Source organism: Chaetodon auriga, chromosome 5 (genome assembly GCF_051107435.1).
Source record: "Chaetodon auriga isolate fChaAug3 chromosome 5, fChaAug3.hap1, whole genome shotgun sequence".
NCBI classification, from domain to species: domain Eukaryota; kingdom Metazoa; phylum Chordata; class Actinopteri; order Chaetodontiformes; family Chaetodontidae; genus Chaetodon; species Chaetodon auriga.
In genome coordinates, this window is record NC_135078.1 from 17,253,330 (window position 1) to 17,495,878 (window position 242,549).

Consider the following 242,549-nt stretch of genomic DNA (forward strand, 5'->3'; position numbering starts at 1 on the left):
GCCATATGTCACCATGCCCTCTTGTGGCCAATGAGGTATAAAACACCTAGTTAAGGACAAGAAAGACAAAAGAAACGCAAACTTAATCAGGCAACAAATGGAAAGATACAAGTGGGCTACTATAAGATCCCCTCAGAAGTCTCCAGAGCTCAGAGCTCAGCCTACCTTCCCTGATGTGTGGACAGGAATGAGGTGATTTGGTCACAAAGTGGACGGCGCAATCACAGTTTAAGAGGCTGATCAAAGTGCGCTCAGTTTAATTAGCCTCTTAAATAGTGTCAGGTTTTGACTCTGAAAATGATCTATGAAAAGACGTTTCATCAATTCAGTGAGGGGCTCACGCAGGTACAGATATTTCAGCCCGTAGCGTTCCGGCTACTCAAGTGCAAGTCTGAAGAGGCAAAGCAGCAGAACCAAAGGCAACAACAGCACTGACAGAATATTAATTTGTTGGTGAGGCATTTCAGGAATTAAGGGGATGGTGTTTCCATTGATATGAACTCTGTTCATTGAACAGATTCAGTAGTTATCCCACCATCCCCACTGGAGGTGAAACAGGGCACGCATGTAAATCCAGTACATGCAACCCATCGTGTTTCCATCTAATCGTCAAGTGGGTTTGAAGATAACTTTTGCGATGTTGCAAAAAAAGGAAAAAAGCAAATTTGCATCAACTGGTTTGAGGCGAATACAGTTGGTTACGCAAAGCACAGTTCTGTCAGAAGTTGGCAGTGATAAACAGAGTAGAAGAAGTGGAGGTTGTTGTTTAACAACCACGAACAAACGTCAAAGGAGAACAAACAGGTATGAGACAAAAGTGGGGAGCAGGGACGACTTCTTTTTTTCCTACTTCTTAAACAGTCCTATGAGTTAAATGTATGTCACAACTTATCCAGAAAAGGTGATTCCATCTCCCATTAAGTGCATTAAGTCTTTTCAAAAAAGGCAAAAACCACCTTAAACAAGCGTAAATAATGTTTTTGTGAACTTGAGGTATTTTTTGTATTATTCTGCTGTTTCCATCAACCAATTCTCATCCGATACTTCAAAATGAACAAGAAAATCCATTGATGGAAAAATGACTATTGTCTTATCTCTCTTGTCTATCTCTCTCTCGAACTCGGGAGGATGACATCACTCATGGCAGACCAAGAATAACACTGTTAAACAAGCAGTTTAAATGACAATCACTCTGATTAGTTTGAATATTTTATGAATGCATTGTGGCAACGCCTTGCAGTGAAATCACTATTGGGAAGGATCCTGCGTTTCACAAACCGTGCTGAGCTTACTTCTCTGGTTTGTGAGGATATTTCCTGCTCTCCGTGCCACTCAAAAGTCTTCCTGCAGAATGTGGAGCTGAGCCACAGCTCAGCAGACACAGTTATAAAGTTATTAAGCTGATGGCAAAGTCATGATCACCTATGGGAAAACACTTGAGTTGAATTGAGTTCAGAATGCCGCCATCAGTGCTTTCACATGTTGCACTTGGACTGATGCACCCACATTTTCATCCTGCAGCTACAGATTGTTAATAACTAAGACAAGGTTGTTAGGGAAATTTCAGTCCGTGAAACAAGTTTATCAGAAAAAATGAGGTCATAATAATGATCCCATTGTGTTTTAATCAAGACTACCTGAAACACAAGCCAGACTAAACAATAAAAACCTTTGCATATACAAACAGCATGCTCTCTTGAAGCACAAACAAGGGGTGATTCTGTTTACAGCTGATAAAATTTAATGTTTAGAAAGCAAGGAAGTGGAGTAAACACAAGCTGACAATTCATAAAACACATGGCAATACAGAGTACAGACAACAGGCTGTAATATGCACCACAGATCCACAGGTTACAACTGTGTGCTTTGTGGTGCTCTTCATCCATTGTGTCCTCAAGAATACAATCATAAACAGCTGGCTTTAAACTGCCATCATCTGGCCTCTTTTAAATAATGCTTGTAATGAAAGTGAAATTTCAGTAAACAGTTTCAGTGAAGAAAACAGTAATCCTCTACGTTTCCACATGGTTGATTTTTCCAACTATTGTCCTTCCACACTGTTCCCTCTCCACTGTATGGCCAGCGCTGTTTGCTCAGCTATTTTTTTTTTTCTTTTTGTCAAATTCTATTTTTCGGCTCCAGATCTGATCTGTTATCAAACAGACAGCTCGCTGTGATGCCTTGAGCACAGTCCGTGCCAGACTGTTCATATCCTCTCTTGCACTCCCACCACTCCACTACTTCTGTGGTCAAGATATATGTGTGTAGTCCTAACTTCTCATAAGCACCATCTCAGTTCACAAAATTAATCTTTTATGATTTAATACTTTCACTTTATGCTATAAAAAGGTGCATCTGTTAAGGGATCCGTATGCCAAGAATAATACAATTATTTAATACAGACCTCAAGTTAAGTATAGTTGGTATCCCCGGGTGTTCTTCTGTATGCTAATATTGGTATGAATTATGATAATAGCACTGTACAACACACACAAACACATACATCTGCATGGACACACACACACACACCGGCCAGCCAGAATCTTGTCTGACTTGAATTGAAGGTAAACGATGGGGTCACTGTTTGTGCTGCAGATGAAGCACTAATGTAATGAATACGCTGAATGCTGAGAGATACACAAGAGGCATACATCTGGCTGAGTGCAACATGTCTGTCGAATTAAACTCATGCTTACATAGTGATGTTTCCACTGATAAGTGTACAGTACGGGTCAAGAGCAGCACTCGCTGCTTTTCCTTTTAAGAAGTCCCGATTTCATGTTTTGCATCATATAAATGGACATCTGTCAGAATCGGTTAAATTGGTTGTGTTTTTCCTCTAAGTACCATTATGGTTTTGTGCTGCAGTTCCAAACATTTACTCTAATTTTGACCAATACTGCAGCATCCAGGGTACAAAATGCACCCACTGTGCACTGAACAGAGAATGAACACTGAATGCAGTGTACATTCATAACCAACAAGCTGAACAGAATCTTTCTGGCATGGCAACTTTCTTACAGTTTGTAGCCATGCTAGCGGCATGGCTGTAGGGAGGGAGGTCTGTCTGCTGGAGGGTCCGACACTTTGGTCCAATATGAAATTATGTATCTCAACTACTATTAACTGGATTGCCCTCCCCAGATGATGAATGCTACTGACTTCGATCCCCTGAATGGTCCTCTTGTGTCATCAGCAGGTACATTTTTCATTTATTCTTTGTTATATCTCAACATGTCCTAGACAGATGAACACGTTTTTTTTTTTTCATGGCACCCAGATGATGACTCCTGATTAATTTGGTGATCCCCTGACTTTACTTTGATCGTGTTAGCACTGTCTTAGTTAATTGTAAGTCTTTTTGGTCTATTTTCAGCTTTTTAGACTTTGCTGCAGCTCACAATGAACCTCTAAGCTTGATCCACTGACAAAGTTTGGAAGTAATTTTGATCATCATCATATTTGAATGGACAGTTGAAACAGCACTGAAATCTGGAGTGTGTCTGGTTTTTACGTTTATAAAACATGTGTTTATTTAACTTTCTATTTAACTGTTTGCTGTCTCATGCAAAAGGCTTATACAGGAGGTGATCCGTCTGTCCAACCGTGGTCAGCCCTGGTTTATCACTGAATACATGAGTACATAGTTCTTCTCTTGTTTATCCAACCAAGCCACTGTTTCCTCTGCCAGTAATGTAAAATGCATCACTTCCCATGTGTCTGAGGATTCTTGATTTAGAGTAGCAAAATAGACAGTTTTTTATAATTATTACTTGAAATCCCTGTGCATGTGAGACCCTGGGTCCAGTGGAAACTATTCAAGCATATGATATGACTCATTATAGGGTATAATAGTTCATTGCCTTGTTTACTTAGTTAAAAAAAAAAGTGGTAAGAGCATTTTTCTCAGAAAGCTCCCAATACACCTTGCTGTTTGCCAAATCACAGCCACAAAAAATGTTCCTGAGAATAAATTTAGATCAGAATTGTGAGAACAGGATCTCAGAAGGAAGAAACCTTCCAAAAGATTAATGGTGTGAAAAGGGGAGGCAACTCTGCCACCCAATAAAGTCAAGGCTTAAGCAAACAACTAAGGCTCTCTCACCCCTGGCCCAGATCTATGGTCTTACAATTTAAGTGTGTGTGTGTGTGTGTGTGTGTGTGTGTGTGTGTGTGTGTGTAGGGAGGTGAGCTGGAGTTACTATTCAACACATACACCCACACACTTGCACTGAAACACAGAAACCTATGCATGCATAGTACATGTTCTATGGTGCACAGGGCCCTAAAAATGCATGTATAATATAGTTTAATAGTGTAAGATCTGCTGGTTACATCTCCCAATAAATAAACATTAATGTCTTTTTAATGGCTGTCAAAGTGAGATCTCCCCAGTGCCAGCTCCTCCTCTTAAATACTTGTTATTATTATTCAAACAACACTTCCCTCCCCGCAGCCAAGAGGCATTTTTCTCAACTCTTTATCTCAGAATCACTTGATAGGCACTGAACAAATAAAGCAATCCATGAATGAGAGTAAATTACAGGGGGGAAAAGTAAGAGCATCGTAAAACCTTGTGATTAACTGAGCTACATTTACTCCTCAAAATGCATGCATAATATTTGGTAGAAATGCAAATCTATGTTGTCAGCGCACCTTCAACCTGTACTGTAGCACTACCAGCCTTCACAAACAGTGCTGAATAATGCAAAAAACACTGCAGATGTACTGTAAAGAGAGCATAAAATAGAGCGTGACAGAATGGTGAAATATGACTTAAATGTTACATTTTGTACTGTAGTGAAACCCATAGAAACTGCACGTCTCAGTGGAGTTTCAAACATATAAACCTTGAATTGGTTCAGTATATATTAATTTATGTACGAATTTATTTGAATTTACACTTAATGATTTATACGTCATTCCAACATTATCTTCACCACGAATATGTCTGGACAATGCAACATGTCTGAGTGTCCCCAGAGTTTGCTGCTGAACATAAACACAAGCACAAAAATCCATAAAAGAAAAAAAACAAAAAAAAAAAACACCATCTCTGGCTGCAAGAGTTTATGCAGTCATAAATATTTAAGGTGAAATATCTGTGAATCTCAATATCAAAATACAGAACTCCTCTGCCCAGAAAGATTTCAAGCAGTGGATGTATTAGAAAAACATCCACAACTGTGGCCAGCAATATAAGGAGAGGAGTGTGTCCTGCCTTAAATCTCTAACATCATTCTTAGATTTAATGGTATTCTCCTTTAATTTGAATCAAATGGACGAGAATTTAAAACAGCGTCTAAAGCTCCTGTGGGCTGAACTGAATAGAGAGCTGTAAATGACCTGTCTGCTGGAAATTATGTCCACGGTAAATGTGAGAACTACTTTTATTGTTCTCTCTGTAATCGCTTGCGCTCCATTCAGTTTCATTTAGTTATGCTTTATTGGCAAAGCTGCAAAATACAGCATCGCCAAATTAAATGTTGCCAACTTAAGAGAAACGTAGCGTAGCGAGAGATGAGAAATAAGCGCCTCTTCTCACGCCGTCTTTTTTTTTTTTTTCTTTCCATTTCAGACCATGCACATGTGCTCCGACATACATACACTCCCACCCAGACACGGATGCACATACACACTAACACACACGCTCTCCCACTCAGTCTTCCTTTGGGAGGTCAAAGGTCTGATTTGGCTTGTCATTCACTCCAGTGTGGAGTAGTGTGTGTGTGTGTGTGTGTGTGTGTGTGTGTGTGTGTGTGTGTGAGAGAGAGAGAGAGTGGGTGCACAACTAATCCAGGTGCTCTCCAGAAGGGAAGATAAAAATCTGTTGCCTGCCTGTTGGGCCTCTGAATCTGCCAACAGGAGAGAGGTTGACCCTAACAACCTGTGTCCTGGCCGGTGCGTTTAATGGCCCAAACTTCCCTCACAGAGGGAGAGAGAAAGCCGTGTGCGGCAGAGGGGGTGCTGGAATTTATCTTACTAAAATTTACACATCATAAACCTTTGTAAACGTGAGACAGGTTGAAGCCTGATATGTTCATTTAGCTTATATCTAATCATAAGCAGCTAGATGTTAATGTACCAAAATGCCTCTCATCAATTACTCAAAATAGAAAACACATGTTGCCCCCTTTTTTTTTTAGACCCCCTGTGTACATACTGCAGTAATTTAGAATTCATATTGTAATATACGACCTACTATGGAGCCTGAAAATTACATAGACACCCCAGGCAGATTTCTTGTAAATAATCTTGTAATGCACACGGGAGGAGCTGCTCACTGCAACAGTTTTCCTGTGGGCAGCTTTTACAGAAATGTTAAAGAATGCTGCAATCACCGCTTGGCTCGCTTGGTAAAGGCTAAAATCATGTTGTTCATCCAGTTCTACATAAACAAATAATCGTCCCTGTGGGCAAAACATTTTATTGGTCACAATGGAATACTGTTACCATTTCTGAGGCTCAAATAGACAATTGAAACCATATTAGAGGGCGTGAGAGATGCACTCTCGTTTGTATGTCTGCATGTGCGCACATATGTGGATGTGTGTGTAAGAGTGTCTGTCCAGGCGGACCTGGTTTTGTTTAGAGCCCGCATGATAAAATGGGAGGCAGCTGAAGGCAGAGCTGGAGCTGGTTAGCGGCTGCCAACAAATGGAGAGAGACCAGGAAGATTTTTATCAAACACACATGAACACTGGGGGGATGCCATTTATGTTTCCCAGGATGGCAACTCGCACACACAGGCAGAGAAATGCAAACCAGCAGAAGAGCACGTAAGCATGCTCATTTCAAAGTAATCATGCAAACAAAAGGAACCTACGGGGAGGGAAGGAATAAACACAGAATAGGGAGAACTGTGCTGAAGCCCAAAGAGGGCTTGTGAAATATAAACAACAGCAAGGAATAAAACAGCAGTAAAACTCTTGCAAAACACCATCACTGACTTTCCCCATCGTGCTGTTTAGCCAGCAGTAATATGTCAAGGCTTCATTGTGTCTGTAATCTGATAAGGCTTTATGGTTCCTCCTGCTATCCGCGTCATCTATTGTCATTTGAGGTGGCAGGATGGCAGCCTGTGGCACTGACCTCTCACAGATCCCACACTCTGCCGCGGACGACGGATTGCGTTAGGAGTCACGCCTCTTTCTGACATCAGTATCTATCTCAGGGGTAGAGCGGCTGCAGAAGAAGTGAACGATAGCTGAATTTTGCTGCTGCTTCCACACTGGAGGAAGGGACGACGTGGTGGAGTTACACCACGTTTTGTCTCCCCCAAGAGGCGGGAGACTTCTCTGCTCCGGTTTACACTCACTGGACCTCCCTCTGTGCGTCTTCCTCCTTTCTGCTTCCCTCTGTTCCATTCCACATCTCGCAACCAAAACAGACACCGCATGTGGTGGTGGCGACCTTTTGACGAACATCACTACTTGCACAAGCTCTAGTTGGGTTTTTCAGAACATGCTCCATTTGCCTTTATAGGCCCAAGTTGTAAGGTTAATTTAATTCTACAATATATGTTTATTTCACAGCACATCCCACAGATGAATTCCAACTAAAATAATGCACCAGTCAGAGATCCTGTTAAATTCAATCCATATGGTTATGATTTATGCCTCGCCTGCTTTTTCACGCTACAGTAAAGCCATGAAATTTTTGAATAGACATATCTCCACAGCCAATGACTCCCCCCGACCTAAGGTTTTTAGTCAATGATAAATTGAAAAAAGAAAAAAAAAAAAAAAAAGCAGAATGGAGGATAGCATCTCTTAAGCTACAGTAAGACGGCTTTTATTAAGCTAGAAAGAGATGAGTATCCTCTTCCTATACTTTCACGGTTAAATGAACACAGAGCTGGATGTTTGGTCCCACAAGTTATCCGCTCGCAGAAATTAATGAGAATTTAGATCATGTTTCGAGTCGGTATTTATGTGTGGGAACTGAGCCCCCACACACACACACACACACACACACACACACACACACACACACACTTCTCTCCTCCCTTGTCCACCTTTTCCTGGTCTGAATTAACTGGAAACATGTTTCCACCACTGATAAGTATCAGAGAGGACAGGCCACAAGATTACTTTGGATCTTAGAACTGCTTCTTTTTTATTTTTCATTTTGGACAGAAGATAAGAGACCGTTGAACAAACACGCCGAACCCGCTGCCGCCCCGCTGCCTATGGAAGGTCACATACTTCTGGTACTCCACAGAGGGGGCTCCCACAGAAAGAAAAACTTTCCAAATTAATTTGATACTTCTCAACTTGATCGCCTCAGAAAACATGTCGCTGGTTTGACGTTAGACATGCGAGGTTTGTGTAAGCACAAATGGATCCTGAGAGGTCTGATTGATGTCAAAGAAATGGAATTCTATATTCTGCTGATGGACGTCAAGGATGCATTATAACGATTACTGGTAAACTGGCATGTAGAACACATTTAATAATGCTCTAAAAGCTAAAAGCTTTGAACTTTTCCGACGGTGCACCATAGTTAATGGCGCTAAATGAAATAGATGGTTGTGATTGACCACTACAGAATACTTTTCAGAGCCTAAATGAAAACAGTCACAGTGAAAACTTGGAGCATACCGTACATTACTGAGGTAATGAAATGTGCCTTTTTGTGTGTGAACAGTATTTTTAATTTTAGAAAAGCCAGAGTGAGAGCATTTTTAGTTTTATTGACTCACTTTATGGCTGCAACTAACAATCCTTTCCATAATGGATTAATTTTGTCAATAAAATTACAGAAAAGACAATAAAATGTCTTCAAAGTGTTTTTTTCTTTTTTTGTCCAACCAACAGTCCATATCCCAAATTATATTCAATTCGCAATGATTTAAAACAGAAGAAAGCAGGACATTTCTCTGGTGTCAGTGATTTTATATATATATATATTTTTTTTTTTTTATTTCTCTTAAGACGTAAATTGATTATTCGAAGTGATGCACACTCATTTTGACTGACTCCAGCTCTATTTCAGTTTACTTCTAAGTGTCTTTTTAACATTATTTAGTGGCACTGAATTTGCAACATGCAGAACAAAATCAAAATAAAATCCCAAATATTACTGGCTTGATTTAGAGAGAAGGTACAGATCTCAAATATCTGTTTTAATCCTGACAAATAAATACAAGATGTAAGATTAATACATGTTATCACCTAACATTGAGTCATCGGTAACTATATTCATCAGCATTAATAGCTCATCTGCCATGTCGGTCCTGCAGGTGTGGAGGTGGTGTGTCTTCAGCTGTTTTGCATCACAGATAATGAGATGCTCCCCTGACCCCGGCAGTCGCTTCCAGTCTGAAATTGATCGATGAGAGCCCCCCTTTGAACCTTATCTGGTGTTGGGCTTTGCATTATGGCTCTACATCTGGAAGAGAGATCAGGGCTTTTGCATGGAGTTTTGGATGAGGACGTGACCAGACTCTATTGCGCGGTGTGTAACTGCCAAGCCACCAAAGTTGCTCGCTTCCTCCACAAGTTTCCATCAGGGGAAAAACAGCCTCTGATGTCTGACATGTCATGGTTTGGTGATGTATGAGCTATGAGACAGAGACTTTAAATAGAAGAATGCACTATTTGTGTTTTTCTCTTTATCTCCAGCATGTGTATGTCCGCAAACATTAAAATAAATCAGTTTTTTATGACAGCCGTTAAGTCGGAGAAGATAACATCAAATTTTATGTAGGCATTGGGCAAACCTTTCCTTGTAAATCAGCCATAAATTTTACCTACTTATGTCTGTCGAGGTCCTTCCTGTGTCAGAGGCCCTTCCGACATTCCCAAAATTATTTTCCAATGATTTACATCTGCTCTTTTTCAACAAGATCACTTTTTCAGAGCAAGGGTTTTGGTTAACAAAAAAAAAAAAGAAAAAAGAAAAAAGGCTATAGCAGGATATTAGTGGCAGCCTTTTCTCTCAGGTCCCCCTCAGTGCTTGTCTGAAATGGTCCTCTGTACCATCGAAGAGTCCCACGGGTAGGATAATGACAATCGATGCACTTTTCATCAGCACAGCCATCATGTACACCAGCTCTGCCTGCTCAATGGTAACGTAAAAGTTAATATTTCTCTCCAGCTGAAATGCCCAACAATCCTGACATTTATTTCACCAGAAATGTGTTGGCAGAGTCCATTTCTTCACAAATGAAATATGCAGATTAAGGCCAAACTGACAACATCAGCAATGCTCCTTTTGATTTAGCTTTCAGCATAGGAAAAATCTCAGTGCGCTCTAAAGAAATAAAGGCAGCAAAAGATTACTCCAGCTCAAAATAATGAGTGTACAGTACATATATATTAATAACATATATGCTGCAGGCTCAGCAGGGAGCCCCAGTGCTTCTGCCACAGCTCCCATCTTCTACAGTGACTCTGATAATTCCAGAGAGTTGAGGACCATAACTATCAGTAATTAGCTTTCTTACTTTAAAAGCATGTGTGATCATCAGATTCATCCTGCATCCACAGCCCGCTGGCAAAACAAAAGACTCCCTAGGCTGAATTTTCCAAAGTTGCCTCGGTTCGGTTTCTGTAATAAACCTAATTTGTTGTCGTGCCTTGTTAAAGTCCAAATAAAAGCTCGAATATTTTGTTCTTGGAAAAATAAAGGTGCTCGTTGCACAGCATACTGGATCTGGGTATGACTCATAAAACAGAGTACTGCTTGTGATTAGGGATTTATATGTAAGCGGTATGGTGTTACTGCTGATTATGTGCATTGTGTGTTCTGCTGATAACACAGTGAATGTGCTCTGCCCTCTCTGTGCACATGTATCAGTGAGTGTGTTTGTGTGTGTGGTGTCCTTGCACGTACTTGTATACTGTATAAAGAATGTTTTTTTTCTGAACCTCACTGAAACAACCTTCAACAACAATGCACGTTTTAACACCAACTGTCTAACCACTGACAGACAACATCCAGTTTCAATTACGGGTTCATATTAAGCCCCCAGCAGGAAGCCTAATTGGAGCTGTTGTACAAGAGTGTCTTGGCAGTCAAGCCAGGAGCTGTGTTGAAAATCTAACTTTGTTCGTAATGTTTAGCTAATTCTGGAGCCAAAAGCAGGACTCAGGCACACAACTAACAATAGTTCAAATGCAGATTTATTAACAAGTTGTTGAGATGGAGGTTTGGAGAGCCGCGCCAGGTTTATGGTGGAGCAGAGCAAGCAGAGACCGCTGAGGGAGAACTGAACGATCACGAGGAGACGGCAGTGAAGAGCCGGGGTGTACTGTAAACACTACGGGAGCTTGACGAGTGGATGGGTTGCAGATATGCAGGTTGATTGGCCACAGGAGAGAAACTGAGTGCCACGCCCAGACAGACAGAGAACAAACAGGGGACCAAACAAGAAAACAAGGGAGGGGTAAACAGTAGACACTCTGGGAAAAGGCACAGCCAAACAATGACATTATTATGGCGATACATCTATATCTAGCTTAATATCTCATGGCGTTAAAGACCATACTAATGGTACCGAATGAGTCAATTTAGTAGCAATTACACATAGTTCCACACTATTACACTATAACAATTGTTCACAGCACACCTATTGTTCTCATGTTTTTAAATGTTAGCTTTTATGAGGTATGGGAATTCACAAATCCACGGAGGTACGCTTTGGAAAAGCAGTGATGTAATGCAATTTGTGGTAAACGGGTATTAAAAACACCTATTAACTCTTTTAAATGTTTTATAGGAAAAGCGCCTCCCAAACCTTTTTACGTATTTGCATCACATAGTAATAGATTAAATTCACATCACATATAGTATTCATAGGAGCACATCACTTCATTAATCTTCTGTCATCAGGTTTAAAAGAATCCATTAGAGCTAATTATAGGCAATTTGAGAGAGCAAGAAATTATCTTACAAAGCATATCTAACCAGATTACTTTTCAGAATTAGCTGAATATTCAATGTAATTATTGTGACAGTAAACATAGTATTATAGCGAGGAAAATTTACATTCTTACTGATCCAAGCAAATGAGATAAAAAGGGACAAGAACAAAGTAACCAAATATGATTTATCTTGGAGAACATTCGGCATATATTAGATAAGAAAAGGCGACACGATTGCAGTGTGTGGCGTCTTACTTCACACGCATTCAGCCAATCAGTGGCTTGTTGAGGGGCTGAATGTTAAAAAAAGGGCACCTGTGCCTCTATGGGCCCCCTACCACATAATGAAATATCCACATGTTCTACTAATTTGCTTTTATTGCGCTACCTAAATGGGCTTGCATTTCACTGTTGCGTGAAAAATAATAAACACTGAATAGGAATAGGGGACCACAGCAAAACCACTGCCATTACTTTCCCTACTCCATTCACCCTCTGTCTCCCTTGTTTCTTCGTCCTGGCCACATAGATGCTTTTCCAATTAGGCCCATAGAGTAGAGCAGTCTCATATATATTCATAGCTGGTATGAATGACAGAGGAGTGATGATAATGATCACAATATGAGCTGAGGAAAGCAATTATAGTCACCGCTACCATAAATAGTAATTGCAAAAATCTCTATCATTACAAAGAGAAACCACAAAACACTCACTATACAGCCGGGAGGAGGGGACGTGGAGAGTAAGTACGGCACAAGCGACTTTTTTTAAATGAAAGTACTGTTTGCCAACTTTTCCCAACAAGCCGTTCAATAAGCACTTCAAACGAGTGGCCATGCAGATGTGTTATTGACTCTAATCACTGATCAGTCTTTTAGTGGTTTCTCTGAAATTGACTTTCTCTCCACAGTTTTAAATGGTGTGCAAACGGTAACGGGAAAGCGAGTCAATTACACAAGTTACTGTATGCTAGTAATTACTTTATTCGGAGGATAATTTGACTGTAGTCTTCGCTCTTCCCTTACTTTTGCACACTCAATGTGCAATGTGGGTGAGTGTGTGTACATGCAGCTGTCTTTGTGTGAGCACGCCCATGCTCAATACGTGCCTGCTTGTGCTCTGATGGCTGCTGCCGTGTGTGTGTGTGTGTGTGTGTGTGTGGGAAACAGAGGGAGTGTGGAGTTTAGGGGAGTATGATTTATAGCGCTCTGCAGGTTATAACTCATTTCAAACTGAATTTCCTGCCTGTGTGATTGCATCCTTCCGTAATGCCCTTGACAGAATGGAAAGCACAACCGATGTTCCATGTCTAAAGACAGACATTTTTGGGTGTGACTTTTGAATCTGTGCTTATAAATTACCCCCTTACGAGGTAAGTCGATTGTCCCATGAAGACAATAAGGAATCATATTCCCGCATTACAGAAGATGTCTGCGAATGATTTGGGGCTATTATTGGATATCATACCGGCAAAATTATTTATGGATCAAAAATGAGATGACTGGATGATGGTCCAATGAATCAGCGGACATGACGACCTATAGTTTTGACCTTATAACAATCTTACAATGGATCACGTTTAACTGAGGACAATCACAACAAGCTCTCTAAAACTGCAAACAATGAGGAATAAAAATGTTAATTAGGCTGCTTATGAGCCAGGTGAAGGTACACATGGAAAACCATTTACTCTGAATTGTCCCAGAGGTTAACTTTTTATCCATTCCCACTAGCCAATGGGAAACTTTGCAAGCCAGGTGATTTTATTTGTGGTAATTAAAGGCTAATTTAGTATCTATAAATAAAGCCAGCAGAGTGCTAACCTGCGCTGGTAAATTTCTCCTCCCTGAGGCCTGCAGCTGTGAGTTATCAACAGCACTCTCCAGAATAGAGCTTGAACAAGTCTGGGTACTAGTATGTTTATATGGATGGGTGTATCAACATGCGTGCGAATGTGCATGCATACAGTACAGTCGTAGAAAAAAAAAATCTTTAATAAATTATGGAAGCAAGAAAGTGAGACAGCCTTTCCAGAAACATGGTGCCCTCGCATTCTGTAGCCATTAAATTGTTTTAATGAATGCAGGTCAAAGCCTGCACTTAAATTGGATGTCTTAGATATAATAACTCTGCCTCTGCCTTACCAGCTGTGACTGTGTGTGTGTGTGTGTGTGTGTGTGTGTGTGTGTGTGTGTGTGTGTGTGTGTGTTTCAAGGGGTGAATAGGGTTGATGACGCTCTGACGCAAGTTGGACTGTTTCTGTTTTATGCTTTAAGCTTTGACGTCTACCATACACCTTATTAAACACGCATACTTTGCATGCATTTACACGAGAAGACAGACCCCCCACACACACACACACACACACACACACACACACACAGAAAGAGAGAGAGTATTGCACTCCATGAATCAGCAGTATGTCTAATTTCTCAGCACATTACAGAGAGGATGGCCTTGTAAGACTCCAAATGAAAGGCTTAATGTCCCACTATTGATTTCCCCTTCCTTAAATTGTACTTTATTTATAGCGATGTCTACCATTTTTTTCTAAAGGGAAAAAACAAGTAGTGAAACCCCACAGAGGAAAGAAAGCAACAGGCTAACAGGCAGGCAGAATGTGCACAGCAACAGCAGGTGGATAGACAATAAGGAAGACAAACAGCTGCGGGGGATACAGACAAACATGGAGAGAAAAGCGATGCTTCAGTCCCTTCTTCATAATAAGATGTGCTCACTTCCTCATCACAGTCCAAACAGCAAGAGGTGCCATTCTTCCTCCCTCCATTTAAAGCTTCTGGAACAAACAACCGTAGGGGGAGGCGCCCAGCTCCTCAAAGTCTTTATGATAAAGGTTTGGCAATATCTTACATCTTGGAGTAATAAGTCAGTGATAATGGCTTCTTTTTCCTCTGGCTTTATTAAAGGAAAAACATCGGCCCGTCTTTATCAACATCTGTCTTCCTGTTTACCATTTTTAAAAAAAAAAAAAAAAAAAAAAGATTACTTTTTTTGGCATTTCTGCTTTATTGGACAGACAGGAAAGGCAGGGCAGAGAGAGAGGATGACAAGAAGGAAAAGGCCTGGGTTAGCGAGTCCTTGATACCTGGTCCACACTCTACCAGGTGATTTACCAGGGGGCCCCTTCCCGGTTTTCAAAATAGTCTTTTTTCACTGATCTGGTGCAGCTCGAATGTACCATTATCAAAACTGTCTACTTTTATCCATCCAATACGGCCACCTCAGCATGCGCCCTTTCACACTGGGCACTCCCTGGTACAATAACAATATAACAGCTAGGAGCATCTCTGCTGCTGCAGTCGGAAGGTTAAACACCTTGCTCAGGGGCCGCTGTCAAGAAAAATGATGACGCCTCGATCAGAGATTACATCCTATTGGTTCCAAAATTTTCACCACTGACCCTGACCTCGCCATGTGGGTTGCTAGCCTGCAGTAAAAAAAAAGGGTTGAGATTGTATGGAATGTATGGATTGTGTGTGTAGATCGTGTTTCATAGGCGATCTCACAACTCCGGTGATGTCAGACATCATGCAAAACTTATGAATCCGCGTATGACGATTACTCATGATAAAGTTTGAAGGCCATGCAAGTGTTCTGGGAGATGGTCTGAAATACAGGAGTATTGGCAGGTGTTACCTCAAGCTTCTCAAGCTTTAAAAAAAAAAGGCAGGTGGAGAAGCATGCCATATTACTTCTGTGTGCACTAGACTGTCTTATGCAATGGAAGCAGACTTTAGCGAGCAGCAATTTATTGGCCAAAGATACTGTGCTATGATATCCAACACTCCTGACCTTTTCCTATAGTAGGCGGTATATGCTATATAGACATGAGAGGACAACAGCAATATGAAGCTAGAAATCAGCTGAAAACTATTTCACTGCAGCTAAAGAGTATTGTACGTATCACAGAGATAAAAAAAAAAAAAAAAAACAAGATTGGCAGAGCTTATGGCAGAGCAAGTACAGTGTGTGAGTACACGCCTGTGTGTTTTCCAGCGTGTGTCCTTGTGTATTCACATCCATGTGTCTGGCGGTATGTGGGAAATGGGTGCAAAGCTGCCTACAACAACATTTAGCGTAAGTTCGAATGACCCCTAAAAGCTTGTGTGAGGTCATGTAATATTTGGACAGCCTAGTCCAATTTAGCCAGTCATATCTCCATCTGCTTTGCTCTGTATTTACCTCGAATGGGAATTGAAAACTGAGATAGGCCAGCTGTATGCATTTAGAAGTATGGCAGGGAAAGGCAGAGTCGGTCACTCCCTCCAGCTTTGCCCCCTCCGTTCGCGTGCCAGTTTGTCTCCTCTGTCCACCATGTACTGAGTCAAACACTGTTCCTCCTGTCTCACTGAACTTGTGGCATAGTCAGCAGGTTGATTCATTACTTGATGCTCAGGCTGTAAGGTTTTCAACAGTGACAGGGTGGAAAAAGTTTGAACGCAAATAAACATGTTCACCTTTTTTTTTTGCATGTCACCTGGAGACCTGTTGACTTTACCTGTTCCATTCAATCAGTGACTGTGGGGCATAAAACATGGCTGTGCTCATGACTGGATTAGGTGAGAGTGACTCAACCAGACTGTCACAAGGAAAAGAAAACAAGAAAGGAATCCCATGCCGATCATTTTGGTTTAATGTCTGCAGGTTTGAGATATCCGTCTCAACTTAATATAACTTACTGTGAAAAGTTCTTCTAGAGGAGAAATAGTCTAAATGAAAAATGATGACAGTATCTTTTTTATTATTATTATTTAACGCTGTGACACGATAAACGATCGTCTTTTCACTCCCATTGTTCTCAGGTGGGTGCACAAATCTTAAAACCAGGGCAAATAAAACCCAAACTAACAGCATGGCTGGATACCAGTGGGCTAAAGTGAGAAAATCTGTGATGTATGTGAACTGAACATCTAAATATCCCCTCATGCCTTGCAGCCAGACTCTCCTCTGCATCTTCATCAAGGCCCTGCAGTTTTTCCCCAGTTTCATAATTGTTTATTAGTGATAAATCAAACAACATGCAAGAGATAATTATTTGCAAGAGTTACGCCATATCCTCATAGTTTCTGCTCACAGTGTATAAACATGCCTCAGATATTTGGAGTCTACTTTTCCGCTCCACTTGGGCACAAAAGGTCAGCCACTCAAAATGATTAAAGAAAAACTCGGCACAGGTGTCTAAAAAATCCTCTGGAAAAAAGTGTGTTTACATAGTATAGAAGTGCATGACATATTCCGCCCCGCCACGAGCACGCAAGTGTCACACACAATATCGGAAGTTCATGTTCCTCACCGCACAGACATTACTGGCTAACAGCAAAGCCAAATAATGACAACACAAGGTAAACAAATCTAGCCTGCCGACGCCAAGGCTGACACCCAAGGTCTTCCATCACCGCTCTGCGCCTGCTGCTGCTGCTGCTGCTCTACAGTACGTCTAAGAATTTTACCCCAAAGCCTGACACTTTTCAAATGTGTGTGTACTTTTTTTGTGTGCGTGTATGTTTAAAAGAGAGAAAGAACCAGAAAGAATGAGAGAAATATGTGTGTGAGTCAAAGCGAGGCAGTCTGCCGTGCCGTTCTCGGAGCACTGTGACATTTCTGCTGAGCAGTGGTCACCCATGGCTGTTGTTGGTGACGCACATGTGACAGAACTGCTGACCCAGTTGGTCAATCTAACCACTGCTCTGCTGACGCCTCCATTTCTGTAGGTTGCTGCGCAAATTCAACACCCGCATCTCCAGTGATCAAGGAAGGAGTCATTAACCTCATCATGTATGTTTAGTCAGCAAGATGGAACAAAACATATCCGCACTGGTTTTGGTGCTTTAACACTTCCACCAGAATCAGCTGGCTGTTTAGAGAAAGTAGTAAATCTGAGAATCTCAGAGGAAAGCTGGCTAATTCATCCAACATCACTCCCTCCACCCTGTACGGAATATTAATCAGTGAATGTTCCCAGTATCAAGCTGGCACCCAATCCAAACAGATGATGGATGGAGCACCAACTGGGCTATCTCTCTCCTCTCTTTCCTCCCTCGCTCTCTGCTTCATCCAGATATGAGCAAGTGATTTATATTTGGACTATTTCCTCCTATTGATAGTCATTTAACTTTCAGCTTTGGCATAGTATCTATTTTCTCTCTTTCTCTCTCTATAGACTTTAGCATCTTTACTGTCCAACAGTTTGCTCTTGTTCTTTTTCCTTCTCGTTTGCTCTCTATATCTGACATCCTCCTCTCCAATCATACTGGCTGTCCTCTTGTGTCGCTTTTGTATTCAGAATGGCAAAATATCAACTGACAAAATAACAGTAGAGGGCCGTCCTTGTTTTCGACTGATAGATCTTCCTTTCATTTAAGTTGTAGCTAAATGCTGCTCCTCTCTCTGGATGTGGCATCCCAGAAAGTCGGATTTTCTTTTGAAACATTTCCGCACCATTGCAGTCCCTCTGTTTCATTTTCCTGCACATTTCATTACTCCCAGCACTACCCTGCACCGCAATGAACTTCCTGATTTCTGTTTTGAAGCTGACCTACAGTAAAAACTCTTGTCATTGATTAATAATCATGGTGATGTAACCAATGAAAGAAAATTCTTATTCTTAGACGAACTCTGCAAATACATGAGACACAGACACATGATTTTTTACCTGCTACACTGATCTCTGTAGCGAGTCTCTGCATCCCGGCTTCACTGTGTGCACACTGAGTTTTGCCAAGTAATCAAGCTCTAGCTTTAAAAATGCTACACTGGTGGCATTAGCTAAAATGGAGAGACAGATGACAAGGCTGACTGTGTGTTACATTTGTCTGTAAATTGGGACCTGTAATCAAGCATTCCTCTGCTGTACACTCTACTGCCACTATTCCCATCATCACATGAGCACAAGGTGTGGCATTGGCTGGCTTTCTGTGCTCACCTTAGGAGAAGCTGCCACGGCACCTGTTGTGCATCACAATATAGACCCAACCAAGTGATGATGAAATTTGTTGTCGACTATTTATATAATCACTTTAACCAATTGCTGTTTTAGCACACGTTTCTTTAAAAGGACTAATATGATCTTAAGGATGTGCAGATATATAAAGGATGTAAAGTACAGTGCATTTAAAATTCCAGTGAACAGCTGGATGTCTAGAAAAGATGACAATTCTACAAGAGACAACACAAAGCAAAGTAAGTCAAAAGGCATTACGATGAATGCAAAAGTAGATTTTGTCTAGAGGCCTCTTCTCACAGGGACTCAGTGCATGAACTCGGGCTGGAAAGCGGTCTTTATTCTTTACTGCGTGCAACTGTTTGTACTGTTGGCATTCGATTAACATGTCATTTTAAAGAAGGCTTATCTCCTCAAGCAGATACAAAAAATATGTCCCAGTAGAAATATAATCATGAACCTTTTCTTTGAAAGATGAGATATAAAGCAATAAGAAAAAAAAAAAAAAGTTTTGGTGACACTGCTCCTTTGTTTTACTTTTATCTCAGTCTGTCTGCTCGCTGTCAATCCTGCGTTCTCTGCAGACTTTACGGACAGATCCTGCACGCTTCTCTGCATTCCTCCAGCAACCTGATTATTTTCTAAGCTTTGATAAGTGACTGCTGGGTTTAAAGAGAATGAAAAAAACTAAAAGAAAAAACGAAAGCCATCAGAGTCGTTTATGGCTCTGACCTTTCGCTGCGCAGACTTGCACACTTTATTATCCCTCATTTCTACTCCGGACTCATTAGAACAACGGTTTACTTTGACATGTGGAATTCTTCACACACACATCCATATAGACACAAATGTGCATTCCAGGCTCTGTGGTGGTTATTAGTTTGGCATTGGGAGCAGGAATGACATCATGAGGCAGGAGGCGGTAAACACCCTTGATTGGTGGACAGCTGACACTGCCAAGAGAGTGGGTGTCAGTGTTGGTGGTCCACGGCCTCTTGCTAGAGTCCTGCCTAACAGGGACCAGAGTGAATAAGCACAATTCACTCTCTGCTGAGGTTGAACAAGCATGTGTTAGACCGCTGGGACTGATTAGAGCATTTGGGCTTGTTGTGTTTGTTTGAACAGAGGCAACTCACATCCCAAATCCTTTCTAAACGACAACCTTGTCTTGTAGGGTTGGATATGTATCATAAATATACGGTGGAGTGACGTTTGCTTTGCAGAGTGACACACACATCAGGGTGTGCCGTTCTATTGGCTTTTTTCAATTTAAGTTTGCGAATGTGTGTGTATGTGCGTGTGTCAGCACAGTACATTAGTACAGTTGAAGGGATTCTTTAAGCTGGGATTTCAGCCTTTTGCAATTCTGTAAAGTATAATTGTGTTGTCATTTTCACAAGCTTATCCTGCAGCAGCTTAGTGTGCTGGACGAAAGCCAAGGAAGGTGTTACATACGGCGCACTGTGGGAAGGTGGGAGAGGCACTGTGAGAACTTGTGCATACACAGTATACTACAGTATAAACACGCACATTTACTGTATATGTTTATCATGTTCAATATATAGCAGGGAGTTAAATAAATTGGATAATGCATTAAGTTGAGATGTGACTTTTCTCTCATTTTTCTCTTGAATGTAGATATATCTTCAGGTTGTATTATATTATATATCTGTATTTATATTTATTTTTTGGCATTTGAATTCTAACTTTTTCATTAGATCTTGATACAACACCGTTTCTTCTACTTTTGGTTTCCTACCTCAGACATACTCACAGATAAATGCAGTTACTGAAACAGTGCTGTCTGTTATTAGTCTGATCAAGTCAAAACAGCCACAGAAAGACACAAATTAATCAGTAAGTCTGTTATTTGGCTCAAAATGAAACATGAAAAGCTGCAACTACAGTAATTATTATTTTCATTGCATATTACGCTGTAAATTCTTTTCTGAGTTACTAGTTTAATAACTGTTCACTGTTTTCACTTGTTTCACTATTCTCTTATATAACTCATTTCTACATGTAACTGGTTGGTCAAGATAAAAAGGGTGTGATACATTACAGTAGAGTGGATATTATGGTACAGTATTTAAAGTTTTTTCGGGTGAAACTGGTATATTAAGCAGCTGTGGTAGGTTTGTTTTTAATGGGATGGTTCACCGAATTGCACAGGGCTAAATAGGCACGAAACAGGCCCAGAGTTTATTTTCCCACCCTCTGACTTTGCAAAGCTCCGTGAACTCTTTCAAATTACCATTCCAACTTAAGGAAATCTATGCTAGGAGGCATTTCCCTAAAATGCTGCCTTATTTCTGCCTTGAAAGGCACTTTATCCATCCAATTTCCAGGCTGAGAGATGTATCCTCTTTCATTCATTGCTTGCAAAAATAGTTCAAATCTGAAGTATCTGGATAGACCTTACCTTTGTTCTCAGGCTCAGCTGGTTTGGGGAGTTCAGCAGCCGTCTGCTCGTGTTGGTGTGTTATCCTTACATTTACATGGGCGTGTAATTGTTGAACTTAGCAGTGTGTTCATTCATTAGTGAGTGCTTACCTCCTGGTCCCTCTCCTCATCTCTCTACATTAGCTCTGACAGTAATGACTTGCCAGGCCTAACCTCTTAACTGGTCTGATGCATGCTTGTGGCAAACCCACTCTCGCTGCCCAGCTAAAATGGAAACATGCCGGCTCAGTGTTTTACTTTTTTCCTCCATTCCCCCTCCCTCTCTTCATTTCCTTCCTTTTATTTCAAACCAAAAAGGGCTATTCAGTCAAATTTCAGGCATTAATTAATTAAACTTTCCAGCAAGATGTGGCAGTGTATATTATTATTTGTTTTATTATTGTTGTTTTGGGGTTTTTTGGGGGGTTTTTTGTTTTGTTTTTTTGAATGAGCATGTGGCAAACATAGTAATTCTAGAAACTGGATGTATGTGCTGCCGATCTAAATGTGCAGACTTCTCCCAAACAGTCAAAGCCTTCGTTCTTTTTTGTAAGCATTTTGTGCAGTGTCTGTGTAGCTGGTCACAATTTTACTGGGGTTTATGCAAACAGGTCAAAATGAGTCACAAATTAGTTTCTCATGATCTCACAGTTAATTCAGACGTTCTCCATGGTCCCATGCTCACAACCCAATTGAGCACCGAGGGGAGAAGGCTACTTTATAAAATTACTACGTCAGTATGGATAAAGACAGCTAAAAAACCCTTTTTTTGTTAACATTAATTCAATCATACCTCAACAAATCTATTTTTTTTTCTCAGGATACTCAGAGTCCTGTCAGACAAGAGATAATAAGATTGTCCTGTTCAGTGACAAGATGTGTGCTGTGTTTTACTCTGAAGCACAGTGATTGGGTTAGGGAAGAGCGACTGATTTAAAAGCCGTCACTTTCCCCTCTATTGAGAGAAATCTGTACGACTTCAGGCGTTTTCATTGGTATGACTGGGAAACTGGGAATACTTGTCATCACAAAAATAGATGAAGACTGTGATGTTTATTGCAACTCTGGTAATATCTGCTGCCTCCCTTTCAACACACAGCTCTGCTCTCTCCGAAGCAGCTCCAGTCTCTTTGGCTGTCTGCGGCAGGCAGAGTGGTGATAGGCTATTAGTCGTGACGCGTAACCAATCACATGATGCTGGTGCTGTGGGCAGGACTTTGAGTGACACTACAGAGTGGTGACAACAGAGTGAGAGTTGACTTCATCACGATCTAAGTAACACATTTTAAATTTAATTTAACCCAAATATTTTTATTTTTCTGAAATGAAATTATCTGATCGTGACTCAAAATTGTGATAAGATCCGAATCTTGAGTGGGGCGATCTTTTGCACCCCTACTGAAAATAAATACACTTTTACAGAAGTTCGTATGTCACATATTTTCTCAGACAGAAATGTGTTATTTATTGAATGAATTTACTTCTGGAGTGCAGTGGATTCTTTTTTACGTTATCAGACATATGCTGCAGATTCATGGAACATATTCATGAGGGACTTTTAGCCTTTAGGGCTCTTTTACCCTCACTCTAACCAGAGGGCGGAAAAGATACATGAGTTCAGCTATATGATTCCTGACTGGACTGCAGAGATAAGAGAGTCCAAATAAATCTCCACCCCTCCAAATGGGTTCCAGTGACAGTGGAAATAAAGAGGTTTTGGTTGGCCAGCCAGATGACTGACGTCTTGGTGCCGTTCCCACCTCGGTGACCAGCAGATAAACCCAGGATTAGAGAGACACACTATTACGCTGCTGCACATGCACATACACTCACACAAACATGCACGCGCTCACGCAGAAAATGCATGAACCCACATTCACTCACAAATTCATACAAACACATGGTGGTATTTAAGCACATTTGTGTTGTGCGACACACGTGATCATTTTTGTCAATTCCACATCAAATCAATACAGCTTCAGAATTATGGTTCACACTATTACCCCATGATCCCAGCCCTCCGTGCAACCGGAGGAGTCACCGCTCAGGCGACAAGGACACGATCCCTCACTGGCTTCCCCCTGCAAACACTGCAAATTATGTATGTTTGCTGGAATGCACACACAAGCCGGAGGTACCACTGCCTGGGATTGAACCCACCTCTCTGTGGTAGCTGGCTACCATTTTGCCCCCTCGCCACCCCTGCACCCCAGAAATCTTTATTTATCAGAAATGTTAGGCTGCTAAAAGGCTCGGGTGAAGCCAGAGGAGAAGAAGAAGAGAGAGAAAATAGAAAGGGAAAGATGAAGGGAACGCCAGAGCAGAGAGTGGAGAGATGTTATCGGGGATCAGAGATTCTGTCTGAGCTGCGGACCTCTCTGCGTTGTGAACTCCTGGCGGCCTGACCTGAAATGATTCCAGTCTGTCTCTGGCTGGAGGAAAGACATCCAAGAGGAGATAAAGCCCTTGAACAACTTCATAATGCATGCACCTGTTTCCTATGTACACAGAGACACAGAATGCTACAGGCCAGTCCTATAGATAATGTACTGCCATATGAAACAGGATAGTCCAACATTTTGAGCAGACATTTTCTTGGACCAAAAACTCAAGATTAACTTTTTGGCTCCTTAATTCAGATTCATTCCAGCATCCAAGATCCAAAGAAATACAGAGAAAAAATTATAGTCACTTGATTAACATGTAAATATTCATGCATCCAAAGTCCCAGCACACATTGAGGAAATTAGTCATTTAAATACTATGTAAACAAACTTTTTACTGTCAAACAGATACAGAAATATGATTTACGTATATGAAACTTAAGTCCGTTTTCATGATTTACAAAAATGAGGACACCACTATGGGCATGAAAGGCATGAAATAAAAAAAAGAACACCAAGGAATCACACAATTAATCTTTAAGCACAGATAGACTAAACACTGTTCTCCTTAAATAACAGAATCCTGACAGTCAGCAACCTCCAACAGTATGAACTGAGCTAAACCTAACTGGCCTTAACTGAAGTATGCCATTACAGCAGCATACATAAAACATTAAAAGTACCCTATTTCCTCCAATATATGGTCTTGTTATAAGACCTATGAGGTGGCTGTGCACACAAAGCTCTACAGATGTAATGCAAACACCACGGGCCCACGAGAGACGCAATCATCATTAATGCGGTTGTTCTAATTAAATCACCAGTGCATACTGCTGAGCCAGCTGCCGGTCGTATGATAGTTTGCCTGATGGCTTGTCTTGCAGGGTCTCTTTAACCATTAATCTAGGTCCAAAATGGATTGTGAGCCCGTTAAAGTTGGGACCTCACAGAACAAGTACACTAGGACATTTTTATGGCTCAGGCTCCCCGGTGCAGTATGTTTTGTTCAGATACACATACTGCACTTCTTTATATGCTTGACTAAAATCAAATGTGATGTGTACATACTGTTTGGATTTTGGGATTACATATTGTAATGGCATGCTAATACACTGAAGTATTGCGCCTATTAATCGAGTCTACGACAACAAAAATAAAGGTCGGGCTCTGGCCCTATTTGATCTTTGAAAGCACACACCAGCTTGAGGAGAGCTCTTCCGCTCATTCTGATTTGTATGGTATTGCTGTTGGCTGTTGATTATTCCTTGAGGATAATGTGGTGCAGTTGTGCGAATGTTGCACCCTGGAGAATGGCTCTTATCTTCAATGGCTCTGCAAAACTCCAGCTGTTTTTTAATTGGTTGCCAGGATGGGTGAACAACAAGTACCTCCCAGCAGTGCTCTGTTTGGTGATGGAGAAGCAGTAATGCATGGCACGTGGCCAGAACTCAGAGGGTCTGTCTGGGTCAATGGAAGTAATACTTGCTGCTGTGGTTTTCAAATATTTTCTCCAGGGGGAGAAGATTTACATAAGATCTGTTCTCATCACCCAAACTGATTTTGTGGGCAACTGAGTAAGATAAACCAGTATCATTTATTTACTTGGATTTTGGCTATCAGCCAAAAGGGCTATATCATTCAGTCTGTACAGCAGAGGGACTTTGACTGACTCATACAACATAAACTCAGAAAAAGAAGCACAGTTTTAGACTGTAAGCAGAAGAAGGTGGACAGCTGGTAATTCAACACAGTCTGACAGCAGTTCATGATATAGTCATGAAATTTAATCTTTAGGATTCTTGTACATGGACTCGAATTTTCCTTTTTTCATGACACTCAGCATGACTGTCAAACTAACACATTTCAATTGGAAGCATCTTTCGTGCCTGGACCACGTTCAACTCGTTCTCATTCCAAGGTCGTGCTAGAAATAAAATGCAATGTTGAGTGAGACTTTCAAAATAAAGCTTGCTGAGAAACATGTCAGATGATGGTCACTGTTGGGTTTGGCTTATGCACCAAAATGACTTTGAAAAAGAAAATGGTTTGGGTTAAAATGACTCTTGACTAAAATGCATCCACAACTATTCGATTAATTAATGACGATAAGCAGATTAATCAATAATAAAAAGAAATGGTCACTGCAGCTCTACTTTCATCCCACTGTCATTGTTCTTCAGCAAGAATAGTTCTAGCTTTACACAATGACATCACATTGTCCGGTCAGCACAATCAGTTACTCCAAAAGAAAATTTCCTGTGACAAAACTTAGGATGTGCCATATGTCACGATTTAGTGGTGCGCTTGCCTAACAGCAACAAGGCTATGGATCACTGGTCAAAAAGAGTTTGAGTGACAGGCACTCAGTGTTGCCACGAGCATTCGTTCCTGAGTGATGTTTCAACTCAGGCAGAGACAGAGAGAGACTGAATGACATTTATAGTTCTGGACTGGCTGTCTGGGCAAAAGCTATGTGGCCTGTTCGCATAAAACACAAAAAGTATTAGTTCACTGCAGGAGCTGCAGTTGAGTTATTACACTTTTTGTACACAGAGGTCTTGTCGTGGGTGGAATAACCAGCCTCTTCTCTATTTTCTACCTTCCTTTGAAGGATTGTCCATCTGCCCTGGTGGGAGGCACTGATCCATCCTTGCCCTGGCACTTGCTTCAACGTCAAACCACCAAACTGAAATGTCACTTTTACTTTCTGCAAGCACTTGTCACTGCAGGACTAGCTTTGTCCCCAGGCTACAGCTGCAAGTTTCATACAGTGTGGTGTCAGAAAGGCTATTCTCCCTCCATCTCACATTCAGATCTTATTCACCTATCTCCTTTAATGTGTTATTCCTGTGGTTAGGTGGGTGAGGGTCTGTATTCACTCAAGGGATGCCAAAGACAAATCATTACACTACTGCCCTCAGTCAGTCACATGCACACATAGACACAAAAGCTCAAGCAAGCATGTGCCTCTACATGCACTTGCAGACACACACACATACACACACACCATCTCCAGGAGGGAAGGTAACCAATTTCAAGAGGCTTGACACCTGCAGCCACTTTCCCCTTCTCTCTCTCTCTCCATCCTTTTCCCTCTCTGCACCCCCATCTCTCTATCGCTTGCTCTCCTCAGCTGCCTCAACTGTCAAGCCACAGAGAAAAATTCATTCACAGTGAGGAAAGGAACCATTCGCAGGTCTGGAGAGAAGATCCTGTCCTGGTTACAGTCTGCCCTTGAGGGAAACGGTCAACAGTAGCCTTTCGAAGTTAGAAATCAACTATGACTCACATTGGAAGGACACACTTAGAGGTTGATAACAACTGCTTGTAATTGAAATGACGCATAAATTATGTTTTTACTATTAACTGGTAAGGGACTGAAGCTTTTAATTACTGAATCTGTCTCATTTGAGTAACTTTATGTTTTATAGAGTTGCACTAAAACAAATGTTTTGTCATTGGCAGCTTAAACCTGGAGTTCGGACCTTTTGTCTCCCCCTTCTGGCAGCGATGGTGATTACACAAACACTGTCAGCCTGCTTACGAAGCCATAGGCTCCGCCATACTCCTAGTCACTGCAGCCTACTCTGTCGCCAACAGACACCAGATTTGTTTGCCAAGGGCTTGAATGCCACAGACATTTCTTTGTATATGAAAGTTCGGCAATGCAGCATCAAAGCCGGCTCTTATAAGTTCCTGGAATAAAGTGAGTGACGATGATATCATATGAACATATGCTCAATCCCTTTATGAATGTTTCATCTTGCCACTCTATGCCCCTAAATACACTTGCCCTCACCTCAATCTGCGCAGCACATTGCAGCATATGGCGAGTTTACGATGACTGTCCAGTCGCAGCCACCAGCCAATATCAACCAGTTTAGAAGTGAGGACCTGCCATCTGTCAGGTGTTGATCACTGCTGCACAACTATATGTTTTTGTGCCATAAATGAGAAACACACAAGCACTGTATGCACATGAAACATGGGAATCACGCACAAGGAGATGGCAAAGAAACGGTGCGGAGAAAAGCACTTTGAACAAATCGAAAACTTGGGAGGAAAACAACAGCAACGTACAGAGCTCAACTTTGACTGAGTCTTATCATTGAGAAAAATCCAACTTTCAATCAAATTATTGTTTGGGTTGAACATGTGTTTGTGAAATAACTGACAAGTCTGTTTATTGAGTTAAATCGCCATGGAGAACAAGTATTGTTTTTCCTCAAAGATTGTTGGGATAGAGATTTGGAAAAGAAAAATTCCACTCATATCTGCCTCGTTCTGGTTCAATGCAAGGAAAAAGAAAGAAAACATACTGCATCTTAGAAATGTATGAGGATGTGACAACATTCCAACACCTGGTTAAAGGGAAAAAAGTGGATTACTATCAAACCAAGCACCTAATCAAACTCAGATCAACCATGGAACAAGATGTCGCCACATCATTTTGGCCGGGTTGCAACATTTCCATGAAAGAATTGCATCCCATCTGTTCTGGTGTTTATAATTAGCGGTTAAACACTGAGGGGAGAAATTAATCTAATTTGACAAAACAGCAGTAACAGAGTAAAATGGGCAAGCTTAGTGACAGAGATTACACAATGGAAGGAAATATCCACGGTCTATGATAATATCATACTCACAGTGGAAGAAGGGTGAAAGCAGCAGGATACTGCTGAGTAGTGAAGGAAGATACTAATCAACTTGTCGCACTGCTTAGCCAGACTCACACACGTATGCTGCGTGCATTAGCCCTAATATTACCCTATTATTAGGGTATAAGCACACATGCATTGTCATTAAAATTTGGAGGCATATACAGATGACGAGGATCATTTAACCACAGGAAAAGACCTTGAGCATTGACATGTGTGCTGTTTGCATTAACTTTTACAATAAAATGTAAACATTTTTACCACTGTTATTTACTGCAGAAGCAAAGGGTGTGACTACACAACTAAAATGTAGTTTAAGTTTAAGTGTTTGAGATTTTCCAAGCAGCTGATAAACTTTCTATAATAATTCTATAATTCTTCCCTCTAAAAAACAGCATTCTTCTGCCATTCAAATGAATAAAGTCATGAATCAGATTGTCACTTTATGAGTCCTCAAACCTTCATCGGGTAACATTTGTTCATATGATGCCAGTAAGACTTTAAGAACTTGGCTGTGATATAAATATATGGTTATAAATTCTCTTGAAAATGAAATAAGGTGGAAAAGTAATCAAAAGGAAACAGCCATCCATCTTTTCTGGTATTACTGTTCCTCCAACTTCACATATGCATGTATAGTGTACAGTACACCATGCAGGCATATTTAAATTTGCTAACATATGCCTCCGCTTCATCGTGCAGTAGCAGAGGTGGAGGAGATGTGCTTTATGTTTAATGAGTCGTGTCTAAGGTGTAAATAAAACATTGTCTATCTCAGATGGTGGCTACGCTGCTGCACCTTCATGGCTTCATTTAATCCTTATATTCACCTCTCTCCGCTCTTATAGCCTCTTATCACGGCGCAGAGGGGATACTCCTCTCTCTCATCATCAATCATCGGAGCCCATGCCCTGTCACCCTGCTGGCAGAGGTGCTGTGCCGTGCGCTATTGTTTTGTCCTGTTTTGTTTGTTGTATTAGACGAGCTCTATTTTTAGTTTTGAAGGTCTTATGGGCTGGCTTGGCACTCATAAAAACCTCCACGGTGATCCAGACGAATGTTTACCTCGAGACTGATTCAGAAACTCTCACTAAACTTTCAAAGGTAAGTGGTTTGCTGCTGCCCTTCAAAGTCTCAAAACAAGGACATTTAACTTCTGATTATGAGGGGAACGCTTATGAATGATGTTCTAAGTTGTTCAAGTTCAGTTATCCTTTATTGATCCCCATAGGAAAATTCATTCTCTGCATTTAACCCATCCTAAGTATTAGGCGCAGTGGGCGGCACAGTGAGCGGCAGCCAGGAACCAACTCCAGGCCCCAGGATCTTCTTAATGTCTCAAGTTATAAAAAAGAGATGTACAATCTCAAAAGATTTCAGAGAGTTAAGGAACATCATTTAGGTTCATAAATACATCTCTTCAAACAGGCATCTTCCCAGACGCCTTCAAAACTGCTGTTTTTAAATCCTTTTGGCAAAAAAATAAACAAATGAGCAATAATTTCTTAAAGCTAAACTAGGACAAAACTGAAATCCTACAAGGATTTCTACCGCCCTACGACAAAAAGAGAAGTGCTGTTTCATAATGTGGTGAAATCTTGGTGTTATCCAAGATTCAGATCTAAGCTTCGAGTCCCACATCAACAAGGTCATTCTTCCACCTCTGAAACATGGCTAAAGTATGACCATTTACAGATCAAAAAGATGCTGAAAAATTGATTCCTGCCTTTATTTTAAGCTGACTCGATTACAGTGATGCACTATTTATTCAAAACTCTGCAGCTCGGGTATTAACCAGATCCAAGAGCAGAGAGCACATTAGTCCAGTTTCAGCTGCTCTGCACTGGTTTCCTGTAACATTGATTTTAAAAGGGTCCTCCTCCCCGTGTACAAACTAGATTTAAAATATGTATATATTATATATTTATATATAAATATTAAAGGCTATGACCAAGCTACATTGCTAACTCCCTTGTTTATTATTTGCCTTTAAGAACCCTGTAATCATCTGCTGCTGGTTTACTGGAGGTTCCCAGCCACAGCCACAAGAACATCAGGGATGAAGCCTTTATCAATTACACCCCAAAGCTCCGGAAAACACTCCCTATAGATACCAGGGAAACCTGTGATTCATTCCCTTTATTAGTATCAACAGGCAGCATGAGACGAAGATACACCAGCTATGTAGCAGATATGAACTCGCTCATATTAAAAATCCCAGGAATTTCTGACTTTGGAGCACAAAATCTCTTCCTATAAGATTTACATAAGCAGATAATTATCAGTGCATGGATATAAAGTTTGGTAAAGAGTGTGACTGAGTGGAACAGATGAAATATAGTTAATTATGATATCAAGAAGAGAAAAGAAAGCCTTTGGATAAATCTGCTGTTTTCGTGTCAAATTCTAATGCTTAGCTGACTGAGTGGGTAAAGAAAATGTGACTTTGAGTTACAAAAGCCTTATTCAGGTTTCTCAAGAAACAAGTGTTACAAATAAGTGAGGATGAAATATTTAAAGTCAAGTATAGCCTATAACTTTAACCTCCACTAGAGAATAAAAATCACACTGAGCCTACAGGAAACACCGGACAAGCAAGCAGCAGCCAAGGATGCCAAACAAACCCCATTCAGGCACAACACTTACAGTATAATAGTCATACATGAGTGTTTCATCACCAGCGACTCTTCAGCATGAAAGTATCTAAATGCACAGTGCCAAACATCAAACACAACATCACAATTACTGGCCATTCAGGTACTAGAAGCAGGTAAATTACAGCACAAAGAAGCAGACCAAAAAAAAAGCACCAAGACAGGCAGATTCACAGGGAAGCCATAAAACAGCCAGCAGCATCAGCCAAGCACACAAACACCGCACACAGCCATGACATCTGCTCAGCACTGGAAGTCAGGATAAAAAGCAAGTACTTAGCTTTGCTGAAGTGGAGCAGCCATCCTCTGCCTGTCACCCTTTGGGGAAAGCCTCCGCGGTAGAGAAGTGACCGCTGGTTATGACGAGGGACGCCATGGCATGGGATCCTGGCGACAGCAGCAGCAGCAGTGGATATGCTTCCCAAACATCATTATTTCCTGCTCAAAGGCCTTCTGGAGACACATGTTCGCACTTTTGAAAGGCCAGTTAGCTTTGGAGAAGCTCCCTTCCAAGCAGCGGTGTTATTTAGGAGTGAGCGGCGACGCAGTGAGCAGGCCGCAGTCAGCCAGGTTAAACAGCGCGCGAGACAGCAAAGGTGCGCTGGTTCTACGTTACTGCGACTGTAGATGAGGTCACGTGTGAGGGATGAGCCAACCGGAAGTAGGCCTACCTCAGGTAAGCTAAGTGAGGCAGACCTTTATGCAACAGGTTTTATTTTCAGGCAGTCAGATGCATCTTCTATGTTTTTACCAACATTTATTTTCTTCTTACACATAATAAGATTGTAAAAAAGAAACATTAAACAATATAAGTTTGTTAAAAAAATGCATTTTTGTGTGTTTGTTGTTATTGATTACCCTATTTGATATTCATTTATCTATTACAATGTTTATTTCACAGATATGTTTACATTTTAATGTTAATCTTTATCAGCACACATCCTTGCGCCTCCTTCACAATAACTATGCAAAAGTATTTAGTCTTTGTTTCGGCTCATATCATGTTAGACGTTAGAACAAGTCACTAGGACAGTCAGCGCATCTCATTTGTTTTTAGCCCAAAACCGGGCTCAGACAGATGACAGGAGGCAGACGAAAGTTTAACCGTTTAATGAATATAATGCACGCTGTGAGTTTGGACGAGGCAGAATCCAACATGACTGAAGGTGAGCGGAGACAGGCCCACACTTCTCCACAATCTCAGCACAAGTAATCTTTTCCTTTACTTGGAAATTTTCAATCAGCCTTCAAAATGCCTTTATCTATAATTGTTTTAATCAACTCAAAGGACTCCATAATTTGTACAAACTGAAGGAGACAAGTAGAGCTATATTTTCATAGTTTATTATTCAGTGGTTTTGGTCACAGTTTTTGCATCAGTTAAATCTGTCCATTGCAGTTCTGGATAAATACATCATAAGATGGCTACAGTTGGATGACTGACCAGCATTGTTTAAAGAAATAACTTCCATATGCCTAACATAGCAAATTCATTTACTCCTTGTAGATGACAGGGTGATACAGTACAATGGACAGGTTATCAGTCTGTTACATACTGCAGACAAACACTCAAATTCATGCCTCATGCACAACTCAGACTTTATAATTTGCCTAACATACTTGTTTATGGAATGCAGGAGGAACAGCCAGAGAAATATATGTGAACATGTGGACCCCACATAAACTTCACACTCACACGAATACATTTATTTCTTCACAGAGAATTGTTTAATGGTCCTGTGACCTGACCTACATCAGTTGCCCTATTTTTAGAGGCTTCATACATACAAAACCAGAGATGATCTTATAGCTTGGATCCTTAGGGAAATCAGGTGGTGTTCTGTTCAAAAAGCCAGAACACAGGACACGCCTGGAAGGAGTCAGAGAGGCATGAAATCCAAATTTTACTGTTGCTGTTACAGTGAGCAGACCAGGTCCACCGGTCATCTCTGCCTTACCAAGATTAATAGCTCGTCTCGCAGGTTGGGTTCCCATTACGTAGTTTATCCGTCGCCACCTCGTTATGGACACATCTTTCACTGTCAGGCAGCAGAAGAAGGCAGTCGAATGGTCATAGCCCTGCAAACCTCGCTCACATAAACCTGATATGAGCTCTGCAGCACATGGCTAAGACCAGTAAAGCCTCATCCTCCCACATACGGTCAAAGCACTGCATGCATCTGCAGGCAAATGCTGCACATTGTCATTGAGACACCTCTCCTACACTCTCTGTTACAAGGAAATCAATCTCAATTGTGTATTTAGAGCTTTTTAATGTGACTAATGTTGGCTTTTCTCTTCTTTAACCATACCCTTGCAAATGAAGCTGCAAAACTCAGCGCTGTGGTGATCCCTGTGATAATGTTTTGTAACCTCATGGACTATCAAACAAACAAAAACCATCAAACCTAAAACTTTGAGCAAAGCACAGAGATGATCAATAGGCCTAATTATATTGATATAGCTACTTTCTTCCAAAAAATACTACTGTAAAAACCACACACACCATATGTTTACACCAACCCCCATGGCATATTCTGCTTTGCTTCGTGTTTTTCAGTTACCATTAAAATGTGTTGTTGAGGTGTGAATTTGTGCTTGTGTGTGTGTAAAGGGCCCATTGGTTGGCACAATATTTGTCAGAACGATGTAAAGTGGAAGATTTCCAGGTGGGATTCACTGTCTGATAGCTGGATGAGAGACTGAAACTAATGGCCTGGTGTCAAGCCATGGATAATGTATGGCTCCACATACAGTTGGATAAATAGGATATGGCCAGTGTGTGCGTGAGCATGTGTGCATGTGCACAGTGATGAGTGATATGCAGTGTGTGATGGTGATATACTGTTGTTTGTGTGTGCTTATGTGTCTCGGCCTGTGCCCACATGCTTGGTTGATCATGTGTGCGAGGAGGGATGCGCTATGAAGATATTTGTCAAATATCGAGGATTTTTTACCCAGGAATCCAGGCCTCTGCGCCTCCTCTCCTGTGGCTCTGATGAGTAGCTCTGTTAATAATTCAAAGGGAATTCTACATGCCGAATGGTAAATTATTGTTTTTGTGGACCCATTCATCTTCATAGTGACTAATTTGCCCTGTGTTATAATGGCACTGAGGGCTTTGTGGGTGTAATGGGAGTCAATGACATTTTCTGGAGATGTGATTGCTCTAGCTTTTTATTTTTCCTGCGCACACAGAAATACAGATGCTCTTGCACATGGCGCACGCACACACAGTACAGATTTGTGAGCAGTTGGAGTTCATGTGCATGGAAAAATCTCCTAAGCTTGAGTGAATGCAGGCGCTCCATCCCTCACATCCATCTGCCTATTTATCTAAGTAAGCTACATGTAAGCTGTTATTTATGATGAGACTCTGGAGAATTATGTGATCTAAGTAGCTTCTCTCTTATTATTGCCGTAATGCGCATTAAAGCATTAATGCTACTTGTGTATACTCTCCTGGTGGGTTTGTTCATCCATATTCATGAGGACGGAGAATCTGAGGTTTGCCATGGTGTCAGTACATTAATCTCGTATACCTCTCTCTCTCCCTCTCTCTCTCTCTGTCTTTCTCCTATGAGAGATTAGAGAGATCAGATGTGATGTAATGTAATAAACAGCTGTGGTGGGCTGTCATGTCTGCATAATCTCTGTGGAAACAATTGGCCGAGACGCTGTGTGACATACAGATGACAGAAGTTGCAAGTGCGACAAAGAGTCCCGTTTGATGAATCCTGTGGCCAGGGATGACATGTTTTCTACCTTATGACAACTGTTTGTCACCAGAAATATATTGATGTTTTGAAGTAAATCAGGTATGCCTGTCATGGGTCTCAAAAGAAAGTTTTAGACTTCTAAATATTCATGTTTGATGTTCCAAAACCCAATGGGTGCAAACTTTGAAATTGACAAACTTGAGAAAGGAAACAGCGACAAAACCAATTTGGAGAACTTGTTTGATATGCTGTATACATGTGTCAACAAGAACTCTAATAGTTTGCTGCAATCAATGAAACGAGCGGTTATGAAAAACAAACATAACATAATTGGAGAACGGCACTTTATCACAATTTATGGCCTTAACTGTACCCACAGTTAGTGTTCCTTTGGGACAGGACCGTACATACAGGATGTTCTCTGAAGAGAAATAAACAGATGTCTTCAGATAGAAGAAATTGTCATGGATGGGTGAAAAGGGAAAGGATACAAGATACAGATGAGAAAGAAAGAGAAAGAGAGGGGTGGAGAAAGCGTCCTTCTCCTCCTCCATTCCAGGGTCCCTCCGTCCTGCTGACAGAAATACATTAACCGAGACACGCTCGCCTTGAAGTTCCTCCCTCAGCAGCTGCTGTCTCAAACATTTTATTGAGTTATCGAACAGAGAATATATATGACAAATGGAGTCAACAGACTGGGCTTTGGTTTACATCCCTATCCAAACACTCCGTGTTTACTCTCGGAAATCAAAGTATAAATCTGTTCCTAGCCCGTGTGCAGATCAATAATGTGCTTCGGATACCTTCAGGTGTCCGTCAACAAACATATGAGTCATATCGCATCGAATACTGAACCTGTTCATCTCCATTTAACAACTTATTGCAAAGCCAAAGCTTTGTGTTGTTAACCATGTGACCTGTTTGTCATTTGCACCAGCTGAAGGAGGAATTGTGAGAGGCCTGTCCTCCCTCAGATACACCTCCAGGAGACACACAGCAGAGCTAAATGAGAGGTGTGGAGAGCCTTGAGATGTCAAAGCGGGTCGAGTGCATGAAAGTCGTTGCATTGTTGTGATGCTAAATGTACGACACCATGTATTTACTGCATTGGTCTTTGTGTTGGTAGTTAGCTCAAGAAGGGTTAACACCGGGACCAGTGACCACCACTGATTCACCAGGAAACCCTAGAGAAACAGACATCTGCCAGACTCGTTCAGAGCCTCATCCTCCCTCAGGCTGTATGGACGTCTGTCAGCACAATCCCCCCCCGCCCCCTCTGGTTCCTCATCTGTCCAGGGGTGAAAGGAAAGGATGAGACGGGGAGATAAGAAGCTTTGACCAGAGGGAGAAAGCAAAATGTTGATTTTTCAAATATCAGTTTGACAGCTGCATCTCTACCTAATTGTGTATGTCTGTACATCACTTTTGTGTTTACAGTTCATATTCTGTATGCATACAATACTTTACTGTGTGTATAAATGCAATGAGTGCAGCTAAAAGAGTGGTAAGACCTCTCTGTGTCACTGGATGAGTCAGCATGTTGTTTACTGAAGTTGTTGTTGGAGTAACAACAGAGCCTCACCCTCTGAGTCCCAGTGTGCCTCATTAGCTGCTGCCATTTCAGCTCTTGTTCCCTTGTTAATCACCTCAGTCGATCACCTCTCTGCAATCAGTAAAATGTAGTGATTAAGTGGAGAATGCTGAAAAATGCTGCTTGGGGTGGATTTAGGCAGTTACAGAAGAGGCACATGTCTGCTTCCAAAGAGTGGTGGTTCGGTCAAGATAATAGATCTGGAGGAGCAATTGGATTCGTTCTGTGTGTTCCCATCTCAAAGTGACATAATGCCACTTTAAGTTTTGTTACTGCACTGACTGTCTTTGAATACTCTAACAGGCCCTTAGCTGTGTTCAGTTGTTTTCATTTAGTTTCTATTGTAAAACCTGCAAATCTGCAAGACAATAATCTTGTTTTATGCATCATTTTGCTGGTCATGTGTTGAAATCTGAATCTGCGTAGTAACCAATAGCTCTGGCTGTGAAAAGAATGTAAAAACATTAAAGAGTACAATATTTCCAGATGGAATGTGGTAGGGTAGAAGTACACATGGAAATACTCAGCTAAAAGCCCCGTATTGTAGAAAGTGATTTTTCCATATATGTTTTTTCTATTATAAAGCAGGTCTAGGTGCTATTTAAATACTGTGAAAGCATCAAAATGCTCAATCCACTGAGAAATGCACACGACCTTCAGAAACCTTTATACGCTTAAAAGAGTCATCAGGACTTCCTCAAAGCTGTCATGTCACAACTGTACAGTCACCACCCTCTGCCACATCCCCAGCACAGCCGTGGTCACCAAAACTAAGGCAAAAGCGATGCAGAAACACAGTGGACAGGCCTGCTCAGAGCTGTGAGGGCTGACCAATCAGAGCAGACTGAACTTGGATTAAACCAGCAAACCACTAAAACAGCGTTTCAGACAGAGGGCGACTAGAGGTGCTGCAGAAATGGACAGTATGAGGAAAATGCGTTTTTTGAATATCAAAGTATGTCCAAAATAAAGGTATGAGCCTGAGAATGAGCAAAGCCTTAAAGCACAAGTGCATCATAACCATTAGTACAATACTTGAATGAAATACCTTCTGTGTGAAAGTAATTGAAAAATGGTGGCACAGTGGTTTCACGCAAAAAGAAGGTCCCGCGTTTTTATCTGTATTTCACACAGAACTCCAACACATCCTCTTGTACCTTTTCAAGGTTCACTGTTCATTTATAAATTGTCGTTCTATAACACAGGGTTGCCAAACAAAAGCAAGCAGTTGTCCCTTTATGCTACACAAAAACCGTGATTTCTTACGGTGGAGTGCAGAGGATGAGCAGAAGCGTCTCACAGCCTGAGGAAAGACGCTGCCCCGTCGTCTGGTGGCACGGCGGATACTTCTGTATTGCTTGACAGGAACACGCAGTGACTGCCATGGGTGTTGTCTCATTTTACTGTCACATTTTGTTATTTATGTATTGTAATAAACACCTGTTTCCATAAATGCACTTTTTTTTTTTTTTTGAAGGGCGTTCACATGTCACTTGAGTAATGATGTTGAGTGGATGCTCAGATTTTGTGTGTGTGTGTGTGTGTGGGGGGGGGGGGGACATGGTTCATAGATAGTGGCTTTAATGAGCATCATTCAGTCTCAATCTAATATGACCTTGTTGTTTTCTAGCTTGTTCCATTTGAAAATTGCATTATTATTCAATAAAAAGCCCGTCTCATATATATATGAAGACACTTTTTTTTTAATAAGTAGGCCGCTTGTGCATAATGATAAAGGAAAACTGAAATGAGACTGAAAAACAACCACCTCAAAGTCATTGAAATGTTGTGTGTCTAATGTATCACCATCCGAGCCCATTACGCGTGGCAAGCATGGGACGAGACTGTCAGGAATGTTTCCAAGCACCTGAAATCTTTTTCTGATTAGAAGTGTGTTTATATTAATTTGCTTTGCTTACCTCCAACACGACATCACATCATTCATGTCCAGATAGCTTTTTTATGTTCGTTCTGTCATCTCTTTGGAAATGAGTAAACATTACTGACACTCGGTTAAAGGTGAACATAAGAAATTCATAATTTTCAATTTGTTGTGTCAGCTTCCACATCATCATTAGGCCAAAAGCTCAGACGAGCCAAGATGCCTGTTGTGAATCTGTTGCAATCAACATAGGAAATCATGAGAATGGTGTATCAAAGGGAATAAGCACTAATATACTCTCTTTTTATCCCATAAAATGATTTTCTTGAGCCATTCTCAACCTTGTTTGCTCTTAAGAATTTTGTTTTCAACGCTGATGGATTTGCTCTCCATATCTAAATTGAATTTGTTCTGTTTATCACTCCTTTTCAAACGCGTGCGCTCTTTTATCTGTTCAAGTAAACACATCTCTTTGTAGTGCCAGCGTTTTTTTTTTTTTCCCCTAAACAGCTCTCTCTTATGTATGGCCACGTGCCGTCTCGTTCAAGGGCAGTTCACTCACCTGTGCTTCATCCTTGAGCGTAGATTCCCCCTGGTGAGCGGAGCTGACCTCAGTGCAAATGCAGATGAGCATGTGGCCGGTGCCAACTCAAGATCAAGACCTTTGCTCCCTTTGGTTCAAACATGAGGGGTTATTTTAGCACCTACAGTTGTTGTTTTTTTTGTTTTTTTGTTTTTCCAGAATGAAAATATGTTGATACGTTTTCTGCCTCTCATCTGTCTTCTATCAGCACCCTGTCAGTCACTGGATGGATGCAGCAGTTCAGAAGTCACAGTGACCTTGGCAAAAAGAGCTGTCCTCTCCAACACTCCTGCATACCAATGGCCCTATGTTGTCGCTCTGAGATGGGAATATATTCTGGAGGGTTTGTTAGGTTGCTATCTAGTGGCAGAAAATACTTGAATGATGCCAGCAGGATATTTATGCAATCATATCTCCTATGAATAACATATACTTATCAATATAAGAGGTGAAAACTCCAACACACCCTCAAAGACCAGCGTGACCTTCATCGTTATGTGATTAAAGTTGTGAAATTCTCTCAATTTGTTCAGGGTGAGGCACCAAAACTGCGCGTTTAGATTGAGTAAAAGACCATACTTTGGGTTTAAAACATTACTGTTAGGTAGGTTATGTAACTTAAGTACTTTATGTGAGTTAAAATTAGTGACTTCTGAATTCTTACAGGACACAAACTGACTCATCCATCCACCTCACCGTCCTCCATATGTGGACTTTCTTACTCTTTATACTACATCGCCTGACTTCCTCATTTGCTCCTGTCATAATTACTATGGCCACTACAGGTCACTGCCTAATAATAAATATAAAAACACGTCATAATAATCTACTTGCAGAAACGAGATATGTGGCCAGTTTTCTGGTGTTGATGGGCTGGAAAAAAAAAAAAACAAGAACAAATGTTGGATAAATGAGCAAAGTGTGTTTAAAACATATTTATTTATATATTAGGTTAGTATATATCCAGTGCAGTGTAAGAAGGATTACAATAAAAGATTTAAGATTTTCATTATGATCTTCTTAGTTTGTTAGGGGCAAATTAGAGGTTAGATCTGGTTACATCTTTTGGTGTTGCTACATGGATTTAGCTAGTCTCATTAAGAGTCTCATTAAGGGTCTCTGTCCACAGCACTAACAGCAGGCCGTGTGAAAAGCAGAGATTATATTTATTTCCCCACTTTTTCTGAGCAATTTTTCCCAAAGCACATCGGCCGTATTGTATTCAGTGGAATACATGTCGTCCTCTAATTTTGCTAAGCACACTAACCTTTCACAGCATGGTGTGATGATGGCGGGTTTAATGTCACGTTGTCGCTTATTGAGGGCAGATAGACGAATCATGTGGGAATTACACAAAAGATTAAGTGGAATAATTATGCCATGCACCATTATGAGTGACATGAGGCTGATTGTGAAGGCGGATGGCAGAGCTGACAATGTACATATCATTTAAGGGTGTCAGAAGTCCTATGTAATCACAGGTGAGAAGCAGTGTAAAGAAAAAGCATTCATTTATGCAGTCCTTACTCTTCCACGTTACCTAGTTACTGCAGATATATGCTGATATGTTGACATGCTGTTCACATGACAGGTATTTGTGGATCTAACACAGCCTTGCTTGTTAAATGACGTTAGCTGATGGTAGGTATTGCAAATTATTTCTTAGAAGATGTTTTCGGTGCTTCTCAGTAACAAAAAGCAGCAGTGTAAACAGTAACTTTAATTTTAGGAAAACCTAGAACAGCTGAGCTTCTCCCACTGCATATTCCTTCATATTATTTCAGTGTGCCTCAGGAAATCAGTGTGACCACTGTCAGCTACATGATTCCCACTGTCGCAATCTATTTCAATATAATGTGACTTTTATTTGACTGAATCTGCAGCAGAAAAAAGGGATTGGAAAGGTAGTAAAATGTCTTCATTTTATCAAATAGCTTCTGTAAGTGAGTGTAATCTCATGGCTAGTTTCTGACATCTAATTTTAGAATCCTTTAACTTTCCGGCTGCGAGGAAGCCTGTAATAATCTTTTACACATCTGAGGAACTGCTCGGTTTCAGTTTCTTTTTCAGTTTCAGTGTGACTTTTAGTTTAGGTACAATTTTTCCAACCTTACCAATTTGTGTTTTTCTGCAATTAACAGATAAATGTAAAGATTTTTGCACGAAAATAGAGACAAAAAGTTCAGCAGCATGGCTCAGCAGTTCAGATTTGCGTGGACCTACCTTCCCTCTTAATGTGGGCTTTCTCAGGGTGTTTTAGCTGAAGTCTTGGTGAACACAAACTCTAAATTGGTCCTGTGAGTGTGAGTGTATGTGTTTATGTGTGAGCCCAGCAGCAGGCTAATGAAGTGTCCAGGGTGTTTTTCGCCATGCATGCTGATGATAAGTACAGAAAGTGGATGAATGCTTACAAACAGCCATGTAGATATAGCAACATGTGAGGAGAGCACTAAAAAGGGCGTGAGGAGTTTATATTTTCCTTGCAGTTTCAACCATGAGGGTGATGACTGACACCTTGGTAAGAGAGACAGGTATAAATTGCTCTTACGACTGGGATATAGTGAAAGATAGAAAAGAGAGGTGAATAACTTAAGCCTGGAGTGGTATAGAAAAGAAAGAGGAGTTGAATGAGGAGAAGACGAGTGGAAAATGTGCCCACCGAGGCGTAAAATTAGCAATTACATTGGGTGTCATCAGTAATGACTATTTCAGTCCAGATATAGGGGGTTAATGTCCAACAGTGAGACTGTAATTCAGCCGTTACACCTGTGTTCAATCAGCCGGTCAGGGGAGGCTGTGGTGGAGCACAACCCGGCTCAAAAATCACACCTATGCACCGATAAGCCAAGATGGCCGCCATCTGCTGGGAAAGCTTTCAGAGGCAATTTATTTTTTAAGACCCATATGCTGACCTTGGTTGTGAAAGAACAAATTTGTATGAAACTACATCGCAGGTTTTTATCCCTCTGTGTGTGTGTGTGCGTGAGTGGGTGTGTGTGAATGTCTGGTCTGGTGTGTTTACGTGTTGCTGATTTTTTACTTTTTTCCTTCACAGGAACAAGTGCAACAGCTGAGTCTGGGATTTTAATTGCCTGAAGAAACAGAGGTCAGAGATGCAGTTTAAGTTGGTCATGGCAGGTGGAGAAACAGATTTACTTTAGCTTGGTTTCTAATGCAGTGGGTACTTCCACTGTGTCAATCCTCCACATGAATGTTATCACAGTTTGACTGCATCATATTATGAGGCGTTGCGTACCTTGTGAAGAAATTGTCGTACAAGTTCTCTGCAAACTGACGTCTTCATTTTCACATTTACACAACCACCTTCATGTCTGGCATATCTGTCTACCAAAATAGTCCTGCTCATTTGGTTTGATTATTCTGCAGCTCTCATAAAAAATAACCATCTGTCCTTGGTTTCCAGAGGAAGCACTTTTTAAAATCCCTACGCTTTCATTCATCACCATGATGTCACATCTATCACTGTGGCGACGGGAATACAAATGAGGTGGATGCGCACTCAGTGGCCCGCTGTAAATAATTTACTGTTTTGTTTTATTGGAAACAGAGACACAACATTATTTTCTGCTAGGACTCCCCTTGGCCAAGGTCTGCAGACACATTCATCCACGATGCACCATATAGAGAAAGTTAAATCTCATTTTTATGTGTCTTTATTATGCATTATCACTCTAACCATTAAGCAGGACTCTCTCATGGCCTGGACACACACTGGAGTGCTGTTAGCGAGGTGACTTGATGCATCACTGCTCCTCAAAGCCATATGGTGAAAGCCTGGATACATCATGATGTATTAGTTATGTTTTTAGAAGCCACATTTGGACATGCTCTGCTCGCCGTAATGATGAATTACATGTTATCTCTTGCAGGCACAGGAAAACTGGCACAAGGACAAACTCAAAAACATATACATTATACATATATGGTTATGCACAGGCATATAGGCAAACACCCAACTTCTGCCCTCTACATCACCCTTCATCACCCACCCCTGTGCCCTGTTCTGTAAGTCACTCCATCTCTATTCAAGCTAAATTTAAAAACATTCCTTGGCAGAGCATGCATCCAGCAGTTTTAAGTGCAGCTCTGAACGTTAATCCTAGTGCACCAGTTCACTGACAGTGCTGATTATAAAAGCTTTAATTGCTAGCTTTAATTACCCAAGCATCGCGACTGGAGTGACAGTTTTAGAACTCTCCACTTTCTGCACCTTTAAACTTGCCAGCCAGTCGTAATCCTGTTGGGAGGGTGACATAGTGGAATTGGCTGGAGCCATGCTCCACAGTTACTTTTCAATAGTGCACAAACCATCTAATCAAACCTTCTAATCTAAAGCACCGCGCAATCTATGAGACTGGAATTATACTGCCCATAGGCACCTTATTTTCATAGTCTTTAAAGCTCCACTAATCAATAATAAATTTGTATTAAAAGGAATCAAATGACTAAGTGTAACGTGAGAGGTGTAACTCCTTGGATCACCTAACCCTGCAGTTCCCCTCATTCTTACAGAGGATAATTACTGTAACCTTTTTGTTTGTGTCTGCATCTTTGCTCTCTCAGCTCAGTCTCACAGTCCTGTATTTGTCAAGTGGCCAGAAACATGAATTCAGATAAATGATAATATTGCTTCATGCGTTAATAAACTTTTCTGGTAATTGTGATGTGTTATCTAATTTATTTTAAGGTGATAATATGGCCGTGTTGCAGTTCAGTGTAGTGTGCTGCCTCCAAGTGGCCAGAAAAGCCACTCCTCTCTACAGCTTCACTACAACAACTCATATCTCTATGCACAGTTTGTGGATTAGCAAATTGAGCAAGTACAAAACATAAAAGCTATCATTGCTAACTGGGAGATTTCTCCAGATAAGGCCACACACAGCGAGGCTTCGGTACCTCAGTGCTGTACCTCCATTTCCTCTTGTTTCTTGGGCCCTTTCGGCCAAGTGCTTCTGACATATCTCCCGTTCCCTCTCTTGCCCAAAGCAGCCACTATACCAGAACTATCCACCCGAAGAAAATCAATTTGTCTACCTCTGACGTGTGCTGCACATCCGTCACTTGAAGCCCTGGCTTGCTTGTTCATTTACAGAGGAGACTTCAGCTGGCCTAAAGCATGTGGAGGAAGTGGACTGTTGTCAGCAAGCTAAAGAGCAATTTAAGAAAAGATGACCAGAGCGAACCTCAGCTGACAGGCAACACAAGTGCCACAGAAATTACATTTACATTACATTTAAATTCTCAGTGCTTCTTGTTCAGAAAATAACATTCGGGTAAAGTTTGCATGCAAGTGTAGCAGTAGAGTATATCTGTCTGAGACCTTGTGATATAAACACTCACATCTCCAGTGATTTTCAAAGTGGACTCTATTTTCTTTATTTTTCCTTCATGATGATCTGTGGAAGTACACTCATTTTGCAAGGAGTGCTGCTGTACATTTCAATCAAAAATGGTCAGTAAATTCAACAGGTTGACAGCAAAAAGCAATTTAAAAATGTGCTTTTGATGCAATAATACTCCCACGATAGCTCCATGTCTTTTAAAAGCTGGACAATTAGTATGTCACCTTTTACACACACCTTCTTGTTTACTCTTTTTCTCTTGAAGTGAAGTTCAACCCACAAAATGAAGTTTTGAATGTATTACTAAAATGTACTTGGCCACTTGCCCAAAAGCCTTTCTTTAGGTTTACAAAAAGTGTCTCTAAGGGTGTTCTCTTTCTCCAAGATGCTTATTATTTACTTGGAAATGAGGAATCTGGTTATTCATCTCCCCGTATACATGATTGAAGCAACACGCAGGTTCCTGAACATCTGTGTTTATCTTGATTTATCACCATCTAAGTCACTTTTAGTACCAACAAAAAATGTTCAGAAACTTAGATAAGATGTTTAAATGGCACAGTATCTCAGATCCTAGTGGAGTACTCCATGTAGCACATGGTTTCTCAAACCCAGGATGAGGGCTTATGCAGCTTTTTGAAACAATGCTGTGATGTTAATATAAAAAAGAACAAAGTTTAACATTTGCAAATTTGTGATACATTTTAAATTAAAGTCAATCTGATAGTTTATCAGCAGTATTGTTTCAGAATTTAGGTCCAACTCTAAGATTGCATGATGGTGTCAACATAAATGAAAAGGTGGGAACTCTTCATCATCGTGACTGTTAGCACTGACGTTCCACTGGAGCACCGATACTTCCAGTCACCAGTCATGGCAAGCCCTGTTATAACCCTGTGACATTTAGTCTAATTGCTTAATACCTTGGATTTGTAGCCATTAATTTAGACACATAATTAAAGTTAATTGCAAATGGGGAGATATATTTGAAATGACACTCAACACTTTAGACTGATGTGACAAATAAATGTTCCTGCGGGTCATGATTATCACATGTTTGTAATTTGATATGGAGCGTAGTTAATTAATTTAGAGCGCCATTAAAACATTTTTCTTTATTGTGCTGCTGTGCCATCAGTCACTATTCTCAATTTGCGTACACATTGATTAAAGTTACCAAAGAAGTAAATGCAATGTCACTTCAAGTTAGCTTTTTACTTTTTTTTTACTTTTTTTGTGTGTGTGTGCAACGTCGTCTGTGCAACTTTCTCGTCCTAATTAGTGCAACAACAAATCAGTGTTTAGGCTAATAAGTGCCATTTTAAAATGTCACAATAAAGCAATCATCACACATTAGGGTGCATAAAAGTCCAGTGTGAGTTATTGCTAATGTGGACAAAAGCGCATAGCAATAAATCATTCAAATTAAGAGGGTTTTTTCTTTTTTCTTTGTCTTTTCAGATCTGGACAATGGTGTTAAAAATATTGCGTGCAGCAGACAGGAATGGATCCCTCTCCAGTTTCACTGATAAGACACTGACCTGGCTGACCACAACTATGTTCTCTTCCTGCACCTGGACCTGAATCACATGATGACCTCCCAAGCACCCTCTCTCTCTCTCTCTCTCTCTCTCTCTCTCTCTCTCTCTCTCTCTCTCTCTCTCTCTCTCTCTCTCTCTGTTTTAGCCGTGAAGACAGCATTATGCACCGTCTAATAGTGCTCATAATCCTGAGCCACAGAAGCTACATTCAAGGGGTGGGTGATGATGATTATAATGTGGCTGTTTATAGGCAGCATTATTACTAACTGACATGTGGAGAATAATGAAAGCTTTGCTTGATGTCTCTCTCTGAAACCTCTTTATGACAATCTACAGCTATTGTTGTTAACGATGATGAGAAGTATAATGGGAGAAAAGTGAATTGGAGTCATGCAAGGATGTGATATGTGCTTGACTTAATTTGAATGTGCTCTGGCCCTGCTACAGTGATACAAAGTGACATCTTCGTGTGGGTGGGAACAGTGCGCTCTTCACTTGCCTCTGTCACCAGTTGAATATTAATGATAATTGTAGATATCTTAGGGAGGGCTTCTTGATGTGAGTTGCATCAGCCACACGTAGAAGTGGGATCATCAAATAGGTGTTGTACTTGCATGTGGTCTTGGGTAATTCGGCGAAGGCATGCAGCATTACGGCTATGAAAAAGCAGATAAAATCCTATTTGACAAATGGAGCATAGCAGGCACAATGTGACATTGGCATCGCCACAGTTAAGACATCGTCTCACAGCTTAAGCCATGCTCTAAATATGAAGTCTTAACTAAATCTCTCAGCTTATCTGATAGCAGACACTTCAGGGAAAGTGCTGTGGCTATGAGTTTTCATCCCCACTGTCACTGATTTGTTAGGGCCACCTTCGCTGCTGACACTGATACTCTCCTCTCCTCTCCTCCTTAGAGTTGTCTATCTCATCCCCTCCCTCCTCCCAAAGCTTCTCCTCCTTTCCTTCTCTCCATCCATATTACCATGGTCTGCTGCTCCCCATCTCCTGTGGGGATTAGCAGGCTAAACACAGGGAGAGGCTCAGTAGCATATGGGAGACGGTTCCTGCTCGGATCGTAAATTCGTCCATGATTGAGGGGAGTAACGCCAGGCCCCTACTGGGCAAGCAGGAGTTCCAAGGCACCATACCAGGCAAAATGACCTCAAATTGACATTAAAGTGACCTTGAGTGGGACTTACTGTGTCAGCGCTCTTGCTGGAACATGATGATAAGGCTCCAGATTAACAGTTGAGACTCAGGGGGATGAAACCATCATTCGGCGATACGGCGGATTAAGAGAGAGGAGATGCAAGATGCACATGTGCTCATGCACACATTCACATGCATGATAAAGATGAAGACGTTTGGTCAGCAGCAGCTGAAGCATCTATTTTCATGTGATTTACTTGGGGTTATAGTATGTTCCATTTGTCACTGGTGGGCCATTTAAGCTAGGTGAAGAATGAAGGCAGAAAAAAGATGGTTTAATCTGCCTAATGCAGAAACACCATTAAAGGCTTCCTTCAACGTGTCACTTGAGGCCACAAGTTTAACTTTATATTTCTCTCATTAACAGTATGTGGAAGATCATCAAAGATGAAAGTCTTACTCTGCTCTTTCTGTTACAGAAGTAAGAGATATTAGAGGAATACTTTACAGTTTCCTGCCTGTGACCCCTCACTATAAAGCAATCTCGTGAGCCCTTGTCATCATGTGCATGTCACTACTGTCTTGTGTGTAGCTCAATCAACTGATTTACTGCTCTCAGACTGACTGAATTTTATTAACTTTAGAGGCCAACTTTAGAGGAAAATCTCTCCCTTATTTCCTAAGATGGTTATTATCTTGCGACCCCTTGACTGCAAGATATCTGCAAGATATCTGCAGACTTTTACAAGATATGATATGAAGACAACACCAAATCTACCATCTTACAGTGTGAAGCAATGCTCGACGCTGTAATAACAAAACCCTACAGAATTCTGATATGAATCTTGTCCTCTGCTCTTTTCTCGTCTGTCTTATACTAGATTGAGCCAATATCTTTGTCTCCTTTGGTTTCTTTGGCTTCCGCTGCCCTGTGGCTGTGAACCAGCCCACCATCAGTCCTGCAGCTCTGAGGGACATGGACCCAGACACATCAGACCTCTGCTCTGTCAACAGAAAAACATGGATGTTTCATGTTCTGGATGAGAATAATACCAGCTGACTGTTAAAGGAAGCTCTGTGGCTTCATCAATAGTATAATTACGCTTAGGGAAAATATTATGTCATGCATGGCAATGATTGGACTCTGGTGTATTGCAATCAGTGAAAATGGGGCTCAGTGACTCCTCTGGCTAAGGCTGTGGATGGAGGCACAGTGAATAACTATAGATGAAGTAAAGAGAAGGACATGCGTAGATGATCTCATAAGGCAGACATAATGTTTATATTTAGGCTATGGATTAAATGAACACATGCAGTTTATCATGCCTATATCAAATTCTCCTAGTTTCAGCCTCTCCCAACCAAGTGTATTCCTTGGTGTTTAATTTATCTCATATTCAGAATACTGAGCAGTCAATATCACATATCTGTCTATTCTCCTCTTATCCAGTTCTGGGTTCAGCAGTCTCTCTCGTGTTTCCCCAATCGATTAAACTCTCTGAGTTGTGTCTGAGCGAAGCTATTGTCTCAACACGGACCTGCTGACCAGATGCTTGCTGTTTTTATTTACTTTTAATGAAGATGAAACCAGCTCATAACAGAAGTGATGCAATAGGCGTAAGGCACAGCTGAGAGCTGTCAGCAGCACCTCTGTGCTGCACTTCAGGGTGTGAGCACATGCTTTAGCAGCTACAGCAAACACATGGTGCATTTTATTTACTTCTTTCTGAAGACCTCATTTGATTGTCGCCAGTGAATTTGTTTTGGTATACTTATATGAATGAAGTCTATGAATGAAGCCCAAAAAGTTTCAACTCAGAGCTCCAAATACTGGCATCTGCATCAAGGTATATTAGTAAACTACAGCGCTCATAACGTGCTGCACTGTATGGGAGTAAAAATACAAAGAGAGTACTCCTAAGGCAGATTTGACGGTAAACACATTATGTATTCGAAAGACACTTTCATTTTTGAAAGCTGGAAAAGAAATCTACATGCAGATCTCCTCTCAAACCGTGAGCTCAATTTGTTTTATTTGACACTGCTTACAAGCGAGGCTACTGGGCAACAGTTAGTGGTTCTCATTAAAGATTGTTCCTTTTCACGTTACATTTGTCTTGTGTTGCTGTAGCCAAGCTAAAAACATGCCCTCTGGAGTTCTCATCACTCACATACTAGCTGTGGCAGGACTGGCAAGCAGCAGCTCCTTCAAGGGTACTCAACAACAAAACATTTTTATACCATGTTTTCCTCTGTAAATACAAAAGAGTTCCTCTTCACCTGTCAACATGATTATCCAGTCCAGTGTTTCCCGCTGAAAGTAGACTGGTGGTCTTACTTTCCCACATGCATCTGTGGGAAGTCTTGAGATGTGGGACAAAAGAGGCCTACAATCCTGCCTGGATTACCTCATGCCTTTGGTCCCTGAAGTGGCCAGTCAGTCTCTCTCTCCTCCCTCTTAAAATACAAGCAAGGAGTGTGAGTAAGTAAGGTTGGAAAGGAGAAAGCATCCGAAAGAGAGGAAGAGCGGAGCGTTGAGTGGGTAAGAGCATAAAAGGTGCTGGTGAGGAAACAGATTGAATGTGTAAGCTAAAAAAAAAGGGACAGCAAGAAGGGGTAAAGACAGAAAAGGAGGGGTCTAATGTTTAGTATTCATCCATGTTTGTGTGATTAGGCCAAGTAGGGCAATTAGGCCAGATGGAGAATAGAGATTGGGTCCAAACACAAGACTACTGATTCACATAAGTGTTCCCTCAGGGACGCAGTTCACCTGGTGTGAACCTCCCATCCAATGCTTCAAGGCAGCTGACTGCACAGCACAGCACTCTGCATGGCTGACATATTTATGACGAGGTTCCCACCTACTACCAATACGTACGAGCTTGTGGCCACTGACTGTCTGTTGTTTACCAGAGTGAGTCACCAGAGAAACTCCTGCTGTCTCATTTAGATCATTTTGCGACATTAAAGTGGTAAATATACTTAATTACTGCTGATAGTACACAGTTGTATGTTTAAGCAGCACATAACAGTTTTTTGTTGTTGTGTTTTTTGGCCACTTGGGGTCAGAGCTCCATAAAAACCACCTGCATGTCACTGCAGCAAGGTGAAGAGTTCATCCACTGGAGGTCAGCAAAAGCAAGATTTTCAGGAGGTGCTGAATCACAGAGATGTTAAAAGGCTCTGTAGTGCTGAGGGGACCTGCAGACTTGAGTGATAATTTTCTGTGGATTCATACAAGTGAGCCCTTCCACATTACACAGTTGTTTGAAATATTCATTTCAATGCAGCTCTTAAGTTGATAGAGAAGATTTTTCAAATATTATGAAGACAAAACTTACAGTAACACTTTTTATAACTATTCTCCTCGCGGTAACCATGTATCACTTACCGTTATCACCGCAGGAGCCTTAAAGAAGACACCGATTTTAACTGCCCCCAAGGTTTTGCCTGCAGTCAGGTTTAAAAGATGAAAAATGGAAACCTTTATCAGATGGATAGCTTGATCCAAGATCCCAGACAGATGTACCATTCACAGTGATGAGTTTGAATAAACTCCAAACACACCTTTGACTTCACAGGATCTAATGCACTACACATGCAGGTACTGTTTCATTCACTGTGTGGTATTCAACAGGTAATATATGATATATATACAGTATATGATATATAATATTGGTTGAACCAGTTGCCCTTTAGCCCATATGTCCATATTCACTATTCATAAGTATCCACTTTTATCAGAGAGAGAGAGAGAGAGAGAGAGAGAGAGAGAGAGAGAGAGAGAGAGAGAGAGAGATGGTCGATTAAACAGCACTTCTCATTTTGCTCCCAGAAACTCCACAGATTTGATTTACAATTTCTGGAACACGATTTATATCACAGCTGGTGCCTTCGTATACACATTTTGCTTGGATTTACTTAGTGTTAACACAGTTTTTGTACTCAAGTTGAATACGTAGCAGTTAAAGAAAACATTAAATTAACGTCTCACTTGAACAAGAAACTGAACTTCAGAGATTCCCACTGAAAACGATTGTTCAGAGTATAAGTGATGAAATCTATGTGGTGAAAATGCAAGCTGTAGCAACGATCACCTCAATATCTCAGAGTATCAAGCTGTCTCAGGGCATCAAGTGTTTCAAATCATAAATGAATTGGAAAAACAGCTAATATCTCACCGGACTGAGCCTCATTGATTTTACCCTCAGACCATGAAAAAAGAGAAAATCACTTTGCAAGCAGCATGAAGCCCAAGTCTGTGGGTTTAGTAACTTAACCTTGTGTTGAATTGAAGGTGTTGAATAATTTTTCTGTCATTTTATGTGATCCATGGTGCCTTAAGTGACGCCTGAAGACCACACATAACTGGCTGTATCAAGCAGGTGAGTCTAAGAAAAATAGTAAAGTCAGACTGCTTCTGACCTATAATAAAAACAGTATCGTATGAAAAGAATAGTGTTGAATAAAATGAAATGAAAATGAAGAGGTGTTCATTTCTTCTAGTTGCTTTTCAGATTTTACATATGAAACCGTATATGAAGCTATCCAACGCTATATAAAGCTGTTTTATTAATACTAATATAATGTATAATAACTTCAGAAGGAGCCGATTCTGCATTACAAACAGTTACTTCTGTTACTTAAAGGTCCAGTGTGCACGATTTAGTGGCATCTAGAGGTGAGGTTGCAGATTGCAACCAACTGAACACCCTTCGTCTCACCCTCCACTACACTGGCTGCTAATATCTCAAAATGAAAACATTTATATACATATACATACGTATATATACGTAATATTTGAAAACACAGTTATGAATATTATATTTCATTTCTAACAATAGATGCCCCCAAAATCCTACACACTGGACTTTTATAGTACATTTTGAAGTTCAAAAGATACTTTGACATAGTGTTTTTATATTTAAACATTACAAATTTTATATACATATATATATATATATATATGTCAATGCACTGATCCAGGACACTCTGATTATAAAGACAAATGAAGATCATACTTGCTATTTCTCTTATGATGAGTTATTACTTTAACAGAGTACATTCAATCTCAACTCGTCCCTGTATGATTCCTGCATGATGAGCTGAAAACGTCCTTGGAACATTAATTTTTTGCAAGCTTGTATTTTGGGATGATATGCCCGCTTCTGTTCTGCACATATTTCTTTATATTTCTGTGCATTCTCCATGAGTCAGCATATGAATATCTGAACACATTTCTGTACATATGGCACATCCATTATTAAATATGTTCTTATTGACGATTTGTTTTTAAAAATAACAGTTTGCCCTTGGAAATTTGACAGTTTTTCTAATGTTACAGTACGTGTGAGCAAGGCAGCTGAATGCGTTTAATGAGATGAATATATTCATTTAATGTTATTTATTCATCTGTCTATGCATGAATTAATATAGTTATACATTCAACTCTATCTTGACACCATGAAACATTCTGTGCATACATTTGGAAGACCAGATTTTACTTATATGTGTATTATATATGACACGAAATCTGAGTTTATTTTAGACTTTATATCTTTGTGGTAGTTTTGGCGCAGCTTCATAAGACTACAGTCAACCTCATTTTCATTCTACATTTTGTTTTGTTGCATCCATATTTATATTTATTTCTACTGACACAAGCACACTATCCCCCGTCAGCCAGTGCCTCCACGTTACTCACAAGCTCACTGAAGCTGGGTCCATCTTCGGTGACATCTGCCATCAGCAGTGCATGACTGTGGAGAAATCTGTTTAAATCTACAGGGCACTGTACTGAATGGTTCCCATTGATCTACATTTGCCTGACACTGTGAATGACAGAGCCAATCAGCCTATCATGGCCCTGGAGACAGACAGACACTCATTTACAGGTGAGATGGGGTGGGATGAGTTTGATTGATTGACAGACTGTCACTGAGCCACTGGGGCATTACAAAACCATCTCTGCACAGCAGGGGAGCAATATTATGTTGGTGTATGAGTGTGTACGAGTGTGTGCGTGTTGATGCTTTTGCATGAGTGTGTTTGTGAGTGTGGGTGGTCAGCCTTATACAGATTACCCATTGCACCTTGAGTGTGGTGACAGGTAAAGAATCAGGCTGTCAGGTTGGCTCGGCCCACATCTTCAAAGGCTGGCAGAATTAAATAACCTATCAGGCAGAGACTCTGCCAGGAGGCTGCCAGGCCAGAATCATATACACTCCACGCATAGACACGGACCCATAAATGTGCACATATCCACACCCCCAAGGTGTTTCTCTCCTCTGTATATGTATTTACAGTCTCTCACAAGGTCCCTGAATCTCCCTTTCCCCCTGCTCTCTCTCCCTCTCTCCCCCCCTCCCTCCCTCTATCCTGTGGTTCAGTGTGGGATTCAGCAGTGCCATTACTCAAACACAGCCTGTCAGTACAGATAACAGTTGTTTGTTGTTTAACACTGTACAGAGAGCTGCATGGCAAGCCAAATCTGGAAACATTTTTTTTTTTTTTTTTTTTTATCCCTGCTATTTTTTTTTTTTTTTTTCATGATTTAACATTCAGCAATTTCAAAGCTGGTTTAAACTGGCTTGAAGCTGCAAATGTGAGGATCGCCCTCCTCCTTTAAATATACGTTCAAATCATATCTCAAAAATCATAATTAATAGAGAGGGAATGTCTTTTATGTTAAAATTTCTGGTCAGCATATTAAGATATCCATCAAAGAGGAGAAGAAAAGTTTCCTAAATACTTGATTTTTTTTTTCAGCTATTAATGGCCTGCTTCACAGCTTCATTCTATATTTCTTATACAGTATCTCAGTGGTTTGGCACAATGGATTTTTGTTCCGGTGGGATGACACTGTGACAAGGTTTTAAATTACCTTGTTATCCTGAGAACATCTACTGCCCTCATGTGGTCGAGGTATGCATGTGAGCAGAAACAACAATGCACTGATATTTAACCACAGGACCCAGACACAGAATCTATTCTGTGAAAGTTGCTTAAATGTTTTCATTAAAAATATTGGGAAGAAAATTATTACTAATAAGACAGCTGATGTGATTTGATAAGATGTTTTGGCACATTCAGTTAGAGAACCATGTGTTTTGCTTGTGTTTTGTGTTATCTGTAATGTAGCCAAAGAAGTGTCTTGTAAGCCCATTTGGACCACAGTGCAGCATACTGTATGTCACTTAAAGCTGTTATAATCAATATTTCTGTGTAAATTATGGATCACATGCTTACTTGTATGTGATTGGGGTTGCTCATGGTGACAAACACAGTGAGAGACTTTTTCCTCCCAAATTCTCTCCCAAGTTCCTCTCAGCATCTATGAAGCTTTATATCATCTATCACCTTGCTGTTGTGCTTTTACAACTTTACGCTTTAGATTCATTGTCACAGCATCATTTTCGGCCGCAGCAGGCAGGTGTTGTCAGTGAAAATGCTCTTAAACCAGATTGCACACTAACTACCTGGCAGCAAACAAAATATTGTGGAGCATTCAGCGGCGAAAGAGGCAGATATATCTCTTAGGAGTTAAAGCAGAGTGAACTTTCTTTCTTCTAATATGTCTATGTGTGTAAAAAATATAACAATGACAGTTTGATACTGATGTCTGAAACTTCATCTCATGTCACGTGATGTCTCTATTTCACACCACCTCTTGCTGATGAAACAGAGAAAATGTACTCGCTTGGTTACGGTACAGCATGTGTTTTACAGCATCTCCAGCATAAATCAATCAATCAACCCTCCACTGATTTCATTACCTGTGTGATAAGGATGCTGTAACCTGCACCACGGGAGCACAGACAAGCCTCTGCTCATGACAAGTCTCTATGCAGCCATACACTATATGAACAGTGTTTGTTTGCAGTGTGTCTCACTGGGTGGTCTGGTTCAGTCACGGGGTTTTGTGGTAGAGGAAGCGTGCGGTATTACAGTTTCCTGCCTGCGGACCTGACAGGACGGTTTGCTGTGTGAGCCTGTGTGTTATTGATGTGCTGTTGACATGTTTCTGTGCGGGCAGTCACGCTCCTCTGGAATTTGTTCCTGCCACACCTGTTGCTGGCAAAAAGATCATGTCTCTTCTATGCAGAAAACAGTGGGAATTACAGAGGAATAAAAGATGACAGTTTTAGAAAGTCTATTTATTTACATACCCTTCACCCCCACCCTCCCTTTCTCTCTTCCTCTTCTATCATCTCCTTTCACTTTCTGCTTTGTTTCTTTTCACATTGAGAAATGCTGAGCGGAAACCAGAAGCCAACCTGGGACATAACAGAATAGTTGTGAAAAGAAGAGAAGTGGCCAGAAATTCAAAGAATACTACGCCACATAGACCTTCAGCCAACATGTCTACTGATGCAATCTGCCAGCACATATATATTCTCACTCTCATGTTATTCCTCAGACATCTGCAGACCAGTCCTGGTGCGTTTAGATGATTTTGGAGCCCGAGATGTTTTACCAAGTGCACGAGTCCCCGAATGAGCTTCCCACCTTGGGTTTGGCAAACAACGTTTCCTGTGACCTCCCCGTGATAATAACCTCAGCACCAGGAGATGATGTGAACGTGAACATAATAAATGGACAGTTCGAAATAGAAAGAAACAGACACACTGAGAGGGAAGCATGTAAGGAAACGGCTCTGCCTCCGTCTTTTGAGACGTGAACTTGAAAACTGATCCAGGTTTTATTACTTTCAACAAGACAAATCCTTTTTTTTTTTTTTTAACACTGATCTGTGAAAACAGTGTCAACCTACCACCAGTAGATGGCAGTAATCTACCACAGGCTAATATTGAGTGATGTGCTACCACTAATATGCAAATGTTAACACTTTTGACAGAGATTACAAGGTGAGTTAAGTTTGAGTCTATATTGTACATTATTCTAATATTTAAAAAGATGTATGCATTGTGATTTCAGTGTTTGAATGGAGACAATGACTCCAGTCTCTGGGTAATTTTATCTGATGAAGTTAATTAAAATAGCAAGATGAGAGCTTTGCATACTCTCTTTGCATACTGTGTCATTATCAATTAGCACACATGAACCCAAGTGCCCTGCGCAGATTTCCACTACCAACCACAGACTAACAATAATTCCTCCTATTGCTTTTGGCTAAATATTCTCTTCCAATTACAATCTTTGCTCCTTTCCCAGAATGTAAAGTGGAGGATTAGAGGGAAAAACCAATTTTTCAAACAGATGATGTCTGGCCATATCACAGTTTGTTGCTTGGGGATGTTTAGTGCTCTCACCTTTCAAGAAGACACATTACATTACTTCACATTGGAGAGAAAACTGCAAGAGAACCCACATCAAGACAGGCTGTGGTTTAAAGGCACCAGTGCTGGCATGGCAATGTCGGTCTGTCACATGGACGGTCCACTACTTTGAACACAATGAAGTAACTAAGTCATTTGTGCTTTCTAGGGAAATGCCTCAACAACAACGAGACAGATATCTATGAAACCATCACGTCCTCCTCAGGATGACGTCTAATGTCTTTGGTAACCTCTTTACTTTTTCCTTTAGAGTTTAACATTAAACTCTCTTAACATCAGCATGTCGTTGTGAGTGTGTTAGCATGATTACATTAGTGTTTAGCTCAAAGCAGTGCTTTGTATTTAGAATTAGAATAACTGAAATGTTGAGACACGATTAGGACTTGAGTTGTTCTTTTTGAGTTTATAGACTAAATAAAGATAATGATTACAGACACACTTTACAACCCACTGGAACATACTGAATTATACATTAATAACCCGTAAGAGATGGGTACATTACCATCCAAGCATCTTACAGTGTACTGTATGTAGGCTGTGACTTTCCAGGAATAACAATACAACAGTGCTCAGGCTCTGCAGCATTGGTTGCTTATGTGTGGGCAGCAAGGTCCTACAAATGTATTTTAGAGGAAATTACCACAAAGCTTTACCAGAAAGTCTGCTGTACTCCAGTGCTTGAAATAAGAAGCATGACAAGAAGTGAAGCTATTACATATTGTACTGAGCTGTGCATCAGACTGAGAATTTCTTTGTTTGACAAATACAGAAACCTCCATTGCCTCCATAATGACAGAAATAAAACCTGTGAATTTCTTCCTGGCTGAGTGAGAATTTATCAGCAAAGCATCTGTTTCCTGATAGAATCTGCTCTCCTTTCCAATAATACAAAGGGGAGGAGGGAAAGCAAGAAATATCGGCTGATGCAGAGGAAGATGCGTTGCTGTTCTACCATTGGCTGCTTGAAAGTCGGCAGCCTGCCATAAATCAACACTTAACGTTTAGGAAGCTGGGGGATTCTGGGAAAGCGTGTGACAACAACAGCCAGGACAACAGCTTAAATAATCGCCTCTAGTTTTGCTGTGGATATCATTACTAGAACTGCTGGCTGGACCCCATCACAACAAGATGCATAATCATGCTTCCAGGAAGAGAGCTGAGCAAAACGACTCCTGACTCTGCTTGGATGCCATTAGACCAATTTCCACCTAAATTAATGATTGCATTATTACAGTGTGTGGCTGTTGAGACCGCTGTGGTTTTCATAGATTGTTATTTAGCTCTAAAAGGGTAGAGTCCTTGATGAAAATCACTCGAATGCATTGGTGAACTTGTCCTGGGCTGACCATCTTCCTCTGAGAAATATTTTGTGTATATGCTGAAAATATGTTGCAATGCTGCAGCTGAACATTTTGGGTGTGTGTCTTTATGAGCATTGGATAATTACTCCACTTTGACCAGCAGAGGTCAGCAGATACTTGGTAACCAAATGAATTACCTGAAATCGAAAGCTAAATCTTTCTGGAACATGACTGTGCTCTCAGCATTCTACTGGGGAAAACTGATCATTACTAATCCTATCATCATGTTCTGCCTGCTAATATTTCACCCGAGCACTGAACTGCAGAGGGCTACGCTAGTGTCCTTTAGAAGTTTGTAGAGGTTTTCAGGCCTGGTTTAATGGGCTAATTATGGATCAGCCTCTAATGGTTTTCCCATCTCTGCTTCTCCCATCAAGTGTTATAAAATACTTTCCTGGCTATTAACAACTGCATGTTTCTCTATAGATGTTTACCTGAAACTAATACAGATGAGTCATGCCAGGTATCAAAATATGATGTATCAGTCTGCAGCGTGGTCGAAGCACTGCACTCACGTTACGTGACTGATAGCATATTGTAACATGTGTTGCATTTGAAATTGTGCCGCCCGTCACGACTACACTCCTATGAGATCTGCTTTGATCGAGCTCTCAGCAGCACATGACAAGGTCAGGGGTGAAAGCGAGACAGGAGAATTGTCTTGTCACATGTCGTCACCTGACTATGAAGGACAAGTGAGAGAACACGGGATGCTGTTACAGTGTTGGATCTGTAGTTGTATTCTTTAGAGCTGAATCCCCTCTGCTTTATTGGTGAGAGACGGCAGGGGGATCATGTGGTGTTGGTATGCAGCTGCACGCCAGCACCGTTCAGCTCTGGAGCTATGGCATGCCTCGCTGTGACATCACTGGCCTGCTGACTGCTTGGCTGCTGAAGAGGTTCGCCTATGTTTGGAACTGTTGTCATTACTGTAGCTGCCTCCGAAACCGAGTAAGGATACAAAAACTTGGATCCGGATTAGGGCAAACTGTGAGTTTCTAACAAGCTTGAACTATGTGTCCCCTGTGTACCGCATTCAAATTCCTCTACAGATGGGGGGTCTTATTATATAATCGCTCATGTGCCTTGTTAAGTCTCTCCAGTAACATTCAGTACAGTATCACCTCTCCTGCCTGAAGGACAGCCTGTTGTACAGGGCATTGTGAAAAGACCCATCCCTTCCCCCCCCACTACCAAAGTTAATTCTCATGCATATCCTCCCCCTGAAACTATGCTGCTGTTCTTTCTTTCTAACCAATCACTGTCCATAGCCTGCAGGTAAAAACCATCTGATACTTATTTTTCCCCTTTTCATAATACTTGAGTTAACCAAAGTTCTCTAATTTTATTGTTGATTTTGCACATTTGGGAACAGCCCTCACCAGGAGGCTAAAATCCAATCTAACCATAAAAAGGTCAACAGTGCTTACTTACTTAAGTAGTTCCCATGATTTTATCTATCAAACACTTTAGTATTTAGCAGAACCAGCAGTGACTTTTTAAACTGATCAGATATAGGTCATGAGGCCTATAGAGATGCCTGTGTAAGAGAGAAACACTATACCTCTCTATATATCTGAGTATCTCTGAGGGACAGAGGGGGAGGCAGGGTGTGAGAGCTTGTGGATTCTTCCCATATCATCTGCTGCATGTAATGCAGTCAAATGTAAACCACCTGTTTACAGTGTGAGCATACAAACATGAATGGGGAGACATGCTGTACAGTGCAGAGAATTCAACCTCATAGTAACAACAAACAACGGTGTCAAACTTCAGTCCGCCAAGGTAGCCAGTGCATAGTCTGACCGTGCTGTATCGTGTGTCACAATTCAAGCTCAGAACATTTCACGTCACCGCTTTTCAAAGCTCAAAGCGTAAATGTCAAGTGCACCCTTAACCTGCACAGAGCAGTTATGGATTGCAGATGCTAAACATCTGCAATACGGGGTGCTTTTTCTGAGGGTACTTTTACTCGGAATGGGCATGGAGTAATGAATATTCTGATTTTGGCTTTCAATCATTGCTCAGTCCCCAGTGACTTTTTCATGCAAAGTGATGCCTCTTTACAGTAAAGCAGCACTTTTTTTCAGCTTGTGTGCCTTTTGCCTTTTTATCGATACAATTGTCCCTTTAGGTCCCGTGAGGGTAGGAGCTGTGCACCCTTTGACTGTGAGACAGTGTTCAAAAACCCCCATGTGATGTACCAAATACTTTCACCTCCCCCACAAAGAGAGTGGGAAGTGTTTACTGACTCAGAGTTGACATAGGTGGGCTTTCATTTCTCTTTGCAGTTTACATGCATGCTTTTTAATCAGCAGGGATAGATGAGAACCCCCGTACATGGATACACACATGTACAGCGTTTGCAAACATGCTAAGCCCACAAAGGGTCAATCGAGACTGTACCTTCTGTTCTGCTGTGCAAAGACAGCACAATGAGGGTCAATTAGAGAGAGTAAGAGACTTGGAGAGAGGTGAGCAGGGGTGAGTAGGGGTGAGCAGGGGTGGAGGGAGGAGAGGAGGTAAATAAATGGAACTGAAAAATGGTGCAGGACATTCTGACCCAGAGTGAAGTGACTGGAACACTAGGCTAGAGTAACACTGTGTGTCTGCTTTGGCTCTTATAATGGTGCCCCATGCCAAGACTGTCAAAAGATCACGAGAGCACACACACACACACACACACACACACACACACACACACACACACACACACACATGCACTCACACAGTTAATGATGTTTTCCAAAGAAAGCAGGAAAGGAGATCAATAGCTATTAGAAAGTACTGTGAGGTTGTATTTCTCTCTCTTACCTCTAATGTGTGCCATGATTTGTTTCAGTAAAAGTGCACAGCCATTTCTTTTCATCTGGTCACTTGCTATTACAGTAACAACTAAATGTTACCAGCAGCACATTTCCTATCCCTCTGTACCAAAGGAGCTATATTTGTTTCATATCCCTAAGTGATGACAAGAAAGACTGAAGACTATATTCAGCCATTTCATCAGCAAAACCCATCAACATTATGACCACAAACATGGCAACTAATAGCCAGTGTTGCATGGTTTCGGTAGGTGTTTGCAGAGATGGAAGATTAAACACATTGTAGAGATGAAACAGTGCCACAGTTTTTTCATGTTGGATGAACTGGAGAAGATACTACTTGTCCCTCTGAGTCCACATGACTTTTTTTTTTTTATATAACTGTTTTACTGGGAGGGACTCTCAAAATAGCCACCTAGTGGAACAAGCTGTCTCGGAGAGACGTGCCTGTAACACATGTTCAAAACATTGATTAAGAATGTTGCTTTGACCAAAAGCATGACAAATTGAATTTGGGGTCAGAGAACATTGTGATTTTTTCTTGTCATGAAGATGGGCAGTTCGTCTCATCTGCAGCTGACTGTCTCTGTTTGGCCAGTCTGTTATTTAGGATGTAGAACAGAGGCCTATTTTAAGGGTCACCAGATGAAGCACAGCAGATTGCAGTGAACTTTATTTGGGTGTGCCTTAGAAACAGCACAGAATATGCATCCCTTTGTTGTCTATATTCAGTTCTATCACAATTATGATTTACAGATGCAGTCAGCATGAATATCCCAATATTTGCTGTATAACCTCGCACTGACTGCACATTGATTGTACTAAACCATAGCGCTTATACCCATCGTCACTGTCTGTACTGTTTGATACATGTAATATTAGATGATGCACTGTACACGCATCTTACATATTTTTGCTATATGTTATCCATTTCTCTTCCTCTCTTTTTCTTATTTATTATTCCTTTGCTATTCTGTGACATATTTCTGCTGCTGTGAGGTGAAAGTTTCCCCACAGGGATAAATACAGAGCTATCTGTCTTAAGTGCTATCTGTCTCTGACGACCAGATAACTGCTGAAAGGAATTGCTAAAAAGAAATGTAGGACTTTCAGATGGAGCATGGTTTCTGTTTCTGTTAGGAGACAGCGATCAGTGCGGCAAAAATGTGCAGTGAAAATGGGAGATTTCAAAAATGCATACAATACCATTCGCAATATTATCGTAAATATGCAGCATAATCCGTCAACAGGCTGTAAATACTGCAATCCCTGCTGTGTTTGCTTTGAGTCACTGCTGCCACCAACGACGCCACGTGTTGCACTCTCTCTACGTAGACATGCCGAAGCTGTTTTCATAAATCTGGGGATAAACTTCACACAGTTTTTCCAGCTCATCCCACATAAACTGTAATAATTTCCCATCACATAGTCAGAATCTGCTCACTGCAGTACAGATGACAGCAGCAGCGCAGATAGCTGAGGGGCAGGCTCAGTGGTTTGTTGCTTTCACGTCATAGTTTGATACTCTCCACATGTTGGTGTAGATCAGCAGTGAGCTGGTTTCCTCCCACATTCGGAGGAAAAGGTTAATCAGTTATATTAGATGAGAAATCACATGAAACTACGAAAGAAGATTGCTTTCCAGTTGTAACATCTACTCATTAGTCCCTTGTCTTGGGTATGATGTATTCTCCACTCTGATAAGTAGCAAAATGTATACATAAAAAGGTCAAAATGCACACTGAGAATCAGTTAATTCAGTTTTTTTTTTTTTTTTTACTTTGATAGAGACTGTTGCTTAACAGTGCAATGCAGGACAGAAATAGAGGAGCTAATCGTGGGTGGAAAAAAAGGTGAAAAATAGCAGAAACAGCCCTGGAGAGTGCTCAGACAACAAAAAAGAAACTAACAATCCCTGAAAATACAGCTTTACCAGTTATTTATGACTCTTTTGAGAATAAAATATCGTGACATGACTGCATTCCCTGCTGGAACAAAACTGTAGTATCAGTATATGATATTGAGTAGTGCTGTCAAAGGGGCCTCCACCTCATTCTTCTCCCTATTAAAAAGCCACACGCTGGACCGTCAATGAGAGGTGGAAGGTCAATCAGTAGCAGGATGAGGGGTCATCGGGTCAGAGGTAGGTCTATGTGTTGTAATTGTGCCGTCCCCTGGGCTGTGTAAGAGGGACTAGACAGCTGTCCTGCCCCATAAAGATACATTAACCCCACCCTGGCTAAGTGCAAACTGGACATATTCTCTGCAAATGGCTCTGGCTACAACAGGAGCAGCTTCATAGCCAGATAGAATATAAATACTGATCAGACAGCTGTAGCAATGGGGTAACATTTAGCTTACAGAAACATATAGATATGAAATTGTTCTGTTACATGAATGGACCACTTTCACTCTTGTGACCCCCTCACTCTCTTATGAGCCATCATAAACAAGAATCTTGTGCATTGTGTGTCTGGTAAGGGGTGGCGCTTTGTATCTGGTGCAGCTGTTGTATCTCCCCAAGGGCAAAAGGAGGAGAAAGGGGACAGAGAAGAGGGTCCCTGCCCTGTGCTGTCTGTATCATGCTGCTGCTGCTGCTGCTGCTGCTCTTCTCTTTCTCTGCCCACTACTCAAGTTTCACAGCCCACACAGCTGAATCACACAGTCACCCATGAAATAGACGTGTGCACACACGCACACACTTTTTCATACCCCCAGGAATGATTCATGGTTACCCCCCTCATTTCCCCGGGGAGCAGTGACTCAGGGTGAGAGGAGAAGAAGAAAAGGACAGGACATAATACACCGAAGTGAAAAGTGAAGAGAACAGAGAGCAGAGTCGAGTGGTGTAACGATGAGCAGTCTGGCCTTCAGTGCTTTGAGGAGGCAGCAGGCGCTCTGTGCAACACAACTTTTGCTGAACATGAGCTTCATGATGCACAGTGCTGGTCTTAGTCACCACGGCAACTGTTCTATGGCGCTCAGTGGAGGGACATTTTCTGCAAGTGACATTCATCATTGTTTCAGCAAGTACATGTTTCACTCCCTTTGCACACCACATAACGTTAGCTAGATGTTAGTATTGTGAGGAACAGCTGCCAGTGGAGACAGTATGAGTAGGGGTTCATATCACAATACAAATTGTCAAATGTTACTAAAATGTGCATCATGCTGATAGTTATTTTCTTACAGATGCATTTGCAGCATTTTCTGTGGAGGAGTTTAAAACAGCCTCCCCAAATTTATTTGCAAGAAACTGCTTCATGCATTCAGATGTTTTACACTTTTAAGAATCTATACAAATCAAATGCAGCAATTGAATGTTAAATCTCAAATTCCTGTCGAGGCCGGGGCTTTATAAAAGCCTTGCAAACCAACAGTACCCAGAAAAGTAGCCTTGCTACAATATTCAAAACTGCCCTTTAGTAAAAAAAAGAAAAAATCTGACAATGCACCTCCGACACAGCTGCATGAGCCCTAAAACAGGTGTCAAATATTTGTTCTTCCTGAAATATTAAGCTGTGTCTTATGAAAGGTCAAAGTGGTTTAAGTAGGTGTGGAGTAATAGGTCACTGTATGCACATGATAATCTTGACTATGTCTGAAAAGTCTTTACTGATCAATACTTAGCATAAGAGAAAGTTATTTGCCCTCTTTTTGGGATATAAAACAGACTCAAACATCAGCAGAAAACACAACAAATAATGATCATAATCTTCAGCCAATATCGTTGATTTTGTGATCATGCTTGCATTGTCTTTTGGAGCCCTAAAATCAAGAGAAGGTACAGGTGCTGAATGCATGTTCATGACAAGTGGCACACTGTGGTTAGATCAGTGACAGTGAAGCAAAAGCAGCTGTGCAGAGTTCAAATCACAATATCTACTTAGTGTGCAAGTGCGTGCTAACATGCAGGCAAGCAAAAAAAAAAAAAAAAAAAATCTGCCCCATAAATATTATCATGTTTCTGTGCTACTGCTGAGGGATCAGTGAACGGTATCAGAGCCACTATATGAGGAAAATACCTCCAACTTCCCCTATTCAAACCCAAACTTAGTGAGCAGTATTTGTCTGGCTTAGCTGGGGCCAAACACCAAAGCACCTGGCCAGAAAAAGGGCTGACCTTTCGGTCTCTTCAGATCTAAGGAGGGAAAAGGGTCTTGATATTTCTGTCTATTCTTCTGTCTCTCGTACATGCTACAGTAATTACTACAGGCCTGTCCATTTATGACAGAAGCTACTACAGTTTCTTGCCATGGGGTCCTAATTGGTGCAGTTATGAGCTGTCAGTGTGACCTTTTCAGACAGAGAAGCAGGGTGAGTCAGAGAGTGTAAAGTGCAGCATCTTAAAACATGGCCAGACCACATGGTGGAGGGTTGAGAGAGAGAGAGAGGGAGAGAACCTCACAGCAGCTATGACTCATGGCTCTTTTTCTCTGGGATGCTTTCAACCCTAGGTGGGTGTGTGTATGTGGGATTGCCAGTGTGCGTGGTAGCATGTGGTGAGCCATTTGGTGTGAGGATCTGCACCACCTAATGTCACTTCTTTTCATGCATAAGCAATTTCGGTCTCAAATTAAATGCATGGACATGTCCAAAAGTTAAGCTTGTTTTATCATGTTAAATAAATATTGATAATTGGTCGTGGAAGGTTCCAGATTTCTATGACATGTAGGAGAGACATCACTTACAGAAAAGAAAACAGCCTGGGTTGTGGTGCGCATGATTTCTGGTTGCGAAGAGAACGGCAAGCAAAGTGGAGTTTCCTTCAGGGGAGGAATCCCCCCATGCAGCGACCTGGTTTCTGTCTTTCTCACACATCTCAAACAAACACACACACCCACACATACAGTGCTGCTTACAGTGCAGCTGTTTAGACTCACCGATGCATATTTTATTTATTTAGCTTGCACCTATGCTAACATTTGTATTGAACTGCGTCTGCATTCTGCTCTCTTTCCTCTCTGCTGTGTCCTCTCTTGCAGTCTGAAATTACCATTGCAGCTTTAAAAGACACCTAAATCAAACAATTATATCTTAATCTATCATGAAAGTTCAATGTTTTCATGCTGTACCAAGTAAATACCAACCAGTATTGTTTACCTAGATCTCAACGACATATTGATGTCTACGTAGTGGCAGCAGGCCAAAAAGACACAGGCCATTATTGGATTGACCCCTCTAATGGAGCATGAGGATCTCTGACCTGTCTGCTCACACCAGTCACGGCCCTTATTGACTCAGATCGAGAGTCAGCTCACACGTAGCCACATGGACCCTAAAAAAGTGAAAACTGGCCCTGGATCAGCATTTGTGACCATGTTAGCCTTTTGCCCCTGCAGTCAGTGTGGCTGCCTGGGTGGAGGAAGTGAGAGTGATGTCTGATGATTATCTGACTGACAGGAAACCCTTTTGTCTCCGGGGTTATCTGGCTGCCTGCAGAGGAGATGACGTGAGCACCAGAGGACGGAAAGGCCATTTCGCTGGCACTGTGTGCAACTGCTGCTAGTTTCCTGTACATGCACCCACAACCAAATAAAGCCTATTCCAGTTACCTTTAGTCTTGCAGGTCAAACTGAAATCTCATCAACCCAAAACAGCATGCATGATGAGGCAGGATGCTGCGTCTGTGTGCCAGGCAGTCCCTCATCTCTCTGGCTTTCTGCCTCCTCCATCCTCCCTCCAGTGTAAGTTCTGTGTTTTTTCCTCCCACTCTTTCGTCTCTCTCCAGTCCCTCTCGGTCCTCATTGTCCCGCTGGTCTTGTTGTTTTTTGCAGCACTTGGTTTCAGACATAAAATTTCACAGGAATTATGAGTAATGGGACCCCATAGTGTATACAGAAGCCACCACGGTGGTCTAACACATGCTCCAGCTCACTGTGTTTACCTTTTGCACTTGAGCTGAGTTCAGTGAGCAAAAGATAGTGTACAAGCTGAGATAAATAGTCTGTATAAACTCTCTTTGCTCTGTATCTGTCTTCCAAAAGACAACATATTATTAGTATTAGCAGTACATAACTTATACATGATGCATCATCTTAGAAGATGCTACAAAACCAGATCCAGGATGCAGCACATATATATTCAGATAGTACAAACAGTCCAAAAAGGGAATACAGAAAATACCACGAACACAACATTCATATTTTTCCAGTAAATATAAAGAGTCATTTAATATTTCATCTTGCTTTCTTTTCCATGTTTTTTTTTTTTTTTTTTTTTTTTTTTTTTTGTAGATGTAGTTGGCCAACTTAAAAAAATCTAAATTGAACAGTTTCATGATTTCATGAAAAATGTCTCATCACAGTATGTCCAATACAACAGTGAGGAAAAGCTGACTCATAATCTATTTCTCCCAAATAACAAAGCTTGCACAATCTGTTTTCCTTCTGGATATTTTTGAATCTGCCAGCCTCAGTAGCTAGAGGCAGAATGCTGCTTCTTCATTGTAAAACTAATGATCTCTGGTTTCAAGCATTCAGCCGTGACTGCTAAAAGACTTCAGATGCACATTTAGTACCATCTTTTAAGATCAAACACATCTTGACATTTGAGGAATATGTTCAAAGTCAACCGAGCTGTTTGCGAAAGATGGCCTGCTCTTTCTCTTGTAGTAAAAGGGGCCTCTCGTTGTTTACACATGTACTAATGTGACTCGTCGGGCACACGGGAGAACTTGTTTGTGTGGCGTGTCTGTGTGCAGGTGTTTCTGAGGAGGGTTTTATGTGGGCCTGTTTGTGATTTGCAAAGCCAGAGGGGCACCTTTTGTGTGCATGTGTGTGTTTGTGCGTGGGAGGAGGGAGAGTTTGTCTGGGTCTGCGTGTCTGGTGGTTTATCTACCATAATTTGGGATTGCAGCATTGTGCTCTCCATGCTCTGCTTCTCACTGGCAGGTTGGGAGGTAGGCTGAGTCTTTGGGGTCTGTCACTCCCCACGCGTGAGTGCAGGTGGCCCCGGTGTCAACCACAGACATCCAGCACCCACGCAGAATCGGTGGTAGACAACACAAACTCTTTTGAGCAGCAGGGTGGGCTCGTGTTCAGAGCGATCATCCTTCAACTGGAGGACTGGGCTTAACCTCTCACACTCACATGCATCTGTCCTGCTTAAATGCACTTGGAAAAACATTAAATGGAACACATGGAGCTTTTCTGCAGCTGACCCTCACCTCTGACCTTGATGAGATGTGCAAAGAGAGTTTTACCACAAAAGATCAATAAAGAAACATATTATATTTAATCCATATGTTGCAGTTTCACCCTCTTGTAATCTCTTTATCACACACAGGCAAGTAAGGACTCCGACAGTGTCAGCTGCTCCTACAAGCTAATGAAATGGAGGTGTAAGACTGCAAGAGGGGATCTGCTGACTTTGAAGAGATGCTCTTTTTTTTTTAACCATAATGCTGTGACAGGTGGAAAGGCTCCCTAATCCCATTAACAGAACTTCTTCATCTAATCATCCAAGACAGAAGGTGATAGTGGGATAGAAAGAAACAAGGAGCAGAAAAACTGGGGTCTTTGTCGGGAGGTGACTCCTTTCAACCTGAGTCACATACCTAAATCTTTAATTAAATGATAGAACCAATCAAAAAGCCATTTAATCTGTCTTCCCTTTGCACTCATCTTGTATCCTCAGAATGAATGCTTTGCAGCTGTGATCCCTTCTTTAGAAGCTTTGTGCTATATAAATAAAGTTTGTTATTATTATCTGCTGTTGAGAGCATTAATTGTACAACATTGAGAAGAGCAAGGTGTTTTTTTGTTTTAAGACATCCTCTTTTAATTCTGCACCATGTGTATAACATCACATTCCGGAGGCTTGTAGAGCGCTCACGCTTCAGCTGTAAACAAGCTTGGGTTATGTAAGGTCTCACTCAGTGTATTAAAAAGGTTGCAGTAGGACATCATACTGAGTGCACAAGCCCTTAAAATAAAGCTGCTGTCAGATGAGGGCACCTCACCACTGCAGCTTAGATCTGCTTTCTTCAATCAGTCTGCCTTCGGAGCTGCAAATTTTCCCTGTCACCGTTTCTCCATGTTGTTTGCGTGTGTTCCAACATGAAACGATTTTGCCTTCGCATGTTTAATCTGCAGCTGAGCTCTGTATGTCTTCCATGTGGTCACATGTCTGCATGCATGTCTGTGCTTTTTTTCGACACTCAATTTAGAACAAAGAAGCCTAATTCTATGGTTTTCAGCAGGTCTCCCTTTACTCTGAAGAAGAAAAACTCCATGTTTATTGATGCACTGGCAGTAAAGTGTTAACATCTGTGTGTGCCCATGCTGCCCTGCGTCTGTGCTGCGTTTCTGCCTTGTCTGGTTTGATTTTAGGGACTGGGTGATGTTCAGGTGTCTGGCACTTGGAGACCTACTGCTGTAACTGACATTTCATTCTTCGCACACACCCGCAAACAGACTGTTCACAAGTATACACACATGCAGGGACACAGATACACACACCCTCAGACAGATGGTTCACACACACCCACTACTGAATTTCCATTCACATGCACACTGCCCAGACACTGCTGAACAGACAGAGCGAAGTTATATTCAGTCAGTCAGTGCAGACTCAGAAGGTTTCATTGTGACAGGCAGGGGTGGATAGTGTCACAAATTGAAGGGTTTTAATCCAAAATTATAATGTTTACATGTCAGTCAATGCTTCAAAAATGAGTATGTTTCTTATTCCCACCAACTTCAAGTCTCTTTGCTCTTTAGCAGTCTTTCTGTCTGAATCAAACTGATCTCCACCCTGCAAAGGCTCCTAGCCTGTGAGTCAAAGACAGACAACCACTCATAGGAGTATCTGTAAATGACACGGCCATCACATCTATACATTGTTGAAGCACAAAACCAAACCTCTTAATGGGAAGAGAGGCAGACAGACACTCATACAGTTAAATAGGTGTTAACTGTCGCATCCAAAGCCTGTTATTTGGCAAACTGCAACTGCTCAAGCCAACAATTACAGCTCTGGGTTACAGCACCTGCAGTCATAACTTGCAGTTTCTATTAGCATCTGCAAATTACATGACATCCTGACAGTTTAACAAGGTTAGCAGATTGGACTGAATATGAAAATGATACGATTTGACATTAGCTGACCGTTGTTTGACACTCCAGCTCATGCATGTCTTGCAGAATGACTTCTGCTGCGTAACCACAATCACAAGAGATTATTCCAAGGCCAGCAAGGAGTCGATTAAGCTCTGACAGGTTTAGACGGTGCTTGATTTAGAAACACTGATAGCCAGAGATGGAAACCACGAGATGTGGTTTGCTGGAAATAGAAGGAATAGTCACTTTAAAAAGGAACGGAGGCTCCAAAAATAAACCCTTCCAGACCTGGTCAGTATTAAGTTGCCCAAAAAAGTACACAGGGAACAACAGAGAGACATCTTAGGGGATATTTACTGAGCTGTCATCCACTTAAAGTAGCACATATTCCGTCTCTGGCTGCCCTACATTCGTTCTCTCTTGGCTGTCCTCAGACAGATAATCCTCAGTATTTAGGTGAGAGTTTGCTCACTTGGGATCTGGTTCTCTCTGGTCAGTTCTGAGCAAATTCTAATCCTAACCTGTTGCTGCAAAAAGAACAGAAGAAAACGGTTGCTGCTAATATTGGTGTCACTGTGTACATGTACCTGAGTGGTTGCAGGTACCTGAGTGTTGGTGCATGTGTTTGCGTGGGTGAGTGAGAGTGCTGAGAGGCTTTAAATCACAGTAATCAGGCATTTAAGTTACATACCATCAGGAAGAAGCATCTCTAAAACACATTTCTTCACTCAAGATGATTTTAATACGTTTATGTGCTGTTGTGTGCATTCTGTGTGCAAGTGCAAATCATACACTTGCAGTACATGCTTAAGTGTGTGCACTCTCCATGCACATTGGCCCAGCCTTGTTGAGTCAGCATTCAGACTTTATGGCCTCTGCACTTCAGTTTTGGCTTTGATTTCCTCAATCTGTGTATGAAAATAAGAGATTGTGAGTACATTCCCGAAGTGAGCCTGTATTTTTAGGCGCCTTCCAAGTGAACTGTGCTGCAGTTCACTGGTACTGAGAACATAGTCCGGGCACTGACAGGAAACAACCCCATGCTGCATGGATTTACAGGTTTAAAGGACATGTGTCAGACATCAGTTGCTTGTGGTTAAAATAGCAGCCTGAATAATTTCATGGCAATTTGAGTTCAGCATGATGCTCATTTCCGGTTTTGCTTTATGTTTTCTACTACCACCAAAAATGAAAAATGAAGGCAAGGACTGCAGTCTGTTGTGTTCATTTAACGGGACTGGAATTAAATTTGTTTTGACCTCATAACCTCTAACCTTGGGAGGATGACAGGTTATCGACACTACATCCTGTAAACAACCTATTTATTCGTCGATTGCGCTTCTGTTTTCAAGTGAGCTTAGTGTGGAACAAAATGAAACCAAATAAAAACACCAGACATTTTTTTCCCTTTGGTTAAGACCCTGTGCTCCTATTGTGCAGCATTATTGATGAAACTGATGTAAAACATTGATCTTTAAACTGCTCTGTCACCTCCTCTCACTGTTTCCATCTCCCTGTTTCTCTTTCTGCTTTCTGTCAGCCTCCATCATCTGTTCTCTCTCTCTCGCTCTCACATATATGTGTATTGTTCACCTCCAGTCAGGCGTATGAGACAGCTGTTTAGAGTGTCTCTGTTGTATCCTGCTGTTAATCCACTTCCCTCTGAAACACTTCCTTTTCCCTTCCCAGATATACTCACTGACATGCACACACAAACCTGCTAACGCACAAAACATGCGCAACAGTCGGACACACATACACCCACACACACCCTGCAGACCTGAGCCACTCATTCAAACCTCCTACACATGCATGAATGTGTTTGTGTGTAGGTTTATGTGCGTATGCACCTTTGTTGCATCTACAGTATGCGATATTTTCTCTCTCTCCTCCATCTTACCCCCTACATTTTCGTCCGATACTGTATGACTAATTGCATTACATGTGTTTCAAGTATCAGTTTAAAATCTGCTCTCCCAGTGGTTTCGATCCACATGTTCGCACAAAAAACTACTATGCGCTACAAAATGACTCACATGCCTCTCGCTCTCATCTTTCATACTCCGGATGTGTACAAATGCAAGGCATTGCACTATATTCTTATTCAAATCCATCCACCTCCTCTGTCACTCCCTTCTATTTTGGGTGACACACATGCACACCTTTGTATCCACAGATGTAGGTCAAATCGAATGCTTGTATCAAAGCTAGACCCGGTTGAACATGGAAGCAGGTCAGACAAGCAGTTATGCATTGGCCCAGATATCTTAACCTACATCTCTTCTTTTGCGTTAATGGTGGGAAAATGGAGAAAGCCACCCAGTGAAGGCCGGGATGTCACAATGCTTTGGTCTTACTCTTTAGAGACGCAGAGGTGTCACAAAACAAAACATGTAAGCATATTGGATGTCAGCTCAATAGGGCAACTGTATTATTCCACTCTTGCTTGACTGGTCATCAGTTCTGCAGCAGGATTTTGCAAATTAAAATCTGGCATGGTCTTGCAGAGTACCTTCTCCCCTTGATATATTGCCAGTAAAGCTACATCACAGTAAGCTGCAGTTCAGCTTTAAAACCGATCCCATGAGTCCATCCTCACCTGAAAAACAGCCGTATACGTTGTCTGTACAAGTTGGTTATTACAACCCATATTTACTTTTATTGTTACAGTATAAAAAGCTAGAAAGTCTGCAGATGGAGGGGTAGGGTGGATGCTGAAGGTCTGGTAGGCCCGTCGCTGGTACTCTCCATTGGTCGTATATGTTGTTTTGGGAGTCAAATGACCATCGACCTATTAAGGCATTTACATATGAGGACATGTTGCTACAGCAGTAATTGTGCTCGTCCTGCATGAATTGCATTTTAAAGCAAGTGATAAAAGCACTAACTGGCGGCGAAACTTTGGAAGGAACGTCCATTGTTATTTAACATGCACAAATGTCCCTTCTCTTGCAGTTACTCCTCCAGACTTTACTGTACATAATAAAATGTTCTTGGCCAATTAGCGTGCTTAAAAGAGGGTTTAAGACAGCAGCTCAGTAGCAGGGTAATCAAGACCAGAGAGAACAGCTCCTGTTTCAAGCCAGCTCTGATTCCACCATTTACAAAGCACTGGCAAAGTAGAATACTAAGATTTCTATGCCTGCCCTATAATACAGAGACACTGTAATTAGAGAGAAGAGGGGCTTTTAGATGCTGAATTGTCTTTTGAGGTAGTTCAAAGGCAAGCCACGACAGCTGCACTGAGCAATGGAGGCACCAAGATACGAGCCTTAATGTGCAGTTGTTGTTTGTTTATGTGATAGATTGTATTTGTCTGAGTTGATTTTAGCAGTTGTGCATAACGGGCCAAGCCATTTTGGGGAAAATATGTCTAAACAGAAAAATAAAAGACTGCAAGTTGTATTTTTATTGCATTGGGTTTTTTTACTGTATGATAAATTCATGTGCTGAACACTTAAGTTATTTATACAAATGAACAACATATGCAATTCAGAATACAAATAGGCATTCATTCATGACCACTGACAGTGACACGCTAAATCGGAAGATTTACCAGTAATGTGACTCACCTCGGCAAAGAAAGTTTCCAATTCACACAGATATTGTTCTTAGTTAGAGCAAGTGCAAGTTCAACCTCTCACAAATCTCTGAGTAAGCCTCTTGCGTGAGTCTGTTCATGTATTCCTTTAGGTCTCCGAGCTCTTTCCACTAGACATATAGTACAAACACATTGCTGCAAATAAAACATGCAAAACAATTTTCAGATGATGAAATGCGCACTTATTATTCATGTTCTAGCTACTAGTCATAATTGCAGGTGAGCTCTAATGTGTTTGATACATTATTAAAAGCATCCATGTGCAGTATACGGATAATACATAAAGCAAATTCCTGAAGGAAGCCACACGACTGAAGTGCAAAAGCTGTAATCAGTTTAAATTTTCCACAGACGCTGTGCATACAAGAGATGTTTCGGAGCTCACCACATGAAAAGGATGTGAGAATTATATCTTCGATTAAACTTCATCGCTAACAAGGTCATGCACATACACGTGAATGTCTTTCCTGACCATCATGTTTATTGCCTGTACACGTGCAGAAGCAACATGTGTGCAACAGCTACTCGAAGCATACCTCTAATCTGCAGGCTCTGGCCGGGTTTCTCCTCTCTTACCGCCCTACAAAAAAACGCCAGTGACATGTGTCATTGTGAAAGTTCTGCTCCTCGGAGGGGAAAATCATGTTGCTACATGAGCAGTTCTGAAAATGCTCTTCTCTCAAAACAGGAGTGTTTTCAAATCCAGGCTGATCAGCTGTTTCCTTATATAGATTTGCCTGCACTGATTCTGAGCTTCAGTGTGCTGGATAACCGCAGAGGGCTAAGAGTGAATAGCAATTACAGACAAACAGTGTGGTAACATGACATTTATGTGGAGCAGTGGGGCTTAGCGTTTTAGAGAGTGAGGGTTACGCGAGGTCCTTCTGCCTCACTATATTAGTCGTTGCACAAAATGAGACATATAGTGATATGACTCGTCATCGTTGCTATTTGCCTGTGAGTAATATTCTTACATAAAGTCTGAGAGAGTTATTACTGTCTTTCATGTGCGATTGTATTTGTAGGTTTTGCTTGGAAGAAGTTGGTTTGGATTTCTGAACAGACAGTGAAAGTGTGGGTGGGGAAAGTGAACTGATGAACAGCAGTTGAAAGTAACTAAATACATTTACCCAAATACTGTACTTTACTTGAGTATTTCCACTTACTCTGCACTAGAGTTCAAAGGGCGACGTTATGCTTGTTCCCACACTACATTTATCAGACAGTTATAGTTACTTTTCAGGTGAAGATTTTGCGTAAAAAACATACACATCTATAAAATACAATGCATAGTTTAAGGTTAAACTACTGATTCCTTTTCTGGCCTTTCAGTTCCTCAATAGAGATGTTTCCCTGTAAGCTTTAAATCTATCTTTAATCATTCCTGGAGGCCCGAAGTGGTCAAACTCTGCAATGTTTCACTTCATTTTTCTTCTCTCCTCACAGATGTGCAATACTGTATTTCTCCACAGCATTTAATATAACCAGCTTACTTTCCACAATCTATCAACAACATTTCCAGAATCTCACCAGCATCAATGCATTTGATCAAGTGTAAAACACATGTGAAGTACTTGAAGTGCATAATCCTTATCATCATGTTATCATTTCATCGTCTGCTCCTGGTTCATATAGATTGCAGATGTTGCCACTGAAGTTTATTTTTATTGTAAGCGTGAATGTCTGTCCTTACAGTAATAAAAACCTCAAGTGTTGACAAGCTGTTGTACAGTACTGAAAGCATGCTTGAGTCTGAGCATGCAGCATAAATGCACGATAGCGGACAATTAATTGCTGATTTCATGGTATGACGAAGGTGCTTTGGGTCTATTAATGGAACACCTTTTGTTTTCTCGTGCCCTGCCTAAAAAATGGAATAACAAAAGGCCTTAATTGGCAAAGGCTAAAAACACCTGGATTCCCCGGTGCCAAAAATAGTCTCCATAAGCTGCCGGCAGGCCTGTTTGCTTACTCACAGCCACGTTACCTCATTCATGACATCACAAACATTTTGCTAAAAACACAATAAGGACTTTGTGATTTACTGAATCTATTTGTGTCACTGTGGCTAAAAAAAAGAGCTGTTGCTCTAAAAATAGTGAGCCTCAACCGTAAACAATAGGGGTAAGACTGCTGTTATTACAGAGCTCAGTCTCCCTCAGCATTGCTAAGATTACAGGAGTTAAGAGCACGGGGAGACTGAGGGGCATTATTGTTGCTGACGTGGTGCTTGCTGTCATAATGACTGTGCAGAAAGAAAAGACTCGGAAACATTCCACACCTGACCTTTCCTGAGCAGGAAATCCAGCTACAACCAAGGTTTAAATTTACTTATGGAAGGGATTCAACTAGCTGGAGGAAATCTTTCTAAATATAGTCGAACAGGCAACAATGCACACAGACAACTCCTGCTATCCCACACTTGTGCATTTATAACCTGATCTGGGTAAAAGTCTACTTCCAAGGGTCTTGCTATTTATAGACTCAGGGGATTTTAAATGGTGAGAACTCTAATTGTGTTGAGGTGTGTTATTAAAGGACCTGTGTGTGTGACCTGCTTTTATTAGTGTGTATCTGATAGCAGTGAATTACGGCTCTCTGATGCCTTTCCCCAGTCTGCCTCACAACCTGCCTCTCCTTCCTATTGGTCTCTCTTCTAACACTATTCCCTGATACCATCTCTCTCTCTCTTCTCAGCAGTGATATGCACACTCAGCTCCCAAACCTCACCTCTTTGTTTCCAGCTTAGGGCTATACTGCTTGTGATCTCTCTGACCAAATATGATCTTTTGAAGAGGCCCTAAATTAATACTTTTTAACAACCGCTCTTGCATAATCCTGTTCAATCCTGTATGTTTTTTTGCTCCATCCTCCCCAGTTCCAATCCTTGATTAATGAGTTCAAAGGAGGCAGCATATGGGCACTCAGATCAGGGTGTATTGTACACACACACGCACACACACACAAGCTGACAAACACACAAGCCAGGATTAAAATACTAAAGGTGGGACTGCCATTGTGGTGGCATTATTGCTCATTAAACCATATTTCTGCAGGGATTTCAGTGCGAGTGTGTGTCCGGGGGGATTTCTGGGGTGACGCCCACTGAGTGATTACTGGCCAGATGTTCACATTGTCTTTCTGACCACTGACAAAACAACCGTATGTCCTCTTTATACAGAGTGTGTCTGTGTGTGCATGGGTGGGTAAGGTAGACCGCGGACAGACCTGTCATGCTCACATGTTTTAAGCTGAGCATCTTGCTGAAAAGGAGGGGAAAGCACAGAAGATGTCTTGCAAGAAAAGATAGGTTGAACTCTTTGACATCTAAGGAAAACTGTAAAGACAAGGTAAAGATCTAAAGAACAGTTCTCTTTAAAGTTTTCAGACAGGTAGGCGATGGAGGAGCTCTGGGAGACAAAAGGGGAAGTGAGGGGTGGCCTCTTCTCAGGAGGAGACTAATTTTAAGTAACTTTAAGAAGTCCCTGTAACAGTCCGCCTGCCACAAGGCATCAATGGCTGCTCCTTCCACCCCTCTAAGTGATGCTTTGAATTTACTGACTTGTAGTTTTGCTGAGTCAGACAGTTAAACATGTTCATGTAATGACGCCAGTAACAAAAACACACTATTAAGCAGTGCTGGAACTTAACTAAGTACATTTACTTTAGTACAAACTTGAGGTATCTGTACTTAACTTGAGTATTTCCATTTCATGACTCTTATTTTACAGGGCAATATTGCCCTTTTGTTATTTTGCTGAAATGTGAAAAATTTAACTATTCAACATCATATCAAAATTGAGCTTAAACTTGGTTTCAGAGACTGTTTTCATAGCTGACAGTCATTTTTTTGTGCAAAACCGATGAAAAATTTCATGGTTTCAGCGTCTGTAATGTGCTGCTTTTCCTCCTCTTAAATGCAGTAAATTGAATCATTTGAGGTGTCACCTTCATGTGAAGGTGTCACTTTGAGCCCTATTTAATTGTGACTATAACTGAATGGATTGATCAAGACAACAACTGGAAGATAAATTCATAATGAAAACAATCATTAGCTGCAGCTCAATAAAATACATGAGGAAAGGGCTGCTTTAACATTACTGAACCAACAATAATAATAATATGCTACCGGCTAACGTACGACTCACTGCAAACTTTGCCGAAGAAAATGTAGACATAAGCTACCTTTGCATATGTAGGTCATATAGAGGCATCAGTATTAAAGTTAAAAACTCTGTGTAGTACATTTAAGTCAAATTTTAACTTAACTTAAAAGTAACTTTACTTCGGTGCTGAATCTGAACACAGGTAACAAGCTGTTCTGTCTGACACAAAGAGGCTTTTCAGACACACAGTGTACAGCACGTTAACAGCAGGTTCTGTGTATCTGAAATGACCAGATCTCATGTTTCAGTGGTTGCTCTCCTCATTATAACACTTCATGACTGATTTTTAAACAGCAAAAGATTGCAGCAGTGCAAGTTCACCGGGTGCAGTGCCATCAGCACTAAGCCGTATAAACCACATCAAACACTCCTCCTCGCTTCTCTCTTTTCATCTCTCACTATCTCATGCATTTCTTCTCGCTCCTTTTTTCTTCTCTTTTTGCCCTCACTATACCTGCACTGCATTGGCCTCTTTTCATCCCATTCTTTCCTTCTCTCCTTTACAGTTCTCCAACTCATGCCTCCCATATGCCACAGTCATGTAGCCTAGGGGTGTGAACCTGTGTGCACTCCAAACACAGGGTGGAAGGAAAGAAAGGAAGACAGAAAAAAAGAGTCAGGCTAGACCGGGTGAGTTGTTTGAAGAACAAAGGTTGTCATTAGCTGCTTTGTAAGATGCAGAGAAACTCGGCAGCTGTGTGGCAATGACTATTTGTAACAAGGCTGAATCAGAGTAAATCTCATCCAGGCATAAACAGCGAAACAGATATGTAGCTACACAGGTCAGATTCTGCTCTCTACATTGGCTATGAATCAACAAATGCTAACATAAATGTTATATAGAGCAGTCACTACACAATATATAAAGCCAAAGGGTTGTGTACATAGCGAGAATCATCTGAGTCTATCCTCTAATCAAGTGTTGCAGGGGTCAAAGGATTACATCTTCCTCGAAGTAATACGTATATCATACATAGGCAGTGAAACCAGGTCAGTGTGTCAGGCGGCATACCAGCCGTGTGGTGTCTCCTTTGTGTGCTAGAGCCACCCAGCTTATTGTGGCCTCACTCTAAAAGGCCCCCTTTTTTTTAGGCCATCCGCTAGTGGCACCTCACGTCTCATTAACTCTCAGCCAACAGGTGAGAGCACAGCTGCAAAAATCTACATACATCTGTCACAGCAGACTGGCCAGTCAGAGGCAGAGAGAGGAGAAAGCAGAGAGGGGGGGGGGGAGTCATAAGTGACACAGCTGTCCTCATGAACATGAACTGTTGATACATACGGTGGATAGATAAGTGTTGGACAAATTGTGTCATATGTGAAAAGCAGTACACATGCAGTAGTATCCTTGGTGTCCGTGTTCATGTCCACAGCTAAGCTCAAGGTGTAGGTTTAGGTTCAATTAGGAATCATTTATGTACATGCGCTTTTCTATTATAGAGGTCCGATTTGATGCTGTCAATATCACACGTAGCACACGTTTGGTACGTAGCATTTTTCTGTCAATTATTTCTATATTAGCCTAATTAATTGTCTTCTCTGTGTTTATTATCTGTCATGGTCAATTGATCAGCATTCCAATTTTTGTGAGAAAGAAGACAGTAAAGTCACCTCCACTTAATGCTGATGCAACTGTCATTACGTATTGGTGTTAAGCAGCACGCACAGTTGCACACACAAACATGAATGCACATGTTATGAAAATCCCCTTGTGGTTACTGCTCTCCTCATGCTCAACCAACACTGTTTCTGGGGTCCCCAGTGTTTAGGCCGATAAGTGAGGCCTAACCGTGCCACTTCCTCCTTCACCTTGATTGATGGTTCACTATCAGGCACTGTGACCAACCACAGCTGAGCATGCAGGTCATGGGTCAAAACAAGAGAGATAACCACCTGCCGGAGCTGTTCGGTGCCCCCACATATATCACATGCTGTGTATGGTGCGGGTGTGGCCGGGTTAATGTGTTGACGTGTGTGTGTTAGTTGTCAGGAAATTCTGTGAAGGTTGTCTTTGTTCTAGTGGTGGAAAACAAGCTAACAGATGTTTCAGTTTAGCATGATGACCAGTAAGTGCTTTTAAACATCATGAGAACAAAGGCGAGCATTGACACATTATATGAGCCTCACAAAGTTGTGTTACAAAAAGAGTCAACGAGTGCTTTAGCCCACTGTGGATAATCAAGATGGGGCAAACTGCTCAGAAAATCAGCCACTCCTTTAACAAGTTTACAGAGAAATTAGTAGCCATTGTGTTAACCAGGTATGATTTTCAGCACGTCTTTACTAAAGCCTGTTGGATGCTTTCATTAGGGATCCCAGACACACTACGTCTGTGTTAATCACCACCTTTACCTTCGTCAACTCCACCCATTCAGTCAGTATTACAGCCAAAGTGACACCTTTCTAAGAGTGATCATGGATCACCCGCCCAGATAAACACAGGAAGTGGGTGTAACCAAGAAGATAGAAGGCTGCGGAATAGGAGGCCTTTTTCAAAGGAACTCCTGGAGTGAGCTGACAAAGGAGGACAGCTTCCACCTTGTTAATACAAATGACCAAAAGCAAACCACCCTGCTTAAATTTGAACAAACAGCCTAACTGTTAATCTGCTTCACATAATTAAATTGTCAAGTCTGGTGCTCCTGCTAAGCAAGGGATGAAATACATGCAGGACTTTTGTAGTCTACCTATTGTGTCTTTCTGGAGCAATAATTAAATAGCCCCAAAGTCTTTTAAAGTGCTGCACACCTGTGTTCTGTGCAGACACATTATGTACAGGCCGCAAATCACTGACTGTATAATAGTGTGAGGAGGGATGGTAATTTCACAGTGATTTGAAGGTGGTGACAGGGCTCTCATTAGATGTTCAAAATATCTTATGAAATCTTGTCTGTGATAAAGTCGGAGGGAGAAATCCATTTTAGAGTGACATCTCACAGAGTAAAGGCAACTTACCTCTTTACTGCTTTAATAGAAAGAGTTCAGCCGTATTAAATAAACACATTTTAGAGAGATTATTATCTGTTCTTCCTAATCTTCCATTATTTTAAAGTTTGAATCACCCGTGTGACCGGGTGGCACAGCGACCATGCATGTGCTCTCATTAAGAGCATTAACGATACTGAAGGTGAGGATGAGTCAGCTGCCCACCTTGTGAAATACAAGAATCAGCTCTGACATTGGACACTCATTAACATTCTCTCTGTGGGAATATTTTCTCTATAAAGAGAACAGTTCATTGCATGGATTATAAAAAGGCAACCTGAAAGACTTGCGTGCTCTTATGAAAATCTTATAATAATGGTATGTTGTTCTGTTTTCATTCATAAGAGACAGAAAAACTTCTAAATGCCAGACAAAAACGCAGCGTGTGTGTAATTCATCTAAATTAAGCAACCTCGAGTGACCTTTTCTCACTCTCTGCTATTAAACTCACATGTCCATGCGACCGTATTCACTCACGTTAATCCTCCGGGGTGTGTGTTAACAAAGATAATGAGCTACTTATCAGATGGTTAGTTCTGGGATTAATTGCCTGGTCAGTGTTATTCAAACACGACACCCTGAAGACACCCTGAGGGCTGACTGCACAGCAAACTCATCTGTAATTCAGAGCAAGCTGTTATGAAGCTCATTACTGTGAGTGGGAGAACAGAGATGAAGCGTGTACACACACACACACACACACACACACACACACACACACACACACACAATCTGACACACACACTGAGCTGTAATACACAGAAATGTTTCAGACTTCATAGTTAAGGAGATTTACTGTAGAAAGGATTTTGCTGCTGTGACCAAAAACACATCCAAATGAGAAAAGTGTAGCTGGAATTACTGTAAACTGTGACCCTGTGCGAGTGGTAAGTGCTGAAATTGCAGTCCAAGCCTCTCCTCTCCTGCATTATTAATAACTCTACGCACACACACACACAAACGGACATGACTCACAACACTTGCAGTCCTGCTGCTTTATGCAGTCTGTTAAGCAGCTGTCACTGTAGTTAGCAGGCAAATGACTGTTTTAAGAAAATCTTTGTCTAAATCTGAAAATCTGATCCTCCAGTATTCACTACGCTCTGTTCAGTGTACAAGTCGCTTCTCTCACTCTCCCCCTACAAGCTCTTTGATTATGGAGGAGTCTCCACAGGAATGTTATGCTAAACTCCACACTGCAGACGTCAGACTTTTGGGCCTCGGATGCATACCACTGATTCCATTCATTTTACACTGCACACATGCCCAGAGAGAGAGGGATAGAGAGAGCGAGCACTGAGGGAATCCCCATGGGGCCTTCTCTTTTGGTGCACACTAAATGCTTACAGCAACAGCTGCAGACACAAGTGTGTGATGTTGGGAAAACCTGCTGCTGAACATCAAACCACCCAAAAAGCCCATTAGATCTGCATTTCACCAAGGTGGCGTGAACTCCCTCTGTACTTCAATAGAACATGTGTGTTGGCTTTTTGTCCTCTGCGTGTTTGAAGATGTACATTCAAAAGTTTTTTGAAGGCCATGATCAGACCTGCATCAGATACTGGAGTGGAATAGTACAGACATTTGGACTGCAGTAATGACAGTGCAGACTGTGGTGAAAAGTATCTGAGAACAATTACTCAGGGACAGCGCTCAAGTATTGTACTATTTACCACATTTATTTGACAGCTTTAGTTACCAGTTACTATTCTGACTGAAAGTGTAAGTATTCACATACAAAACATGTGAACATTTGTTTGAAACGACAGTAGTTTTTCTGTAGTAATACTGTACTTCTTACAATTACCTCTACCTCAACTTACTACAACAGTAAAACACTGCCGCCATCAGTAAAAAAAATCAAATAATATAGTGTGTAATAAGTAAAGAGTAAACTGTTTTACACTTAACACATTCTTCTTAAATGTCTGTATTTTTATTAAAAATACAGGAGTTTTACTTACAATAGAGTATTTTCACAAAGCGGTATTGCCACTTTTACTGAAGTAGAGAATCTCAATACTTCTTCTACCAGCGAGAACAGATTATACAGTTTTTTGAATTTGTATTTGCTCTTGAAATTTCTGCAATTTTTGTGTTGCACTTCACACACCAATAAAGACCAAACAGGGACCCCCTCGGGCTCACGGGCCTGCAGGTCTGTGGCATTGTTAATTTTAAGCCCCTGCGTGCATTAATCTCCATACATTCATTATCTCTTACCCTTTGGCTCAGCGAAAGATTACAACTTAAAAAACAATGGGGTTGTTCAGCTGCTATTACAACCCAACCTTGTTTCCAGATTTAGGAAGAAAAAAAAAATCATGATAAAACAACATGTCTGTGATGCAGAGACACTGGTTCCACTATAATGTGATTCCTTGCTTGGTGTTTTAGTCAGTGTGTGTGGGGACAAAAAACTGTCTGCAAACACAGAAAGCAACAAAGCAATCCTATTGTTCTGCCTTTAGATGTTTACTGTGACATGATCTGTTGCTTCCATATGGTTATCTATAAATGGTGACTCCCCCTCAAACAGAAGGGATTGTAATCCCTCAATGTCAGATTAGTAAACACTTAAATTCCTTCTGCTATATATTACTACCATATTCCTGGTTAAAGGATGCTGAGATTGAGATGGAGTGCATGAGCAAGAAAAATGACAGCAAGACGGAAGAAAAGAGTAGACGGGAGAGGGGAAAATAGCAGTTGTGGCAGAGTAATGGAATAAATTTGGGAGATAAAGGATAATTGCAGAGAAAAGGAGGAAGCCAGGCTGAACAAAAGGAGAAGGTTCAACATGTTTGAGGAGACTTTTATAGAAACTTGATTGATGCGTAATGGAGGTACAGAAGACGCTGAATTGGCTGTGCTTGGATTGGTGCCTGGCCTTTTGCCGGGACAACTTTGAATTGGGTGAAAAGAGAGAAGAAGGAAGACAAAGGAGACAGAAAGGTCATGTGATGTTCAAAGGGAAGGCAGAGTCCCTCCTGCAGAAAGTCAAAAAGAAGCTCTCATCATCTGCATGCAGCATCAAACATTTTGATCTCCTCACCCGTATTTATGCACACTAAAACTGAGCCCTCCAAACACACTTCTGCCTATTCCAAACTCTCTCTCACACACACACACACACACACGCACGCAAATCCTCAGGGGGCCGTTCAGCCGCTGGCTCTTGCTGTGAAAAACATCCCAGGGGGATTTTAGAGCACTGATCCTCTGAGATTGCGTATGTGTCAATATGTAAACATGTGTATCTGGATGCATTGCTCTGTTTTTGTTTTCAGGGATGTACTGTATTCTCACATGTGGCCTTTGATGTGGCGGCTGTGTTGTTGACATCCACATGGTTACACTGTGCCCTTTTGGGGGCTGAATTTATTAAAGGATTGTTTGACTATGCAGAGCAGAGCAGGAGGATTATGACAAAGTCCAGAGTGTTTAAAAAAAAAAAAAAAAAAAACTACAATAATAGCCATGTGTGATGTTTACACAGTGTTTTCTGTAATGTGTGCCAGCTGAACTTGGCACCAGACTCTCAAAATATTCTTTAGCTATTGTTATTGTATTAAGTGTACACATTAATTATTTCAATATTTTCAGGACAATGCTCAGAAAACATAATCTTGTTGGCAATGAATCATCCAAAATAATAAAAGCATTAAACTCTTCATCTAATTAACTGTGAATGATTAACTGCTTTAAGTTTGGTTTTAATGAAAGCAAAATGTGCTCTCTCACCCAACACGTCCTCATACCTAAACAACTGAATTGTCTGAGTGCTACTGACTCCCAAAGCGACATATATGATCATCAGAGGGTACCAGCGGTTAAGATTAATACCACTCAATACTGTCAGCAGCCCGCTAGCTTAGCTTAGCATCAAGACTGGAAGCAGAGGGAAACAGCTAGCCTCACTCTGCCCAAAAGGTAAAAAAAATTGTCCACCTGTAAAGCTCATTGAAGAAGACCTTAGATTTTGTTGATCCACACAATAGGAAGATTAACAGCAGAACAGTGTAAACTTTGTCCAGATCCAGCTTCCCAGTTATGACCCTTTCTACATCAGAGAACAGATACTCTCTGTATTTATTTATTTTTGCACTGCTTAACTCATCGTTCAGTCCTTTTTGTCCTCATTAATCAAGTATATTGCATGCGATGTTTAAACCAGAGTCAAATTCCTTGTATGTGCACATACACTTGGCCAATGAAGCTGATTTGGATTCTGAAAAAGCAAAGCAGTAAAAAAATAGTTGTGGTTTCCCACTGTTTTATTTTTTTAATTTTGGCCAAAGGACTTCCTGGAGTTTCCGCTGGTTTCCTCTCAAGAGCATAACTGACTCTTAGCAAGAAAGAGAATAATCCTATTTCCCAAAATGAGTAGCTGTTCCTTTAATGTGTAGACAAAGTAGAAAGATTAGAGTCTGTGCTCATAAACGGTGCACATGTTAGAAACACCAGTTTATGTTTGAACAGTTTTGCAAACCACTTTAAAAAAAATTGTTTCGACTTTGTTGACAAATGTAATGAGAGTTTGAACAGGGCAAACAGGGTCAGGTTACTGACTGTTTCATCTTACTTTGCGCAGAACATTCACATACACAGTAGCAGGTGTGATCACAGACAGCCTGTCTGCTTTGCAGAAAACAGTAAGTGACAGAATCAGTGGTTGCGTCCTGAATTTGCCTCCAGTCTTCTCCTCATGTGACCCAGATTACATTACCCCACATAGGCCTGTGGTCAGAAGCACGCTGAACCTACAGTCCAGACTTTGCTGATACTATGCAGCACTGTACACCAGGCATACAAAGACAGCCTTGTGCTGATGCAACAAAAGGCAATAGAGAACATCAAACACATCTGTAGAAGGAACACCCCACTGGAGGCCAGAGGCAATTCCCTCTCTCCACCGTGTGGACCCAGTGTCCCTGTGTGGGCCCCACAGAGGGGTTGGCTGTGTCGTCCGGATAATCAGCTGGTGAAGGTCTTGATTAGCAGCAGAACAGCGTAAACCCAGTTTCAGCTGCCCAGTTATGGCCCTCTCTACGTCAGAGAACAGATACTCTGGAACCAGAACTGGTCCAATTACAAGGCTGTCTGGAGGGAGTACAGAGCAATGAGTGGGCCTTGTTCACAGTTTAGTGTTTGCAGGGGGTATGAGTGACCCCCAAGAAGGAGAAATAATATCCCCCACACATACAGAGTTTGTTTGCTTTCAAGGTTCTAACAGCCTTGCCAGCTCTCTCTCTCTCTCTCCTCCTCCTCCTCCTCCCCCTCCTCCTCTTCCACCACCTCCTCCTCCTCCTATTCTTCTTCTTACTCCCCCACCTCCTTTAGACTCTTCTAAATCTCCACAGTAAACAAAAGGCCTGTTGAAGACGATTTCACAAGAATGGCAGATCCCATTCATACCATATAAACTGTATCATTTTCTGTGTCCCAGTCCGTGGACCACCAGTATGAGCCCCAGCACTGCTGTCATGTGAGCACCACAAGACCAAAGACAGCATATGAGAGTCATGTCAGTCAGATGGTTGTGGACGGTGACAGACACAGTGCTGAGAGGTTGAGCTGTCCTGCGGTACTGACTGTGTGGTTCAGTGGTATGACAGCAAGATGAGGCAGCATGAAGTGGGCAGTCGTCGCAACAAAGGATAAGAGGAGGGCAGTGGGAGGTTTATGGGGGGATGAAGTAGGAGCAGCAGCACAGGTACAAAAAGTTTGCAGTATTTTGGATGTGTATTTCAACATATCTGTGTACTATGATGTTTGAATGTAAAACAGAAGGATAATGTATGTCTTTTCACAGCGTCTTGCTTTTTCAGGTGCAGATTGTCTGAACATATGTCATATGGTGACATCACTGTTCATCTCATTATCCATTTCATGTTTACACAGGACCACAAATAGGGTGAGAAAAGACCTTGGTCAGAAAAACATGATTAAAGAAACTCGGGGTCCAAAAGATGACAGTAAAAATAAGACAAAACATTAATGTGAGCTGGTTAAGTCGACTTTTGTGCAGATTTTTTTCTATGAACCAAATTAGTTTGATTGCTTATGTTTTCATTTATAGAGAAATGAAACGTGGCAGGACAAGCATCGCTGTCAGCCATGCTGTCGTTTTTGATGCTGCCACTGGGGGAGCTAAGTTCAGAAATGTCAAAATTCTACCTACTGCAGTTATGATGAAGAGCCTACAGTTTATAAAACCCCAAGAAACCCTTCCGTGATGCAGAGGGTATGTTTGTGGGCTGACTTGAAGTGAATAATTACAATAAGTCAAGCTAAGCTAAGCTAAGCTAAGATCACCATGCTACAAACACTTGCAGATATTCCCAAAACTGGTTGGATGCTTCAACTCAATGCATCTTCAAATTTGCTGCTGATGTGGATGACGTTTGTGCTTATTTTTTCAGTATTAGTGCGCACACGTTGCGTAAAAACAAGATTTTTTGCTGTTGGAATTGATTTGTTCATAAAACTCCTACATTGCCAGTTGCATACCTTTTTTCCTTTCAGGATGGTGAATGACCTGCACTACTCTGCCTCTGATTGTCCAGACTCCTTGCCTCCATTGGTTGTGGTGGTTAGGTTTAGGCATGAGGAGTGAGATTGCTTAGGTTTAGGGTAACAGTATCAGTGTAAGTCAGTCAGAGGCAGAGTAGGGCAGGTCATGCCTTGGCCAATATCACCTAAAACACAGCACTCCAGTTCATGTTCATTAATTGCAAACAGATACTCTCATCATTCACAGAAAACAGGAGCACGTTCAATGAATGCGCTCTTTTAGCGCCTTCTTGCGCGCTTCCTTGAAATGTCACAAAGAGCATAAACACATCCATGACCTTATGTCACAAGTAGGAAAAATAACAAAACTCCCCTACCGCAAGCTTTTCTTTTATTAAACATATTTGTTTCCCCTTCAGGCAGAATCACAGGAAATATCAAGAGGCAACACACTGTCTTTATTCGTAGCCAAAGCGTTCAAAAATAGACTCAGTATTTCGGTGCTGATGAGTCACTGGAACTTCACATGTACCTGTTACATGTTCCCGTTTATTCCCTTTTGCCTGTATCAACAAAGACTATTTCAATCAGAGAATCTGCTCATAATATTGCGTCTGGCAGCTTCTAAATTAGATTCACTCTAATTTTTCAACACCTTTCAGTCTGCTAATTTCCTCCTGTGACTCAAGAAACACAAGAGAACATCTGTAGTATGGGATTAAAGTCAATCATGTTGTCAGTTCATGTGGCCCTGGTGCTTTTTGCTCTCTGATTCAACACGAGCAGGTGTTTATGAATCAGGAGTTTACTGGCAACAAGCGTGCATCTGCAAACACAGTTGAGACTGCTGAATTCTGCATGCAGTAGTGATTCATGAATGACAAGAACTAAATCTGTTTGAACAGTGACATGCTTTAACATTTGCTCAACCAACACCACGGAAGTCTACACCATTGCATGCTTTAGCAGTTTAATAAAATTCTGTCATTCTGTTAGCTGATAGCTAAAAAAAAAAAAAAAAAAAATTAGAAAATTAGAGCCGGAATGCGGTCAGGTCATGTGGGTGCTACTCATTTTTCAGTGGCTTCTTTCTGCTTATGACAGGACGAGGACAATTGCTGGCCTGGATCTGCAGAACTATTTGCTTGCAGACAGATCGTTTTGCCCCACATTCTGTTTCCAGGACTATTTCCAGGCAAAAAAAAAAAGAAAAGAAAAGAAAACACTACACACAAACAAACCAACCGGCCAACAAACACACAGAGCATTTGTCTAAAATGTGAGTGTCCTGATATAGAAAACTTGGATCTTTCTTAGTCTTTATATTCAGAATGATGCATTCTTTGCTAACAGTGTGTGGTACCACTGTTAACTGCTCTGCCCGCTTACATCCCACAAACTGAGACATCTCAAAAGAATCTGAAGCATTTTGTCAGGTAGAAAAGCATCCTGTTGTACTCTACATTGTCCATTTGTAAGGACATAGCTGATAATCTTTTTGTCCAATATACTTAAGAGCCCTAGCAAGCTTGATCAATACACATTACTGTCTGTCTTGTGAGGCTATGTCATTAGGAGACATTTGAAAACAGAGCAGTCAGATGGACTTTGATGCGTAAATGTGAAGTATGACTGTTTTTTGGAAATGATACCACATTCTTGAGGAGAAGAACATAGCCTTTCAGGGGAAAACTGCCACACTTAGCAAAAAAAACAAAGGATTCTGAATAAATGTGAAAGGCATATATTAATTAGATGTTTCTACGGTATGACAGGGTCATGGTTTGGCCATCCTTAAGTTAGAAAAACAGCTCATACTGCGAACAGCTGATGCAGATCTTCATCAGCAGGGGATTTTTCAGGCAGGAGAGTCAGCAGCAGCACAGGGACTTTTGCTCATCGTTGTTTTAACTGAAGCCTTGACTTCATGAGTGCAGGTATTTTTTCAAAACAAACATTTTCCTCTGGGTCTGGGCGTCTCATTCGCATGCAAATTACATTCTAGGTAACAAAACTGAATGTTAAAAAAAAAAGTGCAGAGTATTCAAAACATGTGCATGTAAAACAAAGCATTTGGGAAAGGATGATGTCATCACCTTAATTTGTTGCATTGTGTGATGAGCACACGTCTGAATCAACAGGCTGGTTAGTTGGACTGTTTATTTTATGTGGGCTAGAAAGGTGTTCAGTTACTTGAAATAATCATTATACATACATTTATATAATTATTTTTATTATTTTTATTTAATATCCATACAGGCAAGGCTTCAATATCTGAGGACTTTATGACCTGGTTTTCCTGATGTAATTCACGCTGAGCCTATGAGTGGTCACTGTTTCAGATGATGATAATTTCAAAAAACACACCAACATTTGGCAGAAACACAAACAAAAACAACGCTGCATGCATGTAAACTCTACTGAAGCCCACTCCATTTTTCTCCCTCTTTCTTTCCTCCCGTCCATGTGAGATTGAGCACATCAGGGAAGTTGTTACATACAAAATAGGACCAGTGTTGCCCAGTGCAGACGCCATGTGACCGTTCAGATTTCCTTTCTGCGCCTTTACATGCGAGCATGCACAAACAGAGACTGCAGCACCCTGCCAAACAAACAGCATGATGTGTCCCCGTGTTCCCATAAAGTTACACAACCCTGGATCACACAGTCAAACGGTACACTGCCAACAGGCAACAACAAAACATGTGCTCTGTGTTGTGGCCATCAGAGCTGCAAGACTGGTGCCTTCTTATCCGAGCAGTTAGTTGATTGCATTCACCTGCCATTCCAGGTGTAAATCAGTGTACGATTAGACAGTCCGGATACAAGATAACCAAGCTCTAATGCATGCACAAAGCAGGGTTTATGGTGTTTCAAAAGACAAACTAAGGGACGGCACTCGTAATGTTATGTAAGGTGTAACGTGCTCTTACATGTTATGGAAAACACTCAGTACACTGCTCTTAAGATACAATGTCCTGAAAAGTGCATGCATGTGTGTACATTTACACTTGTTCTCTCTCAGGCTCACATAAAAACCACCCCAAACCACATACAAATACCATGCTGCTTTCGAGCATATAATCTGACTGTCTTGCTTCAAATTACAGTCACATGTTCGACCTCTGTGCCATGAATATGAAAAAATTGTTGGGTTCGGAGCTTTCTTAAATGCCAACCTTGAATCTTAAAGTGGGGCTTTGTGACTTTAAGAAATAAAACAATCTTCCGTATTAAAAACTTGAATTTTACAATGAAACACACACTTGCTCAGCTCATTATTAAGGGTTTTACTGCTACAGTTTCAAGTGGTCTAGCATGAACTGTTGCCTATGGTGGCTAATGTTAGCTAATGTTGGAAAACTTTAGATATAGCTCTCTGTCTGACTGATGTTACTGAGTCATGTCACCATTTTTATGACTCATCTTTACTTGTGCTATTCTTACACGGCATTTTAACACATCATGGATAACAACTACATTATGGTCTCATTGATGGCACTCATTAATTCCAGAACAAATATTGCTGATCTGTTTCTGTATTGTGTGGACCACTGAACACGTACAGCATTGTGTGTGAAGAAACTTTATATTGATATTACATCATGCACATAAAAGCTTTCCAAGGCTCTGGGAATTAAGTTCTACCAATATTAAACCATAATGCTTAATGCTAATTGTTTGCTGATCAAAGATTCGCATAGATTTTCCCCCATAAGCAAATCCGCTGATCCCATCAGTTCAAATGAACTGACTTTGTTGTCAAACTTTTAAATGCTGGTGTGACTGTACCTTGATATGTCTGTGGGAAAAATGTTTTGCTTGCAGGGGATTTTTTTGTTGAAGCACCATGACCGACCACAGGGACACAAGTGGTTGACCATCCGCTCGTGGCCACAGTGGTTGCTGTTTGGCTGAAGATGCATGGTCTTGCTTTCAGGGACAGTCGGCAAAGTATGGTCAGTCTCATTGGAGCAATGTTGAAGTAGCAGTAGAATAAAAGTAATCTATCATGTCAAGTGGTGTCATTTGCATGGCATATAGTAAAAGATGGCCAATTATGCATGTTTTACACCTTCAACCATTAGTGTCTAGCCTGATGAAGGGTTAATCACACCTTGTAAACACATTCCTGTATGATGAACACAAGTCAACCTGTAGTTTTTCCTCTGATTCATAAGACAAAAAGTACTTCCCTTGCAGACATCTGGAGGGTGAGATGCTTATTCCCATTTGATGCAAAGCCTAGATGTGTGATACATGCAGTTGTGTATCACTCTTTATCTAAGAGACTATCCCAGATACGAGCATTCCTCTTCCCTTGACAATATTCTTCCCTGAGATAAATCTCAGAGTATAATATCCAATTCATAAGTGGAAATGGAGAAAAACAGGGAAGCATGACATCATCTTCCTTTGGCAGCATCTGTAATCTCCCTCAACAGTAAACAGGAGATACAGAACGAACAGATAGGTCTTTCTTTACAGATAGGTAGTGTACAGCAGTCAGGGACAGCATCACACATCGCAGTTTTCCTTACATAAACCCTCACAGCTCGTCATCACCCCATATGAATCAGCCATTATCTCACAACCAGGCCAGTATTCTTAAACAAGAGCCTATTCTCCGTGTGTCTTAGAGCATGCTTATTGTTAAAGAAAAGGCCAGGCACTCACAGTCTGTACAGACACTCAGTCTGTCCTGTGGAGGAGAGCAGATTAAGCTGCATGTGTGTATTGTGTTTATATCAGATGAGAGTGATTGTGACAGTGAAGAGCTCATGAGCTTGGTATGTTAGCCATCATCAGTACCACTCACCTTTCCTAAAGTGTTTATGAACCATATCCTGTTGGGCAGCAACTCCCTTTATCTCCTTTATCACATTTGAGTCTAATCTGACATAAAACATATATATATAGTGCAAAATATAATAATATGTGTAATAAGACTTGCAAACATGTTGCGCTTTCGCCACAACGTGTGAGCATTACAGCATCATTACTGTTAGTGCCATATGTTTGTCTCTCTGAAGAGCATGTTATTGAGTTCATAGAGGTTAGATAATGCTCCTCCTGTCCCTGACAGTCAAACTGTCCTTTCCTCACTAGGAGGGCTGTGTGGGGGTTAACAATTCCTGCTTTTTGCTGCACATCTATCATCAGCTGTACAAAAACCACCAGAAACCAGATCCTTTTTCAGGCAGCTGTCGCGTGCAGCTGGTAATCCGAGACTCGGCTCTCCAAGAGGCTTTTAATTCCACACATGTGGCACTACCTGTCCAGTGTGGATTTGAAGATTTTATGCGCGTGGGGCAGCTGCTGTGGCTTGTAAGACTTGATAAGAAGGGGGGAAAGGGAAAGGAGGGAGAGACTGTAAAAGTGCCCCTCTTAGATCTTAAACGTATATCTCCATTCATATACTAAGTTATCCCTCTATGTATTTCTGTTGAGTAGCCGCATGTGTCTGCACATGTCAAGAGAAGAGAGTAAAGTGGAAATCTGTCACCCCAAGTGTGTCTGTGTTTATGAAACTTTACCACTGACTGCAGCCACACAGTAGGTCCCCTAGAGACTCTGCACAGAAGGCTCAGTGAGCTGATGGCTGTGCACATGGGGGAGGAGGACAGAGGGGAGGGGTAGCACAACACTGAAGATAACTAATACAGTGGTAGTAAAAGAATACATTGTTCAGTGTGCCTATTGCATGTACACTGCACAGCCCGTATGTGAATTATACATGTGAACATAGAAATCAGTCAAAGAAAGACTGCACGTGGCTCACTCAGATATCTTCCTCTTTTGACTCTCTCAGCAGTGAGTTCTTGCAGTCAGAACATTCTGCTCTAAATCCTTTTAATACACTTCATCAAGGTTTATTGTGTGCTGTTACTATTCAATGCAACGTGCCAAGGATATTTGTTTTCTTCCTTGGATGGCAGAGAGCAGTGAAAGTTGTAATGCATCCTCACGCTGCAGAGTGGATGCACTGGACCTTTGTTGGCAGTAAATAACTGTGTAAACAGTCAAATAAAAAAGAACTGAACAGCAGCTTTTTATTCGACAGGAACATGCTGCTTATTTTGTTTTTCTACCACTGGAGGAAGGAGACATGGAGTACTACTTGGAAAGCAAGAGACACTACCAAGAAAGTAACTGTATCCTCTTTGGGGCAGTGCTGGCTGTGAGTTCCCCTCTGTTTACTGGAATGAGGGCAACACTGCTGCACTGAAGAGTTTTTCTCAGTAACATTAGCATTGAATTCACCTCCTCTTATCTCTGCCTACCTCCACTTACTTTAATTATTCTGTGTGGGAGGGCATGCATAATAGGCTACTTACCTTGTATTTGTTAGGGAGCACATTAAGTTTACATGAGGAGGCCAGTTTAGATGCAGAGAGACTGAGTAAATCTCTGAAACTACTGTGCAATTTTTTGCTTCCGACCTCGTTTTCTCAGCAGATTACTCACTCTGCAGCTGGGTGAAGGCTTTGCTGTACTGTATGTACTCAGCTGGACTCAACTTCCCCTGTCCTCCTTCTTCCTCAGCCCAGTTTACCACCAGGTCTGGCAGCCACTTCAAACAAACATGCCTGTCCACGTGTCAGTTAGGAGGTGAATGCAGGTGACTGAGGAAAAGTTGTTTGATGCAGTTCTATCTCACATGGCTTTGCTCTTTAACATGTTTGCCTGTGGTCACAATACTTACACTGTGTAACCTTCAGGCATTTCAGCACAGTACCATATTCAGCTTCTCTTACCTGATTCTCCTTCGATGTTCACCATCTCTTCTTTTAAATATCATTTTAATATTTTTAGATTTTTGTCCCAAATGACATCTACGGAGTATCTCATGATAGCAGGTAGTCATAAATTAGCTGTTCAAAGATGGTCTTTGGCAACAGATGTGAATGGCGCTCTCAGTCCTCAACCATCCGCTGTCTCCTCGTCAAAGACTTTGATTTAATGTAGACTCTTGCACCTCAACCCAGGAACCCAAGACCCAACCCAGTTTGAACTGTATGGGTTCAAATTCATGGCTCGGGTCCGATTCTATTACTACAGGTCTGTTTAACATTACATGCAACACCCAAGTGGATCAAAGAATACCCAGCCGTGATCAGAGAGAGCTGATCATCACAAAAGTGATCTGTGTGTGTGTGTGTGTGTGTGTGTGTGTGTGTGTGTGTGTGTGTGTGTGTGTGTGTCACATTAGGGTGAGAAATCACGGCTGTCAAATAAGGTGAAAAAAGCACATATGATAGCAAATTAGCAGTGCTAACAGAGCTGTGGCAACAAACAAGCAGTCGTTTTTATAGTCCAGAAGGGCAAACAAAGTTATTTTTATTTTGCTACAGTAGATGCAACAAAACAAAGCTGACTGTAGATGAGACGCATTTGTCATCCGTCACCATGACAGCAAGTGGACTTTTGAGATGAAATAACGAGTGTATTAGTCATGCTGGTTCAATCAGCAAGAGAAGAATAGCAGAAAACCTGGATGTATTTTACCAACATTCTCGGAAAGGAGGCTGGATTGCATGCGTCATGGCCAGGCACAGGGGAGAAGACTGCTAATGTTACATTAGATAACACAGTTTTGTTTTGGCAACTTGCAAAATTAATATTAACTGATTAATCACCTGTGCTGTACAGGTGTGTCTGTTTGGGTTCGGGGTAGTACATTTCAGGCACAAATGTTCAGACCTGTGAAGACCTCAACACTGCAGTACTTGCAACAATCTGTGGTGCTAGTTTACTGCAGTATAGCTCCCAAAAATCAGAGGCAGCACCCCAGTCAGTACACTGAAACCATCTGGGATTTGATATTGTTTGTGTTTCCCTTTAATGGAAATCATCTGCTCTTCATCAGATTAAGTAATGTTCTTGTTACTTAACACCTATGCGACACTGGCATTGTTAATCCTGATGGGTTTCTGAGGTCTCTGATGAGCTGATATTGTCTACATTCATCCATTATTAAGGAGGATAATGAGCAATGAAGGCCTGAAATGATTGGGTCAGTCAGATAGCAGGATTGTGATGTATAGTATGATGGTTGTGGATCAAGTTTTTTGCCTCCAAACAGAAGTTTTGAAAAGACATTTCAAGGATCAGTTGTGCATCCTTGCAAAAGAGAAAGCAATGTATCTCCAAACTGGCGTTCCTGTATGGCTTGAGAAAATTCCTCTACTTCTTCAGTCACATAAGCCATATTAAAATTCGCTGGACAGCCCTTATGGAGCAGTTCCAACTAACATAAACCCAGCAGATATACATTTTAGCCTTTGCCTTATAATTTAAAAGAGCAATACAAGCTTTTGCTGGAAATCCAACCCACTGGACCCAGCAGCCCATCCGCCTCTGTTCCCAGAGCTGGCCAGTGGAGGAGAACAGGATGTAGGTGAGTTATGCTCTGCTGAGAAAGGGGACGTCTGGCTCACATTAGATGGTGTTTGAGCTCAACGTGCACACTGCTGACGATCACATCAAAGTGACTTTGCATTAGCCAGAGCAATAAAAATCCCACTTCAGTGGCTTGTCTGGTTTTAATGTGTTTATATTAGGATGTTGGGTGTTTTATTTTAAAGCAACACAGAACAAAAAAAAAATATCATGAAATAATAACATGTGGTATCTTAAACACTGTGCCACTCAAAGGAGGCTCTTAATGTGTGATGATGTTCCAGCAACAGTGCCTCAAGATTATTTTGCTTTATGCTGTGGAAGGGTATTCAGGGAGGTTAAGCTTATCTGCCCTTCTAATGTGATTAATCCTCCAGTAAATGTATCATTTGATAAAGGATTACTCTCTATCTCTTTGTTGTCTTTTCACTCAGAGAAGATCTTCCAAAGCTCAAATGCATCAACTAATCTATATCCAAAAGTGATTTGATGACAGAGCTGAGTTCAGACAAAGGCACTGTATGCTACCAGTGTGGACTTAGATGACACCAGATCTCTAAAGTTATTTTAACTCACTCATCTCTTTAACAAAGACCAAAACTCCCTGACACATGATCAAAGGGTTTGTTCATCTTAAGATCCTTTTTTCTCTGTGTCCTAGACTTCAAAGCCCTCAAACATCTTACACTCTTCTGCTTAACACAAAAAGGAAAGGCTGTTTGGCTGCAGACAGAATGGTGAAAGCTGGCAGCAAACATGAACACAACTAATAAAACCTCAGCTGCGTGCATGCAGCCTGTCGGTTTCTCTCTGTCTGTCTTCCTGTGTGTCTGTCTTTCTCTTTCCCTTTCTCTCTCTCCTGCTGGGTCTCTGCTGTTTGTGAAGGTGACAGCATGGTGAGTCAGCGTGGACTTTCCAGCCTCTCCTCTGATCTCTCTCGAACTCACCTTTCAATGCCTTTCCTGGTATCTGCTGCAAGCGCGCACGCGCACACACACACACACACACACACACACACACACACACACACACACACACACATAAATTTGTGTTTCCATCACTTTTTGGGGCTATTACATGCACTCACATCCATCTCCTAAGACTTATCCAAACCATAACCAGCCAAACCTTCACCCAAGTCTTCAACCTAAAATGTAATGAGTCCCCATAGTGTGACTTTGCGTACAGATTTATGACCCCACAACATCAGTAAGACACGTCCACACACACACACACACATGCACGCACGCATGCACGCATGCACGCACACACAGCCCTTTCCTCTTCTGTGAAAGACCAAATTTCACACAGGTATTTAACATCTCACCTTCTCTCTTCTCCTCAATGCTTGACTTCTTCCCTGAAGCAGGGGCTGCTTACCGGTCTAAAGGGTAAAGACCACTGGAATCCCCCCTGGGTTGAAGATTAGTGCGCCTCCCAGACGGCCTCACGTCACAGAGGAGTGTGAGGCTGATCTTTCACCTTTTCTCTCCTCTGTCTCAGTTTCCATCACTGGGCTCACGGTCTAGTTTGGACTGGTTGAGTGTTCTGTTACTTGGGTGTGAGCGTGTGCCAACGCAGAGTCCAGTTTCACACATTAACCTGAACCCTATCTGAGAAATACTGAGTGTTTCTTAGATATTGCAGAGTAAACAAAACACCCCATACCTGAGCTGCAAGAAGTCGGCTCTTGGGGTTAAAGAGGTGGTGTTGAATCCTTTGATGCAGTAAGCTGCGTGTCCTGTGTGCACGTGTACGATGGTGCACACATGCTAGAAAAAAAGTGCGCAAGCAGTTAAGAGAAGGAGCATGGTGGTGCAGATCTGAAGCAGTCATTATATGTATGTGCTATTAAAAACAAAGAAAAAGCAAAGCAGTTCTGAGGAAGGTTTTGTTCAGCTCATATTGCCTTAACAACAACTGCTCTCACATTCCATGCAGAGAGTGTTCTTATCTGTCCTGAGACCTTTTTATTATTTTACAAGCTTCCAAAAACCTCTACAGGAATGCATCGTATTTCATATTTCACCAGGACTTCTTGTGCAGATGTGTTAACCAGGTCAGATGTGATTGTTGCTTGCTTCATTCAAGCTATTGCTCAAGTATGTTTCATAATGAAATGAATTTGTGTGCACATGTAAGCGCACATGTACTATATGCACACTCACGTTTCAGAGCGTTTATGTTGCTCCAGTCAGGGAAGTTAAACCTGTTCTCACAATGTAGGTGAAGCAGTTCTTGCGATCAATATTTGCTTTAGAAATCATCCTACCCTATTGGGTATTTTCAGTAAGCTCTTAAAGGGCCACTGTCCACCTTCCTCCTTATCTACACAGTGTATATAAAATGCAGCACTGTATTGATTTTAGAGCAAGGTTCAGTATATGCACAGCTGGGTATTCAGCACAGTGTTTGCACCAAGCATTCATACACCCATGACACACACACATGCAAACACGCACCTGCCTTTGTTGCAGCAATCTTACGGTAAAGAGTTTAATCACAAGACTCAATTGCTGCCTCAGGCCACTGTAAACTTGATAGCATTTCGGCTTTGTGTGTGTGCATCTTCGCGTGCATCTGTGCGTGCTCTATTTTGCCTGTTCACTCCTCCTTTTGTGATGCCTGCAAGCTTCGGAAAACAGCTGAACGCATTAAGAATGTTTTTCAATGTTTAGTATATGATGATGGCAACAACTTGAGGCTATATCTAGTGGTCGGGAGGAGAAAAATAAACACAGAGTGTGACTATTGGGATTTTGTCAAGGGTGCAAACACGACATAATATAAAGACACCCATCACACATCTTATTGTCCATGTTTTAGTCTTAAGTCATAAGTAAAAGCCCCATAACATAACAGTCTGTAAGTGCTCAGAATTTTCCTTAGCAAGTTAAAAACCTGTATGTATGATGGAAAAAAAAAATGCATATTATGAACACACAATAGGCATTTTCAGCTCAAACACACCTTTGCAAACACTCAGAACCCTTGTAATATTTTGGAAAGGGCTTCTTTACCCATGAAGCCATGAATTATGTCAGAAGTTAGACAGTTGGATCAGATTAGATCAGCCAGTCAGCATCCAACCACGTACACACAGTCAGTGGTGGATTGATGGGTGCACAGACACAGTGACATACAGGAAAGACACGCTCCGCCTCCAAAAGCAATTACCCATTGTGTTGCTGTAAACATAAGGATGCGGTCTTAATAAACTTGTCTGGTTAAATCAGGGCTTCAGGAGGCGCAGACAGGTAGGCCGATGACGGGGGGTAAAGCGGGGGGTTTGACAGGTAGATGCAGGCATGAAGTTAGATAGCGAGGTAGACAGATTGTTATCAGCCGTGCAGCAGTGTGTGCTGTTGTAAGTGCAAACAATCAAGATAGGAGAGAAAATTATACTCCTGAAAATACAGTATATTCTCCTCGTGTTCACGCACATGCAAGACTCTGCATCCATATGTGTGTGTTTACATACACAACAGTAACAGCAGAAGCATGGCTTTTATTTGATGTGAACAGGTGTGTATCTCTCTCTCTCTCTCTCTCTGTCTTTTGCAGTATTTTTCCAATCTGTCATCTAAGTCAGATAAGAATCTGACAAAGTGTAGAGGAAACAGACAGAGGAGTGTGTCAGGAAAGCAGACCAGGTGCCCAAGTTCCTCCGTGTCAAAGGTCATCACAATCAGCTGAGGCGGTTTCTTTCTGCTTGTTAATAATCATTCTGTGGTAAATAACAGCGTCTCTGGTGCCTGCAGTGGGACGCTTTTCATCAGCATGCTGATGGTAATTTACTGACAGTGTAAGCTAGCGAGCATTTGCCAAGGGTCTTGTCTTTATCAGCCATGTAGTGATTCATCATCATGAGAGCGATTCATTGTGTGTTACAATGGCGGTTCTCAACATTTTTGGCTTGTAACTCCTCAAAAAAAGGAGTATGTACTTGCGGGTGCCAGCTGAGGTGTGCACATGTGTGCAGGGAGGTCAAGAGTTATTTCTACTCTCGGGTTGTTTCAACAGATTGAAAAAGTACGAGGTGAATACGATTAAAGCAAACACTCACTCATACATACAGTAACTTTTCATTCAGAGCCAGATGACTGAAGCTCCCACATCTAAACCTCTCCTTTCTTTCCCCAGCTGTACCAAATAGTGTACTTCCTTGCTTTCAAATTCACCTGAGTGCATGAAGCAACCAATACACATTATACATACCATGTTCTGTTTATTTTGTAATTACCTGCTGAGTAGTTTCCGATTATATCTGCCAAATACGCAGAAGGCCCCGCGAAGCTTCCCTGACAGCTGAGGGTGGAATTACCCTCTATTTACTAATGTATTTTCTGAGATTAACAGCAGTGGATGCAGCTGTTTACAGAATAATAAGAGCCATGTATTCAGCACCTTGCTCTATGCAAGGTCCAAACTTCGTAAACATTAAGTCCACAGTAAACTGTTATGTGACGTTTGAGAAAATGCAATCACTGTGCATTTTGTTGCGCAATGTAATGTACAATATGTTATACTATGTAAGAGTAATGATATTCACAGGATATGGTTCTTTATTTAGATCACTTCCCTTTATTACATCAATATGATGGAAAAGTCATAATAAGATTTGGGGATTTTAAGTGCCACTTCCTGTAAATGCAATCCTGCATCTGATCCCACTCATCTCGTTTCTCCTCTGCTGGAGGTATGGTTTCAGCTGATTGGCTCTCTGCTTGCAGGGAGCCTTCAGATCTGATCAGGCACCCCAGGCAGTTGCTGCTGTTAATACAACTTTGGACACATTCTCTGGCATCCTCTGAATGAGCCATTCAGGTGGTCATTATCCTGATCTCACTGCCCTTGTGGGATCAAATGCCCTCGTGTAACACATTTTCAAAATCCAAAAAAAAAGAAGCTTTGTTCTCTGTTTGCTTTTCCTGGCGAAGTTATCTTTTGAGACAAACGACTTTTTCGTTACGGCCAATAACAATGTGTGTGACAAACAAAGAGCAGACAAAGGCTCCGTAATTGAATCAACCGTCGTTCTAATTTCTGGGGCATCCCTCATCCTAATTAAGCATCGCTCGTTGGTTGTCATGGGAGACAATGACAACCTGAATAGAGCTGTCACTCTGGATCAGACTGACGTGTTGCCTTGGCAACAAGGGTCAGTGGGTTTACGGTGCATGTGGATGTAAGATGGGAGGAGGGGGAGGAGGACAGAAGTGTGGAGGGTGTAAAGAGAATCTAGATCCAAGAATCAGCTGGGAGTCAGCCTTGCATTAGCATGTGATGAAAGCAGTTAAACAAAGCAGAGACAGACTTTGCACAATGCTCTCCAAAGGTCAGCGTTGCATCAGATACGTCATATATTTTCTTTCAGGTTAGACTTCACCTCATTTATCCCTTTTCCATAATTTATCTGCATTACATGGATTTTGCAAACACATGACTCAGTGCTCTTTAAGGCTTTTAGCCCTCTGTTCTGTGTACTTTTCATGATGTTTCAAGGTAAAGGCTGAATCACAGCGGAACAGGGCTTGAGATGAAGACATTTGCATGAGTTTCAGAGGCCGACATTGCTGTGCAAATATCATGTTGTTGTGGAGCTCTGAATGACGCCTCTGTGTCAACAAACGGCGGCTCTGTCCTGGGGATGCCATTGTGTCTAAATAAAGCGACATGGATAAAAACTAGGCTATAAACGGCTCTTTAGGTGGTGAAAGTCTGTCTGTCTCCCTCCCTCCTATCAGTCCGGCCAGAATGCTCTTTTTATTTGCTGAGAAATTTGGGTGAAGTGTGCCACTCTTTATGTCTTGGCAAAAATCCACACCCATCTATTTCAAAAGCTCTTTATTTCTGCTTCTGCACACACACACTGCAGAGAAGTGGCCCCTCTATTCTTCATCACAGCCTTGTATTTTGAAAGGGCCTGGCTCAGATATCCTATAGGCAGGAGGAACAGCTGTCGCTAAGCCACCATAGCTGGCCCCCACTCAGCACCCAGTGGGGACCCAAAACTCTCCATGTCTGTCGCTGTCTCCATCCCACTGTCTAGCCTTTGGACTGGCTGTCGCTGGCTACTTTCACTGTCTCTGCCGCTGTCTCCCCTTCTCTGTCTGCTTCTTCTTTCCCTATAATTACATTGCATCCTAATTTTCCATTTAGGAAAAAATGCACTTCCTTTAGTTTTTTGGGATTACAAGAAACAGAAAAAGAAATGGTGAGGCCATGAAAAAGAAAATGACACAGGAGGTGGGACAAAGAAGGGGTGAGGTCCTCTCCTCCATTCATTGAGTTCGAGGCCACAGACTGGGCCACACACACCCACCCACACACACACACACACACACACACACACACACACACACACACACACACACACACACACACACACACTCCACCCCACCTCAGCCACCCTCTAATCTGCACTGTTCCACCCTGAGGGCCTGAGGCTGGGGCAGCTGCTACTGATGGAGCCAGAGAGCCAGCTGTCCTCACACACACACATACACACCCCTCCACTCATTCATTTGGGACAATGGAGCCAGGACAGGAGTGTGCATGGCTCATGATTTTGGAGTGTGCCGTGGTCATGGGGAGGGGGGCCTTCACAGTCAGTAAAGTGGTTTTTATGTTCGCTTTGTGTCTCAGCAACAGTTGGCAGCACGTGTGACAATGACACGCCTCTTTGCTTTATTGTCCATGAAGTCGGAGGGTTTAGGGTGACCTGGGACAAACACACTGACACACTTACAGAACCATAAAGACATGCATACACACAAACAAAGGGGCATGTGCAGATAGACAGTTATGAAGTAGTTCCTTTTTTTTTTAAATTGTCAGTCTGTCAAAAACAGAAAAAACAGACATGCTGTTTGCTCTGCTTATTTCTGCGATTTCATCATCTTGCAACATCTGCAACAGACCCCTGCTTTCAGTCTTTCAGTGTCCTTGAAAAAACATGGAAGGATTTGTTCCGTAACATGACAATCTTGTGTAAGTTTGGATTTCCCTGTGTACTACTAGCTGCAAAGTTAGGATTACAAAATAAGGGCATTAACATCTTGCATGTTTGAGTGTAAAGGGAAAGTTTGGAGCAGAGCTTCAAAAACAACACATCAATGGATTCAGTCTTCAGGTTCTGATTGGTTTATCTCTATCTCTAACTGCTTTGGTTTCTGGCTCCTGCTGCTATTGGCTGTCCCTCTCTCTTTCCCCGATTGGCTCAGCTGCTGATTGCATTCAGCCACAGGCGTCTGATTGGTGGAGGATCAGCCTAGGAATTGCCGTGATTTGCCCTCGGTTGCGAGTTCGTCAGTCAAGAGTGTTTTCTAACTACTGCAGCTGCTTTGGAGACAGGGTGAAAGCGAGTGTGTGTTTGTATGGAGGCTGATTTGCTTGAGTAGGTGCATGAGGTGGGTTAGGTGTGTAGTTAGCAACTAAAAGGCCATATGGCTGATGACACATATACACACACAGACCTGATTGCTGCCTCACACCTGCTGCACTGTCTATGGTTGAGTAAGATCCAGATCAAAGGAAACAAGCCCCTGGGGACTTGTATGTGCGTGCATTTATGCGTGTGTGTGTTTCAAGAGACATTCACTGCTTCTGAATCTATGCCAACAAAGAGGATTTGTATTTGAATGAGAGACGACTCATGTCTGGCTTTGCTAAGATAGAGGGCTGAAAGGGTATGGCACGAACGCTCTGTGCTGCAGACTGCACACACACGCACACTTGATATAGACCACAGCAGAGTTACCTTGACAGGGATAGGAGGAGGATGGTAGTATGGGAGGAAAGTGACAGGAGGGAGTGAAATTGCAGACTGCACTGTATGTTGTGTGGAGTTATTGTTCACTTTAAAGTGTGTTGGAGAAGAAAGAAAGAAAGAAAGAAAGAAAGAAAGAATCAGGGCTTATCATCATCTTAAATGAGGCAGTGGATTTCTGCATTATGACCTCATTAATACGGCTGGAGATACCCTTTAATATGCTGTAGGAATTACAGTTCCCTTACGTTTATACACACTCCCACCTACCCACCTACACACAAACGCACACGTACGCAATCAAAGCAGGGCGCTCAAAGGCTGGGTTCTTTCGGTTCGCCCACAGAGGCAACAAAGTCCGTCTTTGTCACTTTCCGAGTCAGACGTCAGCGAGAGTTTGCCTTGCTCTAGGGCTGTGGATAAAGCTTGCCCACACGGAGCCCCCATGTACATCTGCATATTGTTATGACCACCCACACACACACTACTGCACACAGTACAACATACTGTACAAGAAATTATTAAAGCCAAACAGCAGATGCAGAACTTCCTAATTCCTCCTCCTTGCATACATACAGTGCATGCAGGCATGTGTGCAAAGGGCAGGCACACGCTTTGATGCACAAGATCTGCACAGACAGTCGCACACATTCATGCAAAGCTGCAGACTTACAGATCCTCTTTTACTCACAATCCAAGTAAAAGCTTTTGTCTGTGGTCTGCGTCCATGTCTGTTAGCACACATGCAAGCCTGTGTTTGTCTGCAGCATAAACAGACTGGCTCAGTGTCGGTGTACAGTAGTTGCTGGGTAGAGTTGAGGAGTCTGCGGAAGATGTTGTGGTTGGCTAGTCCCTTTCTTTGTTTCATAAACTGTCTGTCTGGCAGTCTGCTGTTAGACTGGGACAAAGGAGCTACTTTAGATGCATACTGAACACAAGCAAGAAGAGGTTTATGTGAGGAAAAAGAATGTTTTCCAACTATTTCAGTGTGCTTCATGCTGTAATGTTTTCTTCCACTTTTTTGTCCAACAAGCTGAGACCTGGGTTCAATCTCTCTGACAACCATCAGCATTACTCCAGTGTTACATTTAACCGTCCATGTTGCTGCTATATGGATGAACTGTCACTCAATTACTACATCCCCGTTTTAGGCAAACATGATTGCGCTCACATGCTTTGTGGGTTATCCTGGAACAAAAAGGAAAAAAAAAAAATCACGGATTACTGATTAGATTACCTCTCTCCTGCCCTGAGGGCAGATTCATCTGAGGAGCTGGCTGTGGATTTAAGACAGAGAGAACAAAGGATAGACAGGGACTACAGAGAAGCCCCTTTTCATAAGGAAATAAGCAGTAAAACACACACCCAGATACAGATGTACTCACTCACACACTATGCAACTACTGTTTACTTGCTGCAGCTGCATCCTGTGTGGCAGGTAACAAACATGCACACATTCACGCACAAAAACACAGACCACATGTACACTTTTTTCAATCTTTACACCTCTGTAAATGAATGAAAATGTTTGCAGCTCTCTGGTGCTATTTTACGATAACAAAAAAAAGATCAAATGAAATAAAAAAAACATATTAAAATGCAATTTACATAAAACTAATTAAAAAAACTCATGATCAGTTGTAGGAAAGAAAATCACACTGTCTATGTGTTTTGCTCCTTGCATCAGTCCACATGTAGCTTGAATTTTGCTTGTGTTCTGGAGTGTGTGAAATTACACACATGCTTTTATACAATCAGGTACATAGAAGAGCCTCTGTTGTGTATGTCCACAGTGATAAAGTGACTGTTAACTGGAAGACAGCGAGAGCCTGACAGTAAAGGAACCTCAAACAGGTGACAGAACCAGCAATCAACCTCTGTCATAACAATGACAGCTGTATAAAGAAAATGTACACATGAGCACATGTACGCTCATGTGCACAAACACAAAAACACACACTCAGGATACTGCTTTTTTTTTTAGGGTGTCAGTTGCTCGGGCACAAACACACGTGGCCTCTATACGACCCTGAGATCGAGAAATGAAAATGACGGAAACTGTTTCTGTGACAACGATTAAAAGAAGAGCAGTCTTAAGGAGCATGTTCAGCATTTATCACAAACAAACCTGGCACACACGCAAACTCCCAGGCACATACACTCCTCGCAACCCTTCATTGGGAGATTAGGCCGTTGATTTTTAATTGGCTTAGCAGCGTGTGTTTATTTGATCCTGGTATTATTGCCCAGTGTGTTTTCTTCCTTGAGTGAGCTGATTAAAAAATCTCCCCCTGTCAACACGCTGCCGGATAGATACCACTGTTTGATTAATTCACATACACAAACACACATGTCATAATCCCCCCCCCTCCCATTGGCTGCTGTGGGAGCCCTGTTTCCAAAGCAACATTGGAATGCCGGGTGTGCGGCCCCGCCCCTTTCAGGAAGGAACCGCATGTAAACAAAGCCGGCATGTGCGGCACTGTGTGCTCCGTCTGATGCTGTGGTAAACAGAGTGTGACTGGGTGCAGGCAGGTTGAGGCTGACCTCTAGGATTACATGTTATTCTGTCGCCTGACGTTGCAGGCCTGGACATGTTGTTTGTGTCTGGCTTCATGACACGGAATCAAAGCTGAGCTCAAATTTACAGACAGAGAAAATACACATAAAAACAGTGTTAAACTGTGTATTTAAATCTGTGCTTGGAAGCGAAAAAGTGTGCTGCAAGTCAACAACAGTCCTGCATCGGTGTGGGAAGAAGGTGTGACTGCATCATGCGCAACAGTGGGGTCAGTGACCTGTCCTCCAACGTCACATCTTTCCCCTACCCATGTCATTTCTATGGGGTGTGCAGCTTTTTGTGCTGCTCAGTGTGTTTACTTCTGCAGCCCAGATAGCACAGTATGGCCTTTCCTCCACAGGCCAGCAGCTAAAGGTAACCACAGTTCAGGAGGATTTAGCACTGAGTGGTGCATAACAGCTGAGACATTTTACTATGGTATGGCCTCAGCGGCTGAACCATAAAGACCTCCTCTGTGAGTGGAAACAAAAGGGGGAAGAATAACAAGGTTATTAAAGAACATAACAGCAGATAAACAGATTCATAACAGTGATCAAAATACCCACTCACTGAGACACCTATCCCATTGAGCAAGAACTCCCAACAACCAATCAAATTTCTGTTACCAACAGCAACAACTCGTGTTTATGCCTGCCTCTAGCTAATCCTGCCCTCTGATTGGCTGGTACCCGGACCTCGGAGCACAGCCCCTTCCCCCCCCCTCCCCCCTGTTCTCCCTCTGCCTGTCACTCCATCCCTGCAGATTAAGTAACACCGGCAAAACAAAAAGAGCTTATTTTTGTTTTCCATCAATGACAGTGCACCCACACAAACACGGGGCTTGCTTCGATGCAAAGGTATGTGCTCTTATGAAGGCAGATGTAGAGGTGCAGAGACAGGAGAGAGGAAGAGGAGGCGGGATAAGCTGAACCACTGTTGCCATGCACCCTCAGTGTGTTACTAGGTTAAGTATGGTATGTTGCTATGAAAAAAAGCCAAGTGCAAGGACGAGGGGCAATTGCATCATTCCCTTGAAAAGTCCTTGAAAAACATGTCTCTCTCCTTTTGTACCCTGTGCAAAATTCTAATTGCACTTTCAAATCATCCTCTGGGAGGGATTTCAAATTGAAAGGCTGCACATGGTGCTGCAGTGTGCAAACTTAGAAATGTTGTCTTGTGCATGAAGGAGCCTCAAACTCTTCGCAGTAATTCTGCTCATGACATTAGCTTGTTGTTGTTGTTGTAAAAATAACCCTGGCTGATGTGTTTATCAGCTATATAAACTCTTATTGTTCCTTTTTTTGCTGCTGGCAGTTTTGATCTGTCAGTGACTGTTGTTGGAGTAGCGGCAGCATCAGATAAGATATGTTGCCAAGAACATGGTCAGTCAGTCCAGATCCTGATGTTATTATGCAATACCTTAGTGGTTCAAGGAGCATGTTTTTAACGCGTAGCAAAACAGACCCACATAGGAAAACTGAAAACATGTGGTGGTCACTTTAATATATAACCGCGTCACAAAGGTTATCACATGCTTTTGTTGCTGTGTGTACTTTGATAATGTGTGTGTGTACATGTGCACAGTTTGGGATTCATAATCTACCGTTACACATTTACATGCATGCGCACACTCTTTCAACAAAAAATAAACTTGTTTGTGCATGAGCTCCTGCATCATCATTCCCCTAATAACCCTGACCTGTAATCGAGTGACGGCACAGCACAGGCAAACAAGGCCTTCGTCAGGGACCCTCCTCTTCCCCTTTCCTTTACTTCTCTGTCCGTCTCATCTGTTTCCTTCATCTCCTGACATCTTTCCCTCGCCCTTTCTCTCTTCTTCTCCCTGTGTCAAGGCAGGCCGTGTCCCTAACTGACTGTTCAAACCTCTCTCGAGGTTTCTAATTAGCGTATGCACTGAAAGCAGAGAGACAGTCTGGCAGTCTCACTGTTTACTCTGTGCTGCTGCTGCTCTCTCTCTCTCTCTTTCTCTCTCCCTCTCTCTGTATCTCTGTCATCGTCTCTCTAAAAAAGTGTCATGCTGCCTTGACACCTTTCCACTGGAGGTACCAAAGCACTGTCAATGTCCTTAAAAGTAAGAACATAGAGCTTGTTACTGGTATTTCCATGTTTTTCTTTCCTTCTTTGTCCTGTTTGTCTCAGGCTTGCACAGAATCATGATGTGAAAAAATAATGAATACTCAGTGGACAGTGTGTTCCTGTTTCTCTCCTTTTTTTTCTGTGCATGTGTTTATGGCACATGTGTGTGCTGCTCTTGACTTCCCCATGAGTAAGAATGAGTGTTGCTATTTCAGATTCCACTTTGTTTAGCCTGCAACAGTCTTACACATCAGCGTGATGGAATTTGGAATTTACACCATCCATGCAATGTGTCTATCTCTTTCTTGTTACACTCTTTCTATCTATCCTTGAATCAACCCGCTCATCCAGTCTGCCCCCTCCATCTGCACGCCAGGACAGAGCAGAGACTCTATTATCAGATGAGCAAATATCTTGCAGCGTCCCCACATTTTATTTGTATGTGTGTATGTCTGTTTGTATCTCCCGTGCTCTCCAGACTGCACTACTATGGCCATGTCTCCTGGCCCGCTGCTCTACATGAGGATTGCAGGCTGTGAGAGGGAATTCCTGGCACAGCTTTGAGTACATGTGCTTCTGGAAGGATAAGCTCAGCTATGTCAGTAATGTGTCAGCCCTGCCGAGGTTGCAGGCTGCTCCCCATATTTGGCAAATCAGTTAGCATTGCCCCACCTCAGCCAGACTTGCAGCCACAGCAAACCAGAAAACATGAACAGAATCCAGAGGCATACTCGGCATCAGGGGAAAAGCATGAGTGAGGAATGGGATGCATTCATTAAATACCATAGTCTTTGGTGAATGATAACCCACTTGGAGGCATACTTTTAAGGGCTCGTTTTCTGTTTTCATTGTCTACTCTCCTTTTCCCTCGTCTGTTCTTTACTGTGCCAGAACAAACCAGGTGAGACTGTAAGACTCTGAGATTCTCTGAGCTGTTTCAGCTGTCCTGAAATAGCCTTTGCCTTTTACAGTTATCTCATTACAGCTTATGTAAAGAGGAATGCCCACAGGCCAAGCCTCATTTGATCAATGCATTTGGCATCATATTGCTCCTTGTGGTTTGTCCAAGAAGGCCTGCGTGTTTACTCATCTCAGTGTGTTTCTGCTATAAAGTATTTTGTGTGTTTGTTGTGATGGTGCTCAGTTCATGGAAACACCATGAGGCAGGATGAACTGAGAAATCTGGCATTTGGACCATGTGATCTAACTTTAGCCTGTTGAGGTTCATGTGAGGTCACTGCTATCATGGCTAATGTATTATTTTTAATAACCACAGTGACTGGAGTTTCATTGCAAAAAGGCAATGAGGGCACACAGATAATCTCGTTTGTGTGACTGATACAGATATTGCACTCAGAAATCATGCAATTCATCCAGTCAGTCCATTCAGTTGCTGCAGAGCAAACACCCTGATGCAATCCCAGGGCAATTTTGCAGATGTACCAATTTGAAAACAAACATCCAAATGATTATATCCTTCACAAATAGTGGAGGGAATTAAATCCATTCTCTCTGCCCAGCTCCTATTTTCATTATATTTAAGACAACTGTCTCATTGATTTTAACCGCAGAGCCAGAGACTAGTATTTCACATTAACAGCAGTTAAGTGTGTGTCATGACCTCATCTGCAAATGACCTGCTGTGTGTGTGTGTGTCACTGTACCCCCCACAAGGGGACACAGTGGATCTCTAAGTGTAGGTCAGGTGTTTGTGTGTGTGAGTGTGTTTGTAACCTGGCCACCCTCCCCTTGGCTCTCACACACAGCTGTTTTACTGCCTGATTATAGGTTCTGTAGAAAGTCAACCGCGATCATTACTTCTGAACTAAGAGGTTTAAATCATGTGATCTCATCCGTCAGTGTAGTGCGGTCATCCCAGGTGCCCAGGTGTACGTGTGTGTATGTGTGTGTATGCTTCAACATTTACAGCTACCTCAGCTCTAACCGCAACCACAAAACTCAAAAACCACCTGCGTCAGGTCATACTGAGAGTCCTCACCGATAGCAGCCTCAGTGTGTCTACATGTTGTTGTACAGGAATCACCTTGGCCACCACAGCAATGAGAAATTCCCTGCCCCATGAATCTGAGAACTTCTGAAAGTTGCATATTGTGCTGGCTCACCACACAGCCTCTGACGAGTGAGCTCACTGTAAGCTGAGCAACAGCAGAAGCAGCGAGGGTGCAGCTCATTTCTCCAGTGAGTGACACATACTTAGATTAGAGACACCCAACACCAGCCATCCATCTATCTATCTCTACTGCCTGCCAGAGCCAGCTGGGCCTTGAGCTCATGGTACCAATTTGGCCACACGAGAGAGAGCAGGAGAGCGAGAGAGAGCGAGAGAGAGCTGGGTGGGGTGAGAGGGGATGTTGCCTGCCAGCTCATGGTGTAATCTCATCTTGCTGTGGTTACTGTAAGTGAGATGGAGAAGGGGAATGGGAGGAAGGGACCACAGTTCCCCATGAAAGTAATGGCTCTGGGAAGGGCTGAGTATTACTCTACCAAACTCCCTTTAGCATTTACAGTTGAACCACAAGTCTGGGAATCACATCCCAATTTGGACATACATACTATAACATTTCTCCAGGTTTGAAATAGTCAAATGGCCAGCATTATGTGGTATTGTAACACCACGGGACACATTTTGTCGACATTACTATTACCAAAGTCTGAAAGATCCTCAAGTTTATACAAAAGGCTATCACAATATCAAATGTTACTCATTTTTGTCCTTGGCAGGCTTGTTCAAGCGTCCTGCCTCCAACAGAAGGAGGTTTGAGCATTTGGGAATTTCAGTGAAATCTTTGGAAACAAACCTGACCACATAAGTGTGGAGGGTCCACAATGCACATCTGCTGCAACAGACCAGACAGCTAATTCTGGCCTTAAACATAGTGTACAGCTTGTTAATGGAATGGTTCAACAGTTTGGGAAATAAGCTTATTCACTTTCTTGCTGAGAGTTTAGGTGAGAAGTTTGATGCCGTTCTCCTGTTAGTCTGTCCAATATGAAGCTGCAGCAGCTTGAGTAAACGGTAGAACTCCCTGCATTTATACAGTGCTTATCTAGTCTACTGTGACCACTCAGACGCTTTACAACACATGCCACATTCATCCATTCATGCTCAGCATTGGATGGATGTTGGATTTTGTTAGCGCCGAACAGAGCCAGCCTGTTTACCTGTTACCAGAGGTAACTTATGCTAAGCTAAGCTAAGAAGCTGCAGGCTTCAGCTTAATTTTGGCAGAAATGAGTGTGGTATCAATCTTTTCATCTCTGCACTGAATGAATGTTATTTCCCAGGCTGTTGCTCATTTCCTTTAAGAAGGTAAGTCATCATTTGAATTCCCTTTAATCGTCTAGGTACGTTCTGTGTCAGTGGTGGTGGATCAATCGGGTAAAAACTGGATGTCTTGTCTAGGGTTGTGGCCAGTGTGAAACAAACCATCAGCAATTCAAGAAAGAAGTCTGGATAGCACCCTGGAGTAAACTACCACTTGATGTTTACCATCTTTCTATGCCACAGTTGAAAAAACTAATGTTTCTAAGTCAGAGCACACATCTGTCTGGTCTTGCTCCCTCCCTTACAGTCTATCATAGATCTCTGGCTCAGACCTCGTGCAGACAGTCGGGCTGCCTCGACAGTCTGGAGAGTTGCTCCAGGCTTTGGCACCACAGCCAACACGGAGAGAAGATGTTTGTTAACTCCATACAAATAGCAGCACAGGCAAGAGGCAGCCCTTCCCAGTGGTCTTTTTTTGTTTTGTGCTGGCCCACATACACCTGAAGCCAAAAGGAACGAAGCATGAAAAACAGGCATGTTGTTTTTTAGTCTTGCACAGGGCTTGCATGAGTTGATGCTACAGAAATTAGGGCTGAGATGTGGGCCCGGTTGATGCAGTCGTGGAGAGCACAAAGTAAAACCTGATCTATCACAAAGACCCCCAATATAACTTATACAGGAAGTAGGTCAAGGATTTAGTCAATACTACACTTTGTACTTGTAACTACCATACACTTAGCCATCGCTACTTTGTTTACTCAGAGCAAATAATAAAACAGTCAGCATTTATATTCTTGAGAAAATGGGTCTTATCTGGGGCATTAAATATTGCTTTTTTCCAAAAACAGGTCAAGATTAGACACGATTGCCTCTGCTTTTGTTGCTGGTAGTGGGGGTTTTTTCATGGCAGAAAAGAGAAAAGGCTGCCTGGAGAACACTGACCTGCATAGACCAAAATCCCTGAATATTTGAGTGCCTTTAGAAATGTGCATATATATATATATATGGAGAGAGAGAGAGAGAGAGAGAGAGAGAGAGAGAGAGAGAGAGAGAGAGAGACTTTCTCTTTTATGTTCTGAAACTCTGAAACTCAAATTTGTTAGCTGGGACTTTTATAGGTAATTTTGATAAGATTTTGTGAACGATATTCAAAGATATTTTTGAGTACACCGACCACAGACAAATAGTCATCACAAGCCACATTGGTCTTCATATCAGTGTCTGACAACACTGTTTAATCCCAATCTAGCTTCAGTTTTGAGAGTGCATATAGGAAAATGACTAGTACAAGTAAGCATTTATGGTAATTTATTTGTGTCTTACATATGCCTACCAAAGCAGATAGTAATGCCCATGGAAAGTCCCTTTATTGCTTCTCTACAACTTGTTTTGTGTGATTCTTTCAGAGTAAAGCTTCCTCTGTTCTTAGAACACTGAGCAATTACTTGTGATCAACCTCAGCTGAGAGGGACTGCCTCCTTTGCTTGTGTATGTAGTTGTGAGCATTTAGTGCGTGTGCGTGTACATACAGTTGCATGTGTCTGTTCATGCATGCGTACACCTATGTGTTTAAACGTGCACACATGCCGGGTATGACCAGTGGTTGGCTGGAGACCGAGGTGTTGCCAAGAAAAGTGAGACGAGTTCCTCTGAAGCCTGCTATCTCTTTGATGTGGTCCACCCTTTACTGACAGCTTCAGCTGAGAATCGACCACAACACACTCACACACTTCCCCTTACCTTCCACTGATCATCTTTCTGACCCTCATTCCGCTACAGCTCAGCTCCAATTCCAGTCCATTTTCTATGATGTGATTGCATGTGGCTGTGCGTGTGCGTGTGCATGTGCACGTGTGTACAGGAATACAAAATGTAAAACTTTTCATCACTTTCCCCATGTGTGTTGCCTAATGGCGTGCATGAATTTTGTAAGCCATTGCAGGATTTATCAAACTGGGCTTCCACACATGTATATGCAATACTTCAGATTTCCCAACAGTGCATCTCTGATATATAGTTTAACCTCAGTGCTCTACAGCAGATCAAAATTTGGTTATTAATTCCATACAGCATCCCATTTCCACTTGGGTGCACAAAACTACAAACTAAGCAGAGCACTCGCTGACACACTTACCTCTCTAGCCTCAGCTGCCTGTGCACAGAAAACAAAAGAAAGCTCCTTTCCTGCAAGCCCCCCAGCCTCGGCCTCGATTCTGGCTGCAGCGATTGTGCAAGCTGTCGCACAAAGCAGCTGGTCTACGAGCAGCAAAGTATCAGTGCCTGGAAAGAGCACATGTCACAAGTATCATTATGTCGCAACTACCGTACTCTCTCTTAATCCCTGTCTCACAACCGCCCAACTTTCCATCTTCGACCTACACTTTACTTTTTCTTCTCTTTTACTCAGTAGCTGATGTCATGCAACACTTCCTGATACTTCTATATCTGTGCAATCTGCTGTAATTTCCCACGCTTTGCTGCAACTTCACCAACCTAAGGTTTGGTGAGTGCCAGTGGTCTGCGAAGCTCAGTGCAAAAGAGAAATAACATTTCTGACAAAGGAGGATGAGTTTCATTTCAAATGTTTATTCACAAAGCATTAAAAATGAGTACAATTCAAATGAATATTGCATCGTTTTGTCTGCATATTTGAAAGTAAAAATAATAGTCCATGAATAAGTGTCACAGGTACAGACACAGCTCAAATCAGGATTTGCAAACAAAGTCTGTGCTTATTCCAAGAACTTCCTGATAGCTGCGCTGGAAAAGAAAAGTCCACTTGGTCATTTTCAGATACCCTCTTCTGGACCAACATCTTCCTTGTTCCCCTCTGATGAGATTCAGTCCAGCATCCGCACTTTCATATGTCCATTTCTCGCACAGTCTCCAGCTCTGTGACCTTCTCTGCTCAGTTCCCCGTTGCCTTTTATCTAGGGCACTAACTGGGCCAAAACTCAGCATCCTTTCATGCACTATGCAGCACAGTCCAAAACCCTTCTCAGTGTCCATCAGGCTTTCTGTCCACTCCACCGACACCTGAACCAGTCCACACTTGACCTCTGAACTCGAACCCTTCCTCAGGGTAATCCAGAACCAACGTGCTGACCCAGAATGCACCGGAAGGTCGTGCAGGGGGTTACAGCCACAGCCTCTTAATCCAGACATGTGAGGCAGAAAGGCTTGACACCCCCGTCTGAAGCTCAGCTCCTTTACTTTCTTTTAATCATCATGATTGTTAGTGGAAAGTCACTTCAGCGCTCTGGGAGTGTGATAGTGGGCACCCAGTCGTACACACTGCGGCTCTCCTCGCAGAAGAGACTCAGTTTATCCAGTGCGGGGTCTTTCCATGGGTTTGCACTGGGGCTCTGGAATAAAAGGAAAGAGGTGTTTAGAGTCAGAACACCTGCCACAGACACAGAACATTCAGACATGCAGGAACTAGGTAGCGTGTGCAGAGAATTCAGACAGAGTGGTGATGCATGCATGATTCACTGGCTGAGTGGGTGCTCCCGGGGACGTACCGTGACAAGAATGCAGTGCGCGTCCTTGGGCTCGCCGGTCTCGTCTGCACCCACGAGGTCGGCCAGGCGCTCGATGTCATTGATGCGCACCACGTTGATGTCGTTGTCGAAGCAGAAAGCTTGGATGAGGGTGAAGTGGATCTGAAGAGCAATGTCACACTCGTATTCCTCATCGGTGGCGAGGACGCAGAATGCCACGCTGTCTGGGTCACTGTGGGAAAGGACAAGACAGGCGGTCAGAACATATGCGCTCAGGTTTACGCTTAAATTTAAAAAAAGGCAATTGTAGTTAAAGATTTCATGAATTGCAATACTTACACATTCATGACTTTGGCAGATTCGTAAACACCAACTGTCAGGTAGTCCTGCTTCTTAGCAGCGACCAGCAGCTCTTCCAGGGCTGCGCCTGCACTTTGCACCCTTCACAAAGAAAAATACACACCATCAGGACACTGAGCACATTTCAGGGCAAGACAGTTGTAAAGCATTAACCCAACAGCTTGAATAATGCTGAATCCGCGTGTAAAATATTTACCTATCTGCGTTTTCCATTGTGTTCTCTTGTCCGCGGATCTCTTCCAGAGTCATAGTTATAATCCAAGCGCGATCGGGGTTTTGCAGTGAACAGAAACGGCTGTGTGCTTCTCTTCTCAGACTCTTGCGTTATTCTGAGCTCGGAACAGGCGGTGGGTGGATTTATAGCATGTCAGCGTAGTTTCTCGGCAAGGGGCGGTCTTTTCCGCTCCTGCCTCCTACCATTGGCTCAGAGCAGCCAGGGGAAAGCACAAGTCCCCGCGCAGTTACGCAGAGCATGTTGACAACCCCACGTGGGGCAAGATTACAACCTTTCAAGAAATCCCCCCCACCCACTCACCCACCACCGATTCCTCCGTACCTTGTCAACATCCAACATCACCACTATGAACACAAACTAAAAGTCCTGTTTACGATGGACTTTCACAGTGACTGTACAGCCGACACAACAAAGCCTGAACCCACTGTGGCTTCAACTGGCCACCTGAACGCCACACAGTAAATAATATTTTGGCATATGCTGACACTGACCTAAATGTCTAACCATACATGTAAACCAAGTGACAGTACACGCTTCTGAAGGATAAACAGAGATACATCTGAAATAAGATTCAGCATCCTATTTTTCGGATAAAGTGATTATTTGTTCTCCGATGGTCACAGGTGGATGTCATCGTTTATTCACCGTGTTATTTACCTCGTCATGGAGTACCAGGAAACCTGCCTTGTGTTTGTAGGTTATATAATTGTTATGCAGCAAGTGGTGTTTTCTCAAGGCGGTTATAAAACCAGTGGGCATAGCAGGCGGCTTCTCTCCAGGTGACAGTGTAACTGAGTACGCGGATAAGTGAAAGGAAAATTGCCGAATCGCTGCTGTGGGTGAAACGGCAGTGGAACCAGTAATGAAATGAATCTCTTCCATGATAAACTCCGGAAAAATCTTCTACGAACTGGACTTCCCCAGCGTGGGGAATCACTGCTGTGTTATAAATAGGCCTTCCGAACTTTCCCTGTAGTCTGGCTTTGCCCTCAATAAACAGCTTGTTGACGGTACACCTGCACGCGCGTGCACCTGATCGACCTGTTACCCAAGGTGCTGCTGTGTTTACGGTCTTCCCGGTAGTAACAGATCTGTCCCGGAGAGAGAGCTCTGCAAGCCTGCCCTGACCCAAATACTGCAGACTTCTTGACGGCATTTCGGGGAGCGATCAGGACAGCTTGTGGACGGCACACGCCAGTTTTTTGTTCCCCCGTTGAAAAGGAAGCTTATAATTGCCAGTCTGACTCGACGCGTGTCGTTTCTCCGTGGAAAAAAAGCGACTTTGTGTCACAACAATAATCACGTCCTCCACCTGCCCCCGGTCCTTTCATTGGGCTGGGGGATGTGTGTGTGTGTGTGTGTGTGTGTGTGTGTCTGTGTGTGTGTGTGTGTGTGTGTGTCCTGCGTGCGCCCCGCACTCTTAATTACCCCCACTCCATTCAGCACCATGCGGCAGATGCCCGACAGATGCGCGTGGGCCCCTCCCGCAAAGCGCCACGTGCCGCGTCCAGCAGTGTTTTCAGACCAGTTTATCTTATCAGCGGGGAAGCATATTTACATTCAACATCGTCCGCTTTTCAGACAGATGCAGAAGGCTGTGCAGGTTTTCTTGTCTTAACTTTAGAGTAGACCCACGTGTGAGTAACTCAGGCAAATTTTAAAATCTCAAAAGTAATCATGACGACAATGTGCAGCACATAAAGGACATTAATACCACAAAATAAAGATACAATCACCACTAGGCCTAATTACAGGAATAATGCACTCCTTACTTGTTAAATGATGAGTCAAATCGGCTAATAAGCCACTCTGACATTTGTTTGAATGCAAATGAGTTTGCCTGCATGATAAGCGGATGACCTTTAACCTTATCTACACCACGAGCTGCTCTGCTCCACTCACCCTGCACGGAGCACAGCGCTGGGTCAGAACTGTGGACTCACATCGCCCTCTGCTGGTCATTCAGAGAGACTGACCTTTACCCTTGTACACGACTAGTCTCAACATGTTGGATAAGCTCATGACTCATGATTCCAACCTCACACTTGTGAGTCACCAACCAGTCCCCATGTTGTTATTCCCCGACAGCTGAGGTTGCGTCTAAAGTCAGACAAGTATTGTTTTCCAGCCGTGGGGCATGGATGTGACCAGGGGAATACAAAGCCAGACAGAAATTTGTTTTTGAAAAAAGCAGCAAATCTACAGTTTGAATTGATAGAATATAAAGCACATGTACTGAGCATCCTCACAGTGTCCCTGTATTATCCACACAGGTGTATTTACATGTCATTCACATGAATAAGTCTAAATACACTGTGATTTGCTGCTCAGATGAACAACATTGAAAAATCTTTTTTTATCCGGAAGCTGTTGGAATTTTGTGGCTTTTGTAGCTCTGATTGCAGTAAGCAGTTTGGCTGAGAGGATGGGGGGAAATCCCATGTTGGCTGTGAAAATCCCTGTGGAGGATGAATTGGAAACAGCCTCCCGACAGGACCATGAGCAAAGTACCTAACTCCTGTAGTTGTTAGAAGCTGTGGCAAACAGCTCCATACTGGGGTTGCACTGGCAGTCATATTGAAAGACAGAGTTCACAGGTATTCTTCTATTCATTGTCAATGAAACTACCCGAGAAAAACCCAAAAAGACTCATTCTGATTTATAAAAAGTTTATTATTATAGAGGTCCAGACATGTCTTATACATAAAGAGTTCAAATGTACAGAAGAGCTACAATCATTTAAGCCTATTTACATTCCCTTCTTGGACTACATCAAATGTCAGTGCATTTGTTCAACGTGATCAACATTTAAAATCTCACTGACTGTCGATTATAACAAAACGCAGTTCCAATACCACTTAGATTTCGTTTATCACTAACAGTAACATAAGAAATACACAAAAAATAACAAAAATGCCTCACTGACAGAACAGGTCATTACATTTTTGAGTATATCTTACTGCGACACGGTTTACTGAGCAAATAATCAAACCCCTTATTCAGTGCACACAGGTGCTTCGGTATTTCAGACATGTTTAGAAAGGTACCAACTGTCCCGTGAAGTTGAAAAAGAGGAGACGGAGGGGTGGACTGGGGTTTGGTGATCAATGACGAAATCAGGGGTTAAATCGTACTGTTCTATACTTTGCAGACACTTTTTCTTGCTTTACTGTACAACGTAAAAACGAAGCATTCCAAAATTAAAAGGAGCATGGATACCCTTGTTACAAGGGAGATACTAACAAACTTTACAAGTCTTCTAAATGGCCAAATGTCCTGCAATGGCTTAAGCATCACGGTGGTCAACCACTTTGATCAAGCTTTATGAGACACAAGCAGTCTATCGTCTACTACGCTGTGGAGGTTTCTGGCTAGTTTGCCTTGGACTACTTCTTTTCACAATAATTTACTATGGCAGAGTCATTCACGAGCAGCTTGGGTGAACATCTAGATCTGCTGGAGATGATCAGATCCAGAGTCAAACGAAGCCCTCCCAATTAGTTTAGCGATAAATAATAATGCAATCAAGTAATACTCCTCTTGGAGTAATCTGGTTCATTAAAATAGTCCTGTGGCGGTGCGCACAAGTTTACGAATTTTGGTCATTAGCACCACTTTGTACAATAAGGTGAGAGCCCTCAGTGCTAAATCGCATGTGGCCTCCAGCAATGCAATCATGTATATTATCGCTGTACTGTCCCAATATTTAGGTAGTTTAAAGCACTAGCTTATGGAAATCTCTCTCCAGTTCTTCATGGCCACTGGAACAAGGAAATTATAACAAAGTGCAAATAAAGTAACAGTAGTACATCAGAGGGCTGTTAGAGGGGAAAAGAAGGGACAGACAGACTGATCATATATCGATAATCACTGGTATTTTCCATTCCTCCTTGTTGAAGTTTCAGTTTCCCTCTGCTACCTAAAACAGTGGGAATATGGCTCCCTCTGCTGGATATACTGATCAACATCTCAATACTACATCTCATCTGAGCGGTGCTGCTGTAATATGACAGACGGCGGGTTCCGGTCTATCCAGTTATCCTTGGATCCTGTGACCTCATACGCCACAGCAGCATCGATGGATCCTTCCTTTAAGGCCCCTACCCCACCAGCCGGCCCCGGTATCATGTCTGCAGCCTGAGCGGGACTGGGGAAGTCTGCCGAGGAGTTGCTGTTGATTCCTGTTTCCGAGTCTGGCTGCTCCACCCTCTGGTAGTCGGGGGTGTGATTCTTCTGGCCGCCGGCGAAGATGGCTTTAACGTTCTCCACGTCTGCTTGGGGTATCAAGCGGAACTCCTCCTCCTCAGGCGCAGGGTTGGGTATGGCATCGGTGCTGTCTGCTGGCAGTGAGCGCAAGGTCCGGGAGATGACTGCAATAACGAACGACAAAGGAGAAATTCAAGAAACATAACATTTAGGAAATAAGCAAAACAGCACTACACAGGCTGGGAAACTAAGGTGATGTGATGCAGTCTGCTAGTACACACTGAACAGATGTGCTATCTTGATGAAAAATCCAACATATATGTATTAAAAAGACACGACGAGAAAGGCTGAAATATAACAAAGCAGAGTTTTTTTTCTGGTAACTTACTGGAAGAGGGTGTGTAGAGCTCCTTCTGCTCTGTGTTTCTGCCAAATGGATTGACTGACGGGAAGATGATGAGGCAGAAAGAGAGCAGGAACACCTGGAGGACAAAGCCAAGGAGAGGGTGAGGATGAAATACTGCAGTGTGACAAAGAATTTGCCACTTGACTTGAGAAATCTAATCTGGAGAGAAAAAAAAAGGAGTCAGGCAACAAATTTACCATGACACAAGTGCTGGTTGTGCTCGCCTTCATGGTCGACATCTTCAGCATTGCCTGGAGCTTCCTCAGTTGCTCTATCAAGGATCTGCGAGAACCAAGGGGACACATTTACTGTAAAGGTCCTCAAAAGATTCAGAAAGACCTTCTCGATTCGTGCTATTACGTCTGAGCACAGGTGATACATCTCAGAGTTCTTACATGTTCTGTTTCTGAAGCATTTGGACTTTCTTCTGTAGCTCCAGGTTGTGTGCAGTGCAGATGGCAACCCTGTGATAGACATGGATTCAGAAATTAGTCCAATATTTATCCAAATGTCATTAAAGAATTTTTGACCAACCATAAAAAGACAGAAAATAAATCACTGCTAGTATAATTAGTCACACGGAACTAAGCAGGTACTATTCCTGCCCAGGTCTGTGTCCACCAAAGCGTTTTTTCCTGAGGTCAGTGTATTTTTTGACTTGCTTACAATGGGAGCATATTTACGGTACGCTACAAACACCAGCATGGTGCTGAGCTTCTATTCTGCCATATTTTGCCCTTTTATTCAGGTTGACGAGAGTTAAAAAAAACATTCAATTTTGGGTAAAACGCTGCACTTTTTACCCAGCAATCCAATCACAGCAGCGGAAGGGCGGGACAATTGTTCTCACCGACACTGTTACTTCCACAGATATTCAATATAACAGCAAACAAAGTGTCTCAGCTGAAAAAACGCTGCAGCTCCAAAGTGCTCTCAACCGCACCCAGCTGGGAAAAAATGCTTTGTGGACTCAGCCCTTAAGTTCTCCCTGCACTCTGTGTTTCTGAGTAACCACAAGGCCACATATGAATAACTGTCTGTGGACTGCAGAGCTGGAGAAATTAGTTGATGATTGACTGGAAATACATTGGTAATTTTGATAAGCAATTAGTCATGGCCTGGTTTCAGCTTCTGAGGGTTTGAAGCTTTTCTTTGTCACATGATAGTAAATCTATCTTTGAGTTTTCAGCTGCAAAACAGCACGTTTGAAGGCATCACTATGGGCTGTGGGAAAGTAAAACAGACATTTTCCACTATCCTACGAACAGATGTTGAAATGTGTGTATATATGCTAAAGAATTTACTCGACAGACTTCACCTCTCTTCATCTCACCTGTTTTCCAGTCCATCAACATACACCTTCTTCTTCTTGCGGCTCTCCTGAGCAGACTGCTTGTTGCGGATCTTCCTCCTGACCCTCTTCAAGGTCCTCTCCTCCGCCTGTTAAACAGAGAGGACGCTTTCACCACAATGTTGACACGACAGATGACGATGTGTGTGTAGCAGCCCTCAGCAGCTGCGCCACAGGAAGACTAAACAGAAGATCCATCTGAGCGTTCATCAAGCAGAAGGGGTTAGGGTTAAGGGATTTGAGGGTAAAAAAATAAAACTGCGTTCATACCAAGATATAATACAAAAATGTTCACATATGACCAAATAAAAAAAAATTACACTATTTGGGATTATTATACAAATAACTGCTACAAAAATGAACAACAATTATTCTGATGAGTCAGCAGCATGTTGTTTGATTATGCTTATTTTTATATAAACATTTCCAACACTCGCCAGATGTTCTTGTCCAGATCAGCTTACAGTGCCGCACAGCATCGTGACAAGACCATCAGCTCAAGCAAATAAACTTTCTTCAGCATTAATTACCTTTGTGAGCGGCATGTGTGTGGGAATAGTCGCTCCCTCTTTCGACAAAAGCCGCTTCTCCTCCTCAGTGAGGACAATCTCTTTAAACTGGAACTGGGGGGAGAGAAGATGAAGATGAGCCTATATGAAGCGAAACAAACTGAGACTTTCTGTCTTCTTCAAAAAACTGACCTGGTCGGTTTTCTTGAGTTCAGCTGAAGTCTGTGTCGAGTCCTCTATGGCCAGAGTGCAGGGCAGCTCACTGATCATGTCCTCCTCCTCCTCCATTTCCTCACTCACCAAGTCATCTGGCACAAGAGAAATGCAATTGCAACAAACCTAATCTGCTACTCTTATCTGCTCATAAGGGATTTAAACGGATATCAAGGGGTTGAGTGGGTCAATTATAAAAAAAAATGTGTACATTAGGCTATAGAACTCACAAATGAACGAGTTCTTGGACTACACATACCCAGATCAATGAAGACATCTGTGTCCAGCTTCTCTGCCCTCACGCTCTGCAGGACATCCATGTCACTGTCTCTGCTATGCAGCATGGAGTAGCTGTGATCTGCTTGGACTGTTAAGGCCTCCAGACTCTCAGTCTGCACCTCACCAGGGGCCAGGGCAGGGTCAGAGTGCACCGGGCTGGGCTGGGAGTAGCTGGGACTGGGCACAACGTCGCTATCACTGCCCTGTGGACTCAGGCATCCCGGGAGGTTGTTGTTTCCAGCTCCAGAGCTGCTGTCGTCAGAAATGCCGCTGTCGCTGCCCAAGGGAGAATGAGAGGGACAGAATACCCCCATGTTGTCCTCTCCCTCTAACAAGCTGGACAGAAAGTCTTCAGTATCCATACCTGTCAGCATCTGGGGGGAAAAACATAATTAGCTGCTCTGTGGTGTTGATATTATGTGTCCAAACCATGAAAATCACCATAACAGTGAGTAGTTAGTCACATAACCATGTATACAAATGAGGGGAAACCCCATTTCAAGGAAGAGGTTTAACACCAAGGTTACATAAAGTTTGAAAATTCCCAGTTAGTTTTTTGAGTCATCCAAAAACAAAAGAGGAACACTGTGGTTAAATGTTGTCTTGGACAGCAATAAAACCACCTGGACAAGTTTGTATTTCTTTTCTGTGAATGAAGTCTTACATCTTGTTCGGACAGCCAGGATTCAATGAGGCCGTTCTCATCAGGAAAGAGAGGCTCAGTGGACCCGTCCTCTCGGTCTTGCAACAGCAGCCCTAAAAGGTCTGCTCCGTCCATGTCTGGAAGGTCCTCAGTGACGGACATCTGCATCATCACAGAAGCATACACACAGCATTTGTTAACAACGGCATCGATGTTCATGTGACATTATACAAGCATGATGTCATATTAGCCATGTTTGGGATGTTGGAAATTTGAGATATAGCTTAAATGTAATGTATTGCTCTAACAGGCTTTAGGAAAATCTTTCAATTTTGCAATGTTGATCAAATAAAACATGTAATTCAAAAGACATCACTTTGGGAAGTTGTGACGAAAATTTAAAAAATAATAATAATGAAGATGTCTGCTGCAGCAGAGATCTGACCACACACCTCAGCCATGACTTAATGTTGTTTAAACATACATTTGGATATCAAATACAAGTACTGAGTCAAATGTTATCCTAGAATTTCCTTTTTTCCCCAATATCACCCTGCTATTTGTGATACACGACTTAAGTGTCTGACTTCTTGAAGCCCGGCCCCCACACTGACTTCCATGTGGAGGCTGCAGGTGCATGTGGACACTGTTTAGACTGTGAGGAGTTTAATGACAGCGTAAGACATCATACTTCACCGTCAATGGGTGAATAACACGTACACTGAAGTGCCATGTAAACAGCTTCATATTGCATCATTGCCACACTCCCACCATGACCTCATCTGATATCGAGCCCCGCCCCCCATGCCTTTGTCACGAGACCTGAATCCAAAATCAAGTGTCAAAACAAAGATGTTTAACCTTCACTAAATTCAAGGAAAGCAGGATTTCTGATATGCATCCTGTGCCGAGATAAAAAAGAAAAAAGTCAGACTGCAGATCGGGTGCAGGGTATTTTTATTGTCTTGCAATATGAGTACGGTCTTGCATCATAGCCATTTAAGTCACAATCGACCTACTTAATGCTGCATTGAACACTATGAGCAGTGAGATTCATGAGATTTGGTGTTAACAGGATGATAAACTTTCTGCATTATGATCTCCGATGGCAGAAAGACAGACACGTCTTAGGCCAACATCGACGAGTCAGCCAGCTAAGCTAGTTAAAGCTATTTCAATAATCCTGTCATGATTGTTAATGTCAGGAGGGCGTGGTCCCTCGTGACATTAAACACATTGAAAAACATCCCAAAACAGTGACTGTCGACATTAGTTTTCTTACCGTTAGATGACGGGAGACAAAAGACCATTCAAGTGAGTGCCTCCAATTGTCTTCTGCTTTCTGTTCAGTGTTTCTTCACTACTGGCGTCTACGGACTCAGCACTTCCTCCTGCAACCACCTTCCAACGAGGCAAAAATTGCGTCATCACGTAAAGGTCGACATGAGTACGTGACCTTCTTGGGTGCTTCTGGGACGTGTAGTACAGTAACCTACCGTGTAGCGTACTCCGATTTCCGTTTTTATGGACGTTAAGTGGCGGCAATAAAATAAGTAAATTACAATACAAGATGAAAATTATTATTATTATTATTATTATTATTATTATTATTATCTATAATAAAACATCGAAAGTATTCCCTTGACATATCGCTGGTGCTGTCATGTAGCACACTCACATACTGAAGTCTGTATTATGCTGTAATTAAAAAAGACAGACGTATTTACATTTTAAATTTATTTTAATCAACACATGAGCATTAACATGGCATCAGGTAATTAAAAAAAACCTCATTACTGAAACTCACACCGAGTCCAAACTGAAAATTATTTTTGCCACATGAACAGCTATAACTTTGGTGGTAGGTATGCTGTATTCATAGCTTAATGACATTTATTGGCTTTTTCAGGCCACAAGGAAAATACATTGAGTAAAGTCATTCAGGTCAATCAGTCCAACATCTCATAGAGATACATCACATACGAAGGTAAAGTGTGAAATCTCTATTCATACCATCACAAACTTTAAACAGTATGATGAAACTGTTCTGTTAGATTTCATAACATGTTAGAAAACTAAGGCATGAGAGAAAAGTGCAATTTAACATGAAAGACACATATTTCATGTCTTGACTGCATGTTTCTCCATTTTATCACATCAGCAGAATGTAGTGGATTTATTCTTTTCCTTAATTTATGCTACATTGATTTATCATACCGTTCATTGGTGTTCCAGCACAGCAATGGGTTTGGGCTATAAATACCAGGCCTGCATGGCCCAAATAAAATGTTACGTATGCCATCTAATCATCATGATGTTTACTTAAATAAATTATATTTTCATAATATTTCCCAAATTTCATGAGGCTTACAGGTCTCTGTCCCTGTCAAAAGAGGAGACAATAATGATTCACTGGCAGCAACATTCTCACAGAGACTAATTTTACTTACTAGAAGAAAGATACTAAAGTAAGAAATCCCAGATTTCAGGAGCTGAGTGCGGTTACATACCATGGTTTCAATTTCAACTGCTGGATTGAAAAGCAATTTTTTTTATTACTTCTAATGAAATCCATGCAATCTCATCCCAGACTATAAAGTCACTTAATTTCCAGAACAAAGGAAAGCATTTTGTCACAGAATCACGCAGAGTTTAGATGTGTGCCTTAAACTACGGTACACTTTTAGTCGTTCCTTTTTACTGGTTGTAGTTGGTCCAACTGCCTTCGTGACCACAGGCATGCTCTCGACAGCCCGTCTCTTGTGAGCCCGGTGTAGCAGGATCCTATAGACCCCTGTGATGGAGCTCCTGCAGTCTTTCCCCTGGTTGTTGAGGATGTGTTCTGAGCTGATTCCGAGTGTCTCCAGTGCTGCCTTTACCTCCATCTCTTCCTCCGCGAGTTCAGATGTTTCGCTCTCTGCTAGGTAGGATGGGTCTAATTTAAAGGGTTGCATGGCGTGCGGGAAGTCCACAGGGAGCAGCCACTCGCAGCCCATCATCTGCTCCACCGTGCAGCGGTCAGCTGGTATGGGTTGGAGGATTCCCCTGATAAGCCTCTGGCATGCGTCCGGCACCCAAGAGGGCAGGATGTAGGCCCCCTCCAGGATGCATCGCTTCAGTTTGGCCACAGTGTCCGCCCTGAATGGCATGGTGCCTGTCACCATGAAGAACAGCATTACCCCCAGGGCCCAGATGTCTACAAAGATGCCAACATAATGCTCATCCCGAAAGAGCTCAGGTGCGGCGTAAGGCGGAGAGCCGCAGAAGGTGTTGAGCGTCTCGCTACGGCGGCTCAGCGTGCTAAAGCCAAAGTCCCCCACCTTGACGCAAGAGCTGCTGGTGTAGAAGACATTTTCTGCCTTCAGGTCGCGGTGGATGATGTTGTTTTCATGCTGTGGTAGAACAAGGACAAGATTATCCAAACTGCTCATATTAATAGAGGACCATAACTATGGCTCCCTCCACCCAAACTGCTTTGTTTACTGGAATTTCAGTTGGATGTTTAAGCTTCAATGTGCAGAATGATGTTTATTTTTGTCACTAGAAGGTTGTTTTTTTTTCACATGCACCTGCTGAAGATTGCCTGTGCTCACCTTAAACCTGACCTTAAGGCATTTATGTACGAGCAGGATTTTGTGACATCACAATGAGTTTGGAGGCTAATCATGATCCAATATGCAATTTACACGAGCGTGAATGTCTGAAAAGTAAATGTTGCATACACACTTCAGATGTAAGGAGTGATAAATTCCATATGTGATGCATGTAAATCAGTGTTGCATTCATAGTCTGTCCTAACAGAAATTGTCCTGTGAGATGAAGATTAGACACATTTTAAGACTTCCAGAGTTAAACCAGTTCATGAGAGCAGTGGAGAACAGATGATACTATAGATGAAAATACATACATTCAGATTTAGATTCTGTTTACTCAAACATACCACTTCAATATGAGCTTATACGCACTGACCATGTGTTTAACAGCAGAGAGGATCTGAGAGAAGACGATCTTGCTTTCAGTATCAGAGAGTTTCCCCTCTGTAGTAATCTTGGTGTAGAGCTCTCCTCCCCCTGCATACTCCATCACCAAATGCAACCGTGACAGCGTCTCCACCACCTAAAGAAGACAGTACACCCGATGTCATCTGGTTGTAGCGATCACTGAGAAAGTCCCTTGGGACCAGATGACGTTCACGTATAAATCAATATGGGAGCGTGCATGAGTCAAACCTCATAGAGGCGTATGATGTTGGGATGGTGCAGTTTCTCCATGCTGGAGATCTCTCTGGACAGCAGCCTCTGGGTCTTCTGATCCAGCTTGGTTTTGTCCAGGATCTTTATGGCCACTTTGTCTGGTGATGCCACGGAAGAAGATTACAGTCAATGATCGCTGACAAATGACGCATGACCGAAAAAATCTTTGCTGATTTTTTTAAATTTAGATAAATTTAGTTAGATAAATCTTATGTAAGTCCAGGATGTGAGCCTGTTCCACCTTGCAAACACAGAATTGCCCCTGAAGCGACTAAGCCTGATGCTCTGCTCTAGATAATTTGATGGAGGATTAGCTGTCCTCAGACACCAATTGTGTTGATTACGTTCTCCCAGGGGGTCAATTCTCACTTTCAGCCCTATAATACAAAGAAATTTGCTTTTGTAAATAAAGGAAAATGACTCTTTTGCTGTCATACTGCAGTGGCTTCAGGTTTTAGCAGATACTACATGGAAGGTCAAGTCAGGGTGGAGGTTCAATATGACACAGAGTGCAGAGTTAGCAACATTGTCCTGGAATCAAATTTAACTTATCACCTCTGGAAATGTGTTCGGAGGAAAATACAGTGCACATTTCAAAACGTACACGATTTTACAGCCAGCAAAGACCGAAGACCTTCACATATATCAAGTTCAAACGACTGATATCTTTACTGTATTCTGTTAAATGATTCATAAAGTGAAGTAAAATAGACCGCAGGTAACTGAATACAGAAACGTTCTTCAGCGGTAAAATGGTGTTGAGATATCTAATTGTGCATCAGCATGCATTATTCAGGCTGGCATTAGGCTCCCTTTCAAGTGTGACATGGCTCTCAATAGGAGCATTCAAAATGCATCGCAGCTCATATTGTTTTTTGAGGACTAAATGATACCACTTACATGCACACACACACAGATAGCATGGCACACAGGCATAGGGTAAAGTACATATAACCCTAAAAACATTGCGCGTGCACGCTCACACACACGTACAGAGCTACGCACTCATTCTCCTCCCTCTCTTTAGCCTTTGATGAGGCATGCAGCAATTTTAGCCGTCGCTAAGGAAACTGGAGATCTCTAATCAATCCATCTGTTCAAGGGCAGCAGACAGTCTGTCTGTCTGTGGCTGAATCAGCCCCCCGGCCAGGCACACATCACCTTGTTAGTGAATTGCTACATAAGGACACACTTGTTAGTGTTGCAGCCCATTGATGGAAACAGCTCATCAGCCAAATTATCACTTAAATCCAATAAAAAGGCAGAGCAGAGAGCAAATGGGAGCTTACCTCGGATTTTTATCTTTAAGGATGGATGTGTTTAGACTTCTAGTGATGGCAAATAAGTCAAACTGTCGATCACTACTTAATAGCTTTACAGTCAGTGTGACTGCCACTCCTCAGCGGATGTTTTCCTTTACTCAAGTGCAGCCGTTTCAACAGATGCATTTCGTTGATGTCTTGTAGTTTCGTACCTTTGGTGAGGGCATGAATTCCTAGCTTGACATGGGAGAAGTTCCCACAGCCGATCTCTCCTCGAATTTTGTAGAAGCCGATCCTTCTGCCCACTGTTAGCTCACGGACCACCCTGTGACACATGACGGAACATGTAACACTAAATATTCTATAAATATTCTATATGATATGCTACAGCAGAGCCACCATAGCAAGAATTTCACCTCCTGGTAAGTCAAAAATAGAAACACCACAAAAATAGAAACACCACAAATCTTGATAAAAAGATTTTTGTAAATTATTCCACTGTGGGATTAATACAGGATCACCTTATCTTAACTTATCTCTCGACCCCTACCTTTCATCCTGGCACATATCCAGGTTCAGCCTTTCCAGTGGAGTGAGGCGGCGGATGGTGGCTCCCTCGTCATCTGTGTTGATGTCTGAGCTGTCCTGATGGCTCCAGCGGGTGTACCGTTGGCCACCTGCGACCACAGCTGTGCCTCCAATGGAACCTCCGACAGAGTCTCCATTAGACTCTCCGGTCTCGACCCCAGAAACTGAGATGCTCCCAGCGGTGCCTGCTGCCCCCGACCCCCTGGTGCCTGCTGTCCCGGCCCCGGCTTCGGCCCCGTCTGGGCTGCTCTCAGAGGGGCAGACAGCAGTCATCCTGCAAGGGACGCCCAGGCTGGTGTGGGCTTAGCTCATGGCTGGGAGTGGCAGAGGGCTGGATGTACAACAAGAAAAAACTGTAGTATGTTCGTCGTTTATTTCTAGCTACATTTCTTGACAGCTTTTTGTAAAAACGAAAAAATGACTGGTGCTCCTACATCATGTCAGTGCCTTTTAAAATCTGCCTCATAAAACTAAAATTAAAAGGCATGGTAGCAAGAAATAAATCTGCTTTAGTTATATATTTGGTGCTGCTTCTATTTAAGTCAGCATTCATACATTTATTTTTCATGTCTCATATCAGATTAACTGTCTTCATTGTGTTGTAAAATAAATAATTAGCGCACATATTTACAATGTGCTCACAGTAGGCACAGTATAAGCCTCACACATATACACAGACATAATCCACATGATGTGAAATGAAGATGCAGTTAAATAGCAAGCAGCACGCACTCATAGCACATTATTCATATATTATTATAGATTCAATTTGAAAGTTGATGCGTAAATTAATCTGGGACAAAACCTTGATTTACCTTCAGATGTGTGAGCCATGTAGAGGTCTAAATTCTTTCAGTGTCCTTGTCCAAATCACATAACTATTTAGACAACTGAGTCAACAAACAAATGTTATGAATGAGGGTCTTCCTGTATTTCAGTGAACAGGACAGAACCTCCTGTCCATGGACCAAAGCGCATGCTGCATCCAAAATTTCCCAAACGCGCTGCAGCTGCAAACTGTCCTCGCCACAGTGGAAAATCAGGGGCAATTCGTCATCTGGAGCTCGACGCAGCTGTTTTCTTGTTGCATCTCAAGAATTTCCAGTGGTTGAAGGCTTAGTTTTCCTTATTTGTGGCTGTTGAAGAAAAGATGAAGAGTCTGGAGATCAGATGGACCATGTGCTACCAGATTCATGCTCACTGCTGTCCCTTGCTGAAGAGGTCTGCGGAGCGTTAATGGGCTCTTCTGAGTCTCCAGGGCATAAATAGGCCACAGGTTGAGGAGGAGGAGGGGAAGAGAAGCTGGATGGGGAGGTTGGAGGAAAGAGGTTGAACGGATGACAGTGTCAGGGCACATCCATGGCTCGTTTTGTGAGACAACCTGGAATGAAGCACAAGAGAGAAGCAAAAATAATGTCAATTATTTTTTGATGCTCATGAGCCCTCCCTTTTTTTTAATTATCTAGTTCTTGTGTCTTAATCTGTTAATCTCGTAGCTATGTCATTATGTGTATCATTTTGGCAATTCTTTACATGTTTTTCAAGCATCTGTGCAAAACCATGGTACACAGCTAGTACACGTGATTACACCTGGCATGGGAGTTTGTGAGCAACACAAGTGTGCCTGTGCAGTAGCCACTTGACTTTCCGTGAATGTGTATTGTAATCCGTACTTAATTTAGTGCTTGAGTCCCGTTCCAAGGACGATGCAGGCTGAGGTTGCCATGAGAGCCAAAATAAACAGATCAGAGATCCTAATCACTCTCTACCAAGAAGGTACTTACAAGTTGGCAAAGCTATTTCATTTGTAATGGAGAATATGAGTGATGACTGTCATTCCCTTGTGTGTGTGCGTGTGTGATACAGTGCGTGCGGGTGAATAAATTTGTAATTATGTGATAATTGCATGCTGTTCACAAAACAAAGCTCTAACAATGTCCCATGAGCAGGGACAGAAAAGGTGCATTTGAGGTTAAGGTCTGACACAACTGGACTGGCCTGAAATGCAACCGGCTGGTTCTCCATCAGCTCCACATAGAAGTGTTTAACACAATAATAAGAGCACACGCGTAATACTTTAAGTGAAGCGCTCTACATTCAACCTGAACTGAATCGGCTTGTGAATAACAAACAGCGTACTGAAACGATAGACTTCACCCAAACTACAATCTACAGCCTCCCCTGTATTAAATCTGCAAAGCTTTGTCACACTCACACTTTGAACACGTGGCTATTAAGCTGCCTATTGTTGCATTAAAGGATAACATTCTATATTATTATTTTCAGTCAACAGAACCCATGGAGTACTCATAATGTCAGTTTCTATCATAAATCGAGTTTGACAGTGTGTGTGTAAAGCAGGAGCAGCAATAGTTAACGTAGTGCAACATGCTGCTTTGGAGGGTGTTATTGCATCCGTCTCTATATTAAGATGAATGAATCTATGTTCAAGCCTCGCTGGCAAATCAAAGCAATGCTCCTTTGTGAGGCCTACTGTCTCCCAGCCTTCAAACACCTTTCTGCCATCGCGCCATGAATATCTAAGCATTGATCTCAGGCAGCCTAAAAGGACTTGCTAAGAGAGGAAAGGCCTCCACTTTGCAGGACAAAGCAACGAGCCCTGAATACCAGCCTTTTATTTATGTAAATAAGAAGAGGACAACCATGCATGAGATAGACAAGTGACATCAATGGTAAGAGGTGAGCAATAAGAGTTTGGGACAAAATCATCATCAGGAAATTGTAGTTTTCAACTGCAGATGAATGTTTACTTGATAGTATTATTAACTGATTAAGTATTCATTAATATGTTTTGGGGAAAATAGCAGCTATAATGTCATACAGCTTATCAGACACATGATACTCTCTAAAATTGCTTGAACACAGAGTGCCATGTTGAATATATCAAGTTAGATAAGCAGCTGGATGTACTGATAATGATGTCCGCTGGAGAGTACCCTCACAGTGGCTCTATAGATGAGTAATAGTTACCCAGATTGCTTTATGCTCTGCTTCCACTGGAAAACAGATCACCTGGTTGCTTGGTGATGGACACTGACCCAGCATGTTTGTTCTTCTTTTTTTCAGGCTGAGGATTATGCATTAACCGGCGCTGAGCCGCGAGCGAGAGAGCACACAAGACCATGTTTACATTTAGTCAGTGCTGCATTGAGCCTCAGAGTGCCCATGTTAATGACGTGCGTGAAGATGTGAAGAATTAGAAACCTTACAAATACAGTGTCTTGCTCACACCTGTCGGATTAATTAAAGATGAAATCGACTGGTAAAGTCACCGTTGATGTTACACTGTTACAGGCCTGACACTGTTACAGCTTCATTAATTAGCTTTTTCCACTGCTAAAAATCATTTTTAAAAACATTCCTTGTCAGACCAAGTAAGCAATCTTGATCAATCTTGAGATACAAAACCTTTCTAGAGTAAAAGCAAGTCTCTACTGAAGGGAAGTTTGAAAAAGGCATCCATGGTCATGAGTTTCAGGGAGCGACCAAAATAAGTGGAGGCCGTGGATACAAACGGATGAGTTTCCTCTCCTGGGTGGCTGTGCTCACCTGAGAAAGAGGGTAAAGAGCTCAGACATCTGGAGGGAGCCGCTGCTTCTTCGTGTCAAAGGGAGACAGTTGAGGCGATTCGGACATCTGATCTGGATAACCTCTGGGTTCCTTCCGTTGGAGGTTTTTGATGCATGTACAACTGGTAGAAGACACTGGGGTAGATTCAGACCCACGCTGCAGAGCTCATATATCTCTTCTGGCTTGGGAACGCCTCGGGATCCCCCAGGAGGAGCTGGAAAGCGTCGCTGGGGAGAGGGATGTATGAATTACCTTGTTTAGCCAGTTGTCACCGCGACCCAGCCCCACGTTAAGAGGCAGAAAATGGATGGATGGAAGGCTGCATCCAGTCCACCGAACTTTGTTGTTTCAAGTTCGAATCAAAGACAGATATACCATTCAAAAAATCAACGAATACAGTACACCGCTTACCCCAAACAGGCTTATGAGTCTGCAAACAGCCAGCCCTTCATCAGAAAACACAATCAGCTTTGCCAAGTACAGGTCCTTACTCACCACACTCTCAATCATTTGTCTGAGGACCTAAAAAGAGAGGGAGGAGGGTTTGCCCGGTGCGCTCTGCTGCTGATCGCACTGCTAGCATCAGCAGCCTCTTCACACACTCCAACAACGGAAAACATGAGAGCCCATCCACAGCAGCTGTGGATCAAGAATTAGACACTGTTTCTCAAACACCCATCTGTTCGTGTAGTGAGACAAGCAAACAACACAGGAGCTGCTTCCCCATCACAAGCTCGGTAAAATAGTTCCTCCTCTCTGTTTTGTGTCCTCACTCTGCCTCCCGTTCACTTTACATCCATCCCCTCATTCAGCCTGGGCTTGTGTCCCATTCTGTCTTTTTCACTGCTGTTATGCATTCAGGCGCAACGCAGCGCGCCGACTGCACACACACATTCACACACCCGCTCCTCGGGCAAACACACGCACAAGCACACTCGTGTTAATACGTACACACAAGCGCTGGCGCACACAGACGGCGAGCTCTCTCCGCACAAAGCTCCCCAGTGTGTTAATTGAGACACGCGGCTGACAAGAATAAAGAGCTCAACAGTGAAAGAGCTGCGACAATGAAGACTATGCGCCCTAGGAACAGAGGGGCAGGCCTCTCTGGAATCTATGGGGCAAATATTTCACATTTCCAAAAAAACAGACTGACCTCTAAATCCCTTCCCCCTGACACACATACACACAGAGTCCAAAGCAGAGCTGCACAGGCCTCTGCGGATGCACTAAAAGTAAAGCACCTGGAAATAATTCACACACAATACATGGCTTTGCAAATGGTCAGCTGAACAGGGCACTGTGCTACTCTTTCAACCATATTTTGCTGGACTTTTATGTACTATCTCAACTACGGCAGTTGTGAAAAAATGTACAATATACACTATTATTCCTTCAGCCTGACAACACACAACATGCACTACTCTATAGCTCCCAGTACATCTTGAAGAGACACAGAGAGAGAGGGAGTCTCTGAGGCCTTAACAAAAGTTACCATGACACTGTGTGCAGGGAGCACAGTAACATAATGCAGAAGACACAGTAAATCCTGCATCGGGTGGTTCAGATCAAAATCCATTTGGCCAATCGTTTCCTCCTGCTTAAAAGAGCCATCTGCGTTTGCATGTTCTTCACTGTCAGCACTTCAAACAGGCGTGCATCAAACAAAGAACACACGAAGCACAATGTTTCATGTGCTCTGACTGATTGACCATCAAAAGAATGAAAATCAGGAACAGATTTCAATCAGGTGGACGTAGAATCCCAAAAGGGCTATTTTTGCTTCATAACTATGGAGATATATTCAGCTCCTAATCCTGCACTGAGAGGAAGGACAAAGGCAGGTGTGAGAAGACAACTTTTTTTTTTTTTTTTGACACATTACAATAAAGATTACCAGCTTAATTTTGCAACTGAACTTCATCACACAGCATTCTGGTGGCTTGGTTCGATCACACATCTAATGTAGGCTATCCGAATGTGGCTGCTGAGTCATTCAAATCTCTCCTCTCTTTTGCTATCAAAAAAAACACAAGAGCTCACAGTACATCCGTCAGTGTGTATTAAACAGCTCTAATTTCAGGCTGTTTCCTTCGATTCCCAGCCACAGGCAAGCTTTCGAATGACTTGACAAAGGATTGTTTTTCTCTGACAGACACATCTTTAATCTGCGCCTGTGCAAATCTTTGCTGAGTTTGTGTTTTGTGCCTTTGCTTCAGAGCAGGATGACAGAAACCAAAACATCAGTCAACCCTCCATTAAAAGGAGGTGTGATGGACACAGGTTGACCCCCCCAGCAGAGTGCAACAGGTGCTACGGCCGAACTCCTCCGTCCACGCAGGCTGCGTGCTTTGAAACAGTCCAGGAGGTAAATCAGTGTGTCACATCCCCAAAGTTGATATCTTAAATAGCGCGTGCGCGTGCGTCACGTGCGTGCGTAATTGCCAAATGATGCATTATGAACCTTTTCAGAAGTGCTGCATTGAATTCAACGACTACATCAATGCGGAGTAGGTCTAAAATACAGTGAAAACAGACCGCGAGACGATGAAAGATGAGTTATGAGCCTCATTCTCGGTCATTATGATGCGAGCTCCGCCACCTTTACAGATTATTTGTGATGGTGGGCTACTGCTGAGTCACATTTAATGTTTGGGGGGGAAAAAAGAAAAGAAAAGTAAAGAAACACTTACAAGCTATGAAACCACAAACCTGCTCTGGAGTAAATAAATCTTGCAGTGCATCAGTTAAGTCACTTGTCTATCGGTGTTCAATGACAGTCAACAGTTAACATCGCAGCAGGCCATTCTCTGTGAGCCAGCGCGAGCTCACTCCAATCCCATCAGCACAAAAACACCACAAACGTTTCATCTGTGAATCTTACTTGGGTGAATATCTTCAATTCGTCCCGTGGACAAAGCTTCATCGACCTCGCAGTAAGATCATCTTCTCCGGTGCACGGTGACATTGAGCGCACCGGCTCTGCTGCAGCTGCTCCCCGGTTCAGTCTGTTGTGGAGGAAATCCGCTTGACTGGCAGGAAAAATTGACCAATCGGCGGCCGAGTCCTGCATCTCTTATCCAATGAGAAGCAAGTATCGGCAGCTTTGCTTTCGAGTTCAGTACCACCGGAGCTGTCCAGAGCGTGAGGCGGCGGCGGCGGGACTGTCCAGGTAACCTGACTCGTGTGTGTCACGCACCATGGCCACGGGCCACGCTATTAGCACACCAGAGGTTCAAGGTGGGGTCAGGGGACCAGCAGGAGGCCTAAACAGGATTCCAGGATCGGTCTCAATTTCGCTATTCTCATGTGTGTATGTGTGGCCCTTTGTTTATTATAAGCCTACAAGTGGCGTTCCCTGCGCCCAAACCTCATCAAACTGACTCAAACATATTGAGGTCCTCTACGAGCTTTTCTGGGTCTGTCATCTGCATCTCGTAGTCTTCTTCAGCAGATGAAGTTTCCTCAGTCGTCATGGAGCATAGGGTGCTTTCAATTGATCAAATTTGCATAATAATGTCAATTTCTAAACACAACCTTGACATAGTCACTTCAGTGAAAAGGGTCCGTTAGTGAACAGATGTCTGCTTACACATCCAACAGATACAGAGCAATTTTAGAACCAGAGTCATCTTCACTTTCCCCTCAGCTCTGGTATCCTGGTATAACTCCTAAGGAAATGTCTGTCTCCTTGGCTGAAAAATGCTCCTTTCCGTTTACCACATAGTAGCTAACTTTGAATGCATCGTTTGGTGTTGGGCACAGTGGCTTTATCAGAGCTTTTTCCCTAATAACAGCTACCTGCTGCTCAAAACAGTAAAGATAGGGCTGTAAAACCACTGCAGAGTGCAGCTACAAATACAAAAATACTGATTACAACAGCTTTAATTAGGGAAAAACAAAAACTCTAATATATAATAAACAACAGAATTTCTAAATGTATCTGTACCTTCACTAACTGGACTCAAAAATTAAGAGCTCAGTAGATGTATGCAAGACGCAAAGCCCATTTCTGGAAACCAATTTTATTCCATGTCTGAGTTTTTCCTACAAAAACACCAAAAGGCAATATGAAAAATTATCTCGAACAAATCTGTAGCACTGATGGAAATCAGTGGCATCAGCTGTTGAATGAGCTGCAACAAGAAGCTTTCATTCATTGTCACACTGTCTTGGCAAATGACCCAAACTAAAAGAGCATGATGTAAATTTGAGGTAAAATAAGACAAAACAAACAACCAAACATGAAAACTGATTGATGAAACACTGAAGAGAATACACAACATGATGGCAGACAGCTTTGAAATAAATACAGGATCATTAGCAGGAGATGATATATCTCCTCCATCACTCTGTCCATTAACTCAGAGTTCAAAGAGTGAGGGTGGTGGGAGCGGAGTCATTCAATGTGATGGCACACAGCAGGACATATTGAGGAGACATGCTTTCTCCTACATTCAGTGTTCTTCATGGAAACTAAGTTGTCAGCTACAGGATGATGCAGCAGCTCAGGACTGACAGAGCGTCCTGCAGGTCATCTGAGGGTATATTCACACATCTCGTTTGGAGCAGTTGTGTCAAAACCAGGAGTGTTTCCCCTCCAAAGAGCGATCTGCTGATCGTGAAATCTGTTCAGGAAGTGATGTTATAATAATAATAATATGTATCTATGCAACTCATCTGATAACCATGGAAGCACGTATGCATGTCAGCATGGATGTTCTCTGTTGATAAAACTGCTGAGCTGGTATCCTGCACAGCAATCCCACAGTAACAATCCCTGAATCATCCTTCAAGATGTCTCCTTTACATCCTGTCGTTACCCGTTAGTCATAATTCATAACATGCAGTCAAATTTCAGTGCAATAATACTAATAATGCTTATATAAATAATTTCTTTATGAACTCTTTGCGACACCAAAAACATAACCATCATCAGTTGGAATAACTTCACGTCTACTCCTCTTGGTTCGTTTGTAAAAAGTCAGTGTGAACAGGAACCAGAGCAGAGCTGAAATGCAACACGGTGTCACTGAAGCCCCTGAATCGAAACCACACAAACAAGCTACATGTGTGAATACACCCAAAGACACGGTCCTTCTCACATTCTCATACGACCACCGCTTGTTCTGCCTCCTCAACGTTCACCATTTCACCCTCCATCTCTACTTCCACTTGAGAGTTCACCACCTGCTGCCCGTCTACTTCAGTCGTGGTCACGTGCACCACCTGGATCTGCACGCCGGCCTGTTTTAACCTCTCCACATCTTCCTCACACATCTCTGTCACACCTCCGTCCTCTACCACTACAGTTGCAGTCTCCTCCATCTCCATCACATCCACAGGCTCCACTGTGACGTGCTCCACCTGGATTCCATCATCCAGCAGGACCGTTTCGGCTCCTTCTATGCTCTGTGTGGCGATGGCGAGGGCGGCGGCGGCGGCAGAGTCAGTGATGACCACTTCCTCACTTGACTTGTCGTCCTCGGTGGAATGGACGTGCTTGAGGTGGGCCTTTAGGTCTTTTGGGTGGGTGAACCACATGTCACACATGGTGCAGTGGTTGGGTTTGACTCCTGTGTGGCTCACGAGATGATCTTTGAACTGGTCCCAGCTGTTGAATACACTGCTGCAGACCTGATGAAGGAGGTGGAGGAGGAGAAAAAAAGAAAGCTAACGTAAAATCAGTGGAAACACAATCTCTCGTCACCACTTTGACGTTACAGTTCGTGCTGTGGCAATAACAATTCATTTTTACACTACATCTCCCAAGAAACCACCACAAACAAAGAACCTGTATGACAATACATCAGAAAAGCTGCTTTTCTGCATTAAGTGAATAAATACATTAATATAATGTGACAAAAAATATTTGTAGTCTTTTTCTACTGTTGACACTGCACTGGTGGGGGAGTGTTTGACGGCCATGATTCTGGACAAACTGTACCTGGCATTCATAGAGCTTCTTCCGTCCTTTCTTGGCTCCGGCCCCATTCTGACAGGCTGCCATATGGCACTTCAGTGTGCTGTTCCTCGCAAATCGCTCATGGCAATCTGGACACTCATAGGGTTTTTCACCTGCAGAGAGACATACAAAGTCGAGTTTGTGTGTCAGTGCAAGATGTGTAACGGCGAGACAATTATATCCAATTATCAAAGTAATAAGTTGAGTAATTTGAATATTGAGAAACTGAAAATAATTATTTTTCATTGTCACCTGTGTGTTTCCGCAAGTGCTCCTTAAAGTGGCCGAAGTGGTCAAAGTGTTTTTTACAGTATTCACAAACATGGACTTTTTTCTGGGGCTTCTGGTTTTGAGACAGTTCCTCTGCATCAAAGTGAAACGTGCTGATGTGCTGCTTCAAGGCACCCTCCCGCGTGTAGGCTTTACCGCAGTGGCTGCACACATGGGGTTTTTCCAGCAAGCCAAGGTGTGTTTTCAAATGCTGCTTGAGGTGGTAGTACAACTTGAAGCTTCGGTCACACTTGCTGCAGCGGAACATGTTGTCCACTTGTGAAATCTGAACCTCGACGACCTCGACATTCTCCAGCACCTTGGAGGCAGTCACTGTTTCCTCCTGATACACCACCTCCTGCCAAGCACAAACACAGGTCTTTCACGTCTAGAACTCCTGCTGTATACCCATATTTTGCCAATTCATAAACCAAAAAAACATGACACTCATCTTAAATGAAGACTTGTACAAATACAACTCAATATACCTCTTCTATTTCTCCCTTCTTAATGACCTGTAGTGTAGATTCCCCTTGCTGATACTTGCTGGTTATGTCAGCAAGAAGCGCCAAAGCAGAGTCATCTGACGCTGCCTGAGCATTCTTTGCTTCGTCCACCACCTCTTCCAGTCCAGTCTCCTCCACTTCAATGGCCTCTTCCCCTATTACCTCGATCTCCACCTGGAGAACATTGAAAACATTCAGCGTTGACAGTTAACTGTGTGGACAAAGTAAGGGTTGCTTATGTGTTAATAGTAGAAAAATGCAGGCAGTCAATGGAATTTCAGTTAATGTTACTGTCCACTGCTTTGCAAGGCAGTTTCTCTTTATGAGTGTGACCACCATGAACATACTGACCTGCTCCCCTTCCACTGAGGGTAGGGTTTCTGTGATCACATTAGATGTCTCAGCGATCTTTCTCTTTTTACCTTTGCTCTTTGCGGTTAGCGAGGGATTGTCATTCATCCTACAAGAAAAGATGAACTCTTATTGAGAGGGAGCAGTGTCTATGATGAAGAGTCATGAGACTTCCTTTCTATCTCATAAAACACTTCACGACTACAACTTTGTACATTTCAACATGGACACCAGCAGAGATAGGTGACAGGTCAACGGTGTGCAAGTCTCACTTATTGTTGAGCGCTTTGATTGCTTCCTGCATCTGGAGGTATTCAGCAGCCTTCCAGACATCGAAGGCCTCCTCTTGTCCAGCTACAGCTAGCGTTGCGGTGTAAGTGAACTCCATCAGCTGCCGAAAGGCTGTGTTACTCACTCCTGTCATAAGAGCATGACAGAGCAGCGGTGTGAGTGAAAGCTGTTCCATGTAACACAGTGACAAACACAGGAAAATATATCCGTAGCTGCAAATTTTTGGCTGGAATACAAAGCACATTTAGTATGTGGCACAGCAATTACTAGTAGACTTAAGATGTTTGGTAATACATACTGTTCTAATATACAATACCACATGTCTGATTGTTTTAAATGATGGACTTAAAATTATGATGAATAATGCAAGATTAATTTCTAATGCCATTTATTTTGACAAATAAATATTAAAATGCATTGACATTTTTTCAATCTGGGTCGTACTTTCATAGTTCTGGTCATAGTTCTCATCAGTTATGATTACATTTTACTCTGTCATTGCTAGCAGCTGGGGAATTTGATGATTCTTCCAGAGGTTGCAACAGCGTGGCAAGCAAGTAAATTTCAGAAGATGCATTCACACAATAAGACGTGGTCTAAACAAAACTTTTTTTAATCCAAATTTATTTAAACCAAGTAAAAACTATAGAAAAAGATCAGTTAACGGCTTTGTAAATCTCTATGTGCACGCATGTCTGACTACCTTCTTTCTAGTGTTGTCTGAAACACAGAATACCTTCTATCTCCACCAGTGGCTCCTGGGTGAAATCCTGGAAGAACTTATGGAAAAACTGGCTGCATGCTGCCAACACTGCTTTATGGGCTCTGAACTGGTGTCCTGTAAGACACAAGAGACATGGAAATAAGAAGCACTGCTTAGGAATTTCAGAAAACCATCATAAAGATGATCTACAATGTACGCCTACTTACCATCTACAATCAGGGTAATGTCTGTGAACTGGTCCAGCTGTCGTTGTTCATTAAGTTTGTCCATCATGACTTTGTAATGCGCTGGGTACTCATTGCCTCCATCGCCCTCAACCTCCACCTCAGCCGCCATGACTGACGTGATCCCTCTCTGCGTGGAAAACGGGAAAATGGACATACAAGTTTTAATATTGAGTCACTTTGCTTTATCTCGACTCCTGCTTCCAAATTTCGCCGCTGTTTTGATGCATATTAGAAACAAAAGGCAAGGTTTTGAGAATAGCTTAAACTAAAAACAATATAATCCAGACAGCAAAAAGACCACAAAACCTTATTTTTAAGTTAAATACGACAAATAAGACACAGCGAGACAACAGCTGCTCCTCCATACATATTCCCACGTTGCATTTGCACAAAAAATATGATGACTGCATGACTGAATTTGAATTTTAACAGCACAGCTGCAAAACCTACATCTGGCAAATGAAGGGTGGCTGCAATTAAGTTGTACTGTGGTGAAAGAAACTGAAATTATCTGTGGTGAAGCTAACACTGCTTGCACTGAACGAGGAAGTCAAGGTGAGGGCCCATGAGAAGCACATCACTGCTAAACCCGAGTAGACGTTACATTTGGCAGAAACTCTGTCAGGAAAAAAGAGGTGTACAAACAATGAAAACACACCCCGCTAAATTTTCCTGACGTGCCACACGAGAGGACGGGCATATGATTCAACGAATGACCAGACACATGGTTGTTCATTCGGCTAACGTCAACAGCTTTGCTAGTCCAGCTACATGTTAGCTTAACTTGCAAACATTCAATCCTACCTTGCACAAGGCAACAAAATCAGTTATTTATCACACCTAATAAATGTAATCAAAGCCCAACTTACCGGGACTAGATGCACATGTATAATCGTTTCGATACAGTAATACGAAGGAAATAAACATGTTACAACCCCAGAGTGTGACAGGTAACGGGCCTCTTAGCACACTCGCCATTTCGCGTTTGACTATCAACATTACGTCATCAAACCGCGCATTAAAATACACTTTTTCCTGACAGATTTCACGATTTTAAACGCCCTGGGTCAAAATACACGTTAAAAACCATCGGTATACGTACGTTAACTTTGGTTATGTTGCTTCAGAAAGTTGTTTTGCGATAATTTTTCCCTCGACGCATGTACGACTGTTCTACTCTGGTTGCTCTAAAAAGGGCGGTCGTTCAACCCTCGGGCCTCGGATTCCCAGAAGCCCTTGCAAAGTCGACGACGCCGGGAGTGTTGCTTAGTGACAGCGGTGAGTAACGAGTGTTTACATGTTCTTCTTACTACATCATATAACTGCTTTGAGTCAGGCAGACTAACTGTTATCTAAACGGACAAAAGTGTATTCAGATTCAACTTACATCACATTATCATATGCAACTATGTATTTAATAGTGAAAAGATTTCCAATGCTTCCTCCCTGTCAAAATAAAACCTGTGTTCATAGGACTGTAGGCCGAGTTTAATAATGTGACAGGCCTCACTAATGCACAAAATTATATTCATTTCAAGTAATGTATAATGTAAGCCACAGTGTATCATTGTTACTGGTGAGCTGAGGTCTTTACCTAAATGAAGGGAGCAATATCAGACTATTGAAAGACCACATATTACAGGAAAAGTCCTGCATTCAAATATTACCTAAGAAGAGGCCAAAACGTTTACTTAAAGTCTCAACAGGCTTCATCCATCTTTACACAAGGTTGAAGTCTGAAGAGATAAGATAAGATGAGATATACAGCCATAATAAAATAAATTAAAAGCTTAAAAATCTATGCATGTGGAATAAATGGAGGTTCAAAGTGCAAAAGATGATGAAAACGCAGGTCAGTGGTTACAATGTCCAAAATTACAAAGTAATGACAAAACTGCACATAAAGGTGCCTGTGTGTTACATTATAACATGGTGCATTATAACATGATATAATGTTATTATATAATGTAATATGTGATATAACAAGAAATAATGAGAAAAGAAGTTGGCTAAGATATTTTGCCACCTGTATCTCCTTTTAGTGTTAGTCATTTGGTTAAGTTTAGTGTGGATGAATATTATGAACTCAGATCTCTTGAAACTTACTGATATGCATTCTTATAAGCAGGTTAGTGTGCCCTGATAAAGAGCATTATGTCATATGCTGTAAATGAGTAACCCTGTAATAAGCTTGACCTGGCAGGGCACTCTAAGTAACATATCAAGCTCAGCTGTATCAGCTAACAGCCACGCCACAGTCACATCTCACTGCAAAGAGCAGGTGGTGTTTAGACACTGATAACCTGCATTTATCCTTCACACTGATGCATGTTTCTGCTGCAACTGCTACACCACAGCCTCCACATGTTTCTGTTCTGCTCCGTTTGTAGGCTATGAGTCCTTGTAGATCTTCAATTTTAACTTAGTTTCTACTTTATTATTATTTGCAGTGCTCCCTCCATGTTGGTATGTATGAAATGCTGCTTGTATTCCCAAATGTTAAAGCATATACTCTACCATCAGTTTTATAAACTGTATTTATTGTGGATATACATAGTCCTAGTATTTCTCAAGTGCAATACAAGACATGACATTAGTAGTTTTTCACATTAACTATTTTTTTAATCTATACAAATGTACATATACATGGTTGTTTTTCTATTCTGTATCCTGTATACTTTTAATTTTGACCCCTTTATGCCACTGTGCTTGCTCTTTGTAATGCTTGCTGGCTGTAACGCCTCAAATTCAATGAAGTCTTGTCTTATCTTACCTTATCTTATCTTATCTTATCAAGTCAACTAACTTTGCTACAGTGTATTGCTCCTGATATCTGGGCAAGCAGTAGGAGATTAACTTTTCCACTTGTCTTCACTTCTTTGTCAAATATTAAATTGCATGAGTGACTACTGAGATATACTGGACACAGTGTAGGATCACATTTGATACTGGCAAACCCAAGCCAACAACATTACAAAATACAGCCTAAAAATCAGCACAGAGAAAAACAAACAGTTGTAACAACAAGCTGCAAATATTGCAGGGCCATTGTATTAGCTTGTCTGATATTGTGCATGTCTTACATTTATTGTACAATTACTGCTCAGCATAGTTTTTGATAATAACTTATATTCACATTTCCAACTCTGTGTGTTTAAATGCACTTAATTCCTTGTTAAAGTGTCACTGACATTTACTGGGCTAGTTAAAACTAGCCTTTGACCTTATCTCATAATGGTGCTTTCACTACCCCGAACTGCATGGCCTGTATTTGCAGACAGACTGGACTTTGATTTTTTTTTCATTCTCCCCTGTTCATGGCTGAGCTGAATTCCTCTTTTCTAATTAGTTACATATTTTTTGGCCTGTCCTGAACTATGAGAGTATCATTTACTCACTTATGATCTCCCATGTTCAGCACTGTACAATACTCTGGTTAGATTTCTCTTCTTTTACTGTCTGTGTGTATCAAACTGCAGGAAACTTCCTGAAGAATGCTTAAACTAACCCCCTTGTGTATGCTGCTCCTCTCTAGCTGGGCCTTGTAGAAACATGCTGGACACTGACCAGAGTCCCGCCCTCTGTCCTTTTACACTTCCCTTCTCTGCACTGAAAGTAAAAAACAAAATTGCACAATGTTCCTCGATGCTCTTGGAGACTTATAATACAACTTTATAATATAGTTTACATATTGTAAAAGCTTTCTTTTTGAATTAATCTTCAGTCTTACATATCTTGCAGCTGTAATAAAGAGCTAACTTCTTCTCCTCTCACTATTCTCTTGAAGGAATTTGTCAAACTGCCAGTTGCTATGAAACATTTACCGTTAAAAAGTTTTTGTATCTTGTCAGCAGGCGGAAACATGCACTGGTTAACTGCAGAAAAGTGTAGACATCAGCATACAGCTGGGACTGAACTTTGTCCTCCATCCAGAGAGAAAAACAACAGGCAGAGTATAAAAGGGGGGAGCAGGGAAGGAAGAGACTTGTTTTTGTTCAAGGAGTTGCAGCAACGCAGAGCCGAGCAGAGAGAAGGCAGCTTTTTTAAACAAAGGGTAAGAGAGAGAAATCATTACATTTTTAAATGCCCACAAAGCAAAAAGAATTTAAAAGTGTTTCCTTTTACAGCTGTAGTAAATAAAAGGGTAAATGCTAAGACACAGTAACTAAGGATAGTTTGCAATGTAGTACATTTGAATCTATCTTAAATGCAAATGTTTTCATTATAAATGCATTGTATCAGTGTATCCCACTTCAACCAGTCACTGAGCTGTTTGTCCATTATTTAAGCTTTCTGCCAGTAAGGCATATGGTGATACATTGCAGAAATTTTAGACTTTTTGCTTTCGACAGTCAAACATGCTTCCTATTCGACGATATGCTGTTTCTTTACTTTGTATGCATGAGCTTAAATTTGTATAGAAACAACATGAGCACATGAGATGAGATCTAAGAACTTCAAATAAACTGCTTTGTTTGCTCAGTTAGCTGCACATTCTCACTTTTATAACTATCCACTCCAGCAAGCGCTTGAGTAAAAAGCAGCAACACTTTGGGAGGAAATTCAGGATGATCTGGAAAATCTAAAACTCATAACACTTCTCTGGCCTTTTGTACAGTCCTAATATCTGATGTTCCTTCCCCACTCTGTCCCCTCTGCACTCTTCCCCAATTTCCCCTTCTTCCTCACCCCATCTCCTTCCTCTCCAGCAGATTGGGGCAGTGAGGAGGCACTGCAGGGATGTGGGCGTGCCTCAGCCTGCTCATCACTCTCTGCCTGCTCCACGGGGGCGGTGCAGAGAGTGATGGGGGTGGGCCTCGCTGTCAGCTGCCGCCATCCTGGAAGATAGGGGAGGTGGATCCAATGAAGGAGGCAATGGGCAAGGTGACAGTGGTGGCCCTTTTCCAGGCCAGCTGATTGTTCTGCTTGGTGCAGGCTTCCAGGTATGTGTGTAAACCAGTATGACCTCTTGCTATGCACTTCTGTCCATTCAAGAAAAAACATGACATTAGATTGCATCACCCTAGGAGACATTGACACTGCGTGGTTAGTCAAGCAGTGTCACAAAAATAAAATAAAAATATTAGATATTTATCAGTGTCATTTAAATTTTATGGCACACTCTGCAAGGCTTGCCAAGTTGGCAGCAAGGTATAGCAAGCTTGGACTGGTCCTTCCTATGCAGCTGTCAAAGAAGTGCATCCTGTTCGTACTTGTTTCTTAAGCAGACTACCCAGCAAAACTGGTTATTTGGCAACAGTTTTTTAAACTCATGGTGTCTGATTTTTCTCAGAATGGACGGCCTGCGCCAGAAGCTGGAGGGTGAGGGTCTGAAGGATGTGGTGTACATGGTCATTAACCACCAGGGGGAGCAATCACAGCGTCTGCACACCATGCTGGCACAGAGACTGTCAGAGAACATTACGCTGTACAAACAGGATGAGCAACAGCTTGATGTCTGGCAGACTCTAAGTGGAGAGAAAGATGACTTTCTCATCTATGACAGGTCAGTAGAGAACAGGACATTTACATTTTACATGGGAAATCGAATGTTTTTTGCGCTTTTGTTACTCACCATGCATTTCTATCCCTTTGTGATCAGGTGCGGCCGTCTCACCAGCCACATTTCACTTCCATACACCATCATTGGACAAGGCCACGTGGAGAGTGCGATCAAAGATACCTACTGCAAACGCATCTGTGGCGAGTGCACACATGAGGTATAGACCACACATTACTTCAAGAAAACAAATGAGCTCATACAATGAAATCTATTTTGGTTCTGATTCCATTTATTTCTCCACAGAGTGCTGAGATCCCAGAGGAGTGCAAAGAGAAACCACCTGCACAGCCTGATACACACATAATCCCACCTGCAGAGGAGGACACTGGACATGGTCACCATCATGGACATCACCATGGTCATCACCACCAAGGGGATAATCATGGTTCTCACCATGGTTCTCATGGCTTTGGCCATGGCCATGATCACCACCATGGTCATCACCATAGAAATCACAATGGCCATGGCAGTGACCATGGGCACAGTCAAAGTCATCCAGATGTTAGACAGCACGGGCATGGCCAAGGTGGTAGTGCATTTCAAGGGCAAGATCATTTAGATTTAAGTCAGGTGCAGCAAGCAGTTCACATGCAGCAGGAGGCTCACGGAGCCCCTGTGAGGCCTTGAGTACCAGAGAAGGCAAGGTGAAAGTCAAAGCACAGCTGACAGTGGACAGCAGGCTCTGACAATGAAGCCTCTCCTAAGGCCAGCTGATGCTGACACTGACGCAGGCTGTTTGGCGATGCAGGGAGTGAGCAGCCGGTCGGTCTCTGACGCTGTGATGAGGCGCTACCCGCCTCCTGACAGTGACACGGACTGATAGGCGATGCAGCCAATAATGTTAGGGAGACCTGACAGTGACGCTTGCCTCCTGCTGACTGACAGCAGCCTCAGCCAGCCAGATGAGTCTGACCCCAAGGTGAAAGCTGAGTATGAGAGCAGCTGTAAGCTGGCTCTGATATCAGCCAGAGACACCAGGGGCCAAGTGCTCTTTTTACCAACAAGTATTACCCTGAGAGAGGGCAGGGCAATCCCTGACAGCATGGGATATATTAAGAGGTCCGACATCACACTGATAAAGACAAAATGAGGAAGATAAACAACCAACGACAACATGAATTGGCAGCTTGTTAACTTGACTCATTTGGCACAGATATCCAAGTAATTTGATGAAGAACATATGTCGCATTTCACCTGCCTCAGCATGTCTGTCAGTGGGTTGCTCTCGTTCTCTCTCAGGAGTCTATGTGGTTGTCATGTTCATGAACTTCCTCCTCCACTTTGCTCTCTCCATCCTTTATGAAAGCAGGCGCAGAAACTATGATCTAGTGGTGTCTGTTTGAAGTCAGGCAGGAGAGGGAGGAGAGGGTTGTCCAGGAGCATGACAAACACTTTCAAAGGTATCAAAGGATATTTGAGGGAACATCAAAAACGAGATAGAATCTGCAAATACTACCACAAACTAGAGATTCAGGATGAATGAGAGAAGATTCTGTGAGGTTAATACCAGAAATCAGTGTCTGGGGAAACCACAAAGCACAGGTCCGTTACTGGGGAAGAAAGTTAAAAAAGCTATGGAAAGCAAACCTTAAGAAATGTATGCCAGTGATGTGTTTGTCTGCAGGGCATGCTATTGATCATTGATCTTGAGCACATTTAACAGCAGTAACTGCCACAAATGAGTTTCTTCTTTTGTTTTGCACTGGTTGATAAAGTCCACAAGCTTAGACATATATCAGGTGTGTCTTTTACCGCAAACATGCACATTTTAAATGTACTTGGCATTCCTGTATATGCTTTTCTTTGCATTTTCTGGACTTGCTATATAGATTGCAAATTGCACACATTCATACAAGTCTTGCTTACAAAAAAAAAAATCACACAAGGCTCTATTGTTTAGGAAAAATCAGAGGGAAAAAGAGAGCGATAAATGAAGGGTTGTTGGAATACACTCTGTACTTAATGATGGCTTCTGTGGGAAGATAACAGTCACCCTGAAAGCCTGATGCTCACGCACAGAACTGTATTGTGTTCAGTTTGTCAAACATGCATAGTGAGAGTTGAATAAAGATGGTTGAGTTGCTTTTTTAGTTTTTTTTTTTGTGTGTGTGTTCTTGTCAAAGTCAAAACAGAAAAGTTGACAGTGAATGTATATATTTAAGCAGACTGACTCAAATGTGCTGTGTAAGAGGCATCATGGGGTCTGCCTGGGATTGTATGTCTCAGGGGAGAGACTCTTGGCAGTACTTAACAGCTCGCCTGCACGTGCCTGAGAGGTTAGACGCATGTGACTTCAACAAAGCAGAGGGATCGTATTACCCACAATTGCCTACTTGTACATTTACGATCTTCATAAGAGTCTGCAGTATGCCATTAAAATCCAGCAATACACAGATCTTACATCTTAATGTCCCTTAAGTAGATAAAATATTTTTCAGTAATAAATTTTGGAGCACATCTATGTGAAGGGTGCTGCTAAGCGTGCCGGTGTTTTGCCCAATATTTGTCAGCAGATGGCGTTGAAGGTCTGCACAATGAAACACCACCACTGTCTCAACAGCTGATTGGTGACTTCACTGATGGAGCCTGTCCTCCCTACTGACCTCATACAGGCTCACCACATTCTTTGACAGCTCCACCCAAATGAGCTTTGAACAGAGTGCCTCTTCACTCCAAATCATTAATTAAAGTGGCTTTTAAATTCAGATGAATTGCTCGAGTGTGCAGGTCTTTCTCCTTTCTTCTCTGTCACACATATGCAAACACGTGCAATTTCAGTAGCACTGGTTCAAGCTATCCTGATTTTATCTGCACATGGGCAACATGGCACATGTCCAGTGTTAGCTTGAAATATTTTCAGGAGTACTCTGTAGAGCACAAAAGAGAGCTCTGATCAGTTAAAAAAAAAATGCTTTCAGTTTAGTTGAACTCATTTAAAATGGAAAAAAATAAATAAATGAAAAACCCATCATGTTTGGTTAGCTGTGGTTTTCCGTATTTTGGTTCCTAAACTACAGTTTGTGATTTATATACACATTGTCAACTGATATACTTGTTTCATCTGTTTTCTGGCATTAGCAATACTGATGATAGAACAACAAACACAAGAAGAAAGTAGCTTGCATCATATTTCAATAAAATCTCTCCATTTGGTTTGCTGTTTGTGACGTATTTAGAGTGGATGCATGTAGCTTTAACAAATGCAAAACCAAGAGAAGTATCTTAAGCCCATTTTTCGGTGCTAACACTTACATAATGATGTCAACACATGGCTCAAAACCAACGAAACAGTCCTCAAGACTCAAAGTGCATCACCCTCTGCTCAGTGTAATGTATCTGAATTGCCTGTCGGACTGTGTGTCTGAAAAGGTCAACAAGCAACCGGAGGTAATAAATGAGGCCGAGGTGGACTGCTTGTGTGGGCGTAATTGGGCTGAAGATCCAATACAGGGGAACAGTGACTTATGGGTAATTACCTGCAATGTCCTGAGACGAAGAGCTGTGAGTGGCTGTCTCTCTGATTCAATCAGCCCCACACAGAGCAGTGCAATACACAGCCTCTGTCTTAATTGTCCGATATGCTTTCCCCACGATGCACAACTCTTTCTGCAGCCGCTTCCTCTCCACTTACTCCAGCAGCGCCAGAGAGAGAGAGAGGGAGAGAGAAGCACACACTTGTGAACTCATTCACACACACAAAGTGTCTCTGTGTTGCTCACAAACAAGTGCCCACACGATTCCTATTTTTCCCTCTCTCGTAGACACACATAGACAGAATCCATTTGCATTTGAACTCTCCCTCAGTGGGCTGTACATTTTGTTCATTAACATCCTTTTCTGTCACTGAGTGCTGATCTGTGCTGACCTTTACTGCGCAGTGTGCCGCTTGTGTACTTTTAATGAAACAGTTGGTAGTGTGTTTTGTGAACAGTCTGGCGAATTGTATTTAAAATTGAATTGAAATTCTAATCAGTGACATGATCTTGATAACTCAGTGAAATCTAATTTGTTTAATTGACTGTTGCATTTCCAACACTAACATTATGCTTTTCATTTAGTTTGGAAGGAGGCTTTGAAAACATGGCCATTCTTTGGAAAGCATAAAGAACAATTAAAAACACACCAGTTAAATGTTTTATTTTATTTTTGTGGGCAGCCGCTGACAAAAAACCTGGACAAGATGATTGAGATGCTGTATATACATTTATTGTGTAACTTGTTGAAAGCTTATTGATCACACATACAACACCAGAAAGGCTCAGCTGGTAAGAGAACAATACCAAATCATTAAAGATCAACACAGTTCTTGGCCTTAAGTAAAACAGCAGCCAACAGACGAGAACAGCGACTCCAAGGACAAGAAGGTCTGAAAATGTGATTGAGGCACGAAAAAATGTAGCAAAGGCATATCAATTAATGAAGCCAATGCAAACTGATAAATTATGTTGTTGAGTCTTTCTTCACTTTCAACCACAATGCAGCTGTTTCTAATTCTGACTTTTTTTTTTTTTTTTTGGTTATAAGCCTGGATGACACATGTCAGAGAATAACAGTGCACACATTACTCCTGCTGCCCCGTCTACTGATGGTGATCTGAGGGCTCTAAGACAAATAAATAACAGGTGAACAGAAATATAGAGCGGAGCCACTGAACTTAGTCCAAAAAAAAAAAAAAAAAAAAGGAAAACAGGGTGTATACGCTGTACTCAAGACAAGAATTAAACTACTTTATTTCCCCAACAAGCTGAAAAAATGTCTGGATGAACGCTCTTTCTTTGAGTTACAACCAGCGCAAATTCCAGCACTCAAGATTACTTCCAGGCTTAACAGAACGACAAAAACTACCCTTGAACTGACGCAAAACCACGAAGCTGGAGGCCAGAATACATCATTATAAAACACTGTAGCCCCTTCAAATGCACTTTTCTAGAATGAAATGGTAAAATCACATGGTGGGAGAAATGTAAGAGTGGAAAGTTACAGTAGAACCGTCTCACCCTGCTAAATATTTTGATAAAATATCTATCTTGTCTATCCATAAATCTTAAAGCAAACATTAAATACTCCATTACAGTACATCATTCTATCAGTCTGGTAGTGTAAAATATGTCCTATAAACATTAACTCTGTAGAACACAACCGAAGCTTATTGATAGTGAAAGATCCTCATTGTCTGGTTATTGAGTTGGATAAAAACATAATGCTGTTTTATAATAAATTCATAGACTTGATTTAGTCCAAAATACAAAATCTGACTACTATTTCAAACATCAGATATATATGTGTGTGTACAAAGTGCTTGCTCTAAAGTGTCTGTAACATTTATAAGCTTGGAATAACAGTTGCAAACTTTCACACTACATTAAGAATGAGCTCATTGCGAACAGGAAAAAAAAAAAAAATGCAGACACAATGTCGTAAACACCTGTACAGTAGGCTTGAACAAAAAAAAAAGCACCTCCCAATTCCTCTTCCTTGCTGTGACCTTTAAAAACACTTTCAGTGATTTAACTGTTTTTTTTTTTTGCAACTTTTCCTCAATATCACAACTGCACCGCATATTCCAGTTTGCACACATTCACGATCACCACAGTACAACTGAATCAGAATCTTAACAGCGCTTTTACCATAATCTGATCTTCCTTCATGTACACAGAGAGCCTTCTGGGGATCTTTGGACGGGCATAAACACTGTGAATGTCAGATGAGCGTCACGAGTTGAATGCACTGCAGCTTGACTTTGTGGCAAAACTGTCCTATTGCTGCTTCTGATAACTGAACCAAATCATACCTTCCCATTTCTCACAGACAACAAAACATTTTCAGATATCAGGAGCATCTAATCTGCATTTACATTTAGAGAGTCGTGATAGTCTTGAATGACCTCTTCCCACCACAGTAAGGCTGAATGCAGGAAAAAATACATGTACCGAGCAGCAATACATTGTGATTAGTAACATTAATGACATAAAAATATACTATACTTGTAATCTTACAGCACTAGTAAATATATTAAGACATTTCTGCAACAGCATCGACTTGCTGGTATCATCAGCACCAGGCAACAACAACAGAACACTGAGAAAAGAGAGAGAGAGACAAAAAGAGAGAAATGGCACATATTTATCATATTCACATTTTCAAAAATTGTCATTGTATGGCTCTTGCTTTGTCTCTCTTCATTATGGGATTGTCTGATACAAAACATCTTTTCTATCAAAGTGATTCATCTGCTTATCTCAAGGATGATTCCCAAATAACATTATTCAAAGGCAGGATGTGTTTCTTAAGCATTTTAAAGCATGTTTTGTTTATGGTGTGATGTGACTATTCAGAGGCTGCGCTGATGGTGTTCAATGGGAATGCTTCTGACTCATTCATGAACTCGTTGAAATGAAAATTCATTGTGTTGTATCACGAAACCACGCATATCGCACAACCTCTATTGACCTATGCTTAGATAGCTTCTTGTATGCAGTATATGCTATGCTGCTGTGTGTCACAGGCATATTGTCAAAGGCTTTATGATAGAAATGAACGCAGAGGAGCATAAAACCTTTACAAAAGTGCTCCTGTGCTATCCTCTCACCCACACAGGCTATTATTACACAGATTACTGATTATTACAAGATTACACTGTCAGTGAACCAAGGGCAAGCTTACACTACAAGCTAATGTGACTATATCACTGATAAAGCAACATATTCAGCTTATATAATGTCCTTAATTTCTTTATTCTAATTAAAGTATGGGGGCAAAGTAACTGGAAATCCATGCCTAATTATACACATATTGCCCATTGTATCTCGCATTTATCTATGCATTTGTTGCTCTATCAAACCAGAAATCAAGGGCTTTCAGGGTTTACCATGATTAACGTTTTTGGATTGGAAATTGTGGTCAGTTTTACGAGCATGGCTGGAAATGTGCAAATTACGGTTTAAAATTTGCAGTTAGTTTTCAGCTCATAATTTTTATGACTATGTCAGGAAGGCAAAAATGAAATATATCAGTTAAGGCAAATGTTCTTGATGTAGTGTGTGTGTACGCATGCATGTTATTGTGTTAGTGCATGTGCAGGTTTTTAGTTGTTACTCTATGCACAGAGAGGCTTTACACCAGTTCACCGATACACAGCAATGCAAAAATGCATGAATCCTAATTACGGCATATACTTTAGCACAGAAATGGCAAGCCAATAACACTATCATAGGCACAGGTTGTTAACACGGTTTACTTGTCGGATAATAAGTATAAAATGGTAGCTAATTACAGCTATTACATACTTTCACAGTCTTTCAACTGGTTCCAGTTGCTGCCCCTGCAATAACAAAGCAACATGAGAAGAATACAAGTCCCGAGTTGAAAGTTTACCCATTAAAATTTCAGTTTAAGTGACAGGTTATGAGTGAGTGCTCGTTGGAGAGGTGAGACTCGGCTGCTCTTACAAGATGAAATGAAATATCTGGTTTCTTTGAACGGTTGGGCGTGTGTCCTTTCCCTTCTACCATATAACAATATCAGTGTGCCCTTGAACAAGGCACTTGGTGATGCTCTGTGTACTACACTACACTGTAAGTACTGAGCGTCTCTATGAAGATGTGAATGAATCTGAATAAATCCTTCCTCCTACAAGAACTGCCGATAAGCGTTGTGACATGTTCTCAGGACGTGTGTCGGAGTAAAACGAAAATAACTCAGGTTAAAAGAATATTCTGTGCTGGGACATGTAGAATCAGTCTGAAATATTCGATGCATTCGAGGAATTAGTTTATGATAAAAAGTTGCAATTTCCCTTTTATTCGTCACTTCTACTTCAATTAGTGTTTTCCTTCAATTCCAAGAATGCATTTAAAATTCCCTCCAGGAAGGAAAGAGATATAATAACATTAATAAGTGTTGAGAGGTTGATGGTATTTTGTCCCAATTATGCTTGTCTGTGTGCATTTATACTGTATGTTTTTTTCAGTTGTTGAAAGAATTTCTTTCATCTAGAGGAAAAATAAAATTATTGACATCATATAATCTAGATTTGGCTACTTATTCATGAAAATATGAACAGTATTTAACAAAATGAAACCAGGAATGCAAGGTAAAACTGCATAGTTGTGTTTTCAACTGCATCTTATTGTGGATTCTTTCCTTTCGCTAATGCCTTTTCGTATAAAAATATATCTCTAGTGAAGTACTAATAAGGTGATGTGATGAGATAAGAAATTTAATAATATAAAAGAAGCCACGATTGAGTGGCAAAACACCTTTGCCAGCAAGAGGAATCAACAACAGCAATTACTTCTCAGGTGTGACATACATGGCTAGAATGTGCTTGTCTCCTCTCAGTCAATCATACACTGACATCTCTGGGTGAGATTAAGACTTCAACAATGTCATTGCTGTGAAAAGAATCAGCCAGAGGTGTAATGTGATCCAAGGCAGTTTGGCAGTGAGCCAACACTTTTGACTCATTACAATCTCAGTCAGCCTATCATCTGTGTGTGTCTTATGCATGGATGTTAACAAATAGAGCAAACTGTGCATTTGGTTTGTGATGTTTACATTTGGCTGCCTCTGCATCAAATTTATTGATGGGGCAGATGTCCAAGAGTCCAGAAAACAGCTTGCAGCTTTTCGCGTCACCCTTTCAGCTCCCTCTGAAAACAAACCACCTGTACACGCTCATTCACACTGTGTGCTGCAAGTTATTTGGTTTCCAGCAGGAATCAGGTAGAAACAGGTTTTCGTGACTGCAGGGGACTTCCTGGTCAATCAACCTCACATCTAAGGGCCTAACGGCAATGTCATTTCACGGTGAGAGGTTCCCCAGCAGGTCTGGGGTGATGTACCCTACAGGCATAGCAGGTAGGGCCTTGAGGGGGTGCTGGGGCAGGCACGGAGGGGGAGACTGGCGAGAAGGCGGGTTGAGGAGCAGACTGTGTTGACTGTCCACCTCCTGTACCACTGTGTAGTCTGCAACAGGGGCAAATAACTGGGACTGGGGAGAGTCAGGAAGAATGTAGGGTGACTGATTATCCTCTGCTGTGGCTGCAGGTTTGGTCTCCACTGGCTGAGGGTGTATGGTTTGATACCCTCCATCAGGCATGGGGGAGCAAGGGGGAGTGCTGATCTGCCGGGCGTTGCTCTCCGTGGTGTAGCCACTTCCTTCAGGATCCACCACCAGCAGCTGAAACTGCAGCTCCTTCTGCTTCTTTTCCTCAGTGTCCTCGCTGCCTTTGGGCTCTTTTACGTTCTTTTGTGTTTCTTCCTCTGTGGCTGTGGTGCTCTCCTGGATTCTGAGTTGCTGGCCAGGAGACAGCACCACACCCCCGGAGGGCATCACATTGCTGACCTGGGCATAGAAGTCTGTGTTGATCCAAGTCTGGGGTCCTCTAGTTTGGGTTTGGACGAGGGGCCTCTCGTCTCTCTCTGGGACTGGGGATCTTTCCTCAAGATCGAAGGCGGCTTCTTCGTCCTCGGGTTGGCCTGGCAGCAGGGTGGCCATCAGCATGAGGGTGTCTTGGTTGGGCAGATCTGGGTCATAACAGCTTGCCCGACCTGAATCATTATCTGGGAAGCTGGGGGGAAAGGGAAACAGGTGGAAACAGGAAAAGAATGTGGAGTCATATTTGTGGCAGCATAAAAACATTGCCTTTACATGGGAATCTGTGCAGTACCTGATAGCATTGGAGCACCCAATGTTAATGTGGTGGCTGACAGGTTGGGGCAGACCCAGGAGCCTCTGGGTGTCTGAGCCCGGGTTGTCCTCTTTCTCTGCAGCATCTGCATCCTCAGCATCCACCTCAATGAACTCCACCCATGGCTCGTCTTGGTAGAAATCTGGTGCGTAAGTCGATAGGCCACCCATACCTCCACCACTCAGGATAAAATTCAGCTCATCCAGCTTGCCCTTCTGCATGTGCACAAATGTGTATGTTGTAAGCGTGTAGCAGTCAGGATGCAGAAAGGAACACCATCATCATCAGTCCTACCTTTTCCCATTCTCTACACAGCATTGGGACTAATGCGTAAATTGCAGCCGCAAACCCAACACGCTTTGTGCTTCACATTTGTCTGAGCGTGAAACAGCAGCATTATTATTCTATTTATTTCTACCAGGACTTTTTCCCCCGAGGTCTGGGGGTAAGGTTGTTTTGTAAAGAGCAAACAGGCTGCCTGTAAAATGCATCCCACATCATCTGGCACCCAGAACACAACCAAGACCCTCCTCACATCTTATTATCCCTCAGCTTTCCCCCTGTCCTTGTTTACTTATACAAAACAAGAGTGCCTGTTTGCTTTCAAATTATTTGTGGGCATTTTTGCTTTTATTTGATAGTTGACACAAATGATAAACAGGCTGTGATTGTGAGGGGGACAGTGGGTGATGTGATGATTACATAGCCTGCAGTGCCTCTGCCAACTGAGCCTCATGGACGCCCAGCAGTGTCTGTTTTTAATCAAAATTACAATAGAAATGTCATAAAAAAAAACTGTGGTTACACAACACTTTATATAATAACTTTACCGGATCAACAATGCTCATTACCATGTGTTGGCTGTGGTGAATTACTGATGTTTACAATTTCAATACACACTATACAATAACATATACTATAAATCTACTGCATATATTAGAGTCTGGATATAATATATATATATATATAATCTGGGAATATAAATCCCATGAAAGTGATTTATTAAAGAGTTTTAACTACTAAGGTATGTACTACGTGGTATATTTGACAGCTGAAGAATAAACTTGGCTGCTCTCTCTGGTGTATCGATGTAATGGTGACACTGAGACATCTTTGGAAATGTCATTTCTTGTTATACATCGGCGAACATGCACATCGATAACAACGCATCTGTGACAAGCTAAGACCAGGTAAGCCAAAGTATAGGTCAGGCTCTCGAAAGATAGATCACAGTGAAGGCAGGATAACGACACAGAGAGAAATGTACCTTAAACAGCTCTGGATCGATGCCTTTAATTTTGGGTGCAGGAACCGGCGGCAACAGAATCATCATTAATCTGCAACAGCAGGGCAGAGAGGATCAAGATAATACGTTCACAGTTGACAGTATTTGTGTGTGTGTGTGTGTGTGTGTGTGTGTGTGTGTGTGTGTGTGTGTGTGTGCTGCACTACACAATCTTGTCTCACTGTAAATACCATCCTTAATTCAGTGGAGGCTGAAAATGTTTTTTGGACACTGCTGTTAAGCATGCATGAAAGAGCAAGGGAGTCTGTTCCTACCTGTGCTGCTGAGAGACAACAATTAGCATGATGAGTATGAGGATGCCCACGACCCCAAAAACAAGAACCAGCGTGAGTAAGAAAGTAGACTCTGAAAAACAACACGAAACAGAACCCATTATCATCATAACCATCGCTGTCATCACTACTACAATGTTACCATTTGTTAAAGATGGGGCATCCTGTCTGTCTGACCTAAAGCAGCCATATTTATTTACTGCATCTAACCAAAAGACTGACTGCTCCACCCATGACCCACCATCACCTTACCCTTGCTGGGAATCTCAGTCACTTGAATGAAGATGGAGTCGCTGAACTCTCCGAACTTTGTGAAGGCCTGCATCCTGCAGCGGATGTGCACTTCATACTCTCTTCCTATGTTCAGACCGTAGATTGTCTGCTGGGTGTGTGGCTGCATCTCCAACTGAAATACAGAAACACATAGGAAAGAGAGAGAGAGAGAGAACATGAAAACACAGAGAAGAATTTAAAAATGAAGTGATTTTGCTGTGTCTTATTCATCAGAAAGGATTCAGCTTTTGTTTATCCTGACAGAAACAAGTAAAACTGACAGGGTGTCAAGAGGTTTATTTTTGGTACCTGTAACCTGTGACTTTCAAAAGGTGCCATTGTTGAGACGTTTCAGATACATTAGATGAAGAACGCACTGTTAGTGGAGGCCTTGAAAACTGTTTCCAAGGCTGCATATGTCAGACTGGCTAGCCGGTAATGAATATGAGCCTGTTCAAGGTCCCATGGCCTCTGACCTACAGATCCCTCCCTTCACTTCCTTCAGAGAGGCAGTGTTTTCCCAGAGGGCCTTGCTCTGGCTTCCACTGCCTTGCCAACAAAGCTACGCTGCATTTTAGCCACAAGAACCCAGGGGGGGAGGGGGAAGGAAACACGACACTGTGCCTGTATGACCTGACTACAATTTACTTTAAAGAGGGTGCATGAGTGTTTGCGTTTGTGTGAGCTTGCACGTGTGCAGGGAGGCATTTTAAGGCGTGTTTACATGTGTCAGAACAAGCAACCATGTGTGCACATTAAAGCAAAGGAGGAAGACACAGAATTAGAGAGACGACTTACTGCTTCCCAGTTTGTGGTATTTCTCTCTCTGTACTGGATCTCATACTCAATGCGCATCCAGCCTGCCTCGACGTCTGCAGAGGGCGGGGGCTCCCAGTTGACCATGACATCATAACTTAGCCCAGAAGGACTTATATTTAGCAGGGTCCAGTTTAGAGACACTGGTGGGTCAGGACGTACTGCCAGGAAAAGGGCAAAAGTTCAGTTTGAACAGAAAGAAAACATTTAGAGCAGACCTATAGGTTGCCTATACTGTTCGTTTGTTTATGTGCGAGCATGATGTGATAATGTGCACCAATAGCATCTCTACTCTACCTCATACTGTGAGTGTAGTGGCAAAGAGGACGACATGCAAATATTATTGATAAAAACATGCTGATAATGGATCTGCACACATGAGGAGAGCTGACAAATAAAGGTTTCTTCATGGAAGAGATATCTGCAAATACATGACATTGCCATGTGACAACACAGTACTTCAGCATTTTCTACAGTCCTGGTTAGATAAAGACCGAAAGACCAAGACCAGACATCAAAACATTTAGCGTGTAAATACTGTGTATCTGACACTTGCTGTGATATTGAGCATGTGACATTTACTGGTCTGGCAGATTACAGCACCAAGTGCCATTTCTCAGACCCCTTCAGTGCAGGTGATGTATTGTACTTTCCACAATGCACACGATTGTCTCTGAATAAATTTACTCAGCAATTACTGAAAATCCTCTATAATCAGTCCAGCTATTTCTTCATGATTAGGAAACAATTGTGTCAGAATGTGCTTCACAATGTCAAGTACACTGGAACTGTAATGTACAATTCCCCTAATTCATCAGACATAAAGCAAAAATCAGGATATATACAGAACTGTTTGTTACTAACCGATATTTTCCACAGTGAAACAGTCATCCTCATTGAAATAGGTGACGTTGTTTTGGCCGCGGAGCTGCATGCAGTAGGGGATCCAAACGGATGTGTGGTTTACGTCGAAGAAGCACTCCCTGTTCGAATGGATATACTCTGGACACTCTTTCCATTCACTGGTGGGCGAGCTGAAGGAGGGAAATAATGAAGGGAGAAAGCAAAGGAGAAGAAGCAAAGGAAGAATGGAAGGTTGCAGCATTTTTAACTGGGACTCACACATGCACACACACATGCAACACAGTTACTTGAGCTTCTCCTGGTAAAGTAGGCTATCACACTCACTCTTTCTTAAGGTAGAAGACTCTGAGTGCTCCAGGGGAGGACAGGTTGTGGAAGTTGCCTGGACTCCACCAACATCGGAATGTCTCCTGGTCCCTCGATACACACTCTGTGAAATGAGGTTCAAGGGGAGCTGAAAAGACAATGAGAAAGACAAAGAAAGGTAGTGATCAGAAACAGAACACACAGAAGAACCTGGTTCGTATTAGGCTGATTAATCATCTTTGTTTAACTCTATAAACTCTGTGGGGGTTTGGATTTATCAGTGCAACAATACTAATAACTCCTTATTATCCCCACTCCTTAAAGCATGACTTCGGCTAATCGACACAAACAACAGTCCCTTCTTCACAGTAGATCCAAGAGAGATAGCTGCAAGCCAGCCTAAACCAGTGCTTCAAGGTCTCACCTTGGAACACACATTTTCCCATCGTCAGTAAGTTGCAAACCTGTTTTGTAGAAATCAAACCAAGCAAATTCAGCAAAAAATGGCTAGTAAACACATCCAGTGTCATCCAGACCTTACACATGCACACACACGGAGCGATTTTGTCAAACCATTCAAAAACAGTGGCGCAACCCTGCATAGACACGTTCTGTGCTCGAACACATCAGCAAGATACAAGTCAGGTGACCCAGATCTTGTCGTCAAACAGCTCAGAATAAGGCCAGCAGTTCTCTGAGTAGGCAGAAACTTCGCCGAAAGTGTGACAGCATGCTCAGAGGTCTTTGCACAGCTTTGTAAAACACCGGCTGTTTACCGGAGTTGGTTACCATTTTGATGACATCTTTCAACGTTTCATCAGGCATTGGCACCATACTTGATTGCCAACCAGCTCTATGGCACATTTGGTGCCCCCTCAAGAACTCTCCACCACCCTGAATGCCACCGGGCATGTCTTCAATGAAAAACCTTGGGTGTCAGCTTATGTAAATTGATCCAGCATCACTCTGACCATGTCCAATGCCAGCAAGTAAGATAAGCTATTGTATAGGGTTTCTGGGCCTTTTCAAGCTACGTGGTAAAATGCCTGAAGTGCCCGTTCTTGTTTGGAACATGACTACGTCAACACTTTTGTGATGTCCTCTGCTCCTGGAGTCATTTTTGATGGTACTAGTCCAGTTTGTGTTTGAATGAGGGATGTTTCTATTCTAAATAACACTCAGTTTTTATGGTTTCATGCTCTCTTTGCGAGCATATGTGCTAGCACTACATATCACACACTGGGGTTCCGGTTCCTACTTATCATCAGTGAACCTAACCTTCCCATAAGCTTAGCCTGTCACTTTTCAATCAAATGTTGCCGTTACCATTGCAACTGCTAGCCAACTGCACATCTTTCACACATGTCTGTCAAACTAAAAATCTGACATTAGATAGCTAAGTATTTAAATGGATTTTTTTTTGGACCACACACCCAGTGACCCTTTCAGACAGCATGACATTTGCAGTATCTCACCAACACAAGCTGGCAAATGTGTCAGTGTACATTGCATACATGGCATCCCATAGGCTATTTTCAGTATTCACAGAGGTTGTGACCTACCTGTAGCTGCCAGCTGCCATGAGAGAAACACACAAACCTGATGAAAGCCATATAATATGTAGCAGGTGTAATACCGTCTGCTGGCAGGAGACGAGGATAATTTTCAGTCTGCAGCTTATGTAAATCTAAAATTGACTTCTGCTACCTGTGAACCTGTGACGCACATGTGAGAAGGAAAAGTGCTTATTGAAAGACGGAATTATGTTGAATCACATTTCACTCACCATGCCTTTATAACATTTAGATCTATCCACACACGCGCGTTTCATGCCATTTCTCCTCTGCCCCACCCTCAGGCCCTGACTCAGCCCTTTCCACCTCTCCCTCGGCACCCTGTCAGTCCTCATCACCAATCCCCCGCCAACTCCCTCCACTGTCAGAGGCCAGTTTCTCATCCAGCTGAGAGTCCCAGGGTTTGGTGCAACCATAAATAAGCAACTGAAGGTATCATTGATTTCTGCTCTAGCGGCTCTCCTCCAGCTCTGGCTGCAGCATAAATCACACACAGACCCGGAGCATAAACATGCTTCACAACACAAGGCAAGGAATTAAAGACAGACTCTGCAATACTCTGCAAATGCAGCAAGACACAGTCATAAGATGAGTTTAGAAACATGAAACAGAATTATCTCCACATAGACTCAATGAATGCTGTTGAACCTTATTGAAAAATGATGAAATACTTCAGTAGTATATACAGCATGTTCATGTATACAACATTTGTGCACACATCTGGCCAGCATGCATCCCTAGTTATCATAAACATACTTCCAACCCTGACAAAAAACCCTCCCTCACAAACAATCCCAACCCCATGCAGACTAGACTGCAAATATTCCTTTAATCATACAGAATATGCACCATTACTTTGATTACTCTGCTTACTCTCTATTTGATGCCAGTGTAACCTCATAATTCATTGCATTCCTACACCACTGTGCCCCTAGCTCTCAACCGTTCCTCCCCCTTTCCCACCTTCCCCCCCTTCATCTTGTGCACAGTGTCGTGGTTCCCAGAGCTTTGCTATTTCAACTTGGCCGCCCTCCCCCATCCAACAAATTCCAGCTGCCACCATCAAAGACCTTTGTGCAGACACTGGATGCAAAGGAGAGCTTAAAATTACAGCAGGACAGATTATATAAGAAGTGAATAAGTCCTCAGAAATGCTTTCGGTTAAAAATGCGTGTATGTCTTGAAGCCTGATGATCCTGACAAATTAATCACGTTTTTGTTTTTTGCTGCAAATATGCAATTAATTACATCTTAAGACGTTTGAATGTCATGTCACAGCTTTGTTCTATTCTGGGTGGAGAAGACTCAAATGCACACAGGCAATGTTTTGACAGTTAACCTCTCCATAAAGAATGGCGCTCTGCTAGTAAAGGTCAGAGGGCATTTTTCAAAAAGCTGTTTGCATTTCTGAACGCGGCTCTGGATGGTAGTTGAATCTGAAGTGTGTCAGAGGTGAAAGGGTGCGCAGCAACACCTGCAGAGTCTCAAATTCTCACCTTATATCTCAGACATCTTTTCTTACTCTTCTTTTCGATATCATAGGCTTCATTCTATTAACTGCAGTCAAAAAACAAACATAGTTTTCTGTGTCTTTTTCAGAAGATAAAAATAGCAAATGGAACTGTAGCTGGGGCTCACAAACCAGGGAGCAACGTCTTGACAGAAAGGTGTTGATTACCTTCCATGCATAGGCTGGTAATGTTGTTGCAGCGCCTTATTTCTTCTTTTCCACACATACTATTACATTGTATGACCAGCTTAACTGATGGGAAGCTAAATCCTGCCTGTACCTGCCAGCTGCCATAAACTGATCAGCAGTTGAGAGCCTTCGAATGGAAGAAGAAACTTAATTCTATGTGTGTGTGTGTATGTGTGTGTGTGTGTGTATGCGTTTATGTGTGCACCTTCATCCTAGCTGTCCATATGTATCTGTTGGTCCTTGTGGACTGTGTGTGCAGCTGAGACTGATAAACGGCTCTTAGCTTCATCCTGTCTTCATCAGTCCATACAGAGGAGCTAGGAAACCACTTATCCACCTCGATGTCAGCTTTAGCCATTAGGATTTAAAATCCACTAAGAACCCTAAATAAAGCACTCTTCCCCCAGCTCTTGCACCAGCTGGTAAACAGCACTAAACAGGCGGTGAGAAAGGTGCGACTGGGCTTTATCAGGTACTGTATTGCGAAATGCTCGAATGTCATGAGGAGCGTGCAGGAAATGAGGCTATGACGCGATGAATTACCACCTTTTCCAGCTCATTTGCAGATTTAAGTTAGTGCAGAGGTTAATAACGCTTGAAAAGGCTGTTACAGGGGGAGAGAAGATGAGAGGTAAGAAGGAGGATGAACAGAGAGACACAGGTGGAAAACAACAGGATGGATTAAGGTGCAACACCAGCAAAATAGTAAACCAACTTCAGTTCTGCCGCATAACAGACAAACAGAAAGTTCTCAGTGTACTAATATTCTCCCAGATTTGACTACTGCAACTCATTGAATGCTGTAATTTCCCAGACTGGTATTTCCCGTCTACAATTAGTGCAGAATGCTGCTGCTGAAGTGCTGTCTGGACAAAGAGAAAAGATTTTACATTTGGTTTGGTCTTCCTACGCTTAAAGCACTTTGGTACAAATCTGGTTTATTTTTAAAACATCACATCGATTAACTTGATCTTCTATTACTTTGGGACTTCATGTCCAGTTTGTGCGCAGGTTCTATGGAGTGTTTTTATGTGTTTCTTACTTATGCTACCATACTGTCAAAAATAACACAACAACACAGACACATACGCACTAGAAACATGGACACTGAATGCCTCTCCATCCTGGTATTAGCACATAATTGATTTGATTGCCGTATGCTTGAAGAGAACACACACACGGCTGCAGAGCAGTAGAACCTGTTGTCCCCGGTCACTTCACTCACATAACTCGTACTCTGCTGTCCACTGACCGCGTAAACACAATAACAAGACACTCAAAGCCGAACTGTTGCAACAAGTGTCAATTTAACCCCAACAGCAAGGGTGAAATGTAATATTGATTTAGGGTAAAGCTATCATATAAAGTGCTAATTTAACATTATTTTATCACAGAGCAGATTCTGTATTTACACAGTAGATGCTCATTTTCAAACCACCATATTGCTGCAATAGGAAGTATTTACTTGCTTTATGTCTCGAGACCAGACAGACAACTTATTTACAGTTCAGCACCAACCTCTCACTGCCATCGCACCACCCATGCCCTGTGATTCACATCGTTTCCTGCAGCACCATCAGTCTGTTTGTGTGTGTGTGTGTGTGTGTGTGTGTGTGTGTGTGTGTGTGTGTGTGTGTGTGTGTGTGTGTGTGTTTTCCTGTCAACCAGATGGAGAAATCAGCAGTTAAAACTGATGCGAGGGTGAGAGTAAAAGTGTCTGTCAATCTGCACATGCCAAATCCTACATTATGTCCCTGCTCCACAGCCCATACACGCACGCACACACACACACACACACACACTGCACAAGCTGTAACACACACCATTAGATGTGCTAATGCGTGTGCAGCAGACGGCATCGTTTGTCTTCCACAGCAAATGTGTGTTGGATGAAGAGGAAAAAGAAGGAACGAGCAGACGAGAAGAGAGAAAAAACGGGAAGAGGAGAGGGACAAAATCTGGAAAAACCAAGCAGGAATTTCCTTTATTTCCCAAATTTTTCCCATATTTCTTCCATGTGTTTAATCTCTTGGCAGAAAAGAAAATTTCATCCCTTCAAACTGAGCTTAATAGGGGCGGTGAAAGCCAGGAAGCCATGTGGCACGAGATGCGGGCCAGAAGAGAGGGGGAGAAAGGTGAGATACTGCAACAAGATACAAACAAGGGAATGTAAACAGGTGATATAAATAACTGTCAACATGCACACGGAGTTTCACACACAAGTGCACGGACGCACACAAGTGCACACGCATTGAACTTACACCTTCAAAACAAAAACCGACAGAGAATATCAAAGTGCCATTGTCCAGTTCCCTGAATATGTTCTGCCTTTCCTCCCAGTTACACAACAGCACCTATGGCTTTTCTTCCCCAGGCAGGTTTGGGACCACAGAATGACAATTACTCGCTCCGTCTGATCTTCATGATTCCCATCAGTGTTTCAGCTTTGAAGTCTATCGCACATTTAATCTGGTGTGTGTTAACCATTCAGTGACCCAGTCAGCTTTTTCTGGTGTTCCAGCTTTATTAGTCAGAACTAATGATGATAATCTCCTCTAATGCCATTATAGCCCACAGTATTGGCTTAGTTGTGTCATATTATGTCCAAATGAGAGTAAATTTAGATGAGCAGGGGTGTCTGCCTTACAGCACAGACACTGACATGCATTTTCTCCCCTCGCCAGCTTTTTTTCTGGCTTATTCCACCCTGCCACCCTCTGCACTTCAGCAAGGTGTCAGACGGTTTCACATGGGACAAAGCAACTTGTCAAATTCAGCCAGTGTGTGTGCGGGGGTGGGTGGGTGTGCCTCACACTGAGGCGAGAGATCCCTGTTTCACAAATGAGTCAAAATGGCTCCGTAGTTGTTTGTTTATCAGTGACACACCGACTAAACACACAGCCCAAACGGTTCTTCACTGGTTTTTCTGAAAAAATTAAGCCCGTTTCTGGCATTTAGCTTTTATATTCCAATAAAGTTTGACTGTGTGATTTTAAGTCAATACTTCTATTAAGGTTTATAAGGTTTTTATGTGATTGTAAACATTTTTCCTTACTTCCTTATCCTTATCTTTACTTCTTTTTATGCCTTTGGAAGATTTGGGATTTATAGTGGAGGCATCCTACCTGAAATACGGGGCGCTTCCACAAATGTATGAAGAATTATAAAGCGAGGTGATTGTTTGAACCCTCATCAAAATGCAAAAATTTCCATCTCACAATACCTCTTAAAATAACTGCAATATGATTTTGTCTTGCATATTGTTCAGGCCTACTCAGCAGGTGATTGGTAGAGTGTATGTCCATCACAGACGAATGTCGAAAGAAAATCTGGGATATTTAAGTCAAGAAAAGTAGAGACCAATAGCCCAATCAGTCACAATCAGGTGCTGATGAGTGAGAAAAAAACTGGCTGCTGCACTGCAGGTCAGAGACCGAGCTGAAGTTAGTCTGATAATCAGCAGTCTGCCACACATAGAAAAACATTACACATAGAGACAGACATTAAATCAACGGCAGTATCACATTGTTTGAATTTACCATACCTGTCTAGACAAATGCAAAGCCCCACAGGACACACTATTGAACAAGGTTATGGTGTAGCGATGGATTTTTAAAGAAAAGATTTGTGTTATTCGTACTTAAGAAAGCACCGGTTCCACTTTAGCTCTCCTTAAGGGTACTCCTCATTCTGCCTCGCTGCTTTTCGACCTCTGCCTTTAAACTCACTTTTGTTGAACTAGGAATGTCTTTCATACATGCAGAATGTCGCCTTGGGACCTTCTTAATAGCTATCTCTCCTTTACTGAGCGTTTAATCAACCATGTATTCTCCCTCCCCTTATCTACAGTATACTCTCTCCTGCTTTTGATGTTTCCAGCTTTGTGTTTAACTTCAGGCACCACACTGTAGCCCACACCAGGCCCCAACTTCGCTGTTCAGAGCAAACTCACCCACTGCTTGTCTTCGAGGCAGATGTAACCGCCAGATGGGAACCAAACCTCTGCACTTTTACCACAGGTTACCACCTCTGTGGCCAAGAACACAGCCTCATTCAACAGGATCAATCTACAGGCGTGAGGAGCGAGTCTTCCTGAGATATACAGGCTCAGGAAGTGTTGGGGAAAGGAAAAGACAGTGTGTGTGTGTGAGGACAGATCAAGACAAATGACTACCACTGGCTGTAATCACTCTGGTTAGCCTTTAAATATATAGGAGCATCTCCAAACGTCTACTCTCAGCTTGTTATGCGGCTGGCTCTACAACAGACATAAAAATGCTGCAGAAACAGAAAACCCGCAGAATTTCAGGGGGGCTCTGTTAGGTCCACAAGTGGAACAACAAAACGGTTTTAAACAAGCCCGAAAGCACAATGTTTACAGTTACTCACCTACTCAACAAGATTGAATGGTTTCTGCAGCCTATTAGACATGTCAGACAGAAAGAGTGGAAAGTAAAAGGTCAAATATAGACGGTTTTAAGCGCAAACACCAATGTAGAAAGCAGGTGTCAGGATTTGACTTTATACAGTGGTAAGCTTGAGAGAGGCAGAGACCGTGTGTGTTTGCTCATGCTATCAGTGACTGCTTTGTGTTTATAGATGTTTTAACAATTGTTGAGGAAGACCAGGGCTAGATTTCCGCTGTACTCGGCACAGACCGTTTCAACGACTTAAGGAGGTGGACCAGTCAGAAAGTTTGATGGTTTGAGCTCCCCTGCCTATCAGCAGTTTGTCTGAGAGCTTATCAGAAAGGTAACGCAAAGGCCCAGAGATAAAGACATTTGCTGCAGTCTGTGGACAAATACAAAGTCAAAAGGCCCGAGGGCAAAGACATAGAGCTCAAAACTCTGTGTGGTTTACTAATGAATTCACAGCACAGTGCAGACACCTGTCTTACACTAGTGCTTCGGTAATGTGGCATCATAAGATTAAGATTAGCTGTGTTGAAATCAGCCTACAACTGACTAACTGAACGCATGTAACTGATGGGGACGTCCTCGTTTTCACATGCTTTCACACGTCTGTGGCTGTATATTATCAGTGCACTTTGATTCCGAGGTCTTCGTTAGCCACATGAGACTTAACAAGAAAACCACTTACCTCAGCCAGACTGCTTCCTCACCTCTCCCGAACACAAGCTGCAACAAAACCACGACCAGAAGGCAGAGCAATAACCAAGAATTTATGACACGTGGCCAAAAAACAATTATAGTAATGAATTTCTAATCAGAATGCCAACATGGCCGTTAACCATGATTGCTTTATCCAAATGGGAAAGCTTGAATGTGTTTGCGCTGATATACTTTAGGCCAACAGGCTCTCTAAAAGCAAACATGCTGGGTTGATTCACAAAAAAATCTGTGAAACAAAGCTTTTTGGCTGCTTTGGTAGCAGCACTGGCACAGCACGTATTTTCACTTAGAAAAGCCAAAACGAATTTCAACACTAAAAAACAGCCGAGCAGAAAGAAAAAATATGTTTTCAGCACATGGAAATTGAACCAATGTTCTCAAACTTCTGTGCCATGTCGGCCCACTGAGTCGTTCATTTTCTCCAAAACTCGATTCAACCAGTTAATAGCTGTTGAAGCTTTGACTGATTATTCCCTGATCAGTGCATTTTAGAAAGCAGCAGACTGGAGCACGCTGAACGAAACATAGAGAATGGCACCCAAAAAACAGCAAAGAAGAAGGGCGTGGACTTGACCTTAACTTGGCAGAAGAAGACAAGATGAGTTGGCATTCTCCAGTGGATGCCGGTGGTAACATTTCCAGCTGTTTTTCTGCTAAAACACACATGAACAAAAGACGTGCCCAAGTGCCAAACCATTTGTCTGACTGTCGATAGTCGTCCATTGTCAGCCGTGGTAAAAATGACCACTGCTTCTTGTTCACTCATCTGTGAAGATGTGACCTGATGAACGCAGTACATAAATCCAAATGTGCTCCATTCACATTAGTCATGCAGTCTAAGTCAGTTTGCACAAATTCACACACTTCTTAAGTCAAACCCCATTAAATGTCACATTAAATGCATTGTGAATGTTTAAGTTGAAAAAAAATAAAAAATAAAGGAAATACATTTTCCAATGCTGTTAGCTGGACTATTAATAGCTGAAATGGCATTTAAGTCATGTAATGGCTTTCCGTAACTGCCCAAATAACATGTTTTAAGAAGGGCACTGAGAAATCATTTGCATGTGCAGAGTACATGTGCAGATACCCAGTATATCCTCGTGGGTGGGGCAATCACAGCGTATGTCACACAGCCAAAATTCCCCTGGTGTTTCTACAGGTAACACGCATGCTTTCCATTCTTTGCAACAGCTGCTGCAGCAGCCAAACCGGCGGAGATAGTTTCTCAGGTCTCTGTCCAATGCTGTCTGGCCCACTTCTTAATGCCAATGAGCAGATGCACCTAAGAATACACTGGCAAGACAGTGGCTTGTCAAAATGCACGTTCAAGGACGGCTTTTCATTGTGCCGCCAAATGTTTTCGGTGCCATTAATTGCATGCAAATTGTACATTCCTTTAACTGGAACAGAGTGACGCTCCGCCAACAATCACAAAAGAAGACAAAAGAAAAAAATAGTTTTTAAAAAAGTTAGTGCAACGTCTAACTAATCAACAAATTCAAATATGCTGATATGTTACTGACAAATAACTTCAATTATTACAGTGCTCATTGATTTGTCTGTCAGATAACACATAAATGACTTCAGCACTGTTTTATGTGTGATGTTTTCTAAACAATGTCCTAAGGGCATATGGATAACTGTTTTTATTTATCCTTACCAAAAAAGAAACATACCATTAAAAAATCCATAGCCTGATATTCCTCCATATAAAGTGGAGGAAAGAAACATCACATCAGGGTGTGCACAAGAAAAAAGAACCCAAAGATCCACAGTGCATATATTCAGAAAGAAAGAAGAGTCCGTTCACATATAACTTTGTGCAAACTCAACCAGGACCATGAATAATTATGTTTTTTTTTTTTCTTTCTTTCTTTTTTTTTAGACAATGGTTTCTTACGAAGAATCCCTCACAATGTAAAACCCAGGAATGCAGACACAGCAGAACCAAACGGCAGACAGCAACATTTTCAAGTTTCGAGACACGTTTTGACAAAGTCAACGGCAGAATTGATTTGTTCTTGGAGAGTTGTTGTATCTTGGCTGTGAAGATTTCTCTAAATCATGTGCTGTTCTAGCATAGGTAGACTTTATATAAACAAGAGCCTTTTGGCTAAGGGGCTGCACACTTTCACCTAATTCCAGCTGCAGTGGCTTCAGCCATTAGAAGAAGACGCCAAATCATCTTCCTTGACCAGTTTTGTGATTGAGAATTCTGACCATCACTTGTAGATTATGCGGGAAAAGACAGCATTGATTTAAAAATTCCTATCTGGGCCACCCAAATGATAAATTATATCAAAATTAAAGTTTGGCCTGTTTTCTCAGCCGCAGCATTCTTTCACCTTATTATTTCCAATGGTTCAGTGACAGCTAGATAAGCTGGCCAAAATCCTGCATCGTCCTGTCCCTGGACTTTGACAAAGAAACCCCAACCATATATTTACCCTAGCTCTATTGATCAGCAGCCTGTTTGACAAGCCAAACCAGGAAAGTGTGGCGTTTGCTCAACAGTGAACATTTCCACATGTATCTGAGCAAACACAGCATTCTGCAACTGATGTCTGACATAAGACGTGATAACAAGTGTCAACAGCATGATGTGTGCAGAACCTGAATCACATAAGTTAATGTTTGATGAGCTCCATGTACTGTAGACAGATTGATAAACTGTCTGAGGAATACTTTGTCTCACATCAATCTATTTCTCATGATTATCTGTCTCGACACAAAGCAATACAAAACACCTGTAACCTACCTGATGATGTTATGTGGTCCCGGGCCATCAGAAATGCAGATCCTGGAGTGGACAGCCAATCCAGGGAGGAAATCAGAAGAAGGAGCAGGAGATTGGAGGAGGAGGACGAGACCGCCATGATGCTGGGGAGACAGCGGGGAGAATGAGAGAGGGACAGAGACACAGTGATTATAATTATCAGTTGGCCTCCATGATGACATGCCCATGTGAAACACCCTCCTTCCCTCACTACTCTCTGCCTCCCTCGCTCTTTCTTTCACTCTGGCCCGTGAGTACAAATTGTGGGTGCCGTTTATTTTCAGCTGTTGCATGTGAAACCGGACACGGAACGGGGCATAATTAATTATCATGCCAGGTTGCTGCTACAGCACTTGTAAGTTGAATGTATGAAGCATGTTTTTATGTGTATAAGAGTTTAACACCCACTTGAAATTACATCGTCATCGACCATGATTTTATACAGACATGTATCTACTGTAGGTTTAAAATCGAGAGCAGGAAGAGTCACTTGAAACATACACAAATGCACACAAATACATACACCTCTAATTGCACCAATTAATACTGAAGGGTAATTAAACATTTTATAATTGTGCTGGCTACTAATGGAAGGCAGTCACTGATTAAGAGAAGTGCAGAACAGCAGCTCCATATGTGATCATGGATTATTAAAATATATGTTATAGATGTTGTTCAGTTGTGTATTTACATTATTGCAAATGTTTCCAACAGTGTTCAAACCTGGAGAAATTTATAATTTTATTCAAGATAACAGTGCGTTTTACTTGGTCACCTGTCAATGGCATCATTGGATGTTGGTATAACTTCCAGGGAAACACAGGAGATACCAGATGATACGTCAGACAGTGAGGAAGGAAGTCAGTGAACTAGCTAACTAGCTAACTTATTGTTTACTTGTTTGTATTGCTCACCATTTTCACTAGAAATGGTGGTTGTGCTACAATGACAACAGCTCCCATTATCCTACGGTACTCCAGGGTGTCATCGGACTCCAGATTTTGATACTGAGAGACCCCTAGCGGCAGAAATTACATGTTGTGCATTTAAACTGGCATTGACGGATTTTTGTTGGGGGCAGCAGAAACAAGCTGTAAACACAACACCAACACATAATCAAGTTTATGGTGAATTTTTGAACAAACACTAGGGAACTGCATTAGACTTCATTTAGAGTCATGTCATGTCTTATTCGTCTTTTACATCTGTTTAGGTCTTCACCAGCTCCTGGGGGAAATATGCGGCTCTTTGGTTACTAAATACTCCCCCATGTTCACCAGCTGGTAGTCCCTGCCTTTGTCTGCCCTTTGGTGCTGGGCAGTGTACACATGGGTAGTGTACACACTGGGGAAAAAGCTGCCAAAACAGCTTCCTGCTGTGTCTGAAAGTGAGGTGGATGAGAGCGATGAACCAATAAAGTTGCAGGCTATAAAACCAAAACTGTGTAAGACACATTAAAATGCTCCATAGAGCTGTATCTCACATTACATTTCGCCACTGGCTCCATTGTTAATACAAGAATATTCATTTGAGCAGCTTGAAGCTTCTCAAATCCCAAACCAAATCAATTCCACATTAACAAGTACGAGTAGTTATGACTTCCGGTGTTGAACATGCTGTCGCAAAACATAACAGAATCTAAAAAGACTTCTTGGCAAAACTTGCACCACACCAACACAGCAACATTTCCCCTGAGCCTGACTCCCCTTCTAAAAACTAGAATTTCCCAACAAAACCTTTAACACAGAAATGTGGTGACTACTTCTCTCATCCAGGCCATCTACCATACCTACACCTAAAATAAGGTTTTTTAACACCATATAGTGTGTATTATAGAAAAAGCAACTTCCTGTTCTATATGCTGGTGTTGGCGGACATGTTCTACCAGGCAAGTCCAGCCTCTAAATATAAACCCAACTTTCTGTCCGCACCCTTGGCTATTTACAGCTGTGTCTCCACAACGCTGCTGTGCTGCCAACAACCCCAAATGCGGAGGCTATGTTTCTGAGGGCAACACTGCCAGTATTTTCCCCAGGTCTGGTGCAGTCTGTGGACAGAGGATCTTCAAGCCATATGACTACAGTGAGCTATACAGCATATCAAATTCTCCTGTGTGCTTCACGGGAAAAGAAGTTCGGGCTCGGCGCCGAGAAGTAGTGAGCCAAAAGACTGTTCCCAGCATTTGTGACAACTCCTGAGCAACAGTGTGGCCACCTCAGGCACATTTTCAAGACTGGCAAGCTTGGATAGAGCATTGCAAGACTGAGTGGCAGGAAAATGCCTGGGGAAAGTTCACGTGTTCATATAACAGCACATATCCAACACTGGCACCTATTTACTAAATGAGCGCCAGCTGTCCATTTACAGTGGATAAGATTTACTACAAATAAGAAAAAAAAAATCTTTGTAAAGTGGAACAACAAAAGCAATCACACATACCAATAACTTCCCCAATGCACTGACCAAATCTTACGTCAACGTTAAGTCATATATTAAGTCATAAGTGTGCATATATATGTGTGTGTATGCATGTGGATAAATTCCAAGTGTCAGGGGCCACACAAGGTCAAGTTATACAATGCAAGAATTTTTGGCAGAGAGCTGTCAAGCAGCAGGCTCATCTGGACTGACTAAAATGCCTCATTTACTATCAATTATTGCTCATTTTCTGCATTTGACATCTTGCCCAAGTCTGTCCTCAGACCCTCTCGGTCTAAATCTCCCTTCAGTTTTGATGATCTGTCATTCTAAAATAAAAACATTGGCTTTTTGTCCACTCATCAAAGTGAACTTAACAGCCCTCTGGATGAGCCCTTTCAAAATAGTTTTACGACTTTTGGAGGGTTTAAGCTGTTGCTCTTCTTTTCCTTCAAAGTCTAACATTCTTCAATCAGTTGAGGAACCAAAGTACCACAGATGAGCCAAACAGCACGCCAGCTCTCCAACATGTTAACCCCCCCCACCCCCCCATGTGAAAGCCTCTGTGAAAGCCCTGACAAGGCTAGAGCTTCATCTCCATCGTATGCACGTTTCTCCCCGATTCCTGCCCTCAGCCAATTACTGGCTCTTGGACTCACAGGAAGGCTGCCTAAGCCAATCAGAAAAGAGGGAGGCTCAGTCCAGGCCTCCTGGGGTCCCTTGATAAACATTTAAGGCCTCTGTGGTCAACCTTCCTCCAGTACCTCTGCCCTAAAACGCACACACACACATGTATGCAACATCTTGTCTTGGCACCCCACTGCCAGCACCATGCTTCTCCCATGTTTCCTCAAATCTCTATTAATCATCTGTGTTTGTTCAAAAGGAGCTGACAAAAGAGGGAGGGGGAGGTTAGAAATAGATGGGGTGATGGTGTAAGGGTGCAGCCAAAGAAAAAGAAAGGTTACGGGGTGAGAGGTCACATCATCTCTGTGTTAGTCTCTTTTGTAGCTGCAGAAGAAAAGCATGGACACACACACGCAGAGCGATGTTGCAAGCTCGAGTTTAGTTGGAGGTCTCTCCAAAGAGAGAGCAGAAAGACCGCGGCCAGAGAGGTAAATGTTCAATTTTGTGAGGTGCGGTCATTCTGAAACACAAACTTTCTTTTATCTGATTTGCTCGGGCGGTGGTTCTCAATCTGGCATCTGGGGTCATTGCAGGGGGTGGGGAGCACATGACCCCGAGGGAAAACGTGGAGAGCAAGTTAAGTTTACAAAAAAAATAAATAAAAATCTGACCTATGAAGAAATAAGAAAGTGTGCTGATGTTTGCAAGATTTATTCAACTATGATAGGGAAGAAAAGAAATGATGGTCATTAAAGAAGAACATCTGAAATATGACGAAGCTCGTCTTACTCTTGAGTTCACAGTAAATGCGGTGGGAGACAGTTGCCTCCGTTAAGTCTAAAAATGTAGTTTTGTCATTGGTTGATGGGGCATGACAGAAGAGTTTGACAACCATAGCATAAATGTCCACAGACAAAAACCCAGGACACGCTTCTTCAGAGCTAACTTTTGATACAGAAGTACAGAAATGTTTGGATACTCTTGTTTTGGATCAGATGCATAATGGATGCATTTGAAATATAGATGAGTTCTGACACCAAGTGGGTTTTCTTCGTACCATAATAACATACAGCTGAGGTGCTGGGTTTTGGATCCCTGAAGATAAATTATCCAGAGCCTGGATGCATTTATTGAACAAAGAAACAGCACTAGTCCAGTATTTTCTGATTATCTTGAGGAACATAAATTGTTTCTCGCTTTTGTGATGAATAACAAAATAGTTTCTGCATTTTCTTTAGTGGCCTGTGATATTATGGGGCAGCAGCAGTGCTATGGAGCAATGGTTTAATGAGTGGGTTCCTGTTACATTTGTTTTGTGCAAGACGACTAATATTCATGCACACTAGTGACGCAATACACAGTCCTGCCATCCTGGTTTCATGTTACTCTAGGAAGTGTATCAATGTGCCAATAATGGCAGCGAAGAATAACTACAAGCACAAAAAACTTGGATGCAAACAAAACAAATAAAAGGCTCTGAAATATTCAATGAGGAAGAAAATTGGACCTCAAGGATAAACAAAACTCAGAAGAAAACTCAGTGCTCTGGCAGATGAAACTATGGCTTCTCTTCTTATTTCTACTGATCTGCAAGATAAGCATTTGAGACTAACATAAATAGTAATTTACAAATGTACCACTATGGTTATAAAATAAAATAAAAATAAAAATTGTTATCTGGAGCATGCAAATGTTTAGTTTGAGGAAAAGGTGGCACTGACATCATGCATTCATTAAAAGGATTATACAATTACATCCATGCACAAGCGTGTACACAAACCTGCAAATATGAAAAATGAGGTCGCCCTTAAATGGGATTATGACCGCATGTTGTGATGGACTCTCTCTACATTCACAGCCCTCAATGAGTTGTCGACTTCAATCTGTGTGAGATACTCATGTTAAACGGGTCCGCACACACACACACACACACACACACACACACACAGGCACACACTCGTTAAGAAAGAAGACAGGGGTGTTTTCCTGTGGCTTAGGGTTAGGATAATTAACACCAGCCTTCATGCTTTATCCTTCTTTTTGTTGATTTTGTCTCAGTCGTGGTGACTGAGTGGAGTCAAGTGCTCAAGGTCCAGAGGAAAGTGTGAGGTGGACAGAGAGTGTGAGAGAGGTGCTGGCAGAGATGAGCAGTAACGTGTCTGCTTAAAACAAGCGGCCAAATGGAGGACAGCATCATTCCATTATTGACATCTTCAACACTGTTTTTCAATATGTTTTTAAAAAGCGTATGAGCTATAGTTTTCTCCCAAAAGCGGGGCTGTATAAAATGTGTGTGCTTGCAAAGTGCATACTAAAGACACAAATTAGTTGGGTGGTAGGTAATATATGAGTTCTATCCCCCCCAAAAAAACCTTCTCCTATAGGCATACTGCTGTTTACACTGAGATGCTCTTTTTATTCAGCTTTGTTCCACTATATTTGTCATGGCTTCTCCTGTTAGTTGGGGTCTTTGGAGTAAGGATGAGGTGATGGTGGGGTTGTAAATGCAGCATCTGAGCTGCATTTACAACCCCACCTTTAGTCTAAAAGGGTTTCACAAATATCATAGTGTCGAGACACGTAAGACTACATTAGCCTCTCAGTTACTCTCAAGGTGCGAGGGACTTCTTGAATCTTTGAACGAATCAGTGTGAATGTAATACCTCCCATTAGTGTATCCCTCATCTTTTGCATGTCTTTTACTCCTTTCTTTAGACCCATTCATTGCAGTCTATCTATAACTACACCTACCCTGACGCTCCAAGCTCAAAGTGCTTGCCTCACTGGGCTAATTGAGGGTTGTAAGAGAATTAAAGAATGAATCAATTTAGTATGACCTCTTTAATGACTTTGGTACCAGTCAATGAATTACCGGCGAGGCCAACATTATAAAGGCAATCAGCTGTAATCATGGAAGAAAGACCATATGAATAAAGAAAGAGTGTGATCCCACGAGGACTCTTTAATGGCTGTGAAACTGGCTACCCAGTGGCTACCAGTCGTACAGCCACCATTACACTCCCACAGGAAAACACAGAAAAACTTACCAAGATTCCGTCCTGCCATTGTGTTTTCTCACATTACCCAGCTTTAAATGGCTACCCGCTGCGATGTCATTTGTCAGTTTGTGAAAAGTGGCATTGCTAAGTGCAGCACTTCTGACAAGCTGGAAGCTGTAATTTTAAGCCAAACTGTTTGAAAATGGCCACGTAAAAAAGGCGGAGAGCTCTGAAAAAGTAAGGTGTTTGGAGGCAGCCTGGTAGAAACAAAGCTCATAGTCACACTGATTTCCCTGATTGGTTTAGGATGAAATAATTAATTGGTGAATTCAGTTTGATATCACTTTAAAGCAACATCACATGATAAAATGTGTCATTTAACCTAAGAGTATGAAGAATTTAATTGGTCCAAAATGTAAGCAGTTACATTATTAATAACTTCATTAATTTCATAGTGCATTAGATAAGGTTATGTGTCATGACATAACTAATATTGTGGTAGAAATTATTATATTTCAACACGATCATTTCAAAACAGTCCTGTTTATGAGCACACGTACACAAAGTTGTCCAAGGTCCACTGTTGGGTCTCACAACAATTACACAAGAATCATGCAAATAGATTTTCTGCCCTCGACCCTCCCCTTCACCACTATCTTCTTTACTTAAAATAAACAATATGTGAGTAAACATAGCACAGACTTCAACATGAGCCTGCATGTTACAGCAGCCACCGGTGAGGAAGAGTCCACACTGGCAAAGCCCCTCAGACAAGAGGTGGGGCCCGAAAACTGCAGCTCAACCAGCTGCTCCTAATAGGCCTTTGACTGTTGGAAGTATTTACATGAATTCATTAAGCAGCAGTGAGGCTCTGTGTGTGTGTGTGTGTGTGTGTGTGTGTGTGTGTGCATTTGTGAAGAGGATATACATGCAGACACAGGATGCATTTTTAACCTATGTGCATGTCTGAGCTCTTGGGCATTCAGATCTGGCTACTGGATGGCTCTAATGTCTCCTACTCTTATTTCATAAGAGAGAGTGGAAAACTCAGAGTCAGCACACTGGCATGAGAAGAGCATGTGCTGGAAGCAGATCAGGACACACATCTGCAAACCCAGCTCCAGTCTGTGTGTGTGGGAGGCGAGTGAAAGAACGAGTGGGTGCTTGTGTGTACGCGCGTGCATGCGTGCACTGTATGTACAAAATCAAGTGTGTGTATCGGAGCAGGAATGAGAAAGGTAAAGAGTGCAAAGCAAGAGACGGAGCCCAGCAGAAACAGAGACAGTGTGTGCTGCACAGATCTGAAAATTGATCTTGGTGGAAAATCTCTGCTTTGCAGCATTCCACGCGGTGTGCGTGCACGCACGGGCATGCAGCACTTTGTCTAATATGTTAAAACCAAAGCTGTAAAGTAAAATATTGCTCTCAAATCCAACTTTTTCCATCTGTTGCAGCTGCTTGACATCAGTAAAATATCTGGTTGGTCATTTCAGAAACAATGAATTCTAATCAGAATTGACTGGATTTGGATTATCTGGGTAATCTGGATTTTGGTTTTAATGATTTATCACATTTTGACCTGCACACATTCAGTACTTACAGTTGCAGAGTTCAATCCTATACAAAAGAATAAAAGTGTTCATCAACCCACTTGTTGTGTTTGAGGGCTAAGTATAGATGTGCAGCATGTACCTGAACAATGAAGACCAAGTGCACATAGATGTGGGTAAAATCTAATGGTTTCCAGAGTGCTGCTGAGCTGTCCATGTGTAGAGAGCATTGCAGCTGTATTTAATGTTGTATGTGGGAGTGTGGTGAACACTGAGAAAGAAACCGATGGAACTAATGTGTCTTAAAAACTCTTCACCTCATCTATTAAAACATCTCTTACTTGAGCGACCTGATGGATGCTATAATAGCATCTATTCATTCTCTTGTCATGGTTTTTCTCTGCGTTAGTACTTACGGAGCAATGGTTGCAAAAACAAATGCCACTTAACATGGTTCAGCTATATTCAGGTGGAAATTAGCAAACTCTGCAGTCTTAAAGACGGGGTTTGCATAATATCACACATCCAGTGGACGAAATAAACCTGCAATATTTTACAATTTACAATACAGATGAAGAGCGTGTGGAAAACATTGTTGTCAAGTGAAGAAACAAAATCACATCTCACTATATGAGACTCAATGGTGCAATGAAACAGTTACCTTCAGGAGGAAATTACCCCAATGTAGTGTGTGCCTTCTATGTGTGCGCATTGCATCTCATCACAGTGGTGAGCTTTCTAATAAACAGAAGAGGAGCAAAGGTGCTCTCCTGTACTGTGCAACAGTCTGCAGACCACTGATGAAGAGCAAACAAACTGAGAGCAGGAGCTGACTGGAGAAGCTCACATTTAATATATACATATACATATATACATGTGTGTGTGTGTGTGTGTGTGTGTGTGTGTGTGTGTGTAATCAGTGGTAATTTATCCAGTAGGAATGCAAAACATTAGCTGGTCCAGGTTTCTCCCAGGAAAAAAAAAAGGAGCGACCTGCTGCTTTTCACGTTTCATATGAACATAAATGAAATTTCTTTGAGCTTCTGGATTGTTGATTGATGAAACCAAACAAGCAGTTTAAACGCCTCATCCGGAACTCTGCCAGCTTCTATTTGACACTTCTCATTTGTGGCTTAATAGATCAAAACAGTTAAAAAGAAAATCACAGCAGCTGCACTTCTCATCTACAGTCCAGTAATATAAGCAGACACTTTATGGTCACTGCAGCACTTATGGGCCGAACTGACAAACTGATTTCCATGCATAGATCAATACACGAAGCTGTGTCAACAGTGAAGCAACCCAACGGGATATTTTTGAGCATTACGGCTCCAGCTGTCTACTCTATCATTTAAATGCTTGATGCCTTTTCAAATGAATCAGCATTTCCCTCTCATTTCAATCAGATGCTTCCATTTCTCCCTGAGGATTTGATATTTATTTGTATGCTCTCGAACACGGAACGGAGCGCACCGAATGAAACTGCCCATGAGATAACTTACCAGGTAACGAGGCTACGTCCGTCAGGAGCAACCATGGCTGTCACCTCATCCCTTCTCCCGGGTGTCCAAATGCTTTTGCAACACCAAGTTGCAGCGGAATTTTAGACGAGCTCAAACTTCTGTGATTTTAATGTAAGGCGCATTATACCAAGCGGTAGCCTGAACATACAGAGTGTTTTTGGCTGGCCAAAATCAATTTGCAATGAGCAGCATGTAATGAAAAAAAAAAATAAAAAAATAATGTATATTGAAAGTTTCCCGAGTTGTGCGTAAGCCGCCTAAAACGTGGAGTTCTGGAGACGTGGATGAAGACAGAAAAAGGTGCACTGCACGCTTCAAAGAACACTATCGCACTTACTTCATACGAAGTCTCGAGGTGGAAAACTGCAAGGACAGCGCAGACCGACTTTTCACAACTTGGTCATCTGATGGCCAGAGTGAGCACCAACAGGCACGAAAAGTCCTGCTCCTTCACTTCAGCCTGCCCGGCCCAGAAGGATCTCTCCGATCGGGATCTCTCGCATCACCCAATCATTGAAATCGGGTCTGTTCGGCTTTCCTGAAGAAGATTTTAGTCTTATCTGCAGCTCAGTTCATCATCCAGCTCACTTTCACGGCTGCACACACTACGTAGCTTAGACAGAGCTAGTGTGTGTGTGTATGTGTGTGTATGTGTGTGTTTCAAATGGCGGTGAAGCGCCCTCATCCGCCAACAATCCAATCTACTCCATTACGGCCACAGCGACGACAGCCAGAGAGAAAGACTGCCGGGACAAACTTCCAAAATAAAACCTCCTAGGAAGGAGCTGCTACGCTTTCAGTGAAGAGCCAAAGTTTTATGAGGTAGCAAATAATCGTTTAATTAGGTTATTTTTAGGCTAATTTATGGGAGAGTAGCCGTACAATATAACTAGAAGAGTCTCGCCAGAGCATATTTTAAACTAATGAGTCCGACGCTGAATGTTCTGATGAGCACATACAGTTCTTTTTTTCTGTTATTTTTCAGGATAAAAACGCTGAAAAAACATCGTTGGGTGTCTCTTTCTGGACGCCCTCGTGACTATATTTCCATTGAATTATTAGCATAACAATAAAGAAAGTGATGCTTTTTAATAATTAAGGTTTTAGGCCTGCGTTTTCACACATTCAAGTGTTGAACTGCATTTGGGACCAAAAACATTTTCCATTGTTAATTTTCCTTCAGTATGGAGCAGCTTGTGAATTTGACCTGTTCAAATGAATTTCAGTCTGTAGCTCAAAGGTTCGATGTGAAAACTTTGCATGTAACCTGCGCGCAGTGTGTTTCACAGCACACCACGAGCGTTTGTTTTCCTCTCGTTTTCTGCATGCAAATCAAATCCTTTGACAGTCGTGCGCCCGAGAACGTATTTTCAGAAGGAGGGGCTGTCCTGGGTATACGTGCGTGCGCGCGACCACGTACGTGCACGTGCGTATTAGGGTTTCTGATAAACTTGGCGTGGAAATAACAGAAGAACGGAATAAACAGTATGATCCATATGATGGAGCATATTTAAACCTGCAAGAAGCTCAGCTGCTGGTCGAAAATACAAAACGGGATAAAAAAAATAAAAAAAAAATCTTAAACATACAGGCTCAACAAGCTTTGTGGTGTTTTATTCAGCATGTTATTGATGATGTTTCAGATGTCTGTCTTATCTGTCCCACCTGTCTGTCCTCAGCGTGTCAGTGCTCTTTTTGTGCAGAGCGTCTGTTTTTGTCTCCTTATCCATATCTCCTAGCTCCACTGCACCTCACAGACATTCACCTCCCCCCATGTCACCTGGCTGGCCTGGATGGCATCAGCCCCAGACTGCTCAGGGACTGCTCAGATCAGCTCTGCGGGGGTCCTGCTATACATCTTCAACATGAGCCTCAGTCTGGAGAGAGTTCCAGCCCTTTGGAAAACTTCCTGTGTGGTTACTGTCCCAAAGGCTGCGCATCCCAGGGAGCCCAACCACCTCAGGCCAGTAGCCTTAACCTACCACCTGATGATGAAGACCTTGGAGAGGATTATACTGAACCACCTCCGTCACCTTGTGGGCAGGGAGCTGACGCGAGCTGCACTACTGTTCAAGGCTAATGCTCTAATGCTAATATCTGCTCACATGTATCCATTTCACCTGGTGCAATTTCTAAATTTCTAAGTTGTATGTTTCTCTCAACTGTGCAATAACACAATTTATTATCCATACTGGCAACTGTATTTTTCTAAACTGTATATATTGTGTATATACATAGACCCAGTATTTCCCAAGTGACCTTTTCTCAGGTGCAATAGTATTCTCAAGTGCAATACAATACATGTCATGTCACTAGTTACTTTTTCTCAATACGACTACTAGCAACAGGATCTGTACATAGACATAGTTTTTTTTCTATTCTGTATCTTGTATACTTCTATATTTTTAGTTTGACATCTTTATGTGACTGTGCTTGCTTTTTGTAACCTGCTTGCTGTAACGACTAAATTTCCCCATTGTGGGATCAATAAAGTCCTGTCTTATCTTATCTTATCCTTACATCCACAGGTTGATGGTGCGTTAGTTGCTGCCGTGTGTGCACAAGGTGACATCAAGAGCTCTATTTCCCGGAACCTTGGCGCGGTGCAGGTCACCGTAAAGTGCATGCTGCACAGTACGTCTGGAGCGTGCCAAACACGTTTTGTGGCCAGGATAATCTGGCACACCTGTTGCACACTTGGATACCGTGTGAGATCCGAAAGAATACTTTATCGTAGTAAAGCTGGGTGTGTTAGAGGCTGTGACAAGCATGGTCAATCACATTCACTTCTTTCACCACCTTTAAACATAGCTCTCTCTCCCCGACATGGCGCACTGACAGTTTGGAAATCATGTGGAGAGTTTTTTTCAGAGGAAACTTTTTAACTGGTGATCTGTCTGGGATGTAATAGCTCAACTACACTGCTGAGAGCAGATGACGACTCTCCGGAAATGCTCATCTGCCATCACAAGGATCCATTTTTTAAATAACTCTGTTTTGTCGCACTACTGTGAAACTGAAGGATCTGCAACGATCCAGTGCCTGTTGCACAAGATTTAACCAGCGCATCCACAGTGCGTAATTGTGCACAACATCACTTGAATTCCACGGCACATGGCACAGATAGGCTACATGCTTTCTTCAGATGCCTGCCGAGAGGGAGGAAAGGCCGTCAGTACATACAACTTTCGTGGATTGCAGAGCTGGTAAGAATCTCTCATCAAGATGTCATCAATACCATCATCGGGATAAAACTGTGTGTGTGATCACATGTATAGATGATGGATGAGGATTGTAAAACAGGAATAAAGGGCTTTGGATGATCTTAAAAAGACATGTATTAGTGTGACGTCACAGAATAAAGAGACCAAAATATTATGGAATACAGGTAAGATCACTTGTCAACCTGCTCTGGCAGTGATCTGGAGAAACGCAGTCAGCGCTGGACACCATGTTTTTCACACTTGAACTACAGCAGAATAATGCATCCACACGCACTCGAACAGAAACTGCTAAAAATGACATTTAATCACAGATTCTATTAATAGGTAAGAGGTTTCACTCTGCATCCCAAGACAAATATCCATAAGTGTGAGCAACAGCAGTTGCAGTATTAAAGCTAAAGCGGCAGAAGTATCAATAGCATGAATCCATGCTGCTCTATTACAGATGGTGAAGTCAGAGCATATTATGTCAGCCTGTAAAAATGAGTTAACCCATGTGTTCAAAAAAAACAAACCATCTTAACAGCCTTTAGCCTCCAATACACTCCAGTTCACAATGTGAGTTGATGGTAGGATAGATTACAAAAATGAGCAAACTAGAACCTATATTGTGCGTCGGAGAGACACACAGAGAGACAGACAGACAAACGTACTGACAGAAATGAGGCCTGGCGGTCTGTATTTTCTTGATCCACTGCTTTTTTCTCTCTCTGGCGATGCACTGAGGCACCGTTGACATAATTTGTGATGCAAGGGGAAAGAAATGGAATTGGCCTGTCTATACTGAGCGGAGCTATCCCTGTATTTTTATATCCTGTCCCGTTCTGGTTTACAAGGTCCACAAGTTATGGCTTGGCTTTTCCGAGTCCTCCAGTTGCAGTGAACATAAAAACAGTCAGTGAGACACCAAGTCTGCTCGCTGTAAATTATGACTTGCAGCCCAGATGAAAGGTCTGTAACTGAAATATACTTAATCAGGTTTACAACTTTTTTGTACCATCTTTCAATATGCACACTTATTCCATAAAACAAAAGGTAAATTCAAGCAATATTAAGGTTCCTCCAGGTTGTTGGCCTTTCAGCAGACTTGGGGCACTATGTCACATTAATTACCACACAGAAAAAAAAACACCGACAAACCATTTGTATGTATGAAATGACCCCTGAACATGTCCATGTAGCAGTCAGCTACGGGACAGAGAGCTCTGATTGGAGGAGAGTGGGGGCGTCCATTGAATTAGTTCCTTTGTTATGGAATACTCATTCCTGTGATTGTCTGCTTTGACTGATCATGCGGACTTATGCTGTATTGAATGTGACAACAGAACAATGCATCCAGTTCACAGACTGATGCCACTTGGCCTGCACTGGAGGGCTGGAGCTGGCTTCCCTCCGCAGCTACTCCCTCTGTGGGATGTTTGGTGAACACTCTGGTGTTAGCTGTTACAGCAGCCATCAAAGTGTTGTTGCTTTTCATTGCTGACATTTATCATTACAGCAGATGTCGTCCTCAAGCTTGACACTACTAGTTATTAAAATGCACACATGCAGTGGAAACACAGAGCAAGTGTTTTTGTTGTGCTTGTCATTAGTGTTAAAGGATAAGGCTGGTGATATTCTATAGTTTTTTGTTGTAATGAGAATGGGTTGCCCTTTTATGTATTTTGTATAAATATGTATATATTTTAATGAGAATGGGTTGCTCTTTATATATTTTTCAACAGGTTTTGGACAGCAATGGAGCTCTGTGGAATAGAGGAATAAGCTACATCAGGCTGTTATCACACAGGCGATAGTTGTTAGCAAGATCAAAATATATAACCGGACATTTTTGTATTTGCAGATTTTGTATTTTATTTTCATCACAAAATGACGGAGAAAATAACATTTTAAACGGTTGTCTCATGAGATTGTTCGGTTTTCAATTTCTGGGCTGCCGAGCAGAGCATAGTAGCTTCAGGCAACATTAAGTCACAGCCACATTCTCATAATTGGTTTTCTGCAATAGCATGCTTTTCAATAGCCAAGTAAGATCTATTTGAGTTTAGCTGTCTGTTTTTATTTTCCACATAATGAAAGAGTGCCCTTTGTGTCATCCCCTTCAAGTCACCTGTAATGCATTTATTGCAGTTCCACAGCTCAAGTGTGGCTTTTCACAGCTAGGCCAGCACCCCGGTGTCTATTAGATTAAGATAGGAGAGAGTCGATGGCTACAGGGTGAACACACGCACACACACACGCACACACATGCATAGAAATAACAACAGCAGCAGCAGCATATAAGGACAGATCACTCTGCTCCTGGTTTTATATCTTCTCTATAATGGAATTGTTGATAGACTGAAAGTCACAAATAATTCACTATTAACACTTCTGAACCCTAATCCAGTATTACAAGTCCCTATACTGCCATATATATGACAGCAGGAGGTAGGTGGGGCGGACGCAGTGAAGTGTGACGGAAATTGAAGTGAATTGGTGAGATTGCAAGGGATGAGCAAGATCCACAGAGTATCAGCATGAGAGCCCCACCATGTGCAAAACAACACAATTAAGAGGGACGCTTAGCCTAATCAGTGAATGCATCATGCAAATGATGTTTTTTTTCAGTGCCTACTTTAATCTTGGCTGTTATTGTAGAATACAAATCAGGGACTTAGCTCTAATGAAAGGAGGATAGAATGAGAAAAGTGGGATGAGACCAAGGTGAATAAGAGGGACAGTGGATGATGGAGATGGTGATGCAAAAAGATGTCTGAGAAAGACAGTGTTGGTTGCTGTGATTACTGTATTTAACCCGGTGAGCAGCGTGCACAGCCAAGTTCATTTTTCATGTCAAAAAATTATTGACACAGCAACAAATCTTCATTAGATTAATAGCGGTTGCCTCATACTTAACTTTGAATCTGCATATTTACTCATATTGTTGCAACCACTCTACTTCTGCAACATCTTTGCACCAACAAAACATTAATGGGGCCTGATCAGTGCAGCTTGAATTGGATAAATGAACTGATATGAATGCATTTTAATACACAATTCACCACTGCAAACTACGGCCTGGCAAAGCGGAGATTCATTTTCAGCAAACACATAATAGTATAAGCAGGGCTGTGGCGCTAGTCATTGCAGAATTATAGATTTAGATTGTACAGATGTTGCTTTGAGTGAGTCCACCCCACCTATTTTCATGTAGGCGCACAGAAATAATGTTTTCAATAATATGTACTCAGCAGAAAGCACATTTCATCTTAATGTCTGTGCAAGTCCTAGTAAAATGAATTACTTATTTTATTTTTATAGTACCTGGTAAATTTGGTTCTCCAAATTCAATATTTGACTTAGAAATGCTGAAAAGCTGTAGACCAAGTTAAATAAGGTCATTGCTGGCATAAAATGTGATATTATACATCTCAGTAGCAAGAAAACTTAAGTTTCATTGAGCAGGGGAAACCTGCGGGAATATATAGGAAATGCCTCTAGCAAAACATTCTTCATATTACCTTAGTAAACAGGCTAGCTGTGAAACACAGCTGACCATTTTCTCTATTGCTTCAGGCTGCAGAAAGAAGGCTCTAACCCGATCTGCAATAAACTCTGTTTCACACACCCAGGCACATCTCACACCGGGCTTAAATCTGACACTTTGAATACAGAATTGATAATAATAAGGTGTTGAAGAGTGCTTTTAACTTATGATAAGGTCACATTTTTTAAATCGGAGCAATTGTGATGCACATGAGAAGAGCTTTTTCATCTGTCCCTGACTTTTTTCCCTTTTATACACATAGTACATACCCTGTGTATCCTGGTGACCCCCACACACATTTTTCATGCATGGTGTGCTTCAACTGTCCTCATAATGTTGCAGACTTACTGCATCTGTAAACTGTCTTGGATCAGTAAATAGGGGTTTCTTCCTCATGACATCATATCCTAGACGCCCCTTTTGATTGTGGAAGACAAGAGGCAGCTGGAGGCCTGGTCCTCATTCACCCATCCAAAACATAACCCAGGAACCTCCCCCACCAACCCCCGGCTACCATTATGTAGGGACGTGTGCTAATGGTTCACAGTCTAAATACACAGACCTTGAAAATATCCTATTCAAGCAAGCTCCAGCCGTGGATCCAACACACCCTGGCTTCAAATCCACAGCTGCTTCGTTAATGCAGTTCGTTTTCTTTAGCCTGCATTCACATAAAAGTGGTTTGTCTCATTCACTTCGTCATTGATTCAGACTGTAATCACAACCTTACATATTCATCTACACTGACAGCGCCAGTCCTTGTTCAGTCTCTACCTCCTCTGGCTCCATCAGGATCACAGAGTAATAACAAAGGATTAAGCAGTGTTATCCCCTGCATACCTGCCCTAACAACAGGCTTCCATGGTTTTTGTGTAGATATATATATATATTTAATGTGGTCCACTATCATTGTTGGACAGTCTGTATGAGCATGAGCATGCATACACACACGCTCACACCAATCTACACACACTCACACCGTCGTGTTTCCATCAGTTATGAGGACATTACATTCATTTCCTTGAGTCTTACCCTAATCATAACCATTACTTGCCTAACCCGAACCCTTATGTTAAGGAGACTTGCATTCTGTCCCCATAAGGAAGGCGAGTTCCCACAGTGTGGCTGTCTGTGTAATACAAAAACATACACTGACACACACCCACACGGGCAGATAAACATACAGTGTCTGTAAATACTGAAGACCACAGAGATAGACATCCTATTTACAAGGAACAGAGAGGTGTGTTGAGATGAAAAATCTGATTCTGTCCATCTCTCTCTCAGAAACACACACATAAAGCACACACAGAGGCCGACTCCTCCATCATTTCTCTTAAAATTTCAGCAGAAAAAAAGAATTATTTTCAGCTTCACCGGTATTCAGCTCAGCTTAATGCACCTAAATTGCACCAATCATGGTCCTATTCTAAATCTCTATGTGTATGAAAGTGACTGTTGAGACTAAGGAACATTTTAATCAAAAGGCTGTCGGAGGAACGTACTTTTACCAAAGATTTGTGGTTACCTAGGGGACTAGAACAAAAGCACATCCACGAGGCACATTATCTTGTCATCCTTACACCATCAGGGCATGTGAACACTGTCTCCAGGGACACTGAATATCAAACAGGTGGCAATTTTCGGTGGACAAGCACATTTGAAGCACATGAACATGATCACTTAAGTGCTGCAATTCAATTCAGTTTCAGAACATCATGCTATGTGCTAATGCTACTGAGAGAGGGATTGATTTTCAGGCTCTCTAAAGAGGCAAGTTGTGTCTTTTTGGAGCATTATGTTGCATTACTGGAATTTGCGTCTGCTTTTTTGTTGTAGCGGTTCTTATAGAAAATGTTTACTTAGTTTGTCAGGATTTTCCTATTTGGTAAACATGTTAGCTACTTTCAACTTCTATAAAATTTCAAATAAAAGATCAAAATCAAAGGCAGAGCTTTCATTAAGCCAGCACTGAATCACACAGCTGCCAGTAGCGCTCCCTGGTGGCCAAAACTGGATATTTTTCCACACTTGCTGTCATGCAGATGTGGTTTCAACTTTTCATTCCAAGGTTGACGTAAGAGGAAAGGAACCACAGGGCAAGACTGTGGCACATTACTTAACAGAGCAGAGAGGAAATACCGTCTGCTGCACACAAGATTTGAAACATGAGAATATGTGCATGAGATAGAAAGAATGAAAAAGAAAAGAAAGATGGAAATAGAAGAGACAGAAAAGTTGACTCATATACAGAGAATAGTTCCTCACAGTAATTATTCATTTTCTGGTTATTTAACAAACATTTAATGGTGAGTAATCAGTGTGGTCAAAACAAAGTGACTCATTTGTCACAAGAAAAATCTGCAGTTCTGAAACCATTTGTGGAACAACGTCACCGTGCAACAAATGAAAGATGTAAACATTTAAAAGTGTTCAGCATTTAAGAAAAGGAAACATTTCTTAATTGCAGAAACATAAAATATTTTAAATAAAGTAAATAAAAGTCAATGCTTGTATTATAGTTGAGCTCTAAAAAGCATACCTTTGTAAAAAGTTATACAAGTTGACTTTTTGCTGGAGGGTTGTTGGCACACATGCGTGACTGTAAAAATTTGGGATCAGGAGGCAGAACAGGCAGTGTTCTTCGGGAAAAAAATGAAGAAATTCCACAAAAACAACTTTTAATACAACTTAAAGTAGTTTGAGTCTGTTATTTTGTTTTTGTTGTCTTCCCATAATGACATTGTGAGCATTTAATAAATCAAAAGACGTGAAAAGATTTACAATCTCCATCCCGTTCTAAATCAAACAGTGGGCCACCTGATTAGTTAGCAGCTCACCAAGTGTAAACCTGCGTCATGACATGACACACAAATGACCTTTTATCAACATATAATGTATTGTCATAGAAATTCTACATTATTTCGTGCTGTAACTCCTTCATATGGCTCTTTCTGTAATACGAACAGGGTCTCTGTTAGCTCTCCCTGCTCCTAATCCAATTCATTAAATTCCACATGCAGTGATCCTCTCCTGAGACATCCAGTGCACATGTGGTAAACAGCATAGTTCGTCTCAGTGTAAGGATGATGCAGCAGTGAGGACTGTGGTTTAAATTCATCTGGCAGCATCAGAGGTTAGGTCACCAGCTACCTTAGAGTTTGACTCCAGAACATCTCAGCAACCAGGCAATGCCATCCAGAAGACCTGATAGGGATTCTGCTACTGTATCCTGCACCTGAATGAGGAAGAGAAACACAAACACGGGTGGAAAGTCTCCTCAAACTGACACTGGATGGATATGGATGCAGTGGTTGGTCAAATGTGAGACAGTTACCATCCAGGGGTTGGCCAGTTGGGGTAGGCCGAGTCTCTTTGCTACGTCAACACAGGGAGTCCGACACCTGGCCGTGTTTCTGCTGGTAGCAGCGTGCAGGCTGGTTGTCCTGACTCCTTCTGGTTCTTCCCTGGACACACAGGAAAGCACCAGCAGAGGACGGGATGCTGACCCCACCGCAGAATTCAGCACAGCCCGAATCTGAGCCACCTCAGACTCCCCCTCACCTCCTGAAGACATGTTTTTTCATGCAAATGATCTGTGCGGATGTTTTATATAACAACAACAACCAATGTGCATGATGTGGCATGGTGATAGCAGAGAAGCAGCAGAAGAAGAAGAAATAGAAATGTCCTCTTATGTTACCTCTCCCAGGCTCTGCATTGGCTACATAGATGAAACCATCCACCACCTGGCACACTTGCTGGACCTGAGGAGCAGGGCTGTAGATTGGGGAGCCTGAGTCATCTGTTCCTTCACAGGTAAAAAGTTTATTACTGATGCTCTGCTGCTGAACTCTGGCTCTTTCCCTCTCTGCCCTGCATGCACAAACACACAGAGTTTGGTGACGAATTCACATTAATACTCAGAAAAAGACAAACAATCGCAACTTACAGGGTAACTTCAAAATGCAAAGCGCTTACCTGTTGGTTGAGTACAGAGTCAGGATATTAAATTTGAGTTGGTTGTTGAACATGTAACTGATCCCTGAACCGACACCTGGAAAAAAACAAAAAAAAGAGTAAACATGGGTTTCATTCTTTAGGTTTCTCAGCTGACGTTTACCAGTGAAATAACAATTGTGGGCTGGTAGTGTCACCTAGTGGTGCATAAATAACCTGCAACAAATAAGATGGCTGTGATTTTCTTTCAATAATTTGACTCCTGGTTGAGTCTAAGTTTAATTGAAATGCATTAATACAATATTTGTGTTACATGAGCATTACAGTTTTGGGCATACAACCATCTGATTGCAGTGACAGCCTCTTGAAGCTTGACAGGAAGCTGGACTTTAAAACTGATTTAGGGGTAGTTTTGTCAGTGTGTTATTAATGCTGAGAAATGACCAAAAGTAGCTTATCTCACCATTTATTTGTCTGTGTGGAGTGCCGGACACAGGAAGCACATCTGGTGCGTGCATGAGCCTTCTGACTATAGAGACATCCAGCTGCTCCATGCCAGGGCCAAACATGGCGTAACGAGGTTCAGATGAGGCCACCAGAGACTGAAGAAAGGACGTCACAACATCATATGCCGGCCGTGAAGGAAGCCATTGTTGTCTGCAGGATGGGCAACCCTTCAGATATCTGTTGAGACAAAAAGGGTGGTCGAAAACATCTCCAACAAACTGTTGCCATCTGATACAGGACGACAGAAAAAGACACCCACTCTGACATGTAGTCAATTTTCAATTCCATCACTGTGTCTCCCCCTTCTTCTCTCTCCTCCAGGCTCTCGTGCTCATCGATTAGTGGTGCATCCAACAACTCCAGCTGGGGCATGGTCACGTGATCAATGGAGGGCCAGTATGGCATGTCCCTGAGCAGGAAGTACCTCCATAGTAATGGATCTCTAACCATGGCCCTCCAGTAACGACTGGTGGCTCCCAGGCGGCAGATATCACCAGGACACAGAAAGGTCATGATCAGGAACTGTACGTCCACCTAATGATGGAGGGTATGATGATAATGATGACTGTTTCAACAGGTGATACACCAGGTCTCCACATGACAAGCTGGATGATGTGTTTTATTGATTCTGTGCTCACAAGCCTAATTTTTAATTTATTTTATTTTAAAAAGCCAAAACAAAAACAAAACAGAAGGCGGTCAAAACCAGGTAAGAGATGGACACAGGAAGGGAATTTTCATTATCAATAAAATACACAAAAGGGGAAAAATTTAGGTTTAAAATAAACCTTAGAGCATCTTATTTTCTGGCCTTACATATCCAACAATCTACCTCTCGCATCTTTTGAGTACATAGTCCACAAAGACGTCTCTTCAAATGAGTGGCCTTCATGCAATCCTCAGTCCTCATAGAGCCTTGGCCCAATCAGTGGTGGAACCTTAACCTTTACCTAAGTATGAGCAGTACTATCACAGTTTGAAAATACTCTTTTAGTGATAGTAAAAGCCTGACATTTAAAAGTACTGTCAGCAAAATGCTACTGAGAGTATCAAAACTAAAAAAAAAGAAAAAGAAAAAAAAGTTCCTCCATATTTAATAATAATGTAGCTGTTTAAAACTGGAGTAGTTTGATAGATCAAATTTTACAAGCTGATCTTACGTGTTGTGTAAGTTTAATACGTGTATATTGGAATATGTATGTGAGCAGAAGTTGAAAGTAAAACACCGACTCTGTCCGTGAATACGCAGCTTGACTCAATGTACTAATATGAGACTATCTGACATTAAATGACAAGTGTCCCGTGAATTCGCCCCTCTCACCGGTAAGGTATCCAAAAATCCCGGCTCAGGTTCTTCCCCGGTGTCTACAACAGGAGTCGAGTCATCTTTGACATCTTTCCAACTATTTGGGAAATATCGATCTCTGAATCTCCTGAGGCTGCGGATCACTACAGACTCGTTGAGCTGCTGATAGTTTCCTGCCATGACTTCAGACGTGAACGACAATATGCGAACGGATTGTCAAACAACCACCTGGCCAGAGAAAACAAACGTTGACGTTTCTCTAATTGTCACACTTCCTTGTTGCTGGCGGTGGCAGGGCATTGTGGGTATTGTAGTCCAACATCAAAGTACAGCTGACTGCGGCTAGAGCTGTTTGAGTCGTGATGCAAACATTAACGCGTTTTACTTAAAACAACGCGCGTTTATTGTCAACGAGGACATTAAAAAAAAGAAAAATGATCTTTGTCCAAACAACACACATTCTCTATCAATAGTTATACTATCAAGATTATTCAAGTGGCAGAAAAATGGAACTTGCAATAGATGGGAGTACAAGTGGTGCATTACAAAGCTGTTATGAACAAATCTGAACATTAAATGGTCATGAATACATCAAACTGGTTTTGATCACCTTTCTTTGCCTTTAGTGTGTACATGTTTATACACACATACATATATAATGTATATGCAATTATAATATATTAAAAGCATAACAAAATGGCAACAAAACAATAAATAAAATGTTACTGTGCAATTTCTGATTTCCAGCTGGATTATCTTCAAACTTGTAACAATCTTAAAAAAAAGAAACAAAAAAAAAAGGTCAATTTTATTAATAACCTTCTTATATTCATATTAATGTTATTATAACACATTCTCAGAGCAAAGTAAGTGCCCCAGTCAACAGTCTGGAATCGGGATGATAACTGCTTTTTCAGCAGGACAGGGACAAAAAATGATTCTACAGCCTCCACTGCAGCCCCTGCCAGTTTTACACCACCTATCTTATACTTTCTAACCTCTCTTTCACCTGCTTTGGCCTGGGCCATTTGGCATGGGATGAGGTTGCCTGTAGACACTGATCCAAAGACTCTTTTCTTCATATACTTTCTCCCCGTGCCTCCCCTTAACCTTCCACAACATTACACCCCACCTGATGGGCTCCATTTTTATTTGGGGTTGACACACATTTGAATACTGATCTTAGATCTGTGCCTGAGGGCAACTTCAACACAGGAGCAGCTTGGTTCACTGTAAAATACTAAGGATCTCCTTGGCATTCTCCGTGTTCCAGCCCTGGCCCTGCAGAGGGCCCTCACAGGCAAGCACATATTTGTTGAGAATCTGTGTGCCAATGTCCCGAAACTGGAGGCGATCTTCTTTGCGATCCATAGTGTCAGCACTGCAGTCCTCGTACTTCACTGCCCAGAAACACATTTCCCCGATGTACATCATTGTCAACAGGTGTGTGTCTGAGAAGATGCCTGGCCGAAAACATAAGCAGGTAGTGAGTGTGATTAAATAGTCCAATTTTCTCCAAATGGACTAAAGCAGCACAACAGTTTTTCTTATTCAAAGATGACATATTTACCTTCAGATAGGAAGCTTGCTGTAGCAGTGTCATGGAGTACAACACCATCGTTGAGCTTCACAGAGTTTCTCACCTGCAGCATTCGCATCAGGTAGCGCACCCCTTCCTGAATACACTGGATTAAAATAACAGCACAGATAGAGGAGCGTAAGTCCTAATATCTGCATATACCAGCAATAACACTTAGATACTAAACCACTGTTTTCAATAAAACAAAGTACATTTGCTTGGCAGATCCAGTCAAGCCCATATCTCTGCTCACAAATATAATTTACTGAATCTACTTAGATCTTTTCAAAGTGTGGTACCTTAAGGAATGTGTCCTTGTTTTTCTTAATCCACTGTTTCCGTTGATGAAGAGTGTGGCAGTACATGTACAGCAGAGCTCCACGTCTCCAATAGAGGCATTCCAACAGCTCTAGGCCCAACACAGACTGCACCTACCATGGACAAAAAGACAAGAATAAGGATGTCACACAATGACATAGAAGTAAATGTGCACCTGTTTTGCGAAATCATAAACCAACAAGAAAATTAAAGTGCAATAGGAATCTTACTGGGACTACTTCATTATCGACTAGAAAAGGAAAATAGACAGAAATGGTGAGTTCTTTTTTTTTTATGTACCCTTAAACATCTTATTTCCCTCAGAGATGTATTTACTATTAATTACATAACACTTAGTGATGTTGTCCCTCATTGTTGTTTCATGCCAAGCAAACATAGAGTTACATGGAGTACAATGACACATATTACCACACAAAATAGTTTTGAGTTAAACATATACACACTTCTTGTGCTGGTGCTAGCCTCCCCGCCAAAACCTCTGGCTCGGTTAGGTCTTGCAGCAGCTGCTGGATTTTAAATGGTGAACAATCCTCAGGGAACTCCTGGTCCACCAGTTTATTCTCTTCATAAAACGTGATGTCTAGGATCACCTTAATGATGAAAAACAAATATATACCTGAAATTTAATATTAACTGCAAGAAAACTATGCAACATTTTCAAAATCACAAAAATCTCTTCCTCTTATGAATAAATGGCCTTCTTAAGATCTTCATGATTAAGGTAGATCAAATCAGGGATGAAAATGATATTTGCCAGGAAGAGGTAGCTAAAGCTGTAGCCTCTTCTCCAAAACGCTTATTAAACCCCTTCTCAAAAGCAAATTTAAGATCCTAGCGTCCATACTAACATTTAATTAACTTGAGTGTTCAGTAACAATGAGTTGCTTGACTACTGGTAACTTGATACTGAAAAAAAAACTCGCTGAGCAGTTTCAGTCAGGGTTTAACCAAAGCGGTTAAGGTTCTACAACTCACTACTGACTCCAGCACATCATTGGTATTAATTTTCCTTCATCCAACCATCCTTTAAGGTTTTATACCCACCAAGTTAAGTAATTTGCTTGAATATCTTATGTAATTTATCAAGCAAAACTGACAAGCATTTGTTGATAACACCCTCTCAACTCTGAGGATGTTTTCCCCTGGATCATATAATTATACATCTTTGATTACTTTGTGTTTTGACTGTTCATAAGATGTACTAAGAAATCTGAAGATCACCTTGGGTGACAACTGAGATGAGCAATTCACACTATTTCAAAATGTTTTATAAACTAAATGATTAATTGAACAAAGGGTCAGATATTAATCATGAATAAAAACAATCATTGATTAAAGCTCTAGACATTTCATGAGTTTTGATGTAATAAAGTACCTGTGTGTAATCCTGGAGCACCTTGGAAAGGTTGCTACTCTCCCCTCCTTGCCTGTAATAGCTTTTCAACTTGTCTAGTATGGCAGACGCATTCTGTAAATAGTCATCATCTACGGAAGAACGACAATGTTAACATATTACAGATCTAGACTCAAGAAATGGCCTTCAACGTTACACATTTCAGAGTATTTATACATAATGCTTATGCAAAGCAAATCGACTGTCCGTCAAACAGAGCATCTTTTAATATTACAGTGTCAATGGCAAAGGGACTAAGCAACAACATGCTATACAATCATGACATTAAATTTGCAACTTACGAACATTTGATAATTTTGAAATGTAGTTGACAAATATAAAGGTACATACACAACAGTGGCTAAGTTACTTCGACAACTAGCTGAACTCCCAACTCTGGGATATTCAGCAATACGCAGAATCATGTTTCATGGCCAGCTAAACGTTTGTCAACAATAATATTTTTTAGCTAACGTTAGCGAACTTACGCTAGCCATCACCTCGAACATCTGGTCAAAAAGCGACCATCGGTCAGCAGCTATGACTTTGCTAAATAAAAATGTTACCGCCTGTTAGTTAACTGCCGGATAAGTATTATTTATCAGCATGCAACATTTCATCAGATAGCAGCTGTTGTTATGGTTGCAAGCTACGTTCGATAACGGTAGCTAGATGCTAGTTGGCTAACAAACTGAACAAGAATTTAGCCGGACATACGAAGTGTAAAGAATGGCCACGAGACAAAAGAAAAGTAACAACGTCTTATCGATACCTTGCTTCTCGGCTCTGAGACTAGAACACTTGATGTCTAACTCAAATATCCTTCTCTCCAACTCGAAACCTTGTCGTCTGTAGTCGTCGGCCATGACTAAAAGTATTCGTCACGTGAGCCAGGGATTACTCACGTGCTCACAGAATGTCATTTCTCTCTCCAACACGGCAGTGTTTCTGTGTTTGCATGCGCAAAGTGTAGTTACACACGCTCAATCGTCGCTATTATTTAACTGCGCTAATTCTTTCCCCCTTGACTTTTATAAATATTGGTAATGTTGACGTTCGCCGAGTAATTCATTCAAGCACAGAGGTGATGAAAGGGTTAAATTTAAATTAGCTTGCCGAGCCTCTCTGCTTCCACTTGTGTTAGTCCAGCCCATTGAGACACCAGCCAATGTCATTGAAGCGCTTACTTGTCGGTGTGTGAGCTAGCAACGCTAACGTTGTAGCTACATTTTGCGTCCTCCACTCATCATCTGTCGTCCACCGCCTGGAGCTTTCATTCTGCTCCTCGACTCATACCCCGCTTGCAGCTCCAAAACATGGCGGCCCTCAGAGCTCTGTGCGGAGCGGAGAACATATTCTTCAAACACCTCTCAGGTCCCAGCAAAGCCAAATTAAACTTCGCTTATGTCCAGCTGAGCAAGGTCGGTATTTAAACGGTAGCGGTAAGCTAATGAGTTTACTGAGTAACTCGGTTGAAAGGAGATGTTTGCAAAATGGCTGGGCAAGATTAAAAGGTCACATATTAGGAAGATTTTTCCCCATTGTCGTCCAGCATTTCGGAATAAAGTGAATTTAGCTTAACAGTGTACCGTTAGCAATCTTCACAGTTTCTTCTTGTTTTATCTAAGTTCCGTCCACACATTTCTCAGCCGTACTACATTGCACACATTGTTGATAACTTTGAGTAAAGCATACATGTGAATTTAGTTGTTTTAGCTCATACGACATTGCAAAACACATGATGTACATGAGTCAAACCCACAGCCTGCAGCACTGTTGACTGTGTGTAGTGGTGGTGCTTGCATATTCCACCTGTACCATCATAGCTCTACACACACATCTTACAATACCTCCATCATGTTTCTTTTAGTCAGTGCCCATAGTCTGGACATTATGTAGTCATACCTGTCTATGGTGTTATTTCAGATGTCAGTGTGATATCTAAGAGCTAATGAGGAAAGCAGTGGAGTGTGATTGAGTTAGCATGAATGCATTTTGTGAAAGTTTTGTTGTTAAAGTCTGATCAGTGAAGGTAGGCCTTGTGTTTTATCGTTGGAGGAACAAATGGGAAGTCCCACATCTTAGTGCCTTAATTGCCTTCGTGACCTCAAGATGGTACTGCAGTTGATATAGTAATTTGAACCCTTAGACCAGTTGTAAACCATCAGGATGACAGTAAAGGCTGCTCATGACTTGATGCCTTTCATACAGAGCAAGTCATTTTGTAAACAATATTGCACAACAAGGTGTATATGTTAACTTCATTTCTAGATAAAGAAGTTTGGCGTTTCCTCCTCCAAGTCTGACCAATAGTGATCTAAATAGTTCAGCATTTAAACAGCATTTAGAAATCACATTATGTAATATCAGATGTCAGTATTACATATGACAATGCAGCTGTAATACACATAGAATCTGCACCGAAATACTGGAGGCAATATACTGAATTTCCATGTAGTTCCACCACTGTCTGGGAAATTAATGGTGGCAAACACAACAAAATATTTTGCCCAAACTAATTGGTCTCATCATCACAGGTACCATTGTAAACACTCAGCGTTGACACAGAGGATTTTGACTCTGAGTCCTCAGCTAACTGTTGGGTTTGGGCTCTTGGCTGTGGGTTACCCGATATCTCTGCTCCTTTTGTTGTAGGATTTGTTCCACGGTTTTGCTTATCTTTCCCTTCCTCAACTGAATAAACTGGGCCAGGCACTGAAACTGTACAAACGTATTAGCTGCCCTCAGGCAGCTGGCCATTTTTTAAGCTAATATCATGTTAAAGAAGCATTACACTGATATGCTTTTACCCCGAATCACTTACAATGAGTTTTTGTTGCTGGTGTGGCTCTTTTTGAAAAACTAGATTAATGCGCTGTGAAAGGTTTTATTCACCTCTTGCTCTGCTTTCTGCAGACCTGCGGCTGCCACTTTTCGACCTCCAGCAAGAGAAGCTCACAGTTCTACTCAGATCCCACCGAGGCAGTCAAAGACATCCCGAGCGGAGCGACCATACTGGTGGGAGGTAAGATATGCAGTACTTTCACAGACAGACCCCAAGATTGTTGGATGGTCGCATACACACAGCTATGGACTGGGGAAAACAATGTATGTGCAGTGACCACTTCACAACCAAAGTGAGCTCGAACTCAGCCTGGCATGGTGGTTGATCAGCATCCACAGACAGAGCACACACAGATTCCACAGCTCTTATTTATAGTCAAGCTCGGAGTGACATTGCTAAACGTTTTCCACTGTGTCACATTTCTGTCGCAGGGGAAAAAAAAAACCCAGACAAACAGCAATCTCCTTCACTCAGTTTAATATTCGAAACGTTGGCCAACATGTTCTACAAACGGGACTAGAATTACCTGGAGTTGATTCAAGGTTATTGTTATTGCACTGTGGGTTTTCCCGTGTGATCTGTAACATCATCTGTTTCTGAGATTTGTGGCTTTCTTCCATTTTTGTTTAATGTGCGTTGCTTTCTCACACAGGTTTTGGATTATGTGGTATCCCAGAGAATCTCATCAATGGTTTGCTGGAGTCCGGCGTTAAGGGTCTCACTGCAGTCAGCAACAATGCGGGGTAAGTGTGTGTGTGTGTGTGTGTGTGTGTGTGTGTGTGTGTGTGGAGGGGAAGAAACATGTGGGCACCATACATGCATGTGTAGCACTCACACCTGTGTCTGTGTGCTTACACCATGCAGTGTATTCCATGGTTGTGCTTGATTTTGATATTAATTAAACACCATCACCGCCACTCTGAAATCCAAAGAATATGTGTGTTGACAGAGATGAGTTTGTTTATGTACTTCTCGTTGTGTTTGCATTTCATGCCTGGCTCGGGAAATGTTAGCAGTGTCGTGTATCACATTGTGTGTTATTTCTGTTTTAGTAGAAGGTTTGCCTTAAAACTGAAAATCAAGTTCAGTGTGGCTCTGGTTGCAATCTTAGACATTCAAGGGGTCAACTCTTTCAGCAGTTGTGGAGGTTTCATGGTGGTGACACCAGTATTATTATTATTATGTTTTTCTTTCAGTTGTGCTGTACATAACAGTTCACAGGGTTACTCGGTTTGTGGTCTGTTACGTTCCTGCTTATTGCCTCTAATAAATGTTAGCATGGGCTATCAGAGCAGTCAGTGAGACTCTCCCCTGGCCTCGCCACTGCTTCCTGTGTAGCTCTCCTGCTGGTGCCCGGGGAGTTTTGAATGGGCACACAAAGGAGTCTGTGACTTTAAATTCACACTGAAGTCATGCTCCTAACCTTGTTGCTGTTCTCTCAAACAGACAACGTGGACCTGGAAAGTTTCCCAGAATTTAGCTTCTGATAAGTTATCAGAGTACAAGCACAAGGAAAAGTTGTGTTGAAAGCAACGGACACTCCTTCAGTGGTCAGGTGATGTTATGTGTGTGTGTTCTCTGCCTTTGCTCTCAGTTGGATGGACTTTGGAAATGCTTTCTGAGGTTTCCCCTCTGGCACATGGCCATCAGCTGCTGACCTCAATTCCCTTTAAGTATTCTGGATTTTTATTGCATACCTTGATATGCAGTATCTCAAATGGAACATGTAGTAATTTAATCTGCTGGGTTCAGCAGAATGTTGATGCCTCTTGCAGACTTGGAAACAGTTTTCATGTTGCAGTCAGTTTCCATAATTGAATCCTGATGTGCTGCCACTCGGGAAGCATAATTTTATCTGAGTTGTTTACATAGCAACACTGAAACTTGAGACAGTGACCAAAACCTGATCTTATCTACTTAGATATTAAAAAGATCCTGCAAAAATAATGCTTTTTTTCCCTCTGACTATAGGCTGCTATTTGAAATCATACATTTCTCAACACCACACACAAGTTTTTTACACTCTTTATTACTAAATAGATTTATTTTGACATTCAAAGCACTGACTTACAAAGACATTAATCTTTAACCCAAATTTAGTTTTCAAGTGTCTGAAACCATTTGAAGATGAAGCTGAAAAAAAAAAATTGCTCTTAAATCATTTTAAGGAGTACTTTCATTGCATCTCTTCTTGTCGTGTGTTAACCTCTTTGCGTGACTGCATGGACTGGTATTGCTGAAAGGGTGGATTGCCAAAGTTAATGGTGGCTATTTTGAGGAAACTCCTTTGTTTAATACGTTCTTTTTACCTAGACCAACGATGGGGATCAACTACTGTGACTGCTGACGGTGCTGCAAAATTGAGGTTTCGAATCAGTGAATCAAGTGGTCGCACACTGATTCTTACTGCACGCCAAATGTTGTGCAGAAGGAAGATCAAAATGTCTTCAGAGTCTCTGTGCAGACTGTTTTAATACACTTCTCCATACCTGTAGTTGTTTTAGCCCAAAAAACTATGTCCTATGAAGTGTGCTTAGAGTGCTTTTCACAAGACTTTTCTTTTGAACTTTGATTTTTGGTGAATATTGATTGTTGAATATTGATTGTTGGAACATACCCTCAAAATGTTTGCTTGAGCCTGGCCATCCCCCTGAACAGTCATTGCTCCTCTGAATATTTTCCCTCTGCAGACATCTGCTGTTGGGAAGATTGTAGCTACTTGCAAATAGTGGCCACAAGGTCTCTTTTGTGTCGTTTCTGAGCAAGTTCGAACATAGTGTCTATGTGCATATTACAGTCTACATGTAGTCTATATGTTTATTAAGTTTGTAGTGTATATGATACCCTTGAGCACATGCTTTCCTACTATACTTGTTTGACTGGGGCTCATACACAGAGACAGGCACACTTCTGGCTAGTATTGCAACAAAGGGAAGGGAGCTGAAAAGTAACAGTTACACTGACGTTGGCAAGTAGGTGTTACCCATGACGGTCATTCATTATTCTACTTTTATAAAAGCAGCCAGGCCTGTGTACTGTATACCCACCGTTTTCTTGATCACAGCTGTATTGTGTTTACATTTCCTGGTCCTGTGGTTAGGAGGCCTGGAAGGGGAAGAAGTAGTTATGTAACATGTAATTTTAGAAGGAAGACTGAAAACTCGCCGTCCTCTGCTCGCCTCTTCTTGAATGCCTGAGTGGATTGTTAATCCTCTTCAATGAAACATGCCAGAAAAGTAATGTGAGATACTTGTGTCCTCTCAGAAATAAGGAATAATGCAGACATAACAATGGAGAGGGCATTCTTTGCTGCTGTGAGCACTTTGATATAAATACAATTTCTCCCAACACAGACTGCATATAATCCTCGTGCAAAGAAAAAGTGTGGATGTTAATTTAAGAAAATGTTATTGGCGAAGTTTTGCAAATGGAAGTACTTTCCAGTCTCTCATGGATCTGTACAAAAGAATGAAGGAAAAAGTTCCACTCATCCATGGAGACTGTATGATGTTTGTACAATAGACATTGCTGACCTATTTTAAGTAACAGTGAGGGTTAGGTGTAATTTTGGTTTTGGAATTGCTGCCTTAGTTGAGAGGTTTAAGAAACTGCTTTCATTTGGTGTGTCCTTCGTGTGTCCATTCGTTCGCACAGATACAGGAGACACTTTCTGCACCGTAATATGAGATGGGAGGGATTCAGCCTTGCACAAAAAGATATTATTGAGTTGTGCAAGAAGTGCTTCCCCTGCAGCTTGATATTTATTCTTTGATCAGCTGCTTCAGGAATGTTGAACAAACAGAGCAGATTCAATATAAAGAGCATTTGTGCTCAAGAAGTCGTGTTTAATGCTGCAAGCTGCTCTGATAAGTGAGTATTAAGTATTTAACTTGGAAAGCTTGCCTTTTGATTCTTTATTGAAGTGCCCCCGATAGGAGAGTGCACCCACTTGTCACAGTCATCTGTTTTTGGTATTCTGAGTGCACATGGCCTAGATATCTCGTCAGCTGACCTGAGGTCAGAGTTAAGGACAAAGCAGCAGCTCCTGAATCTCATCTTATTGGGCCAGAGAAAAGAAGGAGAACCCACCCCTCACAAAGATCAGCTTTCCTCTTGGCTCTGATCAGTAGCAGCAGTGACAGCACAAACTATTTCTGGATACGTGCTCTTACATTAACATTCAGTAAACTTTTTTATTTTACTATGTTGGTCATTGAAACTGACTTGATTTGATTACCCTTTGTTCTCAGAGCAGTATTGCTTGTAATCAGACTGGGTGGGAAATAAAACGAGATCTTTGATTTTACTTTTATACATGTATCATAAGACAGGACCCTGTTTAAAACGTTTTTACCGCATGCTCCATAAAGTTTTATGACTAAGACCATGGCTTCATTGGTTCATGACTGACCAGCCGCACACAGTAGGTCCTCTCATAGCTACTGGGCCACTTTATAACTTTTTCAACAACCCTAGTAACACAGTAACTTTCTTTGGTCACAGAAGGTCAGAAAGGAGTGCTCACAGCACTGTGTTTGGCTATGAGTTCGTCAAATCATGATGGTTTGTCCAGGTTTGATGATCTGCATGTGTGATACCCTGTAGTGCTTTGTGGAGCAGGTGTAACCCAGACTTGAGACCAGGATGAGCATCGCAGCTTCATCACAGCGCAGTCCGCAGTTCATCACCCCTCTAATGATACTTTGTAGTGATTTTTCCCAGCTGATAAACAAATAGATGCTTACAAATGACTGTCTCAGTGGCTTCTCCACTAGTCTGGATAGGCTGTAGATGCACTAGGCTCTGCCTCTTTTTAAGATCACCAAAACATTGCTGTATCATTTGGTCTGACCCAGTCACGGCCTTGAATAACACCTCTGGGGATTTATGGTAATGTGACCTATGTTACAAATTGTTAGGATGTGGTTAAAGAGTTGAAACAAATGAGACATGAACAGTGGAACGAACTGAGTGGAATTCAAGTGTATCTGACTCGAATCAACAGAAAAAAAATCATGTCAAAGTGACAACAAATGTTTACAAATGTCCTACATTGATTCCAAATATGAATATGGTTGCATACATGTTGGCAACCTTTAAGATGCTGTGTAGTGTTGTCGTAGAGGTGACAGCCTTGAGTCTATATCATGATGAATTGTATAAAATGTAATGTCCCCAAAACTGATGGAAACACAACTGTGTGTGTTTGTGTGTGTGTATTTTCTTCAGAGTGGATAACTTTGGCCTGGGCCTGCTGCTCAAGACTAAGCAGATCAAGAGGATGATCTCTTCCTACGTCGGGGAGAATGCAGAGTTTGAGCGGCAGTATCTGGCAGGGGAGTTGGAAGTTGAACTGACGCCGCAGGTGGGTCAGAAAAAAGTTTAGACGTGAATTATGAAAACACACTTTCACAAACCAAATTTCCTCAAGAAGAATTGACATGTTAGATTCCAACATCTAAAAGATCAGACTTCATGGTGTTTGTATTAAGCCTTGACAATAAGAAAGGCATGCAGTGCGTATTTATGTTGCACTCATCTTTTAACATGTCGCCTTCTCCCTCACAGGGTACTCTTGCAGAGAGGATCAGGGCTGGGGGTGCAGGGATTCCAGCCTTCTTCACAGCCACCGGCTACGGCACACTGATCCAAGAGGGAGGCTCTCCTATTAAGTACAACAAAGACGGCAGCATTGCTATCGCCAGTGAGAAGAGAGAGGTGAGAGTGCCGTCGTCCCTGTGGTGTTTGTGCCATCAAGCCCATCGTGAAGTCAATGCAAATTCTCTTCTTGTTGGGATTACTGCAAATGTTTTTATTGTTTGCTTCCAAGAGCTTCACTGTGATGTGTTGCAGTTCTCTCCATGCAGTGGAAGATTCGTAGAGTGATGGGTTGAACAAATCACTGAAATGATGAGCTCAACACATCCATCCATGACACATCCATGTGTCAGTGTAGACCTCACATTGTAGAAACACACTTAAGGAGGGCTTAGGTTTGTAATATGAATGTATACATCGAGAGCACAGCACAGAACTCATTTCAGGGGAAAGGCTGCATGGCTTTCAAAAGAAAATTGCATCTTGTTTAACTGGTTTGATTTTCATGTTGCAGCAGGCAATGATAATGATAAAAAAAAGAAATCTGAAGTTCTTCATGTTTGCATAATAATGCTTTTCACAAATGGAATGTAGATGGCGTAATGCTTTGCCATAAATGTTTGTCATACTTTTAATTTTTGGGGTCAGGGAAGACTAATCTAGGTCTGGACTCAAGTATCTGGGCCAAGTCTGAAAATGCTGTAAAACAGGTCACCATATTCTTCCTCAGCTGCATCCAGTGCCACTCACTCCATGAAATGTGTCGTCGTTGTGCACAGGTAAAGGACTTCGGCGGCAGGCACTACATCATGGAAAAGGCCATCACTGGAGACTTTGCTCTGATCAAGGCTTGGAAAGCTGACAAGGCTGGAAACATTATTTTCAGGTACACGGTGTGCAAGCAAAGTGTTTTGATCACATTGAACTAAATCAATAGCACAGACCTGCAAGTATTTATCTTGAAAAGGATTCAGTTTCTCCCTGCTTCAAAGCATATGAGACTATCCTTAAATCACCATGGTTATGTTTGCACAACAATCAGCCTGTGCTGATTGTTGTGCAAACATTGTTGAAGTGAGAGTGAAACAGTAGTTTGCATTTTTCAGACGTTCTAGCAGTGGGTATTCACTTAGTTTGACCTTGAACTTGCTTTTGATTAGATCTTTGAGGGCTGTGCTGTATGAACTGATTCTAATCTGTTTTCTTTTGCTTCTTCTAAGTTTCATAGTATTTACATGATTTTCGGTATCTTGAATCATTCAGACAGCACACTTATTTCACGGTAGGGTTTGGATCATCAGTCATTATTGCTAATTTAGTTTCATTCTGGAAAGTAAAGATAACAATTGACTAATTACACCTGTTGTGGATATCGTCATTAGTTACAACACCATCTAATTTAGGTTTACGCTCCTGCATGTAGCACCAGTAAAGTACTTTGCACCAACTGAGCATGTGTGAAGTATGGAAATTAGTTGCTGTAGTTAGGTCTTTCTCCACAAGAGAGCAGCATCTTCCAGTAATCTAACTGCTTGTTGTGGATATTAGTTATGACAGTGAGAGTTTTTCAATTTACTTGCTTGTTTATTTTAATATCACTGATTTCTTCCTCTTCTCTGTCAGGAAAACAGCCAGAAACTTCAACCAACCAATGTGCAAGGCAGCCAAAACCACTGTAGTTGAGGTATGCCTTTCCAACAACACAATGATGTGCTTCTAACCCTGATTTCTGTCTGGAACGTGTCTACTGACACACATCTGGTCACCATGTCGGAGTCTGGACATCAGCTTTCCTTAAATGGATTTCATGCATTATGCTGACTTTAGTTTTATGAATTCTCTGAATTTAGTTGTTCTGGCCCCCACAGCTGAGATGGGTCCTCCAGGAAAAAATGTAAATAACATATAAATCTACATTCAGCACAAAAGCCACTGAACTTTGAAACACATACGATGTTGTTCATACGCTCCACATGTCATGTAGAAACATCCTAAATTAAAGCCATTCTTAAACCCCAGGGCATCCTGATGAACTAATCTGGAATAATAAGCGTGAATTGTCTTTCAACCAACTAAAATTGCCACCGTCTATATGTACAAATAATCTGTAGACCATCAGAGTAAAGAAATCAACCACTTCATATTTGAACACAACCATACAAAAGCAGTAGTCCCCTATACATCTCGTTGCCAGTAAAGCCACAAAACACAGTCATCATTTCAAGTAGATGCTGCAGTATCCAAAGAATATGGTAGAAAGCACAAATATACTCAAGTGATATACTCCAGAAATGTGAGACTTGTGTCTTACAGGTGTGAGGCCTGGTGTTTTGCGATTGTGGGCTGAACAGATCACATTGAATTGAGAATAGTTGATATTCCACCCAGTCTGACTATAACTCTAAGACCTCAGATATTATTAATAGATTACAAGTTGGGAGATCTTAACCTCCATCTGTGTGGCCAAAATGGAGTGAGAATGTCCTGCTATCTCTGGGCTGTCTGTGTCATACCTGGTTTCATTCTGTCTGTCTGGTCACCCACCTGTCTGGCATTCAACAGTCTACAAGTGTGATCTCTTCCCTGTGTGTGTGTGTGTGTGTGTGTGTGTGTCTTCGTCTCCCTCTCCACCCCTCCAACACACACAGCTTCACACCTCCCATATAGACACTGTTTGATTCAGAGAGCAGCAGGGAGAAAAACTGTGCGTGAAAACCATAAAACACAGGCGCTTTCTGAAAATAAATCGGTAGCGATTGGCCTCTCATAAATCTAACGGGGTTCCACAAAGCACATTTTCAATTATTCCACGGCTGCTGGAGCTGAGATTTAGTCTGCTGTTGATTAGAAATGTCTGGGACCAAATGGGGAGAGTAAATTCTTTCACTGTTGAGCTAGTGTGGACCGTTGTGGCTGACTGATCACTGAAATTTGGTTTATAGCTGTAAATAGCAACAGCATTAATGGGTTTTTAAACAACAGTTTTCTTCACACTTAATAGCCACTACATTCAACTATTTTTGCAACATGCACAATTCACTGCGTATGTGGTGACGACTATGATGGATAGCAATTAAATTGTCTTTTCTAAATCAATTTTAGAGAATCAGTGCCACAGTATTATAGAAACTGCCAAGGGATTATGAGACTCGTGGCTCTGACAGCGTGGTGCCACCAAGAAATGTGTCTGTGTGACGTCTGCTGGAGTTGTGATGTAGACAGTAGTGACATGAATGATAATTCAGCACTGCTTAGAGAGCCACTGGAATGCAAGTATAATTGGTTGGATTTTATATTGAACTGTCTGCTCCCAGAATCGTCTGCTCTGGGTGTTTTTGCCAAGCGGAGAGGATGAAACAATTATTTAATGGCTTTAGAGACTCAGGTTGAATTTGGACTGAGGAACAGAAGTGTTTTTTTTTTTTTTTTTTTTTTCCATTTTCCAGGTGCATTTCTACGATTGTCTTTGTTGCATTTCTTTTTGCGTACAGTGAGAAGTGGCAGGAATGATAGGAAAGAGAGAGAAGGAAGGACATGACAAGTTGAAAGGGAGATTTAGATCCCACAGTATCACAAGCTTCCAGGATGCACCTGACACACTTCAGCTAACAAGGCCTGAGAAAAGTTCTGAGCACAAACAGCCTCTGAGGACTCTCATGGATACAGAAATAATTGCTTGACTTAATTGTTCAAGCAAGGACACAGTATAAACAGCTTTTTTTAATGAGTATTAGACATAAGTGCGTTGCCTAAAGAAATAGCCTATTTATGAAAATAATGTCACATCCCAATCAATTAACCTCACCCGAAACGCACTGCAGAACCTGACACAGATTATCTTATTTTGGGAAAGGAAAGCTCTTCATTTGCATCCAAACTTATATTCATCATTTTAATATGTAATTTTATGTTCCCTGCCACACTGTGTCTATGCCAAACAACTGTGTCAGTCTGACAAATTACATCAAACAGTATTTTCAAATACTGAATTGGAATTTAGCGCATTTCACAACTGTCCTCCTTTAACGTTCTGTGATTGCTAAATGGTTTTTAGTTGCTTTCTGTGTGCAAAAACTGCCAAGTGAGTGATACTATGGTGATATTGATACTCATCTACCTCAAATACCTACTGTAGATAACAAACATGTCTCATAATTCAAGATAAACAAGATACATAACACGTGTAAGATTGAGTAGTATTTCTAATCCATATTTGGAATATCGTTCATTAGGTGTGTGTTTAAGTACATCAGATCCCAGTGTAGCTGACTGAACACTTCATATCATCCTGTCAGGTGATTGATTGTCAGTGTGTCACCATTTTTTCTATGGTGCCTTTTTCATGGCAGCGCGTGTAACATATGAACATTATCTATGACAAGCCTACTTACTGGTGACAATGAAGTGATCGAGCTGTATTGTAATTTGTCTTTAAGATTCAGTGCATGCTCAGTCATAAATCTGGTGATATGCTGTTAATATTGACCCTGCTGTCTTGGTGCACCGTTTATGGATGGGAACCAACAGACAGGTTCAGGGGTGTTTGAAGCTATTCATTTAACTCGCAGCTCAGCTTGAAATCTAAGGGCAGTCTTTGCAGGCTCTCGTACAAAGATCATGTTGCACAGTAGCCGTCTGTCTGCTGGACCAGATTTCTTTCTCTGTAGTCTGTGTGCAGCCAGGTAGGCTCAAGCTGTTCAGGGGCTAAGCAATTAATTGTTATCAAAGGGCAAAAAATGTCAGAACATTGTTGAGGGAGACCGACAGGACTGGGGAAAACTGGGTGGAATAAAGATGAAGCACGTCTCGGTTTCAGTCAAAGGGCAGCGACTTAGACAGCGCTTACAGCTAGGCCAGAAGGACTTGATTGATTTATCAGGTTCAATCCAGATTACATTAGTTTAAATTCTGTCTTTAAAATATTAATCAGTTGTGAATTTAAACCAACCAGTTGGAGTCAAAGAACCCCCCAAATCTCCTGATCAGAGTGATTCTGCTCTTTGTTTCTATTAACTCCTGGACCGTCACCACATTGAATTGTGTCAAAGTGAGTTCCATAAAGGCCGGTTTGTCCTCTCCTTGACAAATTGCAAGAGCTGGTGCCCATTAGCCTCTTGAATAAAATTTTGTTTTGCCAACCCGTACCTCTCTAATAGTTGTCTGAGTTACCTGTGCTTGAGCTCTTCACTTGTAGAATGAGATGACAATCTCCAGAGGGGCCAAAGGGCCAAATAGACATTTAGATATTTAACCTGGTGACTCCACTTCTGTATGAAATTAATTCTGGGAAGCAGGTTCAAATGATCACTCGGCAGTCTGTCAATAACCCCGCAGTTGTCGCCAGCCGGCTCCCTTTCACACAAGAGGCTCCACGTTTACCATGTGCACGATAAATGTGCCCTTACTAACAGGTTCGACTTTGGCCACAGCCGTCACTGCTGCTCCAGTCCCTCATTGTAGCCCCCGTACCAGTTCTGATACATACATCGACTTCTTTTCTGTTCTGAATTTAAAGTACAAGAGGCAGGAAAGGGTGTCAGCGAATGAGATAATACAAAAGCACTTTGAAAATTACCAGATCATCACCAGCTCCTGCCACGGTTGCTAGGCAACCAAACCCTGCTATTCAATTGTTGAATGTTCCTCAGCATCCAGCCGGTCCAGTTATTCCCTCATCGCAGGTACAGTGAAAGGCCCCAGTGCATTGTGGGATACAATACACCAGAGATTTAATCAAAGCAAAGATTTCTGCTGTTGTTCGACAATCAGCCACAGTTAATGACTCAACTGTATTCTGTTACCGTGGCAATGCAGTGTCGTGGTGTGGTGTGGGTGTTGGTGTGCACGCACAGCCGAGCAGTCACGCATGCATGAACTGAATGAATGTAGTTGTGAGCGCGTTTTGTTCTTTTAACCAAGCTGGAGGCCTAATTGGATATAAATGACCTCCATCCTCAGGTTTTTCAGCCTTCCACTGTACATTGTACATTGTACAACAAATAAATCAACTGAAAAACCTACTGATTTACACTGATTTATTTGGCAGTGGGATGCTTATCATGACCAATTAAATCTTTTCTGTGGTGTGTAATGCCTTGTTTGCTCACTGCTGGAGTTTTGATTATCACAACCCACATTTGCCATGCCATTTTACAGCACTTAATATGCCTTGTTGAGTTTTTGTGCCTTGATCTTGACTTGTGCCCTTCACTTACTCCATTACTCAAACTACTGTTGGCATATAATTACAAATCCACTCATTTTCCCCACCATTTCCTGCCTAAAGAGGTTTATGAATTAGCTTTAATGTGCATGAGATGTGAAATGAATGTCATCATTTCAGTCTGTATTTTGCTTACGTTGTGGGGAAGGATGTTGTGGGTACAGATGTATTGTCTTGGTGATCCAGTTTCTAGCCCTTCTTCGGGATCTTTGCCCCAGTGTTGCAAAAGTGCAATCTGCAGCTTTTAATTGGATGCATACAAATGTGCCAAAAGGTGACATGGCTTTGAATCCAATTGAAAAACATCCCTATTGTGCAGTGACACTTCTTTTGAACCACCACTACTTTTGACATACTATGGTACAGATGTGATAGCAAAAAAAGTCAAAATTGTACAATATTGTGCCACTTATTTTTGACTTTGAGCCAAAAACTCTCCAGAGCAAATGGTGGTAATTGCAGAGCTGGCTGGGCTACAACACAGCAATTTGCTGTAATATCAATGGACAGATGGTATAAAATCCTTTGACACTATTTTTCCCCCCAAAGTGTGCGTATTCTGGTTTTTATGAGTCACAATGAAACTGATAGCGTTAATATTGTACTTACACATCCATTTAGCAGAGGCATTCTTGAGGTGGGGACTACACATCAATTCCTGAATGAGCAGCCTTGAAAGTGATTGAGAGAAATAAGATTGATTTATTGCAGCCTTGAAAGACGCACACATGGCCAACAGATGACCTCACAAATGAGCTCTAATCTAGTAAGCCAAGTCGTAACATTTGATCATGAAATATTTCTATTATCTTAAAATTTTCTTTACTACTTTATAGCTTATTTAGAAAATAGATGTTTGCCATCAGCTCCTATTGTAATCTTATTATTTGTATGTGTCAGCATTAACAGCAGCAGATTTTATAAGACCAGATAATATTCTACACTCCTGTCGAACTAAATTTAGGTCATCTGGTTGTCCGTCCATTTCTCCTTCAGCACTGATGCATAAATTTGTTCACACAATAAACCAAAAACTCATGTTGGCGTCTGAATAAGTAGACGACTGGATGTAGTCTGTGGGCTTGCGGCTGCTCAGGTCAGGTCTTTCCTTCATTGATTAAAAGATTTGAAGATACAGTTTCATCTTGAGCTGATTAGAAAAGCTGATTCATATTTTAGAACTAGTGTATGTTCCAGCTTATCTTTTAGGGATATTGCTGGCAGTATTTGTCCTCCTGCATTGCTAAAAAATGTTGCTCAATTGAAAATACTTCTTCCTGGATGTAAAGGACACATTTGCCATTTTGGACGTGTCTAATCTGAAATCAGACATTTACTCTTGGGCTGGCATTGGCTTTTTTTAAGAGTAAGTTAGGTTTGGCAAATCAATTCACGTCAAATGGTGACATTTACCGATGACGGTGACAGACTGTTGGGCTAAGTTTTAGGAATCAACTGTAGGTCATTGTAGGAGTGGTTGAACAGAGAGACAGAAAAAGGGCCAGGGAATAGACATAAAAAGAGAAGTAGAAGAGGAAGGCAGATTTACTGAGCATATGCACAAACTGAATGTTTGAAATGCCAAATTTACATGTTAAACACTCCGACTGTAAGTTCAAAGTTCCCAACAGACTGCCTATCATCTGAATCCGAAGCACATTGCACGGAGGCATATGTGTGCTTTGAAATGTAAACATTGAGCGGCGTTGTCCATGTGCAGTCTGTGTCATTTGAAAAAAAATCTATTTTTAGCTCCTGTAATGTTGTCAGGGTTTGCATTGGCTGGCTGTCTCCTTTTTTCTGGATACCATAAAGGCTGTCATAGACGAGGCAAGCTTCCAGTGAGAGGAAACAGATTGCTCGTGTTGTCAGTATTCTGGGTTAGAGGATAGAGCCGGAGCTGAGCCCCAAAAGTGGCAACGGAGCATGGCCAAGTGCCCACATACACAAACACACACACACACACACACACACACACACACACACACTGGGAGGAAGATGGAGAGACTAAAAATACACAAGGTAATGAGAGTGTGGTGTAGCTGTCATCCTCATGCTCTGTCGCCTTTAGCCACACCATCTCTTTCTCCTGACTGTCGCATCTCAGTACCCACACAAACATGCACACACAACCAAAACACAGACCGGATGGATTATGAATTCAGGTTGTGCCGCAATTAAAGTATTAGCCAGCTGCGCTTTTATAGTCTGTAGTATCTCAGTTTGTCATTGTGTTATATTAATGTGATTTTAAAATTGAAAATCAAAATGTGAAACTGACGATTTCATACTCAGAAATGATGTTGTTTTATTAAAGGGATAGATAGATAATACCTCCGGGATGGTGGCAGGGACTCAGATCAGACAGTAAGGCACAGAGAGTTCAATTTAAAATAAAATTGGGCAAATACAATTTTGGATGGACACAAGGCAGGTAGAATGTTTGGCTGTGTGTGTGGTGTGTGTGCGATCAGTTGTTTAGATCTGCTCATCCCAACCAAACCCTGCTTTCCACAGGTCTTGGATGAGGATTTTAGCCCGTGTTGAGAATGGAATGAGATATCCCAGTGGGACATATTGTGATGCTATCACCGTGAAGACATTTCTCAGTGTCGCACTCCTCGGGCCAATTTCTGTATCCAAGGCAGTCGGCGAGGCAGTTCCAACAGAGACCTGAAGCTAGTTCTTCTGGGTCTTGGCTGCATTGGGAAAGCCACCGTTCTGTGCTGCCTGCTCTGGCTTCCACAGGGAGGTGCTCCACAACTGATGGGATGTTGCTAGCCTACTGCCTTATATCAAAACCTCCAGCAGATAACAACTCACACATTCGATCGATGAGTGTCCTTGCTTCATTGACAGGTATGAGGCTTTGCAAACAATTGTCGACATAGATGTCCCCCTCGACAGTGTCCAGGATGTTTTCATTATCCTGGACACCACTGTCATGAATCTGGAGCCCTGGGGTCATACTCACAGTCGCTGAGAGGTCTGGATGCGGCCCCACCTCCTTAAGGGTATAATGAGGAAAGCTCTCTCCAATTTCATTTCTCTCTCTTTCAGGCAGAGTTTCATCCATAACTGTTTCATAACTGATTCTCTAGTCTGATGTGCTGCACGAGCCTCCTCATTGAACTGACGTCTCTGTCTTTTTTGTTCCCTGAGAAGTTCTTCCCATGCTTTCACATCCAGCAGTTGACAGTGTTCCTCTGCTAGACTTCCATAAGCTGCTTTTGCATTTATGCTAACTGCATGAGCTTTAACCTTTCCTCCAACATCGCTGTTTGAAGCTCAGTTAGTTCTGCAGTGATCGAGCATCCTGATATAGATGTTCACTAATCTGACTTCTAGGTTTACTGCAGTGGGAAGCTGAAGCGTATGACTGTTGAGAGGGTGAGCCTTTCCCTGTGGTGACACAGTCTCCAGTCACCTTCCACTACTGCTGTTGGGTGATTGGTGTAAATAGTCGGTTTAGGTTGATATTCAACTTCAGAATCATTAAAGTAGGCTGGTGGATGTCTCTTCCACTCAGTTCCAGAGTGCATTGACATGTCGGCAATATCATGATGCTCCGACTGCATGTTGTCCTCAAGGTGGCTATCAATCCAGCTTGAAGGACCATGTGCTAGAGATAATACCTCTGGGATGCTGGCTTGATAGCCCCTTGAAGGACAGGGACTCAGAGCAGAGAGTAAGGCACAGAGAGTTCAATTCAAAATAAACTTGGCAAATACAAGTCAGGGATGGACACAAGGCAACGGGTGGAGTGTTTGGCCATGTATATCTTGTGTGTGCAATTGTGGGTGAGCAGTAATGGATGCCTGTTGTATGCAAAGTGTATTTTAGCAACGTAAAAGAAGGTCCACCTTAAATAATTAGTATCAGTTGAAGTGTATGCTGTACTTTCAGTATTGTTACTGCTTAACTTCCCGTCAGACAGCCCTTTCCTTTGGTGCTACATTTCCTCAGCTGTAAACACCTCTCCACACACTGATCCAGACACCGCTAAATAAGCCAGATAGATACTTGCTTAACCACTGCTGTACTCATAAGGCAATACAGTGCCATATACCTACACATAGATGAAATGATGTACCAAGCAACCAGTAAAAAATGCAGTTTCCACAGACGTCTTAATGTTTTTGTTGACTCCAAAAGCCAAATGGCGCCACTCTTAGGACAAATTTCACAGCTGTACAGTACACCCATCACCAGGATCACTGGGAAGGCTCTTTAAAGATGCAAATTTTAACAATGTTCTCCATCCCCTCCGTCCATTGCCTTTGTAATCAAGAGTGTAATAAGCATATTAGCCTCCAGGAGCCATTTGTTTAGTTTGTTTAACGGACAGAATTATAATGCGCATGCAGTTTGAAGACACAAGCACATGATCCTGTTTGTTAATTGGTGATTGAGTTGTAGGCCAGATGGTCAGGATGAGTGCAATCAGCTGAGATGAATGACTTTCATCATTGAGTCTGTTTTGTACTGAAAGATGTTTGTGTATCTGAATTCCTGTTTGTGTGTTTAATTTAGTGAGCATAATCAGTTTTAGTTCCATCTACTTAAAAATGTGGTTGAACTGTAAATGCAGCACCATTTGTTTTTATTGTGGCTGCTTCAGTGAAGGTATATTTCCAGCATTATTTAATAACCATAGAGAAAAAAAACAGCGCGTGCATCACCACTGTTGGTGGTTTATTCTAAGAATCTGGTAACATTGTGATTCAATCAGGTTGAGATTAACAAGATTTGACAAAGCTCACCACCTCAAAAAGCACCAACTCATGAGAAAAAAAAAAGACTTATTGTGTCCCCAGAGGGCACTTTGATTCCCTCTGTCCTCCTGCCAGCTCACTTCATGCCTTGCTCAGCTCTCATTGATGTGAAAATCGTTCCACAGATATGGGAATATCAATGTGTGTGTCTGCGCGTGTGCCTGTTTACTTGCTCCACACACCTGCTCATTTGCGTGTGTGTCTATGTGTTATTCTTGTGAGGTTTTTTTTTCATTATTTTAACACTTTATCCACCCTCGTCCGTTGAACCTCCTGTCTGAGTTACATCCAAACACCGGTGCGGCCGGGATACATCACCTAGATGAAAGGAACAGCGGCTTTTTTTTATGCACACAGAGCATCTAAATTGCATGAGCTTGTTATTGTCCTGTGACTTAGCTTTGGAAGGCTAATTGAAAATTGAGCTGAACAAATGGTGTGTTTGCATGTGTGTGAGAGACCAACAAACGGACGTGGAGAAAGAAAGGTGCGATCTGTTTTTCTGACACCTTTTTGATGGAAGAGATAAAAATTAGGGATTCATACAGTTAATTGAACGAATTCAACGGAAGTCTTGAAAATTCATGTCACCAAATATTTGTAGTGATTCCCCCAGTCTTCCCTATTTTATTACTGTTACTGTTTTATAATGTGATGAGCTCTCTCTTCCTTGATGAGCATGTCTATGGAAATCATCATTCTCACAAAAGACAGCTCGAGCCCCCAGAGAAAGACGTGGGTGAATGTGTGGGACTGCTGTATCAATTCTCTCGCGCTACCAATCTCATCTTGCCTGGCCTCGTTTTCACTGTGGAGCATCAGAGACTTACCATAACCCGACTGAGAGAACCAGGAAAAGAGTCTAAAATCACTTTACGGTCCTGAGTGGCCCTAGCTCACCACAGACCAAAGCCTGCGTATCCATGACAACGCTAAGATGGGATCCACTCTTAGCCATTGACTCCTCTCAGTCAGCACTGAGTGCTGAGGGAGGAAGTGGAGATAAGGAGAGATTCAATTGAATTTGCTGCGAATGGCTGCTTGCCCCTCATGTAAATGGAATAAATAGGTTACACTCGGAGCTACACAGGAGCGAAGCCCAGAAACGCAGAAAGGGAGGGGCGAGAATAATGTTGTCATGGTTAAGTCCCATTTTTGGTCCTCAGAGATGTGATGATGACTTGGAGCTTGGTTGTGCTCTCTTCATTTTTCCCCCCTTTTTTAATATTATGTCAGTTTAAGTGCTTTTCCTCTTGAGGAATCCTCAGCAAGAAAGAAATTGCTCCTCCTCCCTCTTAGAGGCTCTTCTGTTTGATAAAGGAAAATAACCTCTTAAGAAAGTCTACTGCCGTTCCCTTCCCAGCTTAGTCTGATTCCTCTGCTGGCTTCAAATTACAGGGACCACTGTGTTAAATAGCACAGCCTACTCTAAATATTAACATGACTTAAGGGTTTTAGACTAAAATGGGCAGCAAGATTTAGAGGAGCCCACACATGCTGTACAGCTCCCCCTGAACACCTGTATAAGTGGAGGCTGTAGGCTCGCTTTACAGCAGTTCCTAATATTACCTAAGGAGGAGGGAGCAGGTGCGTTTGTTCTGGGATTTCTATCCCAGTCATGTTGACCTGACTCTGCTAAAATCAATAGCCATTTCCATCTGTGTCGTGCTAGTCAAACAGAAATAATCCTTTATGTACACGATTCTTCTGCTGCTGGGCACTCACTACATACAGGTGGCACACTTCTGCCTCAGAGTCAGGAATACAGTGTGTGGTGAGGTACATGCCTTTCTTACTATGCTGTCATATTAAAGGTGAGAGTTATTAAAGCATTATGAGGGTGTATTTAGGGTGTCTGTGGCAATGTTATAGCAACTCCTCTGAGATCTGAACAGTAAGCTGAGCTGGAATTTAGACCTTGTAAGACAGTCCTGAGGCAGAGCTTGTGGAATAGACCTAAAAATAAAATTAGGTGGCTAAACATTGTTTTCCTCACAGTAGAGTAAAAACTTCCTTTTGACCTTCACGCTTGGTTTGACCAAAGTCCTCCCAACACAAAAACAATCTCCTCCGTGCACTCTACTCTCCATCGCCTTTGATCCCAGGATCAAGCTACGTTCCCTGAGCTCAGCGTGTCAGATGATCCTCTTCTGTTTTCAGACAGCCAAGCTGGGTTTGGATACACAGACAGCTTTCACTGGACTGAAAAAACACTTTCTCCTGCAAATATTTGCCGTCCTTACCTGTGAAAGATTTGACAGTAGCAGGATTATTAAACATGTCAGATCATATTTGGAGAACAAACATCTGCCTGTGCATCACCCTCATTGTTGTTTGTATCTCAATTTAGGATTCAGTGTCAAACAAATTTAAAAAGTGTGCTGTATTCCTTTAAAACGTACCCAATCACCTAAAAGTCAACCTAATTTCTGGAGATTATCCTTTCAGAATGGCAAAAAAAAAAAAAAAATCTGCTGGTCTTTATCTGTTAATCTTTTAAATTTCATAGCTGCGTAGGCAGGGGTTATTTTCTCTGAGCGCAGTTCCATCAGCGCATGGTTGGCTTATCTGTGCTTTGATGTCAAGGGTTGTGAGACGTTTTACAGGTGAAGGTGGTGCTCATCACTCTGTGTCTCTATGTAGGTGGAGGAGGTGGTGGATGTCGGGACCTTTGCTGAAGAGGACATCCACATACCCAGCATCTACGTCCACAGGGTTGTCAAGGGAGCTAGCTACGAGAAAAGGATTGAGGTACAAAACAAGGCCTTTCAGATCTCGCATGAAAGGAGAGATTATGCTTGTTGTATCCGTTCTCTCTATATTTTCTGCATTATGTCTTCATGTGAGTCACACAAATCACGTTGCATTGAAAAATCAGTTAAATTAATAAAAAAAGATAAAGGATTAATTCTGTAACAAAGTGTTAAAAAAAGAAAGAGTTAAACCGTTTCTGACTAAGCCTTTGTCGCAGGATTTAACATCATTGTTCAGAAACACACACACTAGCTCTTATCCATATGTGTCCTTGTACTCGGCCAGAAATAGCCCGTCAAAATCCTGTCCCCCCTTGTTCCTCGTATATCTCTGTATGATTCCAGAAACGCACAGTACAGAAAAGCCAAGAAGCAAAGCCCAAGCCAAAGAAGGACTCGGATATTGTTCGGGAAAGGATCATTCGCCGTGCTGCTCTGGAGTTTGAGGATGGGATGTATGGTATCCTTTTAAAAGAACACAAGCAGTGAGCAAATTACTAAACATATAACTTTGTGCTCCAGTTACCACGACTGAAAACAAGCCAGGTGTCGGCCAGTAGCCGCACAAAAAAATAAAGCTGTGCCTCGGCTTCCTGTCTGTTCAACATGCGTAATGAAAAATTGTAGCCTTTGGATCAGTTGATTGCACTGGCTTATTATACACAGAGCTTTTTTTTTTCCCAGCGTTTCACATTTACCTGTCATTGTAACAGCATTTGTCGTGATGAAGCCAGCCGCAGCTTTTGAGTGGCTAATCTGTGATTAACCACTGATTTCTGGACTTATTCACATTCCCCTATAATTTGACACAGATGTCAACATTGGGATTTGAAAATAATGGAAATTTTCCATCGCCCCACCCTTACCACTGTCCACATACCCCTTACATTTAGACAAGGGTACACACAATGAATCCTAAAATCACCACAATGCAACCACTTGATTTAGAATAACAGAGAAACAATCATTGGTGTGACTAGTTACTACATTAAGGGACTACAATTAATAAAGGGACTACAGGTAGGTGATCAGAAAGAGGTTGTGGCTACTGGCAAGTCAGACAGTTGATAGGATTTCTATTGCATGATTACAAATGTAGTCGTTACCATCTTTAACAAAGAGCTGATCAGCCAACCTTGGTATTGGTATCCCCATGCTGGCCAGCAACTTTATAAAACCAGATATCACCGTCCACCTCCAAAGTGAAAATGGAATTTTGGGACTGGTAAGACGCCTGCAGAGAGCTTTCTTCTCAACAAGCTAACGAGCAGCATACTTTCCGATGGCTGTATTAAGCGGCAGTAAACGTTTTTAAACTGAGTTGGGTGCTGAGCTTGTAGCAAGATGAATAGCCATTCATTTGTGCGGTGTCATTCCTAGTTGGGGTCCTCATTTGAAATATGCTGGGTTTGTTATGTAACAAATTGTGGCAGTTTGACACCTTCTCTTCCATTTTTCTTTCTCACAATCATTATTTGCTGGCTGAGCCTTCAACAAAGGCTGCTGACGCTGCCATGGAGTGACTTCCCAATCAGTTGTGTTGACAGGAGAATGTAGGCGCCTATGCTAATGTCTTATTTGTCAGAGTGTCTTTGAATTATGAGTGCCAGCTTTAAAGAAGTCCTCCTCTCCTCTCCTCTCCTCTCCTCTGTCTGAAAGGATTGCTCCCTTTGTTGAACGCAAAGAAAATCAATGTCTCATCTAATCGAAAAATGTGATTGTGCCTGTCTCTCCTTTGAGAGATCATGGCTGGTCAGGCTGAGTGACATGGCAGTGTATGTGTGACTGCCTACCTGTGTGCACATTCTTGTTTATGTACATTTCTCTCTGTGCAGGGGCCGTACCCCACCGAGGACTCAGTGGATGCAGACCTGATTAACGCTGGTGAGGGTTGTCCAAGTCCATATGTCCCAATGATACATTTGTTTTTTCTATTTATATTTTACATGTAAAAAAACAACAACATTGGTTTAACTAAGCTATAGATGGAAGAATTTTTTTTTGCCTAAGAATTTCCTGAATTATACACAATAATAATAATAATAATAATAATAATAATAATAATAATAATACAGTGGTCCCTCAATCACCTCAGTCATGCATGTACTTGCACATTTGTTTTCAGTAATACGTTCATTCATTTGTATCTTTTTGTTTTATGTCTGTCGTTTCTTTCACCTCCTTTGTGATTTTGTTTACATGTAAAAAGTGTGTTGCTTTTAGGTAAGTGTGCTGTTAACAGAGTTTACTGCAATGATGAATTAATCCCAGTATTTTATTTTGCCCTAAAGTCAAACATGTCAATTCCGCAGGCAAGGAGACTGTCACTGTGCTCCCTGGGGCTGCCTATTTCTCCAGCGATGAGTCATTTGCCATGATCCGAGGGTAAGGCCATAACACATAAGCTTTAAAAACTTATTTGCTGATGAAAGTTATATACGCCTGACATTTCTGGATTTATATGTAGACAGCTTAGTACTTAAAGATAATTTTCATAATACCATGACTCACTTTTTCTGAACTTTCTGGTGGAGTCAATGAAAAACAAAACAACAACAAAAAACATCACTTTTGTAACTTACTCAGTGTGGCTCCCTTCAGTCGATAGTTTTTCACCTGTACCTTAAGCCAGCCATAACTATTAAGCAGCATTTGTCCTCGGGACATTGCCACAATTTGTAAGACTGGATATTAACAAATATCCACTGTCACCAGTACTAGACAGCAGCTTTGCCAATATTCCCAAGGTCCCTGCTTCTTATTGATTTGCCAGCTGTCTGAGATTGCCCACCCGCACTCCCTGCAGCATCAATTCTGTTTGTCCACCCAGTGGAAATCCAATAGTGCTCATAAATAGCACTGTCCAGTCACACTGGCGGGGACCAAATGGAAACATGCTGAGTGTGTGTGTGTGTGTGTGTGTATGTGTGTGTGTGTGTGTGTGTGTGTTGTCCAGAATCACTGAGAAAGAGTAATGCATATGGTGAACTGTGAGCCATGTTGCCTCAAATACCACAGAAGTTACTTCTCATACTGGATTACATTTGAATTTGTGTGTCTTTATTGCAACGTTTGTTCACCTCCTAGCCTTCTTATGTGTTTGTGTGTGGCCTCATACATGCAACTGTCCTAACAATGCCCCCATCTGCTCTACAGGCGTTGAAACCTCACTTTGGACTTTGATCTATCTTGGAGAAACAGGCAAAGAAATTGCTTTCTCACAACAGAGGAGTACATATAGATGGAGAGATGAAACAACTAATATATTCTGATAATACAGTACATTTATACATAATATGTGATGTGGCAACTAGAGCAGATAAGACCTTGACACAGACCCTAGAGTAAATATGCAAAATGCATATAATATTTTACACAGTAGTTCAGAAGAACAGCAGAAATGAGTGGACTGTCATTATTTTGAAAACATTTGTTGTGAGAATCTGTCCTATCATCAAGTATCTAGTAGTATCAAGTATTTTTAAAGTTTGTTTTTTTTTGATGAGTGGACTTGTGAGTTCACAAGTTGAAGTGATTCTGAAGCTGACAGCTGTCTTCTTCTGTTGTGTCATTCTCTTCAGGGGTCACATCAACCTGACAATGCTTGGAGCCATGCAGGTGTCAAAACATGGAGACCTTGCCAACTGGATGATCCCAGTAAGTTTTTTTTGATGGCACAAATCTTTTACCTTGTTCTCAAATTTATGTTTTCTGCTCTACCTGCCCGCAGGTCATCACAACAACATCGGTACAATAAGCATGCTCCAAATGCTGCTTCGTCTAGCTTATAAGATGTCTGTGTGTGTGTGTGTGTGTGTGTGTGTGTGTGTGTGTGTGTGTGTGTGTGTGTGTGTGTGTGGTGTTCAGTCTCTTGTGACAGGAAGCTTGTGGTGATGTTCTGTTGGTTTGCTTGATATTTTGCTGGTATGCATATTGCGTCAAGGACACATTCAAGGACATGTTGTGTGGACATTTCTCTGCTCTGTCTTTATCTTCACACTGTCACATGTCAGAAACTCTGAATGTTTATTTGTGCTGCACCTAACAATAATCTTCATTATTGATTGATCTGCTGACTATTTTCTCAATTACTCATTTTGTCTTTAACATGAAATCGTTAAAACAAATCTACAGCCAAAAGTGATGTCTTCAAATTGCATATTTCGTTTTGTCCATCCATCCAAAACTCAAAGATATGCAGTTTTCTAACATTTAAGATGAAGTAAAGCAGGAAATTGTGTGAAAATTAATTGATTATCAAAAGATTAGTTTTCCATTGAATTGACTTAGTGGTAAATTGCTTTAGCTTTACTGTGAAAGACTATTAAACTTTCTCAAATACCCTGGTTGAATTTCTAACCAGGGTATTTTTTAATCATTTCTTGTGGTACATTATTAATCTTCGATCAGGCTGGGCTTAATTGTACTCTCTTGCTTATTTTATGCTTGGTGGTTTTCAGCGTTTCTCAAAAAAAAAAGGAGATGTCTTCGTTGAAACAGATTCACAAAGGGTGCAGCCTTGGTGGTTGTTATTCAAGACCACGGGGATATGCTTGTCAGGGGAACGAGGGGGGTTTGTGAGCGCTGCAGTATAATGGGTGGGCAGCATTATTGCCTAATGTCTCATCAGGTCAATTGGTCTTAAGACCACAGTGGCTACAGTCCTCCTCTGTGATTACTAAGGTCAAGAACCCATTAAAAGCCTGTTCACAATGTGGGAGGCCTCAGCCAGAATGCCCCCGGCACACAGCTGTTTTCTGCTTGACTGAAGTGGATATGCAAGGTTGTTTCAGCCAGTGCATCATTTCAGAGATGCATCTCATCAAAGCAGCCAAGTGGATACAGACACCGAGTGTAGGAGATATTTACATGCAGGGAACATGAGAATAAAACGTTAATATTTAAACATCTCTAAATTTTGCAACTCAGTTTGCTTTCTCTTTCCTTCCCCAGTTGTGCTCGCTTGTCCATGGTAATTGGCAATTAACCAGTGCCTGATTAAGCACGCTATGCAGATATTAAAGGCCCGCAGTGGAGCTGTTATTCAGAAGCAGGGAGTTTATCTTGTTTGGCCATTCCGGTGTTGTACAGGTTGAGCAGCAAAGTACACGCACAACACGCGACACAGGCACACACACACCTCCGTCCTCACCTACGCTTCAGTCTCCATTGTCCCCTCTTTTGAAAGGATGGATGAAGAGAATTACATTTCCCACCGCCTGTGATAATGAAAATTATTCACGATCTAAAGATGGGTACATAGCGTGAAATTGGAAATGTTGTACGTAGGAGTCGGGGATGCAGTACTCTCAGCGTGATTATGTTGATTTTGAAGGCTTTTAATATGCAAAATGCAGATGAACATTTTCCAGTTGAGGGCTTTGAAATGCTTTTACATCTCCACTCAGCCTGAAACATCTGGAAAAACAATAGACAGAGAGAAAGGGGTAATAGAATAAAGGGTGGCATTTTGGATTTGGTGCTGTTTTTTCATCGAGCTGCAGCAGCTTTATCAAGCTGTCCTAATCGTAGGGGTCTTGCACCCAGCAGTTCCCAGGAGATGCAGACGCTGATGTTTCCCGTCATACGTTCCTCCTCACTGAATTCTAACAGTCAGCCGTGCACACTTTTTAAAACGAGAATCCCATTTGCTGCTACTTTAGTTTTCAGGTGCTCCTTCAAATCTGCGAGGGACAAACAGATGTTGTCAAAGAAGGAGCTCTGAACATGTTCAAGTTGACTAAAGCAATAAAAACGTATCTGTTCAGCGATGTATTTTACAAAACAAAATTCCCTTTGATAGTCTCCGGCTTGAAGCGGAGAAAAGAAGCGCTACATCGCACATATATTCCAAACCCCCCGGAGGCTCGGCATAAGAGCAGCATTAGTGCTGCAATAGCTTGAGCTACTGACTATTAAAATGCAGTTACTGGCTCAAGTGCTCATGATAAGGCCTGATGGCAGCTTTAATGAAGGAGCTGCTTAAGAGCTTAGTGCTTTTTTTCCCTAGAATTTCACTCGCTTTCCTGCTGTATCATAAACAGAATTAGCTGGATATGGTTGTCATTTTATCAGTTAAAGATGTTCCAATAGGTGTTTTTAAGTGTTAAGTTGTGTATATATTTTTCATAACTTCGTGTATTATTAGGTGTAATGTTATACCAAAAAGAAATATTGCGGGTCAAAAACTTTTCAATAGTATTTAACACTTGATTTTTTTTCCTCTAATTGGATATCAGTTAACATATATATTGTATGTCTAACAATAGAGGTTTGATATTAACTTATTTTTTATTCATTAATGAAACTGGCTTTTTGATCGTGATAATTAACCTTCACTCACGTTTGCTACATTGCAGACTTCTACAATACATTTGTAGTGTTGGTTTGTCTCGGGTTAAAATGTCAAGTTTAAATGAATTTAAAGATGAACGTTGGGAGAGAAGATGCTGATTGTCACGTCTAGCGATGAATTACGCTGCATTCACCAGTCGTACACTGCTCACACTTTTCCAGTTACTTTGAACACGGTGTCCATTGTCTTCCTGTCAGTCCCGTCTCTCCCTCTGATTCTTGTCATTAGTTGTCTGGGTAACGAAGGCTCGTGGCGGTCGGTCGCTATGTTATTAAACAGAGAGCCATTTGTATCAGACAGCGGAGATTGTCAGAGAATTTGTGGGGGAGAGAAAGGAAACCAGTTGGTAAGTGGGAACTCTTGGATTGTGAAGGGGGTCATTTTCTGTGGTGTTTCTGCCGCTGACTGGAAAGTGAACACTTGCACGACACAGCGAGGAAATCGTATTCTGTCGTCATGGCAACACACACACACACACACACACACACACACACACACACACACACACACACACACACACACACAAAAAAAATGCAAGCAACCCCTAAGCCTAGTAAGAGAAATACAGTGCTAGTGCTTTCCATGATGCTTTTCTCATGCATCGTCACAGCAGCATGTTTTAGAAAGCCGACCTCACTGTGTGTCACAGAGACGGTCGGCTCCCGACTCAACCCGTCGACCGGCAATGGATCGAAAGGTAACAGAATTTTAGTTTTCAGAATAAAACAGCGAGTCTTATTTGGAATTTTTGCCTGGAAATTAATCGCTTATGAAAAGATACATTTTCTATTGATTTTTTTTTTAGAGCTTACTTCAAACACCTGTTCAGTGATCAACAGTTGTCTGTGCAGCAAATCAAGCACTTCCATTGCCATTCCACTCTTACTCTTAGAAAATACATATGTATATACAAGGCTTATATTAACGGCCATATTTACGCGCCTGTTGTGGCTCACTTAGAAAACCTTGTTGGTTGAGTGGGACTGACAGTGTCACCGTCTCTGCTCTCACATGTTATGATGGGTGTCATCTCAGCAGAGCTTTAGCATAAAAAGTCCCGTGTTATCTGGCTTCTGCACCGCTGACACTGCCTCCTGCAGTCCCCCACATTATCTGTTGCTTTTAAAGCCATTATATGAATGGATGTTCCATCGCGCACGTCTTCACTAACGCCTGTTTAATTAGCATATGGTTAGGCTACTGTATATGTGCCACTGGCAAGGATTAATTTCAAGGAGGAAAAAAAGTTAAATGGCTGTTTTTGAAATTAAAAAAAGGAACATCTGCGGGAACAAGTACAAGGAGATTTTCTCATTACAGGCTCTGAGGTAAGGCAGTGAAATATATAGCTACAATTTAGCATAGAAGTTTCTTTGAACTGCCATACTTAATGTAACTGAGCGTATTTTGTACTTTAGGAGAGTATTCTGTAACACATTATGGAACAATGCAAGTTTCTTTGAAACCGTTTGTATAAATGTGTCCCATTGTGTTTGAGCAATTGAGCATAGCTGTCATTCCACAGTAGAGAGGTGTCTCACAGCGTATTGTCATGTCTTTATGTGGTTCTGTTATTAAAATGTGTCTAGATACACACTTTCAGGTGTCCTGGTGCCCCCATGGTGCTGCTGTGATTATAGCAGGCAAATGGACGCAATCAGTGGCGAGGAAATTAAAAACCTGTGGGGCTTCAGTCAGACCAGCCAGGTTAATATCATCAAAGCTGTGTTAATTAAATGAGTAAATTACCCACGCTCTTGCTGGCGACTTCGACAGAGGACATTTCTCTCTGTGGTTATTCTTCTGACAGTGTATGCGTTCAGTTTAAGTGCCTTCTATCAGGTTCTGCTGGTAGAAAGCCAGATACCGTGACAAGCTCTGTATTCAACAGTATCCATGAAACTTATTGATTTAGCAAAATACTATTTTCTTAATCTGCAATGCCTTAATATTAACAAGAGGCAGTTAATTAAGAGTGATCCAGTTTTTGGCTGCCTCAGTTCCAGGTGAGCAGCTTTACTGAAGCCTAGCAGCCAAGTCATACAAAACAAGTCGAACCAAAAACTGAGACTTGATTGGATTGAATTAAAATCACTTAATTATCGCATAATACTATTTAATTAATTAGTCAGTAAGGCTACTTTTGAAATGTAATAGGTCACAGATCACTAGTTACCCTGTTTAAAAATGTCATAAGTAATGTATTTTAAGACGCAGACGTGAGGCGGCGCAAATTCAAACAAGAATCAAACTCTCAAAGTTTTAGCGCACAGTGAATGGAGCCTGTCTGATAGAAGCAGCTCCTCGTAAGATATCTTACCCTTGATACCCTTTGATGGTGTGATGCTGACCTGTCCAGAAATCTCCCAAAAGAAGGAATTCTTCCTAGAATAGAAAATGTTCGAATGTAACCCCTTTGTATTACCAAAATTTTGATTAATGTTTTTCGATTGCATATTTTTTGTAGCAGGTTATAATAAGATTTATTTTAGAATTTGATCACGTATTGCCATCAGATAACCAGTTAGTCCCCAACACTGTTCGGCACACACTTGCAGATTGTGATATGTGTGAGTTTCGCTGCATGGAGATCAAAGCAGGCTCAGATAACCACATGCAAAGCTGTAAATCAGAGGCACGCAAATGCCAACCCTTTCTGCAATTTAGGTCACTGACAATACTGAGTGAGCAACAGAGGCCATACCTGTCTGTAAGTCTCCACAGCGGTGTTATTTTATCATAATTTTTTCCCAATAACAAGGTCAGAAGCATCAGTGAGACATTTGACCACACACATAAAATCACGGATTGACACAAGCTGGCTATTTTCAGTTGCCAGAAACATACAGCCAATTCATTCTTATAGCAAAGGATGCTTCCAGTAGAAGTCTCACTGCCCCCGCAACAAAGCAAGATCATTTTGTAATTTTACTCTTTTATTGATCATAGCTTGACTAGTAATTTAAAACAGGTGTTTAATTTTTAAAACCGATGCCCACCTTTGATTAACAGCAGGCTCGCTGGGTGGAGTACATTAGCAGGTGTCTGGCTGCACAGCTGTAAATCCAGACTCCACTATCAGGTCACACAGTGTTATCCCCCTGCTGCCTCTGCACACACCACTCAGCCCATTAACGTTGATCATATAAAAAAAGGACACTGTTTCCTTTTGGAGTATCATCTAAAGAGTTATTGTGTTGAATGAGAGGGAAGGTAGTAGCGATTGTGTTTGACGGTGAAAAGTCGAAATGGATGCTATTTTGATAACATAGATTATGGGGGTTTTATTTGAGGATGTCTCCTGAGCTGTAGACCGCTTTCACTTGGTAAAGATAATAAAGTTTATGAAATTAAATGCAGCCTCTTCCATATCCTCAGTCTGTGCTTTTCGGTACTTCGCCTACCCCTCCTCCCCTCTCCCAGCCCTCCTTCCGCTCTCTGTTGATATCTTTTCCACCCAGCTGGCCTCCCCGGAGGCAAACAGTATCCTTATGATGCACCACACTTGGCATATATATCCTCTGGTTATCGAGCAGAGAGCAAAGCAGGCTCTTCACATGATTGATGAGCAAATGGGATTTTAATTCAGTTACTCAGCCGTCACCCTGTGGCCATATCTGCATGTCAGCTTTCTTTATTTGGAAGCCTTCTTTATTGGGAATAATGAGAGACCAGAAGCCGATTTTTCACCCTGCTAGCACTTCTGTTACTGTGATGATTCTTTCAGATTGCTTTTTTTTATATATATATATAAAAAGGACTTTACTTTGCTCTCTTCTTTAAAATAAAACCCACTGTGGTTTTATTCAAAATTTTGAAGAAAACATTTGGTCATTTACTCACTGAATTGTGTGTGTCTGTCTGCACAACCCTGATTCCAAAAAAAAGTTTCAAATTATGCAATCCTTTGTAAACAAACTGTGTTTACTGACAATGGTTTTACAAAGTGTTCCTGAGCCCATGTCGTAATGTCCTCTATACAATCATGTGTTCACAACGTGGTGAACCTCGCTCCATCCTTGTTTGTGATCGACTGAGCCTTTCCAGGATGCCCCTTTCACACCCAGTCACGGTACTATCACCTGTTACCAATCAACCTGTTTACCTGTGGAATGTTCCAAACAGGTGTTTTTGGAGCATTCCACAACTTTCCCAGTCTTTAGTTGCTCCTGTCCCAAATTCAACCTAAACTCATATTTAGAAAAATCAATGACGAAGCTTGGGTAAGCATTAAATATATTGTCTTTGTACTGCTTTCAACTAAGTACATGTCAAACAGGATTAGCAACTTATCTCACTCTGTTTATGATTTGTATAGTGTCCCAGCTTCTGTGGAATCAGGGTTGTCCATGGGAGCATTGATCCCATAGTTTAGTCATATTATCTAAGCAAAGAGAAATGGGAACAGAGAAATGAACACTGGCTGTTGTATTGAGCGGAGACCTCCCGGTTGAAGTTTGCTTCAAGGCCGATGATTCGCTCTTTGCTCTTTCTCGTCTCGCATTTCTTTGCAGTCGTCATTCGGTTTTTCTGCTGAAATAAGAGACCGTGGTCCCTGGATATTTGTGGATGGTTGGCACTGCGGTCTATAAAAGAATCTCATGTTTTTTTAACACTTTTTATTGTCTTTAGTACAATGTGATTGTTGTCTGCTGGCAACACAAGCCTTTAGCAGTTACTACTGAGACCTGGCAGTTCACCTAGTTTTACACTCAGTATTTTCTTTAAATATATGGCTGTGAAAGCCATTTTGTAGAAGAGGCTCCATCAAAGCACCAGCATTGCTCTTGTAATGGTACTAAATTGGTTGGTACATCTTAATACAGTATACTGAAGTCCTGTTGCTGCTGCATCTTTTCATGACCTTTCATACCTTTGACCATTAAATGCATGATCCAAATGCTGCTGCTCGAACTGTATTGAGAGCCGTGACTTATTAGCGTGTTACTCATACATTAAGGACATTCAACAGTGACATGTCTTTCCAGGACCGGCCTCATCGAACATGCTGCCAACATTTTTATTGGAGCAACTCTCTACCAAACTACTTTCTTCCACAGAAATGGTCTCTATTAAAAGTTGTTTTCCCATGCAGTGGATTATGCTAATGGCTACTAGATTTGCTCACCTTCCTTCTCACACAGTATGAGGTCCACATGTATTAAACTGGAGCTGTCTATAACTGTGTGCTCCGCTCTTCATTTGCGCCTAGTTATGTCACTGCCTCCCCGTATCATTTAAGATGAAAAGTAAAATGTTATAGTAACCCATACAGTAGGAATAATGATCAGCAACAACTAAAATAGGACCTAGGCTGAAAAAAGAGAGACTTCTTTAAGATATTCTGGATATTCATCACTGGTGCATTTTCTAATCTTTAATTGGCAATACTTTTTGTTGTTGTTGCCACTGTAACCTCACCACATTTTTCTAATGCTGAAGATCCATCCTAATCTTTTATTCCTGTTCTCTCACTGTGTGAAGTATTTCGGAGTCTTAGGATTGGATAAAATTAGGCTTTACCAAGCACAGAGCATTAGACGATATCCTTGCTTTGAAGAGAGCTACAGAACAACTTTTGTAAACTTTTATGTATTATTGATGGAGGAGGAGTTGTTTTGGGAGAGCTGTGTTTACTTGAATATGTATGGTAGGAGAGTAAAATGTATTGCTGTCATTTCCTCACCCCCTTTTAAGCAAATGCTTTTGTTTACTACTATTTTGCATTTACGGTCATTTATTTGTTGTACATTCAACTCTACGGTCATTTTTGACTTAATGGCTGCTTTGGATTGCATTGTGTTATATTGTAAGGTGTTCCTGTTGTTTTGTCCACCCTCAAATGAATGGAGTAACTGAAAGCTCAATCTGTTTCTGTCTTCCATTCATAGGGTAAGATGGTGAAGGGAATGGGTGGAGCCATGGATTTGGTGGCTAGCGCTGGAACTAAGGTGGTGGTCACCATGGAGCACTCAGCTAAGGTGTGTATCCATGTGGGAGTGTGTGTTTGAGTATATGCTTTTACTATGTTCTAACCAACAGTGACTTTACAAATGACCCCAAAAAGACTAATTCCTTTTCTCAGAAATTATATTTGCAGTTTTCTTTTCCCATGTTGGTACCTGCACTAGTGTGCCTTGTATCTGCCTCCAACGATAATGAGTGTGAGTGTTATGACTGATTAAGGATAATTCTGTTAATGGATTGCTTAATGCCTTTTTACCAGAGAGCGTCAGCTCATCCTGATGAGGTTTTGTAGACAAAGCATCTCCTGTTTGTTTGTCTTCGGCTAATTTGAGCACTCGAATTGGACTCAGTGTATTGGGAAGAGCTGATTAGTTCGACTGGTGCTGCAGCTAGAGATGAATAACCCCACAGGGCTTCTGACAATAGCAGTAGGCAATTCAACTGAATTGGTTTACTTTGGAAAGTCCAGACCAATATGATGCAAGGGCAACGTAACATTCTGTATTCATAGAAGCATGCTGTTTTTGCTAATGGGAGCCTGTCTGGCGCCCAGCTATAGTCCAGATGGTGCAGCAGGTGAGCATAAATTCACTGCCCTGAAGGCTGTTTTCATTGTTGATGGGGAAGGTGGGGATGTGTGATGTATGATGCGTGCTTCTCAGGCAGCGTCAGCAGCATCTGGAGGTGTGCTTTTTCTTAAAGATGACTGGCGGGGAAACTGAGACACACTCACATGGAAAATGTGCTATATAGTCGTTGGGCATAGGATGATCGTACATAACCAGCTGCACCCCTGAAAATGTTAAAACACTGTTAGAGGTGATTGACAGGCTCAACTGTGTGGCTGGCCTCCACTTAAGTCTTTCTTTTAACCAACTGTCCTTTTCTTTCAGGGGGGAAAACACAAGATATTGGACAAATGCAGCCTGCCTTTGACAGGGAAGCAGTGTGTGGATCGAATCATCACAGAAAAGGTGTGTTTATCTGTTTAAGACACACACACACACATATATATGAATATATATATATATATATATATATATATATTTGAATTTGAATAGATGGATGGGCGCATGCATGAATGGATGGATGAGCCATTAGTCATAAACGTAGGTTGGTTACCTATAGGTGCTACATAGACGATGGCAATGAGCAAGCTATGGCTGCGCGGTACTCCCAGCCGGTAAAAGGCCTGGATATGAGGGACATGAGAGGATTTCGTTCAAGTAGTTTATTTAGCATTATTGTAACAGAAACTTTTGGGGATGTATTTTGCATTAGTGGACAACTGTGACTTTGGAGTCAATTCAATATTTTTGTTAAAGAGCAATGTTTTTGTAAAACATAAATACACAGGCTGACTTAAGTCTTAAAGGCATAACCAGTTGAGCCTCTATGTACGGTAGGCTGCAGTATAGGGTCCCTTTGGGATTGTAAGATATCCTCCTTGTTTTTTTAATCATGTGCTAATTTTGACTGTATATGATAAATTATTGCAATACCATGCTTAATAATGGAAATATAGTCTCATTAAGCTCATCTTAAGCCAAGTCACATCCAGCTAATCACTGTGGTAGATTGATCTTACGCCTACAGTTGCTGAGCCTTTGCCCTGTTGCTAACACTGCAGGTTGGTGTTCCTTCCTTACAGTTCTTACCATCTTCAAATAGCTTGAGGCTTTTCTTGTTTCTTTAATATTAATTTCACAATCTTGGTTAATTTGTTTGTAGTTGAGGGCTGGCCCTTCACCCTGCAGAGTATTACAGTTCCCCACCTTCCATTCAGGAGTGATTTACTGAAACCAAAATTGAATAACTTCCAGCAATTGGTGGGTTGCATTCCTATTTTATCACAGCCAATCACTTCCCTGAATATGTCAGCAATAAGCAAAGCACAGAGAAAACGAACACAATGAAACACAAGTCACACAAATAGCATCTTTATCTCCCAATTACATCTCCCTCACACACATAGAAAACAATCACTGTAACTGAGAGATCGGCGTGTTGCAGCAGAGTGATGCGAGTAAATGGAAATTACATTTACTCAGTTAACACTAATGCAATCAGTTGATTTCTGAAAGGCTTATTGATTTTGTTATGTTTTTTTTTTAATTTTCATGGTTAGGGTTGGGTTTCCCTTTATTATGTATTGTGTTAATACTCCCATGCCTGCCTCAGGGCCACACTTGTAATGTTGATGCTTGTGCAATGATTGTCGTTGCGACCGACCTGCAGCTGTACGCCTTTGACTCTGGCGAGAAGCCAGACAGACCTTGTAAACCCAAATGTGCAGAAAGGTCAAACAAGTGGTGAAGGAAGTGTTCAGGTTGAAGGAGGAGGGCTTTGGTTTTGTTTTCTTATGATTCTTTGCTTTTATGCATTTTATACATTCATTATTTGAATTGTTAAGTTTATTTTGGGCTTGGTTTTCCCCAGAAACCCCAAATCAGCAGACAGGTTTTAGAAGGCCTGAGGGACTTAAGTTTCTGTGGTTTTGAGGATTACTGATTTTGGACCATATAAATACAACTGACTTGAATTGATTTGGGTGTTGGTTGAGGTCATGAAGAAGAACTTTAGCCTCAAAGAGACTCAGATGATTCAGAAAGGGAAGGCAAGGCCACACTGCTCTCAGCTCACTGGAGGAGGTGGAAGACTTTGGGAGCAGGTCATGTAGGCAGTCCAGAAGCTTCACAGTAGCAGAGATGGAAGAGATTGACCCTAGGTTCTGGATATTGCTGCATAGTCTTGGTTGACAAATCATTTCACTGTTGTATGAGAACCGGGGATGCTGCCTGTAGACTAGCAGATGGGGTTTCTTCTTCCCATTTGAAAAAAGATGGATCATGGTGTGTACTCTGGGAAATCTTACTGCTCAATATCCCCTGGAAAGCTTATGGAGCTTACCCTGAAGGCAAATCTCCATCGTCTTCATTTGTGCGTGAACATCTCTGTTTCTGCTCTGTTTTTGAATTTCATTAGCTGCCCACAGTTTGAGTTCTGCATGGTGGAAGACTGTGAAAGCATTTGCTAACCTATGGGATACAGACCCCATTTGCAACAATATAATGTCGTACTTACCAGCACAGAGTCTGAGAATGAGTCCAGCTGTTGAGGAGCATGAATGTTACATTCCTTGGGGACTGTAAAAAATGAGGTCTTAGTGACCAACATAAGGTAAAGCTTGTGTTGTCCAAATAGTACTTGGAGATGGGTGGAATTTTCTTTTAAGATGGATAGAAAATAAGCAGTAAGCAAAAGAACAAGGCTGGAAAAGGTGAAGAAAAATGAAGATGGAGGGTAGAGGCAGTTAGATGTAATGGAGGAAGGAGGAAAGGGGAAGTATAAGTGCTGATTGGGAAGAAAAGGTGTTGGGAAGGAATGAAAGAAAACGTCCACAGAGAGGTCTCGTAGAGGTTGGTGCTGATGTAGTTTTTGTCTGTGTGTACTCTGGTCAATTCCCTGTAAGCCTCCGCCTTTGGAACAGCTCATTGAAAGCATGACCTGTCATGGGCAAAGTCAGACGGTGTGTCCATGGCTTTTTTTTTTCTCCTTTCTTTTCTTTTTCCTTTGCCCCAATCTGTTCTTTTCTGCTCAGCTGGATTTTGACGTGATTGTGCAACATTTCTTAGCCGGCAGATTTCTGTCAATATTTATAAAGGTTAAAGCTCTTTCTACTGCTTTGCTAACACTGGTACCGCCTTCCTCACTTAATCTCCTGCTGTTTTCTCTCCCTCTCTATCCATTAGTACTCTTCTCTTTTTACATCCCCAGCTTTTTGCTTTCCTCTTATTCTTCTTCTTCCCTCCTTATTTCCTTTCTTACCTCCACATCCCTCCACATCCTTTATTTTTCTGATACCATGTTGTCACACTTCTAATAACTTTGGAGAGAGAAAAAAAAAACGCTCCATTCGATCCTAACCCTATGGATGGAAAAGTGTCCATCCTTAAATGTTGACACTTGGAAAACTCTCTTCCTTTGATGATGTCAGCCTCTCTTTGTAGTTTGGACAGGAAAAACGGAGCACTTCAGAAATTGTGACATATGACTGTCAGCTTGTCAACCTCTCAGATTCTGCCAAAATACTCAGCAATGTTAAGAAGCCAACTTTTTGTTACCTCCATGTCGGGCTGTGATTGCTTGTTTTGAAAATCAATACCAAACTGCACAATAAAGGTGTTGTCATGTTTACACTTTTCCTGTTTCTCTTGTCGACCTGCACAAGTCGAATATAGTGACTTGATTGCGTTTGTCAGTGCAGCAGCTCAGGAAATACTGCTTGGTTAGCTTGCAAAACTGTCAATTAAATTATGACAGCGCCCATATTACATATTCAGCTTTATTGAAAGGCAAAGTGAGGATAATGTAAAAAAAACAGAAGGAAGATCAAGCAAGGAGTCTCAGCTTGTTTGCTAAAGCTGTATGTCCATTCATCCTCTCTCATTAGCAAATAGTGGTAGTGTGTGTGAACGAACATTAATCCACATCATTGTGTCATATTGAGACGGGTGAGAAATATCGGTTTGGGTCATTTGAATCCACATCTGTTAGTTCAGCCTTGTGTGGACATGATTACAGTCCATACTGTATTTGCTTAGCTGGTTTTTGCTCATCTCAAACACCTGTTCTATACATGTATTTCCTCAGGCTGCCTTGTTTCCCTTTAATAGAGTGTTGTATGATTGAAGCTTGCCATACCAAAGCTAGTGCACCCAATAGAGGGGCAGCCAAAACACGGTGTAAGAACCCTCTAGACTCCAGAGTGCATGAAATGTAAATGTTAACTATGAATTTATTGGTCTGGGTTGTTCAATGGACAATATGCACACTATGATTTACCCCCGCATGGGCATTCCAGCACTTTTCTGTCACTGTGTGAACGATCGGACTTTATTAACTTCCTTCCTTGTGATGAGGTAGAAGAGTTAATTTTTTTTCACAGCATGTTCAATGATAGCAGGGAGGGGTGTAAAAGAACACAACCAAAGAAAACGCTGCATTTCACCTCATTTTTGTGAGCAGTCATCCGTTTTTGGGTGTTTTTTTTTTTTTTTTTTGAGTTAGTCCAAACTAGAGAGCATTATTCAAATTGGATTCAACAAGTAATGAACCTTACCTGTTGAATAATAATGAGTTTGCTTGCTCAACACAGTGCTCATCAGACATTTAGCTATTGGAAATGCATTGTTCCTGGTCATCATCTAGAGGGATGGTCAGTATTATTATCAGTGCTTGTGTTGTGTGTGTGTGTCTTCATGCTTATGTGCACAGGCAAAGTTTGGGGATTAACACATGAGCAGACTGGAAGATTAGACTGTACCATACATTGTTTCACAGTTATTTAATGATAGTTAATCCAATGTGTTTAGCTAGTATACAGGTTTTTTGAGTCTTTTTAGTATAATCTAACCAGTGATGCAGCTGACGAGACAAACACTTATCTGTGATTGTCAGTAAACACTGATCAATAAAAATTGACATTTACAAGGCTTCAAGGCTCCTTGCAGAAACATTACCAGGACATTTGTATCACAAGCAATTGCTAATAATCTCACAGGATGTCGTTATATATAAACTAACTTTATATAGGTAAAAAGTTAGTAAAGATGTGGTCACCAGTCAATACCACAACTTAAGACGTGAAGAAGTGTCGTGCAGTGTGTCAGTCAATGTTTGTACAGAGGACACCGTGTTTAAAATTACTGGTGGGCTGCGAGAAAATTATTGTGGTGATGGCCAGAAGAAACACCCAGCAGTACAGTGAGGGACGACAAACCTGCTGACTTTAATAAGCCTGTTAATGGTTGTCCTAAATTTATTCTCCTGTTTGCAGTTGTTACATGATTAAAATCTCTGCTCCAATTTGTTTCCCAAATGAGAGCAGAAACAGAGGCCTTCCAAACATACCAAAAATATATATATATATATATATATATATATTTTCCCCACACAGGCGTATGCACAGATGCTGACACACACACAATATATTCTCACAAACACAGCTTCCTGCTTGCCTTGCGATGGCCAGAAGGAATGGTAGCTCAAGTGCTGTCCTAAATAATGTTGCTATGATTTGAGACCCAGGGTGGAAGGAAACCTGTTGCCTCAGGCAGTGTTTATGCTGCATCTCTATATGCTTGGACCATTTTATACACTATGTTGCCATTTCTTCTCTCTTAGCCACAGTTCCCCTGTTCACAAGTTTGCTCGCTTGCAGCATTGCCGTTGAAATGATGGATTGTGGTCTTTTTCTTTCCCATCATATGTGCAGTGAGTAAATCACTTCGCTTTCATGGCCCCTGGTGCTTGAGTTGCTGCCATGACAGAGGTCTGCATGCAGAGTCCTTCAGTATTTTCTCCTCTCAACAGTAATTTTGGGGATTATTTAAGTAAAAATAATTGCCCATTCATTCACAAATGAAGCAGAATGACTCCCGGATTATTCAATCATCATAATGGGCTCAGAAATGTGTTACCTGTAGCATTTTCCCTGATTACAGCACTTATTATTCCAGCAACCAAATTGAAATTATTTTATATGGTTTTTTTTAATGTTTTTTTTTTTTGTTTGTTTTTTTTTTTCGGGGGGGGGGGGGGGGGGGGTGTCTGAGCATGTCTCAGAATGTGCTTCTTTCTGTTATGCATTTGCAGAGTACTGAGTAAGCTTTTAAAGTATATAAGTTGGAGGGTAAAATGTTGTTTTTTACGCCCAGCTCTTCGTTAAATTGGCATTTGCAAAACATTAAGTGGGCTGAGTGATGGTGATTTATTATCGTTGCATGACATTCAGCCCACTTCTTGCCAGACAACACATGGGGTAGACTAGCAGCTTCTCAATGACTAAGTTGCATCAATCTGGTTAATGATGGTTGTGACTTTGAAGACTGTGAAGAAAGGTGACTCAACAGTTTCACAACAAAAAGGCTGCTTTGCAAGTGGAGGCACAGTTTGTTTTTTCAGTCATGAAGTGTGGATATCAGAAACTAGGTCAGTCGATAGTTAATGGCTTTAAAGGTGCAATATGTAAGAATTGGCCACCCTTCGAATTCAAACAAATGGGAGAGGAAGTGCTAACTGTTGCTAACTGTAGCTGCTTTTAGCCGTTAGGTCAGGTAGCCATGCAGCTATCTGTTCTGTTAGCTGACTCAGCTGGGAACTCAGAGAAGTGGGGACCTGTTGGTGTTTACACTGCCAGCCCAGGAGCTCTGGACCACCGAGAGGGTGAGATTTTCAGGCCAGTTGTGGAGGGACCCCCTGGGGAATTCTGGCAGAAAGCAGCACCAGTACGGGCATCAGAACCGGAGCGGCAAACAGGCAACAGACTTGGGCTCAGCAGCCTCCCAGTGAACACGGCTGAACAGGGGACAAATACAGCCTCCAAGACCGATGGAGGCCAATTTTGTGACAGGGAATATAGTCAGACCAGGACTCTGACTCTGGGGTGATAAAGACACAGCGGGTTAAGGTGGGAACAGGAGAGGCGTAGGAGTGAGAGGGAGGTCGGCGTCAAACAGCACCCACCTCTGGAGGCCTGAGCAGGTTCAGCCCTGCGGTGCCAGGAGCCACACCTGGCATGAAAACTACCTCTGTGTTGTTGGGCTGAGGACAGATGGATGATACAGTGACTCATTGTCGCCTCTTAAAGTACAAAGTGGTATTGTGAGACATTACATAGCAACTGCCATATCTGCACAGCGTTGCACACCCATATCAACCACCTCTGACACACTTTGGCCCAATCTTTAATTTTCCTTTATCACTTGCGACATGTGTCACGATCAGAGATGCGTGTTAGTGTCTGTGTTATCCATAGACCCCTGTTCCTTGTGGCATTCCATCTGTCTTGCTACATTGGAGTGAGATATCTGCCTGCTGCCCTGTCACTGTGTGTGTGCGGTCTTAATGAGCTGAGAGTCCTGATGGGCTTTGCCTGGATGTGACTGTGGCTTAGCCTGTCAGTCCCTGCTGAGAGAAGCAACAGGGGCCAGCTCAGCTCAGTGTGCATGGCCTGTCTTTTTTCCACTGTGTGCATAAATAGGTGGAATGATATCACTCGAGGTTCATTTTTAAAGGGTTGTTGTATAAGCTGTATCGTATGTACACCTACCTATCTGGCCATGTCAGGCCAGCGTTGAGAAGCAGCAGCCTGTTAACTGATAATATCATAAGATGCTATTTGAGATACCAACTTTGACAGAAATCCTTGGCAATGTTAAGCTCGGCAGCTACCCAACTCATTGATTGAGAAATGGAATTACTTGTAGCAGGTGCTTTAGAGCACCGACTGAAATCAGTTTATCTGTCCAAGCCAAAGTTAACTTTCTATACCAAGAAAACAATACTCCAAAAGACTGTCTCCATTTCTGCCTTCTACTCTCTATAGCATGTTCTAGTGTTGTAGAGAGACACAGGTCACGTTTATGCTGAAAAACTATCCCAGTCTCCAGGCAACCAATGATAATGTGGGAAACAAAGGAGTCCTAACAGAAAATCATGGGATCATTATTCACTAAATTTGAGCAAATCAAAGAAGAGAAGCCAAAACCAAAAAGCCTTTGAGACCAGATGAGACTTTACACCAAACAGACTATATCACTCTAATGTTGTAAACACAGAAATGGCTCAAAGAATTATTTTTGCTCATAAAAGAAGGCTTAAGGAGCCAATAACAGCTCTGTTTCCTGAAGGTACTCTACTAGCATCTGTGCATCAAATTGATTTTCTTTCTCTGTTGCTACTTTTTAGAAGACAGAGTATTACTTTTCAAAAGAGACAGTTTCCAGCATTTGGGGTCCGTTGCCATTCAATGTAAACGACATGTTTAGCAGGATTCTTCATGGTAATTGCCAGCTTCCTCTCTCTCCCCCACAGGACCAATGCCTTTCGCCATATCCAGCATTTCATTACTGTGAGACATGTTGAAATCTCCAGGGACTTTATTTATGAATCGTGCACACTCACTCTGTTTTTGTGCATAAACCATGTGTAAGCTCATCTGTGCGCCTGGAATCAGATTTATCCGTTTTTGCTCATGCATGTGTGTATATCCAGAACAGCTCGTCACAGTGTATGTGCACAAATCTGTGGTTAGTAGTGTTCTTGTAGAAGTGTGAACTCAGGTAAAGAGTAAATAACCACCGAAACTCACAATGCTATTTTTAACCTCATCAGCATAATTGATAAATGACTGTCAGCTACCCCATATTTTACATTTAACTTACTTTTCTGCGATGCTTCAAGGTTAAAAGCAGTGCAACAATTAAAATGTGATTGCTCACTACTCTGTAGTGGGGCAGAGTTGAGGACCCACTCTCTGAGGCCTTTCATGGGTCATCAATATAATTGCAGCTATTTTGTCATCTATGGATGACACTGAAGTGGTACTCTGCCCCCCATCTGTGACACTGATGTTTTTTGGGGAGGCTTGTCATCTCTTGTAGTTCACTTTCATAATTAAGCCCCCCACGTCCTCTCTTGTGACCATGCATCATACTATTAAGGCAATGCTCGTTCTCATCATTTTATCTTTATGTCTCATCGCCCACCCCCTTCTCTCTGTCTCTCTGAACACATCATCCTTTTTTCTTCTTTCCCTGCCTCCCTCCCTCTCTCTCTGCCCTGTTTCTGTCCACCAGGCTGTGTTTGATGTAGATAAGACAAAAGGCCTGACTCTGATCGAAGTGTGGGAGGGGCTCACTCCTGAGGATATCAAGGCATGCACTGGCACAGATTTTGCCGTAAGTAACGTAACAGTTTGGCTACCAGCGCTATATTTCATTTTCTGACTTCAAATATCTTAACCATGTGACGACTCTTTCCTCCCTTTGATCTGTCTGGTGTCTTCTAGGTGTCTCCCAACCTGAGGGCCATGCAGCAGATCTAGAGGATTTGAGGAAAAACTTTCAATGTGTGGTAAACAGCTGGTGATTTAGCAGCCTGAAACCGGTCAAATAAGCTCATGAAACACAAATGCTTGGTTCAGTTCCCTGGTAATCATTATGCAAATATCAGAAGGATTTACTCCTCACTAACATTAACTGAATGGGATTCACAGGAGCAAACATGAATTGTTCTTTTTTTGTGATCTGATCTGACCAATGATTAGGGAACATTCCAGTGTTTCCTATTACACCATTAAGTTATTCATTTTTACTAAAATCTATACAGCTTTTGCCAAATAATACATCTGAAACCTGGGAACATGCTTGATGAGTTCACTAAGAAAGAATGCAACTTCATTTGTACCATAATCAAAAATTCTTTGAATGTGAATCATATTTACTGTTGATCAATATGTTACTGCAACGGGATGTAACTGGCTGAAATGTAATGAGTTTAGGAAACAGGTGTGTGCTGTAGGTCAAGTGATTCATCATTCAGCACAGCAGGGAATATATATGTAGTTGTTTAAACTTGGGCAACACCACGTAACAGAAGTTGTCCTTGATTTATACATCCTGTGTGAGGTATTTTTTTTGGTTTTCTCCATCTACAGAATACAGGATATACATGTTTGCAATAATCACCTTGACCTCAATGTCAAACTGATGTCTTTTTTTTTTCTTCTCAGCCTATATGTGTCAGAGTTGGCCACAACATATATTTCAGCCAGAAAACATGAAGCCTTAACACGTTTTACCTTGCCTTTGTACATAAAATAAAATACAACCTTGTGTGCTGAGTGGAACGAGTGGAATTTTTTTTTTCCTCGAATTTTTTTTTTTTTTATCTTAAAAACCGACAGTAGTTGGCTCGTGTGTTCAAATTATTCAGCTCATCAAATCACACTGATTGAAAGCAAACGACTTGAGATTTGAGAGTGATGGCTTATGACAATTTACAGGTTAGAGCTTTCTATATATGGATGGTGCGCTTGCATTGACATTCTTGATGTGATTTCTCCACTCGAGTAGAGAGGCGCTGCCATTACCTGAGGGCTCTTACATAACTGGAGAATTCAGCCCGTGGGCTTTTGGGTTCAGGGATCAACTGGATTGGATCATCAAGCAGAAAAATGGAAGAAAGTGACAGTGGGCTTTTGCCACCAGCAGTTGATGTTAACCCAGCACATCCCTTGATGACTCAAACTAGACTGGTACCCTATAAGCCTACATCCTTAACCTGTTTCTCATACTATTACTGAAATGGGATTAAAGGGGAAACATGACAGGCTTTTACAAGAACAAATGGGTTTGAGCAGTGCAACTTATTTTTTAGTCATTACAAAAGAAAATGGGTGACTGTACTTTTCTTAAAATATGAATTGGTTCAGTAAGATTAATGAGGATAGCATGGACTGAATGAGTGATATTTGGTGTCCGTGGTGGCTGTTTTGAATACTCAGGTTGATGGAAAGCTACCTGGTTTAGTGTGAGAGCTTTGACAAACTTATCAGACCTACCTCTAAGGATAAATCACTTTATAATGTAGCCTCTCGATGAACAGCTGCAGTCACTTTCAACCCAGAGCATCAAAGCAGTTGACTATTGAAGAGTTACCAAGACCAAACATGTAAGTCTTTTCTGTTATTCCTGTATCAGTGGTATGCGGTGAGGCTCATGACTGGTGAGGCACTGACTCCTCTAGCGTCAGATGGAAAAATATATGAACCCAAAATAGAAGCTTATATTTCAATTTTGATCTTAATTGAAACATTTTATTTAATCAATTCCACACTGTTCAACAATACGATAGCAAGAAGCACAAAATCATATTTAATATAGTTATAATAATTTAGCGATTTTGACCATAGAAATGTTGAAATCATACAGAAAACAAATTTAAAGAACAGTTATGAGCTTAAGTCCGAATTTCCTCCTCTTATTTAATTTATAAACCACAGCAAGTTTTATTTTTAAATTATATTTTAACAGGTCAGGCACTGCCTCCCCTGCCTCTCGCACATCACTGCTCTGTATACTGTGTGTGGCACCATCCATGCATGCGATTCTTAGAAGTGAAATTCCTGGTCACCTATATGTTTTTGTGATGCTAGCAGGGCTGGCTTTAGTCATTTCATACTAGAATTATGAGTGTGACTTTTTCTTTGGCCCTTTAACCACCTGAGTCGGCCTTTGATAGTTTCCACAATGCTGATCATCTACAGAATACATGTAGCATCCAACCAGGAGCAAAGACAATCAGTGTTGATAAATCAGTGATATTCAGTCTATATCTAGGGAAAGCATATCATTTGACAGTCTAAGTCATTTCTTATTTCTTCCTGATTGTGCAGGGCGGTTACTGTCTGATAAGTATGCAGTTTTTGTTATATTCTCCATCTTCATACCATGGTTACCGAGTTTTGTTGAATGACTCATTTAATGTGGCCAGC

The 242,549-nt window shown here is 41.8% G+C and overlaps 9 protein-coding genes across 18 annotated transcripts; 2 read left to right on the forward strand and 7 right to left on the reverse strand.

The window, feature by feature from the left end:
* Positions 1–113,299: 113,299 nt before the first annotated feature.
* gadd45ga (growth arrest and DNA-damage-inducible, gamma a) lies at positions 113,300–114,924 on the reverse strand. Its single transcript, XM_076729745.1, has 4 exons — positions 114,790–114,924; positions 114,573–114,674; positions 114,255–114,465; positions 113,300–114,098 (listed from the first exon to the last, which is right to left on the reverse strand). The coding sequence occupies exons 1-4, from the start codon at positions 114,840–114,842 to the stop codon at positions 113,985–113,987; spliced, it is 480 nt and encodes a 159-aa protein (XP_076585860.1). The 5' UTR covers positions 114,843–114,924; the 3' UTR covers positions 113,300–113,984.
* A 2,556-nt stretch (positions 114,925–117,480) lies between these two features.
* On the reverse strand, positions 117,481–123,858 carry creb3l3l (cAMP responsive element binding protein 3-like 3 like). Its single transcript, XM_076731329.1, has 10 exons — positions 123,718–123,858; positions 122,457–122,597; positions 121,773–122,166; positions 121,493–121,608; positions 121,322–121,414; positions 120,774–120,880; positions 119,836–119,904; positions 119,638–119,722; positions 119,423–119,516; positions 117,481–119,198 (listed from the first exon to the last, which is right to left on the reverse strand). The coding sequence occupies exons 2-10, from the start codon at positions 122,595–122,597 to the stop codon at positions 118,804–118,806; spliced, it is 1,494 nt and encodes a 497-aa protein (XP_076587444.1). The 5' UTR covers positions 123,718–123,858; the 3' UTR covers positions 117,481–118,803.
* Positions 123,859–124,156: 298 nt separating this feature from the next.
* nim1ka (NIM1 serine/threonine protein kinase a) lies at positions 124,157–135,146 on the reverse strand. Of its 6 annotated transcripts, none has more exons than XM_076731241.1 (8): positions 135,014–135,146; positions 132,109–132,356; positions 129,354–129,919; positions 128,501–128,869; positions 128,163–128,275; positions 126,665–126,786; positions 126,405–126,551; positions 124,157–125,827 (listed from the first exon to the last, which is right to left on the reverse strand). In XM_076731241.1, the coding sequence occupies exons 4-8, from the start codon at positions 128,809–128,811 to the stop codon at positions 125,069–125,071; spliced, it is 1,452 nt and encodes a 483-aa protein (XP_076587356.1). In that variant the 5' UTR covers positions 128,812–128,869; positions 129,354–129,919; positions 132,109–132,356; positions 135,014–135,146; the 3' UTR covers positions 124,157–125,068. The 6 variants fall into 6 exon arrangements, with proteins under 6 accessions (XP_076587356.1, XP_076587358.1, XP_076587359.1 ...); XM_076731243.1 differs by lacking the exon at positions 135,014–135,146 and adding an exon at positions 132,541–132,957; XM_076731244.1 differs by lacking the exon at positions 135,014–135,146 and adding an exon at positions 132,625–132,910.
* Positions 135,147–136,138: 992 nt separating this feature from the next.
* On the reverse strand, positions 136,139–141,677 carry znf131 (zinc finger protein 131). Of its 2 annotated transcripts, none has more exons than XM_076731480.1 (9): positions 141,566–141,677; positions 140,443–140,590; positions 140,249–140,350; positions 139,494–139,638; positions 139,222–139,330; positions 138,853–139,044; positions 138,347–138,722; positions 138,077–138,207; positions 136,139–137,766 (listed from the first exon to the last, which is right to left on the reverse strand). In XM_076731480.1, the coding sequence occupies exons 2-9, from the start codon at positions 140,570–140,572 to the stop codon at positions 137,239–137,241; spliced, it is 1,713 nt and encodes a 570-aa protein (XP_076587595.1). In that variant the 5' UTR covers positions 140,573–140,590; positions 141,566–141,677; the 3' UTR covers positions 136,139–137,238. The 2 variants fall into 2 exon arrangements, with proteins under 2 accessions (XP_076587595.1, XP_076587596.1); XM_076731481.1 differs by lacking the exon at positions 141,566–141,677 and adding an exon at positions 141,333–141,457.
* Positions 141,678–144,386: 2,709 nt separating this feature from the next.
* On the forward strand, positions 144,387–148,109 carry selenop (selenoprotein P). 2 transcript variants are annotated; one of them, XM_076730862.1, is made up of 5 exons: positions 144,387–144,517; positions 145,176–145,406; positions 145,757–145,969; positions 146,066–146,183; positions 146,270–148,109. In XM_076730862.1, the coding sequence occupies exons 2-5, from the start codon at positions 145,204–145,206 to the stop codon at positions 146,954–146,956; spliced, it is 1,221 nt and encodes a 406-aa protein (XP_076586977.1). In that variant the 5' UTR covers positions 144,387–144,517; positions 145,176–145,203; the 3' UTR covers positions 146,957–148,109. The 2 variants fall into 2 exon arrangements, with proteins under 2 accessions (XP_076586977.1, XP_076586979.1); XM_076730864.1 differs by having other exon boundaries at positions 146,270–146,932.
* A 2,088-nt stretch (positions 148,110–150,197) lies between these two features.
* Positions 150,198–180,499, reverse strand: ghra (growth hormone receptor a). Of its 2 annotated transcripts, none has more exons than XM_076731076.1 (10): positions 180,194–180,499; positions 170,722–170,843; positions 159,574–159,703; positions 159,250–159,419; positions 158,368–158,546; positions 157,549–157,702; positions 157,279–157,369; positions 156,986–157,055; positions 155,698–155,933; positions 150,198–155,598 (listed from the first exon to the last, which is right to left on the reverse strand). In XM_076731076.1, the coding sequence occupies exons 1-10, from the start codon at positions 180,196–180,198 to the stop codon at positions 154,830–154,832; spliced, it is 1,926 nt and encodes a 641-aa protein (XP_076587191.1). In that variant the 5' UTR covers positions 180,199–180,499; the 3' UTR covers positions 150,198–154,829. The 2 variants fall into 2 exon arrangements, with proteins under 2 accessions (XP_076587191.1, XP_076587190.1); XM_076731075.1 differs by having other exon boundaries at positions 179,836–180,499.
* Positions 180,500–188,893: 8,394 nt separating this feature from the next.
* fbxo4 (F-box protein 4) lies at positions 188,894–192,707 on the reverse strand. 2 transcript variants are annotated; one of them, XM_076730747.1, is made up of 7 exons: positions 192,398–192,707; positions 191,336–191,610; positions 191,033–191,253; positions 190,591–190,666; positions 190,313–190,485; positions 189,947–190,176; positions 188,894–189,847 (listed from the first exon to the last, which is right to left on the reverse strand). In XM_076730747.1, the coding sequence occupies exons 1-7, from the start codon at positions 192,560–192,562 to the stop codon at positions 189,764–189,766; spliced, it is 1,224 nt and encodes a 407-aa protein (XP_076586862.1). In that variant the 5' UTR covers positions 192,563–192,707; the 3' UTR covers positions 188,894–189,763. The 2 variants fall into 2 exon arrangements, with proteins under 2 accessions (XP_076586862.1, XP_076586863.1); XM_076730748.1 differs by having other exon boundaries at positions 189,711–189,847; positions 189,947–190,076.
* A 54-nt stretch (positions 192,708–192,761) lies between these two features.
* rimoc1 (rab7a interacting mon1-ccz1 complex subunit 1) lies at positions 192,762–196,779 on the reverse strand. Its single transcript, XM_076730749.1, has 6 exons — positions 196,466–196,779; positions 195,676–195,785; positions 194,744–194,890; positions 194,261–194,392; positions 193,953–194,067; positions 192,762–193,845 (listed from the first exon to the last, which is right to left on the reverse strand). The coding sequence occupies exons 1-6, from the start codon at positions 196,557–196,559 to the stop codon at positions 193,610–193,612; spliced, it is 834 nt and encodes a 277-aa protein (XP_076586864.1). The 5' UTR covers positions 196,560–196,779; the 3' UTR covers positions 192,762–193,609.
* Positions 196,780–196,826: 47 nt separating this feature from the next.
* Positions 196,827–240,896, forward strand: oxct1a (3-oxoacid CoA transferase 1a). Its single transcript, XM_076730750.1, has 17 exons — positions 196,827–197,114; positions 198,610–198,718; positions 199,191–199,281; positions 203,768–203,903; positions 204,107–204,256; positions 204,916–205,022; positions 205,760–205,820; positions 217,778–217,885; positions 218,233–218,347; positions 219,018–219,112; positions 219,723–219,771; positions 220,200–220,272; positions 221,469–221,544; positions 230,134–230,223; positions 231,103–231,183; positions 239,851–239,952; positions 240,063–240,896. The coding sequence occupies exons 1-17, from the start codon at positions 197,010–197,012 to the stop codon at positions 240,096–240,098; spliced, it is 1,584 nt and encodes a 527-aa protein (XP_076586865.1). The 5' UTR covers positions 196,827–197,009; the 3' UTR covers positions 240,099–240,896.
* Positions 240,897–242,549: the final 1,653 nt, after the last annotated feature.

Coding starts and splice junctions, on each gene's coding strand:
- rimoc1 (XM_076730749.1), bottom strand. CDS start 196,559: ATGGCCGACGACTACAGACGACAAGGTTTCGAGTTGGAGAGAAGGATA. Junction 195,786..196,465: donor TCTCAGAGCCGAGAAGCAAG/GTATCGATAAGA, acceptor GTTCTTCCGTAG/ATGATGACTATTTACAGAAT. Junction 194,891..195,675: donor TGCTCCAGGATTACACACAG/GTACTTTATTAC, acceptor TTCATCATTAAG/GTGATCCTAGACATCACGTT.
- gadd45ga (XM_076729745.1), bottom strand. CDS start 114,842: ATGACTCTGGAAGAGATCCGCGGACAAGAGAACACAATGGAAAACGCA. Junction 114,675..114,789: donor ACAATGGAAAACGCAGATAG/GTAAATATTTTA, acceptor TTCTTTGTGAAG/GGTGCAAAGTGCAGGCGCAG. Junction 114,466..114,572: donor TCTGCCAAAGTCATGAATGT/GTAAGTATTGCA, acceptor CCTTTCCCACAG/TGACCCAGACAGCGTGGCAT.
- znf131 (XM_076731480.1), bottom strand. CDS start 140,572: ATGGCGGCTGAGGTGGAGGTTGAGGGCGATGGAGGCAATGAGTACCCA. Junction 139,639..140,248: donor GCCACTGGTGGAGATAGAAG/GTATTCTGTGTT, acceptor CTCTTATGACAG/GAGTGAGTAACACAGCCTTT. Junction 139,045..139,221: donor CCTCAGTGGAAGGGGAGCAG/GTCAGTATGTTC, acceptor AATGTTCTCCAG/GTGGAGATCGAGGTAATAGG.
- fbxo4 (XM_076730747.1), bottom strand. CDS start 192,562: ATGGCAGGAAACTATCAGCAGCTCAACGAGTCTGTAGTGATCCGCAGC. Junction 191,254..191,335: donor AAAATTGACTACATGTCAGA/GTGGGTGTCTTT, acceptor TTGTCTCAACAG/ATATCTGAAGGGTTGCCCAT. Junction 190,177..190,312: donor CAATGCAGAGCCTGGGAGAG/GTAACATAAGAG, acceptor ACATGTCTTCAG/GAGGTGAGGGGGAGTCTGAG.
- creb3l3l (XM_076731329.1), bottom strand. CDS start 122,597: ATGTCCGTCACTGAGGACCTTCCAGACATGGACGGAGCAGACCTTTTA. Junction 120,881..121,321: donor CACACATGCCGCTCACAAAG/GTAATTAATGCT, acceptor TCTGTTTAACAG/GCGGAGGAGAGGACCTTGAA. Junction 119,905..120,773: donor GTTGATGGACTGGAAAACAG/GTGAGATGAAGA, acceptor TGTCTATCACAG/GGTTGCCATCTGCACTGCAC.
- nim1ka (XM_076731241.1), bottom strand. CDS start 128,811: ATGACTGCTGTCTGCCCCTCTGAGAGCAGCCCAGACGGGGCCGAAGCC. Junction 128,276..128,500: donor GATATGTGCCAGGATGAAAG/GTAGGGGTCGAG, acceptor CATGTGTCACAG/GGTGGTCCGTGAGCTAACAG. Junction 126,552..126,664: donor ACATCATACGCCTCTATGAG/GTTTGACTCATG, acceptor TGTCTTCTTTAG/GTGGTGGAGACGCTGTCACG.
- ghra (XM_076731075.1), bottom strand. CDS start 179,870: ATGGTTGCTCCTGACGGACGTAGCCTCGTTACCTG. Junction 158,547..159,249: donor TTTCACTGTGGAAAATATCG/GTTAGTAACAAA, acceptor TTTTCCTGGCAG/TACGTCCTGACCCACCAGTG. Junction 155,934..156,985: donor TCGATCCAGAGCTGTTTAAG/GTACATTTCTCT, acceptor GTGCACATGCAG/AAGGGCAAGCTGGATGAGCT.
- oxct1a (XM_076730750.1), top strand. CDS start 197,010: ATGGCGGCCCTCAGAGCTCTGTGCGGAGCGGAGAACATATTCTTCAAA. Junction 199,282..203,767: donor GCAGTCAGCAACAATGCGGG/GTAAGTGTGTGT, acceptor TATTTTCTTCAG/AGTGGATAACTTTGGCCTGG. Junction 204,257..204,915: donor TCGCCAGTGAGAAGAGAGAG/GTGAGAGTGCCG, acceptor CGTTGTGCACAG/GTAAAGGACTTCGGCGGCAG.